Source organism: Chaetodon auriga, chromosome 10 (assembly GCF_051107435.1).
Source record: "Chaetodon auriga isolate fChaAug3 chromosome 10, fChaAug3.hap1, whole genome shotgun sequence".
In the NCBI taxonomy this organism is placed as follows: Eukaryota; Metazoa; Chordata; class Actinopteri; order Chaetodontiformes; family Chaetodontidae; genus Chaetodon; species Chaetodon auriga.
The window spans coordinates 19,383,694-19,672,051 of NC_135083.1; the positions used below are offsets into that span (position 1 = coordinate 19,383,694).

A 288,358-nucleotide genomic window follows, 5' to 3' on the forward strand; every position below is an offset into this window, starting at 1 on the left:
CTGTTGGTTCCCCTCAATGGCTGGAAGTTGGACAGTGACATGATCCTTTTGAGGATTTGCAACACCCTTAAAATATGTTCTCACAATCATGACAATGATCCATTTACAGTAAAATGTCATCAGTTTATTTTTTGTCCCTGACTCTTATGTAAGGCACTTTGTGTTGTATCCATATAGAAATGAAGTTTATTATTATTATGGATAAGAAAAAAACTGGTAAAGACTGGCCAGTGTGAAGCCCTCAGATCACATTATTGAGTTACTATTGTGAAGGATTAATTCCTTATTTGCTTTGAGAATATTGACAGCAGTAATGCTGCTCCCCTTGGGTTTTTATTTTGTTAATTTGAGCATGATTTTAACGATGCACTGGCATAAACACCAGGATGTTCAAAATTAATTCATCAAAGGTGCCAATGTTCTCACATTTTTATCCTTGCTGATCGACTTCTGGTGTGTCCTAAAGTGACTTTGGCCATGTTGTGGTTACCAAACGGATCTTTGCTAGCAAAGATATTGGCTGTTTAATCTGAACTAGGGTTTCTTACAGCTACATTTACGCTAGTTGTAGAAGGAGGCAGTCGGTGCTCAGTACAAAACCAACAGTTGACCAATGAAAAAAATATCCAAGTGATGCCTCCTGCATCTGATAGACAAGCTTTGTGACTATCCATCGAGCAGGTAATCTGTGAATTGTGGACTTCTTTTTTGGCTTGTTGCCAGAGGTCAAATGGTGACGTGGCGAGCTGGATGTGATCCAAGAGCCACCAGTTGACAATATGGGCGGGGTCTGGAGGTCTGGGGTCCATTGTTTGCCAGTAGTGAATTATTTTTTGGTTGTCTTAAAACATTTTAAATGCTCGACTCTGTGAAACGAAACAGACCTATGTGATGACTTTGTAGCACTGTGCAGCTCTCAGCAACGTTAAAAACAGAGCAGTGTCTTAAAAGCAAACATGGACCACATGTGCTAAATGTTGAGTGGAATTTCAGTTCAGCAGTTTTTAAGAAATTGATAAGTATATATATAACGAGGATTTTGGGCAAAACTGCTCTCTCAAAACCCTTTCTCTTTTCTCTCATTGCTGAATCGTTATCGAGAAGGATTAATTCTTTATTTGCTTTGAGAATATTGACAGCAGTAGTGCTGCTCCCCTTGGGTTTTTCTTTTGTTGATTTAAGCATGATTTTAATGACGCACTGGCATAAACACCAGGATGTTCCAACTTAAACATCATCATCATCATCAAGCACTCGGAGGCATTTCTTCAAAGGTGGCCTCTGGCCTTTCCTCAGACATGATAGTGATAGAGTCACTTGGGCCATATTGTGGTTACGGACATCTTCTAAGGGAGGGTTTTGGACAAAACCTTTCCTCTCTTTCTCCTTATTCCATTTCCAAACAGACACCAAACATCCTTCAGACATCCTGTAACTTAAGTCTGCTGTTCTTTTTGGCCATGTTCACAGAGTGTCCATGTTTTTGTATATTTAATAGCATCACAAACAGCATCTACCTGCTTGACAGACAACATACATGCAAAAGTGAATGAGCAGAATAATGCTACAACACACTGCTACAAAATACCAATCAGCTGATCAGTGTTCAAAATTACAACCCACCATCAAATTTCTGAAGCATGTGCTGTGACTGATAACTAAAAATGCTGGGTGTCAATATTTTATAAAATTATGAAAAGAGCATTCTGGTCTTTCTAGAAGTCTGTGCACATTATTCAGAATTCATTCTAATCTATTTTCATTGCTCCTCAACCAATCTGGCTTGGAAAGAAGAATTCATTATAATAATTCCACAATGTCATGTGATCCATGCACACAGAGAAGATATTTAAAGACCGTTACTCCCTTTCCAAGACATCCTGCAACTCTACCTGCTGCAAGGACAACCTCCTCGGATCGTCACAGCATTGTGAGGTTTTAATTCTTACCTTCACATCACACGATCAGCTGTTTCGCTGCATATACATGGAAAAGGTTCGTGATCTGTTAATTATCATGTACGTTTAATGACCACTTGGAATCTCACGTTTAGGCGGTGTAATTGGCTTCATGGTCCATTTTCTTCTCTATTATATCTTTACATAGATGGCATCAATTCTTTATGTCTTTGTGGTCCTCTGTTTGACCAGTGGACTGTGGACTGGAGCAAATGTAAGTAATATGGACAGTACAGTAGTTTTGTATGAGCTCTGTTCTTGTAACACCTAAAGCCTGAGTCCCATTGCAGCTGTTGAGTTTTCAGCATGACTTTGTTAAGAACATTGAAATGAAAATGTGTTATCAGCAACAACATGATGAGTAGTAATGTGTTTATGTTCACAGGCACGGCCAGGTTGGTGCTTCCAAGAATTGTGACTGCAGACTCCAAGACTGATAAGTTTTCAAAAATGACTTTGCCGCTCTCCGGCTGTTGTTGGACAGCTTTTCTGTTGGGTTGCCCATAAAGTCAGCATTAACTCTGTTTGTTACAGGTCAAAAAATCATGTAAAATGAGTGCTGGGCTGCTATAGGAATGCTCACTCAACTTGTAGCACATTTCATGTAATGTTAATCAGCTGCATTAGAAGAAAACTACTGGACATGGTTAAGTTTAGGCAGGGGTTAGGTGTAGTCTGGGTCAGTGTAATGAAACAGCTGTTGTAAAGCTCTTGTGCCTGAACCTCAGTTATTCCTCCTTATTCACTCCTCTTTGACTTAAAGATGATAAATTACCTTTGGTTTCGAAGTATCCCTTCACTGTGGCTCAGCAAGGAAACACTGTCCAAGGACAAATCGGGAATATTGTACCAAAAAGACCTAACTTTGGAAGATACCCACATGATTTGGCTAACTCAGACTGCAGAAGCCTCTGATTAGCTTCAGCTGTTACTGGCAACATTTACAAACAAACATGAGAGACAGAAATCTAGTGTTTCTCCTGCCATACATCTGCCATGTAGGTCCAGAAGAAGAAGGAGAAGAAGGCCCTTCCTCGAAGAGATGCCCTCCTGATTGGACTCAGTTAAATGACCACTGTTACATATTGGTCTTCAGTGCAGAGGACTGGGCTAGTGCAGAGGTACGTCTTCTAGCAACATCAGTTAGAACTGCCACACTGTATTCATGAAACAGCTTGTTCTTAAAATAATTATTCAGAAGAACAAGTCCTCATTTGGAGATTAAAAAAGAGTTCGGTCGTCTTTCTCTGTCACGTTGTCACTTTGTCTCTTCAGTGTTGTCAAATTCTCTCACTTCTATGTCCTCATATGACTCAAGTCACCTCAATATTACTGCATTTTTCCTCACTCCCTTTGTCTTTTTCTGCTTCATTCTTGCTCATTAGGCTTCCTGCATTTCCAAGGGTGGGAATCTGGCCTTAGTTGAAAACCAAGCGCAGTTCCACTTCCTTAAAGAAATGATTACAGGGTTGAATAGTATGCACTTGAAGACTTGGATTAAAACCCATCGTGTATCACAGGTGAGTGAGTGTAACAATTAACAGGATCTGATGCAGCTATCCCCCTGATATTATTGAATTTGGTACTTGTATTAAAAAGATATCCCCCCGAAAACCAGGACATTCATTTCATTGTTTAGCACCACAGATGTCCTGTTTACCCTCATGGTGTTGGAATTGTGGTAGAGGTCTCAGTGGTGGTAAATGTGTTTTTTGAGTGAATTGACCCTTAAATCCGTTTTTTCAGGAGGGCGAGGGGCAGAACGCTGGCAAAACAAAATATTGCTTGGAGATTGACCAGAACGGTACACACTGATTATCTCTGTCCTCTTAACTGTGTTTTTGCAGAAATCAGATTTCACTATTCAATAATGGACACATTAACATATGTAACTAATTACCTGATTTATTCTTCATTGTTATTATTATTCATACTGTGGTATATGAATTATGTATTATTTATACTTTAGATTAAGAAAAATAAAAAATTTGTAACTTTTTGCTTTAGGAAACTGTAATGGGCACTTTTCACTACTATGTGACATTTCATTGACCAAACGAGAAAAAAAGTAATAATAATGAAAGAAATAATAAATTTCAGCTCTAATTGTTTGTTTCTTAAACTTTGAATTCAAGGTAAAATGGCTGATGTAGTCTGCTCTGACAAGAAACCCTACATTTGTGGCATGAGTCTGTGACGATCCCCGCCGCGTGCTGTCACTTCTGCTGCCACGATGATGTCACTCTCTCGCTGACGGTGTCACTTCCACCGGGGTGTCAAGCCTTGGTCGCATCACTTTCAAAAGATCTGTGGCAACTCTGATTTCATTCCAATCAAATAATAAAAGGATACATCCTGATCAGTAATTTGTCTCATCTGTTTTAACCATAACCATCTCAATCCCCACCTCAATTTCTATGTCAGTTTAAGAAAGTAATCTCAGATATTGGTTCCATGACATTTTAGCTCAGTCCCTTCTTTGCAAATGTAAAATTTGAAAAATAAAAAAAAATCAATTGATCAGTCCAACAGCTGATCCAACAATTTATTTTATATCTGCACATAAAGTACAAAGTGGTGCATTCTAGTGTTCCATAGACATAACCTGTTTTACAACCATTAAGCTGCCCACAGCAGCGATACAGTTATACAAGATCGGAGCTGATATCTCATCCTGCTGAGAGGGGTTCACCTGCTGATGTCACATCCCCAGGTCTATAAACCAATGGGAAGAGATTAGGGCCCTCAGAGGTGAGGTGCACCACCACACTCCCTTGTGGGCAGCTTCAACACAGCAGTTCTGATGTCACTGCCTCTGAATACTGGAATGAGATGTCACATGGCCCAGCAAATGTTCAGCTCGCTCCTGTATATCCAATATATACACTGTATGTTAGCTTGATACAGAGGCAAAGAAGGTGGATAGATTTGACTCGCTTGTCTGATATATCTTTGACAGAATCGCACTCTCTTGAGCTTGAATTCAGTGCAGTTCATCGTGTTGTTCTGCACAGCCTGTGCAGTAATGGGTGGTCATGAATCTGTAAGTTGGCTCATTCAGCTCTTTCATTCAGCTCCTTGTCAGACAGCCAGTCAGATTGTGTTTGCACAAAAAGTTCCAAGGAACTCGTTTATTGTGCTCAATTCGACTGTGTTCATTGTGATTCATCTCTGTTCACTGTTCGACGGTTTTGAATCCAAACATCCAAACCAGGAAATAGTGACTGTAAACATTAAATAAACAACTTAGAAGCATTTAACTGTAAATGAGCTGTCAGTTAGCAGTAAATTCACAAAAGTGAAATTTTGGACTTTCTGGTACCTTTAATCCTTCTTAACTGTCCTTTGAGATTTTAAAAAGATATAACCTTGACACACTGAAGAATGACCTCGTCAGTTGCAGGCATACAACTCCCCTGTACACGCTGGAGGCAAACGTTAGCAGAGGAATTAGCATGAACTAACATTATCGGGGACTGACGTGGATGTAATCTCGTGGAGGTGTCTCCACCTGGTGACAGCACAGTCATTCGGCTTCTTATTTCTCATCAAAAATTCCGATTTTCTGTCTTAATTAACAAACATACAGCATTTTATTGCAACCAACAAGAGGATGAATGCACTACTGAAGACTGAAACACAGATCATTTTTTTACACTCACTTGTAAATTAAATCTTAATAAAAATAATTTAAAAAATCCATGTCAAACATTCACCAAATCTCACATACTCTTTAAAACACAGGTCCAATAGATAACATGATTATGTACAATATTTACAGAGTACCAACAAAATTATATATGTATGATATTTTTTTCACTTAACGTTGACAAAACAAGTTCATAAACCAAGCAAGCACACACGAAGCTTGACTTTACTTTCATGTCTACATAATTCAAGATGACTGAACGATAAGGTGTCATCTTGGCCGTGTGGAAAACATTCAGAAAATGAAATGGACAGCTTGTTCATTATGTTTGCTACATGAAGCTACTGGCTAACTGAGGTTCTTAAATAGACCAAGGCTGCTAAATAATTCTTGCTTGCAGCGAAGTACATTTTAAACCGCAACCCCAACAGTTTCTGTGTAACAAAACAAGTATTTTCTTTTGATGTATTCGCACAATCAGGAAGAACATGAAGAAACCCTTGACGTCCATGGTAAAAGGCATTGTCATGACGGCAGTACGCTATATTGCACAAGCGAGGCAGCATTCAGGAGATAATATGCAACGGAGAAAAAGGGCTGAGATGCATAAAAAGGATATTCAGTGTTAAAGACATGCATCTCTATTCACAGTATTCATCGATGGACATGATGAAGGTAGTCATCTTGCCTCCCTTAGTGTGTGTGGATATGACTGATGGTCATGAAGGCAGGAGAGGGGGCACCCTGTGCCATGTCATCCCTGCCTCTCCCCAGCTGTCACCATAATAATAAAAAGTGGAAATGCCAGGTGGCCACAGTGATTTGTTTTCTGTTCACAAGGCTGTAGCAGCAGCAGCATTTGCCTGAATAAAATATATGTATATAAACCAGCATGCAATGAGTGTAAGAGAGGTACGCTAAAGGATCTGACCCACATTACTTGCACTCAAGCCATGTTTGGAATATTAACCCAATCTTTGTAATTATTAATCACCTCAAGTCCAAGAAAGGCAGCTCTATCCTAACACGAGGGGAGTGTGACAGTGGATAAATACTAAGTGCTTCCTAACTTGCTTCCATCTATTTACTGGGGGTGATCTTGTCTAGTCCTGGCCAGGCGGGGATGTAGTAGCGAGGCAAAGTGCCTTCCATCAGCCTTTCCATCCACAACCCCAGGCGGTCCAGTTTGTGGTGGATCTGCAGGGTGGATATGCTGCGGGATCGGTTGGATTTGCGCGGTGGGTGGTCGTCACGAGAGCCGGACCTCGACCTCCCCCCCGAAGTGCCCCCTTCATCCTCTGATGACTTACTGTCAAGGTCTTCCCCAGTGTAGACGGGCTTAAACAGACAAAGGTACTTCTTGTGGCCGTTAAGTGCCAGCACGTAGCCGGTGTAGTCCATTTTGTGGTTTCCACCATCATCCTCATCCGCATCAATCTGTGTGGCATCTTGGGCGTATTCCAGCAGAGTGTTCATCCACTGGCTGTGCTTGTCGATGTTCAGGAAGGAGAAATGCAGCGTCAGGCTCCTTGGAGAGGGTGGGAAGAATAAATGTGATTAAGTAAATATGATTGTTTCATACACAACTAAAATGTCCTTTTCCCATGATTCTTTAGGTTACCCTGTGAAGGAGTAGACCTCTTTGGCAAACTTGCTAAGCAGGATGTTCTTGGAGGCGTCAGTGAGAACCAGCACTATGTTCATGTGTCCCGGCCTCAGCTTCACCAGGTTGCTCATGTAAGTAATATCCGTCAGCTCCGTCACCTCCACAAAGTTCTTCTTGGGAGGCCGACTAAAAATCAACAGCAAAAATAAAGAACTTAAGAAAATTATGGTCAGTCCTGCACTCCATAAAATATGTAAGTTTTATTCTTGCCTTGAAGTGCCACCGGTCCCTGGTGACCCATTTTCAGCTTTGGATCCCTCTTTTGCCTTTGGTTTAGTCTGCTTATCATCACTTGAGTCACTGAAAAACAAACCGAAACAAAAAACAAGGTTTTGCCCAGCGGGGATGCGCAGTGTAAAGGAGTAAAATTAAAAGCATTAGTACTTTGTTTTCTTTGGCTTGTCTTTCTAGCTCACTTTATATTGTGTTGGTCATGTCAGGTGATGTTGAAATGTGAAGGGTAGAGCCACCAACCTGAAGGCCTGGATGACCACAGTTCCAAACAAGATGAACAAGGCAGAGAAGATAAGGGACAGAAGAGGCATCATCTCACGCCTGCAAATCACCATAGATGTCTCAGTGCAATCACGTGTTATTCCATAGCAGGTGGACAGAAGCTTACCTTGCAAGGCAGCTGGATTCGTGAAATCACAAGATCGTGCGCGATCACACAAGCCAAGAATCCATCTAGCCAGGCATCAAGTTATGCGTTTGTGGTCAAACAATAGTTGCCTTGGACCAATGAGTGTCCTATGACAAACTAATGGCAGCTACAAGCGGGCGTGGTTTAAGTGTGACGACAGCAAAAGAAGCGACTGTTTGTTTGATAAGAACAATGGCGGCTCTTAAAGAGGTTAGCATAGATGCTACTATAGCATCAGAACTGGAGAGTATTTCTTCACTGAAAGAAGCGTAAGGAGTGATTGGTTGAAAGTGGCCGCCCTTTTCCAAACAGTCTCCAAGGACAACTTCCCAGATGGTTCTGTGTCACAAACCATCTGGTGCATCAGGTTAGACGGAGGCTCGCTTGCAAATAAATACTTTTGTAGAGCAACATCTGAAAATTTCAATCTTTCACATCAGCCTCTTTCACATAGATGGAACTGCTTCGCTGAATCTAAAATAAAACTTGAAAGAGAGTGTCAGAGCTCTCTACCTACCAGTTGTTATGCAGAATATCATCGATGACTTCAGAGAGGTAATCGTAAGATGCATAGATCCATCGGATAACAAACATCTGAAGAGAGCATTTATCATTAAGTAAGAGGGTTGGTGATATTTGACAAACAGTACTTGGTTGTAGGAGTAGTGGCTGCACAGACGAGCATTGTTCAAACCCACTATTTTTACTCAAAGGAACGTACAGAGGCAAACTCGTTGTTGAGCTCGGGCAGCATGGCGTCATGGATGAGGATGGACGGGTCCCTCTGAAGTCGCTCCAGCTCCTCCTGAAGATGCTGCTTGTCTTCCTCACTGCCATTCCAGGCGGTCACCGGCTTGAACAAGGCCTTGCCTGCAGCATTACGCCTCTCCAGGATCACCACCTGAGTACAAAAAAAGGTACTAAGAATCTTGTCAAAAACAGTTTTTATGGGGGTCTATTAGTTATTATGTTAAATGTCTATTAGAAAGATTTCTTTAGAAAATAAAATTGGATCATTTAAAGTTAATGTTTTTATGGTGTAATTCAGGAAAGACCGTTGAAATCATTACTTTGTCTCAACAAAAATGCTGATTTCATTTCATACATTCCACATCCTAAAGTGCTAGCAATTCTCAAATCCCCATAGATCCTGTAGATTCACAGTGGAACTGGGAGCTGTAGTGTCAGACATGTATGCGTGTACCTGTGTCGGTGACTGTGCGCTGTCTTTGCTTTGCATGAGGATGTCACAAAGAGGTTGCTGCAGCCGTTGGTACACATATGCAAATCTAACAACCTCCTTGGCATTGGTGGAGGCAAATGAGAGGAACGCCTTGTTCCCAAAAGAAAAGGTCTCTTCGTCACCTGTGATCAGCAGCACGCAGTACCTGAGTGGAGGAAGGACAGTACAGTAACTTAGCAAATGCAAACTAGAAACAAACTGTGTAAACAGACGTTAAAAAAGCAAGTGTTGTGTTGTCTTACTTCCTGCGTCTGTGGAACTGTTTGACAGGACAGAGCTCATCAAAGAGCTTCTGATTGACCAGCCGCGGCACAAGGAGAAATTTGTTGTTTGACACAAACTCATCAATAATTTGCTTTTTCATTCCTTTGGCCTGCAGAGAGCAAACATGACCACATGGGGAAAAAAAGACTGAGGTGACATTCCAGTGAACACTCGTGCAACTAGCTCTGTGTATACGTAGATACCCGTGAACAGGAGGAGAACTACTTTCTTTCCTCAAGCTACCTGCTGCTGTAATGTACCTGTATGATGTCAGCAGGCTTGTCAGTGTTCTCTTTGAACACCAGCATGGTTGGAGCGTAAGTGTTAATATTGAACTGTTTCTGCAGGTCAGCAGTCTCTGAAAGGCCCTGGTCCACGTAGCCAAACTGCAAGTAGTCCTTATAAGCAAAAGCTGTCAGCTGTGGAGATGCAGACATAAATTATTGACACGTTTGTTTTGGCGATGCAGTTACCATCAGTGGCACATGAGATACATTTCACATAAAGTAACTGCAGGACAACAGCCTACTTTGTATAGCAGAGGAACTACAGGCACTTGGTCGAACAGGAGCACGTGTGGCTTGTTGAGCTCATGCCAGCTGTTCAAGAACTGCAGGTCATTCTTGTCAGTGACCTGAAATGGAGAAAACACAAAATGATTCATTCATTTTGAATTCATGCCAATCCATCATCTGTATATATCCATCATGAATCTGCTCTGCAGCGTACATTTTACATGTATAAAACAGCCATTAGTCTTCCTTCCTCTAACTGACTGTATATGCAGCTCTTATCAGAGCACAAGCCGATATTTACCCGCTCCACAAGCCTCTGAGGGAGAAGGTCTTCTACAAACTGCCTCAGGTGCTCCTTTGCTACAGCATAATGGAAAAACGTCACTTTGCCATTGATGACTCCAAGTATTGATGGGGTGCGATGAGCACCCAGGTGATTGGCTAACCGCCTCTCGTAGCCGACATCCACCACACCTATCCCCACACCTGCAAAGACAGGATATCCACAAACATACACACATCAACCTTTTCACCTCGCTCTGTGCAACCCCATAGACGGCAGCACTGCTGGGAAATTTTGGATGATTTATTGGCTCGTTCCAAACCTAGAGTCTCCATCTCCTGCACCACCTCCTTCCATACAGGCTCAATGTGGATGCAGCTGAAGCACCAGTCAGAGGTGATCTTTATTAGGTATGGTCTCTTGTAGCTGTCAGGCACCACGTCATTGACATACTGGTTGAAGTGCAGTATGTACTTGCTGTCAGCAAAGTCCCTGTGGCTCTTGCTGTTGAAGGGAAAGTTGAAGAAGGACTCATCGAAGTAAAAGCTGTCATGGCGATGACCGTAGCGACCGCTGCCGTATGGATGGGTGTCATCAGTCTGGCCATAGCGGTCAAAACTAGCACGTTTGTCCTCATTGGACAGGATCTGGATTTGAAGTAGAACAAATATCAATATGGCAGACATCTTCCTCTGGTACTGCTTGTTGGCTGTTATCACAGCTCACATGCACATACTGCATGATGCGAAATGCATGAATTTTCTTTCTTTCTTTCTTTATTTTAAATGACTAACCTCATAAGATTTGGTAATCTTGATAAACATGTCCTCAGCACCTGGATTTTTGTTTTTGTCCGGATGCCTTGAGAGGAAGACGCTCATTAGTGAAGAACTGAACGAGGTCCATAAAAACAGGTCAGTATCGTGTAAAAATAGTTACCATTCTTTTGCAAGACGCTTATAGACCTTCTTGATCTCAGCCTGGCTTGCACTTCTGGTTACTCCTAAGATTTTGTATGGGTCCATCTCAGGCCCGGCATGGGCTGCTCCTGTCAGCAGCACTGAGAGGACCACCACCACAGCCAGCTGCACAGACATCTTTGACCGTGCCATCAGTTACCTGTAACAAGATCTATAATCATCGAGTGGACTGAGGATAGTCAGACCTGAAATGATGACAGCCTTTAGCTGAAACAGCTTTCCCTCCATACTGACATCAGCCTTGTAATGATGCATGATGAAGACAACCGGGTTGCTAAACAGGATGGCATTATAGCATGCTAACTACACAAGCTAGGTAATATTTGTCAACATCAGCAACACATATTACAAAAGCATAACCCTGCTGACATGTCACTGCCTGTGGCATTAACGTTATTCATCGAGGATAAAAAAAACGTCCACGCAGTTTTTTTTTTTTTTTCTCCATTAGGGTTAGTTGCGTTGCTACAGTATCTCGCTGTCTGTCTGCCTCAACGCAACAGCTCTACGCTCACCTCGAGCAGACGCTGTCAGCCGGTGCTGCGCCACATATTTGGTGAAGGTTTGTTGTTCCTCTGCTTGATGGTTTACGCTGATGTGAAATGACAGCGAAATGCAAAGGGTGTGTTCAGCAGCATCCCACAGTTCCTCCCTCCAGGGCGAGCTGACAACCTGCTGCTGCTAAGAAGGAATAAAGGGGGAGGTACCCAGCGTCGAAAGTAACATTGGGAGATTGAGTGTTTGGTGACACCTTCGGCCTCGTTTGTGTGCGTTCGGTTTATTCGTGTTTGTTCGTGGCGCCGCGATGTTTTGGTTAAACGTGTTGAGGTACGCTGGTCGCGTGTGGCAGGGGCGCACGGTAAAACAAACCAAGCGGATTCTTTTTTTCTGCGTACTCTCTGATTGGACCAATCACAGACGACGGTGATGTAAACAAGGAAATGGCTACTGCAAGCGACCACAAATAAGAGAAATGAAAAGGAAACTTGCGATATTTGTAGGGGAACAAGGTATAATTTCTCTTTCACAAAGGAGTGGGCTCATTTAAGAGTACCGACTGACTCTGTAATCGTGACAAAATTAGTTATTTCGAACTTTTAGGATATTTCTCTGTCCCTCACTGAGGTCGGTTGTATTGAATGGAGGAAAAACACAAGAAGATTCTCCAGCGCAACAGGACCAATCTCGTGAGAGACTTGGACCCATCAAAACTGTACGATGACCTTCTTGAAAAGGGAGTTTTCACGCAAGACATGATCGACGAGATAAAGGTAACAGCTGTATGACAGTTTCATGTTAATTGTCTATTGTTTGTACAGCGGCCACAAATACACGTCATTTATCAGTTAATGTAACACTGGTAACACCTGTAACTGTCTCTCACATCAGAGCTCTGGGACCAGACGTGACCAGGCCAGACAGCTAGTCCGGGACTTGGAGACCCGCGGGAGTCGAGCCTTTCCATTATTTCTGCAGTGCCTTCAGGAGACAGGTCAGCACAGTTTGGCGGAGCTCCTGCAGAATGAAGCTCCGACAGTTCAGCTTCAGCCTGCAGCGCCCACTCAGGTGCTCCGACCTGTTGTCCAACCCCTCCCAGTGTGTAAGTGAGCCTCGATTATTACAACGATTTGTAGCTCTCTGGTCTTGTAATGTGAACACTTTGGTGTCATTTATTGCTCATACATAACACGTGCTGTTTCTTTTACAGCTTCTCCAATGGATGAGCAAAAGCAAGATGATGCCCCAGTCTATCCAGTACAGAGACCCAGTACTACTCCCAGTCCATGTGAGCCATGTTGTTAATTCACATATTAGTAAGAGTCTGATAAGTTCCATGATGCTTACAAATATTGATGTTTTTGTCACAGCACCAGAAAAGGAATATATCAAAACGAGAATACAAGGCAGGACCCGACGGGATAGCATTCAAGTGAGCACCATTAATTTATCTGGCACTGCACGGCCAAAAGAAAGCCAAACGCTGCTGCATCAGCTTAATGAATCTCCTTCTCTGCTTCCCTTTTCTGTGTATGCGTGTGTCAGAGCTACAAAATGGACTCCAGCCCGTGCGGGCATTGCCTCATCATAAACAACGTGGAGTTTGAACCTCAGAGCGAACTGAACAATCGCAAAGGGTCCAACATAGACTGCGACAAGCTGGAGAACAGATTCAAGGTGCTCAACTTCATCGTGGAAGTGAAGACAAACCTGAAACAAAGGGTGAGACTCACTTCCTCTGCGTCCGTGTCCTTAAACCACATGTAAACCTTTGAGCTCGTGGTTGTAAAGCTAATAATCATCTCCGCATTACAGCAAATCAAGCATGAGCTGTCAGCTTTATCTAAGAGGGATCATTCACAATATGACTGCTGCGTGGTCATCATGCTGTCCCATGGGACTGAGGTAAGACATGTCCTACGTTTATTTTCCACCCCTACTCTTGACTTATTATGGTGCATGTACACATAATAATATGTGTAAAAACTTTAATCTTTTTCTCTGAACTGCTCAAGTCCAGATGCAGGTGACCCATGAGACCTAATGCATGTTCACGTTTATGTGCACAGGTGAGCCACAACCGCTTCCCTGGTGCCGTGTACGGTGTGGACGGACAGCATGTCCCTGTTCAGCATATCACAAACTACCTCAATGGCCGGCATTGTCCCTCTTTACAAGGCAAACCCAAACTTTTCTTCATCCAGGCTTGTGGAGGAGGTAGCTAACACTGAACACACTGAGTAAGTCAAAGTAACAAAGTGCACTTGAAGCGATCTCAGAAGGAAACATTTGTGTTTTCCTTAAGGTGAAAGAGACACCGGCTTTGAGGTGTCCCCTGATGAGGTCGAACCATCCATGGGTGGAGAAGACGATCAGACGGATGCCATTCCCATGTCGTCCAGCAGCGACTCTCTGAGCATGTCCGATGAACCGGACGCCAGAGCAACGCTGCCGACTCCGAGCGACATTCTGGTGTCCTACTCTACGTTTCCCGGTGTGTGTTGCATTCATGCACCTGTTTTTGTTTGATCAATATCTCAAGTCTATAGATGAACCCGACTTGCTACATATGTCTTCCTAATGCCACTTTGACTGTGTGACAAAAACAGGGTACGTTTCTTGGAGAGACACCCAGTCGGGCTCCTGGTACGTCGAGACTCTGGACCGTATTCTTGAGGAAAACGCTCCGACAGATGACTTGGTCACAATGTTGATGATGGTGAGCTTCTCTTACGATACCAACAAAATTAGCTTGACGATTTAGACCTTCTCAGTTTAAACTTACTCACATCTGATTATTCACTGTGCTTATTTTCAGGTTAATCATGAAGTTTCCCAAAACTCTGCAAAAGGGCTCTACAAGCAAATGCCTGGTTCCTTTAACTTCCTTCGCAAACTTCTCTACTTTCAAAGCCAAGCATAGCGGCAAGCTTCAGTACTTTCAGGGAATGTCGGTTTACTTTAATGCTGTAAGGCATGATGGTAATTTTTTGTGTGATTTGACGCAATCATGTCTTACCATACATGTCTGTTTGCTTGTCATGTCTTGGCTGTATTTTAATAGTTGGCAACTTTTCTAAATAAACCTTTTGGGTGTAGGTGCCATCTTGTAAAGGAAATCTCAACAGTGTGAAAATGTGACTCAGGTTAGTGATTTTATATCATTGTGTGGACGATCAGTGTAAAATACTTTGCTTGCTTTTATTTCAAGTCTCTTTAATATACTGGCTTTGTTCATAAAATGGGATTTTTGTGGAGTTATTTTGTGAACATGGAGTCAGAGGCAGGGAAAGACTTTCCATTAATAAATCTCAACCCACCAGCAATGTTAGTGTATAGATTTTGTTGTCATCATACATAAGCATGCTAGTGTTGCTGCGTGTGCTACCACTGAGTTGCATTATGTCAGGCTGGTAACAGCTGCAAGTCAGACAGTTGTGTGCTTGACTACATTCCAGTAGATGGTGTTGGTGAGTCAGTGAAGACTTGAGATCTCACACCTTCTTTTATTTTCCACCACTGCCTCCAGGGGTCTCCATAAAATTAGAATTGCTAGCATTTCATTAGTTTGTCCTGTTGCCTCAGATGAACACACACTGTTTCAAACACAGGTTTATGTCTAATATTGTAAGCTGAAAACAGTTGAAGTCATGAGCCACAAACATCACCTTGATGTTTCTCATGCTAAATGGGAGTTCATGGTAGGCTTTATGTATTTGGGGAAACTTGACTTGTCATTCAAAGCACTGCTGTGTGTTCAGTGCAGCCTGAGCATACGGTTAGGGTTAGCATGGCTGTACAGTTTCTGATTACTGAAGGCCATATGAATAAATTCCGGTTTGTCAAACATCTTTGGACTATCCTAATTTTGTGTTCTTTTCTTCTTCGTTGTGATCCTTGATGTTCTGTTTAGCTTTTCAGTTTGCTGCAGTGCTTTTGTTTCTTTCCCAATTAGAAAAATCCATATTGATAATACTACACTACACTACATATACTACTACACTACACCTCATGTTTTCCAAAACATCATTTAATAACACCGCCAAACTCCGCTCTTTCTCATCTTTCAACAGCTAGAACAAACATCTCGGAAATTAACAAGCTTCACCACATCGACTTCCGGCCAGATTAAGGTTTGAATTCTTCACCCCTCTAATAAATCCTTTAAGAAGAACTAGAAAAAGTAATCTTGCATGTGCTCGTGGTGGAGCTTGTATTGACAATGACATGAGCAGCGCGCTTCACTCAGTGCTCAGTCCATTGTATTAATGTTTGTCAAAATGCATCTATTTTCCAGTTCACCACAGCTAAGAATCACAAGGAACAGCCAAGATTTTATCAGACTGCTGCTCTTCTCAGCTCCCAGTCTTCCTCACGTCACCTGTTTGTGAGTCTATAGGCTTTGTTTGGTTCATAAAGGCTTCAAACTGCTCCGGCCTCTTCAGAAGAAGAAGAAGAAGAATATTCATCCACGGTGCTGATTATTTACTCATGTCACTTTGCCTCCACAGCTGCAATGGAAAAAATAGCTATATTAGCAAAGCAAGCAACTCAGTGTTTGGAGACCCCCGTGTCGGCACTTACAAGTACCTGGAGGTGGCCTATGTATGTGAATGTAAGTAGCTCAAAGACCCTGTTTGAGTACGATACGATACGATGCGATATGCTTTATTGTCCCCATGGGGAAATTTGTTTTGGACTTGTATGCTGCACACAACATGCCTCCACAGTGTGATAAAACAAACAACATAATGAATTGCACATAGTCAACATTGCACATTACAAGATATTGCACATACAAATACATAACACATATTGCACATTGCACATATTGCACATGCCCTGTGGTAAAAACCCATGGAAATATTGCACAATCCCTGCAGCCTCAAACAGCACTATTTAAAAGTTTATCGGAGGTAGGAACAAATGAATTTTTAAATCGGTTAAGTTTACAGTGGGGAACTCTGTATCGTCTGCCAGAGGGCAAGAGCTCATATTCCAAGTGCAGGATATGTGATGGGTCAGTCAGTATCCTCTGAGCCTGCTGAAGAACAGACTCCTCGTAAATTGACTGGAGGAACTGGTACTCGTTTCTCCCCATCACCTTCATGGTTGTGTGAACCAGACGGGACAACTTAGTTTTTAACTGTACAGAGAGGTTTCCAAACCACGCTGACATGCCATATCTGATCACACTTTCCAATACAGCCTGATAGAATAAAAACATAATCCTCTGGTCCACACCATACACTCTGAGTCTGCGCAAGAAGTTAAGTCTCTGCTGTAGACGAGAACACACAGTTTCAACATGACCTTTAAAGCTGAAAGTGTTGTCCAAGTGCACACCGAGATACTTGTATGAGCATACCTGTTCGATATGTGTGTCATGTGAGTGAACTGAAGCGCTGCTGTGGTCAAAATGTGCAAAGATGAAGAAAACATGATGTGGATCTTTATGCTCTGTTAATCCAAATGCATTCAGATTTTAGTGTCATTATATTACTTTTTGATTTTCGAAACATTGTTTTGATTTCAGCTCTGCTGATGAAGGGTGACATGCAGTTTTTTAACCATCCTGCAGGGGCTTTATAATTTTCGAGGAAGTCCACAGAAAAAAATAACATGATGACTCATTTGTTTGTCAGTTTTCAAGCACTTGGAATTTGTTATTGCAAAGAGCACCTGGAGAACCAGTTTAGGCTCTACTAGAGCTACTCTGAAAAGCTCCAAAGACTGTGTTTTAACTTGCAAACAGAGCATATGGTGCTGTGAGGACGTATAGACGTACATGGAGAAGACTCACACAAACACACAACCTTGAAAATGATGTTAGCTCCTCAGGACAGGATTCTGCAGTCTATGTCAAAGACAGGGAGCATTCCTTCGAGTAAGGAGATGGGTGAGACAGGGCTGATGACGTGAATGAGTGGAAAAACCAGCTGGGAAATTCAATCTCTTGACAGGACGATGACTGATCATCAAAGAAGCCATCAGTAAATAAACATCTTGTGAGTTTTGCAATGCGGCGTGTCATTTAACTTTAACTCTCTTCTTTGTTCGGGGACTTTTTGCGTGTCACCTCAAGGCAAGGCAAGGGCAAGGCAAATTTATTTGTATAGCACAATTCATACACCAGGCAATTCAAAGTGCTTTACAGAAGCATAAAAATACATTAAAATCATACATTTCAAAGAAAGAAAGAAAGAAAGAGATTAGAAGAGAATAGAAAAATAAAAATAAAATACAATTTAAGGAACATTAAAAACAGAAGCCAGTAAAAGACAATAATTTAGCATTTAAGACAATAATTTAGCATTTAAAATGATTACTTTAAGTAAAAGCTGTAGCAAATAATAATGTTTTCAACCCTGATTTAAATGAGCTGACAGTTGGTGCAGACCTCAGGTGTGCAGGGAGAGTGTTCCACAGGTGAGCAGCATAATAACTGAAAGCTGCTTCACTTTGTTTGGTTCTCATTCTGGGAACACACAATAGACCTGTCCCTGATGACCTGAGAGGTCTGGATACTTCATATGGAGTTAATAAATCTACAATATATTTCGGTCCTAGACCATTTAATGCTTTGTAGACCAACAGTAAGATTTTAAAGTCTATTCTTTGACTCACACGAAGCCAATGTAGTGATCTGAGGACTGGTGTAATATGGTCCATTTTTCTGGTGTTTGTAAGGACTCGTGCAGCAGCATTTTGAATTAGCTGTAGTTGCCTAATGGATTTTTTGTTTAGGCCAGTAAAGACTCCATTGCAACAGTCCAACCTACTGAAAATAAATGCATGAACCAGTTTTTCCATGTCTTCTTTGGACAGACATCCCTTAATTCTGGTTATATTTTTCAGGTGGTAGTAGGCTGATTTGGTAATGAGCTTTAACTGGCTGTTAAAATTCAGGTCAGAATCAATAATTACACCAAGATTTCTGGCTTTATCTGTTGTTGTCAGTGACATGGAATTAAGGTGAGCACTGATCTTTGACCTTTCATTTTTGGGGCCAAATACAATCACTTCTGTCTTATCTGCATTAAGCTGAAGACAATTCCGGCATTGATTTGATGAATACACTCACTCAGTGAAAGTAAGGGACTGTAGTCATGTGATGACACAGAAATATAAAGTTGTGTATCATCTGCGTAAGTATGATAAGAAATATTATGTTGCTCCATAATCTGAGCTAGGGGCAACATGTAGATATTGAAAAGAAGTGGTCTGAGAATGGACCCTTGTGGCACCCCACACATCATCTTTTGTCGTTCAGACACATGCTCAGCAATTGACACAAAGTAGTCTCTATCTTGCAAGTAAGATTTGAACCAGTGTAGTACAGTGCCAGTAAGTCCCTCAGGGTACTTCTGTCATGTGAGCTGGCATCACAGGTATTCACATTGTCTACAGCAAGTCATTGTCCTCTTTTATCAGTGTTCTGCCCTTACAGAAAACATATTTGTGTGGCACAGATAGACAGGAGCCAAATGTGCCAAGGCCAAGCTGCTGTTTGGTATGTAGGTCAACATTCTTTGACAAAGCAGAATAAATACAGGTGCATCTCATCCAGCCACAAACAGTCCCACCGCTGACCTCAGACTGTGTCATCTAAAAACCATGCTGTGCTTCAGACTCGGCACCACGCTGCGTGAGTACACAACCTTTAACTGAAAGTAAAGCAATTGTTAAAATTAGTTTTAAGTTAGTTTTAAATAAGATTTTAGATCTGATTGGAGTTTCAGGGTGAGACTGTGGATGTACACACGTTAATGTTGACGGTCATGCATTGCATTCATTTACATAAACTACACTCAATATAATCTTCCCATCAGTTTCAGCTATTTGTGACACAGGTAATTCAGGTTAGAGGACCCTGATCATCTTTTGTGGTTTTGCTCTGAAGTTCAAAGGCTATGGGTGGAAATATTTCATTAATTAGCATAATTACTGAGAGATTTTTTTTTTTTTCCCAGTTGGTGCAGTTGCTGTTTTGGGTTATTCTGAAAGTTCCCTTAAAATGCCACAAGTGACCCAGAAGGCTTTACTGTATGGTTGTAGCTGAACGTGTTTTTTCATTCTTACATGTGGATCCATTGCATGTTTTTCTGTAGTTTGGAGATTATGTACTCTTCATTTGACTCATATTGTAAAATTTGTTAAGATTTGGGGTCCCTTTACCGATGATATCATGCAGAAAAATGACTTGGCTGCAGCTTAGTAATGCAGGATGATTTATGTGCCTTTTTTACAATCGAGTGATGATTATTTGAGTAACAGATAAGAAGAAAAAGGTAAAATACCACATTTACTAATGTGCACAGCTTCTCTGCTTTATGGCGTTTATCATTTGGCTTACATTCAAACCGTTTAGAAGAAGGTCTTTTCTACTTTGACAGAACAATATAATAAATATGTCATATGATTTTTGTCAATGTTTGACAGTGATGTTTCTTTTCCAGTGCTGGCAGCAACATGTTCACTCATGACAGCAGGTAAATGATGTGAATGTGCTATCAGACTGCTTGCGTTTATTTTCTACATACAGCTTGAGGCTTGAACACACTTTCATGCATACTTTCATATCTGTTATTCAGTTGATTCCAAAGAGACAGCTATCACCTGTGCTGGATTCCAAAATGTCCAGCACCTGAGCTGTGGTATGACTGAGCTTTTAATGTCTTTGCATCCATACTGAGAGGAATATTTCAGTTTGATGATTTGATTTGTATAGAAGAAAACTGTTCCACTGGTTTTATGATGTCATTCCTCCCTCGGTGTGTGACAGACACGGGGGTGATCAGTGTGCTGGAGGCACTGTATGGACGTGCAGACCATGAGACCTGCAGTGAGGGCAGACCTCAAAGACAGCTTACCAATACACAGTGCTCTCAAGAGGGCACAGTGGACATCCTGAGGGAAAGGTACGCATTACATGTATAGTAATAGAATGAAAATATACAGTTTTTTTTACTACATGTAGTCTAACTGTGGCTGCTGCTGGCAATGAGTCTCCTGATTTGGTCAATGAGTCAAGCTTCGGGCCTCTCTGCTATACTTGAAATTAGCGGATAAAGTAGTAAAATCTCATCAGTCTAACTTTCTACAGTATTTCATTTGCACTATTTTAATGTGCTTTTGCTTTGTGCTAAAAAGATGCTCTTGATGTTTTTTTCCACAGGTGCAATGGCAAGAAGGCGTGTGAGGTGAACATAGCTTTCGTCGATACCTCTGATCCCTGCTTTGGCACCTACACATACCTGGAAACCAACTACACCTGCTTACCAGCAAGTCAGTCACATGTCTGGATTTAATGAACAGTGAAACAAAGCTGCAGGTTGACAGTGTGGTTATCTAATCAATGGTTATTCGTGGTACTTTGACAGTTCACGCTGTTGCATGTCAGCACTCTTTGGCACATTTGTATTGTGGTAAGACTACATTTTGTCTTTTTTCATTTGTGGAATTTTAATGTGATGAATATTAGTATATTTTCATTGCATATCAACACTTACCTGCTTCCTTTACTCAGCTGCATTTGTGTTCTCTATGCTGAGTTATTTTTCCCTCCTCTTCTTGTCAGATGAAGGGTATGTTATATTTGTCTACGGTGCTGACTATGGACGTCGTGACCAGACTACATGCTCTTACAAACGGCTTGCCTCTCAGCTTCAGAATGTATCCTGCTCAGGCCCCACGAGCAAAGTTGCTGAAAGGTAAACTTGAATGCTCTTTGTTACATATAAGACATCAATCAGGACTTCAGGAGGCAATGTGCTACTGGCACAGACAGATAAGTGAGTTTGAATTACTGCGAGGTCAGTGAATTAGGAAGAAAAAAAACACAGATATAAAGAAATGAGCTTACTAACTCAGATCTGATGAGGTTGATTGCACCTACTTTCACCTTTTTTAAATAACATATTTCATGTGGTTGAAGGTACATCCAAGCCTGCGTTCACTCATGTCGCTCTGTATTTACAGCTGTAATGGGAAAAACAGCTGCACTATCAAAGCGAGCAACTCAGTGTTTGGAGAACCCTGCGCCGGCACTTACAAGTACCTGGAGGTGGCTTATGGATGCCAACGTAAGTATGTTAAAGGCTGTTCACACTGATGAACAGACACTGTGGTGTACATTATGGGATGGGGAAACAGCATGATGCAGAGATATGTCCAGATCATGATGCTTAAACAACCAGCTTCGACAAAAATAAAAAAAAAAGTCTCAGTAATCGCAAAAGTACAATTACTTGTCTGAATTTAATATTTTTGGTTCTTTTGCAGCTTCTGGGCCTGTTCCAAACAAGTCTTAGGCCACGCGCTGAAATCAGTCATATCACAATATACATGCACTGAAGGAATCTGTTTCATTCATCTCTTTCATCTCTTTCATTGGACCTTCTGCTTGCGTCGGGCAAACTGATCAATCTGGGATGCGCTTGATATAAAATGAACGCAAAAAGGAGTAAATTTAATTGAGTGCAATTCATTACATTATTGGCTGCAGCTTAAAGAAAATTGCCAGCACTTTAACGACATGCTTTTAGCACCATATTAAAATCCGTCTCCCTCATTAAAAATTCCAGAATTTATGAGTGTGCTGAGTATTTTTCATTTCACAAGTTTAACTGCTGGACACATGATGTCTCATACACCTTGTTTAAACCTGGCAATAACATGCATCTTGGGTGACTGGTTCACCAGTACTCAGTGCTAAATACAAGTATAAACACCCACCAAGACACACGCGACCACATATCATTTTTTTAGTTTAAATGCTAAAGCGGCCTTTGTCCTTTCAACCTCAACAGCTGAATAGCCCGTACATGTATGTCAGTTCTTTAACACAGTTGTTTTCTTAGCTAGCTGTTAGCCTCTGACTATCTAGTGGAAGTGACGTAAGCACAAAACAAAAGAACAAAAGGAAAAACACGTTTTTTGTCTTGGAGGGGGGCTTTCAGTTGATTAACAGTCATACAAATCTTCCAGTACTACAGATAAATAAGTGAGTCCAGAGTTAAAGTCAACATTAGTTGAACAAAATGAATTTTACCAACAGACAAGTTGTCTTCAGTTTACAAATAATACAAAAATACGGATATTTTGACATACAGTCATGTCATGTTGTCATGTTGATCATGCTTTCAGGAAGCAGGAAGATTTATTAAAGTATTACTACACATGGTTCAAAAAGCTGTACATTCATGAACAGGCAACATTTACGACTAGTCAAACTGCTGCTGGATGCTGTTTTAATCACTACAGTTCCTATTAGGATCAGATTTTCTGCGCACCCTGAAATAAAGGGATGTGATTTTCTGTTACAATCTGTTATATTGACTTCATGTTGCACATGAGCGAGTGTAAACATCAGAGGTTGTCTGGAGCTCCACTACCAAATGACGGTCAGGTTGCTGATGTCCTCGGAGAGGTCTGTCTTTGACGGGTAAACGACCTTCAGGTTGCCGTCATGGTCGACCGTTCGGACCTGCTGGACGATCAGCTCGCTGGAGGTCTCATGGCTGGTGGCCGGCTCTTGTGGGCCGTCCCCTTCTCCGTCTGACCCCGGCTCCTCCTGATGCTCTGCTGTGAACTTGTTCAACTCTGCCATTTTCTGTGATCAAACAGGAAATGCCCTTTAAATGTCCAATTTGTTGTTGCATTTATAAGAGAGCAGAGTGTAAAACTTCATTTCTTAGACTGTCTCTTTTCCTTGATGCAGTTTGTTCAAAAAACTCTCCTGATGTTTCAAACTAAACACTACAGTCAAATCAACCCAACAGTGGAAAACAAGGGTAAGAAAAGAGGAAGACAAGACGTGTCCCAAATCCATACTGTATACGAATTCTATACAGTATGGACGACATGCTAACAGTCAATATAATATTGTAAAAAACTTATTATTTAATGACAGAGAAAAGAGAGAGACAAACTGAAGCTTACTACAATCAGGGCGTCCATAACATGTTTACAGGTCTGCAGGCTGGTTGCACTCGTCACCTCCAAGAACAGCTCTTTGGTGGACTTCTTGATCTGTGAAGTACAATCAGCTGGCCTTGTAATTATTTCTGTTACATCGTGAACAGACGCAGAAACACACGGTGGGCTACACTTCTCTTAAGGGAGGACACACTTATGAAGACGACAAACATACGCACCTTGGTTTTCTCACTGTTGGTAATAGGTGGGAACGAGATCACGTGTCCCTCTGCGTCCACTACGCAGGGATAGAGAGCTTTTCCTTGCAGAATCTGCAGGTATCTGTAAAAAATAACATAATTGAGGAGCAACAATATGAGCTTCAGCAAATGTAAGTGCGTGATGCATTGACCACAGACTGAAAAAAAAACATTAGTGGTATTGATGTTTAAATATGTTATTAATACAGATCACTTACAGATCTTCACATTCTAGTTTTTCTGCACTTTTTTTTTAAATTACACACTGATTCCCACTTCCTGCAGGCACAATGAGAGCTTAATGTGTTCAAGTTAATATGTTAACATACTTAACAATTTAACTACCAACATACTTATACTGCCCTCATGTGTTGAAAAGTAACAACAAGCAGGTTATACAGATGTCTTGTGCACCACTTTCTTGTAAAGTGCTGTCTCTTATTTTGAAGATCAGTGTATGTATCCCCTTGAGTCCAGCCTGCAGTCAACTAATGAGGATCTTTTGAAACGCAGACAGAGACAAAGCTCGTGCTGTACAGGAGGCCTCAGCCGTACTGACTTGTGGAGGCCGCTGACGTTCTGCCTCTTCTTCTGCTTCCTCAGCTCGTCAGCCTCCAGCTGAAGGTGTCTTATCAGCTCCACGGCCGTCATCTCCTTTCGACCCAGTGGCGCAATCTAACAAACATTGTATTCTTAAGTGAAATTCAGACAATTTTTTAAGAGCTTTTCAGTGACAATCACAGTGAGCCGCTCAGCAACTGAAAGAAATGGAAAAATTAGACGCACACGCACACAAAAAAACTAAAAAATATCTTTTTTTTTATCAGATTACTGCAAAGGATAGGGTTTTTATGTCTAGCTGGCATTAGAATGAGTTTGAAATCATACCTTCAGCTGGGTAGGAGGTTTGACATCATAAATCAAGGGAGCTTTGAGAAGCTGCACGTCATGAGTTGCAATGGTTGCGGTGGTCCTTCTACCGCACAAGTCATCATGGAGTTTTGTCTAGAAAAACAACATGTGAGACGCTTTTGGTGACTAAACTGCACACCTGGATATTTTATGTCATGCACTAACAAAATGCCACCTTGTGAGGGCTTTGATCTTACCTGAGCCACCAGGAACCGTTTGAGAGCGTTCCCAGGCTTTAGGTTCATGCCTCTGACCACGCAGCACACCAAATACGGTCGAACATCTTTCACTTCTGCACTCACTTTGACTGTGAGCGCCTCAGGACCATCTGAAACATGGAGAACCCTTACCACCATCTTGTTCAGTTCCTCCACCTCTTCCTGTTCATCTGCCACCTTCTCCTTCTTCTTCCTCTGCTGCCTTTTCCCCTTGTCTGCGTTGCGACTCCTGTCTGCATCGACTCCATCCTCTCCCTGTCTCCCTTTTCCTTTTCCTCTGAGGTAGTCAAGGATGGACTTGGTCTGGCAGCCGTTGACCATCTTCTCCAGACGCTTGTCGGTCAACTTGTTGCACTTGAAGTTGATCTCCTTCAGCTTGGGGCAGTCGCTCAGATCGGAGGGGATCTCACTCAGCTTGTTGTTAGAGAGGTCCAGCACCTGGAAAGACAGGCATAAGGAGGACAAAACCATGTGCATGAGTTGAGTTTGAGACTCTGGAAAAGAGCTATTGTGTTACATAAAGGAAAAACGACAAGAGGCAAGTGTATTTTGCATTTATGACGGTTGTGTGGCGGTTGTTAGATACTGGAAAACCTCGTTAGCTCTAATTTAAGACCAAACATCGTGGCAGCTCATCTTAAAGTCGGAGTACATTTGATCCACCCAGAAGAAGTTTTCTTAAAGAAAATCGCCACTAACTGATGAGATGAAGTGTGTATGGAGCGAATTATAAATTCTTCCGAATTCACCAACATTTACACTCATTCCGTTTATGTTTGTGTTTCGGTGAATTTCGGCTGACCTTCAGAGCAGATAGCTTGTGGATGTCTCCACTCAGCTCGTTAATGGCGTTGTCAGAAGCGATCAGTGTGCTGAGGAGATCCAGCCGCTCGGAGAAGAAGTCAGCGGGGAAACGTGTGATGTGATTCTTGGAGATGTTGATGGAGGAGAGCTTGGTACACTGGCTCAGTCCCTCTGGCAGCACCTCCAGGCTGTTACAGCTCACATTGAGAGTGTTTAGCTCCTTTAACTGAGTGATTCCTTCTGGCAAAACTCCGAGGTTGTTGACTGAAAGGTCCAGGACCTTCAGGGACTTCAGGTTACCGACGACATTCGGGATGGAGGCTAACTTGTTCCTGCACAGGATGAGGCTCTGGAGGTTTGTCAGATGCCGGATGTCCTCGTGGATCGCTGTCAGACTCGGACACTGGCTAACCTCCAGATAATTCAACAGTGTGAGGGAGTAGATCGCAGAGTCGAGTCCCCCGTTTGAGGAAATTCTCCCGTCAACAGCTGGACCCTGTAAAACCAGTTCACGTCTGTTCCCTGTCGCTGCTTTCACTATTTCAGGCCACTTCTCCATGTCACCCATGCTGCGAGACACCAATGGTCAAGATGGCCAAAAAGACATAATATCCGTTTTAATATTTCAAAATAAATGATATGACAGAGCCGCCATGGTAATTGTGCAGGTCTGCGTTAATATTTCAAAAAGTATAATCAAGACAAAAGTTGAACAACTTGGAAGAATGACTGCTACTTTGATTTGCTGACCCGTCGACGTACCGCAATACTATAAGCGCACAGAGTTTGAAGTTACCGCTGCATGCGATGCCTTTATTTTGCCAAATATTTGACTTCCTGTTGTCACCGACCATTTTGCTCTGCTCCACCCATGGACCAGGAAGAAGTTGTGAAAACACATAATATGTATTAAATGTATAAATACATACATAAAATGTATTTTGGATATTTATCGATATTGTCATAGTCTCAAGAAGTAGGCAGACACGTAATACAACCAGAGATGTTAAAGCTGGCTTTAACAACTAACTGCTGATCTCAAAAACTACTTGCACGCATATAAAACTACATTGACCACAATCCATTGCGGCTCGCGACAAACCTTCCATTGCGCATGTCCGCGCTGGTTGTTGTCAGCCGTGGTTATGGAGATGAGATGGAAGGACGGGCTGTCAACATTACGGTGATGTTCGTGGTAAGATACTTTTGAAATACGCGCAACAAAACTTGTATTCACTGTAAAATATATACTAACAAACAGTAGGGCATAACGAATGACAGTTGTCAGCGTATTAAATGGATTTTAGGTGGTGAAAATACCTTTAAAACACAGCTACTGTAAGACGAGGAGATTGAGTAGTTAACAGTTAGCTAGCTAATGCCCCCCGCCCAACATGTGTAAGTCAGCAAGAGGGATTTCTCTGTCCTGTACAGGGGGCCGGAAATATCCAGGATTTGCCCGAGAGAGAACCATACGCCAAATTGTATGCAGTAAACTGGGCTGTTTAATATTTTCTGTCTACTGTCACAGAGGTAAACCTTTAGCAAAATTTTAAGCCTCTTGCATTCATATTTACTGAGTGACGTACATTCAGTTCACGCATGCTGAATAAAGCACGACGTTACAATGATTAAACTATGATTGTTCAATAGGCGTAATGTTTTTCTTTTATTGTTAAATTAAGGAATTAGTCTATTGTTTCTGCTCTATTCTGTCAAAAAAAAAAAAGTAATTGCTGTCTAATTGCTGACAAGTTTGTTGAACATCATATGGAAGAAATGTGTGATGTGACACTGTAGTTTATAATGGGACCATTACCATAAGAGTTCTGGCTGGATTAGGAAATAATATTTTCTCAAGTTGTAAGTGGTTTAGATGGACACAGTACTGTGGCAGTCCTCTAAGACATTATTTAAATGTGGGTAGGTAAAATTTTCAGTACTAATGCTGATACAATACCTGACACATCTGACCTACTGTATGCTTTTTTCATTAGTTCACCTTGAGAAATATACAAATGTTGTTTCCATAAAACCAGCACAACAAGTACTTGTGCACTTTTTGGACACATTTTATCTGATAAACAATAAAGTCAGTCTGTCAGTCAGACATTATGTCAGTATAATGGGAAATGCAAATGCTCATAAACACAAATTGGACTGCCCAGGCCTGTAAAATAAATAGATAATGTGAACTCAACATTAGCCTTTTCATTCATCATTGTCTCTAATTGAATTGTTTGTATTATGTCAGTGCCCATCAGAGGGATGCCCAGAAAGATAGGATTCATTGTGGTCAACTCTTCCAGTCATGAGGACAACTTCAGTGCCAAGGAGCTCATGGTCCATGCACCCACAGTCAGTGGCTGGAGATCCAGCAGGTATATTGACACAGTGCTGTACTTTCAAAAGCATCTCACATTCATTGATGACAACTTCTTCCTAAACTACAAAAGCAATAAACAAGTGCGAATTTGCAGTAGCTCTGACCATATGCATGCATGCATCCACACATTCATGCTTTCACACACAAACAACCTCACTAGGCATGAACAGTTAATCAGCTGTGCTTTGGCTCATGACCAGTCTTTCTATAAAATCTTGTGCAAGTCCATGAAACCGTTTGCCTTTTTCATTAGAACATTTGTACATGTCTTTGATCCTCTTAAAGAAACTCAAAATTGTGTTTATCAACTATTCTGCAGGCTGTGCTCCTACCCTCAGCACATCACCCTCCAGCTGGTGGAGAGAAGTAGGGTGAAGAAGCTGCAGCTGCTGGCCCACCAGTACCTGATCCCAGCCAAGGTGGAGTTCCACATTGGAGACACCCTTCCTGAAACCAGCACACCAGGGTTCCCTGCACAGCTTCGTAGACTTGGGTGAGACTGCAGACTCTGCAGCTCAGTTTTGACTTGCTCCTTTTTGCATGTTTTTATTAGAACTTGACATTAGTTTACATGTTGGTTTAGGAGATACACAAACACAAACACAGGTCCTTTTGAAATGTTCAAGTGATCAAATGGCCAATGCTGTCTGACCACAACTGACCATACCAGAAAGCAGGTACATGCAGACAAGCTCTGTGGTAGTTCTCTTGGATCTCCAAAAGGCATCTGATAATCTAGATTGTGGCTTATTGCTGCACAAGAACCAATAGTTATAGTGAAGCAGCCATCAACTGAGTTCAGTAATGTGTCATAGGTAGATATCAAAAGGTGGATGTTGATGGAACAGTGTCTGGTCTTAAAAACATAAATTATAGGGCCCCTGAAGGGTGTGTCCTGGGGCCAAAATACATGCTTGTTAGCAATTAGGAGTATAGCCACCCTCACCCTTGCCCAAGGCAAGGTATTGCCCAGTGCCATGAAAAATTGAGTATGAATTTCCCCACATAGGTAAGTGAAGTATCCGTACAGTATATGATCGCAGAATTACAATGTAGCAATGTATTTTAGTCTTGTATTTCTCAGCAGAGGAGTTGAACTGAAGAGCAGCACTCTCACTCTCACCACAGGTACGTGTCTTTATCAGATAATGAGAAGACATGCTTCAAAGCCCGGGAGCTGAAGTCAGTCCATGTCGATGCCATCGGAACATACCTGAGAATAACCTTCCACAGGAACCATGTCAACCGTTACAATCACTACAGTCAGGTAGACGATAGCAATGCACTGTTGTGAAATAACATTTAGGTGTTGCCTTCCAGAGCTAATAGGTTGTTTGCAGATGACCACGTCACTCTTTTGTTGTGGAGCAAACTGCGGATGGAGGGCCAGAAGTGATTTTCTGCATAGGAAGCACCATAATGCACATTCAAAATGACCATGTTTTGTGTAGTGTGCTGCCTCAATAGCAGCAAAACATTCAGTTCAGCTGAAAAATTGTTCCTCTTCATAAAATAAAGGTCACGTAACCGCAAACAACCTATTAGGTTACATTAATGGGGAATAAATAACAAAATCTTGTTTCAAAAACACGCAGTCTCACCATTAACAGCAGCTCTAGCTGCAGCCATTTCTGTAAACAGTATCCTTCAAACGTGTGTTTCACATCATTTCAAGTCATTGCCTGTTTTTCTGAAATACCTCCCAGTGTTTGAAACACACAGAGGTCATTTTGTCTTGACTGCTGCTGCATGATGCTCTGAGCAGCACTTAGCCTGCCATCAGTCTAGTATCCAATAGCAACACAGGCTACAGCCCCCATCTCAGATGATAGTCTAGAGTCTCATGATTATTGTCTTGTTGTGGGGAAATGAGAGCATTTTAAAGACTACAGTAAATGAAGCTGATAGATACAGCATGTTAGACAATAAACCATTGCAGAGTAACTTGTGAAGGATCACAGAAAGTGCTCTGCAGGTAGTTTAAGAACGTCTTCAAATATCAAATTGTGTGGCTTCATTTTGAAATATGCAAATTCATTTCCTGACATCATCTTCATAAGTTCATGCTTCATAAGCTCATTTGCATTTTCATTTCCAGTAGTGCTAAAATGATGAGCTGACTAGTCATTTAGTTCATTGAAACCATTCTTTTGTCAAGCAAAAATGCCAGAATATATTGGTTAGCTTCCATTTAGTACCTTTGGGGTTTTTAACTGTTGATCAGACACAGCAAGACATTACTGTTCGCACTCTGATGTCATGTGATGGGCTTCTAACATTTTTAGAGACTGGACTATGAATCAAAACATTGATTTTGTAATAAGCCATGAAAGTAATATAATAGTTGCTGCTCTGATTTTAAGCATTTAAAGGCAGTTTTTCTTCCAGATTCGTAGCCTGTTCCAAATCCCATGAAAATAACACAACTAACAATGCGTTCGTCTGTCTCTCAGTACTTCCCTACCCCGTCGGTGCCTTTCAGTCCCAAGCTCTGTTAGTTCCTGCTGAAATCTTTAAAAACACGTCTCAAATTTCTGGATTCATTTTTAATCAGGCAAAATAACTTCGTAAAGCAGCTGGGCACTGTTGCTTTAAACACATTTCAGCAGCAGATTAATACATATTTGGGACTTTAATCAGTGTTCACAGCGCTGGAAGTTTAAGGGATTGATTCAAAATAAACTGCTGTGTGTGTGTTCATGGTAATGAAGGAACACGTCAGCCAGTGCAGCAGTGTGACTCACTGATGTGTTTTCAACAGTTTTTGGACAAACAATGGAGCTCCGACTCACAGTGGAGTAAGATGTAACAGGCTTTACACAGTCAATACATTGTTGTCATATTGTTGTCATATTGTCTTTTCATGTGATTTTATGATAATGATAAAAATATGTGATATCACCAGCCTGGTACTTGAAAGTAAAATACTGACCTGTTCAACATCCAGCACTCATCCATTTATCACATGCACTAATTTCTGAGTTTCTCTCACAGTTCTGTTTCCTTCAACCACCTCACCGACATCTCTTTATGATTTCAGGTTGCTTTGGTTGCCATTAATGTTCTGGGAGATTCTTTGGATGGCAATGCTTTTAACACACTTGTAAGTGAGCGCTCTCCATCACCTGTCACCCATCACTGAACTTACACCTGCACAGCAGTAGGTGGTGCTGTTGTGCTGTGATTTTGTGAGCCATTGCTCTGTCATCAGTCACTTAGAATAAGGTTGACTGATTGTTTCCTCATCCATCCACTGATGGTGCAAACACTGTGACAGTTTGAACTATTCACATGTTAAATGGGAAATAGGTCTGTTAAACAAAAGGGGTCAAAGTCTTTCTCACATATCATATCACACATGTTGTTGCATATATATTTTCAATACTACATTTTGAGGTAGTATTTGATGGTTTTGTTCTATCAGAGAATTTTATGGAGAGGATATACTGGGTTGTATAGATATAATACATATATAAGTAGTATTTATTCATATTCATTGATCAAAAGAGACTGTATAAGCATGTCTGTATGCACACGTGTTTACCTGAATGGTGTGTTTGTATATGTGTCAGGAATGTCGTAACGAGACACAAAGGGAGGACAGTATGTAATCACACAGGAGGCTTTTAGTTAGCCAGTGTAATCAGATAGTCCTGCAGACAGACAGGTCCTGGAGGAGGGAGAGCACCTTAAAACACACACAGACACAGAGACATGGAAAGACACGGACACACACTCGCACAGATTCCAGTGAACAAGCTTTGCATTGTTGCTCCGCTAATCCGACTCTGAGCGCCCCCACCACAGCAGTGATCTTGCCTGGAGGGTCGGCTGGATCTTGTTCTCGTACAGTTTGGGAGACCGTGGTGTGGATGCAGGAAGAAAGCTTATTTAAGTGTGTGCCGCTCATTTTCACCCTGGGCCACATCAGCGTTATGGTTGTCCTCAAAGGGCCAGTTGTAACTGTTAGACTGTAAGATAAATGTAACTACTCCTTAACATATTGTTAAATAATTGTCTCTGCATTTGATTTTTTTATTCAGGTGTACAAATATTGTACAGACATTTACATAAATGTAAAAATATATGTAAGCACATTGCTCTGTGTATGCTGTAAAGCAGCATCGACTTATTTTAAGACAATCATACCTTTTTAAACGTTCACGGGCCACATAAAATGACGTGGCTGGCCGCATTCGGCCCGCGAGCCTTGAGTTTGACACATTTATTTGTCCAGGTTTTAAGATGTCCATCTTTGAGATTTTCAGTACAATGGAGACGAATGGAATTTTGTTCACGATGCTCACAGCGTTGAAAAAGCATGATGGTTGATGGTAAACAGAAACGTTTTCTCTGTCACAAAGATGCTGAAGTTGCCTTCATGGCCTCCATTAACCGTCCAGTGTCCTGTAAATCTGCTCTGTTGACGTCAAAACAAATGGCAGCGTAAATGGCCTTCATCACAGCATGCATTTTGGCTTGTCATTGTAGGAAAAAGCACAGGTGTTACTAATAATGCCCTGTGTTCCACTATGCCATGACAGTGGGACAGTGAGCCAGCATGAACGACACCAGGACCCTGAAACTGAAGCAGCTAAATGGAACTCAGCCATCATTTAGTGTATTGTTTACAGCTGTGACATGTCAAAGTGTGTTATCTCTCTCCCTCACTCATTTAACAAGTGATTGATGGCCCATTGAATTGAAAGGATAACCTTCAGATATGTTGTGTTTCATTGTTAGTATTGTTATTAGGTTTTAATATAATTTGTTGATCTTTTTTCTCCCTTTCCTTGTTTGCAGACTGAGCCTTCCTTGGGTTTCTAGTGGTCTCTTTCCTGGAGATGTGTTGTTGTGTTGCGCCAGTTTTCACAGGGGCTTTGCCTTCGTTGCAAAGTAGTTCCAAAAAACGTTTCTCTGCCTGTCAGTTTTCCAGAGCAGCAATGTACATTGTTTCTGTAGACACATATTGCTGTTGAATTTTTAAATGTGATTTTTCACTGCTGTGCACACTGCAGACTAAATCCCATTAATCTCTATTGTATTGGGCTGGTGGCTGAAATCTTAGAGGCACATACCTGAAAACCTGGACACTTACAGCCAAAACATTTCACACATTTCAAACCTTTTTGTTTTGTAATTTGGGTAAACTGATCCTTGAAGAAGTGGTTTAAGAGGAAGTATAGTTCATTAGCATGACATACAAATGTGCTTAAGCGCATCAGATCTGAACTGTGTCAATGATGAGGTTACATTAACACTTCACAATAGGTTAATGACATATTAATCCACCAGTTAACCATTAAACCAGATTATCTGAAACGGTGACATATGAAAACATATTTGGCAGCTCTTTGTCCTCTTGGGATATATTTCAACTTCTCATATCAGATGGAATAACGACGTACTGTGTGATTAGATAAGTGTACAGTGTTGTTCTTGTTCCTACTTGGTTAGTGGTTAACAGGAAGTGGCACTCTTCTCCACCGGGAAGTTTGTCTTTCCTCATATTTAATGCTGGTTTGATGCTCTGCTGCACTAGAAAAAGAAGTGACATCAGACACTGATGTGACTTAGACACTATTTCCTGTTCTCAGAGTGGATTACAAGTCTCCAATAGCCGAGAAGTGTTGATTAATGATTGGGCTTGGATTGATATATGTATATATATATGTGTGTGTGTGTGTGTGTGTGTGTGTGTGTTCTTGTATTTCTTATTACTTGTTTTGTGAGGTCCAAGGAGTTTTTTGGTGAAGTCATTTTGGCTGATCCTCACTTTTGAAACGGGCAGTGTTTTGGTCAGTTTTAGTTCTAGTTAAGGGTTGAAGTTGAGGGTCACCTTGAAGCTAATGGGATTTGAAAACAAGTCATACAAGAGCTCATATGTGTGAGTGTGTGATTTGTCCATCTGTTTACCCCCAGCCAAGCAGAGAGCAGCTGATCGAACACTACCTCAACAGTACCCAGCTGGAGGCCGCCATAGACACGACCTTCATGGGGTGAGGCTAGTGCATTGAACCCTGGTTGCTTTGTCTTGTGACAATAACATTGTTCAACAAAGCCATTTAGTCTGGAAGCCAACCAATAAGGCACTCAAGGTCACTCGCATTTGAGGACGATGCAGGTGGCGGCCCGTCGAAAGAGGAAAACACATTTCGAAATAGTTTTTTTTTTTTAATATGTCAGCCCCCAAGGGACGTTTCACCTCAGGGTCTCACTCTTTGGGGGGTTGGTTAGTGTTTTTCCCCTTTGATCAGGAATTGCACAATACAGAGCCCATTGAACTGATGGTGACACGTGTTTTACACTCAAAATGAATTTGACTTCTAAATCAATTGTTCTGTCAATATCTCTCTCAAGTGTAACAAGCTCAGATGTGTCAGTGTGGAGAAAGACACGTTTTAATGTTCCAGTTTATTTATTGTTTGAAATGTTTGTTGTCTTTGTCTCCTGTCTTTCACCCAGCAAATGTGAGTCCATCTGCCCCTTGGACGACCTGGCCTTCGACATGTACCAGGACCCCGAAGTTGCTCACATCATCCGTCTCCTAGACCAAAGGAAGCAGGACATGGTCAGGCAGGAGAAATACGAGCATGCCAAGAATCTGAAGCAGGCCATTGCAGACCTGCAAAAGGTACTGTAGCTCCTGGGAGGCAGACGGGATGGCTACAATTCATTGACACCAAATATTTGCTCCACAAATACCAGGATGTGTTCTCTCAACAGTGAGAGCATTTCAGTGTCTCAATGAGTTACTCACAGTCTGAAAAAAGTTGAATATTTTTTTCTAGACTGAAAATTACAACAGTAAAACAATGGAATATAAAAAAAACAAAAACAAAACAAGGGAGAATGATTGACAGAATAAAATCAAATCAAATAAACACCTGGAATAAAAATACAGTAAAAGCCAATGATTAAATCTTATCCAAGGCTTTAATGTTACTCCGAATTAAAAGCCAGGCTAAAAAGATAGGTCTTTAATTTCCTTTTAAAACACAGAGAGCTTGTCATTCCTGTATCCAGAGGCAGTGACTTCCACAGATTAGGGGCTTAAAAACAGAAGGCACATTTAAAACACAGAAGGAACATTTAAAAGAAAAGCAGCGGAGGACCTTAGTGATCTGGCTGGAACATCTGGCTGGAACATAGAATGAAAGAAAATCTGTGATGTAAAGAGGTGCAAGATCATTTAAAGCTTTAGAAACTAAATTATAAAAATAAATTGGAAAAGATGCAGGTAGCCAATGCAGTGTCTTAAGCAGTTAGGTAATGTGATTCATTTTCTTTGTTTTAGCTAAGATTCTAGGTCCAGTTCAAAGGAAATGCCAGTAGTCTAAACGGCTAATGGCTGATTAAAGCGAGTGAGCACCTCAGCATCCTTCAGAGTTAAAAAAGGTCTGATGTTGATATTCCTAAAATTAAAAAAAAAGAAAAAAAAAGGATGTTTTCATGACCTTGTGAAAATGAGAATTTTGTCTCGCTGATTTTATTCCTATTAAAACAATTCGTTTTTTCCCTCATTTATCTTTAAAAAGGTTTTTACCCACCCATTCATTAATATCAGTGAGACGGGCATTGAGAGCATGTAGTGCATTGTGGTCATTTGAGGGATGTACAGTTGTGTATCATCAGCATAAAAATAGTAATTGACATGGTGATTGTTAATAATTTTTCTGAGTGGCAGCATGATGAAAACAGAATTGGGCCACGAATGCGTCCTTGAGGAATACCATGTTCAATGCCATGAGTGTCTGATACATACTGTAAGCACGCAGGCTGACAAAAACCACCTCTCAGTTATATGTGACTGAAACCAAGCTAATACATGGTCAGAGAGACCCACCCATTTCTCTGTCAATTCAAATATCATGGTTGACTGTATTGAATGCTGCACTGAGGTCTAAGAGAAGGAGGACAGCTTCATTGTTTGCATCCACAGTAATTTTCAGGTTGTTTACAGCTTTCAGTTGGGCAGTCTTCAGATCGGAGCTTTTCTAAAATGCCATTGTTGGTTAGATGAACAAGTAGTTGATTACAGACAATTTTGCCTAAAGGTTTAGCAAGAAAAAGTAGATTAGGAATGGGTCTGTTATTGTTTAGCTCTGATTAATCTAGATTAGAAGTCTTGAAAGCTGAGGGGAAGGTGCCTGAATGAACAGAGGGATTTATTAAACTCGTTACTGGAGACAAGCTGTAGAAGCAGGATTTAAACAGCTTAGTTGGGATGAGGTGTAGAACATATGCAGAAGACTTCTGACATCATATCAAAGGATGACATCATAGATGGAGGCACATGAGCAGCGAGATCTCAGGCAGTTTAGATGTCAGTGTTTACAATACTGGCTCTAATAGAAACTGTTTTTTCTTTAAAAAAGAAGCTAATTCTTTGCATGTAAGAGTTGATGGCTTATTATGAAAACTGAGAGCACTTGATGGATTTAAAAGACTGCCAATTGTGAAAAAAAGAACTTTTTGTGCACTTTTCGTACATTAAGGACATTTAGCTGATAATACTTGTAAAACTTCCAGAGGAGTACTTTTACATTGTGGTATTGCTACTTTTACTTCAGTAAAATAACCACATTTCTTCACCATGTCACTATTCCATCAGCACGCTTTCAAATTATCTACTCAGAATACATATTGGCTGTTTTATCTCTCTGTTAGTGGCTAACATCCAACACAGAGGGCAACACCAACTCACGTTCATATGCATGCTGTACATTTAGAGCAATAAGCAGCATGTTTAAGGGAAATGTTTTTGAGAAACAGCATATTTATACACAGTCTATAAGTACTGCTGTGGTCCATAAGCAGGTCATGTACATTTTTCAATCATTTTTCTCTTTCTCATCTCAACTTGTGAGGCTTGTATTCTTTTTACACATGCAATTTCACCACTGTTTGTAGCAGTAGTTGTTAAACATTGTTCAGATTCCTGTTACAGACCTCCTTTGTATACAGCGTTACCATGCTGACCATGAATTCTTAATAAGCTCAACAGCTGTGGTGATGGTCCTCGGGTAGTGTCTCACCCACGCCCAGCCACAAGCCTTTCTGTAACCAAATAACACACATGCACACTAGCATCTTGTTAGCATGGCATATTAGCATTGCAGACAAAGCAGTTGCCGTGGTAGTCATGCTGAAAATCCCTGTCATCACACCCTCAGGATGTCAGAGGATGTTTTTTGGTGGTACATATGTGAACACAAATGCCAGAAAGAAGATCGAACAGAAGGCAGAGGATTGTGTATTTCTTCCTGCTCGGAGGCTTATTGAGTAGAAAGAACAACCTGCTGGCGATCCGAAATATAAACTACAGAAACAGCTGCTGTGTTTTAATTTTGTCCAAAAGAGAGTACAGAATGACAAGGTTCGGACTGCGTCGCTTGGCACCTGGTTAGCAACTTCAGCTTAATGGAATTTCCTCACGAAGAAATTACGTGTCTGACTTACTGGAAGTTGTTGTCAAATTTCCAGCCTGTAAACCTTAATGATTCACCATGTGGCACTCTTACTGTTATGTGGCACCAGGCCTGTATTACTGTGCAGGGCAGAACTGCCCGTGTCTAGTCTAGTCCAATCCCCAAACCAGCTCCAGTTAGGTATGAAGAATAATTCTGCTTGATTACAACTTGGGTCTTATTTGTGCACATCTGGGCCATTGTTTCTATTGGTTATGATGACACTGTACTCACCACGGTAACTGCTGAGATCTGAGAACACAGTGACATCAGTACAGTGAAAAGGCAAGGCAATGCTTTTTACTGCCAAGGCAGTAAAAAGCATGACCACTCAGACCATCAGTTGGGTAATAACTAAGCTGACGATTTAACCAGATTATCGAAGTCACTTAATGTGGAGGTAAAACTGAAAATGAGCTTGCGTCAAATGTAGGCAATAATCCCTCATTTCAAAGGAAAACTGCACAATTCGAGACAGTATGGCAGATCAGAGCTGAACCAGGAAGTCTGTGATGGATGTTTAGAAACTCATAGTTGGGTCTGATCATCTGACTGCTCATGTTTCTAGGACTTATGTTCAGTGATGCCTCTACATTACCACATCTCAGAAATTAACTTGGTACAAGTACAGACAATTGAAAATAATCCCTTGAGTTGTCAGCAGTTCTCTGTAAAAATTGTACAAATCCAATAGAGTTTTAGTCAAGACAGACACAAACTGACAGAAATCTGAGACAACATGAGATCACGAGCAGACCCACACAACAACCTTGCTCCTGTGTTTACCCGTCTAAACATGCAGTGTAAGCTCGCTGCATCACTGCAGGGCTATCTTTTTTTTCTCCCTGTCCCGGGCTCTTCCAGGTGGGGGAGCGTTTGGCCCGATATGATGTAGAGAAGCGATGTGCCATCGAAAAGGAAGACTATGACCTGGCTAAGAAGAAGAAGGAGCTGATGGAGGAGTACAGGAGAAGCGTCTACCAGCAGCTGGAGGTCCACAACCTGCTGGACATGACAATGGTCAGTCATCAAACACTGATGACGATGCTTCACCTGTGTCGGTGTTAAACAACGTGAAAAATTACAGGATGTGGGCCAAAATCATGACCCATTCTGTCTAGACTGAATTCTGTTCTTTCTTTCCGTCATGTCACCAGATCACGAGGGCAAGAGATTCATCCCCAGCCCAGGATCCTCCCTCCCTTCAGCCCTCTCCAGGTCACCGTTCAGTCCCCACCAAGCCCCTTGTGTCCACAGACACATTCAGGAAGGAGAAAAAAACAAATGCCCTTCAGAACCAGCAGGCGGACGCAGAAACTGTTGCGTCTAAACGAGGCAGCCAGCCTGGCACACCGCGCACCCCTGCCGCTGTGCCCAAGATAGACGTAAGTGCCACTTCACCAAATGTGTCGACGATGCAGCACATCATAACATCTTAACGCAGCGTGAAACAAGTCCAACACCTGCAGACACTTAAAAACAGTCATAAGTCGTCCAGTGCTCATTTGTTGAAGACTGTGGGTGGTCAGTGGTGACATTTCTCTTTTTGTCTCATTAATGATCCAGTTGTAAACAGCTGCACCTGTAGCTTGTTCTGCTCGCATGAATTCCTGTATTGTTGTAAAAATAATCTAGCCTAATGTAGCACCTTGTGAACACGTCTCCTACCTTAAGCCTCTGTAGTGTTGGAACACAGAGTACATAGGGAGATTATGACCAACTGGGGCTTTTATGCTTTACTCACCACCTACAGAGGCCGGCCCTACTGCAGGTTTGGGTTTCACTATTTAATTAAAAGCGTGCAACAGTTGGCTGACTCCAGCGGCTGCCAACCTGGCCTGAAGGCAGGGCTTTGAGCCTTGTATGAGGCAGCTGAGTGCCAGTTGGCACCTGGGCACAGGAGACAGTGCTGACTGGTGGAAACTTGGGTTTGTATAGAGGACCTTAAACATTCATTGTTATCATGATGTTGAATGATCACCTGTTTGAGCAGTTAAATGCTAGTGAGAGTTAGTGAAAAGAACAGGGGAAGGGGTGATAAATATTTCAAAAAGGATCATTTTCAGGCTTGACAGCAGACATCGGTTTTCTTTGAGCCATCTGAAGGAAATGTACTATATTGTGTGCTGTGAAATATATATACAGTACCTATAAATGTAATTAAAAATGTAAAAGTTGTAGAATGTGTGTACATATTCTATTTCAGGCTTTAGATACCAATGTTCTTGGCTTGTGCTGACAGGTTACCAGTATACCTTATGATGAGAGGCCGCTGCCAGCCCTCCAGAGGAAAGAGCGGCCTGTGGAGGCCATCCAGAGCCCCGTAGAACAGCACACCCCCGAAACTGATGTCCAAAGGACTCCACGCAGTCCTGAGATGAGCGCAGAGCCAGAGCCCCTAACAGAGAAGGCACAGAGAGAGGCTGGCCTTCCAGTAGAGGTCTTTGGAGAAAACCTGGTAAGAAAAAATGAAAGGTGGAAAAACTTCACGACCTCAGCTAGCTAAGGGTTTTATTTCTGCACATGTTCTCTGAAAAATACTTTCTGGCATCCGTTTAGAATTGTCCGTTCTTTTGGATATTATTGTCCTGTTTTAGCTGTCCTCAGATGTATTTGTATTGGCATATTTGTCAGCATAACAAAATTCTGCTGTTCAGAAAAGTTGAAGATTTCACAATGCACATTGTCATTTTATCCATTGATGATACAAGAAATATTGATTAGCACAGCTTTAAGGGATCCTTAACAAATGTTTATGTGAATAAACTGCTATTGGCAGATGTAGGGGTTTGTAATGTATGATCTATGTATAGTACATGACATGTCTATCCACATGTGTTATGATACCCATCTGATATTTTTGATTTGTCATCTGTTTGGCCCATGTTCTGTCCTCTCATCTTTTCCAGGTAGCTGGGGCGTATTCCAAAACCTGGTCCTACAGAGAGGATGCCCTCCTAGCTGTGTACAAGAAACTTTTGGAGCTATCCCCCATGACACCCAGAGAGGAGCTCAGAAACACAATAAGAGCTGCAGTCTTCCTGGTGAAGAAGGCCCTCGTGGATAAAGTGCCATCTGTGAGTCATTTCCTCGAAAGAATATTGTCTTGGTATGGAATGTCCACGTAAACTGACCGGACACTGCTGCCAGTACAGCAGCTTTATTATGGTGCTGAGAACATGTTAACTTTGTCGCTGTCAGTCTTCTTTAAATCATATTCTCAGTTACAAACAGAGCTAATGTTCATGTTGTACAATCATGAGCACACACTCACACATGCACACCTTTAACAGTCATCCTCCTGTACCATGTACAACCCCAGCTCTCTCTCCTGGAGCTGGCTACCTTAAACAAACAGTTTTGACAAGGATGGCCTTGTAACCCCTCCCTGGAAGTTGTCTACAGCTTGTATGGTAATGAAAAGGGTAGTGCTTCAATAATTCGAGTGATTTATTTTCCCAGCTACATCGACACACAGAATGCTCCATTAAGATGTTAACAGGTTCATTTGCTGCTCCACAGATGTGCTTCAGTTCAGTTCATATTAAATACACCCTTCTCTGGCAAGTGGTCTCTGCTGGGTCTGAAAGTAGGACAGGGTGTTACGTGTGTTTCCAGTCTAAATCTTCCAAGTGCTCACAAAATTCCACACATATTGATAATGATCTGGTAATTTGATGTGTAAAAAACACGTACAGAATCTTTGCTTTCCACTGTCTGGTGGATATGTCTTGGTTGGCTTGTTAGCAAAAAGCAAACAACCTCTGTTCAGAGCTCCTGATTCTACTGTCCTTTGCAAACTCTGACCAACTCAAATTAATCATTTCCAAGTCTCGCCTCTCCGCTAATTGACATCACCCCAGTGCTACCTTTTCTTGGAAGTTTCACCAGGTTTGGAGCTTAATGCCCCCTGGCTCTTTCCTTAGGTTTTCCACGCTTCCTTGAAGCTGTTGAAGCTACTGCTGAGCCAGCTGATTCCAGGTCTGGGGCTTGGCCGGGCTGAGCTGGCCCACTGCTTGGAGCAGACGTGGCCCAACCTGCTGGCCAGGACTGGAGAGTCAGCCAGCCGCCTGCGGGCCACTGCCACTGCCTTCATACAGGTATTGTAACACACTGGACTGACACTCATATGACAGCAGTTGATTCCCACAAACCTCGTCAGCCTGCCCTCTGCTTCCTTAGCAGCTTTGCTTTGATCGAAGAGAATAGGAATTTACAATCTGCCTTCACTCCCTCCACTGTCTTCCCTCTCGTGCAGAGCTCTGTGAAAGCTTTTGTCTGGAAATGCTGGAAAAACAAACGCCCTCTTTCTTTTTCACTCCACAAAACAACATTGCATTGTGCTCCAAAGTAAGCCAGCAGATTTCTCGTCAAAAGCTCATCTCCGTTGCATGCCTGTAAAATGAACTGAAGAGGCTGCTGGTGATTATCTCATTTGTTTATGGTTATTTCAAATTTGAAATTGCGGTGATTTATTGACATCCAATTTGCACACATACCAGCAGGGTGGAACTTGTAACAAGTACAAATGGGTTTCAGTGACCTCCCTGTCCCATGTGGTGACTCTCAAGGGTGGAACAGTGATAAAGACAGCATGACAGCAAACCTCGGCACATGAGAAATGCATCCAATACAACTTTGCAGCAATGAAACCAAACAAAAGAAATAGCATAAATACATAAATACCAAAAATACTTGAAAAAGTCGAGAGAGTAAAGATAACCTCAAAATAACAGCACTACCACTATACCACCTAATCATACACAGTGAACAATGATCCACTATTGTCCTCACTCACTTCCTCACTGTTAAATGTCACCAGCCAGTTGAGTAAGAAGGTAGAAGAATGACCTGATAATGGAAGAATGAAAGATAAAACCGCACAGACATTTTTTTAGAGGTCAGAAATGACACACCGGCACTGGTTGAACAAGATAATCAGGCGTTCCCAAGAAATATACCTAAGCCCTAAATTTATCAGAGAGGAGAAAACATGTTATGTTTCATTCTAGATCAGGTTAAAGCAGAGAAGGTTTCCTTCCTTCTTTTGGCTGGATTTCTGAAAACATTTTTTGGCTTTTAGTACACAGTGAAAAACTGCGTCTAACATAATCTGTGTCACAGAACCGTTGTCTAAAGATGCATATTTCTATATAACAGACTGTTTTCTGTCTGCTGTCTTGTATCTATACTGGTGACTCTGTTGTCTAAAAATACTTCGGATTACATGGAAAAATACGGAAATATTTAAAAATATTTAATACCGTGGTGGCACGGTGGCACAGTGGCAACACTGTCGCCTCACAGCAAGAAGGTCCCGGGTTCGAATCTCGCTGCGGGCACCGGGTGTGTCCTCCACCATGCTTCAGTGCCTGCTGCTCGAGGAGTGTGTGGAGTTTGCATGTTCTCCCCGTGTTCACCTGGGGTATCCTCCGTAAAAATATACCCCCACTAAAAACATGCAAGAAGATCACCACCTGACCAATGGTGACGCAACAGAATGGGTCCCCGGGCGCCGGTCTGGCTGCCCACCGCTCCTGGTCTGCCGCGGAGGAGGGACGACCAGGATGGGTCAAAAGCGGAAGGCAAATTTCACCTCCGTGTGCCGTGTTTCCAACCATGTGTGTGTGACAAATAAAGGGGAATGTCTCCCCCCGATTCTTCTCTTCTTCTCAAAAAATATTTAATATAGAGATTTAAGATGATTTTGAATGCATGTTATACTGTTGGCTTCCTTCCACTTTTTGCTACAAATGCGTCCTGGGGCAAAATTCCTGATCTAAGCAATAAATAATCTTGATGTCAGTGACATAATACTGCCATCGGTATGGATAGCATCCACAGTAGATAAACACACATGAAACATGCTATAGTCAGTGACTGTGAAAACACGCACCTGCAGGACAAACTGAAATTTTGTATGCTTAACTGGGTTTGTATGTGCATGGACACAGATAATGGTTGTAGTTAAATGGAGCATGTTTTGTTCCTCCCAGATGAAATCAGTCTTAACAGACAGCGCCCACTATTCTGTATTCAAAATGATGACTAGAAAAACGCCTTATTTGCACAGCCCGCAGTAAGCAAACAGAAGAAACAGCTTCATTATGTGGAAGATTCAGTCCAGCTTTCCTCCAAAGGCAAACTCTGGAAAAGATTAGATTACCCGTGCATGCTTTAATGGGTCTGTCTCTATATTTTTGGATTGAGGCAGCACTTCAGACATAAAAAAGACATAATAAAAGGTACAGAGTGCTCATAACCTCTTGAAACAGAGATGAGACTGATACCGTTAAACAGAATGAGCTGATTTCAGAGGTGATCAAGAGCTCCAGTTCTCCTTCCCTCTGTTGGCTAAAATGAACCGTTTTCAGCACAGGGGCATATCTTTGCACTGCCCAGAGCAATCTCCCCACTTTTGTTTTTTAAAGATTACTTTTGACTGTAATTTATAGTACTACAGTCGTAGTGTAGTGTAGGATTGAAACCTGAACGTTGCTGTTTTGGTAGCATGCGTCTTAGCACCCACCTCTCGGATTTTGTTGGTTTGAGTGTTTGTTTGTGTTGTTTTGTTTTCTTAGAGCGTTAACATCCACAGCTCACCTGGCTGAGAGGCGCTGAAAGGGCAGTTACATGCAAATACAAAAACTTCAAAAATGCGTTTGCATCGGTGCAGGGTGAGCTAGGAAGCGTTTGAAGTGTCGTCGTGCTCTTCATCGGCCTTTAAACAGACCCCTTGTTGTAGTCACCTTGAATACCCAGACTGCTTCCTTGTAGCCTTTAGCTGGAACAGAGCAGTTAGCATGAGTGTTTTTAGTGTATTCACTGTGCTGGACTGTGGCCCTTTCTCATGGACTGGAGGGTGGAGTGTTTCAAGTGATGGCACACAGTATGAAAGTGAAGTAAATGTCTAACTCTGTGTGAACGTGCGTGACGTGTATTTGCTAAGTGAAATATGTTGCAGTGTACTCATGGATGGGCGTGTGTGTATGTGTTGAGTAAGAAAGGGAGGATGTCTTTACGAGCTACAGTAACTTCTGTTTCAAAGAGTTCATGTCAGGCCATTACCACGAGTCTTGGCCCTCTGAAATCATCGCCCGGCCCTTCTGGATCTGTTTGGAGCTCCGTTAGAGCTGTGACTGAATGTCTCTTCGTACGTTGAGGACAAATTGCGTGTTTTTTTTCTTTTTCTCCTCTTTCTTTTTTTTTTTTTTTGTCTGTGTGTGCGTGCGCGTGTGTGTTGTCCCATATTTCCGACATACATTCCTCTCACCTGATGAGGCTAAAATGGCAGACAACTGAGAGAAGTTTTTCCATGAGCCCTCCTCCATCCTGCTTTAATTGTACACCTGTATTCTCTGTCATGACTTGTCTCTTTAACAGATGGGTGTGTTGAATGACAAATCACCATGTGTAGCATCACACAGATCTTGTTAGTGTTAGTACAGCACACGTATCACTTAATTTAAAGGATGTTTTGCTAGTAGTTTATAGCACACATATTGCTACAATGACATTGCTCGCTACTGCTACATTTGCGCTGTCAAATTTCAAAGTCATTGTTTCTTTCTCATGTCCCCCCTTTAGGAAATTGCTGTTTTGAAGGATGTACGCACCTTGCAGGTAATCCCTGGTGAGCTGGTGAAGCCCTTCAAATCCAACTTCCCCTCTCGTCTGGCTCAGAGTCGGGCCGAGCTGCTCGAGAAGCTACTCGCCGAACTCGGTGCAGAGAACTCTGGCTTCACCCCGGACAATGTCATGATGGTAAAGGACCTAAAACATGCAAAATGAATCTGTTCATACTGTTTTTAGTGATGTTGAAGCCCTTAATTAATTTGAATTGTGTTAAGTCTGATATGGAAGCCGGAATGGCTGCAACAAGCAGCAGGGTATGTTGCTATCTCAGGAAATAAGCCTTATGTTTGCCTCAGAAACCAAATTTCATTTTCTGTTTTATTCCACTTTAGAGACAGACATCTATCATGGCTGATGACGTTGGCTCAGTAATTACAATGTGACTAACTGAAAGGGGAGCAGTCCCTCCCTGGTTTTCTGTGGCCATTCATTTTACCCAAATAGGCTGTCAGCAAGCTCCAGTCAACTGAATCAATGTTGTCACCATTGGCATCCACTTTACATCCCCTGCGCTCTGCTGGTTTCCAGCAGTGACGTAATATCTGCGTGCAAGCTCTCCAACTGTTGACCAGGCTGGGCGGGACAAGTTGTCCCATCATCCCCTCTCTGGTTTACAAACGGCCCTCCACCCATCCCCCTCCACTCATTCCTCCTCTTGACTTTACAAAGCTTTTATCAGTGAGAACAAATTGTTAGGTTTGTCTCCTGAGTTTCTCCGCCTTCTGAAACCAAAGCCACACAGGTGGCATTGGATGGCCTGTGTTTGCATGTTTGTGCATGCTTTCTCAGCGCCTGTCCCTTTTGTGTCGGCTGCCTCTCATATTTGCCTGGGAAACATTTCCAGTCTTGATTGAGATGTGACAGGATGCCTGTGCTTTCTTTCACAGTTTGCTTTTTACTCCTGTCACATTTAACAGTTTGACGATAAACACGTACAAGATGCCAAATTTAAATGGAATCTCATTTTCAATGAGGAATGGATTGTGAAGTAATTGTCTTGTCTTTCATGTTGATACACCTGATAAGCCACTGTGCTAATCAGATTTGGCTCCAGTTTGCCTACCAGCTTACAGCAGATTTTGTTAACTTCAGGAACTTTGCATATCATCAAGCCTTTATCAGCCTCCAGAACAGCTAGAACAGAAATGCAGTAGCAGGTCTGTGGACTAATATTCCCGTGGCTCTAAAAATGTCCTTGATTCTTGATTTTACTCGCTGTGGTTGTCTGAAACCAGGCTAACAAACATTGTGAGACCCAGTCTGATACTGTAATGTGGCACCAAGCAATATGTCTTTGCATTCAAGAGTACAGAAGGTTCATGGCAGCTACGTGAGTCCTGTGAGAAAAAGATAGCCCTCAGGCAGTCCATAGAGCTAGATACTCTAGATATGTGAGCATCAGCATGTGCCATTGAAGGAAGGTGGGGAGCCACATGTGGATAAACCATCATCGTGCCTTTGGTTTGGTGGTAGTAGCTGGCCTCAAACACATATTAAGAAATTGCCAACAGACACAGGTCATATCTTTTAATTAATTTAACACAATGAACAAACTTGGTAAATGACTGAATCCTTCAGTTCACAGCTAAAACCTTTACTCGTGTATGTCTCTTTTATCTCATGCGGCTAGGCCTCTTGACGTTTCTACAGTGTTAGCCCAGCCATGGTTTGAGCATTTTTCCTTTTTCCTCCAGTGTTACCTGGGTGATCTGCTCCATGGCGGGAAACGGAGAGAAAAAAAATGGGCGTGATTGGATTCCCTGTAATTAAGATGAGAAGCGGTCAGCAGAGACAATGTAGAATAATGGCAAGCTGTCACTGAGCCTGTTGAGCGAGGGATGGGCGGCCTTTGTGCACAGTTTACCTCTGAATGTTAATGTTCTCCACTGGCAGCACTGCCATTGTGTTGGGAGTCTCTTCACAGAGATTATGTCGGACGATGGGCTCTTTTTACACCATGATGTGCGCTTCCATCAAAGGACTTCCTCAACAATGTTGCTGTTTTGCAGATGAAAAAAGGCTGCAAATATCACAAATGCTGCTTTATAAAACGTTGACTTTTGTCTGTTAAAAACAAGCACTTCATGTTTTCTGTGGCCGGCCTTGTTCCTTCAGCATACTGTAGGTAAGACGACGCAAGGCAAAGTTAGTTGTATGGTACCTTTCAATCACAGAGGCAGTTCAAAGTGGCTTACATAAGGCTAAGAAATGCATTAAAACAGTAGAGTTTTTGATTTAGTTTTGAAGGTGACGGAAGTTAGGGCACATTTGCAGACTCTGTGTTGACTGTTTCTTAAGAATAGGATTAATGTGCTCAGTCCTCCAAGAAACTAGTGGTTCTCTGCTCAAGTTTATGATCTCCAACTGGAACAACATACTGCTAGTCCACAGGTTAATGTCTAAAGTATTTTTTATTTTTTTTATTTATCATTTAAAAATAGATCTCATTTGTAGTTTCATGCCAACAATAAAAAGGTGTCTTTTTTTTTCCAATAAAGGTGTCTCTGCTCAGCAGGTCAAGCCAAAGCTGAAACAGTAATACCCAGTCAATCAAAAGTCTTGCTCAGTGTTCACATGTTAATAGAAAACCTGTTTTCCATTGTCAGTTCTGTACAGCCGCTTTGCAGCACAGTGCATCAGCAGTTCGAGAGCTGGCAGTGCGCATCATCTTGTCCATGTACCAGCAGCACAGAGCTGCTGTTCTCAGCTACCTTCCAGCCAATGATGCTGCCGCACGCAAGAACTTCCTCTACAAAACCCTCTTTGATGGCTTTGCCAAAATTGACGGAAAGCCGGTGGAGACTCAGGCAAGAAGTGTTGTTTTTTTTCCCTCTTCACTGCAAATGAATTTTGCATAATATTAGAAATGACAGAAATCTCCTGTTTCTATATCCAACAAAATGTAACATTTCTGACATTTATGTGGGCGTTTGTAAGCATTTTGTGAACATCATTTGCATCAAACTGCCAGGCTGAGTGTCCACACTGTTCACTTATTTGAAACAGATTGTAGTCAGCGAGCAGCAGCTGGTAGATGGACAGTGAAACTGTCACACATGGCAGATGGAAGCACTCTCTCAAGCTGAAAAGAGTTGAGCTTTGTTGAGGAGAGTGCATGATGTCATGTCTTTTTATTTTTTTAAGCTGACTGTAACAAGAAAGAGGAGGCAGGGTTTCATGTTGCATGGAGAGATAACTGCCTCCGCTGCTTCCTCTGCCAAAGCCATCACAGTCATGTATGTGTTTTACTCACTGGGTTAAACAAATGACCCATGCCAGGTCTGTGCTTGCTCTGTATTAGATGACTGTTTAATGTAGATATAGTATGGTATTTCATTCAAATGCTTCAACTGTGCATAAAATTGCAACAACAAAAAAATCTGACAGATTTTTTCATATTAACACAAAATGTGGTAAATGATAGCATTTGCTGTTGTGCACTAGAGTAAACACAAATCCAGAGAGTAAACAAGCCAGCTTGTAATGGAACACTGGCACGGTGAGATACTGTTGTACCATGAAGTTTGTGGCTCACCAAACGCCCAACCTGGCATCATTAGAGACCGAGTCTGTCACCGCAGCCCTAAGAGCCTGCAGAGCTTTAAGCCACGCAACATTAAAAAGAAGAAAATGAAATGAAAGCTGGGGTGGTGAGTGAGAAGGATCTGTGATGCTGGAATGATGTTAACAGAAGAAAGAGAGAAGAAAGGAAGCAAACGCGGAGGAAAATGAAAAACTGACTCTGACTATGACGCTGACCCGTGTTGCTTTTTAACCAGACGTTGAAGAAGGGAGTCGGTCGGCAGGATGGGCAAAAAGAGAAGGAGGAGATCCACTCTCTTCAGGAACAGCTGGCTGCTTTGAAAGAGATCACAGTAGGTGGAGCTGTCATCAGACAGATTACATCATTTCTATAATGGCTGCTAATTTGTATTTATGACTCCACACAGACTTCTTACACTCTAGGTGGCCAGAAACTCAGTTATCCTCATGTACAGACAACAACACTGGTACTTAACATCTCCTTATGAAAATGAGTTCCAGCATTTGTCCAAATCTGTCTGTGTCTGAAGTCACTGTTAAGGTTGTTTAGAGCTTTCTTTCTGTAATAGCATCTCTTTTCTAATGGTTTTCTGATGTGTAGTTATACTTCTCTGTCCACTTGTGAAGGAGAGAGGGAATGAACGCGCCAAAGGTCAAATGCCCAAGAAAGAAGCTCCCAAAGTTGACAAAGATTCTCAAAAAGCTGGCAAAGGTACACATGCTGAAATAGAAAGAAGCAGAAACTCACACTCCAACTCACACTACAGCACCAGGTCTGATTTAGATTGCTTTATGGCACTAAACAACAAAATGGTGCTGATACAGTTTTTAGAGTTTTTCTTATGCACATAGAAAATCTGAAGACAGCTCTGAGGTCATGACTTGTGACATAAATAGGAGAGCCCATGGTCATACGTCACTTTTGTCCTCATTCAATCATGTCAATAACAGAAATAAAAGCTCCATTTGAAAGCAATATAGCAAGATCTAAAGCATGACAGTGACGCTGCCAGTCGTTTCTGCCATGATCCTATAGAGACAAAGCGTAAATGTACAGAAGAAAATGATGCACCCCACAAGTTTGGCATAATTACACCCCAACTTGATATCATGTTTAAGTTCTGTCAGGCTTATAGTTTCTCTCTCTTGTGTAGTTCTGCACCTCCTTGGGTTTATACTCTGATGGGTGGCCTCAAAGTAGTGCAGTCATGACAAGTAACAGATACTGTCTTCTTCATTTCCAGCTGTCTCAAAAGGACCCCAGAACAAGGGAGCAAACAGTATTGATGTCCAACAATCCATCAACTATCTGGACAAGTGAGCGACTCATAACTCAATGTAGACGTTTAAATAAACATTTGTTGTTTTCTTTTCATGTTGTTAGTGTGATTGAACTGCAGCCTGATCTCATCTTTCAGCCTGTGCATATTCTGCGGTAAAAAGGACGAGTCCTTCACAGAGGATGGGTTGGACCTTCACTACTGGAAACACTGTCCTATGCTGAGACGCTGCGATGAATGTAGACAGGTAGAGACGGCGTGAGCACTTGAAAGACAAACATCTGCTCAGCTGTTGAATCACCTCCTAAAGCTTGAAGACTTTCTGTACAGCTCTGTGTTGTGTTCGCAGGTAGTCGAGATAGCAAGTCTCACAGAGCACCTACTGGGTGAATGTGAAAGCAGGTCCAAGTTCAGCCAGTGCCCACACTGCTCAGAGGCTGTGGCCACTGAAGACCTCACTCAACACGTCCAGGGTCCCGCCTGCAACCGTGAGTTCTGCCATTGGACAGTGCTTTGTGGTGAAAGTCATGCAGTTTGTTGGTTTTGTTTGAATAGGATGTATTTTCTTTTCTCTTGAATTGTTTTTTGTCTTTGTTGGACTGAGACACAGAAAGGGAAAATGGGACAGAGATGGGGTATGACATAAAACATAATGACTCAACCAAAACTATTAAATATAACCAAAATAACTAACTTGCTCAATTCCACAAACATTGCTTCACTGTTTCACTCTGGGGAGCAGCGGGCAGCATTCTCTCATGCAGTTTATTGCAGCTTTGTAAGCTTGATCATGGATGTCAATCGGGTGGAGATACCAAGTTTCAGTGGCGTCTTCCCCGGTGACACTCTGTCGAGCCTGTACTGCAGCCAGCTGCACATTTGCTTGTCAGTGTCATCTTCAACCTCAACTTTGCCTTAGCTGGGAGGCTAGTCACGGCTTTCTTGTTGCTGCTTTGAGCTGACTTTCTGGGCTCATGCAGGCCTCCACAGAGCAAACTGCTATTGATTGTCCTCTCACCCCAGGTGATGACCACCATTACTGGTGACTGACTGTGATATTATCTATTTAATGAGTAAGGCAATTAGTCTCATCTCTCTCCTTTACCTTGACATTTTACCTTTCTATGGGCTACAATTTTCTCCAAAGCTCTCCCTCCCTCCCTCTCTCACAGGGTACACAAAGAACGTAATATCTTGATTGAGATTAACCATTTAGATGAACCATTACATTTGCTCCAAAAGACACATTTCCTTAAACACTGATTGACTACCCCAGCTGGATAAATACACATCTGCCCATGTGTTTGTCTTCCTGGTTTTTACCTTGATTGTCCAGAGGCTGGATTTCTTAGGCTGACCTTGGTTTAGCACCCAGTGCAGCTGTGATGTCCATCTCTTTTAATAATTTACTCAATAGTCATCCACTGACATAGTGTGGTGCCTCTGTGGCAACAATGACAACACTTCCTAGAAGGATATCAAAAGTCAGTACTTTTTTCGTAGTGTTGGTGTTAGTGTAGGGTTGGTTTTGGATTTTTGGAAAACTACCAAGCCCCATTACCAGTATTTACTATCAGAAAGCTGATGTCAGCTGTTCCTATCGGATCCTCTGTTGTTTTTTTCCAGTTTACTCTTATTGTAGCTACTAACCTGAAGAAAGAGGCTCTCTGTATCAAGACTTGCAGCACATCTCATCACAAGCCATATGGCTCCATACATAATTGACACCACTGAGCCTTTTAAGTACAAACTTCAAGCCTCTCTTACCCCTATTGGTTTAACAGAAACTGGAAATGTGAGTTAGGATAGATTGTGTTGACCCTAATGTTCCCATTCCTCAAAGGTGTATTGTATTTAAAGCTCTTCTCCCTCAGTGTTTGGGGGACTTTTTCTGTAATTAACAGGTGGCTTAAAGGTGTCCTGTTTCTGTTTTAGCCCCCATTTCGGGTAAAGCATCCAACCACTGTCCTTTGTGTCACAACAACTTCATGCCTGGAGAAGAGGTGAGATTCTGTACATAGATGTTGTATTCGAGAGATCAGACTGTGTCACTCGCATGTCTGTGATTGTGTTTTCTTGTGAAGGCTCAATTAAAGAAAAGCATAAGCATGTGGCATTAGCAACGAAAAGGTTTGACGTGGAACGCACATCCCTTTTGTCGCTACAACAGTCAGTTGTCCAGAGCTGCTTCCTAGATAGTCAAATTTACAAGAAGGAGAAAAAGCTGAATTTTGTAAGGTTTTCACAGCCTTAACGTCACTCAGTAAGCTTTTCTATTGTCCCTCATTTATATCAACACGGAAACTCACAAGCGTCTAATATTGGGCTTGAGGAGCAAACAGGTGTTGAGGTAAAACACCTCTATTGTTGGCTTTTGAAGACTTCAAAGGAGGCGAAGCCTTTCTTATTAAAGGGCTGTTCCATTTGTCAAGATGAAGTGAATCACATTCTTCACATCCCTATTAGCTGAACGAGACGTAAAGACAGAAATGTCCAGATGAGCTGTTTAAGCTAAAACTTTGACATACATGTTTGATAGCTGCGCTTTCTCTGAATCTTTCTGTCGTCAGGGTGGTTTTAGATCATGAACACTGGACAAAATGAGTCATTCTCCTGCTGTAAGATCGGACTACTCCGTGTTTCCTTTCATCTCAGCAGCAGTGCCAGTTTTCCTGCTGAGAAGGCTTGAATTGTGTTATTATGTTTAATCTGTAGCAGGAAAAGTTTGGCTTTAAAGATTTACTGGTAATCTCATTTTAATATTAATCAGCAGATATGGAAACATTAGTAAAATTAGTGACTCCAGATTATGAGCATACACTGAATATAACCTCAGTGTGATCTTATCTTTGTTAAGCAAACAGTGCTCGTATTTCAGCGCCCTCAGTGCTGCTCATCCATTACTAATCCTTAGTGTCAGTCCACTGTTTGGTGAGTTTAAAATGCAGTGTACAAGATTCTCCACCCCACGGAAAGATGTAACAGTGTCGCCTTTCATCTGTCTTCCGTTACGTTTCTGTCATTGTGGCATCTAATGAATCATGCAAGTCGTCTTTGAAGGAGCCACAAGAGCCCCAAGGATCAGCCTGACCAGCACCTGTCCGGACTCTGCCTGTCCACACATGAAACTGAACAAAAGTCCAGAATTTGATACTGTCCCTCCTGATATCTGATTAGCCAATCCTGGAGGAACGTGTAACATATTTGAAAAACCAGAAACACTGAACGTAAATTACTGATCTTTTTTCTTTGTATTTGACTTGTTAACAGTTTGGAATACATATAAAGGGCAGAAGAACTGTACGACACGGCCGTCTACATTTAGTAGAACTTTGAACAGCCGCTCAGTGATGTCACAGCAGGTGCTTTCCTATTGGCCGCTGATGAAAGACACCTGCTGAGATGTGACCAGATGTTTATCAGGCTAAAAAGTCTCAATCCATACAGAGCAGAGCAGCATATTTGGTTCAGTGTTTAGTGGCCTCTGTCATAGCAGACAGGTCTAACTAATATCATTAATGGTCGCTCTGGTCTTATTTCCAGTGTCCCAGTAAGCTGTGCCAGTGAGACAGCATGCGCAGTACTGGATCTGGCACATGTAGCGGGAATGATATTAATTACATCTGTGCTCTTCCTGCTATGATGTGATACTTGCTATGAAAAGTGGCTGTTATTTTTGTTACTGTGCTTATTAGAAATATGAATGAGTCTCTTGGTCTACACTGTGACTGGCCTTCACAAAAAAAAAAAAAAAAAAGATGTACTGATTAAACATGAAAAGCATCAAACGTTGAGATTATGCCCAAACGTACAGTCACACCTATTCAACCTTAGTTGTAATTTGTGATCTCATTTAAAATCTGATACCCAACATGCAGTCTCTCACTTCACTCTCACCCTTGAAAATGAAAGAAGTGACACTCTGGCCGCCAGAGCTCTGAGCGCAGACCCAATGAAAGACTGCAGTGTTAGTGACAGGGAGGGCAGCCATTCGGGCCTTGACTGGACCCACAGTCACCCGGGCTTTGCCCTGATCGTCAAAGTACCTGGAAAAGGAATGGACTCACTGAGCTACTTTGTCCCTGTTCCAGGCCTGGAAGGCTCACCTCATGGGCAGAGAGGGCTGTAAACAAAACTCACGCAGGACTGCGGTGTCCCAGAGAACCCAGCCAGCACAAGGTAAAGCATTCATACTCACTGCGCTGACACCTACCTCCCCAACGCTCACTGTGAGAGCTACACAAAGTGCCCATGCTTGTTGGTAAAATTTCATGTTGCAGCTTTTCCACTATTGGTTTCCTGCCTCCGAGCATAGGAGGAGGCACATAAAAATAGTGGCAGGTTTCGTTTGGAGCCGAGTGTAGTGGGCGTTTGTGTATCCATTTCAAGTGATATTTCGCAATCGTGGCAGCGGTTGTAAGTAGGTTGTTAATGTCTGACACATAACAGTCCTGTCATATCACAAGAACCCTGCTTTGCTTTGCTAACCGTCCTGATTCCAGAGTGACCGTTGGGCTTGTTCAACCCACTCACCAGAGGACCACTGCTGAACATATTCAAGTTAAAATCACTGAAGTTTTCATTACATCACACCCCATTTTCAGCAACAGCTATTCAGTGTGTATTTGCACTCTGTAATCTTTATATAGTAGTGTTTACTGTCACTGGTAGAGTTCACCTTCCTCTGTGGGATTTAAAATTGTGTACCCGTGCACCTGAAATTCACAGGAAGAGATGCATGCACGTGCTGGACATGATGTTTAAAACAAAAGATGATGAATTGAGTATTGTTACACAACATTATGGGCTGTCAGGGTCAGGGTCCTCTTTATTAAAAAAGACATGGTGCCATGAATCCTCTCAGCTCGCAGTTTGATCATGCGCCCTGTTAACGCTTGTTAGCCAGTTGCTCTTCTTCTGTTCTCACATTTCTGAAAGAGCAGCAGCTTATGATGTGTTTAGTGCCCATATGTGTCATTTTGAACTGAAGCTTTAGAATTAAAACGCACCAGCAAAGGTGTCCCCAAATCACCCAGGACTGAAATCTTAAGAATTCTAACTTAAAGCGAGTTCAAGTCCCAGATGAGGTCAAGAGTCATAATGACCCTGCTGACATATGGATAGTGAGCGCCTACATTCTTTACAACAGCACACAAGATGGGGGGACAAATGGCTCACCAGTGAATGTGTTTACATTTCAGGGTCTCCCCCGAGGACATTGTTTATCAATGGTGGCAAGCCACCTGACACATCTTGTCTCATGATTAATGTAGTTAACTTTTACTGCACTGGCACTTACTACCTGTTGCACATGTCACCTGTTCACATACTGTGTTGCACATGTTTTGATGGTTTAATAGAACCTTCACTTGCACTACTTGCACCTACCTCATACTGTTTGTACTTCATGCCACTTGCACTACTTACATGTATTTATATATCTATTTTTTTGTATATTCTGACTATTTGCACTTCTGGTTAAATGTTAAACTGCATTTCGTTGTCTCTGTTGCACTGTGACGATGACTATAAAGTTGAATCTAATCTAATCTTGATGGCCTAAATAGTAGCCACCCTCATTAAATATGTAGCATTTGCTGTCTTTTTTTCCATAAAGGTATATAAATTTTGTATGACGTTAATGAGGGTGCTCCTCGTGTCAGACTGTGCCCTCCTCCATGTTTTTTAGGTGCTCATTCTTCTGTACATACTTGAGTAAAATTAGCATTGCTTCTTTTTTTTCTAATTCCCCTCGGGTAGAAAGCAGTTGGTAGCTTCCTGCCTACTGAGAGTAAGCCTTGTGATGTGGTCGCGGCACAGACTTGGTGTCAGTACGTAGATGAACTCTCCCAACGTGCAGCCACATCACCACGAGCTGCTTGCCTCATGAAACCTTCCTGTTTATACCCATATCACAGGTGATGCAGGCTGCTTTGTTTAATGATAAATAGCAGTTCTTACAAAGGCTCACTGTAAGGATTTGTGTGTGTGTGTGTGTGTGTGTCTGTCTGTCTGTCTGTGCGTGTGTGTTTGTGTGTGCTTCTCCAGGCAGGGCTGTTGGTGGAGCCAAGCTGAAGCAGGCCTGGTCAGTCGGGGCCAGGGCCAGGCCCCTAGGCAGAGGCAGCCGGATCCCAGCTTTGGCACCCCTGGCCAGAGGACATCCACCAGGGAAGCACTGAATCAGCTTCTAAGCACCCAGGGGACACAGAGGAGGAACCCAACAGCAACAGCCATCCGTGTAGTAACCCCACCCCACTCCCATATTTCCTGCATGGCAGCACTTTCAGAAAACAATCAGCTGTATTCACCAACATTTGCAAAAGGATTTACTCACTGCCATTTGGAGCGGCCATGGTGGGGAATTGCACAGCTTTAAAGGGCCGTCCATTGATTTAATGTTGTACTTGCATAAAGTTTGGGTGACTCTGAAGAGGCAGATTTTTCAAAAAGACAGAAATGAAAGCAGCAGTGGCTTCTTCTAATTAGACCCTGACTGTCTGCTAAAGTAACCACATCTTACAAAACTCCACCGACTGTGTTTGAAGAGCAGGCTCTCTGTTGGCTCTGAGCCCAAGCCAAGCTAATCCTGATGACATCACTCTGACGTCATCAAGAGAAGACGTTAAACAAGTGTTTCCAAAGGCCAGTAAACTGACCTTTCTGTTTAAAATGTGCAGAGGTTCCCTTTAAAGCTGCATAAGCTCTCCAACACTGCTAGAAAGGTGAACGTTTTATCTAAAGATGCTAATAATTGGCCGTTTTTACATCAAAAAATGACTTTCAGCGTTGTTAAATTGATATTTAGACCACACACTCTTCAGTAAAACTCAGGGTATAACAAAGCTGAAATGAGTGATCACTTGGATGAGTCAGGCTAAGAGCTTCCCATGGATAATCAGTGTAGTATCATTAAATATGCAATCAATCACTGCATCTTATCAGAGGATGATGACGATGGCGGATACTTAGAAACAATGCTTGTAGAGGTGGTAACGAGCTGAAGGAGGTTTAGTTACAAGCAGACGATGCTTCTGTCCTGAAGCCATCGACAAGCGGAGTGTCGCTTCACGTCAGCGTCACGCTTTTCCACCTGGTTTACATTTTGTTCCTTGTCTTAACTCGATTACAGAGAGAATGAATTAGCACTTTGCCAAAGGACCGATGCCTCACCGCTGACTCTTCAGCACAGCACGGACTTCATTTATTTTCCTCCTTAATGCCTACCGATGACCTTGAGTGGATAGCCCAGTTTTTCATGCTCTACAAGTCTGGTGAGAGAAAGTTCATCGTTTAACTGAACAGAATTGTTACACTAAAATACAAACACCCCGGTGATGAATGTGCTGTATACAGTAGAGTTTGTGTAGCACCGGTTTTCCTTCAAGTCTTCTTGATTTCTGCTGAATATGACCCAGACTGACCCCAGCAAACACCTTGAAGCACTTCAGTGGCTTTAAACTCGGAGTTAAAGAGCTCTGTTACGTTTGTTAACAATGTTATGACCAAGTTGATTGTACTTTATCTGTGATTCACCTTCAGCCCAGAGCAGAAACATCCTTGAAACAGTCTGAGGTGTTTTCAGATTTTTGAATATGCTTTTACAAATTACTAAGGTAAACTCTTTATGGCTGTGTGTGACAACACCAACTGTTGTATTGGTGAAAAAATAACTAAATAAGGTCAATATAGTTGATGTATAAGAGAGTCTATTTAGTTTTTAACTTGCCAATCCATCACATTGGCTTAATATGCTTCTGTATTGAGGACGGTTGCAGCAGTGGATATTTTATTGTGTTTTTATGTGCACAGTAGTCAGTATTTTCTCAATAACAATAGTTTGGGCAGGAAATGGCTATTTTTTTCCGTCAGAGTATCTGTATTTGTTTAAATAAAACTGCATTAAGCTTAATATGGCATCTTATTTCAAATCCCCCCCAGTACAGTGCTGTTCTCCAGCTGTTCACACATCAGTATGACTCAAATATGGCAACATTCATTCTGTATTTACAAAGCTGACAGAGAGCTCCACTTTTATTTACACTATCATACAGAAATCTACAGAAAAATTCTTACAGCCCTTTGGTTTCTTTGGTTTTTTTCTTCTGTGAATTATACACAAATGAATCAACACTTAAAAAAACAATTAAAGGTGAAATAAAACAATATATTAACTTAAAAAATCAAACCATTTGATTTGTACAATGTCAGTACCCTTGACAATAATCACTCATCTATGAACGCAGAGGTTTGTTCCGTGCAGTGTGCTGTGAGTCCACACGATTCACTTTGACACCACACTGAAATCCTGAAATCAGAAATTGTCGATAAAATCAGCAGTTTCAGAGGAACACCTGGATGTAACAAGTCAAGTCTTAGTCATGCCTGCAGAAACACGCGCTACAACCATCACATCCATGTCTCTGCAGCAACACTGGATCCCAGATTAACTTTGAAGGAACTCCCAGTCTGAAATGGCACCAAGGTCTTCCCTGGGCTGCGTGCGCGCCGCGGGGCTGTGTGTTAGTGGTTTCACAAAATGGAAAAATCAGAGTGGGGATAGTGGAGAGGAAAACCCAACCTGTCCACGAGAGCTTCACCGCTGTAATTTGACACACAGAAGGTTTTCAACATACGTGAGCATTACATGTTGAGTGGATAAAACCACTGTTGTAATGAAAATCTTTGCCAAAACCGCCATCTCTGCACAGATCACGATGTCTGATCTCTTAAAAAGTCCTCTGAGTATTCCCACGAACAGCTCGGCTCCGGTGAGGTGAACTGCCGGCGGTCATATGGAGGTCTTTTGAGCGCAGATCAGTTCCTGGCTGTGCACCACGCTCCACATCCTGAGCAGCTCCTGCGCGCTCAGTTTGTGCACCACGATGAGGTTTTTATAAAAGCACGGCTCGCTGTTCATGGGGCTCACCCTGCGCCTGGTGATGCCGAAGGTCCTGAAGCCCGGATGCATCTCTGGGGTCAAGTGGAGCTTCTGCAGGCACATCCCCAAAAACACGTCGTCAATCGGGTACAACTCCAGGTCCTCCGAGACCACGAAGAGCCTCCTGGCCAGCTGGGAGGACATCAGAAACCCCCCGCCTCCGACGTAAGGGGGATATGGCTTATCGTACAGCTCTTTGGGGATGTAGTATTTGCTCTGCCGGTTTCGGATGGGGATCGCCTTGGAGATGGTGTCCCCCACAAACAAGTCGGCCTGTTTGCGATCCTCCACCTTAAAGCCGATGAGCTCCAGCAGGTTGTGCGTGTTCACAAACACATCATCGTCTCCTTTGAATATGAACCGCACGCCGGAGCAGTAAATGTCAAACCACTTGAGAAAATTGACCTCTTTCAGGGTCAGGTTGAAGAAAGTGTCCATGAAGTCCCACTGGAGGATGTCCCCGTAGATCAGGTCCTCGTACTCGATTAGTTTCTGGAGGTTCTTGGTGTCTTTGCCGGTCGTCGGGCTTCCCAATAGAAATAAAGTCCTGATTTTCTTCCCATCTACCGTGTGTTCTTTGCCCCAGGTTTTGCGCACCGCCTCCCGCCGGTCGTGCTGCTCGATGACGGACTTGACCACCATGAGGAGGTGCACCTCTCCATCCGCGCATTTCTCGGGGTGGTTGATGAGCATGGGGAAGTACCTGCAGTGTCGGTGCAGAACGAATTGGTGAAATCTCGGGTCCAAGCGCCGGAACCAGTCCTTGGTCCTCACCGACGCGTCCTCGCTGCAGTTGAGAACCTGCGCGTCCCAGGAAGCCGGAGTCCCGTTGGAGACCCGTTGTGCGTCCAAATCGCTGCTCGGCGCTGGAGAGACTGAGCTCCCCAAACTATTCTTCACGACCCCCTTCTTGAATGAAAAACACTCGGAGCCGCACCAGCCGGCATCCCTCGCGTGCTTGACTCCCACTCCGTCCTTCTCTGACAGTTTCAGCTTGTGGATCATGAGAAAAGATGCGAAGACCAGAGAAAGACTCAGCAGGGGTTTCAGCAGACCGACCCGCTTTCTCCGGAAAAAGTGATCCATGGCTCTCACTGCGGCGCGCGGAGACCCTCAGACGCTGTACCTTTTGACATCATCGTCTCTCACAACTGTGCGTCCGAGCTGAGTCCACCACCGCCGCCCCTGCTCATTTGGACCCCAGAGGTCGGGTCCTCGGCTATGTGAGAGCGCTGACACTGAAGTGGCCCCGGGGCCTCTTTTGCCCATGACGGCGCTCAGTGGACTCACACGTCGCCTCCCGGTGCGGGGAAATGATGCAGGACACGCAGCATGTCCTCGGGCGTCTTCTTCTTCTTCTTCTTCTTCTTCTTCTTCTTCTTCTTCTTCTCCTTCTTCTTCTTCTTCTTCTTCTTCTCTGCCCTCTCTTTCCACTCAAACTGACTGGGAACCTGCTGATCCCCCCCCCCTCAAATATCTCCTCCCTCTAATGACCCACACTGATCTGGGATCAGTAGGTTTCTCATCTCTCTCTCTCTCTCTCTCTCTCTCTCTCTCTCTCTCTCAAGGCCTGTGTGTCTTTTTGTATCTAATATCACACTACATGGTTAGAAATGATACAAGCAGAAGTAAAATAGAACAGGAATTGTTAAAAACCATGGAAACAAACAATGGACTTTTGAAAAACTTTATTAAACACTGAACATTGATTGCAGCTATACACAGCTTAGCCAGGGAGTACAAACAGGTGCTGTATATAAGCACAATGAGACAAACACAACACAGATCCAAAGCAAGAAAACAATATATATATATATATATATATATACATAAAGCACTGCTTCAAGGAAATCCCTACACCAAAGGTTCATGTTTTGGCATGGCAATGGCAAGAACCAAACTTTTTCCAAATGTAATTTCAACTATTCCACATCAGTCTATCAACAGAGTACAATATCGTGTTGAAAAGGGGGGCTGATTTTCTTATTGAAGAAGCAGTTTTACAAGCATCAACAGGTGGAACAACAGGAAAACTCAACATTAGAAGTATCCCCAATATGCTGAAGGAATGACATTAAAAACAAAGGGAAATAATTTTGGTGTTAAAGAGTGGACGAGCTGCAAGATATTCAGAATTGTCACGCAGTTAATCATTTGGTTTAAGTAAGTGTCCAAACAGTACAATGCAGTTTTTGAAATCAAGTCTCGAATATTAGAAATAAAACATATTTCTATTAGCTCCCCACACAAAGGGTGGAATTACAACGTCTGTGGCACCCTCTTGTGGACGTTTGTGGGAATTACATTGTGTTTCCTCCCCGTTCATCACCTCACACGACCAAAACCCCAAACTTTGAAAACCAGATTTTGACTAAACCAGCATTCCTCTGACATTATGTAATGTTTATAACAAAGTCCACCCGGTGAGCTGACAGCCGCTTTTTGACATTAGAAGTTTTCAGTAAAAGGGCTTAAAAGCGGAAAAAGGTGATTTTGCTTTCAAAATAAAATCCTGGATATTCCATAAGGATGAAATACCGGGGCGTATTAAGTTTAATAAACATGAAAATAATGAATAGACACGTTACAAGAAATTTAATCAAACAGAAAAGATTAATGCAACACACGGTCAGGTGAAATTGAAAGTAACATTGCGGTGACGAGACGAGACGCTGTGACCTCTGAGTGAACCTCACCAACAGGAAATACACCGAGGCGACGACGCCTGATCGTAAAATTACAGTGGTTGTTGACTGGAGCTAGCTAAATCTGAAAGCTCATAACGAACAAATTAGTCGAAACTTTAATATCGGGGTCGGGAACTACTAGCAAATGGTGCACAAGGTAGGTGTTTAGCAGGGCTATTAAACAAACTGGTAGAAACGGCAGTAAATAAGTTACCGGTAGCTCAAAGCAATCCTGCTAGTTTTATTAGCTCGTAACGTTAGCCGATATGTCGAGATCGAATATCGGACGCTGTTTTGCTGGCTCTAACGGTTAATGAGATCTTAGCTGTTATCATAGCCTCCAGGTTTGTGTCATCGTAACCACACACAACGCTGAAGAGATTATTGCGCCATGTGACTTTTATTTATGCATGATACGTGACCTGCCGCAGGTCTCCGTAGGTTTCGCCGTGGTGGCTTCTGTTACATACGATGCAAATTTAATTGTAAAAGCTCAATTACTTCAGTGGAAAAAACGGTGTCGTTTTAATAGTTCCAGTGTTTTTATGGACTTTAATTCGGCTCGGCGTGGAAACGCCTGAAAGGTGCACATGAAACGTGAATTGAATAAAGTCTTGAATTGCAGAGTGACGTTAAATGTACAGAATTCTGGGAGGAGTTTGGTCTGCGGGGTATACCGGAGTGTTGAGGTTTCTTCCAGCTTTAACAGCTAACGGTGAAGAGTTGCCTATCCGCTTTAACACCGTGTGATCTGAATCCAGTATGTCCTAAATACATCATCCTTAAACCACTCACTCCACCAGCTGTTACTCAAAATGTGAAGTTTGGTCAAAGGCATGGAGAGTGGAAGCCTTTACAAGTCGCAAAGCTTATGTTTCCCGCTGAAAAGATCACAAATTTCAAGCATTAGAATGGATATTTACAGTGTTGGACAAGAAAACAAAAATCGATCAAAACTTCTACCCAGTCTTACAGCTTATATGTGACTAAAACCATGTTTAACATCCTTAAAATGTTAAACTCAAACAAAACGACAGGGTGATCATGTGAGGCTGCCAATTTATTGCCGCTAGGGATTAAACACACTATATTGTGTTGCTTTGCAGATGCCGGGTCAACTCAGCAGCTTGAAACCCAGAAAGAGGAAGAGCAGCTCTGAGGTCAAAGGCACCAGAAAGGTTTGTGTTAACCAAGATTTTCCTCTAAATTGGACTGTGTTAACATTCATAAGTGCAACTGAGAACTATGCTGGATACACACATTTGGCTTGCTATTGTGCCTTGTGTCATTACAAGTGTGAGATGATTAACTTTGTGTCACCAGACTTCTGCCACAAGGAGGAGATGCATGAAAAGTCCAAAGACTCACTCGGCAGCGGAGAGCAGCGCGGCAGACGGTGGTTACAGTAAAGCAGACGGTCCTCTGGAGAGACTCTCTCACATCAGCTGTGAATGCCACCAGGCTGCAGGCAGGAGGAGATGCTCGGCGTCACCGGAGCTCGAGGGACCGGAGGGCAAAGAAAACGAGCTGAGGACAGGGCTGGATTTGGACGGCTGCAGAGGGAACGGCACCGTGGACAAACAGGAGCCCGAGGACATGGATTGTGAAGAAACTGTCAAAAGCATCTTCCCAGATGACGACAGTAATCAGATTCTTCCGGTGGAGCAGTTCTTTGGAAACTTGGACGCTGTACAGGTGAGGCTTTGTGGTTCATCTTCATAAAAGGGACTATGGGAATAGAAGTATGTTCTATCAGTGACATATTTTAGACTAAATCTGATCACTTAAGTGCATATTTTAGGATACAACTCCTGCCTCACAGTGCCAGGAGGGCATACAGTTCAATTTTAAGTTGCTCTCCACTTTTACATCCATTAACTCAAATGGAAAAGAGGCGCCCTGCCTGTTGCAGAATGTTTGCAACACCGCTTACATGCATGCACAGTTATGTTCTGTTTGACATTTACCAGCCAATGTGATAAGTTGTTCCTGTATTTCCTGTTAAAAGAGCAAGAAAACTGTATCAATGTATCAGTCATATGGAAGAGATTTCTCAGGGTGCTCTGACAACCACAGCGTTTTTCATTTCTTTAGGACTTTCCTCAGAGATCATCAACTTCTGGCCACGTTCACAGGGAGAGCAGGAGACGACATTACTACGCACGCGAGGACAGCGACGAAGAGGGGGTGGCCTTCGGCAGTTTGCAGCGTGATGACAGAGGGGACACTTAGTAGAAAGTAACTGCACTTATCACTGTGGTGGACTTCAAATTGTGCCAGTCAGCACTTCGGAAAAAGCAGCCAGGTAAAACGACCAATTCAGATGCAGCATCTAATCGGCCCTAAAATCATTCACAAATACGCCGTGTGTGACGACGCATGTGAGTCACTGCTGATGAAATTGCCCCCAGCGGCGTGACTCTACTTGTAGCTGAATCTGCTTTTTGATGACCGTCACTTAGAGACAAGCCGACATTATATGGGCGTACTGTATTTGCCTTAAACCTGCCTCTAGTACCCCACCATGTTTACCACGATGACATAACACGACGACCACATTTACGACTTTAACGGTTTGAAAGCGAGTTCTTGAAGGTGAACTTTGAAATGTCCGATTTTTGACACGAACCGTCCAAACACACAAAAATGCCAAATTTTACTCAACCTGTAACATTTGGCCTGATGCCTGAATACTTTATTTCATTTCTAATTTTTGTAACATAGCTATAATAACGGGGTCAAAGTAGCCACTTGTGATGAGCACAGAACAGTAGTGCTTGTTTTATTATTTATTGCTGAATTTATGCTCACATCAGCCCCATATAGTCATCTCTGGTCTCATCTGGAGGGTGCGTTGGCACAGCACTTTATTTAGACAAATCAGTCACATAACGTACTGCTTCATCATTTGTGTGCTTCTTGAGATAAGCCTTGTGACATGCCAAACCGTGCTGGATTCAATAACAAACTTCAAAAAGCACAGATAACAGGTGATAAAATGTAAAATGGCTTCAGACTGAATGAAAGTGATGAGGAAGGAGTGTACACACGTCAAGAGCAGGTCCATAATGAAAGCTTTTAATATCACAAATTCAGTGTATAAGCCATTTTTCACCAAGTGTCTAATATTTCTCCTCAGCGCTTCTTTGTGTGCTTGATTTTTGGCAGCTGCTCAACGTAACACATCTGTCTGTATATCCTGAACATGTATCACAGCAGCTAACAGTTATCCCTGATTGATTTGCAAACATGACGAAAAATGTATTAAAAACAAACTAAACACATTGCAGTTAATGATAAGCCTTCGGTGGAAGAAAACTAAGAATAGCTTAAACCCGACTTTGAGGATGCCGTCTAACTTTAACAGTGATTGAACTTGTGCTGTTCACATCCTTTTTTGTACATAGCTGATTGTTCTGACCATCCAATCAAATGTTTTATATATTTGTACTGCCTTATTTATGCGAGATGATTTTCGTATTCTATGCAAATTTCTGACTGAGTGAATGCCTCGTACATCAGTCATCGTAATCCGTTCACGCATTTTACATGGTGCCAACGCAAAGAACAAATAAATGTTTTTCATGATTTCACCGTTTGTTTCAGCGGAATAACTTGTGTGTGACAAACTGCTGGCCAGTCTGTGTTGAAGCTCTGCAGGTTGCACCGGCTCAGAAAGCAGAAAAGCTAGCTTAAAAAAAATCTACTGAGGTAAAGGGGCAAAGTCGCTTTGTGGATCTGAGATCATTATTCCTAGAACTGAGCTGTGTAATACATTATCCTGTCACTGTTCATACAAATGAAAGAAAACATACATTTTTCATAGGGCTTAAAAATATTCACAGCAAGCGCCTTTTCCTCCCTCTGGCTTGTTGGAAAATCTCCTTGGGGTCACACAGCAGGTCGTGGGCCTCTTTCTTGTGGCACACGATGTGAACCAGCTTCAGGTTTTCCCTGGTGAACAGCAGGCGGTAGAAGTAGTGCAGGTTGATGTCGGCGCTCTTGTGATTCTGGAGAGCGTCCTGCAGAGCGGGAATGACTGTCCTCTTCTTTTCAATCCTGCAAACGAGACGAAGAAGAAACGCTTCGAGTTATCTTGTTCCAATTAATACTTCACCGACTGGAAGCTCTACAGCATGACTGGTTTATATGAAACATGAAGTTAATTTATTTTCCAACGGATTAACAGTTTTGTGACCTGAAAATGTGACTAAGTGGACACAGATTGCATGTCAATGACAGGTGCACATGGGTGCAGTAGCCAGCGTGTGGCTGGGCTTGGTTTGTCCTTTGGGACGGCGAAATGCTTTCTTGACTGTCCCACCTGTGGTCCAGATTCCATGTGCTGAAGACAACCCTGCTCTCGTAGCTGCTGTAGGGGTTGATGGAGTGGAGAGAAAGGCACGCCTTCTGATCAAATGCTCCCTGAGGAGGTATCAGAGAGGAAGAGGTGTGAACATGGTCAAAAACAGGTCCAATTCTTTGTTCACGTGTTGACATGGAGGAGCACAGATACCGCTGAATAACTGACCTCAGATGAGGTGTTCTGATTACAAAAGTGATCTCAAATTCTGTCTGGCACATAATCAGGGCGAGAGTCGAGTTTTCTTGCTGATGGTCTTCTTCCTGTCATACCTGGCAGGTAAACCATCCTTCCTGAGTGCAGAGGCGATCTGGCTCCTTTTCAGTCCTGTCAAAGTAGCAGCCATTGTACCCCGCTGCCTTCAGCATCTCCTTCAGGGACTCTGATGCTTTTACAAACTCTTGCCTGACTTTAGCCTTCTGTATGCTGTTGGTGGCACCATCTACCTGAGAACAGAGCCAGAAAACCAGTGTGAGACGTTACGGCAGACGCCTGAGGATTCATTAACAGAACACTGAGTTTTACCTCCTTCAGGTAGCTTCGTATCCTGCTTTCACAGTTGAACTTCATGTAGGCAGACTTGGTCTTGAATCGAGCACCGACACCTGAAATGAAAGCCCACTTAACAGTCTCAACTGCAGGTGAATTTGGAGTCACATCAAATGTTTTTTAATGAACCACATTCATGTTTTTTCATTGCTCCATTAGTTACAATGTTTGCTTTCATGTTGTACTAATTAGAACATTATTTAGAGGTCATATCCACAGTGTTACCCACTCACTGACCTTTTCTGATTGTAATAATAACCATAATAATGTTAGAGGCTGATGATGGACATTCAAGCACGAGCTGTGTCTCCATTAGGCTTAGTACCTTTGAACCAGTCTTCATCCTCCTCTCTGCTCTCCAGGTCAGATCTGTCCTCCAGGTTCAGCAACAGGTCAGTCAGGATTTTACGTCTCTTTGGCGGCTGCTTATCAGACAGGAGCCCTTTCACCGCTTCAATGAGGCCATCGCCGTGCAAGCCTGTGCTCAGTAACTGACCGATGTCATAAGCAACTGAAATCAGAAGCACGCGTCCAGAAGAAACACACACATGTTTAGACGTGAAGCATTTGTCTTGATGTTTTTTTAAATAGTGTCTGAGGATGCTTCACCTCCTCCGCTCCATGTCTGATCTCTGGACAGAAGAACAAGTTCAGTGTTGTCTGCCAGAGTCCGGAAGTGTTCCTCTGTCACCTCTGTCCCATCAGCACACAAACACACACGCGCACCCGAAAGTGGCAACTGGAAATGAGGATGACATAAAATTAGACAATAATAAGAACAATAATAGAAGATGTTACAAAAAACAAGTGAACAGAAGGCCCAAATTAGGACATTTTGGCTCTTCCTCTGTCTTGCACTGTGACCGCTGTGAATACTGTGACACATACCTACGGACAAAAAGAGTTTGTGTAACTGTCAGCTTTATTCTCATCAAAGATGTTTCACAGTTTTTCCTGGATGTGCTGACAATCTGGAGACACAAGCTACGATGATACAATACACTGACATGTTCTTCCTCGTTCCTGTTGTTCTTTAAGATTAAATGTTGCCTGACACCACAGGACGATCTATGACATGGTTTGCCCAGACGAACTTCGTACATTTATCTAACTTATCTTGTGTATTGGTACAGTGACTTTAATCAGTATCTGTATGAAGATGAACTGTAATGAAACACACTTGGTATTGTGTTCAATTTGAAAAGGACAAGTTTAAATGATCTTTGCTGTTAAATATCTGTTGTGTCACTTGCTTTTGTACATACATATTTATCCACACTGGTCTAGATTCATGTCCTCTATGTAGATTTCTAACTTTGATTCATTTTCTAATCATCTGGACCCTGCTGCCACCTCTCCGGTCTGTTTGTGTGCTGCTCTAATACTAAACGTCTCTCCTCAGTACACATCAAGTTTGTCTTTTTCTTTTTTTTATCTTAAATGTCTTATCTTATGCAGATAACTGTGTCACGAACATGATATCTCTTGTGGATCCAAGTCGTCTGAACGTAAAGTGACAAATGATTTTCTCCCACTGATTCGCGATTCGCCGAATGTTTTTGAAGGTCCGTATGACCCTGGTCGAGACCCGTCCGCCCCCCATCAGTCTGTTTATCATATAGCAGTCAACAAAGTCCAGTTATGTGTGCCAGCACTGAAAATGTATTCACAGAACCGGAAAACAGTCACTTGTAAAGTCACCAGTGGTTCCAGAGTAACAACTGTGTTTCTCTCTTTATCAACAGTATTGACTTGTCTGTTTTCTTCATCATATCCTCGACGAAGACAAAGTGAAACGGGCACTGACGTTTACAACTATTAAAAAACACAAACCAGAACACGACATATGGGCTCACCTGTAATAATTTACAGCCTTTTTTAAGCAACTCCTTCACATCTTTTGCTGCGACTCCGTACTTTCTGTTTTCAGTGCAACTCCTAATTTTCACAGGCTTGTCTTTCCTGAAGAGTCTTAACATCGCACTGTTGTCAGTTTGTACCTACCGCTTCCGTCTTCTTCCTCTTCAGGTTGACCCCACGCGGCAGTGGTGTGTTGCTGCCCCCTAGTGTCCCTCTTTTACAACTGTCTTTGTTTGATAGGACGCTGCTGTGTATGAGGAGTGAGTATTCAGATACTTGACTAAAACACTAATAAATGAATAAATACCCAATCGCTACTAAAACTTAAAAAAAAAAAGTTAAAGTACATAAGAATTATAAACAAAGTGTATAAAACCTTAAAATACTCATCATCCCACCAAGATTGGCCCCAGTCAGGGTTTTATTATTAGGTCTATATTTTATAATGTCGATTCATTATTAGTATTAAATGTGTAAACAGCATTTTGTTGTTGTAGATGGTTGATGGGAAGCTACCACTTTATATTATAGTAAAGCAGAATTGTGAGGTCAGGGAATGGAAATACTGAAATATGACAGCAGATTAGGGGGGAAGCGGTCATGTTCTGTAGTTACCAACTCTTCCACTGAGTTTCCTCCAGCGCTGACCAATCTCACTCCTCACGCCTGAACCTAACCTAAGAAGATGTACCGTGGACCTGCATGGCAACGTGAACATTACCATAGAAACTGATGCAGCGCGATGGGAAATACCAAATGAAAGGTATTGAATTTCAAAAACGACTGTTGCAAAATGTAGTTTAGATGTCCAGTTTCTTCTCATTTCGACTCCTTGCACAATAATGTACCTTTATCTTAAAGTCCAATTGTCTGTATTAGTATTTTACTCGTCGATACTCTATATGAAGTAACTGATTTACTCGGGTCCCCCTCTGCAAGGAGTGGTAGAATCCGATCTCAACATGGCGGCCGCGGGTTTGAAAATCCTACCCGATAGATAAGACTCATAGTAACACATCGTAAAAATATGGTCAAAACAGAGGACATATCCACCATGGCGGACGGCTGGAGAGAAATTTTTGAGAGAAGCCGGTTGGTTCCCCCGCCCAGCCAGACAGTCCGTCTGGCCGCGGAAAACCACATCACCCAGTCCCACGGCTTCCAGCTCTGCCTCAGCCGGCTCACTGCAGCTCACCTCCCTCAGGTGACTGCTCACAGCTAACGCTAAATAGAAATGTAGCAACAGTTCTGCTCCTGGCAGAAATACCGTCGAGGTTAAACGCACCTAAATTCTGCGTGGTTTGTGAAGTGTGGAGTCGAGTTTACTGACTTTGGGTTGTCATTACATAGCAAAGATATGATGAAGACCGAACAGTATCTCTCAGTTCTACTCCATGATAACGTCACAGTGCGTCTGAAGAGAACTCGCGAAACCCCGTTCAAAAAGTTCCAGAATTGAAGGTGACCTCGCATTTTATCAAGCTGTCAATTACGTTGACCGGTACAAAATATCGATATAAGCGGCCGATGGATCTTCTCGTAAATTCGGTTCAGACATTATCCACCAAACACCTTTGCAGATAATCTTAACACTCACAAACGTGTCACACCCACTGCTCCAAATGAAACAAGTTTTGTGAACCGAGCGTTAGTTGCTGTATGAAGTGTACGCAGAATTTAGGGTGTCGATCTTCTATGAAGATCTTGAGTGAAAGTCGCTGTTTCCCGAGAGGTCTTAATTTTTCATACAGCCATATCTTTCATGGCAAGGACAAACTTTTCTATTTAGCTGTATTCCGTTTTCACTCATAGGAGATGTCAGAGGGGGACCAAGATGTGACCTACCAGCTGCGAGTGACCCTGTTTGATAGAAAGCACCAGCACTTCTTTGGGAAAACATGGAAGAGCCGACCTCAGAGGATGAAAAACAGCAAGATCTCCTTCAATGAGGTAGCTTTCTCATAACAGGCATTCCACTGAAATAAGGCAGATGACTGCAGCTCTGATTTACTGTGTTTTAAACTCCTGCCGTGTTTTGATAAGCTGCGGGTTGCTGATTATATAGTGAAATCAAATCCCATTCAAGCATAATTTACATTAATTTAGCACAGGCGTTATTGAATTAAAACCAACTCAAAGCTCCATCACTCAGGGCTTTAGATTAGCAGTGATGATTGGACTGTGTTCTGCTCTGCTCTTGAGAATGTTGCCAGTGTAAACACAAGTTACAAACTTCCCTGATTGCCATTAAGAGGGTCCAGTTTCATCCAAATCCCATGTTAGTCCATTTTCGCAGCCTGCATGCTGAAGAGGAGCACATTTTCATGTGAAACAACAGCTAATAACGATTATTATACATTTTTTCATAAGAAAATTCTCGCTACCTTTTACATTGCTTTACAGTAGACGTGATGAATAGTAAATCAATTGGTAATCAGGCAGTTGTGTTGCAGATTAATATATTTAAAATGGTTCTCAATTACACAATGACCGGCAATATTAGAACCTGGAAATTAAATTGTTCTTCAAGCCCCTGAAAACTTACCTTCAAAGTATTTCAATATAATATTAAATAGTCATAACTAAAGGAGATACAATAACAAGGTTTGACAAAGTTCAGAAGTATAACAGCCATAGGTATTATTTATTTAGTGTTTTTAATACTTAAAAACTCCTTCATTATGACAGTGTGAGTGTGGTTTTGATTAGATTCAGTTCACAGTGATCTGTCAACATAAGCAAACAACTCCACTGGGAATGGGAAATGTGGATAAAATCCTCTATTATGATATACAGTATGTAATTCTATATTGCAATATTACTATGTCAGACAATATATACATTTTCTCAAACATCAATAAAGAAATGGGATACAGTCCTTTTTTTTTTTTTTTTTGCCTTATCCAGATAATGAAATACCAAAAAAAAAACAAAAAAACCCAAACACCTTTATGAGTGGACCAAGGGTGTGCAGGGCAGTTAGGAGGGTCCAGGTTTCGTGGTATTGAGGAAGTCGGTGTGTTTGGAGCAGTTGTGCTTGGCTTTGTATTACTGTCATTTTTAGAAGGACCAGGTAAAACCATGAGAGCATCTTGCTCACACGATTCACTTGTATGGCCACTAATTGTGAAATGCTGGCAGTCTCACATTGTTGGGAATTTGGTGTGTTTTGCTATTTCAGTTCAGCCCTCTCAGCTTTCACACTCCCACTGAACAGATGTGATTGAAAAGATTTGATTGATTTTCAGCCTGCATGTGGCGGGTATAAAAATTTAAGGTCTAATGGGTTTCATGACAGTATTTCTGCCTCTTTGAACATGTGCACAGTTGCAACTCATTAGTGCTCTGCTCATCCTTACAAATGAACAACACCAAACCCTTGTGCCGTCTCACTGTCATTATTGATTTAACTTTCATGATCGACAGGATCAGCAGCCCTGCTAAGAACCAGCAGCAGTTTGTTAGCAGCAGGTACACAAAATGTGTGAGAAGCACAGTGAATTCAAAATGGACCATTTGGCTTAACTGCGTCTATCAATCACCTTAAACATCACAACCGAGTTGTGTGGAGCCTGGCCATGGCTGCATTTTGCTTTAGACTGAATTACAGTGCTGCAGTGAGGCAGGCAGCCAGGCAGCCGACCACATGTTACAATTTGTTCATTTTACAAGAGCGAAGTTTTACAGTGAGTCTTTAGTTCATTTATGCTGCTGTGCTGAAGATTTGTAGAAGCATGTTGAGAGGGTTTAGAGCGCAGTGTCGCCACAATTCAGTTTGTTTTTGACATGGAAGGTGCTCATGACACTCTTCCCAGCTCTCTCCTTTATTAAACTTTATTAAGTCCATTTGAGTTCTCTTGATCTTTTGATGAGTAGAATATGCTTTTCTCTATTCATTCTCAATATTTACAATATGAATCCATATTATCTACTCTTGCTGTAACATGATGAAGCAGTCAGGAAACTAACTTTACTGCCCTTTCTTTCTCTCACTATCACCTGATAATACATGTAACGCTGAATCGATGAGTAGGTTAATGATTGTTTCAAGTGACAGAATAACTATCACAGTGAATTAACTTGCTGTAAACATTGATTGTTCAGAATTCATTTGACATTTTACAGCTACACAATCAAACTAACTGTTGGGTTGAGCTGTAAATAGCTTTTTTTGCAGAACGTTGCTTTTCTCCACTGACTAAATCACTGTGTAGTCATCTGCTTGTTGTGAGCCTGAAGCACAGCTCCTCCTGTGATGTGATGATAATTTTAGTTATGTTTCCTCATGTCATCACTTTTAGCATCATGTTAGTGTTTGCATGCAGATTGTATTGCTGAAAGCATTGTTTGTTGATTACATTATCGAGACAAACAGGCAACTCCAACCATTAAGACGCCAGTCCTTTATGGTTTGGACATAAATTTGGTGCAATTACGTGTACTTACTGTGGTATTTATTGTAAGTGAATGTCCTCTTTTGGGAGTGGTAATATTTCTGCTGTGGTTGAGCTCCTCTGAAGAAGGGACACTAAATACCAACTGGTTTATTGACTTGGGTTTGTAATTGTAATGCGCTTTTCCCTGTGAGACATTGTGAATGAACGTTGGCCTGCGGTTTCAGTCAAAAGTGGGGTTTGAGTTACGCAAAAGTCTACGGTCTCACTTTGTTGCACTTTAAATTTTGTTACTTTTCCCAACCATTGTTCTCTGTGTCTTTTCCCCTCTGTAATCATCATTAGATAATAGGAACAAAGAAACAATTTTTGATGTCAAACTGTGTGATGTACACTATGAAAGATGTGCTTTGATGATGAAATTTCCAATTACTTCTTGAAAATGCTAAAGAGAATATCATCGCTACGGAGGTCTTGAGACACAAAAGACAAAATATACAACACTGATATTGAAATATGCCAGAAATCAGATTGTCGTCATGGTATCCATTCAGCTTGAAAGGACTTCTTTTGTTGAGCTAGGCACCCTCCGGTCTGTCATGTCCATGCTGATTTGGTGGCTTGTTTCCTTTACAATAGGTAAAGCTACAGTTGATGGCTTTGAACAGCCCTTTACACGTCACAGTGCAGTTGGGAGCTTTTCTAGTTAGACATGAGATCTAACTAGGCGAGGCTATGTCACCACACTACTTTTAATAAGTAGTGATTTTGCCATGGTTTACACCAAAGATGCACAGCGTGACACTGTCAGTCAAGACCTTTGAGAACTGTAATGCATTTCACTTATCAGGTAAATTCTTAATTTAAGATATGTGTAATTTATTCTGTTAAATTTTTCATTCCACCAACTTAGTCCAGGTCATCGTACTTATGTTAAATTATTAAGTATTAAAAGACCGAAAGTAAGACCAGAGTTGAACTTGCAAGAGCAAAAGCATCTTGTCACGTGTTGTTAAGAGGTATTTCTCAAATGTTACCTTAATACAAGCAACAGTAATATAACTTGTAATAATAAAATACACTATAAAATAGACCAGTTTCATTGAATTCAAGTTTCTTAGCAGTGAATTAGTCAAGAAGATAAGTTATGATACATAAATTCAGCATTTATGGCGTGCGTTCTGTCAGTCATACCAGCTAGATCATCACTGAAAATGTCCTGCAACAGTCCTGGAAAGTGATTGTGAACCTTAAATATGATCAGGATGTACAAGGTGTTTGCCAGCTAATGCACAGTATGTATGCTCTGACAGGAATTTAGCATACCTTCACAAGACAATAATCATAAAATTAGCATATTAGAATTATGGTCCTCCTGACACAGGAGTGTTGGGTTGGGCGGCATGGTGGTATTTATTGTCCAATGGTAGAAATATGTCTACTGGTAGAGGTTAAGCAATACCATTCCCACCATGGGAGCGGTATTGACACACTTATGCGCAGTGTATGCACTGCTACCCTGCTACACAGTGAGCGAGTGGGCGTGTTGATGACATTGCACAGTGTGTAACTGCTTCATACTGTTTTCTGCTCGTCTGTATTTTGCTTTGCACTCTTTCGTTGATATTGATATCAATGCAAACCACACCATGTTTATTCCTGCTGTAGAGCTGGGGGTCTGTGGGGATTGACTCACTTTTGGAGCAAGCCTCAAGTGGCCATTCAAGGAACTGCAGTTGCTGGATCTTGGGTATTGGCGTCATTTTTCAGCCCTGGACGCTGCTGCTTGGGTGAAATACAGAACAGCAGCACTGCTGATGGAAGGTTTTTGGCATCTTGTTGCACAAGACTCAACATTTGAGGAGGTATTCCTGCTATTGCATGTCTTGAACTTTGACCCAGCTGAAAGATGCAGTCCAACTACTGTGTCTTCCAGAGGAGTTTCTTGTGAAATGGTAATGATTTGTGAACTGCAAAATGTACCCCTACGTACCCCTACGTAACCCTACGTACCCTTACTCGTAAACCTTGAGTATGTGTCTCCTGGCATCATGTTTACCATCTCTTCCAAATCATTTTCTTTTTTTGTACGAGATATCAGGGGAGCAGCTGGATATCTGTGTTCTCTCTCAATCGAACATCTGAAGGACTCTGTATGTCCCGGTTGGCGGCCAGTCACCCACTGTTTTATGATTGCGTCAGAGCACTGCTGAGCTCCTCTGCAGCTTGCAGTCGAAGATGCCTGATCTGCTTACAGTGTGAGCTGTTGTACAAGCTGTTTTGAGAAAGTCTTTTTAATGGAAAGAATACCATGAGCTGTAGCAGGCTGATAAATGCAGAGTGTTGCATAAGTCTTTTACAGAAACATCAATGAGTCACGGCTATGGCAATTTCCGATTTCCAGTTTTGTCACCATCTGTTTACTGTCCTTTCCTCTGCTTGATGTTCTTTTGATCGAACAATCTCTCACAGTGTACGGCCCTACTTTGATCCAACATAATAGTCATAGCCTGTATAAAAACCCACTTGGTATCCCAATAAGCGTCCTAATCCCATTATCCATCCAGGGTAATAATATAAACCACATCATATCCTATCAGGATGATAAAGTGGGCCTGGCCCTCTCTATGTCGTGCCGCAAGAGCTGCACCGGCTTTTTTATTGGATTTGGCCCGATGCACTCGTATTCATGCTGGTGTTTATGAGTGGCAAATTGCTGTTTGATATCCAAATAATGTCAGAGGGGGGATCCTCTCCTGAGTTACAGAAGCACAGTGAAAATTGCAAGGCCCCCACCTCCCCCCAGTCAGCCATGATGGATTGGTTTTAATATCGGCTGAAAAGCAAAGATGCGAAGTGATTAAAGAGAGAAAGAGAGAGCTCTTCCTAAATCTATTTTCTTGCTTTGTCTCTGCATTTCTTTCCTCCCCAGCACAGGCAAGATGTCTTGACAATGATGACGTCTGTTTCTTTGTGTGTGCTGCCACTTTACAAGCTGTTTTCGAGTTGTCAAATCTGACTTATTAAGCCTTTGTTTTGAAAGTAGCGTGCACGTTTCAGGATAGTTTGATAGGTTTGTCAATGCTTTTCGCTTCTCAAATCTCGTGAAAGCTGTGCTTATGTGTTGAATGCAGCAAATATAGTCCAATAGTGAGAAATCCTACTGAAAATTTAGGCCTTTAGTTGTCTATTTGCTTGGATGCATTATTGTTACATACCTGTGAACTAATATCCCTTTTTGTCTTTTTGATGTCTTTTTTTTTTTTTTACTATGGTACAAAGTCTGGTATGTCGTCAGTCACCCATACTTCCCTTAACCTTCTTCCCAGTTGCTCGTTTTCTCACTTAATCATTCAGCTTGTCAAGAGTTTTTCTTTTTTACAGGGTCGCTCTCCTTGCTGTACTCAGTCTAAGGTAGCGAAAGCTGTGGGCAGTAGAGGGCAATGTTGTGCTACAGACAGTGCAGATGAAGGAGTTGAGAGGCTGGAGGAGGCACAGAAAAATGTGCATCTTTCTGCATTGTCTCTCACCGTGATCACTCCATTTGAACTCCCTGTCTTCACAGGGAGCCAGTGGTTTCTTCTCATATGTGCAACATTATCAGGCCGACAGCTGGGCTTTGGAGAAAAGGCCACGTTTTGTTCCTGTCCGTGCAACCTCTGTTTTTCTAGGTCTCCAAATGCTGTTTGGCATGACTTAGGCAGCTCTGCACAGAATGAACCGGGAGTAACGCACACACACGCGCGCACACACGCATATTTTATTTCACTCCTTTTGTTCCTTCTCTCACCCTTAACCACATGTCTAAAGCCAACCCTTACGCTAACCCTCTAACCCTAGCCCTACCTTAAACTAAAGGGAGTAGCAGAACAAAGCAGAGTGGACTGTCATGGCTTGAGTCCCTATAGTGTGATGAAAACAATGCCCCTCACCACTGTAAGCACTAACGCATACACACACAGCCTTATTATATGACTTCAAAGCCCTGAAAAGCAGAAGACAGTGCTTCACCGATGGGAAAACATTTGAACATCAGTCATGCAATTCCTCTGCTTTTGTTTCTTGAATAGTTGCTCTTTAAAGAGCAAACTGGTTTCAAAGTGAAGAATCCCATATGGTTCAAACTTGGGTTTGGAGTAATGAATTCATGGCAGCAGTCACATTCATCATGTAAAGCATATGTTTCTCCTTAAAGCATACAATAAGTTGCCAAATTTAAGCTGTCAGCGCTGTAACGAAGCTTCAGTTAAAGCCTCCACCCCTCCCATTTTTGCCTTGCTCTGTGAAATGAGACACATACTCCAGAAAGGCTGGCTCAGCTGAAGGAAAACTCCTCTTTTGACTCATGTATATTTGTTGTGTGCTATACATACACAGTGTTTTGCAGTCTATTACGTATGACTGCACACATGATTCACATATATTCAAGCGTGTCCATTCAGCTGTCACATGGGATGAAGCTCTGCCCTTTTCTCCAGTGTTTAGAGTAAAGGTGAGATTATCTAACTCTCCTGTCAGCTCTTTATTTCACTCCAAAAGAAAAGAATAAACTGGAGGGAATGAATTAGGTTCTTCCCCTTCGACAAGTTTTTAGGAATCCCATCAAAGTTATCAGTTTTGGGGCTCTGTGATATGATACTACTGACATTCAAAGCAAGCAAAGACATGCATTTCAATGACATGAGAATGTAAATAAAGGTTGTGAAAACTGCCTTTCAAAGGGATTTTTAAGGTGCCATATCAGAATACTTTAAAATATGCTGTAAACACAGAGGTTACACACATAGGGGGCTTCTAGCTCTGCCTCCTCACTGGCACTGCTCATTGTTTTTCATATGTATCGGTACTCTTATTGATCCTCGTTTGTAATTCTCTAAATGAAAGAGGGACATTATCTGAAAGAAATAAACAGTTTTCATTGTGCAACAACTGTTGTGCATGCTCAGCATTTGCTGGATTTCCATTCAATTTATTCAAGATAGCCCACTCTTTTGCCCACACATTTGAACCTGTTGTAAACAGGACCACAATGTAGTTGCACGGTGCTTACAAACTTATCATTAGCAGATGGCTCGAAGGCTTTCTATTAATTGAATGAATGATGTTCAAGTACTGCTGGAAGCACTGACTGCCTTGGAGCAGTACCTTAGCTCTGACAAATCAGGAACTGGTACCAAAATTAAGACCAGCCCTTGGTACCATCCCTGCTCCCACCAGAAGTAAGTGTTTAACAGAGGAAAGAGTGACGGTAATCACATTAAAAAATGAATAGCAACAGTATGAAATCATGTGCAGAAATCATGCAATATTCGTGTTAATTACCCTGCACACCCACGATTCACCCACACAGGTGTTGTCTCTGCCTGATTAGACCTATTTTCAGTACTTAATCGGCATCTCTCCTATCCTGTGGTTGCACCTGTTATGGCAAGTCTCATTTACACTTATTGGTAAGTTGAAATCGGTGACCTCACGTCATTCCCAGCCTATCTCTGCACAACATCAACCTGAGCAGAGGTGCAGTTAGTCAAGTTGACTGACACCAACTTTGTGAGTGTGCAAAGCCTTTAAGCTCCAATGCGCATTCTTGACCTTGGAAATGTTAGCTTGACAAAGCAATTCAAACTCCAGCTCTGTTCGATATTTGTTGTTCAGAATCATATCTTGTGGTAGTTGAGGCAGGAAAAACAACTGGGGGGGGGTTTGACTCCTGATGTCAGTCATCCTGCAGTAAGAGAGACAGTAAAGCCACCGACTAGAGATGTGACCATGCACAATATATGGTGGTTTGAGGCTGTGCTATGCTCAAAATGCCAATGCTAACAAGCTCATGTTTAACAGGTATATTTTTTCACCATGTCTGCCATCTTAGTTTAGTGTATTAGCATGCTGATATTTCCTAATTAGTACTAAACTCAAAGTACAACTGAGGCTGATGGAGATGTTATTACTGAGTGAATTGAAGCCGTCACCTCATGATAGTGCCAGATGATAAGTCAGGGGATCACCAAAGTCCCTAAGATTTAAGCTCTGAGGATAATAAATTTCATGGTAATCCATTTCATAGTTGAGATATTTCAGTCTGGACAGAAGCGGCAGACTGACTGACCAGAGCGGACCAACATTATCATCCCTTACTCAAGGCTGTTATCGCAGTCATTTAGAAAACAGCCTTACACACTAGTTGTTTTTCTTTTAAGCAGGTTGTTAAAGCAATTTGGCAGAGTATTATTATTTTATTAAACCAACCCTTTATTAGGATAACTAAATAAATGTGTAACTGTGTGGGTGGTGTTTGCTGTAATGGTGCAATTATCACCTTTTGTTTTGCATGCATGGCTTGCACTTTGTAGCCTATGGGTTCTTCAACCTGTTGCTGTAGATTTACATAGCTGCCTTACCTGGGGAGGTTTGATAAAAAAAAGGGACTGATGAAGCGTATTTTTTTGTATGTGGAAAGATTCAGAGACCGTCAAACTGACATACACACATGCACACCACGGAGATCTGTTATTGACAGCAGTCTGCACTGCCTTACCGTGTATGTGTTCAGTTTAATTTCGAGATTTATGCATCACACCTGGTTTGTTAATGTTGGCTGTTTGAAGGCACATAGCTGTAATTATGCCGTCTGTCTGTAAACAGTCAGTTTTAAAGCAGAATGTTTTTTTTTTCATTAGCTGTGTGTTAAACAGCAGGTGATGTTAATTTGAACCAGGATATACATTTCTGCTCGGTGACGCAGTGGCCATCATACACAGCTGTATTTGCTGTGCTGTTATTGTCTTTTTCATACCATTATGATTGGTATGATGATTGGATATGATCAGTGTTTGGCAGTCTTCACTCCATTCAACATTGAGCTTCTTTCAGCGTTCTGTGCTGTGTACATGCACTATTTCTCATTCATTTCTTATTTTACATGCACATGTCAACAGGAAATTCTAAACATACCACCACTGTGGTAAATGTATTGGTGAATTTAAACCTTTCATATGAAGAACAAGAAATAGTAAAACTACCTTTGTTAGCCTTAAAGCCTTAAAGGATGAGGCTGGAAAGTTTTAGCTGTGTTGTCAAAGCCTGATATGTCTTATCAGTTTGTACCTTCGAGCTCGTGCATCGCTGTCCAAAACCTTTCCAACAATTTTAAAACACATCAGCGATCCACGCTGCTGCACTGGGTGACATGTTCCTTCATTCTCATCAGCATGGGTGCTATAGTTTATTTTGACTCAATTTCACATACGCCGTGCTGCTATAAATACTCACTAGTGCACCAAATGTGTATTAATCCAGCAGTTGAAAGTAGTTTCCAACAAAATGAAATGTTCATTTTTAGTAAGTAAGTAATGTCTTACGACAGTGCCTGGCTATTTTAGGAAATGAAACAGAGGGGTCTCATGGAGGCATTATTAAATAATTCCTTATATGAGGTGCACCTCTGCGATAGTTTACTGTGTGTGTGTGTGTGTGTGTGTGTGTGTGTGTGTGTGTGTATATGTTTATGTATATATATATGTATATATATAAGAACACATATAGACTAACTTGCCAGAAGTAACTCGATTTTGCATCAGAGGTGTTCATGATACAAACCATTTGTGAACTCCGGATTGACTCTATTCAGGATTTCGGCCAGCCGTCTGTCTGTGGACAAAAGCCAATAGCAATCCTTCCTCACGTGATTGATCATGTTTACATTCAGAGTGTGCACGGAGACGACAGGCTTTTCACAGACGAGTCCATGGTCAAGACAGTGAGAGAGGGAGAGCGTGTGGCAAAGAGGAGTTGACCAAATCAATGCACTGTGTGCAGCTCTACAGTGAAATAAGATTTTACCCATTTTAATTAATAAAAAAAAATCAATATGTAGTGGTCAATGTTGATATTGTGGTGGACTGCCACAAAAAAGTTGCTACATGAGAAACATTGATAGGGAAGTCAAAGTATTCATAGACAGACGGAGACATTGTTGGTTTTGGTCTTTTCATGAAATTTGTTGACAACATAACACCAGCCTTACCCTTTAACACACTGAACTGTGCTCCTGTATTAATGCCCACTAGCCCAAAATGGCCCCAAGCAGTCTTGTATCCCCTCTGTTGAACTGCTAACTGCTCAGATAAATGGTCAGCAGTAAAACACGAACCTATATTGAGTCTTGTTATGTTCTGTCTTCCATTCTTTATTTTCTTTTACAAGGCATGGCACTTCCTTCAGTAACTGTAGCAAGCCTATGAAACCCGCCTGTGTGAAAAGCCATATGATTGATGGACAAAGGAGCCGCTATGGCAGCACAGACAGGCCTTCAGCTTACCTCGGGGCTTAATTCCTTCTCCCAACTGGCATGCCACACTAAGAGATATACACTTCAATTATACATGGGGATGGTGGGGGTGCAGACTCTGCTGCCTTGCCTGAGAACTGATCAATATTTCAGCTCCAAGGGGACCAAACATCTAGCGGAGCAGCTGCTGCTTAACAGCTTTACACACTGGAGTGGCACACCCCATAATACACAGCTATATACTGTAGGCGTGTGTGTGTGTGTGTGTGTGTGTGTGTGTGTGTGTGTGTGTGTGTGTGTGTGTGTGTGTGTGTGTGTGTGTTTCTGTCTGTCTGGGAATTCAAGGACCACAACAGCTACTGGTGAGGTGACATTAGGGAGAGATGAGAGCCTCGAGGAGGTGTTAGGTGTGTGTGTGTGCGCTTGTCTGTGTGTGTGAGTGTGTATGAAACTTATTTCTATTGTGGATGGTGTGTATTGACTCAGTGCTTGACTCTTCTTCCTCCATCCATATCTCATTTCTCTTACCGTCACTCCCCTTTCTCCACACGCACACGCACGCCGGACACGAGAGCACACACACACACACACACACATACACATACACACACACACACTGAGCTTGTCCCTGTAATTCTGCTATCAGCTCTCCTGTGGGTCTGCATTGCCTGTGTGTGGGGTAGAGAGGGAAAGAGAGACAGAGACAGAGGGGAAGAAAGAGATTCTGTCTGTCTTGTACTTTGTTGTTCCAGGCTTTGACATGTCAATTCCAACTTTACCTTTTTGAATCTGAAGTCTGGCAGTGTTCCTCTGATCCTTTTATCATTGTATATTTCCTGCATTCCTTCCTCTTTTGTGATCCATCTCCAGCATTCACAGTCAGTGCTGGCGGTTTGTCTGTGAGGCATTTCAGACAGGATTTACAAAATGTCAGGAGACCAAAACCTGGGTGACAAACTAAGACTTTACCCAGTGAGCACTGAGATCTGTTTGTGGCAAAGCTGGGGATGTTGTGGAATGCTGGATCTTTAGATTCTGTTGGAGTCAAGGACAAGGCAGCGAACACCAGAGGCACTGAAACTAAAATCGAGGAACAGGAACTCAGGGAAAAGGTTATGGGAGTTGTGCTGATTAGGGGGTTTTCAATGTGTGTAGGCATTTATTATGGAAGCTGGAGTCGCTGTTGGTGCTGACAATAGGTTTGAACTGGAACTATGAGGAGAATGTCAGAATTACCACACTACTTCTGTTCTTTCATCTTATTCATCTCTCATCTGCTGCAGCCTAGCCTTGGCTATGATCCAGGGCATATTTCCTGTCAGGACACATGTAACTCAGAGTTGGCGCTCCCTCTGCTTACAGGACTGAAGTCAGTTTTCAACTTCATCTGTTACACCCGAGTCCATTTGGAGCCATTATCCATCTTTGTCAGTCTGCCTTCCCTGTATTGAATCTAGAGAGAAAGAGTTAGCTTGTTTTTCTCAGGTAATAACAAACAGGTGGCATTTGTATTGAAATACACAATTGATTTGTGAACTTTGCTGTCAGGCCTGGAGATTCACAGTCTTTAGAGGGATGCTACCTGAAGATTCTGGTGACTCCTCCCCAACATTTTCTAGCACTATCATCAGATCAAAACTCCCCCTTGACCAACACTTTGACTCATGTTGATATTGCAAAAATTAAGAGCAAGGACTCCTTAAAATGTCCACTTTTATCTTAAAGAAATCTCAAAGACTGATAGCCATGAAACTGAACATTTGTGCTCCTCAGGCAATAAACAGTTTCCTTTTTGGACACTCAACAAGCTTTCTTCTTGTGCCACCCTCAAGCCAAAATGTCAGTTTTTCCACCAATATTTCATTCCCACTAATCATCCATCAACTTAACTGGTAGGAAAGCTCTTAAGAGTTGTTGATTACGTTTCTCAGTGTAGGCTGAACACCTGGTTTTGCTCCTTCACAATTTAAGCTTTCCACCAATCAACAGCACAAGGACAAACATTTTCCTGCTTGACCTTGCTTGACCTTATTTTTAATGATTCTTCTTGGCTTGACAATGAGAGGACCCATATCATACGCTACAAAAGCCACAGAGTGACTCATGATTACGTTTTATGGGGGCAAATGGAACCAAAACACCGTTAAATTAAATGCCAGGAGTGTGTGGCATTGATGTCCCATTGATGTGTAATTGATGCTGCTGTGGTGTAGCAAGATGGTCAGCCGTGATACTGGTCACAGATCTAGTGCCGTGAGATAGTAGACATAGAGCCAGTGTAACAAGATAGATTTCAGACTTCAGGCTAGACTTCATTCAGTCAGACTCTTTGGTGATTAAAGATGAGGAGTTTTGTGATCTAAACATTTTGCCACTTGGCCTGAAAAGACCATGAGATGCGGTTGAAAGAGCTAGAAAAGCTTGTAAGCAGGCCTGCAGTTTTCACGCACTTTCATGCTCAATGAATGTGTTCTACTTTGCTTTGCTTGTGGATGCAGCACTGGAAATTTATCAATAACCTCTGTCTCACTTTTTTTTTTAAAAAAGGAATGTTTTTAATTGTGAGTATTGCAATATGCAAATCTGATGACACCCTGTGTACAATATGTCTACGGTAAAAACTTTTCCTGTGCAAGTACATTGAGTACAGTGTTTAAACTTCCTTGTTTGTGCATACATACAAAATTGATTCTGATTCTGAGTCAACACGTCCTCATACCTAAAGGACTGAATAGGCTGATTGCCAATGACTCTCTAAATGATGTATATGGCCATTCCCAAAGGACACATATGACCGTTGGAGAGTACCAGCAACAGGTGTGCTGGATGTTCGTTGAACTGGATATTCGTCATCACATGGTTAACGTAGTGAAATGGTCACAGTTTGTTGAGGTTTAGGCACCAAAACTACTTGGTTAGGTTTAGACAACAACTACGTAGTTTGGCCTAGGAAAAAGTCATGGGTTAAAATAAGAATGCTACTGTTTCGTATGTGACGTAGCTTAAGTACCTAAGTTCAAATAAGTCAATGTTGACTTTCAGTTTCACATGGGACACCAACAGCGCTATCATCCATCTATCTATCCCATCTTCTCCATATGTGGACTTTCTTGCTCTTTAGGCTACACCTGATGTCTTAGAATGCTCCTGTCATAATTACTACAGCCACGTGAGGTTGCAGCCTAGCAGAAAACAGAAATATAGACAAGTTATCTGAGGAGGCTGTACTGTACCTCTACCTACAAGTTTTCTTTATTGGTTACCATAATGTTTTTATTCTCTACCTTTTAAGTGTGGCTAATACCCACTAGGTCTGGTTATCATCAGAAATTTTGATCTAAATCAGGAACTATCAGATCAAACAGTGAGTAAACAAAAAAAAAACTGACATTCAATGCCAACTTTTGATACTTTTTCAGTTCTTGGTGCTATGGTCACATATTGGTCAGCACCAAAAAATATTGAGGTTCAACTGGACATGTGCAGGGCCGGTATCCTAATCTACAACGAAATAAAATGTTGGTCACTTTTAAATAACTTCACTTGCTGTTTTCTGTAGTCTAAATAGCCTCAAATGGAGATTTTTTAAAAATGAGAATCACTGCTGGATGAAAGTCCTCACTAGATAGAAATCGCATCACTGTCACCCTCATTCCTTGGAGGGACTCCACATAATTGGGCTGTTTTTCCAGTAATTGCTGCCGTCCTTTCATCTTTGGCTGATAAATCAGCTTTTCTCTGTCCTCCACCTGTTCTTTTTCTTTTTTTCCTCTGTTTTATCTTTATGACAACTTTAATATCAAACAGTTTTTTTTTTTTTTTTACGTCAGCCACATTGCTCGCCTCAGGGGACACAGCACTCACTGCCTCCATTAATACAGTCTAAACTTTTTTTTCCTCACACCAGTCACTCAGGTGGTAGACCTTTTCTGTCTTCAACTTCTCAATCAGCTCCATTTTCACAAGCTACCTCCTCCACTTTGACATCGCGGCTCATGCAAAATGGCTCTCCTTATACAAAACATAAAGGTTAGGGGGTGCATTTTTACAAGGATCCAAAGCAAGAAATCAGATCTGCTGCGTGGTTTGCACTGCTGTTCAGTATAGTGATATTTTTCTTTGTGCAAAATGAGATCACTTTTATGGACATATGAGTGATTGAGACTCTAAAGATACAGTAAAATGGCAATGTTTTATCGAATAGATGAGGAATACGAAGTATAGATCTTCACCACTCAGTTCCTAGCAGCTGAGACCTGACTTTTCATGTTAAAAGTTTTCTGTTTGGGAGGTGGTTTTATTTTAGCCCCAAACAAGCGGTAGTGACTGACATATCTGTGCCCTTAATGCCCTCTTGTCTTGCCACAGAAGCAGTTGCTATTGGACCAAAATAAAGTGCAGATTTAAATTTTAAGAGTTATTTCTAAATCTAAATTTAAAGCGACCGGTTTGTCTGTGTCAATCCCATTCACTCGTGTTTTTTTTTTTTTTTTTTCATTCATTTGTTGTGGCAATTTATCTGTTGCTATTTTTCTGTGCCTGGCAGGGGATGATGACGCCTCCATTCTTAATCCCACCTACAAAGCTAAGATGTGAAAAAAATGAAAGATTGTTGCGGTGATTCATAGGTCTGACTTTTGCCAGGCTCAAATAATACTCAGACTAATTGGGACTTATTTTTGGAATTCATTTCAATGATTTTACATTGATTCATGTATTGCTATTTTGTTTGTTAATTGGTGGCTGTTTGCCATTTTCGCTCTGTTTGGGATTATTTATCCTCCAGTCTAATTCAGAATGGTGTTGACGGCTTAGTTTCTTTCTGGATCGGGTCTGTTTTGCGTAGGTTTTCCTCAGGTCAGTTTCACATCAGGTCCAACATATTTTGAAGCTTGTTCAAAGTCTATTCGATTCAGCTGCCACGCATATGCATACTCAGTCCTATCTGTGAACCTGTGACATTTTTGACCGGAAAGAACCCTGGGGCCTCCATTGCTGTCATTTTCTTTTCCTCTCTATCATCCACACCACCATCTCTCATCTCTTCCTGTGCTGGTGACAGTTATAAAATTTCACACTGAGAGGATTTGTGATGCTGGTACCCACTGCTTCTGTGCCTGTCAAATGACTTACTGTATCTCTCTCTCTCGCTCTCTCTTCCTCTCCTTTCCTTGGCCTCTCTCTCCCCCCTCCACTTCAAGGCGTTGGCTATTCTGCCAAAACCAGTATCAGAGTGTTACAGCCAAGAAATTTCCTGTGTGCATGTGCTCGCTTAGCTTAGCTTCATAGGACTTCATTAGCTGAGCCATGGCTTTGAGTTTTTGCCTTTTACGACAAAGTCCCAGGGTGAAGGGACATGCTATATAATAAATGCAGTAGTTATACAGCAGGAGCTCACAGTTGGATGTACATTTATACAATGCATTAAAGTCTGATTGTGTATGCATCTGCTTTTTTCAATGCGGTATGAACAGCTTTTATCCATTTTAGATACACATGCACATACAGTCACAAGCTTTCATACATGCATAACGTGAATAGTTAGAACAGGCATGCAGACATGTGGAGCCAGTCTATTACCTAAGTCCCAGGTAGCTGACACTAGTGCTCCCCGCCGCCCAAGCAGCATGTTGAATAAATGGAAATGCCCTGTTCGCTTTTCTTTTGGGAAGCCTCCGGGAGTCAAACAACAGGGCCCTGTCAATTACACTCCAGTTGCTCTGGACCTCTCTATGCAAAACCAGTGTCCATTTGCAGCCTCTTTGTTTTGTGCAATGCCTGTGATTCCTCCCTTCAGTGCTTGCCCAGTTGCCCACAAGTCGAGCATTTGAATGACCACCTCGAGAGAACAGGGGGAATTAGGCGCATCTTTTACGCTCTGATAGCACTATAAGAGGTTCATAATTGCTTGTTTAGCACCAGCAGTCAGTAATAGGACTCTATGAAGCTATTACACAAGTTTTTGTTCATATTTTCTAAATGCAAGTTCCTGATTAAGGATGTAATACAGTTTCTGTTATCACTTTTCAGTAGTCACTAAGTCAGCTTTATGTTTTAGTGTAGCACTAACCCAGCTGTAAAACCAACTATAGGAATGAATATGTTTTAAGTTGTCCATTGATAACTCGGAGAGTAACTAAAGCTGTCAAAAGTATTGATGTTTTGATACCTTTTCTCTTCCCTGTGTTTAAAACAATATGATCTCTGTTCATTCTACATTTGATTGTATCAGAAGTACTCAAGCTGTATAAAAACAGGTTGACAATCAAGGAATATGACAAAGAATGTGTCAACCAACAAGGTACGGAAAACATTTAAGAATAGCAATAATAAAGTTAATTACTATGAACATTCAATCACAAATGTGTTGGTGTGTGTTTAGTGACTTTTTCTGTCCTCAATCCACATGTTTGCATGCACTACACAGTATGAGGCATAGGTTGGATACACATGTACACATTTATATTTGTGATTGTAATTCGATGCAGTCATAACTGTCATTCATTTCCCTCGCTCTCTCTTTTCTACATTGCTCCCTCGCGCTATCATTCGCCTCTTTCCTGTCATAGTTAAGTTCTCTGTCACCCACAAAGGGCGCTCAATGAAACCTCCAGAAGATGCAGACAGGCAGGCTGTTGCTAGTGACAGGGACTTCAAGCTACATGCCTTTGTGCTGATGATGTTTTAATATCACCCCATTGCCATTAGCCCCTCTTTGCTCAAGATGTGTGTGTGTGTTTGTGGGGAGCGTGGTGGGGGTTGGATATTTACCCCTGTGAGAATCGATTACTGCTTTGTTGACAGTTGCTGCACAGTCTAACCTCTCATTAGGTCCGACATATGCTGCGCCTGGCATTGCTGCAAATGCAAGCTGTTTTCTCAATGACATCTCCCAGTGCTACTGTGGCTTTGGGAGGAAGCAGGATCTCAGAACAGTGCCTCAACGTAGAGTTCCGAGGAAAAATTGTAGTGCATTTTGTTGGTCTGGAAATGGTAGAAATTTGGAGCTTTAGTCAGGCAAACTGAGGTAAGCGTCAGTGTGGAGTATTTGAATGTGAGAACAAAAATGTTCCCATAGCTCAGGGTGTAACAGTATGTAAATCAGAATTCACATTTCACTTTTTCTCCAAATCCCTTAATTCACTCAAAGATTTGCAAATATCAATCAGTTATATACTGTAAAACAAAACAAAACTCAATTGACTGCTGGCCTTGCCTCATTTCCTGTTAGCACAAAACATTACATTACATTCACATTCATTATTTGCAGCGCTGCCAGAACTATATGCAATAGAGCTCAGTAAACGTAGCAGACTGTGTGGTTTTCAAACACACTGTGTGTTTCTACAGGACAGAAACAGCTCTGGAAATACTGTCCTTGTGGTGTTATTGTGTTAATACTTAATCACAAGGTACTTTTGGCTCCATCTTTATTTCTACCCAGTTTTTTAAACTATGCTCATTCAGATTTTCTCTGGCATACACAAAATGAGACATGACTAAAATGGAATCTCTAACAAAACTTGAGAAAAGATGAGACGCACAAGGTGCTGCTGTTAAAGCTCTCGTCACAACTCATGCATATGATGATGTTCTCAAGAGTCATTCAGCCTTTTTCATATACTCAGACTGAATGCACGGTGGAGCAAAATCCTTCTTAGAAATGTGCCAGGTTTACATAATAAGAACAAAACAACTCAATAAAACAAGCAATAACAACAAATCTAAAAAAAAAATCTGTTACCTTGCCTTGTACTTGGGGGCATGGACTAGATTATTAACAGATATTTCACATACATAGTTACTGAATGTCCTCTGGAAAAAAGACCAAGCATGTCCATAGAAATTATTGCTGTGGACCGGACCCTAAATCAATAGTTTCATAATAAAGTGACTGTACATACAATTTACTAAATCAAAAAGTGTATGCTCCTGTGGCTTAGAGGTTTACCGCCGACCATTAAACTCAATGTTACATGTCTCTCTCCCTCATTTCCTGTTATCTCTCTGCTGTAGCTGTGTAATAAAGGCATAGAATACCCACAAAAGTAATAATAATAAAAAGTGAATTTAGTATTGAGTTACTGGCCATAGACTGGAAGCCTTCTACTGTGCTGAACAAGAGATCAACATAGCAAGAGCAGAATTGCCTACATAACAGAGCATAACAAATGATGGCAAAGCAGTGTGGACGAGAGAACAGTGAGGCTTCTTTTTATCAGATCAATAGTGAGAACAGGAGCATAGCAGTAAACACAACCACTTGAAGCTGAAGATAATAATGCCTTTGGCCTTCTTGCCACTTGCATAACTGCACATTTGACGCACTTTGTTGGCTATGCAACCAACTCAGTCAATACCGTTGGTCGAAGATGAAGAACCACCTCTGCTCTGAGGCAGGATCTAAACACAGGTCGGCGAAGAAGTCTCCAGCCGTCAATTTGTATTGGAAAAAGACATAAAAGCATGCTGTACCATCACGGGGAAGCTGTACAAATGAGCTCATGTACCTGAGATAAATTTAGGTAGAAATATTTATTCAGAACACTTGACACTATTTTATCCTTCGTTCAGCTTGTCTGTCCCAAAATATTCATAAGCGCTCATCGTTGTTTTCTCCAGTATCGACTACATCCTTTGAAAAGCTGAATTATTACAAATTGAGCTTGGGAGATTTTTGTTCTTTGGGGACAGCGTGTTTATTTATTTATATTTTCCCGAGATTGGAACGGAATGCATTTGGAGGCGTATCAAAGCAGTGAGGCAGATGAAAAAGGAATTCTACCTTTGAATTGGAAATCCGTCATGAACAGTGTCCACGTTTGGATAGCTCTGAGGCTGGGGACTACGTCTTTGACCACAATGCAAATTCTGCATTATCACAGGGGTAGCAAACTTGGGTGAACATGATAGAAATAATAGACCCCCCCCCGCTGCCCCCCAGGCTCTTGTTTATACTGCTTGGGATAGGTTCAAGAGAAGTTCATTCAAAGATGTAGCTTTGATTTGGGAGTTAAGGTTGGAGGAAAATAAATAAATAAACCGAGTGAAAGTAAAGTTTTTGCTCCATGAATACTGAATGACATGCATCTTGGGATGGGGGATATTTTTACTTTCTCAGCTCAGCCCATGTCTGCTGCTGCTGCTGCTAGAGTATCTGTCTGAATTCCAGCTCAGCATGCACACAGAATGAATGCTGAGTCCATGAGAAATGTGCATTTCCATTATTGAGAAATTAGTCAAATGTCAGATTAGGACATCGATAATTAATATTTCAAAATGACTTTCTATTTTCCCATTCCGCTGAAAGCTCAGCAGTAAAAACATCCTCACAAATTCAGATCATCTGTGTTCAGTTACCAGTTACTCATCCCATTCTCTCTCATTGGCCTCTGCTGACAAAGTTAATGTTCAATGATTGCCACCTTCATCTCAGCAGTGGCGCCGGTTTGTTAGCTGTTTTGTGAATCTCGACATTGTCGTCGGCGAGGCAAAGTCCAATGAATATATGAAAACAAGCAAGCAGATAAGTAAAACAAACCATAGTGTCAAGAGTATCTTCCTCCTGCCATGTTATGCATTTGTATTCAGCAATGTTTGGATTTGAAAAAACTAGTAATTTAAACTCACCTTGCATAGAGATAAGACTGATGTGGCCGAAATAGGAATGCCTCCAAGGTTCTGAATTTGAATGCACGGCTCTGTGGTGGCTGATAGCTGGGTCTAAAGATGAGCAGGCTCTGCCACAGTGGGCTGGGAGAAATTGACTCTGTATTTCAAGGTAGCTCATGTCTACTTATGCCATTTTTTTCTGTTGACACTGTCATGTTCTTCTTTATGGTTTTGAAAAATAACAGGCTTTATTGTGCTTGGGGACCAATGTATCAGAGAGAATTTGTGGGTCTCTTTATCATATTGAGGACTGTGTGCATATAAATCAGTGTGGCTCTGCTGTAGGTAGCCCATTATTTCCATTTTGAATGGCAGATCAGAGTCTGCGAACAATTGCATCTACCTGGCACAGACTACAAACAGGCTCCCAAAAGGCTTGGCTGTCTTCCTCTGAACTTGTGTAAAAATAGCGAGGTCAAACCCCCCACATAATCCTAAAGAGTCTCCTAACCAGGGGGACATACCGGCCTCTTGATGTGGGATTTTTGGTGTCACATCCTCACCAAGGATATCAGGCATTCTTGTCAACCCAGGATGTTTGGCTCATTCCTTTTAGAGGCCTGCAATGTGGAAATTGACCCCAGTGTGTCAAATGTATATGTCATTTCCCCAAAGTGATTGTCAACATGCTGTTATTAGCCATTATTATGATTAGTGCCATATAACTCATCTTGAGTTTCTTTCTGTCATATGTCGTCCCTGTCTTGCACTGCACATGCAAAGTGTGGAGAAAGCATATCTCCCATCTACCAGTTCATTCCTGTGATGCTAAGATGGTATATACCTAGACCTGGGTCCATGATTTCCTTAGAAGACATGATCCTCTGCTTACTTAAACAGCTTATATATGTTGTTGCTGGATTGTAGTATTTTCCGTAACCACTGGAAAATATAGAAGAGAGATTTGTTAAATGAAGGCATTAAGATCCCTTGCTTGCCAAGTATTTGCTCATTATTGTCTCATCATGTTAAATGGGTTGGGGGATCTACTAGTTTTCATCTGTTCTTTTGTGTGATACACAAAGCACCATGCAGACACACTCACACACTTACACACAGATTACTTATGATGATAGTAGAGTACATTTTTCAAAGAACTTTGAGCCAAGCCATTAAAATTGCATGACAGAGCGATGTCACAGTAATACCTCCAGGAACAGTCCTGTATCTACCTGTGTGTTGTTATCCATAACGTGCCATAGATTTGCGGTCTAGTAGTGTTTATAGTTATCAGTTAGTTTTTTTTCGTGAGCTCCTTCTGACTCCACAGAACATATATATTCACATTAAAAGCATTTAAGCGCAGCACGACCTACTGCAAGTCACCAGAATTTGCTTTCTCGAACACAAACTGGATCGGACCTAAAATGCAACAATGCTAAATTTTAAGTTTCTTGAGTCAACATCACAGACGCTGGCATTAGCTAAAATCCAGGCTGCATTGCTGCATGTAGGATTGATAATCTTTCTTCTCTCCATGTGTTATATGGTTCTATAGGTCCTGTACTTCCATACGTCCCTGCGGTTGCCCAGCACGGTAGTGGTTCTGGAGCTGGTGTCCTTGTCACCGAGGCCAGACAGCTCCCAGCATGCCCTGGGGCGAGGCTTCACTCTCCTGGAGCTTTTTACCAACAGACCAGAAGCTCAAGCTACTGATGGGGACAGAAGGTGATTAGCCCATATTTAATTATACCAGCCAGGCATTAATGAGGTTTCTCATGGGGAGATGGTTGAAGGACAGGTATGTTTGTGGTGAAGGGGTTGCTGCATGAATGTCATCCAGGGGCTGCCAGCTTATTTGGTCTAGTATGTATACTTATACCTGTTAAACCTTTTGCAACAATAACATGTAGCTCAGCTGTAGTAATTTGACATTTTTTTCTGTGTACATAACTACAGTACTCTGTTGTCAGCTGTTAGGATTGGTGGCCAGGAGATAGTTTGATTGACAGACACGAGTTTTAAACAAAAAATTAAATGTTGCTAGCATAACTATAGATACACATTTCTGTTATGTGGGTACCTGTAGCGGCTCCCTTCGTTGAGTCAGTCATTCAGGTTGGCTTCATTTATCTCCCAGGCTGAACCTACACCATGGATCACCCAGAAGCCTCCTCCATCCCCTGTTGAAGGACACTGCTGACTGTAAGGACGTTTTTTATATACTATGTTTTGCAAGTATGTATTAGGTCTATTCACTTAAAAGCTTTGTAGAAGCTGAGAGGGCCACAGTACATGTATGTTGAGGTCAGTAACAACCTGTGTTTTTTGAAGTGTTACCATTGACAACCACAGCATCTGCAGCTACACATGTCAATGCTGTTAACAATTAAAGCTGCAGTGCCACTTTGCCATGTTATAGCAAGCTGAGCCGAACAGTGATTCACTTACACTTCATACAGTCTGAAGGGAGGGATTATGTCATCCGGTGTAACCTTTGAAGACTCTCATCCAATATGGACAATCTCTGCTGTGGCAGTTTAGCTTGGCAGAGAATGAATGTATATTAATACAAAGTAAAATGATCAGGTATCAGAGTGCTGGCTTAAGTATCAGAGTGATGGCTTATGCTAAAATAAAGTGGACTGAATAGCAAAACATTTGACTTACCTAACCCAGATCAACTGGCACCACCATCCTAAAACCTTGCCGACTTGGAAAAACTCCCAGCACAGACCTTATGAGGAAAAACAAAATGAATACTGCAACTCAAGAAAAGATACCCCCAGTGTGCAGTAGGCACTGCGAGAAATCAATATAATGAGCGGTGTAATGGGCAATGAAATGTGAGGACGAAAACATAAGATGAGAAAAACATAATTAGCAAGAAGATAGGACACCAGCAGTCAGTGTGTGGATCCACCACAATGTGAGATAGCACCAAGAAAGGTTCTCTATCGAGTATGTCTGAAAAGAACAGTCAGCTGTCAAGTAAGGTCAGACCATTAAGTGTCTTATTGACCATTAAGTCCTCCATATCTCCTTTTAAGGCCAGTTGTGGTTGTTTTTCTTTAAGAATGTGGATGTGGAAGTCGTGTCCAAAGTGATTGCACTCTCCATGACAGCTACCAATTACATATATAGAAGATAATGAATAAAGTTATTACTTATGATTGAATGAATTAATACAAATGTGGATCTTCTTGCTGGAAGTTGACAGTTCGATTATTATTCTGGCTTCGGGTGTAGGTTGTTTTGGGGAATTCGCAGCCATTGAATGGATTATCTGTGAATATTAGACTAACATCGGTTTAGCAGCTGAGAACAAATCTTCTTGAATTATTGAGTTAGCTACTGAAGCGCAGAGCTGGTCTAGATATGTCCTCGCTTGGCCTAAAAACCAAAGCTATGAATTACAAAACACTGTAGTGCCTCACAGTATGAATAACACTGTGCCCAGTGAGAGCCAGAGTTCCTGTCTTGGCTATCATGTCACATGAATATTAGAAAACCTTCTCTCAAACGGACTTTTATGCTCGCTGAATTATTAACCACATGCCTGTTGTTTAGTGAAACGCTGCTATTTTGTTTTAAGGGCCATATTGCTGCCACTCTCGCTGTTGCTCTTTCATGGTCAGAACCCTTTTCCATTTCTTTATATCACTTTTACTCTCATCCACTGTGACAGAGACACATCGTCCCTGTGTCTGCTGCTTGATGTGTGGAGCATTTTGAGTGTGAATTTGTGGAGTGAAACAAATATCTCAAACCGTTTTATGCTGGAGTGAAATAAGTACATTTCTTTATAGCGGTCATTCACGTCTGATTGTGTGAAAGAATTCTAATGAGAAAACATGCCCTGGAGGCTGACATTATTTTTATTCTTCCTTCATTATAAATTCTACATAATTCAGTTTCCCCAACTTTGTTTTTGAAAATGCTGTAGCTGGGGATAGAAGAATAATATCTTCATACTTCTTGGGGTGTCGCAAATGAAGTTGAGGTTAAAAGTTGAATTGAATAAAAGTGAATGAATTTAAACTATAAATGGATGCATTTCCACGTCTGCCATATTAAAGGGTTAGCAAGGATCACACGCCATCATCATTACAATGGGATGGGCTTCCTTATAGTCATAAAACAAGCTGCTGGCTCAAGGTATAGACCTAAAACGGACACAGACGGCGGTTGTGGGGTGGTTCAGTTTATACTACACATGGTGTCTGCATACATGGAGGTGTTCACATGTTTGAATGGCAAATATTATCTGTGTTGTTGCATGTTCAGTGTCACAAATTTAGGCTGAATTGTGTCAAGTGGACCTTTGTGGCCATGGTGATGTGGAACCTGTAAATTAACCTTTGGGCAGCACTGCAATTGACACATTTACAAGAACTAATGCAAAGTTCTGCTTCAAAGCTAATAAATGCCTATTAGCCTAGCCTATTAGCAAGTTGTTTCGGTTTTGGTAAAATAATGATTTCTGAGGTCCTCCACATTTGGAGATTCTGCTGTAATTGTCATTTAATATTCTGTCACAATAACATCACAGCACCAAACTTTCACGTAACATATGAAACTAAGCACATAAGCTTGACCATTTGCAGATGATCGTGCACTGTAGTCCCTGTAGTCCCACTGTAGGCTTATAATGGTCTGAGACAGGGGTGGAAAGACAAGGTTGGAAAGTTATCACTGTGACAATAATGAATCATTATTTGCAATGACTGTATTGAATTCAACTCTAACAGTTCATGTTACAATGTCATTTTTTATGCAGTGGAAATGTTGGTGTTGACATGATCTAAATGGCCCCCAGTTTTTCTGAGGCGTCTGCATACATATAGCAGACAGAGCACTGTCATTGTAAAAAAAACTTGTTGAAAGAAGCTACTATTGATTGCCAGTTTTTAGACTTGCATGAGGTTGTGTTTTTCCCTTTGTGTCTTTGGTGCCTTAAACCTTGATGTGTTTTCAGTTGCGTCTTCAGCGCTGTGTTTACTGTGCACATAATGTATATGAAGAGCAAACAACCCACATTCCTATCATTTACATAATGGTGCGTATTTTCTGTTCCAAGGCCAGCAATTGTATTCTATCCTCTTGAGTACACAGGTAGGTCAGCATTCTGTCCACTGTTTGCAATGCAGTGTGTGGTCTTTGTCTTCACACTCCACTGACAGTTGTTTGCTGCATCACAACATGCACTGACAATGAATTTGAAACATTTTTGCCTGGAAAATGTGTTCAATGACTTCCTCTCACAGTAGGAACAAAGACTATCAATGTACTTATGATGTGTTATTTACTTTGTGTCACTGTGGTTGACCGACTGGTACAAACGGGACATTGTGGTTACACATTATGCATCATATTCTACTGCTGGTGGAATTATTCATTGCATTTGTAACTCGAACCGGCCGTCAACATGACTGTCTGACCCACTGTTGTCATTGGCGTGCTGCTCAACCCTAAACTTGGCAAAGAGCAAGAGCTAGGTTTTTTGACGTAGAATCCAATGCCATTGTGACATGTTTGCATGCAAACTGGAACATCAACAAAACATTCCTGTGGTTTGGGGACCAGCAATGCTTTGAGCAGGACTGGACAAAGATAATGATTTAGCCCAGAAATCAACAGTCAGCCCGACGGCTTTAAGTGCTCATGCAGGATCACTTATATTGTTGCTGTTGTCGGAAGTGCTCTTGGTTTTTCTTATCAGTGACAAGGCAACTTTCTTTTTGTGTACTTTTTGTATATAATGTACATATATAGTTGATTCTATTTTGTATTCCTTTTTATTTGCTATTTTCTATGCCTCATTCTTTATTCTTGCTATTATTGCTGTCTCTAACAAAGTTATTTCCCTGGCGTGGGATCAATAAAGTTCTATCTTATCACACAGTTTGCTAAAATTGAACACATTTTTTTGGGACACACACACACACACACACACACACACACACACACACACACACACACACACACACACACAGACTCGACTCGAAACATGAGTTAAATGGAAACCCAATAGAAAAGAGACAGTTCACTTTCAAAACAAGTTACACGCCGACTGCTTTAGACACCTTTGTGCTGTAGGCTCCAGAGGTAGACCAGGTTGTCCATTTATTGCAGGGTTGGTAGTTCAATCCCCAGCTCTTCCTGCCAACATATGCCCTTAAGCAAGACACTGAACCCCAAGCCTGTGTGAGTGAGAGGCAAATTGTCTGTTACACCAGAAAAAGGTCTTTGTAATTGCATTTCATTTAACATTTGTCCATAAAGCAAAAAAAAAACCAACACCTTCTTTGCTGATGAGCATATCTCTTGTGCATATAGCAACATTTTCCTCCAGGGCTTTTCTCCTCTTCATGCACTTCCTTTCAGCTTCACCCGCTGACTTCCACCACCACGGTTAAGTGAAATGTTTAAGTTAAGGCTGGTTATTTTCTGTATGTTACTTGTTGTACACAAATCCTATGAAACGACTGATGACTGATAATTAATTGCTCCTACTAACACATATTGCCTTTTAGCTAAAGCCTGATATCTCATTCCACCGTGTCATAGAATTGTTGTGTAACAGCTGTTAAAAACACATCAGTGAGCCACATCATTGTACCATGTGAGACACACACTGTAGTTTATTTTGACTCGATCCCACCACTCAAACATCCTTGTGTTAGAAATACTCACTAATGTATTTAACCTCAGGTGAAAGCAGTTCCGACAAACACACTGTTTAGTAACATTAGCTTAGATCTAATAATGCACTGCTGGTAATTACTGAGCCTTTATGAAACTATAGGTTTATGACCTATTCTTAAAGATTGATGTTTCTGACTAATGGGGCTTGGGGCTCACTTTATAAAAGTTCACGCAACTCTGGTCAGGGGTAGAAAATACCTTGCCCCCACTAGATTTCAAAATATCGGTGCCAGTGCAGCACTGTAGATAACAGTATGTTTCCCTGGTACCACCGTTGGGTTCCTGGGGACATTAATAACAAAAGTACCGACACAGCGAGGCACTCTTTTTTTCTTTACTCCTACTAAAAACATTTAGCCAGCGGTCAGTAAAGTACACTTGTGTCTAATTGTTCTCATTAGACAGCAGGAGACTTTTCTAAAGGTGTGTACTCCCACACACTCTGTGGTCAAATAGACCTTTATCACAACGTTAGATTCACTGCCAGTTTGTACACTGGAGTAAGAGTAAGAAAAATAGTGCCCTCTTTTCTACATATTGAATTAAGAATCAAATTGTGGGATTCCCAGAGATTCTCATTAGGGAACAGTGAAAGTATTCAGAAATGGACTAAGACATTTGTTTAGAAATGTACAGAATAATACTGGCTTTATCCTTTAAAACAGGTGCTGTATGTATGTAAAAACTTTTAGGCAAAGACATGTAAGTGTGGGCAAGGGAAGATTCTGCAGTGTGTTCACACAGAAATTTAATTTTGATGGATGCATTTATTGAGATCTTCCACAATCCTGTCATAACAGAATCCATAGTTTTGCAACGATAGTGCCAGCTTTCACAACAGGCCTTGTGGAAATACATAGCTCGTGGCAGCGAAGTGCCACTGCCAGGGTATGTGCTTGTTTTTGTATATGTGTGTGGTGTGGTGTGTGTAGGGGGATGTAATTGGGTGCCAGGGTGTGAGCAGGAACAGGCAGGGTATATACTGGAGGTGGCTGCCAAACACTACATGTTTCTATGCACTACAGCCAGGCTGAGTAACACACACACACACACACACACACACACACACACACACACACACACACACACACACACACACACGCATTGCCCCCTTTGGGTTTGGCGAATGAATGGAGAGGACTAGATAGAAGGAAATGAATACATGAAGAAGAGAAAGAAGGAAGGAGGAAAGTAGAGAGCATTGGTCAATTTTTCTGTTTTTAAATAGACATCATTAGATTATGTAATTAGATCAATAGATTAGATTAAAAAAACACAATCAGCAAATACGAATTGGTGCTGCTAAAAGCACAAGCTTTTCTATCGTTCCATTGCAGCAGAAAACGAAAGCAAGTTCACTCCTCAGGTTAAACACAGTTTTAACATATGAATTACAAACTGAGCAAAAAGGTGTAAGATCAGTGGAGAAAACCTGAATGTAGAAATATAACTTTGAAAGAAGTCGGCATGAATTGAAACAGAAAAAGGAGCAGTGAAATGGGCAAGAAAGAAATAGAGTGGCGGTGGCAGAGAAGTCAGAACTTCTCTATTTTCCAGAGCTGGAGTCAGGGTCAAGAGGCAGGAAATGGGAAAAGGAGAGAAGATAGAGGGAAGGAAGTTGCCTTGGGGCTTTTGAAAGTCTTAAAGGATGGTCGGCAAAAAAAGGAGGAGGAAACAAGCACGAAGGGAAGCAGTAAGCTCATTGGCTTGATCTAAGCTCCTCTTCTCAACCAACTGGGAGAAAAAGGGAAGGAGCAGAGAGAAGCAAAAATGAAATGAGAAGGGTGGAGGGCTGCTGTGGGGCTCTCTTAGTGTGATGAGAGGACAAACAGATGGTACATTGTGTTCACATTAGCATATCTTAATTTGAAGCAACACCACGATGAATCAGTTTATTGTGTGCATGTCTGTGTAAGGGGGACAGAAAGGTAGCGCCATGACAAATTTTGCCACTGACATCCCAAAAAGCCTCTTTGTGGCTAAGATAAAGAGGTTTGCAAGAGCTTTCAAAGGGGGTTTTACCTGCATATCTAACTCTAAGGCATCCCACAAAAGAGTTTGTTTTCACCACCTACGCCAAGCTTTACTGCTGTTTGGGTGAACTTCAAACTTCCAACAAACATAATGAAGTTAAACAACACTTTCGCTTGTTGTGGCTCCTCCGTCTGGAACCTGCTCCACTTCAGGCTCATATTGAGCCAGGCCAAACTCTCCTTTACAACTCAATCAACAGAAGCTCTTTCATACGTGTCTGCATGTAAAAGAGGCGTCTTTATTATTGATTGATAGAGAACAGTGTTGATTCAGTATTGAGTCTGTTCACTAAATAGAAGTTTCATGGAGCGAGAAACTTGTGCAGTCAGTCAGATTCTAAACAAACCCCCAGGTTAGCCGAACTGATTTTGATGAGAAAAGACCTAAAAAAAATAACCTAAATTCTCTGTTGTTGACATCCATCAGAGTTTAAAGACCAACTATTTGGTTCAACGTTGACCTGCAGTACTTACACTAGTTATGCACATGCGTAGTTTTCCTTTGCAGAGAGGGATTATCAGCATTTGGGCTGCAGTCGCGCTCACTTTGACCTCCAGAGTGTTTCAGATAATCTGTTTTAGCTGCTGAATCGTCTGACTGCTTGTGTTTCTCATCCTGTCATTGTTGCAGTTCTTGACTGGTGATGTGGTGACTGGGGTTCAGGTCTTGTCAACAGCATAACAGACTTACTTGCATGCAGCTATATTTTTGTTTGTTTTGCTTTTGTATTCTGGACATTCCCTTCAGCTGTTTTGTATTTGATGATCTCATTCCACAGGTGAACAGATTCATTGGTAACAGGTGATAGTATCATGATTGGGTATGAAAGGGGCATCCTGGAAAGGCTCAGTTGATCACAAGCAAGGATGGAGCGAGGTTCACCACTTTGTGAACACATGATTGTATAAAGGATGTTACTACATGGGCTCATGAACACTTTGTAAAACCATTTTCGGTAAACACAGTTGCGTTCAGTCAGTGAAAAATGCACATCAAAATTTCTTTAAGCCTAAGTTGACATTTTCAATGTATATTGAATTGTTCTCAGAATTAGGTTTTGACAAAGCCTGAGGTTTACACTCACTGACTTCACTGTGACATGCAGAAGTACCAAAGTAGTGATTTCTTCTTGCCAAACATAGAAAACAAATGCATCTTGCAAGTCACCTCTTTAAATCCCTTCACTCTTACCTAAGTTGGCAGTAAAACCTTCTCTCTAAAATCACCCCATTGCTATTCATCTTTATTACTTTCTTCTTTCCCTCTCACCCATCTCCCAAAACCACTGCCTCTGTTTGTCTGATGCTGAGCCATTTTTTGGGTTATTTTTCCCCCACTTCCTTGGTTTCACATCTCTTGCCAAGTTGCTGCTCAACTGACTCTGAGGTACCACACCACTGCTGTAAGGAAATTTTGGGGTAGTTTTCTAATCTATGCATAGCATCTGACTGAAACCCAAGCTTGATGCATAATGAATAACAAGAAATAAATGATGAAAAAGTTGCCGACACCTGGGCACCATCTGTGTCAAGAAAGTTCTGTTTGATTTCTCCCGCCCTTTCTCTCCCTTCATACCCACCCTACTTTTTTCTGTTTCATGGTAAGAAGCACCTTTTCCATGAAAGCTGCTGTCGCCACGGAAAGTGTTTGTAGAACAGAGTTGAAGCTGTGCTGCAACCTCAGAGATTTACCCAAACCATTTTCTCTTTTTTGGCTTCAGACGTAAGCACTTTTTTTTTTGTAGTAAGTTATATGTTTGAGAGAGTTAGAGGGTCTGGCTAGGATGAGTCATGGACAGAGAGAGGAGGAGAACACAGCGATATACTCCATCTTCTTTCCTTCTCAATCCCCTTTCATTGACTTTAAAGATAAAGGTGCTGGCTGTGCCCTGAAAATGGATGAAAAGCTGTCTGCAGCAGAAATGGACATTCTGCCCATCCTTTCTGTGAACTCTGCTTTCCGAGTTTTTTCATTTTATATGATTGAAAGGGAACTCTTGATTGTTAACAAAATGTCCATCTCCCTCAAGACCCTAAGATACAATTTATTCCAAATAAATTTAATGTCTTAACATCTAAATTTAATCTTCTTTTCAGCTGGGCTATTGAGCTGATCCCACAGTGATCCATTTGCTTTTATTTTCTTGCTAAAACTATTACAAATGTTTTGCTTTTGTGGTTCTTAAATGTAATGCAGTAGAATAAATATGTTAGTGATGGATTCACCAGTTTGTTTTGAAGTATGCTTCATGTCTTCAATCATTTTGTGAACAGAATTCATTGTGAAAGTTACCAGTGGGCAATATCTGAACAACTTGTTTTTCTTCCTTACAAAAGTCTGAACTTTATTTCTATATTCCAGGCATTAAACTTTTTTTCTCGTGGGCAATGTTTGGAAGGCAGTCAGACTAGAAAAAAAATGCACTGATGTTGTAAATGCTGATACATACAGTTTACTGAGAGAAAAACTGCTGCTGTGTGGATTACATTCAGCAATTTTTCCAAACTGTGGGATGTGGGGTAGTTTTTATTACAAGTCTGATGCTGAAGCTATATAGTTTGATGGCTGGTCAGGAGCAGTTTGGGCTGACAAAATTTAGGTCACATGGATGCTCTTGGACAAATGTGGCTACATAAGTATAATGTGGGCCTTACTGACTTGTTGATTGTGACAATCCAGGTTCTTTTGTCAATGTATAATAAAAAGCTTAGACAGTTGTAATAGCAGAAGTGATGCTTCCTATTGCATAACCAATCTTCCTTGATGTGTCTTTAGGGTGATTGTCCTGCTGGAAATGAACTAAAAGCCAGAAGGATGGCAGCCTTCTCTAGTGGCTCTCTCTGGTTAACGTGTAGATGATCCTCTGTATGTCACAACTCTGAAAGTCCCACATGTGAAAACAATATTTTATTCCTGAATATTGAATATCTACCTATATATTGTAAATATGTTATATTTATTTCCTCTGCATACAGCTACAAATGTACAGAAATTGGCAACAATCTTAATCTTTATAGCCAAATACTACATATGTGATCAACACATGCTTAGTTTACACCACCTATGAAGACTGTTAAAACTGTGAAGGCATATTACAGTTTCCAAATTAATCCATGCGTAGGCTTTCTGACTTGCCACTGCTATGGTTAAGGTTGATCTGTTCAGGCGACTAAAACTACTTGATTGAGGTTAGGGAACGATTTTGGTCATAGTTAACAGAAAAATACGTTTTGGTCGGAGACAAGATGTAAACAGTGGTGTCAAAACGAGACATGCACAAAACCCTCCATCCTGATCTCCCCCTGAAGAGGTTTTGTAGCATTGTAATAACATCATTACTTCAACAGGTTGCATGTCATGAAAACATAAAGACTGTTTATTTGAACAGTATCTGACCTTGATTATACCCCAAAACACATCCCAGCACTTAAATGGTCTGAGAAATCAGTCACATCACCACCGTTTCACTACCTATAACGCCTCACCTACAGATTGCTCACTGTCATCTTGTTGAAACAGCATATGGGAGTGAATGGAGCTTCCTGTATTGATTGTCACTGATGCTGTTGAAGGTACAATCATTAACCCTGTCAGAGTGACGGATTGTTATGCTGTTCAGGCTTGAAGGAAGCCAACATACACAGCGCATCAAACACCACTTTGCTCACCTTCCAAATGCTCCGTGCTTTGTGTTGATGGCAGGAATTGTGGGTCGTCGCTTGTCATTGGTTGACCTGCTTGAAAGATGACAATGTCTAGCTCATTGCTCATACCTTTTGCCTCATCTACACTGCAGTGCTCTTCAGGAGGAGCGTGTTTTCCTAGTTGAATGGTTGTCATTTCAGTTTAGCCGTGGAAAACGATGCTTGCAGTGTAATGGAACATTGCACCTAGGTCACCAGCACCCAAATGGAATATTGAAAAATGGATGTGTCTGTGTGTTAGGTGTCATGTTGTCAGGTGACTCATTGCTTCTGGGGAAATATTAGACTCTGACGCACCAAGGGGATAGATGACGTTTCTTTGGGTGTGTGGGGGATGATGGTGGGCTGGAATGTCATTATCTAACCCCTTTGGATTCAGAGTGGCAGTTTGCCTGTTTGTCATGAAATTAATACAAACTTGTAAAACAATTCTATGCAAATTTGTTTGGTGTCTTTGCAGACAGCAGTGTCCTGAAGATCATTGATGGAGCACACTTTGACTGTGTGGCAAAAAACCATCCTGCACTGGTTTCCATGAAGCACCTCCTTCCAGAGAATGTCCTTGTATCTGGAGATGAGAACATTCCTGGGCTTGCAGCTTCCCCAACAGGTAAACTTCACATCACTGGCAAGGTATATGGTGAATTAGAATGAGTAATACGCTACCCTAAAGTAACAGATGCTCTTTTAAGAGGTGTTAAGATCTTTGACCACCCCAGTTACTTCAATTGGAAGGCCTTAGTTGACAAGATTATAAGACTGTAATGGTGCTGTGCTGTTTTTCCTACATATTAATAACAAAAACACTATGATTCTTATTTTGAGGACATTATATACTAATGAAAACATACTTATGAATATTATATTCCATTTCCAATTCCAATTCCAACAGATCCCCGTAAGTATTACACACTGGACCTTTAGTTTTTATGACTGGAATCAGGATTGTTGACATTGTGTGTGAGGGAGGAGAGCGGGAGGAATAATAATAAGTAATCAGTGAACAAACATGGCAGAAAAATGGCTAGCAAATGCTAAAACTGTGGGTTTCTCATCCTGTCATTGTTGCAGTGTGCCATAAGAAGAATTATTTTACAACACTTGTGATCTGGGTCTGATTAGACCAAAAAAATTATGCTGGTGAAACAGTCATACTGTATGTGGGCTGTCTGTTCAGATCTGAAGTCTGTGTTTACTGTGCAGCTGTGTGCAGCTCAATAAAAAATTGTATGAGATTCAGTAGTCAATAGCGGAGCTGCTTTGGTTCTTAGGCTTGATGAACCAAACAGGTCAACATATAGTTGAAGTGTAAACCTAGCAACCTACCTAAATTCAACCCAAATCAATCAGAATATGGCATGGCTCAACCCAACACCTTCAGCACATATCAAGTGTAATCTTACATGCTGTATTTCAGCAGCTGCTCACTTGCCTTTGTCCAGCTGTCAAAATCATATACAGGACATTCATCATGGTAATTGATAGTGGCCTTTTCTGGAAACTTAGTTCCATCAGAAGTTGAAATGTCTGCAGTGCTTAGAAAGTAAGTTTCTAAGAGGGAATGTAATGAAGTCTGACAGTGCAGAGCTATAATCATTGGGAGTCAGTGGGAGGTATGGTAGCCAGCTAATCCTCTTCATGTTCTGGGGCTGTGAGCAGCAGAGACCTAAGCTGCCTTTTAAGACCACAGCCACCAGTTTGATATTCACGCTGCATTCAGAACAGTCCAACTCTGCGCTCTAGAGACAAGGTCTGCAATAAAACGCTTGATGGCTACATTACTCTTGAAGAGATTACAATCATACTGGCTATTTGCTCTTTGTTGTGTCTGAATGGGGTGATTGTGGACTTCACAGGCTCTCTTGTTTCATCCGTTGGCTGAGATGCTTTCTTCAACTGATTAATTCAATTCACGCCAACTATCCAGATGGAAACCGTTTTTGTTAGATTGTTTGACACAGGCATTGATATCCCTCTCTGTGGCATAAATATTTCAGTGATTGGCATTAGGCAGCTTACCACAAATCAATGGAGCAATCATTTGGATGGAGCTGCTGTCTCTCAGAGAGGTTCTAATAAAATATATTCATAATCAAAGAGTGAGGGTTGACTGTGTAAACATTCGCTGCCAAAAAGGGTTTCCCCATTCAGCTCATGGATTTCTCCATGAAGGAGTATGACACATGACAATAAATAACTGAATGCTTGTTTTAGGTACAGAAAAATCAGCTTGATTAGTAGTGAGTAGTCTACAGTCTTAGTTTGTTTCAGATTGCCTTGTTAAGCTACCTTGGCTGTCAGTGAAAATGGGAGACTTAAGTTACTATCAGAGCTTTGTGAGAGTGAAACCCTACCTTATATGCAGTTGATATAGATGTTTAACCAAGAGTTACATATGTAACCACAGTTCTATGACTTTTGAATGACCGGCAGATGTGTTACTGTATGTAGGCATTAACATGGCTCGAACTCATCTGATGTAGACGGTGTTGCAGGCATTAAGGAGTTTCTGTTCAGAGGAGCAAAATATGCAAGTACTAAAGGGGAATTCATACAAAAAACCAGCTGCACCTGTTATTTCACCTCAGACTGGCCATGGTTTTCAGACGCAGAGGAAATTTAACATCCAGAAAAGCAGCTGTTTTATCTGACACACCTGGAGGTTGTGATACTAGCCAGGTTGAAACAGTTAGAGAGACATGCAGAGAGAGAGAAATGCAAATTAAAAGATGTATTCTAAAAAATCCTTAACAGAGCTTTCTGCTCAGCACCACAACACAAGCTATTTGAAAGCCCTCAAAGTTTTACCAGTCGTCATTCAACCACTGAAGCTTTTGTTGAACATCAGGTTGTTCAATATCTCCTCACCTACAGGCCTTCTCTCTCAGGAGGAATTCACACTTGCACATCCAAAAATGACTTTTCTTCAACAAATATTTTAACCTCAGCGGCAGAAAACATTTCCCATTGTGATCCCCACATCAGATGTTACTTAGCAGCCTTGTTGAAAATCAGATGAACTGCGTCTTATTTACATCTGTGGCTTTTGTCTGGACCAGACTGGTGGACCGACCACCTGACTGTCAAATTGATATTGTCATCCACTGAACCAGCTGCTAGCGTGGTTGAAAAATACAAACAGCAAAAGTGAAGGTGCAGCTAAAACATACATTCTAGGCGTGTGTGACATTTGAAGTGGAGTGTCTCTGCAGTCCAGGGTGAGGCAGACATATGACTGAAGTAAAGCTGCCATGAAACAGCAAGTGATTCTGGAAACTAAGCCTTTGGCGCTGAGTTGACACGACTGATAAAGTAACATGGAGAAGCTCACTTTCTAAGATAACGCACACACATAACTAGAATCAGCATGGCTTTAACACTGTATCAAACCATGTATTTTCAACTTGACCTCTCTTAGGTTTGTGGAACTGCTGGGAGGCCATGATAAATTTTCTGGGGACGATGGAGAATGTCAGGGAACTTTGCCAATGGGTCACGAATAGGAATAGACTAAAATATATTTCACAACTGGTCTCACACATTTATTTCGCTCGATGGTGGTTTTCAGCTGTTTATCCTCTGCGTCAGTCCCCACTGAACAGACCTGCTCGGCTGAAAACAAAGCACAGGAAGAGAAAGCCCATTTTAGACCCAGAAGTGATGTGAATATAATATAATAATGTAAATGTCACGCCACGGTTGAATGTTGATGCTATTTTCTTATGTACTGTCACCAGGTGATGCTCTGCTGAAGCCTCAGTTGCTCAAGATGCTGCCCTTCACCCTGAACAGGCTGACCATCTCCCTGCAGCCGTCCCTGGAGAAGTTTGAGAGCCAGCTGCTGCAGCTGATCAATTCAGACTGCCATAACACAGTACGGCCAGACTATTGAAACACACACACACACACACACACACACACACACACACACACACACACACACACACACACACACACACACACAGTCTTGATGGTCCATTGTGGACAGTAGCAGAGTGCATCATAAGGTGCATTTTGATCCGTCTCCTCATACAGTGGTTCTACAGTTTGGGCTTTTGAATCGCTTGTGCACCTAAGAACTTGCTTGTTCTGCTGATAAAAATCAACTACAGATTCAAGGTGCAGGGAAATATTGAGGTATACTCACTCGGAAAGCAAATACGCAAATACATCTTACATCCTACATCCTTTAACTGTATGGTATGCTAACAAGGGAAAACAGATCATCTTATATATAGACAATTCTGATAACATTTCATCCTTCTTTGGTAGCACTTCACTTCACTTCTCAAATTAAAGATGGCTGCAATGGCCCTGACACACCTCTGCCAAGATATTTTCTCCAGCCTGATGCTTTCCTTTATCTCACTTTCTGTTTCTTTAGTGTGCAAGCACAAGCCCTTTAACAGCTGCCACTGCAATTTAAGACACATCACCTCTGAAACTAAATGGAGCTCATCTATTCTCTTTCCTTTTTCTTGTCAATGGAACCCCAGATGGTTAACCGTATTTGACAGGTGCAACTATGGACTAGCAATTATTTGTACACTGGCTTTGCACAGGCCCTATCTGTTCACTTCAGCCAAAGTGAGATGTGTCTTTGGTACGGATGAAAATTGCTATGACAGTGCTGTCACTCCATATCTCTTTCCTGCCGCTGTTTGATACTGCTGGGCTAGATCCTCAAACACAGGGGATTGAGGGAGTGTTTAGAGTTTATTAAGTGGAGCAAATGGTGGGCACTAGTGCTTCTACCTTGCTAAGTGTACCTAAGATGGAATAACTGCCTAAACATTTGTTTTACGGAACTGCAGGTGGCTTTGAGCTTAGGTGCTTATTTTGATGGATGAGTGAACAATCTGTATGGAAAAGCCAATGCCATGAAAGGGTGGTTTGAAGTTTTCATGGTACTGTAAAGTTAACAATGAAAAAAATTATAGTTTCAAGGTTTTGCAATTATATTGCAGTAATTGATTTTGAGAATGCTGTGGACTCGCAAAATATCATTTATTTCATTCTGCAAAATATGATCTTTATATCGAAAATATTTAATTACACTTTAACAATATGAGTGTTTTACAACCAAAATAATACCAAAATTGTGACCTGAGAACATTCAGCAAGATTAAATAGACCACTCTGTACTCCACAAATTTCAAAAATATGTTTACTACAGGTGGGAAACAGCAAGCACAAAGCAAAATGTGAGCAAAACCAAATGGCCTCTGAAGAGGCACGCGAATAGCTGTTTATCATTTGAAAGGCAAATTGATGAAAGAAAAGCTATAATTTGACATAATTTGGACAACCTTACAAAATTTGACAAGGTGTTAAAGGTGGCTTTTTATGCCAGTCTACATACTCTCCTGCATTCTGTGACAAACCTACAAAGAGTATTGTTGGTCAGTGGTTCCTGGCCTCTGTCAACAGTTCTGATCAGCTAAAGGTTAGGATTTTAGCTGCATTTGTTTGCACTTGGTTTAATACAATAATGTTGACCCCACCTCGGGCCACCCAGTTTATGTGAGGATGCTGCCCTTTCACTGGTCCGACTTTGCTTCCCTTCCAGAACTGCCCACACATCCTCAAGAGGCAGTCGGTTCTTTAGGGACCATCGAGCCCATTTAAACATGGTTGTATTTAAAAGGAAGATTTGTGGAGAATCAGCCCCCACTGAGTCCCAGTAATTAACAACAATATAACAGACTCTTGAAGGCTGCCGATTATGTGACCAAAATAAAGGAGGAGGGGAGAGAGGGGAATGAATTCATTAATTAATAGTTGGACTCGCAGAACAATCCTAATTTACCAGGCATATTGCCATTATATTTGCTGAGGCACATTTTGTACTCCCAAAGGTACGAAGCCATCTGCCAGCACCATCCACAGGACAAGGACCATTAAAGTCTCTAGGGGCTGTGAGTGGGACTAAGAACTTTTAGTTATTTGACCAGGATTTGGATAGTAAATAGAGGTGTGAAGCACATGCAATGTATTATTAAAATGCAGACTATGCATATATAAAGGCATCAATAAATATCCCTCAACAACACTGTGATAAAGTTAGATGCTGGTATGAGATTCATTGTGGTGGGGGGAGGTTATCTATTGAAAATATCTGAAAGATTATGTTTATTACCCTAGGTTATATTTTCCTTCACCATTTTAATTATACTTCATTCTCCACCTTATTTTAGTGCTTGCTCACAAACTCTTTTAATCCGCTCACCTTGCTGGAACTAGCTGCCCTGGCTAGCTTGACTTTTAGCTCATCCTTATTATTTTCAAAGCTTTTTCAATGCATTTAGTTAGTGTAGTGGCTCCTTATGGCGGAACATACTCAGGCTTGAGGTACAGAGCCTGCACTTTGAATCCCTCACCCACAGCCATTCTGATTGGCAAGGTATGGGATGTACGGCATGGCAACTGGATGATGGCCTCAGACTGGAGTCCATCATGCATGACAGTAGGTAAGGTTTGGAATGTATGTCAACTGGTAAAGCTAACAGTCCAGGTCCTTCTGTTGACATCCACATGTTTTATATTTGGATTGTCTAGAAATTCACTTGAGTAAATAAGTAGTGGCAGTGGGTTGTGGCAGCACCTCTGTCTAATTAAATACAAACGATGGAAAGTTGGCAAGAGCTTTGTCTGTTTTCCCGTTGTGAGGTAAGTGACATGTTAGCATGAATAATTTGCATTCTCATTTTGGTGTTCACAGTTTTTTTTTTCGCCTTTGTGAGATGTTCTTTTGAAGGTCTTCACAACCAGCCTAAGTTACGTAGTTTAGTTAAATGTTTCAGACTTCTAACTTTAGTGGTATGACGACATTCTCGTCTCTGTGAGAGGTGTTAATACATGCAGAAGTCAGCTTGATTACAGGTTTTAATTAAAGTGTGTTTGTGTGTGTGTGTGTCTGTGTGAAAGAGAGATAGACGGAAAAAGAAAAAGTGTGTGTGATCTGTGTGTGACCTTTAAAAGTGTGACTCCAGCTGGATTGTCATCAAGCTGTCTCTGAAGTGATGCTGACACCTCACCCGCCAACTCGGTTTTAGCGTTGTGTGAGTGAATGTGTGCATGTGTGTGTGTGTTTGTGACATATTATACCAGCCTGTCTGTGCTTAAATTGGTATTGAGGCAGAAACGGAGTGACGAAAATGAAGAGGAATGGGGTGGTGGATGAATGTACAGTGCAGCATGAGACGAATCCTTTATGCTGGCTGCTAGTCTGACATACAGTCTTCACATAATCTCCCCATAAGTATTGCTATTTTTAGCCTCACAAACTATCACAGTGTGGCTTCTCTTTACAGTCCACTTTCCCATATATGCTGCTGGTGCCCTAGTTGATGTGCTTTTCATGTTAACTACTGTAGCTACTTTCCATAGCTTTCATAGCACACTTTAATGAGCACTAGGCTAATTTGAACTGTGCTCTTGAACCTCTCCAAACACACTCTGACCTCGAGTTAAAAATCCTAACACTATTCATCTTCAGGGCTCCTTGAACATGTCTGTCTTCCCCAAGTTTGAGTCAAGTCAGAGGCTACAAATGACCCGTAGCAACCATTCACCTACATCTTCAATGAAATTTATCACTCCTGATGAAAGGGCATGAGATCTTGTCAGAATTTATGTAACATCTTGGCTTGTGATCAAAAGACTTGGGAGAACAGAAGACGATGAAGAGGAGGAGAAGGAGCAGGCGAGGACCAATGCCACGCCGCAGGCAGAACAAAACGCCGTAGGCTGATTTAATGAATGGAGAAAGACTCTGGCAACAAAGCTCCAGGAAGTTTTCATTTGTCCTAAAAGAGGAAAACTCACTCAAAGTAGGACTGCCCCTGTGGACGTGGTACTATAAAAAAAGACAAAGGAGGTTTAACATTTCTCAAATAGGAGGCATCTCGCACATTGTTCTCTAAGGACACCCAGTTTGGCTGCACCTCTGAATGTGAGAGCTGACTGCCTTCTCCTTATCATAATTAGGCCTGTAACCATTGCAGCTGATGCGGTGCAAAGGAACAGGGTTTAATGCACTTGGCTCACATCAAATATTCATGAAATGCAGGTCTTCGTAATGATTGACGATCCAACGATTAGACGAAATAGACTGCGCCTGCTTATAGTCCCTATAAGTCAGACGAGACAGAGAATGCACAGCGGTTGAATTGGGGAAGGCAGATTCATAAAGTTAAAAAGTCTGAGTGACTGCTTTCTTCCAGTGTTTCTCCTCTGTTGAGGTAATCTATTTGGGCCAAACTGAACAAAGTGACCTCCAGGAGATGCTTAAGAACACTGTGAGGCAGGATCCATCAATCATTGGTGGGATGTCAGCTATTGCAAGTTTTGCATCACTGGGAGTCACTGAGGAGGGAGGCACTGCACCTTTTGTCAGGGCAAATGCCACAAATGCCGTACATGCCATACAACAAAGTTTTCTGATTTCCCTTGTGTGACAACTGTCTCTGTAGTGCAAGTTGCAGGTCACACCCCAGTGACATGACATTGTCCCACAAAAGGCAGGTTATGGTCACCTCATCCCAAATATAACTGTTAGTTGTTTGGAAATTCAGCTCGGCCCTGTGGTCATTTATTTTGAGTCAGTTCCACGTACGCTATCCGGCTGCTGTAAATACTCAACAGAGCACAATTAAGAGCTCAAAAGAGATATTAGTCCTTGGGTTAAAACAGTCTCTCATAAATGAAATGCAATGGCCAGATGTTTTAGGAAATTATGGAGCCTTTTTTAACCACTCTCTATTTTTGAGATTTATGTCTTTAGTAGAAATAAATGGGCTCGGAGCTGAGTGCTACAGATATGGCAGGAAGTTGGAAAGTACTCAGAGACAGACTAATGCATGGCTGGTTTCTTTTCATGGACTGATCCCAGCCTTATCACTTAAGGTTACGATACTGCGTGTTTGTGTTCTGTTGGTACTCATTTTCATTGTAAGTGATGTGCTGGTGGTGTAATATGTGCAGTGGACGAAACTGGCATGAGATATGTTATGCTGAGGGACAAGTGGTATGAAATAGTGAGGGAAATGGGAAGGCAGCAGTGTGAGTGTGTGTTTGCCTTAATATTTTTGGTTGTGAATTATGAGAGCGTTTCAGCAATAGAGCAACAGTGATTTATCAGCAGAAGAGCTGTGCCAGTTAAAATCTGTTAAGGAGTAGGGGAGTGGGAGGATGAGAGTGGCATGCTAATGATGCTGCCACTGTTTCTTGCCATGGATGACTCACCCTCAATATGGGGGAGCTAACATCCTCTGTGTGGGCAGCAACACATACGCACGCGCACACACACGCACATGTGTAGGTCAGTGTCCTGACTACTGTTATCTGTTGGTTGAAACACGGAAAAGGACAAGTTAGCGGCCAAATAGCATCTTCTCGATGACTGTGTGAAAGATGTGACAGTCTCAAAAACTTTTTTCTTTTGTTTCCTTGTTTTCAAAGGTAAGAGAAACATGCCAGAGTTATGTAACTCACTGGGTAATTGCCTTGTACACAACTCACGTGGGACATAATTTCACCTGCTTTCTCTCTCACACACTCTCTTGCTCTCTCTCTCTCTCTCTCTCTCTCTCTCTCTTTCTCTCTCTCTCTCTCTCTCTCTCTCTCACACACACACACACACACACACACACACACACACACACACACACACACACCCCTTGAGATGCCAGTTGCCATCTGTATAGTTATTATTACCTTTTACAACAGCCTACACATTAATTTCACAAAGTGCTCATTCAAAAACTTACTGACAAACAGCTGATGGCTTTTAATGGTTCCATACAGAAAAACAAAATCTATTGTGCAAAAGCTGTGATGCAAACCCAGATGTAGCTTTTATCATAGCGAGCCTTGTGTAGCTGTTAGTGCTTGATTGTTTAAAAAAAATACACACACACACACACACACACACATACATACATATATATACATATGTAAAGGAAGAAATAAAATGGCAAGGACTGAAACGGTCATATATCATATATACTTATAGCCACCAGCAATCCTTGTGCAGTCGATAACCATGACAGGGATCGTGTCCTGTGACGGATGCAGGAAAGTCTGACTCTTTCAGTTTAATCCTCGTGTGGTTCGACTTCCTCATTGTTTGTTTTCCCACAGACCCCAACACTGTGGGTGTAGAAATACTAAGATTTTCTAAATAAGCTATTATTAAAACCCAGTGAATAGAGAAGTGTTGAAGTCAGAACAGTCCCCACAGTTTGGGCTTGCACACTGTAGAAAAATCATATATAATGACTAAAAATCATTTTATTACACCAAGTAAGCAAATGTTTAACTTTTTTTACATGTTGCATTCACTATACATGAACAAACATCTGTATTTTGGTTGGCAAATAATTCAAAAAAATGCTGACACTGTGTGTATGAAGCATTATACCCCATATTTCCAAAACAAATTCCACTGATTATGGTCATCTGGCCATTGAAGTGAAGCTGAGCGAAGTGAAATGTGTGTTATCCAAAATAGAGACAAAGCTTATGTTTTGGGCCCAGACTGATCGAACTCCCTAGAGCCTCTGGTTCTATATGCTAAATTTACAATATATACAGATCCCCAACCTAAACAGACTGCTAAAGTACTTCTACATTTTACTGCTAGATTAATAGTCGAATATCTTTAGGAATCATTTTGGTTATTATAGATCTCAGTTTCTTGTGTGGACTGGCGTCAGACACACGTTCGCTGCATATGATACTGGATTTCTGTGTGTTTGTGTACACTCACACATAAATAAGCATCTATAAAAGATGGGGGTAACAGATAATCAAATATAATTTGAGATAATGGCGCTAATCAGAAATGAGAAGGAACATTATTAATTATGTTGTCAAGATAAGTAAGAAAAGATGTAATTAGGCTATGAGTCATAGAATTGTTATTTTGCTGATTATATATTTCGGCTGAACTCCGCTCTTCCAAATGAACATGAAGATATTCTCCTCTCAGTGAGATGATGTAGCTCTGTTACTCAAGTTCGGTCCAGTTGGATCCGTTCAGATTCCATACGTCCGTGAGTTCGTTTGCTTTCCTTCGAATAATCGGGAAAGCATCTATCAGATTGTGTTTCAGTGGAGAGCTTTAGGCTGTGTCTATAATCACATCAGTCACTTTTCTCCTTGTGCCATCAGTGAAGCACTGTATTGTGGGATCTTTGGCTAAAAGTAGTGCACATTCGATGAGCCTATGCGTACATGCCACAGTGAGTGACACATTGTACTACATGTTGTGTAGTAGGTAGCAAATAGGGAGTGATTTTGTCCACAGCTTTTGGGTGTCAGTGAGTAACTCCAATTGAAGTACTTGTCAGATGGTAGAATAGCTTCTGAATCCCCCCCCCCCCCCCCCGCTCACACACACAGTTCTTCCAATATTGGTGGAATTGGAAAGTGTGACTGGCCAGGTGTGTGGAGTTGACAAAACAAGCAGGAAACGTCTCTTTCCAGCTCTCTTTTAGAATTCTTTGAACCACCACAATACATGTGTCACGTTTTGTGTACACAGGTGAGACTATGACTGACCTCTGGAAGAGACTGCCTGGAAGCGTGTGTCATTATCCCTCATATTCAAACACCATCTCATCTTCAAGTGTGGCCGGAATTGTGTAAAAACATCCAAAAGCCAAAACAGTATACACCTGTCTCAGCTTGAAGATGCTCCTTGGTTTCAGATGTGAATGACATCTGATATTACAATACTGGTCGTAGGTAACAGGTTTCAGGAGACCATACTGGGACTTCTGACCCTCTTATTGATCACTACCACTAAGCCCTGCCTCAGCCATTTATGAAGTCCCTACTCAGTGATTACAGGGTCAAGACCCATTTCCTCTCTGGAGTGTCTTATGTCCCAGCTGGAGCTATTAAAGAGAGCTTGCTCTCTCACTTCATATCCTGCCCTTTGAACACAATGAAATAACCTTCAGAAACTAATTTATCCTCCTCTGAAAATCTACACTCATTTTCCTCAAACTTGCACAATGAGGCAGCTGCCGCCTGCTTTACATTTCTCTTCCAACTGCTATTATTTCTAAATTCCCTCTAAATGACTTTTTCTTTTTCAGCAGTTCCATTTTATTCAAACGACAGTGTCCCCAACTAAATCAATTTTGCTTACTAACATTTCATCCTCTCGCCTCTGTCTCCCGCTACCTCCACCAGCAGTTGGACCGGTAAATTGAATCTCAAAGAATCTTTGTTGTTAATGTTTGACAGTGATAATGCATTTTCAGGTCTGAATACTCAAGTCAGGAAATAATCTCCCACTTTTGTACTTCAGAGGTTTTTTGTCATTTTAGTTTGGATTGAAATTCAGATGAGGGGAAGGGGAAAAAAAAATCACACCCTCCAAAAAAAAAAAAAAAAGACAGAAATGTGTGTGAGTTAATGCCATTCATGTGGACTGGAATCAAATGCAAACCTCTTCAGCAAACAGCATGCACTACAATCCTCCACAGATATGTATTGCCTGTATTTTCTGTAGGGTTTTTCTTTCCAAGATAAGGTGTGTTTTCCACCATGCGGAGTTATCTTTGACTTGCTGGCGAGCCCTTTATCCCGAGCACAGATTTCAAAGGAATGTGGTCATTTTTCCTCAACATTGCAGAAACAGTACAATCTGGGTTTTGCACTTTAAGAAACATTTCTGTTGAGCCGTCAAGGCTGTGTTGTTGTAAAGTCGGCTTTGGCTTGCTCTTGATGCGCTGCACACTAACAGCCATGGGAGTAGCCATCACAGACGATAGTGATGCACTGGCTTCGATGCGTTTTCTTTCACTTCATTGTTTTTCCAACTGGAAACGGGTGGTTAAGCAGAATGCTTAGTTTCCCTTTTACAGCACCCACGTTGGTGTGAGTCGTCTAATTGTGAGACAAAAAAACCCACCCCCAACTCTTCTCTTACAACACACTGCTTTTGTTTACTCTGTTAACAAAGCTCTAAAACAAACTGCCTCCAAATGCATGCAAATTAGTCTCATTCTGCCTCCCCCTTTTCTTTCTGTAATGATTTTTTTTCCCTTTATTATTATTATTTTTTTACTTATTTAAGCACATTAGCTACAAATAACTTGCACATTTTCTAACGCAGGTGCATTGTTTTTACGCTGAGGAGATCGGTTACAGTGCCACTGCCACTGGTTTAGCGATTCTGAAAGCAAGATCTGTGGGAATGTCACAAATATGACATAAAGGCAGGAGACAACAAGCTTATGTGTGTGTGAAGAAGCGAAAGACACACCCACGTGGCACCGGTGCGCTCATCACTCAGAAAAGTCCCTCTTCTGTGACTCTGGAAATGGAGTATAATTTAACTTGGGGGCCATTTCATTGTTCCCTTTAAGCTTCTTAGCTCTAAAATATTCATATTTCAGGCGAGGGAGGAAGAAATCTGTGACGGCAGCAGACAGAGGCGAGAGGGAGAAGAAAGAGGATAGCGAGCAAGAGAGGTAGAGAGAGAGGGAAACTGACGGAGTGAGAAAAAAGAGCAAAGAAATAAATGAAAGCGAAACTCGGAGGAGGGGAGGGAGAAGAGGGATGCAGAGAACAGAGAGCAGCACTGTTACTGATGTTCTCTTATAAACAACTTTCTCTCTGTCTTTCTTTTATTTTCACTCTGAAACACTTCGTGGCAGACCTGTCCAACAAGAGACAAAGCCGTTTCCCTGTCATCTCCCCCAGCGCTGGCTGCAGTGGAGGAAAGAGGCGGGAGCAGACAGACGGTGTAGAAAATGACACAATCATAATTATAATCTGGATGTCACTGAAAGCAATTATTTACAGATGCCTTGTCATACTTGCACTGCTTGCTGCCACTCGCCGAAAACACGATTTTTTGTTGGATATGTTATGTAAAGATGAAGTGAGGTTTTGCGTATACATATATCATTTACACCAGCTGTATGAAACGTAGCTAGCCAAAATGATACAACACAAGATAAGAAGTAAGGTAAATACACACATTGTGTTCATGTGTCTATGTGAGAAATGTGACAGATTTCAAGCACACAAATACAAAGTATGAATGGAAAATGAAAAACACTGGATGAACTGAACTATGAGTAGTGCATCACGGTGCAAATAGAGAAAAATTTAGAGATGAGATATATGTTGATATAGTGCAATAAGCCAAATCGTTTGTGTTTATAGAGCAAAATATCACCAATCACAAGTTTCCTCAAGGGACTTAACAGTCTGTGCAACATACGGTACCTTCTGTCCTTAGACGCCATGCCAGGAAAAACTCCCCACTAAACTTATAACTTATGAAAGAAACCTCAAGGAGAGCAACAGAGTATGAATCCAGGATAATGATGAGCAACTTCAAGTGTCACCAGACACGACCTCCTCTCAACCATGGAGACCTGGAAAAGAGGAGCGGCCACACAATCACAGGAGAGGCAGCACAGCATTCGCACAGGCAGGAGAGACAGACGGACACATGGAGGGAGAGACAGACGTGATGCAAACTAGGGAGACAAGAGGAGAGGCTGGAGGGTGATGATCCCATTGTGGCTTCTGTCGCCTGGTTCTATAACTCAAACACTGCAGGTCTTGTGTTTTGCTCATTGACGACCGTTTCCTTGATTGAAGAAACGACTGCACCAATCAGAGGTTTGTTTTTTTAACAACTCCTAAATCATCTTTCCTCTATCAGCGATAAGTTCAGTATTGGTTATTTATAGGGCTTGTCCCCAACTAAATGCTAGTTAGATTGCACTGCAGGTCCACCAACGATTGCTGATTTAGAGCTTTGTCAACTAAAGACTGTCTGTATCAGAGATTTAGAGCCGCATTCTCACTGCTGCTGTTATCCACTCCTGCAAACCAGCCAATTGATATTGCCATTGCCATTGTATGATGAATAGTTAAGCAGATACATTTTTGAACAGGTGTGCACGGAAAGTAAAAGAACAACTTGGGGAAGCAGCAGCAAACTGTCACATCAACTGTATTACAGGAATTAAAAAAAAAGTGTTTCATTCAGTTCAAAATCTTTTTTAAAGGACAGACCTGAGAACAAATTACACACAATACATACACCATTACAAGACAGTCTAGTCACACAGAGCAGTGAGATGTAAATACGATAATATGTCCTGATATTGTCAATAAGATGTATGTCATTTTCTTTTTTCCCCTTTTCACTTGCAAAACTTCACCTTAACCGTATAGTGCGCACACAAGCATCTGACGCATGTTGTTTGTTTTTCATGATTTTCTCTGGTAATTAGTAATTATCCCGCTCGTCACGGTGCAGAGTCCCAGATTGAAACGTGTGATGTGCGCTCCTCTGTGAGGGCAAATCTTAGTCTTGGCAGCGAGGCGGCAAACGTTAATTGAATGGAGCCTTAGCCTATGTGATCCAGCTGGAAGACAGTTATGTAACTCTCCCAACGCCAAATGAGAGCTGACACGATTCAAAACGCACTATACATAGAGCATTGCATTAGTGAGTCACTGCGTCCTCTCATAGGTAAATAAAAAGTAAACCTCCACAAAACACACTGCAGCGGAGCAATAGACAAGGCCTCTGGGTGTTTATGAAGACGTAGCACATCAATTCAGATTCTCCTTCACCTGTCTGCCTTCTGTTGCCAGAATTGCGCTATTTTATACCAGCGTGGACCTTTCTTGCCACAGCACTTGAGATGAGGTTTTACTGGAGATATTTTTTAAGTGGAAACGGAGAAGGGAAGGAATCACTTGAGGTTACGACAAGAACCCTAATCTCCCATCACCAAAAGAAAAATACGGTACACCGCCAGTACATATCGGCCGTTGCTTGTGAGAGAATGAGCGACGATAACAAGAGGAGGGTAGATAGTAAACAGGCAGGCAAAGAAGGGGATGGAGTCTGTCAGTGCAGAGATGTAACATGAGGAGAGCAGCAGCGAGCTGCGGTGTACGTGGGCTGTACAGTAGCCAGGCAGGCTGGCCGGCTGCTCCTGCTGATTTAAAAGAAAAACCCAAAGCTGAATTGATATGCTAATTTGATTGAGAAGGCGTGGGTGGATATGGAGATGGTTTTAAGCAGCGAGAGGGACTGAAAGAGAGAATGACAAGAAAAGAGAGAGAGAGTGGGAGTGAGAGATGTGATGGATAGAGGGAAAAGATTGAAATGAAACAAATGGGAAGGAGTGGGACGAGAGGCGAGCTCAGCATGGCTCCGGACTCTAAGGCTAGAGAGTGTTCAGTCAGTCACTGAGGAGGTGTCAGTCAGCTGAGCATTAGCGGCAGCAGAGTCTCAACCGGTGTCTGTTGACTTGTTTTTTCAAGGTTGATTAGCACATACAGTATATTTTGTTGTGCGCACAGCGACAGTCAGTATGTGAGGTCAAGGTCAAAGAGGAGATTTACATTTGCAGCTGCATTTTTGCTTCCAAATAAATTTGACGAACCTTGAGATTCTGATTGTCTGATGATGTCTGATTGTGATTCTTGTGCAGACGTCTTTTGAAAGATGTGCCATGTTCCCACACTTTGGGAGAACAGTGCAACCACTACCATTATTGATATGATACCTGACCAAGATGTAACCACATTGTCGACATATCATCATACTGATACATTTTTTATAGCGAACATGTTGGCCCCCTGATGAATATATGATATTCACTCTCCTTGTAGTTGTGTTTTGCTGCTGTAAAACCAAAACACTGAGCCAAAATATTCTGCAGAGTTGAGTGGAACAGATAACTCGACGGGCCTGTCATCTAAGCCAGCCTTAATATATAATCATTACTGCCACTGTAACAAAACAGCCAAAGTTCTAAAGAGTTAAATAATGTCTAAACACAGGAAGGGGAATGGGAACTTTTCATAAATAAAATACTGGTTAAATTGGCAAAATACTGTGTTTAAATCAAGACCACAGTTCTGAGCAGACATTCGATGGCAACGTTCTCCTTTAATGACCCTTTAAAGACACTCACTTTGACAGAATTATCACAGTAGGTTTTTGCGTTTGTGGATCCATCTCTTTTATTTTCCCTTTAGGAGTGTGTGCTATCGTAACTAAAACCATGATTGTAGTACACACAACAAGGTCACAAATAAGCAGGACGTGTTTGGACGACTGGAAGTTGTGTTTTGTCAGAGGGGCTGAGTGAACTGCCTCATATTCATTTATAGTGTCACTGAGTCCTTGTAATTACCTCACACAGAGATCCACAGAGGACATGTCATCATGCTTGTTGTTTGTATCATAATGTGAATCTTGATATGTTAATTTTTCTTCACTGAATGAGCAGAATGTCATAACTCCAATGTTCCTCTCACTGATTCTCAGAAACAGCCAGGACCAGAAGGTGCACAGATGACGGTGGTCATTCAGGAAAGGAGGCTCCACATTGGCGTCCACAATGGCTGGTGCTTCCTCGATAAGCCCCAAGTAGTGGTGTTGGAAGCCCTTCCCTCAGGGTCCAGGGGCCGAGCAGACAGCGCCTCCAAACACGGCACCCTGGTCAAGGACAGGTGAGTGAAGGGAACGCATGTATATATCCACAGTGGAGCTGTTGCTGTGGGCTGCAGGAGATGGTGGAGGATAATTCTGTCAGATAAAATCCACAGATGTGCAAAAACATTTTCTGCAGTGCTGATTTTTATGGTATTTCATCAGCTTCTGCCGGCGCTGGTCCTGTTGCTGATAGGTAAGTGGTTGTAGAAAGTTTATCCTGTTAAGTCAGCAAAAACTGTATTTTTGAAAGAGCTAAGTTGGTGTGAATTTCATTTTGTTTGTAACGTTGGTCGGGAGATGAGTAGACCTGTTTCTTATTCTCTCCTGGTGTTTATTAGCTTCATACTTTTCTACATCTACAGTGTGTATTTGGTGTTTCACATTCTTGCCTTTCTTACCACATGTAGTGTTTTGAGAGCAGTTATTTCATATACTGCTGTCATTTTTTTCCTCTTTGTCTTATAAGAGGACTGCAAACACACTCCAGTTTGCTGCCAGGTGGCTGGCTGTTTGACCGTTGGATATAGTTGTCCTTTGATATGGACGAAAGCTAACTGGACTCCTACAGGCGGGTGACAAATAATAGGAAAAAACTGAGGAAGTGGGTGAAGAAACATAGAGTACAGTTGCTGCCATGCAGGGCACAAGGGGTTACTAAAAGGTTTGATGAGTATGAAGATGATGTGAGTCATGCTATAGCCTGAATATTCACCACATCTCAACCCACACGTGTTTTTTTTTTTTTTTTTTTTGGAGCAAACACTAAATGAGGGAATGTCTTGCAGAAGAATGGTGTTCAGAGACTTGCATAATCCCACAGTTGACTGTTCCATGACCACCGCCTTCTGTCCATGTGTGTCAAAGTGTCCTTGAGCAAGACAACTGAGGGGCAGGCCAGAGTCGTGTGATAATAAGTGGCAGACAGTCAAAAACCCATAATGTTACATTTTACATAGAACTGTGTAAAACAAGCACTTTATATATTGCATGCAACTGTATGTAGCTCCATTGACCTTGCTGAAAGTACAAATCCTGAATGCCTGCTTGTTCAGGCCTTCCATGTTGTAAGCCAGCCCCAGCCTCATAATTCACACACTTTTCCATGCCGTACAAGCTTCCACCCTCATAAAACAGCCTTGCATTACATTCCAATGCATATTTGCACTTTATAACCAATCAAGGAGATATGGCTCCTGCTGCCTTTGCCCCTGGGTTTTACTGAGACAACACGACACTGACCTTGTCAAAGTGGATCTGCTGGTGTGAGGTCACCATGTCTTCCTTAGATGAGCAGTAAAACACTTGGATTAAACAGTTTTATCATGCGTAGGACAATGCTGGAGAGGTGCAACGCCACAGACTGAATGTGGCATGAGAGAGCCTAGAACTCATTGTAATTCCAGGGATACGAAACATTGAATTAAATGAGTACAGTTTCAGAAAGCTCCATGTACAATAACAGTATTAAGATATACTTCTCTATAAAGTCCCATTTGGGTTGAATGTCCTCAGATTCAGAATCAGAGCTGGTCCCTGCTCTTCGCTAACGGATCAGAAGAGGCTGTAAAGAAGCCGAATCCTTCAGATAGTCTGTGTTTTATAACTGACTGTGCTTTGGTTACACCAGCTGTCACAGATACCCCACTGAACCCTGTTAAATCTTTGCAACTATTTCCTGACATCAATGCTCTGAGCAACTTAACCTTTGACCGGCACAAGTAAACAACAGCCAGCAATTTCAGTGAATGAGTTGGGTTTGTGTCTACTTCAGTGACATTGTGCAGGTTTATCAAGCCTGTAACTCAGATCCATGCTATCACCTCTCTCTCCTCGGACAATATGCAAAATACTTCAAGACCACTATATAAAATAAGAAAAGAAACCATTAAGGAATATATTGTATATATTGTGACCATATAGAAATGCCATAATTTTTCTGTGCACTTCACTTGTCATGCCTTAATGACATCCACCGTGAGGGGTGTAAAGAAACGTGTTTGTGCTGACAGTACTGTCTGCAAAATGCTTAAGCGATTGAAAGTGGAATGGTGTGCACATGCTGCTAGTTGCTGTCAATAGCAGAAGCCACTGAGTACCCTTGATGTATTTTATTATACTCTTCCACACCCTTATGTCAGTGTTAGGTCATTTATTTAAGCCCTGGCCCTCAGCATGATTTAATGGGATGTTTTCTACAGTTTCATGAACTGATCATTCATTGGACCTTTGAGTAAAAGGAGTAGTCAGACTATTAAATAAAATGCCCCAAAAGAAATTTGCTGTAAAGCTCAACAGATGACACACAAACAGTGAGAGATGATCCCCTTTTTCAGTTTGCATCTGAATCAGCATCTATTGTGTGTCCTACTTCAAATGAGACGCTACCTAATGTGGCGATTATGGGGATGATTATATGGGTGTCTTACAAGCATGACGACGTGTCTGCAAACATGCAAATGCATAATCAACACAATCACAGGCTGCTCACTAAAAATCATCATCGTCCATATAACATTGTTATGTTCTTTACTTTTCTGTTTTCCCCCAAAGAAGAAAGTGCTTGCCTAAAAGCGGTTTAGTATGGTAACACCAGAGCAGGCAATAATTGCGATGTTTGCCTCTTTTTGGGCGCTGCCAGTGAAAACTGACACTGTGCCTTGCTTGTGTTATGCCTGCTGCTTCCAGACAGCAGAGAGAGACAGAAAAAAAAAAAATCTGAAGTGCTCGCCTGTTCCATTCTCCAGAGAGTCCGTGAAGCGAAAAAAGAAAAGGCGCTCGGCCCCACCTCGTGACACGCCAGCACTCCACAGTATGCTCCCGTCTATGGTGTATGCAAACTGTGAATGACGAATGCGGAGAGTGCTGTTCCACTGCTCACACAGGAGGCCAGTGCTTGCCAGGGAACATTTAGCAAGCGCGTGTAAATGGTCCAGCGCATTGATTTCTTTTCCTATTAATAAAAACTAAAACTTCATTAAAAGAAATAAGTGGGCTCGACATTGTACTCAGGTGATTGTCAGCCTCTTCAATAATGGCTTATAAAGCACAATTATCTTTATTTGGGTCTTCTTTACTCACCTCTCTCTCTCTCTCTCTCTCTCTCTCTCTCTCTCTCTCTCTCTCTCTCTCTCTCTCGCTCTCTTTTACCACATGCTTCACGCTTTCACCATGTGCTCGTGTGTCTTTGCTCCTCAGCTCGGCAACATCATCCCTCCCTCAAGCGCTGGGCCTTCGCAGCAGTTTGGAGCTCAGACTGACCAATCATCCAGCTTTGGCAATCATCTTCCAGCTGGAGTGTGTCTTCTCTGTTCCAATTGGCCGAGAGACGATGGTAAGAGGGACGCACAAACACACATGTAGCATATGTCCTAAACCTTACTGAATGCTTATCCTTAATTTAAGTCCAAGCCTGAAATGAGAGGAGACCGGAAAGACCTCTTCTCTCCCTCTGAAGTTCTAAAACAAAATAGGTCTTCACAATAATAAATGTAGAAAGACACCTGCACACACACACACACACACACACACACACACACACACAAAGACCCTACTGCCCTGTCTTCGTCCTGCCTTTGTTCTCTCACCACCTCGCTCTTGTCCTTGGAGTGTCACTCCATCCATCTCTTGCCAGTGTCTCCCAGAGGAAATTACTGAAGGCATCCTTGGCCATAAGTCCTCTGTAAACAGACAAGGCTGAATGATAGAAGGATGGAAGTGAGGAGAACAAATCCAGTCGTGATGTTTTGAGCCGAGCTAGCTTCTTATCTTCACTGTTATCCATGTATTTGGTCATGTGGAGGTTCATCTATGCCTACATTTTGGAGTCTTTCATTGAACCATCTGCTGTCTTTAAATTGTGCAACAAGCTATGGTTTCAAGAACAGATTATCTTCTTTTCTTTTCTCACTTTGTTCCTTAAAAAAAAAAATTACATCATAGAGCATCTGTATAGTAATTTCTGCCACTGCTGAAGTAGTTTTTGGCTAATGCAAGAATTTCAATATGCTGCCAGATGTTTCTGGGAGTTGTGCTCTTTGTTGTTGTCCTCTGCGGTGTGATAATAAGCATTGCAATACTGCTATTAGTTTTTTGTTAGAGAGTATCATATATAGGATTTTAATTAGTATTCTAATGTCTTCATAATCACCATGATCGCCATGAACTAAGACATATGTATGTCCACATGAGACCTACAACCAAGAGCCATACTGTAAAGTGCTGACAGCATATCCAGCATGTCGGCTGATACGGTACAAGAAGGTGCAGTACAGAAAACAAACGTTGAATGATATGTCTGTGAAATCTAACAGTTTTGTAAACTCTCAAATACTGATATCTGCATCAGTCTCAAAAGTCCAGTCCACATGGTCAGTACTCAGTCCTAGACAGAGGATTTCTTTAGGTCTCTTTGTTTCAGACATAACAACTATGTGTTGGCGTCCATGTACATGACAATTTTAACATAATCTCTGGTAGATGACAGTAATCAGGAATTATTGTCTTGAGCCGCCCGTCATTGAAAGTTGACTGACCCATTTTCTTGATTTGCAGATGTAATGGTTGATATCAGGCCTCAATCAAAAATGGAATAATAGTCAGTCATTGCTGCTGAGTGCTAAGTTGGCCATTATTGGTAGGAAGAAGATTGAGTTGGAATTGCATAATTTCTTGTGGAGCACATCACCATTACATTTTTTCAGAAGCCCATAGCCTAGCTAGTTTTGAGTTGTGTGTGATGATGTAAATGGTCCTTCAGAGGCATGTCAAAAGCTTTTGCAACCCCACTGCCGTGACTGCTAACATGAAAATGTCAAATTTAAACATATAATATTGTCCTTTTCTGAAGTGCTGTCTTGTCTCCCCTCTGTCCAAATGACTTACATAGACCAGTATCTGGCACCTGTGACAGCCCGACACAGTCTACACATTCCTAGGGAAGTCATTTCTAAATTCAGGCCACACCACTTAACAACCTCTCATGGCATGGAAAACCTCAGAAAGACTGTGGTAATTATGTGTGTGGGTGAGCCTTCAGCACTTAATGCATGCCAAGGCTTGGCCCGCATTGTGTCTGCTGTGTGTTGTACTTTATACAAGCAGAGGTCACCAGATCACCAATTAAAAGCCGCAGAAAAACAACCAGCCACTTGGTCATGGGAGCATCATGGTACATTTGCGCTTATGGATTAATTCACCCATTCTTGACTCGTGGCAGCCAATCAGTCTGTTACAAAAGGACAGTTTCTCCCCCTTTTTTTAACCGTGGATTGCAGTGATTGTTGTTGACCCGTAATGGATATTGTTTAGGGAAAAAAACAACACTTTCTACAGTTCTACATTTTCCAGAGCATGAAACATATCAAGTGAGGAGTAGCTCACCATCATCAGCCTTTTTGTTGTATGCAGTTTTGCCCCTGAAACTCATGATCATGAGCTCTCATGATAGGAATTATCAGCAGAGTAATTGTTAGAACTGAAGAGCTATATGTCTGCTCTCTGAAAGTTGCAGTAAACACTGCGTACGGGGAAGCATACAAATGTAGAGAATTATTCAAAATGCTTCAAATGTTTTTGCCAGCAATCTCCCACACACCTAGTCTCTTGACACAAGTCCTCATTGGGGGTGTTGGTTTATTTTGCTCAAATGCTTTAAATGTCTGTTATTATAATAGCTTGTGACTTTGAGAATAATAATAAAAGAAGATTCAGGGAAATAAAAACAAAACCAAGAGTCTCCAGCCATCCTAGCGACCCTGTGAGCAGCTCATTTTCTATCTATTTGGTAACCAAGTAATGGACAAATGTGTATTTTGACCTGATGACGGCGCTAGATTAAAAGTCAAGGGATCACCGAAGTTATTCCAATTCATTTTGACATTGATGTCTCTACCAAATTTTATGGCAATCCATCAAACAGTTTCACTCAAAACCAGAAATGTCAACCTGCTGTTTGCACTAGATTAAATGTCAGGGGATCACCAAAGTCTGACTGACCAACCGACCAAAAAATTGACATTGCCATCCTCAGAGCTATGCTGCTAGTGTGGCTACAATTCACAAGAGTGCATGCTCGCTTTGACAGCATAGACTCATATGAGAGGTTTGGAAATAAAAGCCCCATTAGCGGTGTAGTCTAAAGGCTGACACTCAAAAACAAGGAAGTTGTAAAGCTGAAGTCGTACATGTAGTTGGCACAAGAGATTGACAGCAACAGGCAACAGCAAATGACATTTCATTTGCAATCAGCACACAGGTATATGCTGCGTGTTATGAGTCTGTCAGCTCCATGAAACTGAGTAAACGTGTCTCAGCGGTTCGCAACTTGATTCAGGATTCAGTTGCACTTTGCCAGTCTCTTTTCCAAAAGCACACTGCCACTCCGTTGCTGCCTACGCGGAGGTGAGTGGTGCAATTCAGCAGTGAACACGAAGGGATGAAGGAAGAAGGAATGACCGTGTTGACTGATAATGGCTAGGTTTCCATAGAGGATTAAGTCTGATGTTTTTGACGCCCTTCTGACCTTTTCTCTTGTGCCATCACTGGACAAAGTAACAACTACATGGAGATACCAACATCTGATGGACAGATTTCCATGAAAGTTTGAGCACATTTTGTGAGCTACATTTCCATTTAGGACACTTCATGAGCTCTCCTACTGCTCCTACCAGCTCTAACATATCTCTTAATCTAATAGACAGATTGCCATGAAACATACTGAGAACGTTCATGCTCCCAGTGGGATAAACTTTCTTTGCTTTTAATGAAAAACGTTAACTCGGGTAGAGAAATTCTAATAAACCCGATGAAACCATCAACTGATGCCTGTCTACATCATCCCAGAATAGCGAGGCAGAAACTGTTGTGTGGGTGACAAAAAAAAAAAAAAAGAGATCTCCTGCTCACTCTACTTCACCACCTTCGCCTTCTCTGGCATGAATGTTTGATGAGGTGAGAGATATTTAGCAGGGGGAGAGTAATTTCTGTCTCTGTGTGGGAGTGGAGTGTGTGTGTGTGTGTGTGCGTGTGTGTGTGTGTGTGTACGTACTGATGGGTGCATATGCTATTTGTGAGCGAGAGCCTGATCTATCTTGGGTGTTGACTGATAGGGATTTGATACGTATTGCCTCCTGAAGATGGCAGCAGACACGACACCCTTAATCTCACCCAACCACCCACTGCATCTTGCAGAAGGCTCCTGTATTGTCAGCTGACGGCTAAAACTTCACTCTCTGCATCTTGGGCAACCAAGAAGAGCGTGATGGGACGCCGTATATGTCCCCGCACTGTGTCACAGCTGTCAGAGATGTGATGCAATTGAGGTGTTATAGCCATGTTGAGTAGAGGTGTGCCTTCAGGGCAAGCAGCTGTACACTGTCAACAGCACTTCTCACCACTTGACACCACTTGTGAAAAACAATCGTGAAGGTTCAAGTCTGATAGCTGCACTTTTCAGGCCGGTGTTGAACTGAACTGCTGCTTAAACCCTAAAAAAAACCAATCAAGTTGCTTTTGATGGAGGACGGACTTAGTTAAAAGTGGGGTGAATCATTCTGGAGAAAGATCGTTGATAACCACCGAGTTTGACATTCAGAGAATATCTCCTCACGGTCCACTAGCTGTCCGCTCTGTGCATGCACTGAGAAAGAAATCTGGTTTTTGTACACAGCCCTGACTCTGTAAAACAAACAAAGAGGCTTGGACCAGGATTAGGTGTTACACGACACAAAAAACACAGACCCAATAAAAATACAGAGTAGGTTTGACAGAATAAAGGAAAGTAAAAGTAGACAACCATAAATCTAAATTACAGAGATGTATACAGATACAACAAGTAGAAGAGAGTAAACTATGCTCGGAAAACAAAAACAATCGTAACTAGAACTTAGAGGGCCATATAATATACCCAGGCCCGTTTACATAAAGATATCTTATGTATATATCTATGTGCATTAATCTAACATATATATATAAAAAACATAGACTTTAGACTTTTTTTCCTGAGAAGTCGCATAGTGAAGTATAACTTGTGCCTGTACTGATGCAGTTTAATAGTAGAATCAAATGTTAAGTATTATAATGGAGCAGAACACACTTCATGATAACAGAACAATTACACTGAAAATCTGCAGTTAAAACATGCTTTAACATGCTGAGTGTTCTGAGCTTTCGAATGGCTGCGTATAGCCTTAAAAGCTGAAACTGAAGATGTTAAAGAATGTTAAGTGGCTCTGTACTAGTGCTTTACATACACATATGATGCATAATTGTGAATAAGATTCAATAAATAATATAGAATTATAGGATAATAGAATAGTATACAGGATGGGAATGAAGTGTATAAAAACACATTAATGTTGAAGCTCTCATTTAGAGTCCCTCACAATGAAGAATTGAACCTGTTCTCTATCATTGCCGATGTTGCTTGATGCTGACTGTATACATTGCCACTAGATGGTGCTGTGTAGTGTAACTTGAGGGAGCCTCCTCTGCTATTGGCTGTGCTTGGACGGGCGGAGGGCAGGAACATGTAGCCTGCCTTACTGTTGTTCTTTCCTCTGATTAAATAGAATTATGTCTTTTGATGTATTCTGAGGGGGCTAAGGTGGGTGAAAAGAGTAAAACAATTTTGCCGAAATCCCCTCTGTCCTGAAACATAACCCCTGCAATCCAGAGGCAATCACTCGGTGCTCTGAGACTGCCTCCATGTTTAATCCTCACTGTGTTGAAAAGCAAGTCTGCTTCTCACAGTGAGACAAAGAGCGAGGATGGTCTCCTTTTACAAAATTGCAGTGCCCTCATTGCCTTTGGTTATGAAGAAAGAAAATCATGCTATGTCGTCATTTGTCCTCTTTGGTATTTTTGATGTTAGTTATGATTGGGTCGCTCTCTCTGTCTTTTCTCTGTGTCGTATTCTGTCTCTCTCTCAGAGCCTTTGAGCAGAATTCTTTCATGCTCCTTAGCAGCAATCAGAGGGATGGAGATAACAATTTAAATTAAGGAGGCTGGGGAGAGGAGAGGAACTGGGAATTTGTCTGATAGGCTGTTCTCAGAGGGCGTCTGGGGTCAACGAACTTCATATCATCAACTTTTCTTTCAGTCAAATACATTGTGTCCACTTCCTGTCTTCCTCCTTCCTTGTGCTGTTTTGCTATTTCCTTCTCAGTCCCTATTCCCTTCCACTGTAAGGGCTCCATTGTGTCCCTCTCAGGCTACACACATGGGAACCCTGTCCTCCCGTGTCCACTCCAGCCACACTTATCCCTGTCACCCTGCCGCCTATTGAAGACAAAACCCAGAGAAGCTGTTTTCAAAGAAGAAAGGACGTGTGAAAGTATGTGTGAGAGTTACAATTAGCTGCTCCACACTGCCACGCTCAGTGATTATGACACCCCAAAATATAAAGATGATAGTTGCCTTAATTCCCTTCATCTCCTGCCATATTATTACTGTAATTGCTAGTTTATGTACCATATTAATTTGTGGTTTGAAACAGGGCATTAATTGGATATGATAATATGATATTACAGTTTTACTTATACGTTATAGGTTATGGATGGATAGATGATTACAGCTGCTTTGGCATTGTTGGAGTACGTCTCCAAGGCAATGCAGTTGTTGACATTGCATTACTTCCTTTGCTGTTCTTTTCGTTGAAAGACTAGGGGAGCAGGCAGAAGTACTGAAAAGCTAACAGGTGATTCAAGGCGTGTCTACAACCATTTAAAGCTTACTATGGCAATGGAAAACAAGCGTCTGAATGTGCACCCAGTTCCACAATAATTGAGATGAAAAGAATAGGGCTACATATTTCTCTGTATATAGACAGGAATTTAGCCTTGAATGTTAATAGAGTTTTATGTATCAGGCCCAGAACAGCTGGATGAATATTACGGCCATTCACAGCTGATGCTGGTGACCATCCTTGAACAGGCACAGAGGTTACAGTGCCCCCATATACAGCCACCTGTTACCACATCAAGGATACCATGAAAGGTATTAGAGAAAATGTGTTTGGGTTTATCGTAATTGGGTTTTTTTTTTTTTTTTTGCGTGTGTGTGTATTTTGGGTAAACGGACCTTATAATTAGTTGATTTTGAGTGTTGAATTCCAATATGTCCCTCTCCATTTATGAGCAGTGTAGAAATAATCCTTCTTTCATTCAAGTCACAAGAGCACTGATAAGAGCAAATCCTTGTAAAACAACTTTTAATTGCTCTTTTCTCAGCTCCTTGACATACTCATCTATTTGAAAAGTCAAAAACTGGTATATCCATAGTAGTCCATCATGCATTAAGTGATCCACTCAAAAGAGTAAGTGGACGCTTTCCACAGTACATGATTTACTCACTGTGTGAATACCTGGGTCACTGACAGCTGACGCCAGGCGATGACGGCTCTCCTAATTGTGGCCTGTCAGCACCAATTTGTCCCAGCCGTAACTTCATCTGAGGCATCTCTGGCCTGCTCCTGTTTGCCGCTCTCTGCCTCTGCTCAGCCACCATTAGCCTGCTCATCAATTGAGCCATGTAATACTGTTGCATATAGACTAATGCAAGACGATTGGACTTATTGTTGTCTGCCTTCTTCCACTGACAAGCACTAGCTCATCGCTAATGGAGGGGCTGGTCTGGGGGGAAGTGGAAGCAGGAGGCGCTGCTAACCCCACACGGCTTTGTCCTTTAGCCAAGAAACAATTTATTGGGGGGCGTGACAGCTGCAGTCATCCAAAACACTGACATGGGGGATGAGTGACTGCTCATAGGTCACAGTCTCAGATGGATGGAAGCAAAGCAGTTAGACCGAGGGGATGGGAGGGACATGTAAAGTGGAGAAACTTGGTTTGATCCTCTCACTAACCACCGTCACACTTCTGAGAGACTGTCAGACGCGAATCACTTCCTCGGAACAGTAATTGGCGAGTCTCCCAAGCTGCTACACTACAGCAAAGTTGTGTTGCGGAAAAAAGGATTTTGGCAGTTGTGATACGTGTCATGTACTGAAATGGGTTCTCCGTTTGAGTAACTGGGCCAGCACACAACCAGTAATGAATGTGTCACCGGCATCATATGTTCATGTTGTGCCACCTTTGACCCTGATTGGGCTTGGTGAGTGGCACAGTCGATTACTGTGCATCTGAGAAAGTGTAACCATTAATGCGTGACCTTTAAACGTACTCAGTGTTTTGCCCTTTACTGAGCTTTCATCTGGTTACATGCAGACGCAGGACTGAATTTGGCAGCATGCCCATTTCTCATATACTATATAAAGCAGCTTTCCAGCTCAGAGAAAACACGGTCATCAGTAATCCAAAGATGTTTGTTGTGTTGTCACCCACAGAGCACACTGGGCAGCATTCATGACTCTTTTCTTGTTTTCTGTCTGTGGTTTCATTTTAAAATACAAATCCAAAACATCTTTCGACTGTCAGAGGGGTGAACGAGAAAAATTCCCACAGAAATGAGACTGATGAGTGCAGAGGATACAGAACTAGAGACATGAGCATCACAGCATTTTCTGAAGTGTGACTGGACAGAGGCTTGCCACCACTGGAGAACATCCTGCTACTTAAGCTATATCAAGCATCAAGTTCAAGCATGTGGCAATATGAAGTATCAGTACTGGAAAGCAGTCTGAATCCCTGGGCTGTTTTTGTGTTAGTGCACACTGTATAATAAAAATGATAGAAGTCTCCAGTGGAATATTTTTGTAATGACATTTGTGTTTTATGTATTTCATAACTTAGACTTCTCCACAAACCAATTGTGAATTAACATTTCATGAATGAAACTAATTTTGCCATATTCCCTGCATTTCCAAATAGTGGCCTGGGCCTTTATTGAAGAGCGGTTTGCCTCATTTAAACAAATAAAACCAGCTTAGTCAAAAGAAGAAGCAGTGTAGTGAGTAATATATGACTTTGTTGTTGTTTTATAATGAGATAGTGCTGTGAAAATGTACGTTATGGTGGGTTTATCATTTGAGTCTTCTCAAAATGTGCTTCTGTTTTCTTCTCATTCATTGACATGTATCCACAACTGTTGGCTAAGTTTGTCAAGTTTGTTCATTGAAATGACATCGCTAGCAGATTTTAACAGATGCAAATAACTTTTGAATTAAGCTAACATTAGTTACATGAGTTTGTTAACTTTAATATGTTCAGCTGATGGAAACATCCACTTGATGGCATTACATTAGCCTACACCATAGAGTATCATCCAACACCAGCTCCTACATAGTGGAGAAATACTATATAGGGATTTACTTGTCCTAAAAGGGGCTTTTTTTTTAATGTAACCTGTAACCTCACAATAATGTAGTATGAAACACTCCTCGCCTGGGAAATAACACTGGGTTACTTCTTTAGGTAGCAAGCTAGGTGAGAAACACACAGCAGAAAACCATACCGGTTAATCCATTTTTTACACACGTGCTCTGCGATATTTGGCTTCGGAGAGGCTTAAAAAAAGTAAATCCAAAGCAAACCGCTGTATACAGAGTAGAACTCTCACTACAGCCCCATGCACACTGCTTCAACATGAGGACAAATCCAAAGCCTGACAGGCCTGCTGGGCTGTCAGAGTTGCAGCTCCATCTTGTCTCTGTACCTTTAGAAAAGGTGAAGTCTGTTTAATGTGCTAATGTGCTCCCTAATTTCCCTTACAGGGGATTAAGAAAGTCTTATCTTATCTCATTTTAGGATAAGATATGAGGATTAAACAGATAAAACTAGATTAGAATTACATCAAATAAATACTAAGACAGTCCTTCAGTTATATATTGAAAATTGAATTGACAGCATGCATACAGTATCGTTGCCTCTTATCCTATGGTTTAATAATTGTTGTTTAGAATGTTGCACAAGCACGCATTGTGTGTGGTATCAAACAAGGTTTACATTAGCTGAGATATATAACAAATCCCACTGTCTTAATTATCTATTTATTCCTTCCTCTGTCTCAGATGTCACTGCCAGGGGATGGAAGATAAACAGTATGTGGAGCAGAAAGCAGTGACATGGCTAGCGGCTGGGTTTATTAAAGGTGTTGGTGTACGCTTCTCCTCTGTGCCACAGAGACGCTTGTTTGGATTTTAATTGGCTCACCGACAGGTACATGCTGTATAGATTGCTGTGTGTTTTTCCTGTGACTTCCCTTAAGTGGCTGTTTGTGTGTTGCCGTGTGCAGTTCATTCGTGCATGTGTGTGTGTCTATGTGCATTTGCTTGGTTATTGTGGGTCCCTGCAGGCTTTAATGGAGTTTAATGAATGAAAAAGCATCACGTGAAACTCTCCCCAATCACATGCTCATTAAAATTCCCTTTTTACTATGATACTATCCCCTAACTTATGAACCACTCCCTTAGTCTCAGTATCCTTGACTGCTTACATTACATGGCATGTGAACACCAAGTCATCCCACTGTTGTGGACCACATCAAAGAAGCCAGTTATTTTTTTGTTTGGTTCTGATCTGAAATGTCATACAAATGTTAATTAAATGTTAATCAAACATCTTAAGCACAGTAATGTCACCGGGATTTAGAAGTGATATATTTAGCTGATTTGTGGCCCATTCTGGAGGTCATTGCTCCCTGGAGGTCCCTTTTCCTTTTTCCTCACAACGAGGAGAGAAGTTGAGGATAAGGCAAGGGAAGCTACATGCCGCAGAGACAATATTTCGCCCGCCTAATTAAAATGAATGTCAGCTCTCCCCCCACTGAGAAGTGCATCAATCTCCCCCTGCGATAGGCCCAGAGTGAGTCTTACCCTGTCAGTGCCTGCCAGCAGTGCTATCCTTCTCCAGACGGATGCATTGCCCTGGCAGCCAGGGAGGCAGTGGCAATGATGTTTGCACATCTAATGGTTGCCATGTGGATGGCCACCTCAGACTGAGACCCTGCTTCAAATATAAAGGAGTTTCTGCCCACACTTGAATGATTTTCATTTAAAACAGCAGTTGTATAAAGTGGTCAATGGCATTTTGGAGCCGTTTCAGGCCCGAGCAGCTGTGGAAAATTCAGTTTTAGCTGTCCATTGTTCCACACTGCAGATTGCAAATACAATAATACAGATGCAAAATCCAGTTTTTGGATAGTAAACGGTGAAAAATGTTGAATTGTTATATCCGTCATTGTGGTGATGCTTTCCTCATACTGTATTGTTTGAAACAAAGACATTTGACTAAAACATTTGTCTATTTCCTGTCCCAAAGCCATTTTTGTCATTTGCCTTGCTGGTAACTCAGCAGTCCTTTCTGCCCATCCACTTTAGTCTAGGAAAATGTTGTGATTTGACAGATTTCCTGTCAGATCTGATGGCAATATAACTGAAGATCAAGTTCAGGTCTTTAATATCCTATGTATATATTCCTGTATATATTTATGTAACAGAATATGTAGAACATGCCACACCAACTTGTCTTTCTTCTGATTTTTCTTTGTATATGTACATACAGTATACTATGTTAGAGTGGTTGAGCCGAACATGCGAGGGTATGTAGATGCTGCTTTCTGTGTTTGCAAAATGTCAAACAGACCAGATAAATATCATCAACATAAATTTGACAGAGCTTTGATGTTTCATATGCATTCATGCATCAGAGCTGAAAACATCACCATAAGAATCTTACGTGTGCTCCTAATATCATTTGCTTCATTTCAGCAAGTGATTTGTCATCTTTTGCGTTATCATTATCTTCGGTGATTGAAATATTCATCTGAGGGTAATCATCAAGCACATGAGATAATCATCTCAGGTACTTTATATTACTCTTCTGAGTTAGATACATTCTGTTATTGTAAATGAGGAAGCTACTGATGCTAATTTCCCAAACCAGACTTTAATAACGTGTACATCTAAAGGTGAATCTCTCGTCTAGTTTGCGGTAAGTTTCTCTACACTGTAAAAAGCATGCACACGACAAGGGTTGAGCCATGCTTGTGACTCTGTGAGGCTGTAAAGCTCATTAAAATGAAAGCGGATTATAAGGTGCATAAATGTTGAGGTCCAAAGTTTGTTTTTGATCCTTAGAGTCACAGTTGTCCCGTTAACATGTCTAACAGGTAGTGCTTACAATATTCAAGATTAGTGTTATTATTATTGTTTTAGCATGCACATTTTTTTGTTACCTGCTGATCAGCACTACACACAGCGGTACAGTTTAGGTATCATAAACCAAAGGCAGATTTTTGAGCCGACAATGGCGCAAGAGGAAAAGTACGGCCATAAAACCTATTCGCCAACCAAAAAACTCTGTCCTGAGCAATTATTTGGTTCTTGTCTAAACTGTTATTTTCTTAAAAGCAAAAACACTGGCAATGGGTTGAAAACATTCCGATGCAATATGCCAGAGTACAATTTGTACAGTTATTCCAGAAGAAAATCAAATAAGTATTAAATTTTAAATGAGAGATTCATTGATTCGTTCATTATATATGCAGTTTAAGCATCATTGCTTCTGCATGTGCATCTTCTGTCTGTATTAGTCCTCAGGTCTTTGTTTTTTCATTTTTTTTTAGAAGAGCACCCAACTGCTGATTAAAAAAAAGATATGCACATTCACAGTAAATTGGCCTGAGCAATGAACATGCCTTTCATCTCCTTGAAGTTTTGCCATCAATGAAGGCGAGATGTGAGACTAAGCGTAATTCTTCCCAAACCCTATCTGGCCTTGGTGAGTTGAATAGAGCACAGTCGCCTGCTGGGTTCATTTGGACTACTTGTGCGGAAGGATGAAAATGTGAGTGGTTTAGTGCTCTTAAGTTAATGATCTCGGTGCATGTTCCCCTCACTTCCTCCAGGGCATCTCATTGTGGAAAATAAGTAGCAGGAGCTGTGGGCCGGTGCCTGTCACAGGGTCTTGGCTGAAATAATGACTTGAACAGCCCAACAGACTGAGGTAATAGTAATAACTGTCAGACTTCGTCTCCCATCAATGCTCACATCCCCCTAATTTAGGATTAATTCCTGCTGTACTCCAGAAAGCCCCGAGTCGCTGAACGTCTTGCCACTTTCTTTGAGCGTCTCCAAAACTGTGTTCCTGCAAGCTGCTTTATCTCAGCTTATCACAAACTTGGATTTTTTTATATTTGGACATATTAGTAAAATTTAAATGAGCATAGCAAAATCAGCTCTGAAGTGGTAGCTGTTTCTAAAATTAGTGGTGTTTTTCCTTTTATGTATAAGAAAGGCCATTTCATCCTTTTCTTTCCAGTTAGTAAGAGGTGGTGAATTTGACTGGTTATGTCTCTGCTGCCAGTTCCTCTCATCTGCTGGGAATGAGGCCTTTGATGTGCAAAAATCACCATCTGTCACCTTTAGATAATTTCCTCTTTTTTTTTTCTTTTTTTTTTTTTTACCTCTCCACAGTGTCCCCCCAAAAATTTGCTGATTACCTTTCTTGCTCCAGGTTACAGACATGAGACCTTTGTTTCCATCCTGTCGCATGCTTGAAACAGAGACGCCGTTTCTTTTATTTGTCTGCAGATGCTGCAGCATTATATTTTACACTTCTAAACAAGGTTGATGGATTCTTCCCTTAGAAAACGCTTTGCCAGTTGGAGCAATTATGTGTGCAGTGACATCGCCTGTTATTGTTTTCAGTACAACTTTATGAAAAAGTTTGCTGCTTCCTTGTTTTTGCCTGAGGCTACCGTTTCTGTTTTTTTTTCCTCTCCCAAGTGCACTGTTGAAGCAAGTGCTTGGTTACTCTCCGAGCCAAAGTTAATGACTCTTCTTTTAAATATAGCCTTTAACACTCAAATCAAGTGTGTAATCACACTTTGGGGAAATTAGCTATCGATTATTCTGCCTTGTCCAACATAATGACCATAGCAAACAGTTCTAAAAGCAACTTTTAATTCAAATGGCAAATTCCCTGATAAATTCAAATGTTTCCGGCCCAAAACAGAGCAAGTGCAAGAAGTCATACTTTATTTCCTCTGAAGTATAATGTCATTGATTTTGATGTCTCTTCGCTGTCACCAACAGGCTTTACCATTGATTAAGACTCGCTGAGTTACTGTGCTGTTCAGAATGAGTCAATGTGTCTGACCCTCGAGGCAACTTTCTTCTCACTGGAGGCACATGCATACATCAGCTAACTACCTCCTGCAGCACTGTATGCTTACCACAATGCCATTAAACCGCCTACACCCTCATGTTGATGTCACATTGATCTCCACTGTCACATAATCAAGGAACTGCATATTGTTGTTCTTAAGCTCATGTATGCCTCCGAACGTTGAGGACTGTTTGCGTACAAGGATTACATGCATAATGTGAATTTTCTGCCCGGCTTTAAATGAAACTATTATCCCTGTTTGTTTACTCAAACCACAACTAAAGAGTCTCTTTGAGATTCCCTCAATCCTATTGTTTGCCAGCCCAGGCTGTCAGCGTTTTATGCGGTTCATATGTAGATCACCCCATTCCGAAGCACTTAAAAAAACCACTGCATTGAAATCCTAATAGTGATTCATGTCGCTACCAGCTTTGCTTTTCAAAGGGAATTCTTACTTGCTGTAGTTCTGTGCAAGTTTGCCATTGTTGTGATCGTAGAATTGCAGGTTTGTTTGTGTTTTTTTTTTTAAATCCTCCAGTTTGACCGTTCACTGCACGTGTGTTTGTAGACATGTATCTGTGGTGTGGTGATTAAGCGCCGGTGCTTAATGCTCGTTGGCTGTTTGGCTCTCAGATTTTTCTTTTCCTTTTTGTCCTCATTCGCAGTTACTCAGTGCAATTTTGAACATAGAGTCATTCTCAGTTTCACATGATTAGAAGACTGAAAGAGTGTGATAAGCATTGAGTGTCGGACAGATAAAAGGTTTTTGCGAGGCTGTAGGCGTCCCTGTAGAAGAGGCCCCTGATTGGTCCTTTGTCTCTCTCATTCTCTCTGAGCTCAGGCAGCATTACTGCTCCCGAATCATCCCTGCAACTGAATATATTCATTGAATAATACAAGAAGTGAGTGTTGGGTCATGTGCTAGACACTCATTTTGTTCTTTCCCTTGTGTTCTGTGGGAGCGCAGACATGTTAGAGACGGAGAGTGCTTGAAAAAAAGAAGAGACACATTAGATAAATTGCCTCACAATTTTTACTGGCTACTCCCTCCGCCATGAAATTATCTTTCTGTAGTTGGATCGTTTTTACAAAATCATCACTTTGAAAATAGACTTGTTTGATTGAATGTTTCGTGTGAAGCATGTTATTAATTCAGCCCCATGAGATGGAAAACAGGCAGTGCCTCAAGGGGGAATATACTGCTGTCTGTTTTATGGCTGCCATATATTTCTGGAGTTACAATTCAAAGAAATAGCTGTTAATGTCTGTGCTACTTGGGGGTAAAATTATAGTCTGAAACAAACTCCCTCTCGAGAGGAATGGAGTATTGATCTGCATCTGGGGCCATTTCAAAAGGGTGAAGCAACATCAATACTCTGCATATGACTGACCAATCTGTGTGTACTGTATATAGATTTTAAAGGCGTGGCACAATTTTAATAGGCAAGGCCAGCGCCGTCCCACAGACTGAAGAGATGTGGCATTCCCAAATAATGGCTGTGGAAATTCAAGTTTAAAACACTGGTGGGTTCAGATCTGTTGATTTGTACAGTGAATATTCTGATTTATCTACCATCAACAGGGCTGACTGGTCTTTAACCTTTGCACCTTTCGCGCTGTTAGCCCCTGCTGCCGCGCACCATTAGTTGTGCAAAATGTCAGCTGCATTAACCTATCTGAACGCTTGACTTTGGGCTTTGTTAGCAAGCTAAGTTGATGGCAACGCTCCTTTACATAATGCATATTAATCTGACATTTTGAAACTGCTCTCACCCGGAAAACAAAGACAGCATTGATTGTTTGTTTAAAAGCCTTAAATGATCTATGCTTTTGTTTACCTGGCAAAGACCTCTCATGGCTGTGCGAATAATGACTTTTGTCTGCAGGGACGCTGAAAGTCGGTCAGAGTCGGTGCTGGTAGAAACTCAAACAGCTGATGCCAGTCGAAGTGTGACTTCAGTGCTCCACCTGTACGATTGCTTTACTTGATATATATCAGTCTGCACCGACGTTGCGTGTCAATGGGCAACCACCTCTACTTTGAATCTACCTTTTTCTTCTGTGCTCAGAGGGATGTGATCTCACTGGCGGCCGTTTAAAATCCTCTTCTTCCTTCCCGAACACGTGAACCGCTTCAACAGAAAAATTCAAACGCATGATCGACTATTTTTCACCTGCATCCCACTGTTGTCTTCAGTGTGTGGAGTTTGCTCAGTTGTCATGGAGATAGATGCATTGTCATCATATGAAGTGGAGAGGAAATTGTAACTCGTTTGTTCAAAGATGGTCTTTGGATGTGGATGACCTGCTTGATCTTTCCCCTCCTGACTTTGACCTCATCCCAGTCGAGGATGTCACTGATGTTCAGTCTCTTGTCCAGGGTCTTTGCTGTTTCACCAGTGTTGTCTTCGCTATAGTTGTTGTCATACACCACTCTAGTTGTCCTCTCTGGGGAGCTATACTACAGCACTGCCAGTAAACTACTGTATATCACAATTAACTCTCTGTTTCTGTGGGTAAATAGAGCTGTGGTGGCAGGGGGCTATAGAATAGACATAGAATGAATGAATCAATAAAGAAAAACATTGTTGTTTTCATCTTGTATACTCCTCACGGAGCTTACCGCAAATCTGTTTTTGTCCGGTGAATTTTTGATATTATTCAGCCTGGGGAAGGCATTTCTTTTTTCTGGCTGCTATCCTGTCCGCTGCTCAGCTTCGCTCCTGAAGGAACAGGTGGTTTGATGCTATAACAGAGTTTCTAGTCTGGTTTGAATTTAGGGGAAACCAGTTCTGCTCCTCTCGGCTGTTAGTATTACTGCTGCCATCTCATACATGGACAGATCATAAAGTACAGCATGTCAAGACCATGTCAAACAGTATACTCACTCACAATTTGAAGACTTAGATGCTGATTTATGTTTCCCAGTTATGTTAAGGGCAGTTTAGAATGATTTGATCAAACAGTGCTTCAAAATGGAAAGAAGTTTAATTTCTGATCACATGCTTTAAAAAAACATCATGGTTGACAATCTGACTCAAGACTACTGCAGACCGTACCTGTGTGCCATAAAACCATCTAATGGACTCTGCATGACATTTAGAATAGAGACGCTACTTGTATGAATGGTGATCTATAGTATTGGATTATGGTGTTGCATGTAAAAACTGTGCTCAGGGGAGTAGTAAGCATTGAGGGAATCATTATATGCTCCACTTTGTCTTGAAACGATGTGGACCAGCAGGCTGCTTTTGTATTCTGTACTGTCCTACCTATGATTGATTACAATTGTTTGAGGCTGACCAGCTTATTAATCGATTGAGCAAAACCTCCGAGTCCTCTACGGATGATTTAAAGCAAAAGGCTTTTCTTTTTTTTTGTTGTTGTTGCTGCTGTTACTTGTCCTGGGATGGCTGAAGTGGAGGCGCGATGGGAGTGATTCTAAATCATGTTCAAACACAACAAAGCCGCTCCTGAACTGTATGTGTTACCAAGTATTTAGGCCCATATATTGACCAAATCATATTTAATGTGTGACCGTTCCCTGCAGTGCATTAATTTCAAGGCTTTGTAGTAAATCTGACATATTTTCATATTGCTTTCTAAATTATTTAAATGATTAACTGAGTACCTGAGTGATTTAGTTAACATGACGAATGCTGTAATTAATTATTTATACAGGCAATAGACAAATTTCTTGCTTTACCGTATTATTTCAAAGTAAATGTTGATTGCACAATGTAATGGCTATCAAATAATGGCGCAATCAGCATTTAGAAAGGTTCACTTTAAGCCTCACTCAATATAAAGTTACTTTGCATTTTAACCTTGACATTACAATGCCTAAACCCTCTAATACAGTACCTACTAATCTGCTGTCTAATGATGGTTTTTCATCAGGCTGCAAACTGCTGCTGTGAGCAACTGTCATCAGAATCTGTGAGGCTGCATGGCACCAACCGTGTTTCCATATGAAGGGCATGGTATTTCAAAAGTAATTGCCTAAAGGAAAACTTAATCTACTGTATCTTTTGAATATCAAACACCGACTCTCTGTAGGTGGTCTCTCAAAAGTTTGTAGTTTGCTCTTTTGTGGATGATGACAACACTGACAATAAATCTACAAAAGATGCACAGTCACAGTGAAAAAAACCCCCAAAAAACAAATACAACAAAAAGCAAAACAGGATGTCAGAAATCCATAGACACCTCTGAAACCCATTCTGCAGCAAAATGAAATTAACATTAGCATTTTTATGGTTTCTGGTATGTCGCAGCCCACGCAGACCACACAGGATTTAAAGTAGTCTGTAGTCTGTATGAGTGCAGTGTTGAATGTGTGTGTGTGTGTGTGTGTGTGTGTGTGTGTGTGTGTGGTGTTGTGAAGGCAAAACAAAAAGGAAAATCAGAACAAAAAGATAGATGATGATGGCAAGAAAGACAAGCAGATTGAGGAGCCTGCCTAAGTAACGTACCGTAAGCCCAGACTCCCCAGGTACAAGACAGCAGGCTGGATGGCTCTGCCCATCCTGACCTGCAAGAGGAAAAACAGCAGGAGCAGCACCGACAGAGTCAGGGGTCATTACAGGTATGAGACATGACTCCTGCCAACACAAATCGGCTGGACAATCAGAGCAGCTCTGCGGGTTGGACGTGTATCTTATGTGGCAACCTGCATGCACAAATTAGAGCAATTTTTAAGCTATCATGAAATGGAAACCTATAAGTACATATGGGTGTGACATATGTGAGTATATACAGATTATATATGTATGAAACTACAGGACAGAGATGCTAAGATTGCTTTAAACCCTATATAGCAGCATCTGGGATCATTGTTACGGCCATGCAACGGATATGATCAGGGATTTTTCTAACACAACTTGTGACCCAGCAAAATTCAGTCTTTAGATGGCCAGCAGTGCTCCGACTGAAGCCCCATGCGCACCACTTCAGCATATTTATTTGTTGTTGTTGGTTTATTTAATGGGGACAGTGCACATTAATAAACATTGCTTTAAATACCAGGAGACTATTTTTCATCTTTCGTCCCAGGACAGATGTTATGAAGTCACCCTAAAACAGAATATAAGATTGAAATTACAGATTTATTGTGCTCATTTATAAGCACGCAGAACAATAATAAAAAGGAAAGAGAATATTATTGTTAAAAAAAAAAACATCATTCAGAACACCGTTACAGACACTTAGGCTGTGAGGTACAGGAACAGAGGCTCATAATACGAGACATGCAAATCAAAAGAGACATAAAGTAATAAGACATTGTGCTGTATCATTAGACACGAACTGAAACATGCAAAGCAGAAGAGCAGACATAAAAAGCACGTACAGCATATATATAAAATACATAATTGAGTCTGGCACAAGAAAAGCAAAACCAAAGTAAAAGACATGCATGCAGGTACATGAGGGCAGACCGGCGATAGCAAAGTAGCAACAGGTGACAGCAAGTGAGGTTCACAGCACAGACTGAGGACAGAAAGGTACAAATGCATTGTAGTGTTGACAGAGTGCTAATAACCATTTCTTTGAATGAACTCGGAGTAAACTGTATGTCTAGAATTCTCAAATAGTTGCTGGGATAAAGTTTCCATTTAGTGAAGCTTCAAAAGAGAATGCAGACTGACTAAAAGCACTTTTTCTCGGTGGGATAATTCGTTCCTGTTTTGCTGCGTCTCTTGTGAACTGATTCTGATGTGGAGAAGTCAGACCGTTTCTAATCCCGTACTTAAGACAGCATCTACATATTTAATCATGTTATAGCAACTCAGCAAGTTATATTTTTAAATACTGGCCAATGATGAAAAGTGTTTGTTACAACTTGCAGCCAAGATGGCGTCAGGTAGAGCAGGTACAGTCATAGCTCACTTGCTGTTTAGCTTTTTAAACCTGTTAAAATCAATTCAGCTTTGAAACCGGTTGAAACATGAATCAACCCTCTCCTGAAAATTTGTCATTATGGAGACACTGATCAAGCCCATCATCTTTTACTGGACTCTAATTTTGACTTCCTTGAGTTTTGGGCTTCACGTAAAACATCCCATCAGTCACATAGCAGCAAAAGAGGAGAGACAGAGTGGGCTCAAGGGGAAGCTGAGTTATCATTTATGTGAAAGATAGTATCCAGTGTAATGAAGTTCATCTGCCAAGCTGTTAGGATTCAGAATGTCTTGGTCTAAATATCATTTTATCACCAGAAATGTCTTTTGTTTCTATTGTAATTCATCGTCCTCCGTCCTATGATAGTAGCTTCTATGACAAATTAGAGAAATGAATGAGGTGGAATCAAAGCTTGACAGACCTGTGATGCCCAATTCCAGTTGCTGTGATTGGACATCCATCGGCCCATTGGTGATCAGCCTCACAATAAGTGGACGTAACTTCAAAGAAAGTGTCTTTGGAGTGATCAAGGCTGTTTCCATATATGAAACCAATAATAATCATGTCATTGTCTGAATGTCCTCCAATGTCATGTTTTTTTCCATCGCACAGCTGTCTGCCACCTCCACATCCCGAGCGGCCTTCCTGCAGTGTCTTCGTTGGGGGATTTGGTGCCCCTTCCAGGAGCCGGCTGACTGGAGGGGGGAAGAGACACAGCTTGTTCTGCAAGGAGGTGCAACGCCAAACCCTCACGGAGTCATGGTCTACAGCACAGAGATGTCTGCCAAAACTCAGAGCCCTGCGCCGCTCTCAGCTCCAGGCACAGCTCAGGTAACACAGCAGCGCAGATAAACGTCTTTTCCAAAAGGAACAAAATGTAAAGAATTCGTTGAAAGGTGTTGAGACATGGTGCCGACTTCAGATGCTTACCGGAGGACAAAAACTTTCACGCTGTCTCAATTGTTTTTGGCATAATGTGGTATGAAGGATGCAAATATTGTCAGAACTTTTCGCACCTTAGCAGTGAATCTTTGCTCAGTTTAGGTATTTTAAAGTAACTACACATCACTGTCTTCACATCCTGAATCTGAGCTGTGTCATTCTCAAACTTTTTTTTGTGTTACTGCAATGTCTGAAACTTCCTCCTCTCAAAGGATACGATCACGTTTTGGCTGTTGTCCAGTCTGGAGAGGAAGGTGTCCAGCCCAAAGGCCTCTCTGAGGACGAAGCAGGAGGGTGTGCCACGTCTGAGAAGATCACCTTCATCACCTTCACAGGGTAAATCATCGTGTTCATCCATAATGGCTTTTTAAACACATATTAATTGCTTGGAGAGGAATAGGAACAAGGTAGTATGAAGAGTTTTCCTCCAAGAGGCTTTTCAGAGGCTCTTTGCTGCTCGCAGCCAGATTTTTGTTTTCCCTGTGACAAAGGTTTGTTTATTGGACCACAGAGTGTGTGGTCTGTTGCTGCAAATTGTTTTGTCGGTACGCCTCAAGTGTGCAGCAACACCCAGGTGTGATCATGCAAAGTTCTAAGCATCAAACTAGCCTGTCCTCTACATATAATGCGGCCCCCACCTCTGCAGTGTTATCTCAATTGCGCCACCTGCTCTCTGCATGATTAGCACTCTTCATCATTGGGGTCTGAGGGGAATAAAGGGATAAACTCATAGTGCTAGGAGAAGACTTTGGCTGTCCATTAGGGCCTCTTGATCTTGAACAAGCCTTATTTTTTGCATCCTCATGCTTATGTCTGCTCGACGAGGGGAACTTTGGTCTGAACATAGACAACAACACACACACACACACACACACATCCAGTATTTTCACTCATTGGATTCTCACTAAATCCTTTCAAGGTAAAGACTAAGACTGATATTTTTAGTGTTTTTATTTTTAGTCAGTGACAGCTAGAATTCATTCAGTCTCTCTATCAAAGAAAACTAATGGACTTTTACAACAAACAGCTCCATTTCATTTTCTCCATCATATTGTATATGTCTGAATATTAAATACAAATATATTTAGGCATAGTTAGCTTATTATTGTTTAATATCGTCACCTTCTTACAAATGTTTATTATCTATATCACGTAAACAGGCTCCTAAAAAACATGGAAAATCCATAATGGCCGCTAGATACTGAACTACAAAATGCTCTCAGAAGTCATGTCTGTCAGGTCTACCTGACAAGCTCAGTGATCTTCCAACAGTTCAGGAGTTACCTCCTGTAGTCCAGCCAGTGTGCTGCTGTCGGCTCCAGGGAATGGCCGGCCTGGGAGCCAAGTGGTTTGATGGTGGATGCCAGATTAGCCAGGATGGAGCTGGAAAATGATCTGACTCTGTAAGATATGAATAACTTTTTGGCTTGTTACCAAAAAGCACAAGCTACTCAACGATCACCCTCAGGATGGTCTGTGCATCTTCCACTGGAGAGTAACGTTAGATGCACACATGTTCTGAATTCAGTCATATTCTTGAATGCTTCGGTCGGCTGAATGTGGCCCGCGGGCCATCAGTTGAAGATCACGCCACCAACAAGTCAAAGTTTTCATTTATCCAATGAAATAATTTATATACTGGTGCAACATTTTGTACAGACGTTCATGGTTCCCACAGAATGAATCCGACTGACTTTGGGGATCCCCTGATTTTTCCTGTAGTGGCACCATGAGGTTTGACCTTTGTGGTTTTGAATGAAGTGTCTCAGTAATTGAAATGTGGTACACATTCAGTGCTTTCACAAAGCACTTCAAGCACAATTTGCACGTATTCTCAGATAAAGTTTTATGTACTAATATAGTACTAGCAAATATTTTTTCCAATTTGAGCATGGAGAGCCATATTTTTCAGCTATGAGAGCATTTTGTGTTTTACTCATCCAGCTACTGTCATAAGTCTGCTTCGTCTCAGCCTCCAAACCTCCATGAACCTTTTTTGTTATTGTGCAGGAAAATCCGCAATTCTCTAAAAATACCCTCTCAGGCTCAATTACGTGACTCCCAGCGGCAATGACATACTGTTTTCCCTTATAAGTGAGATCATCGCAGCAGAGTAGCTTCAGCATCGCATTTGAAAACCAGTTTTGTAGCATCACACATCAGCCACTCGTGTCACCAAGCACATTGGCTGCTCGTTGCTTATGATGTGCAGTGGTTAAGACTGTGAAAATAAACCTGAATCAAGTCCCTGTTTTTTTTTTTTTTTTTTTATTCTCCCTTCAGACTTTTAAGGGGGTTATAAGTGTACGCTGCTGAATTTCTCCAACAGAAGCTTTTTTTTACTCCGTCGTTCCCAATTAAGCGTGACCGTTCCGCGATATCCCTCCAAAAATAACTCCTGAACCCCGAGCTTTAAAGAGGCCTCCCACTGAAACAAAGTTCTGATTAAATATTCCACATCCCGCACACAGCCAAAGATAAATGATGTGCCACTGTCTGCATCTCTTATTGAAACCCAAACTGCTGATTTGCTCTGTGTCTGTCTGTGAATTGATTAAAAGTGCAGTAAACACTACACACAGCCACTCAATCCTGGTGACAGCACAAAGAAGTTGAGTGGACCCTGGCTGTATACTCAATGATTTCCCCACTAATGATGCTGTTAACTTATCTTGGGAGTGAAGAATAGTGTTGATCAGGGCCTACTTCATGGGTGTGTAGAGAAGGCTTTTGGCAAAGTCTATTAATGACGTTTTAATCAGCGCTCAAGTGTCCTCAGAGGATCGCCCATGAAGCCCGAATGATTCGGGCTAGTGTTCAGAGGAGAATGATATCATGAATCTCTGTCATTCTTTGATTTCAGCGCCTTAATCATCCTTGACTTAGCTTTTCCCAGAGTGTGTGTGTGTGTGTGTGTGCGGGTGCACGGACATGCCTGTAAGTGTGCTGCTTTCTACGGCAGATTGCTTATTTAGACCCACATGAAATTCACGGCCAGTCTGAAATATGTAATTCACATCCGTGATGCATGTTTGATGAACTTGCTGTGTTTCACAACATCTGAATGTGTTAGAAAGAAACAAGACAGTTTGCCAATCTGATGTGTTGAGAATGAACCGCTAACTTATTCATAATGGACATGGACTTGACTTCCAGTTAGACGGGTGGAAATTCTCATCTGTACATTTTCATGAATTTGTAATTCAGCTGAACCCGCGTTGTTTACATGACCATCACTCTCTAGTTCTGACGATAAGCTGAGGGGAGTGAAATGGGGCCGATTTTGCTGTTTTTCCACAGATGTGTATTAATGAATTTTAATGACGCATCATACTGTATCTGCATATTTAAATGTATTTTTCCTCAATCCCTGGCGTGTGGCGAACATATAGGTGCTTGAATCGTCCTCTCGTACTGCTGCTCGGCTGTCGAGAAGGCCTCTCATTGATCACGAGTAAATGGCCAATTGCACGTCAGTCCGGCTAATGAGGTGCAGCACATTTGCCACCGGCTCGGGACATAAAACAGTGAGGAAACGGAAAGCTTTAAAAACAAAATGGCTGCCGGGGGGTTGGTGCCAGAGTACATTTGTGACAAAGAGCCAGCCAGTCCTGCACCGTGTCCACTCTATGTGCATGTAGTCTGAACAGATGGGAGATACAGTAAGACACCCCAGGCAACTGAAGCAATTTCCAAAAGGCCAGTCAAGCCCAGCGCAGAGTGAGAAAGAGTGGGAGACGAGGACAAAGAGATGCTGGAAAGACTTTCATTTCAGCATTACCATGGCTACCAACCAAAAACCTCAGGAAGTATTGTTGGACTTTAAACTCAGTGTGACGTCTGAATCGAACTGTGCCTTCTGATGTGTGTCAAATTGGATAGATTTGTTACGAAGTACTTCTGGTGTCCCCGTCTTCTGTGTAGTTATTTACTCGATTCAGAACACATTACAGTTTATTCTTTGTACCTCAGGATGCCAGCTGACTGCAAATATGAGAAACAAGAAAGCAATCAAGACAAGATGACGTTTTACTGTCATCTTCCATCCTCTCTCACCGCTAATATTCCACTGAATGTCTCCCACACTATAAAAATAACAACTGCCAGGCAGAGCGCTGCATCCAGTGTTAACTGAGCTTGTTAAACACTGAAGTGGAGTTGTTTGCACGTAGCCTTGTGTTATGCACGCAAATACGTAAACAGTACATAAAAGGGATAAGCTTTACACTGTTACTGTGTACACTGTACGAGGTGGAGTCATTTTTTTTGTTTGGCTTGTGTTTTTTTTAGGTCAGAAGTATGTTCCACCAGCTTCTCCACCAGAGTCTCCTCAAGGCCCCGGGGTAAGACACCGTGTCACCTACTCAAATGAACAGGAGCGGCACGCATTTTAGCTGCTTTTTGTACTCACGTTTCTCTCACAAGTAATAAAATCCTGCTGTCGGTAAGTCAGCAGAACAAGCTGAAAGTACAACATTTGACATATTGTCTTTATGAAGTTATTATGGTGAAAAAAACAATTCTCTGTTTGCACATCCCACCAATAACATCCTCATTCTTTTGTTGTGTTTCTGTTCACTTAATAATGCAGCAATCCCTCCCTTTGCTCTGTTGTGGTCTCCATCAATTCCCCTTTAGCTGTTAACTGTCCAGCCCTCCTCTCCAGCGAGTTGCTAACTTTGTATGCCTACTGTTGTTAGCTTGGCGAGTAGCATACATTTGGTTTATCAAAGCTTTTTAGCTGGAAAACAGCTGGAAACAAGGTTGATGGGAATAGTTTATGGGCCAGAAAACCAAACAATGAGCTGAAAGAGTGTGGTGCAGAGCGTAGAGCTTTATATAAAAACATGTTTCATATAATTTAAATAATTAATATTAGACATTTGTTAGGGCTTTGATAACTTTTGAAGGGTGTTTAGCATTTTATTAACTGTAAAATGACTGGATTAAGTGATAAAAAGCTTAATTTATTGATAAATTGCAACTGTTATTTATGCACGCAAAAGCAAGAATCGTATTTGACTTGATGAATAGAGCTACATTTGATCCTTTCAGTGCAGTTCTGTAGAAATAATGTATTCAGTGTAGATCCAGATACGCATTAGGCTCTCTGTACATGACGTGGTAAAGCTGCAAATGACTCACCTTATGTTCAGGTGTAAATTAAAAATGTGAAAGCTTTACAGTGTAAAGCAGGTACCTGAAAAATGTTCCACTGTTAAATTTCACACCATGGGCTTTAACTCTAAGTGCTTGTCTGTGATACTGAATGCTATCGAACTGCTACATAGAGCAACAGGAACAGAGAGAAAAATCACACATACTTCATGTTCTGCACACTGAAAGTAGATTTTTTGTTCACAACCTCGTCCTGAAACATAGGTTTTCTTCTGCTTTACCTCCGAGTCAAGAAACATTATTAACATAATTTGAGTGTTCAAGTGCTTCCTGGCTCTTGTCCGTACTTGTCAAAGAAAAACGATATAAATGGATTCCAGTTCTCAGCCGGCCTGGAGTGACTCCTGGCTGGATGACAGAATCAGGAAGCCCCTCTAGCACTTCTCTCTATGTGGATACAGCGCCCCTTCCATGCTCTCCAGACAAAGATAATAAATCTTGACTAACCCACAGTTCTGCTGCATCTGGTCTGCCGACATAAATTGCAGGTCAAGCCCATAAATTAAAAGAAAATACATCAGGAAAAATGCATGTGAGTCCCAGATCTCGACAACAACGTGATGAGGATGCATTGCTAGTAAAAAAAATGTTAATGTTTTTTGTCTTAAACTCTTTTGACTCACCTGTGCGAGATTTCAGAAAGATTTGGTCTATCAAAATATCCTGCAGCCAGAGTTGCTGAATATGTATGAAGCTGGCTTCGAAAAAGAAAAATGGATGTGTGCGTGGGTGTGTGTCTGTTCAAAATGTTATTCTTGGTGAAAGACTTCAAAATATCTGTGTGTGTGTGTGTGTGTGTGTGTGTGTGTGTGTGTGTGTGTGTGTGTGTGTGTGTGTCAATCATGAAACATTGAAATCACCACAGAAATCTGGGAACTAAAAGTATTCCTGATGATGATAATCATGCATAGATGCATCAAATCAGATGAAATGTCACATTAGCATCAGTGTATATTAGAGGCTTCCCACAGGCACTGATACACTGATCAATCCTACAATAACACGTTCAGCTGCATCATAACCATCCATCCATCATATATGAGGTGGGCGACGACGACTGACTCATATCCCATTCTTAGTGAGATACCGCGCATCGACCGTATGCAACTTATACCGGCGGTGTGTGTTTCTGTGTGTGTGTTTTGTGTATCCCTTCATCCTGGCTGAGCTAAGCTACTGGGCGTTACCATCTACCCTCAGCCTGAGTGGAAGTGCCAGTGGAGACTGGGAGTTGTGATGGATGCTACTTTCTCTCAGGATGAGGCCAGGGACACACACACACACACACACACACACACACACACACACACACACACACTAAAGCAGTGCCACAGAGCGGAGGAGGAGGAGAGATCAGCTCTGTTTCAGTGTTAACTCTGTGGGCCAAAATGAGCCACAGTCTGTATTGTCGACTCATTTTAAATTGAACCAACAGAGGCTGGGAGCTATGGGAGTGATGCACCCATGAACTCTACAAATCGACCTTCATTTTGATTAAACAGCGAGGGTGGTGGAAGCCTGCAAGTGGGCAGCTCCCCGTGGGTAACAAGAGACAACTGTGGTCATACTGGGCAGCTCTTAGGGGAGGACGCTGGAAGACGGTGGGGCTTAAACTGGATATATCGCTCCGCATGTACAGTCTTGGTCTACCAAACAGGCACAGTTAATTTCAGGGGAATATATGTCATGTCCACCTTGTGTTTTTATTTGAATATCCTTAATTATCCTCGGAGTAATTCCACAGCAAATTAGCCGATGCTTCTGTAATTTTTCCAAGGTTGAAGGGTTAAGGTTCAACCACATTTTCCCAAAAAGAGCAATTAGCTTTACAGCAAAGGTGAAGCATGCATTGTGAGACAGAAAAAAACATTTCTGATGAGCTTGTTTTTAAAGCAAGAGTATATACATGACGTCAGAACAAGGGGAGACTACAGCATAATAACACACTCAAAGACATCACCACTAGGAAACCTTACTGAGAGCAAGTGGAATGGAACCATATGCAGGAAATGAAGTGTGCAAGCGAACTCTTTGCGTTCTCAGTAGTTTCTGTTTAAAGTTTGCTAACATTAGCCACAGCAAGCTTCTGATCATATCAGACCAATTAAGGCTGCAGGTACAACATTGAGCAAGGGTACATTTCATGAAGCTCCTTTTACTTAAAGAAGATTGTCTTATTTCTTCCTTCAAATGTTTAATCTTGCTTTTAAATTGCTCCCAGTAATATTTTTTGGATGACTATCATTTAATCTTGTAAGTAACTGACTGTAAGGACTTTACTAGCCTCTGTTAGCTCAGTGTTTTGGCTTTCTAGCCTGCAAACACCATTCTTATCCATCTGGTGCCCGGCCACAGGAGGCAGCTGTCTTTAACTAAAAAGCTCGAATAAACTCTCTGTACGCTGCCTGGCACCAAACGCCAGACAGGTGAAGTTAGCTGGTGAAGACAGTAAAATATCCAGCAGCCACAGGCCAGATATTTTCCTCAGGAGTAAAAAGAGTCCAAAACAAAGCCAGAAGGAGAGTGAATATTGGCTTCCATTCACTGGATATGAGGAAACACAACCACAATTGAATGCTCCACGTCTGCTGAATGTGTAAATAGACAAAGGTTAAACTATGTTACAATGATGTGTGTTTTAAGCTTTTTGTGCTGCTCCCAAGTGGCCAAACTAAAGCTGCTGTAAGTTTACTTCAAGTGTCCCATACATTCTCCTTTACATACGTATGTAAATAAAGGGGTGAGAGAGCAGTCATTCGTGCCCTGGCTGCTCGACGTAGATATGTATCTGATGGCCATCCAGGATTCTGCATAAAGAAAAGAAACAGAAAACACTGTGTGAAGCCATGCCACTGCTGTTGGCAGTCGCCCTGTAATCCATCACGACTCGTGTTGCTGCAAAATTCACAAATACAGTCTCTGTGTCTCTCCCTATCTCTCTGTCGCCTACCCTTTCAAAGATACTGTTACAAAAATACACCCGTTTCAATCCGAAAATGATTTTGCCTGTTCAACAAAATTTTTCTTTCCTCTTCAACACGACTGTCGAGTGCTGATTAATCAATGGCACCCTTCTCTGAAATGGCTCTGTAAACAAGCCGTATGCTCCCGCTCTGTCTGTAGGCATTGTTGGAGCTGACAACTTTCTCTTGCTCGCATAAATTATTGATCCTTGACACTCTGTTTGCTTTCGTGCAGAATGCTAAGGATCCTGTGGTATTTATAGCCAGCATTTGGGGAGGCAGCTGAGTTTGTTTGCCTGGGTTGATGATGATTTCTTGCATCGGGCTGCGGCCATGTTTCAGGGTCACGCTCGTGTTCTGTTGACCCAGGTGGTCTCGTAGTCCGTGGGCTAGAGGTGAGGCCATGTTTCAGTTTGTTGCTGGCAAAGGGCTGTTTGGCAGCTGGTAGCAGCTCAGTCAGACCTAATTTCTCCAGATCTCCTTCACACAGTGATCGTTGGTGCCTTGTCCTTGTATCAAATGCCTTTTTGAAACAAGAGGTTTCAGATTTCTAAGCGATTTTATTGTGCGACTCTGTTTAGCGCTCCAGCCTGTATCCTTCTGCTTAAACAATGAAACTGATTTTCATGCGACGGCGTAAATGCTACATGACGTATCGATGTGAGCTGCCTAAAGTTTGATTTTTGTATTAAGCAAAGCATAAATATTTTTCTCTGAAATGACAATGGATTTCTGTTAATGTTGCTGTTTGTCTTAGGATAATCATACCTCAGACGGCACAGCTCAAACTCTTACCGCCGTCCTCGTGATTACTGCAGTTTCAGCAGAGTTATATCAGCGCGGCGGCTTTGTAGTCTGGTTTTGGAAAATCTGAATGGAAACTGTAACATTGTATTTGAAGGCTGCCTGATCTTCACTGGTTTTATCTGGTTAATATGCTCTCTGCATGCCGGTGTCATTGAGGAAAAAACTTTGATGTGTAGAGCAAATCCAGCGTGGGCTGTGTCTTTTCGCAGTTCAAAAAAGACCAGGGGCCTCATTTATAAAACATTGCGTAGAATCCATACTAAAAGTGTGCGTACGCCCAAAAGCTGAAAATGGCTTACGCCAAAAAATATTCGGATTTATAAAACGTGCGTACTCACACCTGCACGCAATTTTCCCTTTATAAATCACACTCCACCTGGAAGATTGCGCAGGTGGATTCACCTCACATCCCGCCCCCGACACACCCACATTTGACCATGAATGGTCAATGCAAAGTACCTCATGAATGGCTTTGCATATAAATACGCCTGCTGATCAATGGCATTTTACGTTCGATCATGGCAGAGAAAAGAAAAAGAAATTTTACGGAGACTGAAGTCGAGGTGCTTGTGGGTGAGGTGGAGGCCAGAAAGGATATTTTGTTTGGTGGTCACAGTAGTGGCGTCACGAATACAATAAAAAAAAAAAAAAAAAAAAAAAATGAGTGGCGGCACGTCGTCACCGCAGTGAATAGTTCCAGAGCCACAGAGCGATCTGTGGCAGAAATTACAGATCCCTACACTACTGTGCGTCAAGATGAATGAGTCATGTGTTGACCCAGGCCACCGTGCCACTACATTCGTCAAGATCATGTCCGAGGTACAAATAATTTGTACATTGAGTGAATGCACATTTTTTCGATTCACATAAGCAAATTCATTTTCACTCTGAGCCCTTATAGCAATGTGAGTGCAGTCAATTGCGTCGATTATATTTGGGAAACCGGACATTGCTGCAAATATCCCAGACCTAAGGACACAATTTAACTGAATTATATCATACCCAAAAGGGGCTTTAGACAGACAATGTAACATTATATAATATTAATCATATCAAACACTTACCTGTCGGCTAATTCCCAGTGAAAGGAGCCAGTCGCCAGAAACCCCAGAGTGGTCATCACCTGGATATGCGCCGGGATGGCGCGGTTCCGGCGGGTGGGTCTATCTAACACTGGGCCCAGTTCAGCACATAGATCCAACAGCACCGCTCTAGGGAATCTAAATCGGCTTATTAGCCAGTCATCATCATGGGCCAGCAAATCTCCGTGGTCCCTAAAATTTCTCTCCATCCTGATCCTACCATTTGCGTGATCTTCCAGCAGTGCCAGCGCATCCATTGTGCAGCATTACGCACGAGTGTCACCGCACTATTTATATGCTTACTCAGCAAATTGAATGATTGTTACACACCTTGTCAGAATTACTACTAATCCATCAGTGCCATCCACCGCTCTGTATCATTTGAAGATGGAAGTATGATATATGAACATTGTGCATACAGTAGTAGGCCTAACGGCTCATTAAAGGAACACATCTATAACACTGCAGACTTGGGTGTTTATGATTACGCGGGTCTATAAGTCTGATATGTGATGACATTAAATGTATGAGATCAATCTGGCTTCAATTCACCACCTCACCATCTGCACCGCCAGTTTCCCCGTCTCCAAAATGTTCTTATGCAAGCATCAAAGTTGGCGTACCGGTGCGCACATTCTCACGCTAAGTTTATTTTTATAAATCACAACCTTTGCGTAGAAAGTTGCGTACGCAACTTTCAAGCCCCGTTTTGTGCGTAAGCAAGTTTTATAAATGAGGCCCCAGATGATTTGTGATTTGCTGGGTACAAAACATATCTTCCCATATTTAATAGTGTCTTCACGGAACAAAACAAAACAAAAATGCCATATAAGCCACAACCACAGTACTGTCCTTGTTAAGCATATTTTAGGCTCGTTCAATCAAGTTTTTGTTACCTCAGTAAACTCAATTTTGGGTCCAGCAGCACTTATGTTCAACTTCCTAAAACCTGCTGATACCTTAAAAATGTTTAGATCATTGATTGTCATGTTTTTAACATCTCTGTTTGCTCCATTTTTCAGTCTATTTTCAGTCTCTCTTGTCATCAGCAGAGATTCATTTCACTGTTCCTCGTGTCTTTCTCGCAGCATTTCCCTCGGTCGTGCACATCCTCGCTTTTTATGTTCATTTGTCACACTCACACATGTGGTTATCACTCACCATTACTCACATCAAACCCCCATTGTTCTCACTGTGCCTTGGTACTCCCCTTCCTCTAATGTTTTCCTCTTTTGTGTGCCCGAGTCCTCCACCCTTTGTTCTCAGTATTTCATTCCGGTAATCTGGCATCTTTTTCGCTGGATCTCCCTCTGCATCCTCCTCCCTTTTGAACCACACCTGCCACTCACTTTCTTTCTTTGAGCCACATGATGAGCTTAACCCTGTGGTCTCTCCCCCTCACATACACACATACTGATCGTCAGGAAACAGCCAAATGAACGTTCAGGAAACTCCTTGTCTCACACACACACACACACACACACACTAAAACACACCTCACACACAGAAAGGAGTGAGGTTTACGCATACTGTACGTGTAGACAGATATAATGCCTCAGACACGTTCACGCATACACAAACACACATGCAGATCCCATGAAGCCAGAATGTGAACAGATGATCTGCTTGGCTGTCAGGGCAAACAGACTGAGTTCAGAACATTGGCAGCCACGGCGATGCCACTACTAATTGCCTTTCTGTGCGTATTCTCTGGTGTGTGTGTGTGTGTGTGTGTGTGTGTGTGTGTGTGTGTGTGTGTAAGAGAGAGAGAGAGAGAGATCAGCACATGCAGAGTGAGTGTGCTGTCTTTCACACGCTATGTGTGCAGGACGTGGTGACTCAGTGTGAGATACATGCATGTGTGTGTGCGCGTGTGTGTGCGTGCATATAAAGTGTGAGGGCTTAGAAATACTTGCGGGGACTGACTTGTGACAGCCCACTGGTCTTGACATTTTAGGACATTTTGAATTGTGAGGACATTTTGACCAGTCCTAACAGCCAAAACAGCTCATTTTAGGATTACGCCTACACCTACAGTAACATAGTATCTGCGAGTGAGCAAACTGTGGAGTGGCCCGCAGTTTCAAATGAAGGTATCCACTCAGAAACCTTGTGTTAGTTAGTCAAACCAATTTGCTTTTAGATCTCCGTTCCAAAGACAATCTTGTCGGTATTTAAACTACAAAGAGAAAGACTTAAAAGGTGATTGTAAAAAGTTGTTGAAGGCAGACATCTGCTGTGTTCAGCCTGAATTCAGTTTGTCAAGATGAATTCCATTCCAGCCCAATAACACACGATATTCTTTGTCTTGTAATCCCATGGGAGAAAGGCCAGATGTTTGGCATGAAACGGAAATAAAACTAAACTTAGCTGTTCAAGGCAGAAGAAGATACTTTTGAGTTTAAAGTATCCAGCAGATATTTTCCTTTTAACATAACATAAACAAGCATTTTTGACAGGGATTCTCGTGAATTTGGTTAATTGAATTGTGACCTCTAGCAGTTCTAATAAGAACCCTTCAGGTCAGGGGCGCCCAGTGGAAACTAAGCAAAAACACAGAGAACATGCAAACTCAGCACAGGAAGGCTCCAGTCAAAGCTAGTGTGACCCAACTTGCCAATTGAGGGGAAGCTACTTTTGCGGTCAGCCTAACCTTCCTCAACCTCACTGACCTGCCGGTGGTTCAGTCATTACGAACGCGGGCTGTGCAGCCGAACATTGCTCAAACCCACAGAACTTTTTAATTCTGGTGAAGAGCCCAATATTTCCAAGCGGCAACCCAACTGTCAGGGTGAATTTTGGGGAAATGTGCATAAAATGACTCCCAAGACATCTAGAATATTTCTATTTGATGGACTGGTGCAGTCATCAAAAACGTGGAGTCCTCTGTTTAAGTATTTCACTCAGAGTAAACATCATATATCTTCAATGGAGATTTGGAACAAGCTGATACAGAATATATATGATGCTGCCAGACGGCGTGGAGTAAGATGAGTTTTCCAACTTAAAAACTACTTAAGGATAAATTCAAGGGGCTCCAGGGTCACAAGATTATGAATTGGCTTGTGTCTGTGATCAAGGTTAGGATAAACATGTAGCTATAAAATAGAATAGATAGAAGTTGCCTGCGTCCATTTTCACAGCTATCTGTGTTGCTGTGGAACCGGTTGACACTTGTCGCTATGATACCGCTCTAACCATTGCCATTAAACAACATATTAAAGTTACCTCAGCTGGAGGCAAGTTGTATCTCTCTCTCTCTCTCTCTCTCTCTCTCTCTCTCTCTCTCTCTCTCTCTCTCTTCAGCTCAGGGTAGCTTATCCTAGTGCCATGCCAGCGGTCCATGACGAGGTGCATGACGTGTGTCACAGAAGCACATAGAGTCTGCCTGCTGTGATTGCATCCTTCTTTTCTCTGATATGGATGAAGAGATTTGGAGTGACCGGGAACGTTTGTTTGATCCCTTTTAATGTCCACTGGAATTCATGTAAATCAGTGTAATGTCCTCGCAAGCATAGCAGAATCAGTGAGTGCATGTGTGTCTAAGAGATCAATGGGTGAGTGAACGCCTCTTTTACTGCTCAATAGGGTTCAATACAGTATCTTTATTGTCTCCCAGAGAGCCGTTTGTTTTGACCACAACAGATTCGATGGCACTCATGAACAGACTGTTAGATGAGAACCCACTGAAAGACGCGTTCGGATTATTGAGGAATATTGGCCGCAAGAAAGTCAATGATGCTGTTTATAACATTGTAGCTTTGTTTCTCTTTTACTTAACAAGATAAACTGTGGTTAGGCTGAATTTAGAGTAATCAAACTGTTCTGTCTCTTCTGTTGCTGATGAACAACTAACTCCTTACAGGTCCTGCAACTTCGTCTTGTTGATTATCTACTGCACTGGAAGCAGTGTGCTGGAAGGTGGAGTAATCTTATCCTGATTTTCTGTTGAGGGCAAGTGGAGTGGCCTCGTTTTTGGATCATATGAATGAAAGTCCACTGTCTGTAATGATTGATATCTGTTTGCCACCCTTGTTCTAACCGTTAAGAAAACTGCAAGGAGCTCTCAAATTAGTAGCTACATCCTCCTTTGTTTCCAGTCCTCCGAAGCAAAAAGGGGACAGACAGACAGTTTTGAACTCGACCTGTTCGGGGATGACAGTGCTGAAGGGTTGTGGGTGGAGAAGCGGGTGGAGTGAGAAGGGCTTCTAAGTGCCAAAGCAGTGTAATGGTCTGTTGTTGTCATCTGAGATGGCACATGTGTCTCTCTGGCGTAAAGTATCGTCCTGAGCCCTGTTGCTCATAATCATAATAATAACAGCGAATCATTTGCATTGTTTCTTTGCAGCTCTCACTGTCTCAGCTGGCAGTTACTTCACGCTCGCCGACTATCAGCCACTCCAGCTCCGTGTTGCCATGGCAACAGTCGTTTCCCTCTCTGCTCCATCCTTCCCCGTTGGCATCGGCCCACCAGCTGTCACATGTCGTAAGATTCCCACCCCCGTACGCTCACACACACACACACACACACACACATGCACGCACACGCACACCCACACGTAGCCTTGTACTCACACACACATGCACATGCTGAGGAAAATACACAAGCATTAAGCAAAAGGGAGTCGTAGATGCCTTCACACCTAAGGTGCACATTCAAACACAGCAGCACACAAAATGGTAAGACACATCTTCAAGGATGCTCAGACAGTCACTTAATAGAGTTCAAAGACGCACTCACCTTTATAGCTCTCTGCTCACAGTCTCATACACATGGCGACACGCACACACACATGCACACACACACCAAACCTCTAAACTGAACTCCTACCCTGCACACTCTTTGTCTTTGGAGCTACTGGAGCTGCTGGAAGTGCTGGAGCTCCTCCTTTTCATCTTTTTAATCAAAAGAAACATTATTCTTTCACTTGGCTTTTCAAATCTTTTTTACAAAGGCTGCTTCAATTTTCTTAAGGTATCCAGTCTCCTGCGTAACCTTGTGTTTTGCCCTCTGGGAAAATATGTTTAATCTGCCTTGTCCAGGGCCACTTTTAATTACGATTAACCCTGTTTTTCACGTTCAGCTGCATCTTTTCTGCCTCATCTCCAGAATTCAATTCATGGCCTGTGTGGGGGTCACAGCAGTAGCGTTTAATTGCAGGCCTACATAGGTCAAATACGATAGTTTTAGAAGTATTTTAAAGTAATTTAGTGGACTTTTCTGTGAACTGCCACACCAGGTCATATCAAGTGTGAAAATCTTTAGCAAATGCTGTTTCAACCAAGCTCCGTCTTATTGAAACCACGTAGATCCCAGTGAAATAGCATACGGAGGATAAATCTGAGGAAATATTTGACTGGCTCTACTTGCTAACAAGCTTTATGCATCTGAACAAAATCCCATCATTTGAGCCAGGGGACAGCAGAAATGAGCCATACCGTGCTGATTTTAAATAGGTCTGAATAATTTCCTGAAATGACACAAGGGCAATCTTTTACCCTCAGTTGTAGGTGTTTGCTGCTGAGAATCAGCAGGCAGAGTCATTTTGCCTTTGAAAGCCACCTTGTCTTTGCCAATTTAAACCATGTTCACCGACAGAGATGCATATATTTGGGAATCGGCGTGCTGCACAGGAAAAACTGAGGTAAAATCTCACAGAATGGAGCAGAAATCATAATTGTCTAATCCTCGGATTAACCCTGAATCTTTTTTCTGCTTATCAAAGTCAATCTGTGGCCTCTCATATGATGTGTACCATGTCTTGATGTAGAGGGAATATCACTGCAGGAACACATTGCTAGTGTTTAAGCAGCACAGAGATTTGTAAACTGTTTCAGTTCATGCACACTCTAAAGCGTTGGATGGAGCTGTAGACTGGCTGCTAACAGTACAGGTCTCTGCTTCCCTTCTTCATGCCAGTAGCTTCGCTAGAAATATGTCAGCACTGTATTATGTAACAAACAGCTTTAGGAAATGGATAACATCCAACATGTCAGTTACCCTTTTAGGTAAATCTAAAGGTGCAGGCTTGTGGACTGAGACCTTGCAGGTTTTGGCCATACCTACTGTGGGGTGTCTAAAGTGCTCGCTGTCATCATGCCAAGTCCACGAGGGCACTGGGCCATGCTGGGGATAAAATACAGTAAAAGACAGGACTTAGGACGTTAATGATTGCTGTGGATGTGACAAATGCAGACACCTTGACCTTTTAATCAGGTATTTTCTGAATGCCTATGCCAAGATGCAGGTACACTCCCTCCTCCAACTCCTCCTGTGAAGTTCCCAGGCCAGGTGGGAGATGAAGTCCCTCCAGTATGTCCTGGGTCTGCCTCAGGTACTCCCAGATTTATAGTTTAAACCTTCACTGGGAGGCGTCCTTTATCCTTTACTGGATGCACAAACTTCCTCCTCTTTCAATTCAAAGGAGCAGCGGTTCTTCCAAATGCTTGACCTTGCCCCTCGGGGTGAGCCCAGACCCCCTGCGATGAAAACTCATTTTGGTTGTTTGTAACTGCAGTCTAATTATTTTGGTCATTAAAAAAAGCTCATGACCATCGGCAAGGATTGAAATGTAGATCAACTAGTAAACGGGGATATTCGCCTTCGTTCTTACCATGACAGTCTGGTCCACACCAAGAGTAGACTCTCTGAAAGTCAGCAGAAAGTGTGCTTGAGGCTCCTTGCAGACCTGGTGAATTGTGCAGTCTTTGGACTCAGTTGTCCATGAAACCACAGGTGCAGGGACATGTGGACATTTGGATTCAGTCGCTAAATACATTTCTTTGAATTTAGTTGTAGTTACAGTAACTATAACTCAATCTTGGTAGTTTGTCAAGCATTTAAACAGATAATGTGGAACATTTTATGTATAGAGAGTAAATCATTGCCTCATTCCTCTTTTCTCCTGTGTATATTAAGTTTTCTTAATTCTCATTTGTCATCTTAAGTAGATTGTGAGGCTGTATTAAAGCTGCTCTGATCGTGCAGTCCACCTGCATGTGCACCTCAGCACTTCGCTCATATTCTAACTAGACAGAAGCAGCTTTAATGGGTTTCTCCCATATTTCATGCTCGAAATCCATATACAGTAGCTTAAGCTATGAGTCATATTGCGGGAATAATCCAGGAACTGTGGATCAGGCTTACTGGAGATAACAATATAATCAGACACACAATACATCTAAAAAAAGGCCAATTCAATTTGGTTTTGAAAGACTGACTAGGTCGTGCTGTGGAGCTGTCAGAACAACTTATCTATTACATTACACTTCACTATTTCATCTATCTGTAACTATGCTGGCCGTAAAAAGTTTAGATCATCCTGTATTTTAGATGTTTTCTTTTTTTAATTTCAAGCAGTATGCTCACTTTATGCTGTTAAGTGTGGCACAGTTAGAAGTCAGATGAGGATGATTTGTGATCATTTTAATTAGTGTGCTTAACCCATAGTGTAAAACATACATATACATAGCTGTTTATGCCTGCTGATAGTTAATATGTTTATTTCCACGTATATACCTACTTAATTATCTTCACTATATCTGGCAACACAACATCAGCTTCTCCTCATCTGCTGTACAGATCAATTTGGCTCATACAGCACAGGCTGAATTCCAACTATCAGAGAAGATTTTAGATCTGATATGTCCTTACTTCTTAGTAGCCACAGATTTGTTGATTTTTCATAATGTATTGTTGAAATTGCTTGCAGATTTACATAATATAATACAATTCTTTATGGCTATTTTGGAATTAACCTTTGACCTAGTACACTGGGGGTTTTATAGTGATTCACCAGGTTTTCATGGTTTAGCATATTTTATTATGTTAGCATAGCACATTGGTTTTTAGATGTCTGTATGGCCCTTTTTTCCGTCCCTTTTTATCCCTCATTATGGGTGAGAGGGTAAAGCACTGGACTGTTTTGCTACGCCAACAATTTACCTGACATTATAAAGCCAAGAACTCAGGGAATTCATCTGCAGACTATTAGTGTTGAAGCTGCCACCGCTGCCACAAATGGAAACTGTGGCATAACGGCAGCAGTACAAGTGAAGAAGAGTCATAAGACTCACTAATATCAGTTACAAAGTAATATTTATCTAAAATTTGCTCACATTAGCTACCATAATGTATTGGTCATATCAGACCAAGGAAGGCTGTAGCTGCAACACCCCTCAGTGAGGGTGGGTGTGTTTTATTCCTCATGAATTCAATGTTTCTTCAGTAAACAAACAAGCACTGTATTTCTTCTTTCAGTAGGGGCCATTTCCTGGTACAGTTTTATATTTTTATTTTACTTTTCTAAGATCAGACGACAGTTGCTTGATTGTGCTTGCTTGTTTCCTACTCTGCAGCTGCTCCTGCACAGCGCTCTGTTGGAAATTGAAAAACACTGTCAACATTAAAGTCGTGGATAAGTATGATGCATTACTGTATGTCCCCCGTCCACTGGCTCCCATTAGTTTTTCAGTTATGATACTGTGCATTTCTGTGACATTCTCTTTGCATACAGAATTCATTGTGTATGCCTCCATTTGTCCTTGTCTGTAACCTGAAAACAACTGGCCATGAAAAGTAGTTATTCACATGCCATCACGCAGCATAGGCTTCATGGCTGCAGCTTCAGATACAGTACAAAGCCATTACTTTGAGCCTTTCGAACATGCTAAGGCTTTTACACCATGCCTTTGCATCCCTTAAGGTTATTATGTTGCAGGCTGTTTGATCAGAGGAAGAACATGGATGTGTATGTTGCAGCATGACTTTGGTCGAGGTTATTACCAGCCTGTTTGATGGAAAGCCCAATAACGCGCAGCCTTGCATGTCCCCTGATAGGCCAGCTGAACCATGCACATGTAACAAACATCAGAATAAAAGACACTTGACTGGAAAATGACACCATTAGCACTCCTTCGCTAATTATCTGCACTAATACCCCTCCAGCTGCGTGTCTGTCAATGACAGTGGAGAGGGAATTAATGTTTACCCCCCCCCCAACAAAAAAAAAAAAGAAAAAATCTGAAATGAATTGATCCACAGGCATTATAGTTCCTTTCGTAATAGCTGATATTGTGAGTAAAATGGATAACAAGAAATTAGACTACTTAAAAGTAGAATGTCAGCAGCTACATTTGAGATTAAATGCAAGGCTGCCTCAAAGTCAAAATAATAATAGTAATAATGATAAGTTGGCCGCACTTAACTCATCATTAGGATGGCACTTTGGTTAAATTAAAAGTTACCACTGTTTTGCTCGTTCTCATAGCAGGAAGGGACACTAATGAAAACACACTACCTTCACACATCAAAACAGGAAACATTTTACTTTTATGGCTCATTGGAAGTTTCCTGGAAAGAATTCTGTAATTTTGTACTGTTTTGGGGAGTACAGGGATGTCCTTGAAAGCTGCTTTCAGACCAAAGCAAATGTTCAGTCTGAATTTATTATTGGAAACTTTGTTCTCAGGATATGTTGAACATCTCTATTTCTCCTATAATTAGTACTAAATTACATCGCTTTCTTTGGGAAAATCTTAAGTTATGTGTGAAGTAAAATTAAGTGCTATTGCATAAAATACTTCAAAAGTCTTTCAGTTTTCAAAGGTTAAGGCTGCCAGTATTTTCTTATTGTCAACAAATCACATGACCACAACCAACAATGAATTGATCCTACCAACAAATACTGTCTGTGTATCCAAAGCCTGATTATTCCCATGTGCCATAAAGCATCCTTATGGTCCAAAAACTGTTTAAAGTACATCAGGGAACCACACTGTTGAACCGGTTGACATTTCCCTTCATACAGTGAACTGTAGTTTATTTTGAGTCAAGCCCACATGCACCGTCCTGCTGCCATGAATACTTACTCGTGATCTGAATGTGTAATCCAAAGCTGAAAGTAGCTGTTTTTGGAAATAGCTGAGCCTTTTTTTTAAATAAATTATATAACTACAGAGACCATTTTTAAAGATGTGCACCTTCACTAGGATTTAATAGGCTTTGGCCACAGGCGGAGTAGGGGAATGGAAAAGTACTGAGAGATGGATCGGGATATCGGTCTGAAACTGACTCGAATAGCTCAACTACCCAACATAAAAAGATGGGGTATCAGTGATGATGTGGCCGATCTATTCGAATCATTTCTATGTTTATGCCACTGTGTCAAGCACTAAATGTTTACAAAGAAAATGGATTCTGGTTTATTTCAAATGTTTTGTTTTTACCTAGTTATTGGTTTGTGCTACGTGAGAATTGTGATTTCATTTATCAAGTTTGTTTGCGCTAATTTGTGACTTAATTGCGATTGATTGTTTCCATTTGTTCTCATTTGATCCAGCTGTATTGTTTTATTCTTGAATTTTAGCTCCTGACCAATTTGATGCAGCATTTAAAAGGTTCACTCTTGAATTATTGTTCCTAACTTTAAGGTTTTCTACTGAGTTGCCAGTGCACGATTACTTTTATGATAAATACCATTGCTGTAAATGTATATCTATGTATTTCTTTGTTACATCTTGTTTTACAAAGCTTGGAAAGAAATGTTTTGGTCAAGCCTTATGTTGATCTCTTTACAATCTATCCCAGATAGTCTGCCCTTCAATGTCTTGAGTGCATTGGTATACCTGAACACTCTCTCTTGGTGATGCATTGTCCTCATGCCAAGTTTATTTATAGGGTATTTTTACAGATGTACCATAGAGGTCTTTGCAGATAACATGGGCCACAAAAGCAGATAAAATCTAGTATAGTCATAAAAGAAACATGCATGAGTTACATCCAGGAGGAAATCTCAGAATTCAAACCAGCTTACTGTAAGTAAGGATTTAATAATAGGGAAGACAGCCTGTAGAGACTGATTGCTAAGACAAAGTCACACCTTCTGCCTCAGACGTCTCCTAGTTTTCCGCACTCTAAAATAAGAATAGCGTAGCATGCAGTACTTTCTGAGATTCACATCCCATGCTTCTCTTCTTTCAGGACCAAACATGTCCATTTACAGTTGTTGGTTCCTGGAAAGTTGTAATCCAAAAACTTTGCTTCCCGCAGCTTTAAACACTGGCTCATAACAATAATAGAGCATCTCATTTATATACTGCATGCTGTACAGTAGCCAGATTTCCTGGCATCTTTAAACACTTTAACTATAAACCGTCCACCATAAGTATTATTCAATTCCTTTTCTGAACCAGTTTTCAAATCTTCATTTATCTACTGGTAATTTTCTGTTTCCGTATCATCTCAATTTGGTCCAGGCCTGCTTAGGCGTCAGCAACATTGCCCACCTGGAAGTGAACCTTCAGCGGGAAGGGGAAGTGTCACCTTCAGCTCAGGAAGGAGAACAACTTCAGGAGCTGCCCTTCACCCCCGTGCATGCCCCTGTCATCACTCTGGGGATGAATGTGCCTAGGTGAGCCCCCTCAACTGACTTTTTCAGGCATGATTTGCTTAGTATTTTTTTTTTTTTACATTCAGTGATAGTTGCATGGAAAGAGTTGAAAAGTAAAAAATAAGCAATGGCTTTTATTTGCTCTTATTATACTATAAATCGTTTCTTGTACTGTAACACAGGACAGCTTTCATAAAACATGCTGGACCTTCTATCCTTGATATTTCGTGCTCTCCTCACTGCCTCTGAATCATCATTACTCATGTTAAGGCTTGTGATTTGCATAAACTGGTCTTAAATACAGTAGCTTGGACTATTCTGCTCTTTGAAACCCAAAGCTATCCTTGATGCTGTATGAGAAGTAAGGAAAATCCCACCTTACCACAATTGCAATAAAAAACCTCTTATATGTGAAACTGGCCAGTATAATGATACCCATGATGAGCAGCTGTATACTGACTTGAGTGGAATTCAATTGGCGGGCAGCACTTAAGTGTAAAAAGGACATTCTAGTGTATTCCACAGATATGAAACTAGTATGATTTGGCCACCTGGCCGCGCTAGATTAATACATATGGCGCTTGAGTTTGAAACGCGTTTTGTTCCTTTTCTCCCAGTTGTATTTTCTTTGATCAGCACCTCATCACAGTTTCTGGTGTGGCTAACCAGTCCACTGCAGCACAGGAGGCTAACCTGAGTGTTACTGATGTTTGATAGGAGACTGAATGAAAACCACTTTTAAACATCCCTTTACCATGCATGCTTTCATCTGGCCCAGTATCTCAGTGTGAACACTCGTACAGTCCTTCATTACCGCAACACTTCACTGGTCTTCACTGTCTTGCTGTCTACAGAAGGATATTGATCGGCTCACTAATTGGCAACATGTGTTCACGGGTAGTGTAATGGTGTTATATAGGAGAACTCAGCTCAGAGCCAATTTAAAGAAATCGTTTTGTCAGCCTTTACATCCCACTTTTGGTAATGGCCTGAGTGTTGTTTGTCCGTGTGAAAATTCATCAATAAATCCAACTGTAACGAAGAGGTTTTGAAGTTGATTTCGAGTCACAGAATGCACTAAAATGAGCTCACAGTTTACTTTGCAGCTAATAATAGAGTTTGGAGAGGATATCGTAACGGCAGTGGTAATGGAGCCAGGTATGTTGAGGTGGGACACGAAATGAGGAAGTACACCCTGCAAATAATGAGCATAGTAACTCAGAAACAGGGCATCGCATTAGTGCAGAGAGTCTGTAAATAAGCAGCTGGCATCAAAACAGTTTTCCAATCCCGGAGTTTGGATCCAGACACGATGCTGTTCAGTTCAGTGGGCTGAAACATCTCTGCCTCTTCACTCGGAGCCAAAACATCTTTTTGACTGTTTTCGATGTGGAATGACCCACTTCTTTGAGTAGAACAATGGAGTATAAAGAGGTTTAATTGAAGTTGCTTTGCATATCTGATTGAGCCCCTTTTGAAATAGAAATGATGGCTTGAATATTAATCCACTGGGGCTAAATTAAGATATAACTTTGAGCGATGAGGAAGAGAGGGAAAGCATGAAATTGACAAAGCTGCAGAGGAAAACCCAATCGACTGTCTTCCTCACCACCGCCGCCTTAATTAGTTTGATCATGGCTTCCTTCTCATTACACTGTGGGCTTGACTGTTTACAAAACTGGACACAGGCAGCGTTACGGTTGCGCTAAACCCAAACATTATCGTTCATTTTCCTGTGCCTGCACTTTAGCCAGCCATCTGTGCACTGTGTTTATCATACCCAGAGTGCTTGGTGTCAGTGTTGAAAGTATAAGTTATGAATGTTACCACAGTTGTGGAAAAAACAGGTGGCCACCATGATTAGAGATAACTGCCAATTATGCTTGAAAATCCTGAGGGAGTGCTTTGGCACCCGCTCTCTCTCCCTTGTAGCGTTCTCGTGGTGCTGCTGCTTGACAGATATTGCTGACATCCTCATGCGCTCTAATCATTGTTTCACTGCATTTTTATAAAATCCAACCAGGTTGTGAAATTCAGGTTCAGCTTCACAGGATGAATGGTGAACGGACTGCGTCTATATGGCATTTTTCTAGTCTACCGACCACTCAAAGCACTTTACAACAGGTGTCAACATTCATCGATTCACACACACATTCATAAACTGATGGCAGAGGGTGCCGTACAAGGTGCCACCTGCTCATTAGGAGCGATACAACACTTCCTGTCCCACAGTGATTCTGTGCTCAACCATTCACACGCACGCTCACTCCCTAATGGCACAGCCATCAGGAGACTGGAGGGGCTGGGGCTCTCTCTGATTAGAGGACGACCCACTCTTCCTCCTCAGCCGCAGCCCCCTGACGAAGTGAGTAACTTGAAGTTATCTCCCCAAAGATAAACATCTTGAGTCTGAATGGAGCTGATGCAAGATAAACCGAGCTAGGTCTGAAATGATAAAGCAGCACATTATTCCACTCAGATCCAAAAAAAATGTTCTGCCTCATTTACAACCACAAATCACTCAAGGGAGGCCAGTGCATCAGGGACTAAACACATTACCTCCTGCTGCTCGTAAAGCATCGGCAGCGCCATTCACTCAAGTCTTTTCAGCTTGGAGAATGATGGATGTGCACTCATGATTCTTGAACCTTGCCCTGATTTAACCCTTCTCCTCTAGCTCCTGTTCAGTCAGCTCCAGGAGCTCACAGGCCCACCTCTACTCCGCTGGCTTCCCTGACATTGTGGACTTGAGTGGGCAGGTGGCAGAAGTCCTGGACCCCACAGAGCCCATGCCCTTTGACCCCCACCGTGAAGAGACTGACCTTCTACAGGGAAACCTGTTGGTGTTCCAGTTTCTGGCATTTACCAGGTGAGGTCAGCCATGCTGGGTCACTAGAGGCTGCAGAGTTACTACTGACTGATAGCAGCTCATGTGCTGCACAATATATTTGCTGTTGTCATAAATATCAGTATAAATTAGGCCTGTATGCATGTAATATGCTTCTTACAGTAAATATAATGTTTGCAGAAATGTCAGAACTGTTGTTGATTTGATAGCACTTTTCTTGCATCTTACTGTACACTGAGCCACTGGCTATTTAACCATTTACAGGAATAGAGACATCCCTCATGCATTTTGGTTGAAGGGCAAAGATGCGGCCCTGCTCGCCTTGAGATTTCTCTTTTTTTTTTTTCTCATTGAACTGCGGCCAAAACTTCAATGCACTTAAGCCATGCACACATAAAGTGCTTCCAGTCGTCCTCAACACATGTCAAGTACATAGCCATACACAGCATGCAGACATACGCTCACAAATTGCAGAAAAACACAAACACATTTCCTGTCAACATGGGCTGAATAGCGCATCTGTCAGTGGCCCATCACAAAAACCCTGGAGCCAGTGTCCCCTCTGTCAGGAGCTGACAGTGGAGGGGGGGTGGGGGGAGGGTTGGGGGCTGCTGAACGATGGGCACACAACACAACACTCTTTGTGTCCTTCTATCTTGTCATCAGCACTGTCAGCAGTATGATAAACCCAATTCACATTTGTCTTGTTCGTCATAGACTCACTGCCATGCTTCCAGGACTTCCTGTGTACCGTCCTCATTGTGATGTCATTTCTTCCTGCTAAGAGACATGTGATGCCTAATACTGTTCTCAGTGTTACGTGTGAATGGACAGATCTGCTTTGTTTCCAATTAGAATTAATATATGTCCATCACAATGTTCTTTTGACTCCTCCTGCATGATAACAGACTTTAGAGATGGGGAAATGACAGCAGACTCACTCACTTGAATGTATCATTGGTTATACATGGGATGCCATGTAATTATGTAACGTCGCTGCAAACGCTTCACCTTTCGAGTGAAATTCACACTTTTTCACAAAAAAATGTGGTACCTGCTTGAATTTTGTAGGTCAGAAGAGAGTTTTTATCGGAAGGGCACGAACAGGTTGTAAACAATCCCCTAGTTTAGCCAAACTTATTTGAAGGAAAAATGGAAGTAAAATTTGTATTGGTTCCACTTTAACGTACCATGTTCCCATAGTAATGCATGCACACATCAGGCACAGCTTGAGCAGAGCAGTCAGTAATTACATGCTCCCCACCTCCAGCTTTCCCTGGCCTCCAGCATCACGACACCGTTCCTCACATACAGACTGGCAATTAAATCACTTCCTTTCTGCAGGCCACTTGGAAGGAAGTCTGATTGTAAAAACCTTGTTATATTGTAAGAGTATAACAGCAAATATTTACAGCCTCTGGGTAAGTTGAAACTGTATCATATTATCAGCAGGAGACAGTGGAATAAAGCAGACATTTTAACATCAGAAGGTATGGAGTTTTACTTGAATTTGTTTGTTGTGAAAGTATGAACTCTCATTTCATTCTTCTCTTTTTTTCCCAAGACAATCTGACATGCATCCTGGTACTTGAACATACATTGTGTGTCTGTGGCTCGTTGTAGAATGGGTCAGGGGTTTCCTCATAATTAGAACAAATATGCATGACAGGAGTTTAGGCACCAGCAGCCGCACTTAGGCAAGCAGGGAGCCCGCGGATGGCGGTGTAATTTCTATCTCTCACCCGGGCGCCATAATTATCAATATTGTCTGTTTACCGAATGAATATTAATGCCAGCCCCTCTGTGAAGATGGAGCACGGCAGCATCTTTAACAGTGAAATATCAGAGCGTGTGATTGACTGGGAGGTCACACACCGCACTTATTAGATTCCGCTTTGAAGACTCCGGCTCTGATGGCCTGTCTGTGGTCGTGGGGGGCCTCCCAGCTACTCCCGGTTTGTTTTCAAATGCCTTGTCTTTCTTCCTCATTATTGAATACCCGGTGACTGATTGCTAATCTGTTTATCAGACGGAAGCAGAGAGAAGCTCATTGTGAAACTCGCTCATTATTTATTGTGTTCAATGCTAAGTCGAGTGCTTGAAGGCTCACCAGGACCTTTTGTGGGCCGTCAGCAGTTTGAGGTGTGTCTTTAGATTTGTATATGAGTGTGTGAACTAATGTTTTTTCTCCACAGGATTCCCAGTAAGGACAAAAATATATACAATAATTGCCTTTGTGTTAACAGAATATAACCAGATTTCTATACTTTTTTTTTGCATAAACATTCAAGATTTCCTGTCCCCCACAAGTCTAATAACCAGTTTTCATGCTGCCTTCAGTTTTGAAAAGGAGCCAAGCTATCAGCTTATTATGAATCAGAGGTGTAGTGCTGAGTTTGTACCTACTCAATCACCAGTCCAATTTATAGCCACTTTTAAGGTGTGATTTACCCCCTTAAGTTCTAATCCTCATTTTGATTATTGGGTTTTCACTTTTAAGTAGCTGTAAAGCTGAATTACCGGCTCTGGTAGGACGTGCGAGACATGCATATTAGATTTTTTTTTCTTTCCTGGAATTGTCTGAGGTAAATCATTAGCTGAAATGTGATTTATTCTCCCAGGTTGTTAATGACATTTTCAAGCACGTCTTCTCAAATATGCATGCCGCTCTACTCCCCACATGGATTTTGTAATAAAAATATCACAGTTAGTGTTTAATTGATAATAGCGGGGGTAGTAAATCAATCGCTTGTACGTTTATTTACAAACAGCATTGCAGCATTACATTCAAATTTGCACTTTAAGTGATCATTACTCTCTGAATATTTATCAACCTCTGTCTTTTGACAGAATACCAATGGCGGGTGTCGGTGCTGATTGGCCTGACAACATCTACTTCACCTTCCAGTTCTACCGCTTTCCACCAGTGACATCGCAGCAGCTCAAACTACTGACCAATGACAAGGTTCAGCAGAAAGTTGGTGATCCACTTCCCTGTGTTCTCGCCTCCATCAACAAAGACGGCACCGTCAACTCTGGTGAGGATCCCCTGTTTATTTCCTCACTGAAATGGGGAGTCAACAGCTTGAATGCACTCTGAGTATCTTAAAGACAACTTGTGCAATTAAAGTGGACCATAGGTTTTTGAATTAATCGTTTTTTCCTACTCTTCAATCAGCCATTGTCTTCCATTCATATTAGCGGGGTATGAAACCGCAGAGAGTTATGCTATTAATGCCTGGTTACACGGTTGTTTGGTGGTCCGTGTCTTTGTCGAAAGGTGGGAAAATGCATTCATGTACTCCGTATAAAAACATATGCCCACTCTTGTAAGACCCTGGAATTGATTCCAAACAGTGTTGGAGTCGCACATCTGTTACAGACTCGGGATAAAAGCCGGGCTGTGATTTGTCTCTACGGCTCTCCAGGTTTACATTGTCCAATCAGTGTCTACAAACTGCAAGCTCGCTCCATGATGCTCCATGATGTTCTCTGATGCTGAGGCACTTCTCTTTCAATCAGCCGAGCGGGCGCTGATTGATGTCAAGTCTATTCATGTAGCAACTAATGAAATGGAAGAGATATTACAGCTTCTGACAGAGCGTGATATTGAACACACAAACAACCCCCCCCCCCCACACACACACACCCCCCCCACACCCCACCCCAATCCTACGCCTACCCATATTCTACATTCCCCAGACATACACTCCAGTCTAACTCCGTCAATATTTCTCTGTCTGTCTCTGCGTCTCTCTCAGTCTGTGTCATCCAGTGTGCACTTCCACCAAGCCCTCTCGCATTCAGACAGATCCTTCCACATATATTTTCTGAGGCTGGGAGCCTTTCCACCTGTTCACTGTTAACTGCGAAAGCTTCCCTTCCTTATTTCAAGGACTAAGCGCTGCAGTTATCATTGAAGAGCTTGTTCACTCACAGCCTCTCTTACTCTTCAGGTAATTGTTTCCTCAGGTATCCAAAATCTGACTCATCGTTCCTTTGGATTATTATCATTATACTGTATTTTATCATGACTTTGCATCTCAAAAGTTTAGCTAATTGAGTGGATTCAGAGAAATTTCTGCTGACATTAAAACTGCTTTTGTTGTAATGTTATTGCAAGCAAATATGAGAAAGGTTTGTGAACATTATCTAAATGTGTTCTAATTGCCCCCAAAATGACAAATTTCATCTATTAAATGCATCACATTATAAAGAGAGACTGAACAAACTTTTACACAGAAAGCATATGAGATTGTCTGTCTCTGATTTTATTGGAGGGATGGTAATTTTGTTTAATGTTCCTGATGTTCAAACCAAAGTAATCAAGGATAAATCGAGAGCACGAGGGAGAAAAGAAGTGGAAACTGAAAGCTAACTTGATTTTGCTTCTCACTTCGATGCTAAAGCAGAAAAGACAAAGACAAAATACTCAAGACAAAACAAGTCCGATAAAAGTTCGTTGTCACTGAAGACGTCATGGAGGCTCTTTTAATATTATTTAACCATCAAGTGAGATTATGTAAGTTTTTCCCTTTCTAAAAAATAGCAGTCTCCATGTCCACTCAGGACTTTTTCCACTACAGCCTTATGGTACGACCACTAGCATATCATGGTTAAAGTTAGCAAATCTTGACAAAACAAGAGACAAACACACTGACAAACACTGTTGTACCTCACCTGGAGACAAATTTGTTGTTTCCTAATTGTGCTCTCCTTCCACTCGGTTTCAGTCAGGATACCTGTTGATAATGTCTGCAAGGGGGTTTTGGGAAATTCAATGTACCATTTTCCTAAATTTCTGTAGTCTGTAGTCCTATGTAGTCTTACATTCAAGCTGTACTGATCAATATCTTGATATTAACAATGGAACAAATGACTATTGACTGAAGCTTGGATTAGCTGGTGAAGAAAATCGTACATCTGTGATGTCTTCAGTGGTTGGCAGAGACTGCATGTCTGCTGGGTGGGTATATAAAGAGGCACCAACTTTAACTGGGAAATGTCATCGTTATGTCTGCAGCTTGTTTTGCTGCCCCCAAGTGGCCAGAGAATACTGCCGAAAGCTTTTGCAGTCGAGGCGCAAGAGCAGTGATAGCTCATTAATATTTTGGGATTGTGTGTGCGGATGGCTCAACTCTATTCACAGTGCTTCAGTAGATTTAAGGTCATGACTTTGCCGTTACACACTCCTGGTTGTCAATACTTTTAAGCTCTTCTGTGACAGATTTTAAGCCTTTCTGTTGCTGTGCTCAGGGTCATTGTGAAGGTGAGCGACCCAAAAACAGGCAAAATGATTTTCCTCTAACGTGTAGCATGGGGCTGATTGATTTTTGTTTTTTTTTTCTCACTGGTTTGTGAGTCTTCATACCCTGAGGCAGTACTGTCTGCTTGATTGTGGAGATGAGCTGTTGGTGTTCAGTGTTGCCTGAGAAAATGTAAAATAAGCCATGTAGCATTTTCCTCTGTGGTGTCCTCCACTTAAAATAGTTACAGAGTCCTGCTCAACCCAATGACCTGCAACCTCATACTGTAGGGTCTCCGCCATTCACTTTAATGGGTGTGTGTGTCATTTCAACTATTCTGACCACCTAGAAAGCATCAACTATGGGCGTATTCCCTCAAAACCATTTAAAGTAACTTCTTTTTCCCCCCGCCAAAGACAGTATGTTTCTCCCACTCTCTTTGCGATGCATAGACCAGAAGACAATCAGCTCCCTCACTCCCGAACTCTCTCCCACTGTGGCACTTAAACACTCAGAGACTGAGAGAGGATGAGACACTGTTTGGCATCCTGCTGTTTATCTTATGTAAGCTAAAATGTTCTGTCTCAACCACTGATTTCGCTTAGGCAATAGGTGTGACATGTTTACAATTATGTGCAAGCAATTCAAATGGTTACACTGAACAATTAAAAGAGTTCACCGGAGAACAACTGAAAATGCAATTTGCTTCCTGCTGGTTGTTTTTTTGACGTTGCAACAAGATTTGAAAAGCAGCAGTGGGACACACTGGAAGTTCTGAGTAGCTAATGGTAACAACAGATCAATATGTGAACTGCACTATTTTTAGCATTTACTTGCCAGGCATTGGAATAATCCTGTATATGCCCTTCACAGCCAGGGCCCACCCACACAGCTGTGTTCACTTGCCTGATAGGATCTCTTCTCTTGACTGCATGTACAGACTGTGTTTGATTGACATGTCTGTGACTTTCCAGTTGGTTTTGTGGCATCTGTTAAGATCAGTTTTCAGCTTGTGCCACAAACAATGTACCAACTGAAACAAAGCACCAAACACACGTGTACAGTGTTTCTGTGTTTGGTTTAAACTTACCAGGAACTCCCTCCCTCTCTTGGCTCTGTACCTTTAATAACTTGAGTCATAAAGCCTTGAGATAAACACACATTTTTGGTAACAGTTACATTATTTACATTTAGATACAAATATTCCCCATTAACTAGTTGCTCATTAGCATGCATTTTAGTAGCATATTGGCTCTTTGTTAGTACTTATAAAGCACTTATTAATGCCTTATTCTGTATGACAATAATTAAAGGTCTTCCCTCAATAACGAGCTAATTACTGCTTATTGATAGTGAGTAAGGAAATTCTTGTACATGAATTACCCTAACCCCTGGAATAATGCACTAATAATAATATAATTAACAATAAAGAGTCAATATGCTATTAATATACATGCCAATATGCAGCTAAGTGACGGTGAATATGTGTACCTTTATATGAAGTGTGACTTCTCATTGTGAAAACAAAATTAGTTTTTCCCAACATGATAACTATTTGCTCGAACTGTCTCACTAACATTTGCGATTGGTTTTTATTTACTGCAGCTGTGAGTAGCTTCTCCTTTGACATCTACTAGTTATGAAGCTGTTTTTCCATGAGTGGGTCCCTGTGTTGTTTATGCCATGAGGCCATGCCATGTGCGTGCGGTACACATCCCTGCCAATGGGTTGACACTATTCCACTGATCTACAGGTGGTGATAATATGCCAAGATATGCTGCAATGCGCCAACGAAAGCAGGGAAAAGCAACACTGTTAGCAAGTAAACATGGATGTAAACAATGTTGCATTTAAAACACTCGGCAAAATCAGCATTGCAAATGTTTTCTGAAGAAGGAAATGCATTCAAAACATTCGTTAGGGTGACTTTAGTCAATTCAGCAGAATACATAATCATCAGCTCCTCCAAACTCCATCCTCTGCAGACTTTGGGTTCTAAAATAACATCACCTTACTTCCTCCCTCTTATCTGTAGCCACTAGAGGTCTTTTCCATATGAACATAAGCATATATCATCATGGGGCATTTGATGAAAGAACTTATGCTGGTGTTTTTCTCATATTTATCATCTTCATTTGATAATGCATCAGGCAGTGTGTGGGCAGCTCGCTTTAGCTAATGAAAAATGCAAATGTATTTATCCCAAAATGTCTTGGATTATTACTTTTGTGTGTTCCTGTAGAAAACCATCACAGTGTTGAGTAATTTCAGAATAAATATCAGATCTAATAAAGTGCATCATATCCGTGATATTGCTGTGAGAAAGCCTAAGTGGCCCCCATTATGTTCCCATGGATATCTCGGTAAATGTGGCCTTAGTCTACAGCGATGCTCTGGTTTGCGTCAGTCTCTGCATCTATCTGTACACCCTGTGCATCCTCACTGTTTTCTTTGCCTGGAGCCTTCACAGCGTTGTTGAGAGTTGTTGATCCCCGGCAGGATTTTCAGCCTGCCTGGTCTGCTGTGTACACACCAGGCAGGCCATCCAGGTTGTGCGTGTGTGTTGGGGGGGGGTTGGTGCCGCTCCTTGTCTGCAGACCTAGCTGCACACACGCACACAGTCCTCTAAAACCCCTGGGCCAGATATGTCAGCTCTTCCCCGTTTGTGAGCACAAACACACACATGGCACATTCTCTCTCTCTCCTGCGCTCCCTCTGTGTTCTTATTGCCACCCCGCCACTGCACACAAGCCCAGAGCATGCTGGGAGAATTAATGGTGCAAGTGGAGAGAGTTGGCGGGTGGTTGAGGAGGGCTGGGGAGTCTGTGTAGGTTAGGCTAAAGGAAAAGGAGCTCTTAAGCAGCACAGAACATAAAGACTGCTTTGGTCTTTGTGTGTCTTCCCTTGTCTCTTTGTCTTTTTCCTGAATACTGCCAAACAAGTCTATTATGGCCTTTCAGTAATAATTGTCTGTCGCTGTCATTGTTGAGTACTTCAGAGAAAATGGAGCTTCCCCTTGTCAGTGCATTTTTGTTCTCTTTTTTTATCACCTCAGATATCTGATCAGAAAAACCGTTCTAGTGTGGGTGGATTTTACGCAGCAGTCTGTGAAACCTTCACTCGAACCTGCCTCAGCTGGCTTTAAGCAGCTGCAATCCACCCTGATGAATTTTATTTTGCCTCTCAGTGTAGAGCTTTAGTGTCTGTGATGGTCTAAATGTTGCCTCTGAAGCTTCTCTGCCTTGGTAAGAAGAAGGTGGAACCTTACAACAGTATACGCTTTTTAGTGAATCTCACAGAAGCAAACATCACCTGTCTTTGAACGAATGGCCAGAACTAGTCGCACACAGACACACACAATGCACAAATATCTGTGTGTGCGCTTGAAAAAAGGGTCATGTGTGCAGAGAGTCAGAGGGGCTCGGTGGTCTCTTTAAAGCAGCAGGGCTGTCACCAAAGGTCCTCATAACTCTGCTTCTGTCCAGCCAGCTGCTGCTCTGCACATTCAGTTCATGGGAAGAAAGGCAGCGTGGGGGCTTTGATACAGAGTTGGAGGGAGGCTGCAGGGAGAATTTTGGGAGTCAAGTTGGCACAGGGTCACATGATCGCACCTTTAACACGCACGCACACACACACAAACACACACAAACACTCTGTAGCAATAACAAGCCGCTGCAGGTTGGGTTTTGGCTGCAGCTGACTGTACATGGTACCCACTCACCAGCTGAGTTGGTTCACTGATGGGGTCAGTTTCATTTGAAATGCTCTGAGTTAGAGGATGAGTCAGATTTGAAGTCGGAACATGGCAGAGCCGTGATCACAGAATCACAGGGCAGCTGTTTTATATTCTCAAAATGAATGTGGGCTTTTACTCTGAGTTGATTTAATCAGAATGAAGTGGCTGGTGTGCTTGTGCATGTGGCAGGCACGAGTGGACAAAATAACAAATGGCTGACGATATAAATAATACATGTCTGTTGAGGTTTAGGGCGACCCATTGTCCGCAGAGCAGCTTCGGTCCTCCAACTGTGTGTCGAGTAATTTCTTCATAGGAAACCTTTTCCTTCTGACTGATGAAGAGGAAAATCCAGTTCTCATCAAGGTCCAAATGTGTTGATTGTTGATGTGCTGATTAAAGCCATGATTTTATCCTGCTGCTCATAAAATCACTATTGAGGTTTTTAGTATGTTATGCGCTATTATCTTCCTGAATTATAGGAACCCTAGGGTGCTTCTGATTTGATGAAATGGCCTCATACTCCCTGGTTATTGTACTCCCATGCAGTGCAATCATCAGACCTAATGACTCCCAATGGATTGCTGCTGCACCAGTTCAGAGCTGTCCATAAGTCTAACAGCTGGTTACAGGTATTACGGCTCTTGCTCCAAATGCGAAGCCATCTGGATGGAAGGACAAGTTAAAATAGTGATCAGATCCATGGCTTCTACAAGTCTACATCTTTATGTGTTTTAATGTCAGCCGAGACATACGCTGGTTCTGTTTTTCAGACAGTACAGCATTTTTGAGGTGTTGTTTCCACCACAATTAAGACAAAGAAATGCAGCAAATCTATCCACAATTTAGAATCACAATGGGGACTGTTTGGATTAAAAGAAATGACTTGAATGATAAATCAATCATCAGAATAGCTGCCATTTTTCTTTTGTTATTTTATTTTGATCCAATATCAGTTATTCAACCATTTTGCTCTCCATCCACGCTTGTGCTTGGAGGTTGTTGCCCTGAGCAATCCCAGTGCAGCAATCCAAGAAATCTGCTGATCTAAGAGTTGTTATGTCTTTCGACTGTTAGACTAACCAATAGAGATGCGCCTTTTGTGATACTTCTCTGTCGCTATAATTAGTTAGTTAATTACGAGCTAGCTGTGTAGGAAGATGATGTCCTCAGGTCAGAATGCTTAATTGACACCTGGTCATCGATGCCTGTTTCTTCTAGATGGAAAAACAGTCATCGATTAGCACAATGCCACAACCATTTGAATTGCTGAACCAACCAGACATGTAGGGCGCGATTCAGAAGTCTTGAACGAGGCTAACTTGTAGGTCCATTATGGAGTTTTCAACCACTGGTATTGCTATTAGCAGTTTTTATGAGTGGGTCCCCATTTTTTGTAATTTATTTGTGATATCTAAGCGATAGGCCTAATAGCCAGCAGCTTAATGCTCTTCCTCTGACAGACAGTTGGTGGCATTAACACGGCAAGAAACACAGCAGTATGCCAGCAAAGGCAAGGATGGTGTTATGGTGTTACATTGCAGTCCATTAATATTTGGAAAGTGACACATTTTTTGTTGTTCTCTCTGTACTCCCTGTGCTCAAGGTGTTCACTTTTCTGTTAGACAGTGCAGTACTCATGAGCCTTCTCTTTATAGCTCAATGTGTTCGAACAGTCTGTGTGTTTTTCCCTCCACGCTGAAGTCTCCTCTCTTCTTGTCTAGGCTCTCCGGGCTTGCAGGTGCAGTTCAGAGTAGATGACGGTTTCCTGAGGCCAGGAGAGAAGCGCTGGTTCCTGCGTTACTTGGCGCTCCACACCATGCACATCGACATCTGGGACAGCGACTCATTGCTCCTGATAGGTTCTACTGCCATTGAACTCAAGGTAGAAGATGATGATTCAGATCTGCAAAGATGAAAGTGATCATTTGTGGTAACTAGTTGTTGTATTGCAACACAAAGACTGATTCCCGCTCACCTCATCATAAGAAGAGCTGAGCATTAGAGAAACAAAGAAAACATATCTTTTACACATGCTTTGTCATCCTTCATTGTAACGCAGTGCATCTGTCGTGGATTCATGCAGCGTTTGCAGATTGTTTAAACACATTTAATAGAGTGAACCAGGCGTTGCGGAGAAAACTGCTTCTGATAATAGAATGTCAAATGCAACAACACTGTATTACCCAGGTGTCCCTAAAAACACAAAACATGTCATGATAGATGTTATAAATGGTTTTATTCTGTCAGCTGGTACCGGCACAAAAGCCTTATTTAATGAGATGTGCAAATGTTGTGGCTGTTTTTAAAATGTGTTTCTTTAATAGGAAAAGGTCAGAAAAGAAATAGAAAAGGAAATGCACCAGAGTGAAGCTCAGCCTTGTTTTGAACAAACCCAGTACTTTTTGTGTTGCTCTCTGTGTACTCTGTGTTCCAGGATTTTACCCAAGCAAGTTTTCTGTTTTAACCTCTAATGAAAAACAAACCACATATTAAGTTCTTTTAATTTGGTCTTTTCAGCTCTGCTCTCTATCTATTGGACAGAAATGCTTTTGCCAAACTTGATGTAAAATTGATTTGTTTTGCAACTTGAAATTTGTAAAGCATTTAATGAGAGGTACTTAAAAGAGTAGTTTACAACAGGGCAGAGCTGTTCTGAACTTAACCCTATTCATTTACCAGTAACTCATTCTCCCAACCATTCCTCGCATATAAGTGCTTTCATTTTCTTGCTCGTCTGCCCTCCTTTACTCATTCCCCCTCATGTCTCGATGAGTGTATTTGTGTTTATCGCATAATTGTGAATAAATTCATCTCCTTTTCTTTTCTCACACCTTATTTTGCATCCCCAGTACATGTTGCGTCAAGGTCAAGCGGCAGTGCAGGCTCTTCATGAGGTGGAGGTCCTGACCACCGATTACGTGGGAGAGGACACCCTACTGACGAGTGCAGATTTGGGCCGACAGTCATCTCTCAGCCCCATGACAGTCCACACCATTGTCAGGGGCCGCCTGCACATACGCACAGGCAGCATAGGTAGGTTTTTCTGATGTTTTTTTTTTCTTTTCTGATTGTTGAAACTACTTTGTTTACCAGATATTGATGTGGCCATGGCTGACATCAGAACAGAGTACTCGGGCCTGATGAGTAGTTTAGTATTTGGTAAAAATTCATCTGACCAGCCAGATTGTAGTCTCACTTTGTGTTGCTGTTAGCGCATACCCCCATGGTGAAACTCGTAAATCAAATAGATCCAAGCTAGTACCACCCCCACCGGGATACAGAAGAGGGTTGAGACTGATGGGATGTACGAGATGAGAGGGCTGTTGTGAATGGCTGAGTAGCTGCATTACCGAAACATGAATGCAAATGTGAAGAAGGCCAGGAAAGGAAAAACTTGTATTTGTCGTAGCTTTCACAAAAAAAAAGAAAAAAAAAGAAAAAGAAATCCAGTTTCAATATCACCCAAATCTCCTTCTACCTCTGAAATATTTACGACAGTGTTTTATATTCAGGTCATATTCCATTTGGAGCCTCAGATTATGAAGTAATGTTGTCTGTTTACTTTTATTGATGTGTAGAGTTGGGAAATGACAGTGAATCCCCAGGGCTGCTGCTGCTGCTGTTGAAAGTTCCCATTTTCTGGAGGTGTGCAGGCTCGCAAAGCAAACACTGTGCCAGAACGAAATATCTTGATGTGATAGTTCCACTCCGTCTAGCAACTGAACACCTTCCCTCTTCCCTTGCACTCATCCAATTTGGGTCTGGCGCGCCCCCACAGTGCGATGCCAGCTGATGATAGCTCGCTTGCCATTAATCAACTGTTGAAACGATACTCCCTCTCATAAACAATGCATCATTCTCCCAGCCTCAGAAACTCTGCAGAGTACCATTGTTGGGGCTAAATATGCCAGCACTTATCACTCAAAGCAGGTTGAGAGCGCAGTGGGTTATTGGGTGTGCTGGGGATGGAAGGAGGAGGATTGTGTCTGGCATGTAAATTCCAATCAAGGCTCAGATATCCATCAGGCGCCCTGGCCGACAGTCAGAATCAATTTGGGGAGGGAGGACTCGCAAGCACTTTTCTTTGTTTCTGCTTCCATCTGTCGCTGCCTTTCACACTTCTCCCTTCGCTCTTTATCACAGTCTTCCTGTTTTCTCCTATTCATCCATTTACCTCTTACCTTTCTATCACACGTTCTCTCTTCCACCCTCTATCTGGCTGTTTGTTGTCTTCTCTCACCACCTCTATATCCTCTGCGTGTCTCATTCTTTCTCTGCGTCAGTCATCAAGCTGTAATAAATCAGCACTCTTATTTGGTGGGAGGTAAAAGATGTGAAGCTCTGTCATTAATACTCACTGGTGTTGGGGGGGTCAGAAGTTGCCCACAGTATGACAGATGGATTTCCTGTATGAAGACTTTAACAGAGATTTAATGCGAAGGACATACACACACGCACACATATGCATGTGTGCATATCAAATCACTCACACATGCCAAGACGGCATGCACTCATGCATACAGGCAGACATATAGACAGACAGGTGTAGCAGAGCGTGGACAGGTTGGTTGATGACACGGGTGGAGGAAATGAGAGGTGGACAGGTAGAGTGTATCACTGTCATCATGTGAGAACCCTGGAACTCCAGTTTGTGTGATTTTCAAGTTTAATCGAAGGCTTACATGGCTTCTGTATGGATTCTTTACTGGTTCTAAATCCCCACTTGATGCACTCAAAATTGCACGATGGCCAAGTTTAAAGGCAGGCTGCGTTTCTGTGTTGACACTGTGCAGATACACTTCCTGGATTTCAGCTTGAGAGGTGAAGGAAAGCTGCTTGAAAATGGCCGATGACGCAGAGTGCGAGACAAAAGAAATGGTGTGTGGCAGTGTGACAGTACGTGTCGCCACAGCAGTAAAGGCTCTTTTCAGTGAGGCTGAAATTTCTTCTTGCTGTGAGGACCTTTTCGATTTAGATGAATGTGCTGATTATATTTTAGCCATGCATTATTAGAAGATGATTTGACTATGTTAATGTGTTCTGTAAATCTTTGAATATTGACCAGGGCCTGTTTGTTTCTAATTTCCCATATTTCTACAATATTTATTAACAATCTTCATTGCAAACTCAGGATTTTCTCCGTGTTTACCTGTTCTTTTCATAAATTCAGCATACTCTACATTTCCACACCACTAATTCCAACAGTACAAGAGTCATGTTGCGCTCAGTACCCTAACAGAAATGTTGTTGTCATTCTCCAGTTTGGTTTAAGCAGCTGTCAATTAAAGTCACCACTTCACTGCACATATGTATCACAGTAAAAGCCTTCCAGTGCAGTGACTCACAGGGTATAATTCCTCCCATTCCCACCGGGCTTTTAATTTGAAACATCTAGAGTCAATGTTGAGTTTCAGTGAAAGTAACTGAGCAGCACTCAGAAAAACGGCAGAAGGGATGTGATTGAAATGAATTAGGAAATGAAAATGGCATTTGTGTGGAAAAGAGAAAGTCAGAGCAGCAGAGTGACCATATATCCATATATTTATATAATTATGTGGACCCCCACAACAATGCCACTATAATTCACAAGCGCTTCAGTCCTGACTACACACCGCTCTCTCCCTTTTCTTTTTTTCAGTCATGCATGCTATTAATCATGTCTTTACTTCAACCCGCTGGGAATTCATCAGAATTAGGCTTTATTGGAAAAAATGAGTGGCAGACTGTCATTTCCAAATGAAAAAGAGTGAAACACCAAATGATATCCTTTTTAATCATCACAAGGTAGGATTGACATGTAATTAATTAAATGGTAATGATATACGCTGTCAGGCCTATTCAATCATCCTGTAAAGCAGCTTTTATTAATAGTCTTGTAAAGGACTACAGGAAGTGGCTTAATCGGAATAATAGAGAGTTGCAAAATTGTCACTGGAACGTGGGGTGTTTGGTTTGAGGTCTCGAGGAAGGAAAACATTGCTCCCATACAGAGAACTGTAGGAGCAGATGAGGAGTGTATAAGCCATGACGACCGCCTGCTCGTCCCATGAAACTGATCGACTGGTGAATCCAGAGGAAAGCTACGATGCTTTATTGATTTCATCTGCTAAATCCACATGAACTCTGAGAGGAAAACGGCGAGAGAGGTGGGGGAAGAAATACATTAAGGAGAGATGTTTAACTGTAACACAATTGAAAACTGTGCAAAAGCTCAACATTTGGAAGCTGGTATGAATATTTTGTAGCATCCCTCAAAATTATTACTTGGCCCAAAGTCTGCTGAGTCAAAGCAGAGTCATCAGTATGTGTGAGCAGCTTTGTCCCAAAGAGAGAAGATAGAAAACACTGAATGGTCTTTATAATCCCTGATGTCATTACGATGTGAAGCCCAGAGCTTTTCCAAAGTCTGATGCTGTGGTCTAATTGATGGTCTGCTCACGGTGATTACCGCATGTTGTTCTTCCAAAACAAACAGGCAAGCAAACACAACATAGACAGATGACAGACGGGTCCGAAACGTCTTTAGAAAGCAAAGGATGAATGAAATCAAAAGCAAAGAATGAAAGAAGCGAGGAAAGACAAGCCGTTTTTATAGATTTACGCCTCTGAGGCTGTAGAACAAGTTAAGAAAGCACACAGAGGGGTACATATATACACAACTCAAAAGCAACGGCCCCTTCATTGGGATTCTGTATGCTCATACTTGCCTTGAACATTTCTGTCTTACATGTACTGCAGATGTGTTTGTTCATTTGCATCTACGTGTGTTCATTACCATTTTCCTGCCAGCAGTGGGACTTGAGGAAGGCAATGTTGTAATTCCTGATATCCAGAGTAAGCTTCTGTATATTGACATGTTCACGACAAATTACCATACGATTTGCTACAGACGCTCATGGTCCCTGGAGGATAATTCCTAATAATTTTGGTGACAACCCTTAGTTAATAGCCTGGCGCAGGAGTGGGGAGCTGTTTCAATCTTGATAACATCCTTGGAGGGCCATACTAAATTATTGAACGCATGTATCACCCTCTTCAAGCTTGAACTGCTTTTCTTTGAAGGTGCATCTGATGTCAGATGGTAGCAATGATGATGATGCTACTCGTGGCTGGTTTTCCAGGTTTGGTCAGTCAGTCTTGTGCAAAAGTCTTTGAGTCTTTGCAAGAGTCAGTTTTGAAAAGCAGAGTAGGTCACAGTAGTAGGTCGTTGCTTTGCAGCTTAATGATTTTCTGTTTTCAGTTGTCAGGCACATGAGCTGGTCCCACATTAAACAGCATAGCAAATACACCCACCGGCATATTCAGATGTCATAGAAGGCTTTTCATCTTGCAGCGCAGGAAAATGTGTTTCCTCTTTTCAGCTTTACTTGCCACAGTGTTAATTTCACTTTTCAATTTAACCAGAGAGCCGAGAAGCTGGCTGGAGCGTGAGGTTCAGCTCTGAGAGGTACTTTGTGATGTCCGTCTTCAAGGTCAAATCACACAGACACTTGCTATCACTGAGTTTCCACGAGAGGTTTTCCCTTCATCTCCATGAATTGTTCCAGACAAACTGTCACTTTGGAGCAAATTGTCCAGTGCTAGCAGCTCCGCAGCAGCAACAAGGCACTCCTTGAAGATATATGGCTCTTTAACTGCGAGATACTTCAGTATGTTCTCCAGCTAGTCACTTATTTTTTTCTGTGTGCTTGTTTGCGCAGGGCTAATAGCATACGGTTGTTTTATCAGACATTTTTTCTTTAGCAAAGCTGCCTGGTCTGACTGGAAACAAGGTTTTTAAGAGAAGGAATTGCAGCCTGGAAAACCAAAACGCTGAGCTGAAAGATGGTAAATTGCTGCATGAAACTGAATGAAACTACAGAGTTTGTAGTAATTCTCTGTGTGTTCATCACTATGATTGACGTCTGCAGGCATGTGATCCACTGGTATAAAAATATTGATTAGGGTAACTTTAATGTAAAGAAATCAGTGCTTATTTTGGCTTATTGTGACTGAACCCAAGCTAGTATGTCTGAGCCAAGGCTGCAGCAGTTTATATAATAGTTTTTGATGATCCAACTCCATCTTACACAGATATCATTTGAGTTTGGCTTCATAAAAAGGTAATATTAGCTTCATTGCCAAAGATTAAGACAGTGAGTGCTTTTAGTATCCAATCTGGAAACATGTTGGTAATATCTGCCAACATTAAAAAGGCCCATATGTGACAGAAGGGAAAGCCTATTGAAATAAAATCATTTTGCTGACTGAGTTGCGTCTGTATCATTTCTCTCTTAACTCTCACTTTCTCCTGCTCTCTTCTGCTCCGTCCACACACACATGCACACACTCTCTCGCACACAAACAGAAAGCATGTATCTGCTTCAGCGCAGTAGAGGAGACAGATTAGAACCTTCTCCAGACCTCACAGTGCTCCTCATCTGCAGCAGCCTGATAAGCCCTGAAGAGACTGGCTGTTGCAGCAGGAGAGAGTAGAGAGAATCCTCTCGAAAGCTGCCACTAGTGGAACAAAATATCAGTGAAATTTACCTAACAATTAGTTTAACTAGGTGACTTCCCCAAGGGCTGCACATACAGCATGTCTCACTCATTAAAAGCTCTTGCTGTTGGCGAATTAAGACCCGACTTTATCAACTTTGCTTTTAGCCCTGAGGTGAGGGGAAATCTGCTTATTCTGAAAGGTCAGTGGCCTGGAACAGGGAGCCAGAAGAAATCGAATATCGCAGACTACTTTGAAACCCCCTCGGCACTTGCTCCCATTTGTTCTGAGGGCCAGTAAATCAGTGGTTTGTTGTGGCCTTAACCTCAAGAACTGCCAGCAGAGCAAAGAGGGCGGGCAGGTGGGGTAGTGCCGAGTAGTGTTATTGTCATGCAACAGAGAGAGGTAGTCAATAAATTTGATAGAGTTCAGCCCCCTGGCACTTTGTTCACAATTACTCTCCTCCACACAGACAACAGGGAGCAGCCAGCGCTGGGCTGGGCAGGGCTTTCTCTCTGCAACACAAACCCGGAGTATTAGCTTTCATTTCAGTGATGAGGATCATCAGCACTGTCTAAACAATCTGCCAGTGTGATTCAGCAGTTAGGGATGGATAATGTGACCGAGAGCAAGACATCCCCGTCAACCTGGATTAGCTCTAAAGTAGGTATTATCTGATGAGCCTAATGATGCTTCTGATGATAGCCGATTAATTAAAATGATTGATTAAATCAGAGGGTCACAAGTGGGTTCATCACCAGTCCATGTGTTTTTATTGTGGGCAAGTAGCACCGGGTGTTCATCTTATCGCATCCTTGCAGGCTCATTTCATAATTCTATCTTTCATCAAAGCATTTCTCGACACAAAAGAAAGCAGGCTGAGAAAGGCCCATAATGAGGTGTTGGGAATGAGATCTCTATGGCTCCGTTATTGATTGGAGATGTTTATGTGATGGCAAACGTAATGTCTTCACAGTTATATTTGGGAAATATAACTCAAACAAATACATTCGACTGAGTCGTGTGGCCAGGGAAGGGTGATGGATGGTGAGGGGAATGCATTGGGACGGCAGACACCTCACCCATTAATCTGCAGAACTGCGCTGTCTGTGTCTGTTTGCATGGCAACATCAGCTCCCCATTACTCATTTAGCTGCCGCCCATTATCAGTTTGTTGATGAAGGACTTTGCCTCTGAAAGATTTGGAGGGTACTTTTTGCCTCCCCTTCTAAAACTCCTACAGGCTCACTGAGGTGTCAGTTCTGGGCGGTAAAGCCACTTAATTGCTGCACTCACCATATTTCAAATGAAAGCATCCCGGATGAGGTATCCCACAGCCTCTTAGGAAATGCTCAAACTTCTTACACTACAATTAAGCACCTCATTTGGGTATGTTGTGATGTTCCAAAGCCTAGACACTGATGGGAGTAATGGGAGCATAGTGTCAAAGTGCACTGTAATTTAAAGAGCCGTAAACTTTTGTTTTAATTACTTCTTCAGTCAACTGTTGTAAATTGTATAACGGGCATCCCAAGTGTTGGCTTCAGTATACCTGTAAATTGCACAAAACAAGTGTTTTGACCCGTGGTATTTGAAAATGCTCTTGTGAAGATGGTACATGGCTGCAGGCTGGTGTTGTGGTTGTGAGCAATTATCTGTCACTTTCATTACAGGTATTTTTTTGTGTGTAAAGCACTGTTCAGAAGCATAAGCAAGCCTGTCCCACAGCTGCTATACTGTAGGGGCTCTGTGCAGGATGAATTAATGTTAGAAGAAAACCTAATATCAACCATCATTCACTGCCTTTGTACAAGTGCACCCTGGAGTGTTTACTTATCCACATGCCTTTACAAAGAAGAGGATGATTTTGCCCTTTAGGAACAGTAAGGGAGATAAACAAGGTTGAAAACTGAGGGCACTCTGGTTGTTAAGAGGCAGGTTTTGCAGAATAACCCACAACTGTCAACTTAGCCTTCCAAACAATGATTTATAAAGCTTCTGTAATTACGTGACTTAGAAAATGAGAAACCTCAAAACTCAAATTGTCCTTTAAATGAAAGCTCTGTAATGCTGTGGTCAGCCCCCACCTCCAGAAAGCTTGGTGTTTCACTCCATCTCTGACACTCAGCACTCAGCCAAACCAGACAGAGGCCAACACTAACCATCAATCAGCATGACACTCATCACAAGCTTTCTGTGTCCAGACCTCTCTGGCCATTTCAGGCTACTAATTAACCGCTCTAGGCTTGTCTTCATGTAGTACTCTAAGCCAGTTTAACCTGGAATGTGTTCACTTTGGCTCTGTCTACAATCAAAATGTATTGTTTCACATGTGACTTCAAAGAGAAGTTTATCTTAAATTTATTTATTTAGTTGGCAATCTGGCCATATCAGACTTCAGATCTCGGTTTGGCTTGTTACTTCAAGAAGCAGCAAACTCGCGCGGCTCAAGTCACTGCTGGAGTTGCACTGATTTGGTCTTTAAATAGAATGAATCAAATCAAGAGTTTCAGAGATAGCTGTGCTTCTACCATTTATTATCCTGATAGTGATACAGAGTTAGCCTCAGACATAACGTACAATCAAATAACATATTCCTCATTGAAACTTCTGTTGGCGGGTCTGCTCACTGGTTAGTTCTTTTGCTCGTTAGCAACCCCTGCTATTCACGAGTTTGAAACAAATAATAAAGTTCTTCTTTGGAAAACACCTGAAATGACATCCAGGTAATATCCAGGTTCAGAGCCTCAATCCCAGCAGTTCCAGGCTGACCTGCCCCACCTGTCAGCAAGGAAGGTTGTTGTTAGCCTAATAGTTAGCTCAGATGAAGCTATTTCTTTCTCCATAGGACTTTTTCGTCGAGTTAATAAACAGTTTGTCAGTTGACTGCTTGTCTGATCCATTAATAATAATGGTATGCTTTCTTCTTAGATGTTTACAGCAGTATATTGAATCCACTGTGAATTAGCATGATACAGCAATCCCTGTTTTATTACTGATTGTTAATTTTTGCTAACAGGTGATACAAGTGTAAACCTGCAAAAACACACAGTCAAAACTGACTTGCCTTGCCTGTGAGTGACAGTAGTTGGCATGTGTAGAGCTATAGCACTCCCTCTTGTGGAGAATCTGCAGCCTGTTAAAAGTGTGTGAGCCTGAGTTTATGAAGAATGACTTATGGGGTGGCTCACATGTGAATGTAATCAGACACTAGACGTCAAACTAAAAACTGTCTTTCTCTTCGACAGGGTGCCCAGTAGATCCTAACAGGAGGAGGCCAGCAGTCATGATGCCATCTCATTCTCATATCATCACGCCTCGCGAAGTCACTAGTGGCTTCAGAGGAGGAAGCCTGTCGTCCAGAAACATCCTCCAACTCAATGGCAAGCTCTTTAATCTACAGCTCACTGAGTCCTGTCTGTGTTGATGTATAAACGTATCGTTTAACACTTTCATTGTGTAGTTCATGTTTCCCTTCACTCACTTTTCAGTTGATGTCTGAACACATGCACATGTGTGTATTCCACGCTGCTGAGTAATTAGTGGCTTTTATTTGGGCGGTGACCATGCTCCTGCCTTGATCAACTCAACCAGATCCATTACACATTCTGTCTGTTGGCTGCACCACTGAACCACTCAATTTTCAGCCTAATTGAGCTTGCAGAAGCATCTCTGGTGGCTAGCCACAGTCCTGTTTGTATTTTGTGTATGTGTATGTGTGTGTACGTGTGCACACCCACACGCACACACACTGGGGAAACCAATTTTTTCCTCAATTAGAGAAGCCGTCGCCAGTCAACTGGTGTGTATTCCTAAATTTGTACTTAAAATGTGGACTGTGACTCAAATACACATACACACACACACACACACACACACACACACACACACACACAGTAAAAGGCATCGCATTAGAAAGAGTTGAAAACAAGCAGATAATTGCTTGTAATGATATAAAGTAAGTCTGGCAGGTCTAGAATTACAGCCCACTCTGAGGAGAACAGACTTTGGAAACACTGTGTAATTATATTTCACAAACATTTGCTCATAGCGCACTACATACTAATACACTGCTAAAAAATGTGCACGTGGAAACATGAGCAAACATACTGTATAGAACATGTTTACAAATGCATGCGTGCGTATGTTCAATCCAAATGTATTTCCTAAACTGTTGCGACCATTTACCCACAGCTCTTGTTACTGTGCAAACACGGTCTGTTCACTGTTTGCTTTTTTCTTACCTATCTCGCTCTCCTCCTCCTCCTCCCCACCACCACCACCACCACCTCTCCACTACTCTTGTCTCTCTGTGCCCTGATCTCTCTCCACTCCACCTTCCCTTGCCATTTAAACATACTGTGCGCCTAATTGCTTTCACTGGAGTCCAGTCGCAACAGACTGAAACAGCATTGTGAGTGCGCGCTCAGTCCCATACCTGTCTCACTCATTGTCTGCCTATGGCTCCGAAGGAAGCAGTGTAGCCAGACACTATCTGGTTTGGTGAGTGGCAGTGGACCAAATGCCTCTGTGATAAGGAGACTTTGGAAAAATGGCCAGGGATGAAGAGTGACTGGGAGAGGAAAACAGAGAGAGAAGGGAATATAAAATAATTGATGCACAAAAATGGGAAATTAACTGCTGCAGATAGGCGCAATATATGTAATTAATAGAATTCTGTTCATACATCAGAGGATATATTTCCTTTCCATCTCTTTCTGATGTGTTGCTCATTTAAATACACTACTGCTAGTTAAGGATACTTGGCTGTTTGCCGATTGATTGAGGTACTGATCAGATGGCATTAGTCTTCATTGCTTTTATCAGTGCATTACGGTGGCCAAGAGAGCTCAACTCACTGCGGCTAAAGAAAACTCATTGACAAAACTCGAGTAGTAGTACAAGTACACAACAAACACACAAAATCAGTTTCCATGGGACACTAAACAAACTGGCAATTTGTAATAGGCTAACTTTTGGTGATATTGCCATCACATAACCACCTAGTTACCTCCATCATGCTCCTGTGCATGAATGTGTTTGCTGATTTACTTGTTTTTATGTATTTCCAGTATTTTGTTTCCCTAAATGCAATTTGTCCACAGTCAAAATGGTGTAGATCTTGTCTTATTTCTATGTGCTTTGTCAATTTGGTTGTTATTTTCAGAAGTTAAGGTGCGTTGAGCTTTCTCAGCCAATTACATTCTTTGAAAGTTGCTGAATGAGTGAGGCTGGGTGTCGTGTGAAAGTTTTACATACTGGTGATGGGAAGACAAGCTACTGTGCAGATACCAAAAACAATACTTGTTTCCTTACTTTGAGAAGATTCTCTACAAAACCTTTTTCTTAAAAGAAGCTCAAGTTCTCAGATGTTAAATGTCTAAACACAAGCAGCCGTACAAGAACGTCTGTCTGATCCAAGAATAAGTTCACAGTTTATGAGTAAATTTAGGTTGGTAAAAAATTCATAATGCTTGTGTTGTTCAAAGTGCAGGATTAGACACATTCTCTTTTCGGAGCTTTTAAAGAACATGGGTAATTTGCATGATTTAGCCCAAATGAGGATGGATTGTTTGGTGAGGAGTAGATGAATCAGGTGTTTTAATTAGATATTTTGGTGCTTGCAGAGGATACATTGCCACGGATGTGAAAATAATTGGTGAGGAGAGAGCAAGTCTGTTTTCCCAGCAGTAGGGCTTTGGCCCAGTTGTAGCGCTGCCAGTTGTTTGACTGTTGTCTGTGTGCAAGCTGTTGTTTCTGGTGCTCCAACAATACTTTAATCTGTCACAACTCTCTCCCTTGGACATTTGGAGAGTTTTTAGAACATATGGTCAAAATGGCAAAGAGATTAGATTCTACTCTGTTCAGTAAATATATTCATGATTGTGGCCTGTTTCTCCTTCACAGCAAGGAACACTGCACAGGCACACAGACTGGAGATAGACGGGGATCGCGTGCTGCCGCTCAGACGCGACATCAGAGCTGACGCCGCCGTGCTCGGAGAGCACAGTCTTAACGAGCCCGACAGCGAGCGCCGCAAGCTCAACTGCATGGCTGCAGTGCATCAGCGAGAGGGCAAGGAAGCTGCTAAAGCGACTAAGGTCACGGTGAGGTCAAACTTTGCACTTAGCCAATGGGCAGACAAGAATAGCTGCTGAACTGTAAAGCGGAGCCGCAATGCCCTGCCCCTGTGTCGTCTTCACTTAAGTCTCAAACGGACAACAAAGACAGCGAAAGAGCAGCTTTCATTCTGGCTCTGAAACATGTCATGAGGGAGCTTTCATAGAGGCGAGGAGCGTCTCCCAGACAGCCTGCCAGCGTAACAATTCTCATGGTGATGTGCCCTTCAACCCTCTGTGTTTTAGTGACTGTACAAGAAGGTGTTAATTGTTTCCTACCCAAAGGCACATCTTGTACTTTCACCCATGGGTGCACATGCTAAATGTGATTTTGGCTGTGGTGCCTGAGACATTTTACGCATTACATTTCCTGTGGTAAGACCTGCGTTTAAGTTTGTTCACACCCCCATAACAGCCAAAACTATGTGGAGTATAACTGCTCGCACAGGAAGATTTTAAGGGTTGCTTTGCTGTTCAATTTAGATCAGACTTTTCTGGGCTGATAGCGATGACTATTCAGTCTAGGTTTATCCCCAGCATTATTTCTGTTCACTCGACCTGCTGAAAACCTCAATATTTTATTTTCTAACATGCTCAGTTTCACTACCCTGAATTCTAATGTTTAATGTGTTTTTAAGACAAGTGTACCTACTGAACATAATACCTGTGGTTTGTTATACCCTTATAATATTACATGAATACAAAATCACAAACTGTTAGAATATCAAAGAAAAAGAAAAACAAAGTAAAGACAGTGTATCTGTTTATTTTACCCACTGCTTTGGAACAAGGCTGCACAACCTTAGTGAACCCAAAATTTGAGAGAACACTGTGTTTAATATTGATTCCTTTCTAAATACCTGTACTTAGTGTTGGAAAGCTTATGGAAACTGTGGATGCATGGAAGTTTGTTGAAAAATATGCTCTTAAAGGTTCAGAGAAGGTCATTTCATGTTCACAAAACTGAACAATAAGGGAAAGTATGTAACACAAAGCTTGTCCGCTTGCAGAGCTTTGATTCCAACTCTGCAATGTTCCAGCCACAGAATGTAGCCATGGAGTTATTGTTCATGAAGAATGGGTTATTGTATGCCTTGAAATAGACACTGAAATGTCACAGAGAAAATTCTGTTTTATTGCACCCTGGATTTTTTTCTTACTTTTATCCATGATTATTATTATGGATATTGCTCGCCGGCACTTTAGCCAGATTATCTAAGCGATTTCAAATGAAGGTAAAAATCTCTCCTTGCACATAATATCTGCCTGTCTGCAACAATATGAAATATTTTACAGAATGTCATGATATTGTGTTGCCAGGTGTCACATTGGTACGTGTTTTTCAGTATTTGCCATTGTCCTTGGATGTTAGGATCGGACTAAGGAAGGCCGTTCGGCCAAAGCACTCCATCAAATCAAACCCAGCGAAGAGCGCAGCAAGGCAGAGGGCATCGCCAACATGCTGAGCCAGGCCATCACGACCCAACATGTGCTCTACGCCAGCCTGGGCTCTGCCGAATACCTGGAGTTCGTCCTTAAAAATCCCTTTAATGTACCTCAGACGGTCACCATTCACAGCGACGACCCTGAGCTCAGGTAAGACTCTGCGAACAGTGAGGTGATGTCAGCCTGCCACCTAACCCTTAACTGTTTGTTTAGTGTGATATTTTCCTCTGACAAAGAGGAAACTCTTAATGTGTTTGTTAGTCATGTGTTTCGTGTATAGATTTGGGTGGATTTGACATGTTTATACTGTAGGTGAGTCCCCAATCTAGCACACCTACTGAGTTGTGTTCTGTGCTGTACAGTGTTCTCCATTATCAGACCGTAACAAGCCGTGCCCCAACCGTGAAGCTGTGTTCACACGTTCAGAATGTGTTTCCAAAGGTGATGGTGTATCTCTAAAGATGCTTCTTAGACCTTTTTTCATCCAGCTTTAGGAAACAGTGCTGCGTTCTCACCCATGACCCCCCTCCCCCCCATCGTGAGATGAACTTTATTCTTTGATGTGATGATTTATCCTTTCACCTACTCCTCAAAAACTTTGAGTATTGATGCCAAGGCTGGTGGTCTTTTGACATGCAAACAGTTGAGGGCAGTAAAGCAACATAATACTGGATACTAACCATCGTTAACACAAGAGGAAGAAGACAGAAGTTGGCCCTCTACTCCCTTGTCATCAATCTTAATGCATGGTTTCGAATCTGTTGTTGGGACTGTGTATAGAAAGTTGCGAGTGGCGTCTAATTCTGCGCTGAGTTAATTTACTACCAACCAAGTCATAGCTCTGCTTTGGGAAGGCCACTTGAAACCAAGGCTGCCTCTGAAACTAAAGTTAAATTGGAGTTCCATGAAACTTCATTCACATTCATTGCATTTGTCCTTGTTACCTCTACATTTTAAAGTTGTAATGCTGCACTGGATTCAACAGTACTGTCCAACTTCATCTGTTATCAGTTAGCTGCACATATGTGACCTCGTAGCCTAATGTTAATGCGGTGCAAAGTGATACTTTCTCACAACAGACATTTTGTCATCATAGTTGGAAAAGCACACATGTTGGTAAAAATATAAACGATGGCCTCATTTATTAAAGGGCTCCAGTAATTAGACCAGCCCCGTAAGTCATGACACCACAAACAACAGCAGGACTCTGAAACTGATGGAGCTTAATGGAATTAAACCCTCACTCATTTTATTATTTAAAATTGTGCTTTTCCTACTGTGATATGTCCAATGTCTTCCATGTAAATGGTGTATAGCTAACACAACACAATGCACATGACTTTTTTTTTCTTATGGTGATACAGATACTATAAATTTACCTGTTTTGTCTCCATGACACTTGCTTGGCTGAGTTGCATTCAAAGACTGTTTTTTTAAACCAGTTGATTACAAAAAGCTCCCTCATAGAGATCAAAGGGCAGCTCAGCTACACTATAATACCATAATTCAAATCCTAGGCCTGTCTTCTGTGTCTGCATATACTGTTGTATTAAACAAACCTTTAACAACATCAGAAAACATTGCAGTGTTAAATTTAGTTGTTATCTTGTGTTAGTTTACATATCAAAAGACCCGTTGGTTATGTGAGAGCAGCTTGCACGTCTGTATTTAGATTTCTGGCTGTGGGGCTACTGTGTTTCGATTCGGCTCATGGATTGTGTCTTTAATGGAGCACCTCTCATATGGCGGTACATTTTTGAGATCTATGTATTTTTATTCGGGAATTAACTTGATAAATTATTAGCTGTTCAGTACAAATAGCAGCCACATGCAGACAAACACATCTTACATGTGTGTGTCTGCATGAGTAAGGAAGCTAGACTCATATTTCTGCTACATTTCACTCTATTATTCTCACACATACTGGAGGCCTATAAAAGAACATTCTGGCTCCTTCAGCACCACAATCAGTTGTCCTTGACACAGATGCAGACATAATGCTGGTGAGATGCTAAATACCCCCTTTAATCCAGGCATAGCAGCCATTATGAGTGACGTTTCCTGGATCACCCGTTCTTGCTATCCATGTCGTGTTTGTTTCCTTCAGTTAGCGTTGTTGTTAATCCCCCCACACTGAATCTTTTGTTATGGATTCTGCTCATGCCTGAGCTTTGGATTAACATATATCACGCTGATCAACAAAGGCTGGAGTGCGCCATGGATGAATCATTATGGCATTAGCCCGGCCACCGAGCCTAACAGGTCTAATTGAGAGTCATCAATCCCTGCATCTGTCCTCTCGTCGGCTTAGCACCCTGCTAGTTTATTTATTTATTTCCTGATGAGGCAGCGTGACACTTTACACCAAACCGTCTGCCACCTCCACCAAGAGCCAGAAATGTGTAAATTAGCAAGGAGGCTTTGGTATTTGATGTGTTTCTACTGCAGCATTGTGGGTTTCAAGAATCAAACTCACTCAGTCAGGTTCTGACAGTTCAGTAGGCACGGCACCGCCCAAAACACATTTTATGACACCGTGGTATTTTGTCATAGATATGCTGTACTTTTTTCATAACTTCATTAAAGGAGTTTTGTATTTATGTAAACATACACACGTACAAACCTAGTCTGAATATGTTAGAGAATATTCAGTGAGCTTCCCTGATCTCTGTAGGTAGTGTGTGCCAGAGCTTTGGAGCGTAATGGACACCGGCTGCATCCCTTATTTTCTTTGGGCTGTTGATGGGAACCTCCAACAGACCAGCAGAAGATGATCGCAGTGTTCTTGAAGACAACTAGTGAACAAGATTAGCTTGATCGTAGTCCATGAAGGACATTGTATACGAGGAGGACAACCTTAAAATCAATTCTAGATGTTACAGGAAGCCAGTGCAGAGCAGCTGAAACTGGACTGACGTGCTCTATTGTCTTGGTTCTGGTTCATAGCAGAGCTGCAGAGTTTTGAATGAGCTGAAGTCTGATGTCTGTGTTTTTTTTTTTTTTTTTTTGGAAGGCCAGTTCATAGCATGTTACAGTAATCGAGTCGTCTTGAAATAAAGGCATGAATCAGTTTTTCAGCATCTTTTTGATTTAGAAATGGAAATGAAATACTTTAGCTATGTTTGTAAGGTGGAAACATGAAGTTTCTGTCACCTTGATGGGAGACTTGAATCAATCACCATATTAGCCTAATGGTTATTGTTGTTTATGGTTATTTGTTCATGGTTATTTGTTGTCTTAGCCGTACATGCTGTTGTTGGCAGCGGCAGTATGGGCAGCTTTTCCTTTGCGGGTGGCTGTTGCTCCGCCATAGCTTTCACTAGCCTCCTGACGCCACTCACAGAGCTGTTTGACTGGGAGGGGGCGGTTCACGGCATGTGTGAGTAGTGATTGACAGATATCAGACACTCCCTCAGACACTCCTCTGGCTCTGATTGGTTGTTTTGTCGGCCGCAGTGGATTCTTGCAAATCACAGTAGGAGCAGTAGGTGGAACCAATGGAGCTGTTTCATAAACAAATGAATAAATATAATATGATATAGATGGTAAATACATTTTAAAAAGTGTCCAATGTATAAGCATTACTTATAGTAGCATGGTGTATCATATACATATATATGTATGTATATATGTATATATGTGTATATATATGTGTGTGTGTGTCTGTGTGTGTGTGTATATATACATATATGTGTATATATATATATATATATGTGTGTGTATGTGTGTGTGTGTGTGTGTGTGTGTGTGTGTGTATATATATATATATATATCTGTTCCATTACACATATTAGTAAACTCGTAAACCGACTCCGTCTATGTCGTATTTTCTTATTTCCTCAAGCTGGAGCATCTACAACACCTCCTGTACCATCTCTTCAAGGTGTGTGTGTGTGTGTGTGTGTGTGTGTGTGTGTGTGTGTGTGTGTGTGTGTGTGTGTGTGTTTGTTGTATTTCAAATCCATGAGAATTAGTCTGCATGCTCTGGGGCTCCTAAATGCTATTGCTTTCTTTTACGCATTTGTGGCATCAGTTTCCACTGGTGTTCCTCCAAAGACGGTGGGGAGTGAATTGGGTTCAAGAGATCTATTACATAGAACTGACAGGGAGTCAAATATGGAGGACCCAGGGGCAATTTTAGTGATTTGGACCAATTTAAGGCAGCTCTTTTCAGTTAACAGCCACCTAACTAAAGGACAGACCCAAATGACAATTCCAACTGAAGAACTTCAAATGACCTTCAGTCGTGAAGCGCCGGTCAGTGCGAGGGGCAGACTGACACCAGGCTCGGTGCCAGTGATTGATGTGTGTACCATCCAGTTATTCCCCCACGGCTGATGTGCAGATGTTGCTTGTTTCATATGACTGTTCGTGATCTCTATGAAATAAGTCACATGATTCGTATAAGCAGACAAAGTCGCATGTCAGGCCATGTTCAGCAGAGAAAATCAACAATGAAAACAAACACTAACACAATATCCATAACAAAAGCTACAAATATATATATACATAAGCAACAAATATTCAGAACACAAGGGCTAAACAGCAAATAATAATTCCTAAATAAAGGGCAGTTACAGAAACAGAGAGAAATCAAGTTCATATTAGAACAATATGTGGATGTGCATGTTTTCAAGGGATCTGCTCTGTAGGATTTTGAGTTGATATTGTATTGAGTTGTTTCTAAAATGTTGCTCATGTGATGTCTATCAACAATATGATTTTGTGTTTTGTATAGATGAACTCATATTATCTGTGTCTTCAAGCCAAGATATTGTAAAGCGTATTAAACTATGCAGACATGGAAAGAGGACTAGAATATGACAGTATACTCAAGTCAAAGTAAGTTATAAAATATACAAAATGTAATACTAAACAAAAGGCGGTGGGAATGGGGAAATAAATACACTGTGAACAACAACATAGAGGTTTGAACACTGTCGTGGGTGCAGCAAACAATATTAGGCTACACAGAGATGTAGAAACAAATAAACTCCACTGCAGCTGCAGCCACAAACACACATATTAAAGCAAAGAGAGCTGCACAGCTGCACTGCACAATGGTTGTTGATGTCTCTCTCTGTAGTTTTTGTACTCACCTGTCTCTGAACCTGTGAGCCTTGTGCACTGCAAAGTCCTCAACAATCCGCTCTTGGTTCAGCTTCTTTGCTTGACTAGTCTCAGTTCATAAAGCCAGTCCAGCTTTTTGTCCCTCAGAGTTTTCAAAGTGTTTGAGCTGAATAAGTCTCTGCAGTCAGAGACAGTCAGAAAGAGCAGAAAGGCCTCATTGACTACACTCAGCAAATGTAGAAGCCACTGCTGGAGGATCCTCCGTGAGCGTTTTAGCATTTAGCCAAACCCGGCATGCACTGATGTGCAGTGGGCGCGCAACTGGCAGAGGCAGCCATAAAGATTTGGTGCAAATGCAGCACTCAAAGGTTGAAGGTCAAAGTGGAACAGTCCATTTTTATTCTATTCGGATTATCATTTGTTTGGTGCGACATGAAAGGAAAACATTTAATGAAGTAAATGAAAAAGGAAACACAAATTCTTGAGGCCCTTTGGTGGATGATGGACCAGAAATCACTATAGAGAGACAGGACCAGAATATGTGGCCTATCAAAACTAGGTTACTGAATCTAGGGCAGGTGGGGTTAACAGATTGCTATGTTTTAGGTCAGTGGTCTATCGTTGGAGTAATTTGTTCTGTGGAACACCTTGAACTGAATCAACCTGTTATACAAATAGAGGAAGTATAGCAGAGATGCAGTTTACCTCAATATCCTCAGGGATTACCATTTCTAGGTCGCATTCCCTGGCTTCCCATATTCTAGTCCTTGTTGGTGGATAAATATTTTGGATAATATTGTATGTGCTGTCAAATGGATTCAACTTGAATAGTTCATATGTAGAATCCTCATTTGGAGGTTTGGGGTAGGTGGGTCAATGTTCAGGAGCAAAGCTACGGGTGTGAAGATACATGAAAAAGTGTGATTTTGATTTCTATATCTATATCAGAGTTTAAAGATTTTAAAATGACAGCATGCTTTCTGGGTTTCTATCACTATTTGCCAGGAAGTTTGGGATTTCTCAGGATTTGCTGTAACTTTCATCTCCGGCACTCAGTACTCCACCTGTTGAACGCAGCTCTGCGTTCTAGGGAAAGGAGCCTGCATGTCTGATTAATCCACTTGTGTTTGTTCACTGTAAAAAATATTGTGCCACAAAGCTAAATTGTAAGCTGCCATTTTTGGATGACATCATTGTTAGAAACGACTGCAGTTTAAAGATTGACACAGTTATATAACCGTAATAATGTATTTCAAGGTCAGATTTCAGTGTTTGCTTTGTTTCAGTTCAGTTTGTGGGAAGCTATCGAACAGACAAACACAGACAAAGACAGGCTCTAAATGTCTTGGGTTGCCTCAAGAACATCTCTAGGGAAAAGGAAGTTGATTTTGGTGAGAATTCCCGAGAAATCCTTGGATCTGAATTCCTGGTAATCAGAGATATTGTATACATCTCATGCTGAGGTGTGCAGAGCTTGTTGGTTTCATGAAATACATGTTTACACTGACCTGCCAAGTCTTTGAAGAGCTGCAGATTTTGTACACAAACAATGAAACCTGCCCCTGTTATCCTGCTGCATGGACCATAGTTTGGTCAGTGCACTGAGGCTACTCTGCTGTTACTTCCTTGTCAATATTTCAGCCAATTTTTGACAAGGTGCTTTCTTGAGAACACAAGCGAGGCCTTGGGTTAGCTCTTTGTTCTGCAGAAACAAACAGAAAAAAGCCTGACCCTCAACCTGAAATCCAGCATCAAGCATTGAAGGGCGTGCGCTTAGAGAGCGGCTAGGCTAGCTGTAGCTTTGATGTCTGCAGTGGTTTAGAGCCTGGAGGCTCCTCTTGACATGGAGGACACGTTTGCTACCTGTTGCCATTCATTTTGCATGGCTACTTTTTACACTTGGCCTCACAGAGCTTAGTGTGAGCCATGACTGCTGGCTGACAGAGAGATAGGAGACTCCAGCCTCTCTGCTACTGCCCATGCTGCTGCTTTTTGCTCTCACCATTTCTGCCTCTCATTATCCGTCTTCTTCCCTGTGCTCTCTCAACTCTGCATCTCTGAATCACTCTTCTCTCTCTCGATATCCTTTTAATCATGTTCATTTTGTTCCTTCTCTGGATTTATCTCTATTTATTGCAGGCAGTTTGTCCTCTTCACCTCCTACCTTGTTCTATTTTCTTTCTTTAAAAATGAATCAACCCATGCTTCTTTTATGGAGGCTCAAGTGAAACGCACACACACACACACACACACACACACACACACACACACACACACACAGACACGCACACACAGAGTTGCTTTGTTGTCATAATAAGCCACAGGCAAATTGTTTCATTCCACGTGCACAGGTGGGAATCTCCAAATAAGTTTCATGGAACTGACTGTTGCATCTCACCCTAATGTTAGCGAGGTGGGCCCCTGAAAAATTCATAAACTCATGCTCTCCTATTGAGAGAAATTCCCCTCTCCATGCCCATGGGTAGGAACCTTTGATGTTTAAAGCAGCACTCCCCTTTATGCATTTGTGTGTGAAATTTTTGCATTCAAAGGAAGAGGAAAGAGTGCAGATGAGACCTCCCTCTGTTGGAACATGTTATCTGTTCCTGTTGCTTTCTCCCTGGAAATCCATTTGTTGGGGATTGGAGGCGGGTCTTTCACTGACCTTTCATACACTTTTTTGAAATCTTCCATCGGTAATTAAAAGGAAAGCATTGTGTTTTTGTTTTGACTGCTCAACCGTAACATTGGTAGAATCATGGATGTTAGGTGTAGAACATGAAAACTGAGCTTTATAGTGAGTTTCAGTTCACCGTTTAGCTGCGGGCCCAAACTGCAGTGTTCTGGTTCACTCTCAATTCTCTTGTGGCACTATTTTCAGCCACAGCAGACGGCCGTTTTTAGGGAAAAACCTAAAAAAGAGACCCGCTGTACACACAGTTTTACCAACTAGCTGGTGAACATTGCGGAGTCTTTAGCAGCTATTACATTTCCCTCAGGAAGTGTTAGACACCAAAAAAAGGAGCTATAAGAGAGTGAGTATTGGACTAACCCTGCAAACACATGTGGCATGGATGCAATACGTCACATAGGCTGGCAGATGGAGGTTGTTTACCTGCTGCACTGACTCCGTCTTTGTAGCATGTAGTTGCATGCTAGCGTCACTATATGCCTATTTAGTTTTGCCAAGTACTGCAGTTGGATACACAGGGTTTGGAAGCATAGGCTATATTAACTGGTGCTGAATTAATTAACTATATCATTTTAACTACAGGATAATGGATACATGTTGATTTGATTGATTTATTTTGATATGCAATGTAAAAACACCTACAACATTGCTCTGCCATGTCACAGTGCCTCTGGTACAATGAAGTATTTATTTCAATCATTTTTAAACAGATTTTACTGCTTTGTTGCACAGTTCTATGTAGTTATTAAAAATTGTGATGAGCAGCACGATGCCCAATGGGGTGCGCGCAGTTTCCGTGGTGAGTGTAGAAGCTATTATAGTGGTAATAATAATAATGCCCTATGTATTTTGGCCGTTACATTCACCAGGTGGCCAGAAACCTGCTTCCAAGTGAATGATAATGTTGCTGTTTAACTGCTGGATATGTAAATAAGCAACAATTTCTCACATCAACTGAAAAAGAGATGTGTTCACAACTTGTTTCCACTGCCCCCAAGTGGCCAAAAAGTCAGTTATTGCAGGTTAAGGCAGAGACCTCTCCGCTAAATGACAGTTCAGTACATCTTTGTAATTGTGAAAGATAAATGGCTTCATAATTACACTCAACAAAGCATGTTTGTGTCTTCTATATCTCTGACATTTCTCATCGCCTCCCTTTGCTACTGGAGAAATTGTACATGTATGTTAAGCTGGTAACATTTGTGATGAAAGTTGCTTTAGTTAATACATAGTAAACACATTGATGCATTTTTAAGGAGCGTGAGGATATTCATGCTCAGAGCCCAAAGAGAGAATCCTAATGTTTTTGATCACCCTCTGATTTTATTAGATTTTTTAGATCAGTTGACTTTAGTAATCCAACAACCTTTTCTCTACCACCACGGTCAGTATTTTTAGCTAAACTCCCGTTAAGACTTGAAGACTGTCAAAGATCGGTATGTTGTTTGTTCCTCTCAGTACCATCTTATCATACTGCAGTGATAAGGTAATGAATAGTGCAGTGGTCCTGATGGTGTAACAAATCCAACTCTGATCCTGGATGGATCCTTTAAAGATGGAAGAAGAGCCTGCTTTGATCTCACTCAGCTCCTTTAATCTTTTCATCCAGTGTCATCACTAACACAGAAGAGTGGGGTTACTTCAAGGTACTAACCAAAACGCCGACCCCGCTGGAGGAGAACATGTTCCACTTGGAGGACGGTACCCCAGGTCCCAGGGTTTACCTCCGGCCCAAGGAGAGCATCCATATTCCCCTGAAATACCAGAGCTTCCTCTGCGACCACACCATGGCCCTTCAGGTACAGTGGAGAGCTGAGGTTGATGCTGATTGAACGCTTAGGACTAGTAAACCTTTAAAACCACATTTTGGGAAATGTAATTATTGAAGAATGCAGTGTCTTGATGCAGTGTTTCAGCAGTCGCAGATGTTCTGCCTGAACCTTTGAAAAGCTCAGATTTGTTCACAGTCACTGCGTATTTCCATCATCAGAGATGAAAGGTCAGAGTTACTGTCTTCATGTAAAACAGTAACTCTGCTTATTGATTCCTTTTCTAAAAAATCTTTTAAAATTGATTGGCCTTGAGTGGTTCAAGGATGGGTTTTTGGTGTATGAATAAAAGGTGGAACAGTGATAAAAAGTTTGAATTTCAAACATAAATGTCAGTACACCTCAGGAATTATTAACAAAAACTGATCTATTCCAAGAGCAGGCCATACACATGTAATGGCAACTCAGACTTGACTATAAATGGATGCCAGAAGGACACTTCAAAATAATTTATGTAGGCTGTGATCTTATCTCCTGTGGAAGACGAGGGGCCTTCACACGCTCTTGTTCTCTATATGCAGATGTAATATTTCCTTTGCAGTCATTTGCTGTTTTTGGTAGATGATTTTGATAACTCTTCTTTTTCTAATCAAATCCTCGCAGGGACCAAGCTTCCTACCTACAGGGAAAGGTTCTCAGGTGGCCAAGAAGAATCTGCCAAATATTGTTTCTGCCAAGACTATCAAGGTACAGAGTGTGCTACTTATGCATTTTGCAATATTTTCTGTGTATTGGAACATCTTTATCTGCCTCTGTAGTCTTTTGCCGCTCAATCCCTCGGTTGTTTGTCTCCCGGCTGGAATTATAGTAAGCCATGGATTTGAGATGCACTGTGGATGTACAGAATGTTTACTGCCACGATAAGAGCTCTAACATAGTCCATTTTAAATGTTTTTAGCATCTTAGGGTATAAAAATTGATTGTGCAATTCAGCAGAGTAGAGGAAGATAAAACCACCTAAACTCAGTGTTTCGTGTGAAGCTTCTGATTTGGAGTGTAGTCGGGTTAACCTTCTGCTACATCCCTAAGTCTAACAACATCTAGTGTACACACACATACTCCCAGACAACTCTCTGCGGATTGGCAGTGCACCGCCTCCTCCCTCCTCTCCTCTCTCACACAGTCACAGCTCAGACACAAAGAACGCTTTGAAGTGTCAACTATTTAAAAAGTTACACTAGCCAGACAAGATTGTCAAGCAAAATTATATGCTGGAAATCACTTTTATCTTACTGAACATAGTTTATCTTCTCCAACCGGCAAATGTCAGGCTGGAGAGTTAAACTATCTCCGATTGGAGGACAGCTTGACACGTCTGGCTAATCTACTTTAAATGAACCGTGTATATATAGTATTACTCTGAAGTAATACTATTTAAATTTTCCCATTTGATGCACTCACTCGACCACTTATAATATGTAAGAAGTTTAGAGGAAGGAGAAACAATGTGCATGGGCTTGTTCGGATGCACGCCAGATACGATGATGCGCTCTGTATCTCTATGTGACGTAATGTGCTCTGCAGCCCCCGTATGTCCCCAAAATTAACCTCTGTTCCTCATAAATCCATTCAAATGAAAGTTTCTGCCCTTGCTTTACAGATGTGACCTTATATCTAGGCTTACATTATTGGCACATTTATGCTGCTAAAAAAAAAGATCGCCATCACTGCGCGCTAACCTGCAATAATCCTGTTGTTCATGTTGAGTACAGTACCCTGAAGCTCTCCCATTGCACAGGGTGATGAAATATTTGCCAGTCTGCCAAGCATTTGTGTATGTCTGCCGACGGTGTGTGTGTGTGTGTGTGTGTGTGTGTGTGTGTGTGTGTGTGTGTGTCTACTTGTGTGTCAGTGTCAGTACTGCTGCTCTGAGCAAAAATCCTGTCAAGAGGTCAAAGAGGTCGGGTCTGGATCAAATCTGTGTCCCGCTAAAACTGACAAGCCCCAACAGCAGAGCTGTCAGGATGCCAGCTTTGGCACCGCTGTCAGTCAGCACATATCACCAGAGCCAGATCTGGGCCACTCCTGTAGGTCAGCATGGGCCTGCAAATCTGACCCATCAACCATTTGGACAGCTGCTGTTTGGCAGGGATCAGCTTCTGAGTTTGTGAATCAGTGACCAAAATGTAGAAAGTATAATATAGTCCATTACTCATGAATAAATATTTCAACCAGCTGTAGCATTTCTTGTACTGTGGCATTACATAGATTTACATGTCTATTTCAATAAATGAATGTAAGAAATAATTGTACAAACTGCTGGGATGGAATCTATGTTCCATTTTTATGTGCAATGATACACAACAGTTTGTACTATGTAGACACCTGAACGTCGTTAACCTGCAGCTATAACAGCCTCCAGTCCAATGGGATGCATTTCCAACAGATTATGGAGCCTGGCCGCAGGGATTTGCTCCCATTCAGCCACAAGTGCATTAGAGAGGTGGATGTGGCCGACAAGGTTCAGAGTTGGTGTTCCAGTTCATCCCAAAGATGTTGGGTGAGGTTGAGGTCAGGGCTCTGTGCAGGCCAGTCAGAAAAGACTGCTTCATATATTATAGATGGCTTTGTGTGTGTTTTTATGACAGTGAACGCCCCCAGCCTTTATTTTTAACATTAGGGTGCTGTGAGTAATTTAGTAATCCCCTTTAAAATCCTTCAGGTTTAACAGACTGCTAAAACATACGGACTGGAGACATGAATATTCACAACAGATTTCATGTGAATCAGTCCGTGAATTTTCTAGATAAGTTTGTTTTAGACCAAAGTGTTGATTCAAGGGAAACTCCGACCTTGCAGTGACATTAGAGATAAGGTCAGGAGGTCACTATTATGATGAAAATCATCCTCTAGGGACCATGAGTATCCACAGCAAATCTCATGACTTCTGAGTCTGTCCCATAGTTGTTGGAGTATATAAACCATATGTGATCCCATATCACAGACATTGTGATACTCTCTCTACTCAGTGCAATCGTATGTAATGAAGCAGCTGTTTTTATTTTTTGGACCTTAGAAGTAACATTCTGTTGTAATTCAAATCCTGCAATTCAGCTATATGTAGCCTATAATCTAAAGTCAACTCTAGTTATCTGTGGTATGACGACATGTACATCATGGTACGTGAGAGAGTTAGCGATTCCATACGTTTACATATGCTAACATCTGTGTATACATCAGTTATCCTCTGCAACCATATGTAATTAGTGTATATATGTATGAACACATTTGTGCACAGATCCTGAGGGCTATTTTAATGCAGCGAACTTCAAAGCACATTCTGCATGTCTGGGGGTTTCAGTTGTCGGATTGAAGCCAACTTTTATATTCTCGTGTACATCGTGCTCCATCATCATCATGCTCTCTGGTGAATTTTTCAATAAAACTTTTCAAAGGCTGTTTTTGAAGAAGCTGTATATGTTGTTTAGAGCTGAAGTGCCCGAGGAAGAAAACATGGCAATTCCACTTCTGTATTCCACTAAATAGAGTCAAGGTATTAGAATGTAGGTATTCTCTAACGTCTAATGGCACACGACAAGTATTTTTTGGCAGTCGCACACACACACACACACACACACACACACACACACACACACACACACACAGAAAACAGGAGAGAAGGTAGAGACAAGTAACTGAATAAATTAGTTGCTGTTGTTGGCTGTAAATAAATCAAAATACATGACGTGCCAACCCTGGCTTAAAGAAGAAATTCCAATTATTAGTACAACTTTGGTCTTATTTTCATCATTATGACTGTAAATTCTTATCTGAAAAAATAAATTAATTGTACACAACAAGGTCATTGAGACATGGAAATGTCACTATTAGATGCCTGATGGAGAAGAAACGCTCTTCATATGGAAGAGAAAATGACAGTGATAAACTTATCCACCCTAAACATCCATCACAGTTTACAGACCGACATCCTGCTTCAACCTTGACATTCTGCACATGTGCATGAGTGCATGAGTCCAGTGACTTAACCATTTCAGGTGTGTTCACTTTCATGTTTACCTCCTAGAGTGGTTTGGATCAATGGTTTACCTTTTCTCTGTCTACACTGGATACTTTTCCCTCTTAAAACATTCTTTAAATGAAACAACTGCTCACAGTTTCTGAGCAGAGTCAGTGTGCAGTAAGGCCATAAGTTAAGAGGATTTTTGATTAGGGTTGAGAACCACTGGGTTAGATAATGTCGCAAAACTGCTGGCTGGTCAGAATATGCTGTTACTTTGTTGATTACAAAGTCAATATAACTGATTGAAATGATAAAAATCTGAAGATAACAACCAAGTTGTAGTAAAACTGTAGTTCTCCTTTAAGGAGCTTCTACCCAGCTATGGCCGCTCTATTCGTTTGGCTCGAGGAGTTTCCTGCCCCATGATGATATAGATGCTGTTTCATGGGTGGCATGCTGTTGATACTGCTGACCTTTCACCCTCCCCCCACAGGTTACTTTCAGTGCAGAGGATGGCAAGCCGATGGCCATCTGCCAGGTGAACGTGGAGCCGACACCTCACGTTATCGACCAGACTTTCCGGCTTTACCACCCGGAGCTCTGCTTCCTCAAGAAAGCTATCCGCCTGCCACCCTGGCATGACCCCAGTGCAGGTTGCCCCCCATCAGCCATTACTCCCTGTCCCACAGCTCCCACCCTCCCTCCTCTGATGGTGTCTAGATTGCAGAATTTGTTGCATCTTATTAACTTGCACAGTATTGCATTTATAGTATTGGTTTGAATATATCCTCAGCAGATGCACTGGCTTACTCTGCCAGACGAGCATAAACACGTACATAAATGTGCACAAATACAAGAACATATTTACAGTACACATCTCAGATGGGAATGAATAATGTATTCTACCTTCATTTTATTGTGTTTTTACTAAAATATCGACCAAAACAATCTTGCAATATAATAGAATTTCTATCATGAAAAAGAGCAATAACAACAGAGAGGCGTCTCTATTTCCAGAGCAGGAAATGAAAAGCACGAAAAAAAATGAAATGGATAAAATGAAGAAAATAGCACAGCATGATATGCATGTTTGTGTGTATATATTGTTTACATGTATATTTGCTGGTATGTATAAATTATATCACGTTAAATACGTCCTTGAGATCAACTAGATGATGAACTCATTTCATCCATGAAAACTGCTGAAATACGCCATCTTGCTCACATCTTTGCAGTCTGAATATTAACATATTTCCTCTTTCCTGTTATTGGGTTAACCAGTTGGAGGCCCAGATGTGAAGAGTCACATTTCTGTACGCTGCAGTGACCCTAACATCATCTGCCAGACAAGGATGCTGGTAGGAGAATGACTTTTTTTTCTAAGGTTTTCTAATACCCCACTCTGATATCAGCAAGGGATTCATTACTGAACTGATAGCTTTAACACTGTTTCCTGTTCCGAGGGGACAGCTCTTTATTCTGGCTTTCCCGTTATGAATTGCAAGCTGTTTTGATACCTAAAAGGCTCACCCTTACACCATGCCGTACACCTTTAAAGTGCTAATGTGATGTCTCTTTTGTTTCTGCCTCTTTTTTCCCTTTACCTCTCCATCTTCACATCTCTCTGCCTTCCACTGTGTTTCTGTCTAGGTGCCAGGGGAGCCTCAGGATGTGTACTTGAAAGTGCCAGGGAGTCCCAGTCCACACATAAAAATGTTCTTTGTGATGGTTTTTACGTATGTATTATTTACTGTACACACCAAACACACACACACACACACACACACACACACACACACACACACACACACAGAGCTCAGCCTGAAGAAGCATTCTATTTTGGACTAATTAAATTGTTCATGCAGGCTTGAATTAATTAACTAATCAGATGGAGGTTTGGTGGTCTCACTGCCTGAAGTTACAGAACCTGTTCTCTGGTCTTTCAACTCTACACCAGGATTAGAGCAATATAATGCATGAGTTTGTTAAAATGCAGGGTCACTGTCTGCCTCTTATTAAGAGGCACTACACTGCACTGATCTGCATTAGATTAGTTTTCTATTGGAAAGCTTTATTTAAAGTTAGCCTGTGGATTTTTTCTGGTAAACTACTTTATGTTTGCATTCAGTGTTTCCTTGAAGCCTGAATGATGTGTTCAATGAGTGCACGATATACAACCAGAACAGGTACCCGCTCAAAAAAGCATCCCTCCATAGTGCTGCTAGTGGTCAGAAACTCTATAGGGCACCTTTATTTTAGTTCTAGTCAGTGATCTTGGTTGGATTCCCAATCAAAGTAATGGGTGCAATAGGAGGAACGCAGGTAGCATTTTACGTGATAAACACAGTGCACACAGCAGTCGCCATATTATCTTCCTGAGATCATCCAGTCCTCCTCTTCTGGAATAATACAACCTGTAGGTCTTTCTGTGTGTCACATAATGTGTGGTAAGTAGATTAAACACAGTTATTGAGGAATATGCGCCATGCGAGCCCATTTCCAGTGCACAACCTGTCTTGTAGAGGGGCCTGTTTTGACAAATGGTCCCTGCCACAGTACACAGGGTCAAAAGATGAGCTAATAATGGAAGACCCTTTTTTTTAAATGTTTTACTTCAGTGGTAAAAATTAACATACTAATTAGCAAATTCTCAAGTTTTCCAAACCAATGGATGGACAGTGAATCTGGGAGTTTTGAGGAGTCTGGAGCTCAGTGCCAGTTAATAATTCAGACGTATTTCAAGACATTGTTTCAGAAAGTAAACTACAGGACCCATTAAATCAAGCATTTCAGGACCGCCTGCTGTAGCATGGCAGCTGCAACATGTTGAAAAATGAATATATCATCACTCACCAGCACTGTCAATCCAACACTACTGATATAGTGTCTGCCTTTAAAAACTCAAACCACTTGAATTTTATTCCAAGTATCCCCAAATGCTCCTTGAGCGCTGTTGTCACAGAGCAGGGCTGAGTAGGTGACTACATCGCCTCCCACTCACAGCTCTCAGAATCAGCCGGGGCCACTGAGACCGAATTCCCTTCTTCTCAGCAGCAAGAGGAGGATGCTGCTGTTGCTGCTGCTGCTGCTGCTGCTTATTAAAATGCTAGCACAGCCGTAGATCAGCCCTCCTCATCTCTGAAGTCCTGCTGCTCCTGCTGCGTTTCCAGAGGACCTCAGTGTAATTGTTCCTGATGATGTTTTTCTCTGTAGTGACAAGTGGATGGCAGCGCCCTCCCAGATCTGGCAGATTTACGTGCATTTCCTGGAGCGGGTGGATGTCAGCTGTGTGACTGGTCAGCGGAGCTGTCAATCACTGGTGCTGAGGGGGAAGCAGGCCATTCGCAAGGTCAAGTGTTTCTCATCACACCCCCAGGAAGTTGAGGTACACGTCTTCAAGGGCATTGTAACAGTGAACGCACTTTTTTGAGTCCGTTAATTCGGCAGTAACTTTATTATACTGTCAGTTGATTGTGCCCCCAAAAGAAATCCATGATGTTGCCTCATTTTCCAAATATGAAGCAGAGCGGCAGCTCGCCTTCACTCCAGTCTGGACATCACCCTGCTATCGAGACATCAAAACAGAAATAAACTCAGCTGGTACCCGAGTCACGCCAGGTCCAAATTACACTCCTGTGGGTCCCAATCTGTTTATCAATATGTCTAATACCCGAGTGGATCCAAGCGGATCCTCTCCCAGCTCTAATCGTGCTCGCCCCATAACCACTGCAGTGGAAAATGTGTTTTTTTGAGGCACGTGTGCAGGAAATCTGACATGTATCGCTGCTCTTTGGGACACCAGCTGCTCATTCATTGGCGGAGCATCTTGCTGCTGCCAGCATTGGTGTTTTCTCTGTATTTGGGTTTGCCCAATTTCTGTTTGACAGGTTCTGGGAGGTTGCCTGTGGGTCTGTATTGGATTTTGGACCCATGAAGACCTCTAGTGGAGAGTTGTATTTGCTTCTTCATGACTGCCACAAACACTGGAAATCTGCACTGTAGTTAAATGCGGAACTCTCGTTCAGAGTCGTAATTTGAAAAGAGGTTAAGAGTGTGCGACGAGCAGTCTGAGTAGTTTAATGTGGTGAGCTATGTGGTTGGGGCAAATCTACGTCCTTCATACTCGAACATGTTCCCATATTTAATCTAAAATGAGGCGTTGGTGCAAGTTACATCTTCAGTGTCGTCTTCCCTTTTTTCATGATTTCAGTTTTTTAATTGGGACAAAACACAGGTGACACATGGGAAGCAAAATACAGAAAAGAGAAAAAGTGGAATCAAAATAGCTCAAATCCAACCTTGAATCTTCCAAATCCAATCAGATGTTGAGAGCTTTGTTCTTGCCATATTTTCTTTTGTATTAGCAATTTTCAAACCACATATCCAAAAATGATTTCTTGCAAATTGTTCTTTTAGCAGCAGGAAACAATGGAGCAGCAACGCTCTCTTTTGCAATATAACCCCAGTTTGAGATTCAAGCCATTATCAAGAATGTACAAATGCAGATTGTCAGAAAAATTGGTCTTTTCATGTCATTTCATTTTATTAGGTTCCCCCGTTACCTCCTGCAGTCGTCATGTTGAAACACAATTTGACACAATGCGGAAAATTAGCAATGCTCTCGTGCTCTCTGAATGTATGAAAACACGTTCGGGGAGTGTCAGATTGCCCTCCATTTTAAAATAGATCGTTTCTTATTCATAACTGGGTGCAAGAGGGGAGAGAGGCTGACAGTGCTTCTCACTCAGAGTTGCAGTAAAAGGGGCAATGCATGTTACTCACTCATATTCAAAAAAAAAAAAAAAGATGGACTGTCACAGCCACCATGGGAGCGTACAGTATGGCCCAGTCATATTCACCCTGAAGGGTGCTGGCTGAAAAAGCGACGGATGTTTTTTTTTTTTTTTTTTTAAAGGTTTCACTGTATGCATCAGCGGATGCTTTGATCTGACTCTCAGCAGGTTAGCTCGCTGTGGAATGTATCGGAGGAGTCTTATAAAACAGGATAAAGCTCACCGCCGGAGAATAGAGAGAATAGCTTTGCTTTTTTCCACAGATTGAAAAGGAGCTGCGCAGTAAATCTCATTCTCACATCCTTCTGTCTCTCTGTCACTTTTCTGTGACTCTCTCTCATTTCATTGTCTGCACCCGCTCTCTGCCTGTTTCACTGAACCTCATTCACCCTTTCTCTCCTGTAATCTCCACACTTCCTTTATTTTCCTCTGACTCTGTAACCTCCTTTTCCCTTTAATTCTGTCTTTTTCTATACTTTCTTTTTTACCTCTCTCTGTCACTTGGTCAATGCCTCTATGTCGCTTTATTAATTGTAAAATCCAGCCAGTCAACATCTCCACACCTTGCTGCCCTTAACCCCACCCCACCCCACCCTCTCTGTAGGTGGACCCAGAGGGTGTGTTTGCTTTGCCTCCCGCAGCAGTGCAGGAGCTCCAGCTGAAGGTGCAACCATGGCGAGCAGGCAGCCGCTTCTTGTATGTGAACGCTGTGGATGTGGAGCACCGGCGGCTCGTCACCGCCTGGCTGCTCTGTCTTAACGTCCACCGGCCCGTGCTGTCCAAGGTACAGTATGTGTAGGTTTCTTTCCGGCTTTGTCACTTGCCATGGTAATAGGTGGGGTTTTGTTGTGTCTTCCTCTTCAGTGTAAGCACTTGCCCTCAGTGTGGCCATCATTCTCCAGTTGGTGAGGCTTACTCTCACGTGGTAATTGAAGATCAGTTATCGTTTTAGTCTTCAGAGGAACAGTGAGATGATGGACAGCTCAACCCTAAAGGGACATCTAACACATGGTGACTCGGAGTCACATTCAGTGCTTATCGAGCCGCTCTGGTGAGTTCCAGGGTCAGCTGGACATTCCCATCCCCTTTACAGCTGGTATCAGGGAAAGGCTAAGGACAGCTGATCCCAGGCCAGCACTCAAAACCAACCCCTTCTATACTGCTGTCTGCCTCTCTAAACCAACTAACTGACTGTTGAAGGTTATGTTCACATTACAGCTAAGCGTCTAATTTGAATTTTTTGCTCACAATGTGATGCCTATATTAGTCTGAATCCAGAGGTGTAGAGCTATTTGTTTAAGTACCAGAGCTTGTGGCTCCTTTGAAGGACATTTAATCACTGCAGGTTTTTAAATTTACATTTAATCACGGCAAGTATACATACTTAGTCAGATATAACTGACCACACAATCACAAGATTGACTTTATGAATAATTTCATCACGTTAAGCATACTACGCGACAGACTGCCAAAAAACAGGTGAATGGACTCAGGAGGTTTGTGTTTTATTATTTAATTAACTTAACTTGAGCTGAGCAAATGAAGCAGCGTTCAAAATACTCATTCTGAGGAAAAGTTGCAATGCAGGTCAAGCTCATCTAATAAACTGCACTGAATAAAATGAAAATGTAGCTCAGCAAGTTTTTGTTTCCTGCAGGCATTGTGGATGCAGCACGAGCTGGCCAAGTGTAACAGGCTGGCTGTCTAATGTTTCTTTGTAAACCAGAGGAGTGAATGATGAATGAAAGGATTCTCCGTTTGTTTTTTATTGGCTCTCTTGCATGACAGCTTTTGTGATGATCGCATCTTCAAAAATATTCAACCTTGAAAAAATGTACATGAATTTCAAGCAGATTATGTGACCTGTGAATATTCTGTGTCCTCACTCAGAGAAAAAAGTGGCGGAGCATCACCACAGAAGTCAGTTGTTTCGAATCTCAGTCACTTCAACATGTCTTACAACAGGTGGTCGTGAAGTCTAAACGTTATAAAACGTCTAAAAAATCTGATATCAGCAGCACATTGGAGCAGTTCAAGACATTGCCAATGATTTAGTGACCACCCAGTTATGGCACTGTCTGCGTGTCTGTGTGTGTGCAGGCATTTGAAGTGTGTGTCCCAGTTGGTGGTGGGCGTGGCAGCTCCAGGAAAATCACCTACACCAACCCCTACACCAGCAGCCGCACATTTCTGCTCCGCTCCGACCATCCAGACCTGCTCCAGTTCAAAGAGGACAAATTCCAGGTGAGATGAGACAGGAAGTCATGAGGTGCTCTAACTCGCATAAAATCAATAGTTTGATTGACAGGAACCTTCATCCTTGACAAAAACGTTGTTGTGTTTGTTGCTGAGGGAAATGAAGACCCTCACTGGTACAGGTAGTTTCATGGGTAACTTCAATGGTAACTTCTGTTATTATCGCCTATGAATAATGAGCCGTAATTAGCTGACCAATGGGAGGAATCCTTTCTGATCAGCTGGTTTTAATCTTGTTAAGAATAAAATAATGGAAATGACAATGAATACTTTTGCCAAACTCAATGGTCAGTTTTAAAAAATATAATAACACTTCATTATTATTGATAGCTGCTATCGATTTATTCATTTAACAGTGTAAGATTATAATTAGAATTTATAGAATATCTTATTCTGCTTTAGGCGTTCTGATTCAAGTTGAGGCATCATTTGACATAAAGTTCAAACCAAACCAAACTGATTACCGGTTTATTCCACCTGCTTTCACTTTATTATACTGCATCTATATGTAAACAAGTTACAATTCAAAGCATTTTTTATTATTTAAAAAAAATAAAAGAGGAATGGAAAATGGATTTTTTTTGAGTGCTTGTTGCTGCTGTTAGGAGTGTTTCACAGAAACTGTTCCAATCATGCAACAGAAGTATTTATTATGAGTGCCTACTCTAGAGCTAGCAACAATGACTCGTCTTTTCGCTGACTGAAAATCAGTTTTCGATGCTTCCCAGGGCTTTTTGTGAGTATGATTAGGTTCCGCATTCACTTCACAGCGACACCACAAGCCTTTCAGTTTGTCAGTGTATTGTCTGCTACACAGTAAAACCTTCCAAAGTTTGGCTCCAGGCTACAGCTCCCACATTGGCAATATTTACTGACAGTTGACATGAAATTAATATTAAATGGTGCATTTAATTTGTTATGAACAAAGGAAGACGCAGAAAAAAGATAACAACCTGTTGTAAATACGGCAATTAAAATGAGGAAGCCGCAAAGTTTCTGTTCAACGATGATAAATGAGCCGTGAACGTGTTTTCACCATCCTCACGAAACACAATCTGGCAACACGCCTGTAAAGCTTACTGGAAACCAGGCTGCTGAAGAACAGCAGCTTCGGTCCTCCACCTGTGTCTGCACAGGATGCGTTCAGGCACAGTCCTGAGTGTAGGCCACCTGCGTTTTGGCAGCGGTCAGAGCAAACTCACAAAGAGTTTAGTTCCACATGTAAATGGAAGAAAATAGCCTGAAGCATAAAATGCTCGTGGGAGGGGTTGGGGTTGTGCTCATACAGCGCGAGTAAAGCATGAGCCTTTGTGTGGCCTGTGCAGACAGCTGTATTGATTAAAATAAAAGCATCTGAAACTGCCTTTACAATGACAGAGTTATGATGGATCCGTGCTTCAGCCAGAACACGAAACAGACTTTTTGAGTCGTCGTGAGTAGGAGTCACTTTAGTGATGGATTATTTCAATGATGTCAGCATTAAAGTCAGCTGTAGTTCACTCTCAGCTAAGACCCGGTTTCGGGCACGCTGGCACACACTGATACTGTTAAAGTTTATGGAAAAAGTTTTGACCGACACACCGATTGTGACAAATAAGACCTTTTGTGTGGAAAAGTAACCTTTAGTGTTAACCGTGACAGATAAGGAGGAATTTCCTGTCATCTTGACAGGTGAGTAAAAGACATCAACGATTTCTGGCCTCTCATGTTGACAGTTCATTCCTCAGCTGGTAGACAAGTGAATGATTTCCTTGTTTGCCTGCAGAACAAAACAGGAGGAATATGTCAAAGTCATTATGCTGTTGTTTTATTGTTATGTTGTCAGCCCCAGTGTGTCTAATGGCTGATTCACTCACACACACAGAAATGAAGTACCACAGCCACCGCCGTCATTGCCTTTCATTTGCTGAGGTGTGATAAAGTGGCAAAACAAATGGAAAAGCAGCATTTTGAATTAGCAAATGAATGAACGGGATGCAATGAGAGTCTGTTTCCACATAAACTATTTAAGAGTCTGGCCGCTGCTGTCCAGAAGACACTGCATCAGTTAGACAGAAGGAGGTGGGGAGAGTGACAAACAGCCATTGTTTTTTTTTTTTCCCCTCCTCATCTTGTCAGCGAGGCTCCAGGTGTCTTATAAAGAATTTACTGTGTCCGTAGCATTAAGCAAATGTGGAGCCACTTTCCTTTTTTTTTTTTGACATAACTACCTTGCCGTGATAAAAGCAGCTGTCAGGAGGGAAAGCAAAGCAGAGATCAATACTGCTGCGCTTTTGGGGAAGATTACAGCATAAATCCCCCAAATTGACCTATATATTTGTTGCTGGCTATTACAGAAAATACTAGAAGACAGTTCGGGTCTGATGGAAATACTGGGAAAAATGACCAAATAAAGACCTTTCACACACTATGAGCCCTGAGAAGAAAGGCAGTAAAACATTAAGCATTGTGTGCCCTCAATATTAAAGAATCATCAGAGTTGCACTCTGGCTGGAGAGACGGTGATTTGGGCCAAAGACAGAGTGCGGTGTCCAGAGGTTAGAAGAATGAAGAATGCAAACCATTCGAGGCTTCTTCCTGTAATAATGTTCCTGTTTCAGACAGCCCTTCATCATATTTGCTTCATATGTAGGACATTTATTACATTGCAATAAAACAGCGCAATGGAAGCACTTCAGTATTGTGATACTGTTGCAGAGCAGTAGGGTGTTATTCCTGTTGCACCACTTAAACTTGGTAGATGTTTTTTGAAGTTTTATTTATGTATTTAATTTTTGGTGTGATTGATGGGTAAAGTTTTGGAACCTATATACTGTAAAGCTATTAAGAGACAACTTGGTCATGTAAGCGTGGCTGTTATTTAGTGAATTAATGACTTGATTTATTACTTGTTCTTCTTCTGCACCTCTGTTGTGCAAACAGCATTAACTAAAACACACCTTAAGGTAGGAATCAGCTTTGAGAAGGATAACTGAAAACTTGTTTTTGATTGTGTTATCGATGCCACAGAAAAGGTTGCTGCTTACCACCGGTGACATCACATCACAGTTAACACATTCACTGTTGTAGGAGGGGAAGTTGAAAACACTGTTCTTTCACAACACAAGATGATGCATCCCTGAACCAATGATAGCAATTTACCTAAGATAGATATTAACACTTGAACTGATTTTAAACTGAATATTGATCTCAAAAATCAAACCAAGTCATAAGATTCTCAGACGTTCACACTACAAATGCTCACATGTAAAGATCGTCACTGTGTGCACTAGCTGAAGAGAAAGAGAGGAGCAGCATCTCACGATCTGATGAATATAAAGTGTTGTTTGCTGTTTTCGCTGTGATCAGATCGGCGGGGGAGAAAGTTACACCATCGGACTACGATTCGCCCCCAGCCAGAGTCCCGGCTCAGTGGAGATACTGGTCTATGTGAACAACCTGGAGGAGAAGACGGAGGAGACGTTCTGTGTGAAAGTGAACTACTCGTGAAGCCATGATGGTTGTTTCAAACAGCTGGAGACTGATGTGTGTTTGAAATGTATTTTCTCTACAAATGAGCTGTACTTGTTCTACTTTGTGTGTGTGCCATTTTGTAGCAGATCATATTTATGACCAGAATAAACTTTCTTATCACGTATGTTATTCAGATTTTCTTTCAGTCGTTCGAACATGCTGCAGTATTGTGTTCAGTCTGGCTTGATGAGCTTCACTGAAATAAGGGCAGCATATTGAATTCAAAACAAGCAAGCAAAGCTGCTTTCTCTCAAAAGCTTTCAACACAATACTCAGTGTCCTGAACTTCACAACAAAGCAAAGTAGACGCTAAACATAAAAGTACTTTTATGCTTAAAAGTGAAAATTAGGGTGCAAGAAAGAAAAGAAAAAAGAAATAATCTGCAAGAGTCCCTGAATATATACATGATATATTTTGTTTTGTTATCAGCAAAGCAGCACAAAAGCTGCTACATCAGTGTCAAAGCTAAATCCCAATCGTGATCTTTCCCCTCCTGAATTGTCCGGCAAATGTCTGACAGCCATGCAACGGCGGTCCGAGGGTGAAGGCAATAACGTTTTATCGACTTTAATTACCCGGCAAAGCCTCTTGAATGCCACTCGATGGTTGAGTTTTAATCTCAGACAAGCCAGGGGTCCGCTCTCTGCATCCCCTCACCTCCCAAACAACTTCTCCTCATCACTGCCGTTATTAGAAACAGTGCTGTAATGAGGTATGACTTTCCAGCAAGGCACACATCTCTTCAGATCGCCCTCATTAACACCAGCACCCTTGTAAAGCCCTCCTCCTCTGCTTCCTCCCCATTCTGCTGTGTGTCTCGCTGTCTGAGATACAGAGAGAGAGAAGGCCATGCACATTGTGTTATGTAACACAGTTACACAATCCCCCCACTCCCTCCATCCCCTCCCTCCTCCCTTTCTCTCTCATTAAAATGCAGCCTGCAAAATAAGCCTCAGCACAGCAGCAGAGGCCAATAAAAAGAAGATGGCAACCAAGCCGGATGCACTTCTCTAACATCTTCTGAAGCAGATGCCTCATTGTCTTCTCTGTTTTATGTTAACATGTTAACAGCTCACAGAAATGCACATTAAAGCTGTGTTCACTTAATCATTTGTTCTCTGTTGTAGCCTTTGACATTCTGGCTCTTATGCTAAAAGATGCTCTGTGCAACTGTGAACATTTGGCGTAAAGGGTGGGGTCGGATCTTTTTAAGTGTGCCTTAATACAATATTCATATGCCATATGTATGGTGAAAGAGTTATTTGAGGTTCTTCCTGTTCGTACAAGCTCTGGAGTGATCTTTTTCTAGTGTGAAGACTGTGTTAAGAATATAGGGGACAAAATCCTCATTTAGTGCACAAATGCATTCAAGTGGGCATTTTCCAAAGTTTCAGGCTTTTTAGTACAAAATTCCCTCTTTGTGTTTCCTACTGGTTATAAACCTACACACGACTGTGGTAGTAGTAGTACTACCAGTATGAGTAGTTGTAGTAATAAGGAATAAGAGAGCCACTAGATTTGGCTAACCCAGACTGCTTAAGGTAACCCAGTCTGCCCGAACTGTCATTCATTTCATTGCTTTAGTCTGACGTTGTTATTTCTAGAAGTCAGTCTTATCCATGTTTAGACCATTTTTCTTTTTTTCACAGCTGCAGCTAGGTAGCTACCTAGCCGTGTAGGAGGATGACGTCTCCATTCTTAATTCTGCCTACCAAGCTCTGATTGTTCCTCCAACCAGGGGTAACTCTGAATCACTGAACACATCTGAGATGCGGGCAGTGACTCAGACATCTGGAAGTAGGCTAAATCCTCATATAAGCTTCAGCTGAACTTTAATGTGCATTTTTTGCACAATATGAGGAGTGTGGATATGTCTTTATGTTGGTCACACTCTGAAACCTCAGCCAGGAGAAAAGATTACAGTGACAGACAGCTCTGTCACATGCACAGTATGTGAATGTTGTATTAAGATAGGCTTCAGATATCTGACCCTATTCTTCAAATGACAGCACAAGTGGCTGAACTTTTCTCACACAGTCCTCACAGCTTGTTCCCTGTGTCTGTTGGGGGTGGAGATGGTGAACAGCCGTCATGTTTCCACGCTTCACTACCTGTGTGTGGAGAACATCTCGTGCTGCCATCCATCTCCAATTTGGGCAAAAAGATCCACAGCGTGTCTGGCAGGGATGGGACGCTGGTTTCTGTTACGGCCCTACATCGTGATTCGCTGTAGGCTGATGAGGCAGGTGTGTTTTGTGTTGCAGTTTTAATACCTGCGTCCCGCTCGGAGCAGCAGCCTTCAGCGAGAGCAGCGTGGCTGCTCTCTGAGGGAGGGGCAGAGCAGTGCTGACACCTTATTAGCGGTGCCAGTCCAGTTGTTGGTGGTTCCTCCTGAAGGAGCACAGACACCCGCCACAACAGCTCACACTGTCTGTTCACCTTGTTAGTGTGGTTAGACGGCTCCTGTCTGCCTGCCCTGCAGCACAGAGGCTGCCTTGATGTTTTGCTGGGTGAAGGGTACCTGTTATTGCCCTGACTGAGAGAAAACCAGGCCTACCCGCTGGTGCATGTCTGTGTGTGTGTGAGTGTGTGTGTGTGTGTGTGTGTGTGTGTGTGTGGGTGCCTGGCCTGAGCCATGTGAGTGGGTGCACGTCTATGAGAGAATACAGCGACGCAGGTATCAAAGAGCTTTGTAACTGGAGGAATATGCAACCTAGCAACCAGCCCTCCTCCTCATGTACACCGCTGGCCTGGATCGGCTCTCTTACAGAAGAGAGGAGAGAGTCTGTGTGTGTTTTTGCGGTTCAATTCAAGCTGTGGGCCGTTAAACTGAGAACACACAGATAACAACAGAGGAGCCGCATTTTACAGAAAAATCTGATCAGAACAACAGAGGAAAACTCAAAGTCTGTTCACTCCTTGCCACGCCCTAATCTGGATGTCACAACTGAGGTTTTCACAGCTATCAAAGGCAACACACCTGCTGTGGCATCACGGATTGGGGCGTAGCTGGAACTGCGACATGCTTGGAGGTGTCAACCCAAAGGTTTGAACGAGTCTTTGAAACAGTGATTTGACGCATGAACATGTGAGGGTCTAACAAGGAAACAGGAAGAAGAAAGCAAGAGAAATGAAAGCAGAGCCGAAGTTAAAGCAGCTGTCTTGTTTTATCTCAGGGAGGGGCACCTGGGCCAGATTAGACGTGAAGTGCGAATTGGAGCTCCTTAACAAATTGAAATTCAATTACCTCGTTACCCTTCTCAGCAGGACCTCCCCTCAGCCATGTGCACAAAAGAAAATGTGTTTGGCTGAGGGAACGTCACTGATCCCATCACTGCAAACACACATCCAGCTTGAAGACACTTCTCAGTAGATGGCAGACTTACACACGCAGCAAATTCCCACTGTTGTTCTCACCAGTCTCTCTTTCTTCTAAGGCAGCAGTGCATCAATAAGGTGGTAAACTGTAACCTCCAATCTGAAATTATCATAAATATAAATATCTTATCCTGTGCAACCAATAATTTAAGAAATACTAAGAAAAGCTCTCTGTCCTTTAGCTCAACTTTCCTCCTTAAAATAGATCAATCAACTTTGTTCTGTGTACTTGTCTGTACTGTATGTACACAGTGAGCATACAGTGGACTTCATTTAGAAATAGGTCAGGCTGAAAAAGAGGACAAACACCATCAACAAATAAAGAGTGGATAAACAGAGCCTCTCTTCTTCTGCCCGTCTTCTCCCTCTTTATTCTTTATTAACCCGGATCCATGACTCAGATCGGTCTGGTGTTGTTCCTGTAAACGGCTGCTGTGCATAGGATGGAGACTGCTGACACATGCCGAGCACAGAGGGAACGTGGCAGCATTGCTTTATAGTCAGACTCAGCCAGGAACACAAGGTTTTAAACAAATGTATCTGGAACAGGAAACAAAGGCTCAGCAAACTGTAGACTGTGAGGGGTCCATGATGGTTTACAGACTGAATTCCTGCTTCAACATTGACCTATCTTGCTCGTTTGTTTGGGCACGCACATTTCTTGTAGCATGAGGGATTACCACTAACATTTCAAGTGCACTCTCTATCAGTTCTGCCTCCAAGTACAGTAGTTTAGATGATTTAAAGTGGTGGTTGTTTATCAGCCTCTGTTTCCTGCCCGGTCGGACCTACTTTCAAATCATTAATCTTTTTTTTTTTTTTTTCTAAATCACTTCTCAAATCTCAATCTGCATCTAACAGAACATGCCCAAATGCATTTATTTATTTTTTAGTTTATCATCAGCTTCATTAGCTAACATTAGCTACCATTCCGATCCTGCTCATTGTCCCCACCCACCCGTTTGACCTATTTTTCCTCACATTATCATGGGGATAATGGTAACAGTTGTTTCTTCCTTCTTCCTGATTGCCTCATTTGTCTTGAGTACATAAAATGACACCTCTGTTGCGTCTTTGTTACGTGTCCATTATAACAGTGATAATGCCCTGATGCAGGAAATGCAGCATCCGTGTAGATTTGGCTCAGGTACAATCAAACTCACCCCTCACAGAAAACGGACGGCATTGTCAGACAGAACAATGGAGCAGTGACGGCCACTCAGCCTGAACATCAGACTATTGTAGTCCTGGTGAAGGCTGAGCTGAATGTAGCCATTGTGCTTTCTATTTTTTATTATTATGTCTAGATACTATATACCGAGGAAATGCAAGGGGCTGTGTGGGTGTGGGCGTGTTTCTAAAGGGCACAGGTGACCAATAAAATACAAACCAGTCCGAAAACCACATGGTGGTTCATGCTCTACCACCTTTACTTTAAGACCTGATGCCTCATTCTGGAGCATGTACACTGCTGCAGAATTTCATGAAAATTGCTGTGGATTTTGACTTTGAACTTGAAGTCTGGTGGGCAGATTGTGGATGAACCTGTTTGATTTAAATGACCCTGTGGTTTTCCCTCTAGCGTTATCCTCAGGTAGAACCTGTCAGTATCTTGTTCTTTTCATCCAGCACTTTAATAGTCCCATTAGCCAAGTGTCCTCCTCATCTAAGTGCTCATGGCTGCTAATTTATTGTATAGCTGAGGATAAACGCCTAAAATAACGTTATGGTGGTCTTCAGGGGAGAGATCGTCCTATAACTGGGTCAGTGGTGCATTAACAGTAACGGCTACAAATGATGTCTGTTGCCAGTGACGAGTTCTTGTAAGTGTCCTTGAACAATTTGTGAACTCGACTTGCTCCCACGCTGTTAATTACTTTGAATGGGAGTGTCAGCTAAATGCCTAAATTGAAACTGTAAATTAGCTCGAGTCAAGAAGGGAAACAGAGAGCAACGGAGAGCAAGGTAGATCGAAAGCTGGGCCAATTAAATAAGAAAGTCCTGCTTCTGTGAGAGAAGAGAAACTTTCAGTCCTCGCTGTTTGCTTTGGATACTGGGAAACAATAATTCCTGAAGCTGTGGAATGGAGAGTTCCTGTGAGTTTAGCGGATAATAAACCAAAGATACTTTGTGGGCCAGTGCCCTGTTATTCTATGACAGGAGCAGTTACACAAAGTGAATGACGATGTGAAATCAAGGAGTTTACGGCCATATTTTCTAGTTTGCATGCGTTTTCTGTCTACAGATATTTGAATATGTATATTTTTATGCATCTAGAGATGAGACCACCACAGTGCAGTTCACTGCAGCAGCATGGGCCGGTCTAACCACATTAGGAAAGGTAGAAAGGGAATTACAGATTCAGGAGATATTGCTGAGATGAAATATGCTCTCTGGGATATTGCTTTCTGGTGCTTGTTAAATGAGAGGTTTGGATCAAAGGTAACACCAAGATCGTAACATATTCCTTTTTGATAACCGTACAGCCACCCATATTAAGTGAGAGGTCTGATCCACATGAGCGGATTCCTCACTGCTTGAGTTTTGCCGCATTGAGGGAACAAATGTTTTTGTCATCTTTAGAGGTTTTTGATGAAGTTTAGTGGGAGAGTGAATTCTTTAGACATGAGTACAAGGTGCCCTCTCAAAGTCTTTATTTCAAACAAACAGCACAAGACACTGTGGATGAAGAGGGACGGTCTGTCCACGCCACAAGCTACTCTGACATACTCCAGGGCCTGATAAGGCCCAGTGAGGGTGCCTGGGTCAGGGAGTCTGATCTTAAAAGACAAGTTACATTACCGATGCTCTTTTGAGTAAAGTTTGAAGATAAAGAAGGAGTGTGTCTTTGATGATTTGTTGTAAAGAGAAGTCGCAATGGAAATGTTGCTGCAGAGGCCAAATCCTGTCATGACTGCTCCAAATTCGACCAGTCGAGTAGTTGATCACAAGCGTGGGTGGAAGCAGAACAAGTCCTGTAGGACTTTAGTCAGCACCCCCACATTTACAAAACACTGGTGCTTGTACCGTATGATTCAGGTGTTGCACTATGGCAATCCTGCTTTGCATATTATGACTTATTTATGGCTATTAGCCGGCAGGTCATCACAGCACGAACCCATCTGCGTTGTGTTCTGCTCTGCTCATTTGCTGCGGCTGACAGGCCGATACTGTCATCACCGGAGCCACGCTGCTAACACGGCTGAATAGATTTAGATTTACATCCTTTAGCACTTCTTGGGAACGGAAAAAAATGTTTTAAATCAATATCAGGCCCCTCTTGCTTTGTTGTTTTATTTTTGTGATAAAACAAAGTGTTGCTCTGCGACATGCTTAGGTGAAGTGTAACAATAGTCCAGAGAAAAGTCAGAAAACAGTAAATGTCAGTGCACCTGCTAAACCGGAGTGCACTGACTTGTGTTTTATTGCCCATGAATTCCACTTCTCATTTATAACGGGAGTAACATTTCATACTTTTGCTTCATTGAACGTTGAAGTCATTTTTTTCAGATTATATTTACATACATACATACGGTCATTGTGGTTTTCTATTATCTTTTTTCAACAGGGAACACTACATCTGTCAGACAGGGCCATTATAGTGCACTGCTGTATTCAACACAACACAGGTAATAGAATAGGAACATCGGGTATTTAACACTAATGGAAAATTAATATGCACAAAAGCATCTTCATTTCTGATATGCAGCCCTTTTTCAATTACAGCCAACTGGAAGGTCAACCAAATGTAATTACAAGCAGCAGAACACTCTGGAGGCCTGTGTTTGGATTTGCAAATCTTTTACAGGAAACACAGTCACAAGGGTGCTACGACTGAGTTTGCTTGCTTTCAAATTGAAATGAAATGGATTGATGCAGTTAAGGTGAAATTATTCAATCTGATGCAGATACCAGCGGTAGAGGGGATTTAAATTACTTAAGTGTTAGCCTGTTATGAATTTTAAATGGGAAATCATGTCCCATTTCCTGGGTTTAATCAAGTCTCTTTGAAAATCAGCCACTGGATTTCTGGTTTAATATACTAACGGTTAGAAAGGAGAGAGAGAGAGAGGGGAAATGAAATATGGAGTCCTGATTGGGCGTCACAGTGCACTTTCCGTCTGTCAGCAGAATGGCCTGCTGTAATTAGGAAGAGCAGCACAATGGAAGCAGCGAGTGCTGTGTTCAAAGCCAAGAGCTCTACTCTTTTATTTTGCCTTTGACTTCACACATTCAGACCTACTGGAGACCTATCTGCCTCGCTTTGTAACCACTGCACATCAGAGTGAGCGGCCACTTAGTGAGGCTGAGATGTACAGAGACATTATCAGTCACATCAGAGACACTACAAAGCTGCCTCCCACCTCTGCCTTGTCCTTTTACATTTACACACTGCATTTAAAGCCAAAGCATCATGTGTCAGACACACACGAAGACGATCTGTTGGAACTCTTCTATTCAGATGTTCAGATGTTTGACTGTAAGTGGGAAATTCATCTTGCCCTAATCAGATCAGGCTAGGAGACAAAACCTAAATATGCAGTTATTAACCTATAGCTTCAATGTTGATTACTAAGCGCAGGCCTACTGACCTGACCGCACTGCATTAATGTAAATATTCATGAGTGAGCGGCAGGTCCCTGGGAGATAAATTGGGCCCTCGCCTGCGTGTCTGCCTTATCAAGCGAAGGGTCAGAGCTCGGGTAATTTCTTATAGCGGAGTGGAGGCAGTTCACAACCTTTCCATAAAATCCAACCCAGAAAGGAAAGCTCTCACCTTAAATCATGCCCCCCTTTCCAAGGACTTGTTGAAAAATTGTGCCCCTGGTGATTTTCCATCACTGACCCAGTCCTGCAGGAGGTTCACGTGTCGATAACTGTCAGCTGTCAGTACGCCTGTTAGCTGAGCTGGATTGCTGTGTGCTGTGTGCAAACGCTGTGCTCGTCCAAGAGTGTAAATGGATGGTAGGTGGTTGGTATTGTAATATTGCTTTCACTTGCAAACTCTAAAAAAAAAAAAAAATCTGTATAAACAATGTCTAAAATGACTGCATAATGTGAAGTGCAGCTCATCGTGATGAACCCACAGGTAATTATCACCCACCTCCTCTCACCTTTGCGGAGTGTTTTAGCATCTTTCAGCTCACTGGTTTGCTTTTACTGCCTGCAGCGTTCCTGTTTGGTTCAGTCTCAATGCTTCCATCAACTTTGTTTCCAGCAGCAGCAGCAGCAGGCAGCTGTTTTCAGTGGAAAATGCTCTCATAAATTGTCCGTATGCTACCTGCCCAGCACCAAAAACACAACTACAGGACTCTCTTTTTTTTTTTTTTTTTAATTACAGGACTTGGTGAAGACCAAAGCATCATCAGCATTCATGAGGTGGGCAGAGATACGCTCCAAAGAAATGCTAATGTCCTGGGGCTTCCTGTAACCTGAGCTTCTAAGAACCTTGGTCCATCCACCATATTGGAAGGCCAGCGGTTTGATCCCTGGCCCCTGCAGAACCCCAAATTGCTCCGGATGCTGAGTCATCAGTTTCTTGCAGGTGGTGCTTAGCCAAAAGGGTACACGTGTGTGTGAATGGGTGAATGCTGACTCGTGTTGTAAAAGTGCTTTGAGTGGTCGTTAGGACTAGAAAAGCACTAAATGAATACAGTCCCTTTATTTTTCAAGGACATCTTTCTGGATTTCTGGTATTAAAAAGGCAAAAGCAGGACCTAGTGTGTCTTAGTTGTAGACAAATGAAGTAAACAGTTGCGGGACAGACAACAATGGTGGTGTTGGCGGTATTGAATTACTTTCACTAACATGAGATAATGGAAAATCCAGGGCCCTGTCAGGGCCAGCAAAGGCCAGGTTGAGGACTGAAAACTGCCTCCAGCTCAATGATGCACTTTGTAGTTCTTTGCTCCACTGCACTCATTGTGATTCACCAATTTTCTATAATCAAGTTTAATCTTCACCTGCACAGTTTGGCTTTGGTTGTATCTCCATTTCTGTCGGATGGCGAGAAATTGGTTATTGATTATGCTAGTTGATACAGATGCAGAGGCAAATGGCTTGTAGTGTTTGTTGTAGTTAACGTTGATGTGAAACATTTACTATCACCTCCTGAGCAATGCCCAGAGTCATTTCCAGGGAATGTCCAAAGTGGACGGATAACAGTGGAAACAAACCCAGAGCTTGTGACTGTGGCTACGTGTTAGTGCCTGTTAGGCTCCTGTTTGGAAAAGGGCCAAGTCTGTCTGTGATTCTGGATTTGAAGACGAATCCGACACAAGAACGCAGAAGCTATCATGACTGAGTGTCTCTAGAGGCATGCTAAGTGTTGCTGGCAGGTTTTAAGGTTTAAACAGTCCATCATTAAAACGACTATGAGTTGTTGTTTTTTTTTTGTTTTTTTTCTGTTTTATTTATTTTTGCAGCATCGCGTGACAGTTTTCAGGACTAGTCAGAGCTGTGGAAGTCCACATCATTGAACCAGTGGTGAATTCTGCATGCTACGGGACAAAGTAAAGCATGCCTTGTGGATTTTACAGGCAATAGTCTAATGTGAATTATTTTAGCATTGCTGACTGTGTTGTCATCATCTGTCCTTTCCCATTTGTGTTCAGCTTTTCCCGCCGCCCGTGGACAAGCTGCCATTTCCTTCAAGCTCCGGACCCCCTCTGTGACCTCACAGTCGTACTCCTACATCTCTCACTATCCAGCACCTCGCCTCCTGACAGCACATTGATCTTGCACTTTGCTGTCTTAAATTAAGATGAAAGTCAGTATTTGATCCTTTTCTCACTGTAGACTTTGAGAGTACTCTGTGTTCCTTAAGGTCAGCCCAGTCTCTGTGCCCTGAGCCCACAGAGACTCCATGTCCTGACTGTGGGCAGAGGGCCAAGCATCACCATCCACAGCCCTCCAGTCGGCCCCCAGAGCTTGGGGTCAGCGGAGGTTCATCTACCCTTCAGACAGAAAATGATCCGATGTGTTTGGACAAGCTCACAGTTCATAAAACAGCAGGCGTCCCCACATTGAAATAAAAGGCTCACTGAATTGACTAATGTAGTTTTATGGGCTATCAGCACTTTGCTGCACTGTAGCTACATAAAATAAGATGCTCACATAAATTATTCAATCCTCTGTACCCTCATGATAAGTTGCAGTTTGATCGATTATTTATTTATTGTAGAATCGGTTTCTTAACTCACACGTTTTGATCAAATTCCATAAGAATGCACAAACTTCATTATTGGGTTAGTGGGCTTTAATGGAGAGTTTTAATGTTGCATGGTCTAAATGCTAATTCAGAGCCTTTTTCAAATTAGTGGAACATCTCAGTCAAACACATAAAAGCCCAGTTTTAAATGGGTACTCCAGTGATTTAGTGCTACACTTCCATAAAGTTGGAGGACTCACAAGAGACAAATTAAAACAGAATGGTCAGAATCAAAGTTGCTGAAGCTACTTATCCTGGCTTCTAGTACTTACTATGGGTCAAAGGATCCTACATTCCCCATCATGCAGCCAAAAGCACCTTTTTGTCAGAGCCTCTGTGCCTGGTAAATGCCTACATCTTTCAAAATCCACACGCCAGATTGTAACAAGGACTTTCTGGTAAAGTTTGGAAATCTCTCAACCTGAACTGAAATAACCCTGATGAGGGTCATCGCCATCAAATGAAAAGCTTATTCTAATAAGAATGCACTGATGAATTTGACCATGTCAACTTCATAGAGTTTGGTCTATGAAGTACAGTTTTTGCTCTAGAAGAATCCTTGCAAGGTTATTGAAAGTAGCCTTAGAGTCAGTTTATGTGGCCTACCAGCTGCCTCTTTGCTGTCCCACCTCAGCTCCTCCCAAGCTTCCTCCTCTTTCTCTCAAATTTGGATGTTCTTGCTGCAATACAGGAGGCAGTCAATAGAAATCCCACACTCCAACCACAGGGAAGCCAGAAATTCACCTTCAACAAGGTGACTTGCTCGTGGTATTAATGCAGTGGCCACATCAAGTCAGACAGGATTGCTGGTTGGGAGCTGGTGTGTCTTGTTCAGGACTTATTTCCTCTCCGCTTCAGCTGCTTCCTGCAGCGGTGCTGTCCGTGGTGCTGAAAGTCCTCCTCACAGAGAGCAGTGGATCCTCTTTATGTACACAGCATGTACCCGCTCTTACAAACACTCTGACTGCATACGGACCTGAAAAATCCATCTACAACCGCGTCTGCTCTCAGAGGGACTTTGATAATAATTGCACGGTCAGTAATCAGGTCTTATGACCATTCTCCTGCCCTTGAGTTGAGGTAATTTTAATGTCCTAGATGCTCGTACACAACGGTGGGGAAAATAATCCCATCTGACTACTTGGTTTTTGCCTGGCCTGCCTTGGATGCTGTTCTACATGGGAATAATTTGAGAACAATTGGATTTGCTCTATCTCATACCCTCCATGGGCCTCCCTGAACATGAAATTTCAATTCTCTGCTTTATACCAGGCACTCATGTCTCTCCCCAGCTATTGAGGCTGTAATGTGTGCTATAAATAATACCAGGGCCAGAGAAAAAGGATAGAGGGCATATTGCCATACAGCTCAGTAACGAGCAGTGTTATAAGTCATTAAAGACTTTTGTGTAATTAATGCAGCATATGGTAAGACACCTGCTTTGGAGACTTGATGGTGTTACAGGCCACCTACAAGGTTTTATACACTAATGCTGCCTTCAGATAATGGGAAATTTGCTATTTGCTAACTGCGAGGTAGGACACAGAGCATAGTGCTGCAGAGGCAAAGCGCAGCACAGGCATACGCCATCAAAAAGTGCGCAAGGAAGTTATTCACCATGTTTCTCGGTAAAAACAGCAGTTGCGATCGCGGATCATTTTGTATACAACTTTATTTCAAAAGGTGCTTGTGATAGGAAGAATAACCTGTCACTGTGTCTCCTGGCATAGCTAACGCACATAAACAGCTATGCTAAATTTAGCATTGCATCTTGTTTATTCTCTCTCTCTCTCTCTCTCTCTCTCTCTGTCTCTCTCCCTCCCTCTACCATCCAGTCTTGTTCAGTCTCAACAACCAGGTTGTTCAGCTGGTCTGTGTGGTACTAACGCTGAGGCCAACCTTTAGGTTTGTCAGTATTTTCCACGGTTCATATCCTTCCATGATCCCTGATCCCTGCGTGCCTCGCCCACTGTCCTGCCAGTCTGTCCTCTGGCTGACAACCCAGCACTCTCTGTCTGTCCCACGTCACCATAAACTGCGGATCAGCTCTCCAAATTGTCCTCTCGTCATCTCTTCAAAAAAACTACATTGAACCTTTGCAGGTCCCGCTTTTGGGTCCAAAACTTAATTCCACACAACATTCTGGCAAGTCACATTTAGTGGCAACGAAGTCAAAGTTAAAATAAATTGAACTCTGAGTGCAGAACTCTGTGGCAATTTCATACAGTGCACCATGCCAAGGGTAGGGCCTCCGCCTTGTTGGGTGCCACTGCTGACCATGTGTGGGCACTGTATCTCTTTGACATAAGGAGAAATCAGCATTAAATAGCTTGGCTCAATTAAACTAAAAATAGTTTGTCTTGTGTTAGCTTAGTGCATGCCACTGAATCAATTGACACTTGCCCTGAAAGTTCTCAGAGCACAGCAAATGACATTTACTTTAACATGCATGAATACATTTGCATTGTTCATATGTGTGAAATGAAGACTATCCTTAATTAGTGTAGGTTTGTATCATTGTGTGCATAATTACACAAAGGTTTATTTACTGTTAACAATACAGAACCCAAACTCATACATTCTTAAAAAAGGGGGGAGAAAAGAAATACTTCTGCTGTCTAAATTGTTCCATTACACACAGCTTTGTTATGAATGAAAAGGCGGAAATGGTTCTTTATTGATTAGAAATAAAGCAGGTTTACTGGAGGTTGTGATAAAAAACAAAGTACTAAATGGGTGCAATGCCAATTTTGATCCTTCCAGTCAGGGCACGCTCATCCTGATAAATTGTGTGGCTCTGATCCCAGAAGTAGCAATTATAAAGACAACTTGCACTACATACCCCTACTTATCCAACACAGAATGAATTAATACCAATGCATAAGTCCTCATAGAGGAGGAGGGTGAAGGCTAAGAGCACAGCAGTGGTGGTGTATGCAGGATAAGTGTTTGCTAGCTCTGTTCACGGTCATGGCTGCACGTGACTGATAAATTACTATAGCACTGATATATAGCATCTGTGTCCTGCAGAACAACCACAGAGCTCTATGTCATAATAACAGCAAGGCCCTAAATGACTTATTAACATTAATGCTGTGAGATGATCAATATCTTACAGTGACTAACTACAATGACTGTGCACTGCGTTCTGAGTGCTGCCAAAACGTGGGTGACCCACACTCAATACTGCGCCTGAATGCATCTAGTGTAGACACAGAGGGAGGCCCGATGCCACTGCTGCTCTGCTAACATGTCGCTCACGCTACCCCGGCTGTGCACACATTGTGTCAGTGGGAGGAAAAAAGTGGAGTCAATTTCAGTGCGCCAGTTACAGTTCAGCAACATTTGTATGAAAATCTCATGATAGCCGGTGGCTTGTCGCAGCAGATTAGCGCAGCTTGTGATCATGAAACTCATGTTAAATAATACATAAAGATGTTTCCTTTCAACCTTGATTGTTTCTTATTCATGGATATTTAATATTGTGGAAGCATAGGTAGGATTGGAAGCCAAGTATTCAGGGGTTTTAATTGATATTCATATTTTAGTCAGTCATCTGGGTCCTTGGTTTGAATTAAGGGAGGATTATCAAGCGGTCAAAGTTGGTAGCAGAGCCACAGAGGCCCCAGAAGCCCTGAGTCTTGTAGGCAATTTGATTCACTTTAAATTTTCCTGAGGATTTTGAGAAAATGCAGCATTATAAAACAAAATCAAGTGTGTGGTTTTAAGAGCGTCATTATTGTAGTTAGTTAGTACTTATTCCTATTCAGTTTTAAGCCCACAGTATTTTATGTAAAGGTGGTTTGATGAGAGCCTACATTACAGATTCTGTTATGCACATGCAATAAATCCAAAGAACTTCACACAAGTTTGCTAGAATTTTAAAGCGTCAAACATTTTTGACTTCTCGCTAAAATTCCTCCCACCCTGAACACGCTGTTACGCTTCCAAATTACTTTTGGCATCCAGAAATGGCTGATGGTGTACAAAGTGGACCTTAGATCTGTAACTGTCAATCTGATGTGACAGAATGAAGTGTTACTTCAAGTTGTTCGTGGGCCAAATTCAGGACAAACCTAAGCATGATTCTCAAAACAACATTCAGGAGAGGCGCAGCCCAAAAATAACAGCTGAATAGCAGGTCTCTCAAGGCCAAAATGCAAAAGTTTATACAAACTACTAAATGATGCAGGATGTACAGGATTGAAATCAGCTAAAGTTAAAGTTCACAGGATACCTACAGAAGCCTTTTAAGTCGCTCTGCCTGCAGCCTAGATTAAGTTTTAATCAGTTTTAATCTCATCTTGTTGAGTGAAATAAATATGGTTAAAATGTCAATTAGTAACCTGCATATTGGACAACGTCTTGACAATATTAGCAAATGGAAAAAGTAGTTAAACCTCAAACAAGGTGAAGATGAAATTCAACCAGACCAAAATGTTCCATTCACAAGTGGCCTGTCCAAGAAAAATAAATAAATGAATAAATAAATAAAATAAAAATACATCTAAGGCCCAATACAGGGAAAGCTGCCAAAGGCTGTTAAAACTGTGTCACTGCTGCGTTTACTTCTTTCCAAAATAACTTTTCGGTGTTTTGAGGAGCACAAGCAAACCTTTATTGTATTGGGATGGAGGCAGGAGGCAAAGCTATCTGCATGGCCAGACATTATGACAGGTACGTGGGAAAATGTATGTTTCTGTGGCTTGAGTGTGCTGACTTTGAACTGCAGGCAGCTGTAGCATTAGTGCCTCTTCTTTGGACTCAAACTTCACTAGATCTTCAACCGGGCACAAACAAACTTTGAAAAATGGATGACAATTTGAACACAACTTATCTTTTTGCCTGCGCTCACCCTCTGTTTTATATGATAAAGTCGGTCGGCCATCCCAGTAATAACCACTGATGTTTATCTTCAAAGCCTTTGTTGTAAAGATTTCCACCTCACATCTCATCTCAGCTATGGAACTCACTGAACTCATGTTGGGGACTTTGCTGCTCTGATTTAGGACAAACTCCTTTACTGTAGAGAGAGAGAGAGAGAGAGAGAGAGAGAGGAAATAAGCGTTTGACAGTTTTAAACATTCGTTGTTCTCATCATGTAATTGTTGTGAACATCAGGCCTGCTAAAGGGCAGATTTGTTTCACTTTCAATGTTCTTTACACATCGGGTCTGGCCCCTAACTCTGCAATTGACCCTGTATGTTGGAAAAAATGTGAATTATTTACTCAGGGCATCGTGCTTGTAAATTTCACATGCTCAACTAAGGTCTCTCTGTCAGGCATTATGTATGTTACTGTGCATTGCTCGGCATTGAGCTGGTAAGAAAAGAGCAGGATCGAAATAAGTAGACGCTTAGCGATACCGCGTGTTTGTGTGTGTGCCAAGAATTGATACCCTTGATTGTATGTTATTTGACCGTTTGACATACTCACATGGTTGTAGGGAGCATGTAGAATGAAAAAGGCAGAGAATAACATGATGTCTGCATTGGTAAAATTGACAGAAGGCTGCAAGCTGTATATCGAAGTAGTGGCCACATTTGGCTTGAAATTTGCATCTGTACCAATTTCATAGTTTCTCTTCAATCGTCTTCTTTTTTTCCCCCTATGGCACAGAGATCAAGATCTTTATTAATGATATGATCAAGATTTTTTTTAGATGAGATCTTTTTAGTAATTAAGAAATTATCTCATAAGATGCTGAGTCATAATTATACACGAAAGCCATAGTTATGAGAAAACATGGCCTCTTTTTCCTTTCCTCATACTATCGACAACATGTCAGAAAGTGACCTTATAAAAGCAGGCCTATATTCTGACGTGCATTCAAAATGAATTGAATGTGTTTCAGTCTTGTCGCCCTCACCAGCTCCAACACATCGACATATATCTGAAAAACATAAATACAGAAGACTCTGTAGAGGGAGAGCAGGAAAGGAAAACAGCCAATTGCAACAAGCAGCGCATGTAAGGTATCTGGGAGGAGAGGGAGGGTGAGACTGGGGGACTTTACATGATGCATCACCCTGTCTTGAACTCATAAAACTATAAAGTAAAATTGAGGTATTAAAACAACAAATAAACATTTTACAACAGGATGGGATGTTATTGTTGTTTCAGTTTTGTGCTTCCAGTCTTCGGAGACAGACTTCCTCTTCACAGATATTGATTGTTCTGTCCAAGATTGTAAGAATGAATTAAATTCTTGAATCAAATGCTCGTCGGTATAAATGGTGCCATTAAATTTGCTGACACTTCCCAAGAAATGCAGCAAATTCAATCTGTTGAGTGCATTTTTGAGGCAGCTCAAAGTCACTTTGTGATCCGTAATATGAATAATGAGTTCATTTATCTATAATAGAGGGCTGTAATGCCAGCTAGCTACATTTCTACAAGCTGTGTTAGTGAAACGGAGCAGTTTCATGTTTTCAGTGTGGCATTAATGAAATATCCTCCTGACTAATGGATTAAAACACCAGCTTTAAGTTTGTGGCAGAAAAAGAATTCTTTAAGAATAAAACTGACGGACATCAGATCCCACTGTGACTATGGATGCATGACTAAACAGCATTTATAAATACTCTTTGGACAGTAACGACATTCAGCCATGTCGGGTTGTGCATTTTGGAAATCTCCACTACGGCCCAGCTGAGCCACTGAACTGCAGACTTGCAGCCGTCTGTTTATTTGCTGGATGTTGGAACTCTTTGTTTGGCAGTTCTTTGGCAGGCTAGAACGATCAAGGTGTATACTTTCCAAAAACAAAAACAAAAACAACACAAAACATCTACATGTAACGTTTTAACATGAATAAATCATAGCTGCATTCAGTCTGAGACATTGGAGCACAGGCCTCAAACAAATGTCACTGAGGAGAGTCTGTAGCAACCACTGCCTTTCAGACTGAGCTTTACTGGGTAGAAATTGCTGGATGGTTGTGGCAGGATGTGGGCCGAGGATGTCGTCCTCCCAGAGCAAATCCTAAAACCTTTGTGGCAACAGCACAAGATGAAAGGAGGTAAGGTGTCTCTTCAGTAAAGCCGACACGTATATACGCCATTAAAATATGCTGCTGGTCACACAGAAACAAGGTGGTAAAATTAAAACATTACTAGTTCATGGCAATCAGCACCAACCAAAGTCCAAATCACATCACTTCTCATACAGGAAGAAAAAAAGTCCCAAGATCTTTCAGTACAGCACAAAGTTGTTCAGATATCCACTTAGAAATATACAAATATTCTTATATATCCAAATAAATAGAGGTTTTAGATGCATATGTTTAAGCTTATTATTAGTTTTACTCAGGCAACATGATGTCTATGTAATAATTTGTTTTTCAACTGCTTTAGTAGGAAACAAGTCTGATATAAACTGCACATAAGGCTTCTGCCACGTTTGTCTTCACCAGAAACAAAATCCTCTTCCCACAGTTCCCATGTTCTGTAAAACCTAATCATTTTATTGGCATTTTGTTTATTTTGTGTACAGGTGTTGAAATAAACAATCCCTCCAGGGTGCAAGAACAGACAAAATCAAACTCTTAGCCCGGAGACATCTAAAAAAAAGTCAGGAGTCAGATAGGTTAATCTTTTCCTTAAATTCTTCAAACGTCCACGTTATCTTCTATTAAGTCCCCACTTACTATAATCTGTTTATCTGGCCATAGGGAAGCTGGATTAGGATTTAAGTTCAAGGCCAGGTGAGGAAATCATAATTCAGGGACATAGGTTTACGAGGCCCAGTTACAATAAAACCTCAAACTTTGTCAGCCTCCATGCCTTCATAGTATTCTGTCACAAAAAACTGCCATTGTCAAGAGCTTGATATAAGATAGATGTGAGATATAAAATCAGCCTTGGTTTGAGGGAAGCTGTCAACATGACTCACTGTCATTATTTAAGAGAGAGAGAGAGAGATTTTTAATTTTTCAGGCTAGAGGTATAGGGAAGTATAGGCCAGTTGTTAAACCTCATGGAAAAAAAATCTTTTTTGGTTGCTTTTTTTGCCAGAAATCTCCCAAAATTCCTGTATTCACCAAAAAAATGTTTGTTTGTTTGAACGGTGATAATAATTGAGGTGTTTGAACACATAGTAACGTGTCATCTACATATAACAACATTTGGGGATTTCTTCAGCTGACAACTGCCTTTGACAACACTCAGGTATTAAGGTGGTCTGTAGAGTGTAGTTTTACTGATGTATTAGCATTCAAAGCTGTCACTGGAGGAAAACCTGTTTCAAAATAAGAGAGAAATTCATTTAAATAAATTTGCCCACTCAGAGCCACTTAAAGCCAGGATCTGAAAACCTGCTTGGGGGTCCAGCGGTAAAAATGAGCAGCGATACAGAATACCAGTCACGTGTTAGTCATTACGCTCTCTTTCTCTCTGGGTCACCTTTTTCTTTCTCATTCTATTAACAACATTACAACAGCATAACATGACATTATAACAGCAGGAGTAAAGGCCACAAAGAAGGTAAGTGCTTCAAGTGTAAAGTGACATAATTATATTTCATTCTTTATATCTTCATGATATTCTTTGCTATGGTCTGTTCAATTTCAAGTAAGCTTGATGAGAAGTATTACATTAGCTACTGAGCAGGAGATTCCTTTCTGCGATAATCAGGTTGGTGTGAAAAAAGAGTAGGTTTGTAAAGAGGGTGTTGTGCACCATAGAGAAGAAAACGTATGTCCTGTTAGTGGAGTAGCAGGCTCTACTGGTATCAGTGAGGTCAGTTTCACTACAGCAGCTGAGCAATGATTTGCCACTGCTGGGACAAAGTGAACTTCTGAAACTGATCCATCGAGTTGAATCATTATCAACAATTAAAGTCCCATCCAACCGCAGAGCAGCTGTAATGAGGTTCTGCAGCCAGGTTCGCCATTCCTTCAATGGTAACATATTTCCCCTGCCTAGCTTTGACAGTCTCAGTCTACTGAATGTCAAAGGCAGTCTTTTGTGAACCCAAGCAGCCACACCAGTACTTGCGCTGCTAAAAGATGCATGAAAAACCTGGCCTGCCTAATTGTTTCAGGTGCAGCTTATGAGTACAAGGGGATGCAAGATCAATTCTGCTGAGAAATTTGAATATCCATGTCTGAACCCAGATTCTGTGCTGCCTGAAAAAAGTTGTTTGCAGTAACAACATACAGCAAAGTAGTTTGAGGCTTATTGTCTATGTTATATTTAGAAGCTTCTCAACTTTATGCACCTTGGTTGCATACTTTAAAGAATACACTGATGGTAGAGGTCATGGCTACCAGTCAGCAGGTGCACGTTATTTTCAGTCTGATTCTCATTTTGGCATTTACCTTATGCAGCGTTCGAATGTGATGCGGACACCATGTGCTCACATTTCCTCTTGGAAACTTGGGGCTCTGGGAGTTGTCCTGCAGACAGTATGAATTATGATGTCAGTACGTACGGTAATGAATAGCTATCCAATTGCATGAAGGAAAGTCACAACAGCCTCACCCCAGGCTTTTGGGAGTGCATGTCTGTATACTAATGAGGTCTAACATGACTTTGAATAAGATCACAGTGACTCCTGAATGTTTTAAAGCAGGAAGCACATTGTTCACCGTTGCCTCTTCTCATTCAGCTGTAACAACTGCACTGATTCACCATATCATTTTTGTCAGCCTGTGATTAAGCCTCCCACTCTTACTCAGCAGGTGTCTCACCCACCTGCTGGCTTTGGCCCAGTGGCTAAAAAAGTTGAATTGCTCCCCAGGTAGGCAGACATCTGAGGCAGACGTACAAAGTATTTCAACCCCATTCACCCCCAAAGTTCTGCTGTGAAAGAGCAATTCCCTCAATAACAAGCCAGCTCTCTGCAACAACATAGGGTTGGCGTCCCTGCTTGTTTGAGTTCAGCCTCTCATCTGCCCCCATTAGAGCCTCGTCCAACCTTGTACCAGCAGGGAGAAGAGAGACGATTTGGACATGCAGACTCCATTGACTTCACCACTCCCTCTTGCATGGGAGGACAGGCCTTGGAAATTGATTGGATTCTGAAGTTAATGTTACATTAATAAAGTCGCATTAACTTCAGTATCACTTTTAAATGTGTTTTTGGGAATAATTTGTATTCATCACACTGTGACTGCTTGATTCCACCAGCAACGGTTTGACGACTTCACATCTGTGACGTCCGTCCACCGCACGGCTTTTACGCCACCGGGAAACAGTTTCAGAAACTGAATGTTTTGCCATCCCTATTTTGTTGACTTGCTCAGATTTTTGTTGATTTGGTCATTTTTCCATGATTTTTGTACTTCTACCAGAGGTACATAAGTTATATAGTTCAATGGTTTCTATCTTTTTGTCTGATTTTATGAGCGGGAGTTGGCACAGGGTGTTTTATTTTGAAAACTGACCATTCCTGTGTGTGACTTGATTTGATCTGCTCTGTGCAACTTGACACAGCTTCCGCCATAAATAGATTAGGCATATATTTTAAACTGAGCAGAATAGAGAGCCGTTTCTGGGATCCGTCTGAAATGCATTGCGGTGCCTCTGGTGAAATTAGAAGAATTGTCTGGCTTGAGAACAGCGCATTTACTGCATGGTAGAAAGTGATGAATTTGAAGCCTGCAGAACAGAAAACACTCTTTGGAACACTCATTTGGAACTTTGGACATAAAGGCATTCATATGGGAAGCCATAAAAACATGAAGCTACCTTAAAAAAAACCATCCAATATTGTTCTGTGTTCAAATTGGGAGCAACACCAACCAAAAACTCCTGCAACTCCAGCAAGTCACTTCCAGACTGGATCCATGGCAACAATAAAAGCGGAGGTGTTCTGGACTTTGCACACATCAGTCGTATAAAAGCAATGAACTCATAGGTTGTGCCATAGCTGAAACCTTCAAAGATGAAAAGGACTAGACATCTAACATTACACGATTTGGATCGGCAGATTTAATTAAGAGAGACCTCATCTCAAAAATGAGTAAGGGCCTGTTCATGCTGATGTTCAACGAAAGTCTAAATCAAGCAGACAAAACTCAGCAGTTGGACCGGCATGGATGTGTCCGGGAGGGCGAGCAGGCACAGCCAAGATACCTGGGGCCACATTTTATGGAGCATGTCACAGCCCAGGACTTACTGAAACATGTCAAAGTAAGTAAAGGTTTTATTTATCAGCAGGCATAACATCGTTTTTACTGTCACATTCTTTGATTTTTTTTCATTGCAATGCTTTAGCAAAGTGTGATGATCTATTCTATTAAGACATCTGGCTGGGAGGATAACTGGAACCATGTGAGGAGGCTGCCATTACTACTGGTATACATGCCAGTTTGGAGGTGAGTGAAACTATATACACATTTAGAAATTTGAGCCAGGAGAGAAAGGCTGCAGAGGATTACCTGCAGGAGCTGAAAATCGAAAAGGAAAACCATCCAAGATGTTTCTGAAAGTCTGGCCAGAGATGTAGAGGTCTGCAGAAGAGACTGAGGGCAAGGGTGGCCCAGCTCATAACGGAGTGAAATGCTCTGAGGAGGGGCTGCAAGGGAAAGTTGAGCTCAAGAACACTGAGGAGGAGGAGAGCTCAGATTACTGTAGCTTAGTTCTTGTAAACACACACACATACACACAACTCTTGCACACACATGCAATGTTCAGTTGACTGTTTGTGTTGAATGTAAACGATTCATTTGCTTTCCAAGAAATTCTCCTTTTCCTGCATGCTTTTTTGGGGCCAGTATAGACAAGAAATAGGCATTTTTATTGAATTCAAGTCTAAAATGTAACATTTTGAAACCCTGAGATAAGAGGATGCTTATTTCAGCTTTGTTTAATGATGAACTGGAAGTTGAGTTAAACTGCAAACTATATTATACAAAGAATAACTGTTATTCTCTCCATACAGTAGATGACTTGAGAAAAAAAAGATGTACTGTGTACATCCCATGAAAGTATGTGTGCTATAACACATTGAAAAATTCAAGAGCAGATGTTAGTAATTCATGCGTTCGTTTTTTCCCCCTGTGAAACCTGTCAGGCTCTATACAGACGTCTTCAGGTGATGATAACACGAACAAAAACAGGTCAACCACTGCTCATGACGACATCAGCAGAAAAAATACTCTTTTCTTTTCCTTTCCACTGAGAATTTTATAGGCGGTAAAACCCCAATGTAAAAGCACAAGGGGAAGCAAAGACACATAAATTCACTCTGGACCACTGTCAGCCATTTTCGGAGCTTCCTCTTGGCTGCTGACCGTCAGGCACCTGGTCACCGCCTTTTTATTAAGTCCCAACCTCACATGTGTGCTGTTATTGGCTGGGGGCTGCACACCCACTGCCCAAATGTTGCAGCCCAAAACGTCCTGAACACGACAACATAAGATTATTGTGGTATGAGTCTATATATTTTTTTTTTAGGAAAATCATAGTTTACCTTTAAGTACTTGCAGCTGCAGTCGAGGATAATTTTAAGTAGACAGATGAGAGTATAATTTCAGATTAAACAAAGGTAAAATACCATTTTCCATCAATGCTCTCCCCTTTCATCTAATCAAGAGCAGCCTGTTGATTGGTTACTCTTGTGTGAAGTGTGCATGTTCAGTGTAATGCACCCTGTCTGACACTGCTGGTTGATGGACCAGCTGGGCTGACAGCACATAGACCAACCAGTGTTTTCACAAAGAAAAGATTGATTCCTGCTGAGAATAACACGTATCACAGGGGCTCATTTTTTTGACAGTGCTGTAAAAGTAAACTCTTGGTAAGAATAAACAGCACAGAGAGAAGTTATTGATCTTTGCCCTGCTCTCTTTCTCCGTCCTGTTTGTGACAGAGTAGGAAATTCCAAATGGAGCTGCCAGTCACCGGCACTGAGCTGTGACGGTGTTTTAATATTCATGTACCGTCTTGTAATGAGCAAGTCAAGTCAAATGTCAGTGTTTCACGCAGCAGAAGCGCAATCCCACCTGCGATAAGCATTCAAATGGGAGAGCACGAGCAAACATGAAAAGGTATGTTTGTTATGTATGAGTTTCATGGACGGCGTGTACAAGCACCCATGGGAGAAGAGTCTGTGGCTGGAGACACACAATAACCAGAGGCAGCGGGGGATCAGGTGAGACCTCAAAAAAAGCTTTCTATCGTCAACATCATAAAATTCCCTCCATTTCCAGATGTTATGGAGATTCGGTATCTCCTCTCCGCTGTCTGCCTGTCAAAATACAGGAGTGTTTATAATCCTCCGATAAGCCACATTCTCAGGCTCCCCAGACAATCCTCTTTCATTCTCTGTACCTTTCAATCATGTCACTTATTGAGTTACAGAAACAAATGGAGCTAGACTAAAGTTCCTTTCCCTTCCTTGTGGATGGCAGAATATTAAAGAGGGCTTTTGGAGCTGCTCCATCACAGCTGGGAGAGCAGGTGGTGGGAAGAAGCCCAGGGGAGACTCCAGTGGAGCAGACCTGGCCTGTAGGCAGCCTCAGGTACAGCCGCCGTCTTGCCAAAATGACAGCCACGAAGCAATTTTACATTCCCTTTGATGACTCTATACTTGGGTTAGATCAATATGGTGATTTGCTCTTGTCTGTTTTTCTGCTAAATATCATACGGTTCAGGCAGTGGCATTCAATTATGACACAACAGTTTAAGTATTTTGTCACATTTAATCGTTTACTACAATCGCCTCTGCATTGCTTCTGGCAATTTTTGAAAGTCTGCTTTATATGTCTGTCATTTTTATGTTTATTTTATTTTTATTTCATTTTTTAATTACTGATTAGCCTCACTAGCACCATGGCTCCTGGGGTTACAATATTGGTTCATTGTCCCACCATTTGATTCCAGGGTAAAATACATCGACAACTATTGAGCTGAATTGTGATGAAACTCACTCACGTTCTCCGTTGAATGGAATTGTAATACAGTGACTTTGGTCTTATCCTATGATCTGGTCTAAATTTCAGTTAGTCCAATCCTTTCTTATGAACAAACACTGTCAAAATTACCTAAAAAAGGGATCACATTCTCTTTAGCCTCAGCTGTACACATGCTAACAAGCTTAACTAAGATGGGGACCAACGTAACCCATCTTGCAGCATGTTACCACTGTCCTTCTTTCAGCTGTGAAGGACCTCAACTTTCATCCAGGGGCGGAACTGTCACTCACCCACTGGGGGGAACCAGTGAGCCCACAGAGCCGCTCGTGTGGCTCTAGTCTCTGGTCTGGTTCCTTCCTTGTATGGGCAGCCATTGCTTTCCATTCATTTCCCTACAATGTGAAAACCAACCCAACTTTTCTGTCAGAGTGAACATCAGGCTGCTTCCGTTTGTCAGTTACACAGCAGCACCTATAGTGTTACTTTGAAGCCTTTGCTAACTGATTTCCATAATGCACTGAAACAAATGGAAGATAATGGCTGCTTGAATTGTAGAAAGCAAACCAGGCAGCTCTAAAATCACGATAGTTTGATATTCTATGGATTAGATAATAATTCTTTCCACAATAATATTCAAATTTAAAGACGCTGACTAATGGCACATCATTTAAAAAACTGTTTTAATTGAGAAAGTAGTTGAACACAGAAGCATTGTACAGTCAGGGCTGAACACAGCGCATACAGTACCTGTACACCCTTCTTGCATGCACTGCTCCATTTCAGTCGACGGACTTGAAAACTACATCCACAGCATGTTTGCTTTGTGAGGACTCACACTTTACTGACAGTTCTTGCTCGTACACTCAGAAGATGAAGCCAAGAACAGCTTGTATTCCAGCACTTTTCACTGCTCTGAGTGCAGCCCTGACAGTAATTGCATAGTCCACAGTCAGGGCGTGAGACTGGACTCATACCTTGAGATGGAAGTCATTTTAATGTCAATCCCTGCAAAGGTAAAATGACATGAATTCAGTATCAACGTCTTTGTTTTGGTCATAAAACTGGTAAGTTTCAGTGAGAGTGAATAATAGCATAAATGCACCCTCCTATTGCCAAAGAAGTGTGTGCCTTCAAACCCCATTCTGTATTCATCATTACATTCTGACAGGTGGCTCTATGCTTCAATACCTGTGAGTAATACAAAACTACCCGTTTATGAAACACCATGTACACACAAACAACAATAGAACAGTAAACACTAAAGCTAAAGCGTTTTCTTCCCTGCTTTGAATTTGATGGTTTGGTTGTTGACAAATAGTGTTGAGTTTTGAAAGTTTTGTATCATTGGAATAACTTCCAACGGAAGACACGGCGAGGATGGACTCCATTTTTCAGAATGATGCAATCGCCTTGGCTAATAGTTGTCAACTCTTTCAGTGATGGCAAAGACTCCCTGGCTGCTCTTCCTTGGGGTGCATTCAGTCAGATGGAGCTATTGCACAATACCATATTCTACTGTGCTTTCCAGCTGTCTCTTGCGGCGACCTTCTGACTTTTCATGCAGTACCACCTGCATGCCAAAAATTTCCCCTATCTAGTGAAGTAGCTTGACTTCTACTACAAGGATTAAAATTTTACTGACTTTTCCTCTGACATGACCAGCAGGTTGACCCTTAAGGTTAAGAGTGAGATGTCTTTTCAACTATGGGATGGATTCAGACCTTTATAAATTCTGCCACACAGAGGGAAACGTGAGAAATCTGCCAACCACAAGTGCACCCAAGAAACGCAGAAACATGCTCCACCAGTGACCGTACATTATCTCTCCTATCCATTTTCATCCTCTCCAACCAATTGTCTCTCTTGCCAGTAGGCTCTCAGAGTCACTACGGAAGCATAATGTGTAGGTGATGTGTTCAGATCCTTCAAGTAATACATGAATAAAGTGCTGAAATTATTTTCCCTTTTGTGTTTTAATGTATATAATACAGGGGTGGTCCCAGCATTTCATGTTCAGCCAGGTATTTGACTCTGACACCTAACTGTAGTCGTTCAGTGTAGGAACTAGTGAACCCAATCCTTGCTGTTGCTATTTTAAAGCAAGAGGTTATTTTAGGATTCAATGTGTGTAACTTTGTCTAAATGCAAGGGATACGTGGATAGTGTTAGAGTAGTGGGCACCAAAGGCTGGGGGTGCTGGAAAATGTTTCTTATTTTCAATCCCAGTGTTGACAGGTATGCATGGATTGCCATGAAATTTAGTACAGACATTCATGTTTCTGACTGGATGAATCCTAATGACTTTGGTGATCCCAAGACTTTCCTCTAGCGCTGACGTGAGGTTGACATTTTGGATTTTGAGTTAAATATCTTCGCAATAATTGGGTTGGTTTCCTTGACATATGCTAATCAGTTTCAGTTTGTCAAATACGTTGGTTTATGTAGCAGTGCTCGTTACTGTCTTTCCTGAATTTTTCACCCAGAAGACCCAGAATATCCCAGAAAAAAGTTAATGTTCTTTTTTGTGTAGTTGTGTAGTCTGTAATGTTTGTTTTTTTGTGTAGCTGTTCAAAACTAATACTTTCATTTGTAATTTCTGAAGTAAAAATATCAAGTTCTATCGAATATGGGCCAGATCCATGTTAAAAAGCAACTGAATCAATTACATCAAGTTGAATTGATTTTTATTTGTATCGCACCGTCAACCATGTGCGAGGAATAACTGCACGTGGCTGGTAGCTGGTGAAACTGGGATTTTGTACATATTTCCAAAAACACATGGATCATCAGTGAATAGAGGTTAACCAATGACACTGCTTCACAAAATTACTCTGCTTCCACTGACCTCGTTGTATATTGATTCTATCGTCATTATAACAGCTCCGACAGAGAAAAAACATCATAGCCAGATTATGAGCACGGCTGCATGTGGAACTCCCTCCCTGGCACAGCGCTTATCATGTGAACACATGTTTGGAGAGGAGATCTGCACCTCAGCATCAAAGCCGGTCAGAAATGATAACTTCATGTCAAGCATTTCACTGTTATTGTCCTTTGAATTGTTATTACCCAGTGCCTCTTGAAGGTTCTCTGCATTATTCAGTCCTTGGTACAATATGTCGTGTTCGGAAAAAAAACAAAACATGAACTCCAGAGTGAAATATTCACCACCTTTTTTTTTTTCCCCCATCTTGTGTCTTAAGTGTTTTTCCAGCTCAGGGTACATTCTGTACAAGGAGTGAACATAGTGAGAATCATCATCTGACACAGTAAAAGCCTCCCTCTCACAACATTTATCCCAAATAACAAAGAAAATGGACTTATGGGGCATTACGTGAATTATAGTCTTCAGTGAAAACATGACTTCCATCTACAACCTCCTTGTCATAATCAACTACAGAACGTCAGATTTTGATGTTGGAAATGATGATAATCTTGAAATAGTCATCCATCTATGTCTTCACGACAATACAGTGCATTTCAGTGTAAAGAGAATGTTATTTGAGGTTAGGATTAGAGACACACAATTAAACTTGTCATGCTGCACACTGCTGGGATCTTGTATATGATCATTTTCGCTCCTGCTGATGCATTCACTTTCCAGTGGCACTACTATTACCGGCATAATTGCATCTTCAAACCGCCCAGAGTTGCACCCTTGTTGCAAAATCCATTAGCACACCACAACACTCTTCCCCTGGGATGAAGATGGGGGTTTCCAACAAGGCTTGATATCACTCTGTGTGACTGAATAAAACATGGACGCTTTCCTCCCTTAGCCTGCCCTTCATTGATTGTCTCACTGAGACAGGGAAAAAAATGACTCAGTTGAGTTCGAAAGGCTTTGTCAAATGAAATATTACAACGCCTTGTGTGTTTCTCTGTGTTCAAAAGTTTTGTGAGCACATTCAGCAACTCCTAAATACTGTGAAGTTTTTGACATCCGTTTGTCACAGCAGCTACTGGAGGGAGTCTGACTCAACACCCACAACCTCACAATACTGTTATCTATTCAAAAATAATATCTGATTTTCATTTCCTTACTCCATATTTTGCTTTCAATTATGTGAAAGTCAAACAACTTCTGTCAATGCATCATGAAGAGCATTTCTCTGTTTTCTCATGCAGGTCTCAGGAGAAAGCCACTGCTTGCTTTCTTGTCTCGAGCCTTTTCCAGCTCCATCCCACACTGCCCTATATTGGCTGTTATGTAATGCTTACACACCACCTGAGGGCAACAGTTCTTCCAGCGACAGGGGAAATCTCATAAACAACCACTCTCATTTTTGTTTTGCATTAAGCTTGATATTAACATCTTTACACATCGTTTCAAACTTTGGACATGAAAGTCAAAACTTTCTAAAAGGAGAAATGAGCTCTGGAATATTACGAGAGCTCGGCACAATATGTGATGCCCCAATAAGACAAATATAATTCACATCATACACTGCGTGCAGGAAATTAGTGTTTTCTGCAATTACAGCACACTGAGGCACTGAAAGAGTGAAAGTCATCTGTGCACTCTCAAAATCATTACAAAGTTTACAGTGTATCTGGCACTTCAAGGAAAAGGAGAATAACCTGCTGAGGCCTTTATACAAGCTACACCAGTGCAAAACATTTATGAAGAGCTTGCAAGAGAAGTATGCCACTGATGCAAGTGTCTGGCAACAGCTGTGTTGATTGCCAAGAGATACCCAATGGAAGAGCATAAAAATATTGGTAAAATGGCCACAGAAACAATGTGCATCACATCAATTTGTGGGACTAATAAAAGGCAATTCTTACAGATGAGGTTCAAGTGATGCTGACATTGGTCAGTCAGTTAGTCGCTTCATCCACCACAGAGTGAAATATCTCAACAGTTATTGAACGGATTCCCTTGAAATTTGGTGCAGACATTTGTCTTTCCCACAGAATGAATTATAATAACTTTGTTGATCCCTGAACATGTCCTCTAGCACCATCATTGGGTCCAAATTATTGGCAATTATTAGCACACTAACTAACTAATACTAAAATAACTGAATAGGTAGATTGCAAATGACTCCAAAAATGACATAAATGACCGTTGGAGAGCACCACCGAGGTGAACTGGACCTTCATCATACAGTACCGTCTTCGTCACATGATTACCATTGAAATGGTCACAGTTTGTTTAGGCAGCAAAACTACTTGTTTAGGTTTCAGAAAAGTTCATGGTTTTGATTTAAATAAGCATTTTACTATTATGTAAGTTAAGGGCACGAGCAGCAGTCTGCTGGTTAATAGTCCTGTGTTTGTTTGATTCATCCATCCATCCATCAGGTCTTTATACTACGTCACCTGACTTCCTCCTTTGCTCCCATCTACATCAACAACTACAACCACAAGAGATCACTGAAAATAAAGGCATACATTAATAACCTACTTGCACAGACAACGTAAGTTATGATTTTTCTGGTCAGGATGGACTGGCATGTAAAACATCATCATTGTGAGCACATGCACCTGTTATCATTTAGCTCGAAGTCACCGTTTCTACTGTAACAGCATTCACACAGAGCTGCAAGAGTGGCTGTAGACTCTGAGTCTTGCTAAAGCATAAGTCAATTTTCAGGTGTTGAACAAAAAAATCAGGCAAGCTGTAATATATTTTATGCATAAAACAACTGTAGAAATGTTACTCAGAGTGTGTTAAACTAAGATAAATCACCTGTAATTGGGTTGCACTTGACATAGGTCAGCAAAAAGCATTTGTCAGTATACACTGTCAAATACAATATTAAATGGATAAATGAAGAAGATAAAGGATCAGAAATGTTGGGAGAAATTACATTTACATAGTAAACTCACTCTAACGTGTGTCTGTGACCATTTATGGAATTAATGCTGCATGATGGAGATGTTCAAGATGTTGGTTTCTTACAACTTGCTTAGATGTGGGAATGTGGCAACACTACCAAAAAATAAGTCAGACAGGGAAAGGAGAAAAGAAAGGTGACACATGAAGAAGAGTGGCAACTTTGACTTCAACATGAGAACTTTTCCTGGTCTGTCTCTCGTCTGAGGCTCGGTGGGACAGTGTAAATTTGGGATGTTTATGAATTCCACTCAGCTGTTTTGGCCACTGGTGGCCTCCAGTCTTTAATTGACCTCTGTCATGAGTCAAGTATCCACTGCACTTCGGCTGCTGTGTGCAGCCATCTTCACCGCTGGACCGGAGAATTCAATTAGCCGGGCTTCTTCTTGCCCACTAACACTGGCTGCATCAGGGAAGAGTTTCCTCTCCCTGGGAGTTCGCTATTTGCAACACTGCACATTATTTACAATCACAAATGTGCACAATGAATTCAGAAAGTCAAGAAGGGACACGCGTCAGTATACTAAAAAGCATTTACAATTCCTGGCTCCCTGCAGTCCGCTGCACTCTCCCATCCATACAGAATTAAATATACAAGCAATTTACCCTTGGTGCTGTAATTTCTCTCTGCTACCATGTTGGTTTGCTTGAAAACAGAAAGTGGCACTGCAGCAGCAGGAGCTCAAGGGGACAGAGTTTAAAATGTTCCAGTCACTGAACAATTCCATTCACTCAGGTGATTGTTCAATTTTCAAAAAAAAAAAAAAAAAGAAAAAAAAAAAAGAAGAAGAAGAAGAAGAAGAGCAAACTGAAAAAAAGCCGTGATTGCTACAGGAACCAAAATGTCTTGTAAGGTAATTACAATTCAAGAGATTCCGAGATGACACCATGGCACTGACATGGAAAGATACCGTTTTTAGCTGAATGTGCTAATGATAGCAAGAGTCCATCTATTCCTGAGAAAAAATAATACATAAATAAATAAATATAAGAGTGTCCATATGGCCTCTTGGCTGTTAAGTTACTGAGTAGACACACACAGAAACACACACACTGTAGCACCGGTAGCTCCATCTGCCTTGTTGGGAGAACCCACCGCTCCAGGAACAGCTGTTCACTGGTGTCCCTTGTGGCCCTCTGCCAAGCCAAGTGTGTGTGTGTCAGCCCACGACCACACAAACCCACCTAGCACGGTGAGCCGTGCGCTGCACAAATGAGTAAATAAATAAAATGAAGAAGTGTATTCAACACTTAATGTGCCTCCCAAGAGCATGACAGCTACCGACTCTTAAAACATTTAATGAAGGAATGTGAGACGGGAAAAGAAAAGAGGAGGATTGTTGAAAGGAGCTTCTGGCTGAGGAGAATGGAGCTCAAACATGGTTAAAAAACACAGGATTATGAGGAAATGAGCTGCTCGCATGACAGCATAAATCAGTGGGAGGCATTCTCCTCTAATGGAAAGCTGGGGCTCATACCGAGGACCTTATCAATCATAGAGATAGAGCTGCCACCTTATTGACTATGCACCAAACAAACAATATCTCGGATGAGGTCTAAGTGCTATTCCCAATATGGACCACATTGTAGATCATTGCTCTGCCAACGTCTCCTGGGAGCACATTGAATTATTGAGAATGCATATGAGTGTGAGTGCAGAGCATGGTCGCACAACGATTCCTCTGCTGCCAGATTACCACAGCAAACATCGCTAAAGGTCACATTCACTGAAAAATATCAGAGACTGGAACAATCGCTTAATAGAGGCTAATTTTACAAAGCTATGCAAAGAGTGTGGGAGGGTACCCATAGAAATTTGAATATATGCTAATTCCATTTGTATAATTCAAAAGTGCTCCTGTTATGACCAGCACACACTGGCTGAGACCCAAACCTCAGCAAAATGTGACCAACTGTGTTGTGTCTATGAGTCATACATTTGGCTCTCTATTTCTGTGATATATATCCCAATGACTGTTGACCTGATTTACACAAACTAATTTAGCAAGTCATAATGCTGCTGTGTGTAATTACAGCTCATTTTTATATTTTACTAAGGAACAGCATGGGGCGAAGAATACTTTTAATCAAACGTCATATTTTGCAAGACAGGTCTGTGGGTCTTTTTGAAATTTCTTACCTTTGTAGGATTTTTTACAAGCTTAAAAACCGTATTTTTTCATTCAGTCTTTTTTCAACCTAGGCTTATGAATCCAGTCTCTTCAGAAGGTAGAAACTCCAATATCTGCTGTTTAAAGGGATTTTCTATGCTGCGCCTGAAGTAACTAAACTATGAGACTTTGGGGAAGCAGTCAGAAGCATGGCGCGGCTATCTGCTTTCTTTCTGGCTGACCTGTTTTGGTCTGGAGTCATGTGCACCACAAAGCATGGTATTCACTGCTTAATTTAGTAATTGCAGAGACTCTCTGACCATCTGTCTGGTTTTACGATTAGCTCCAAGGATAATGAAACGCAGAAGTCCTGGGCTGATGTTTCAGATACATTACAATCAGTCATTCGGCAGACGCTTTTATCCAAAGTGACGTACATATGAATTCACACACCGATGGTGCAGCATCGGGGGCAGTTTTGGCGTTCAGTATCTTGCCCGAGGATACTTCGGCACGTGGACTGCTGAGGCCTGGAATCGAACCATCGACCTCCTGCTTGGCAGATGACTGCTCTACTTTCTAAGCCACAGCCACCCCAAATATATGCATTACCCACCAAGTTTGCATGGGGTGACGAGGTTCAGACTTTTACTGTCTGATGCAGTAACATCAATGCCTGGCTAACCAGTTAGGCAGAAGGCCTAAGGCAGAACGCCCACCCCCACGTTACCACTCTCTGTGCATTGTGTATATGCCTGTTGCCTCCAAACTCTAATTGAGTGTAGTGACAACAGAAGACTGCAGCTTCATTACAAAATTAAGAAAATCTGTTTTCACTCAAAGCCCCTCTACAAGACAGAGTCATAATGCAGGATGTTAGATATTGTACTGTAAAGGTGCAAGATGCCTAACAAATCTGGAAAAAATCTAATTACCAAGACCCACTGACATGCATTTAAACTGGGACTTGGGGTCCTTGTGGGTGTGGAGCCCTCTTTTCTTGTTTGGTGATCCAGCTGGAGTGACATGAATCCACTCTCAGATGCTCCGACATTGTTCTACATCAAAATTGTCTGATTTCCAACTTGTGTTCCAGTAGCTGAGGTGTCGTGATTTACATTTTTTGTGTACTCATTTCCCCTCAACCTGCATTGTCAACTTTTGCTTCAGTTAGCAATTTCCTGTATTTCCCAGAATGGCTTTTAACAGCCTCCAACAAAAGGCTTCTCTGCGCTGTAAACATGTAGGTGGAGAGAGCGGCAGCAGCGGTGCAGTGAGTCTGAGAAAAACAGAGCGAGACAGAGAGAGAACAATGCCGTGGAACTGTGTGACTATTCAACACTGACACAAAATGGTGAGGCTCGAACGGAGCCCTGCATGTTTTATTTTCAGGACAGACACCGAAACCTCATATTAACTCTTTATGTTTTTGACTGTCTTTAAAAAAATTGTCTGTCTCATGCTGTGTCAGATATGATTTTAACACAGAACATGGCCCAAAGTAAATGGACACCCAACCATTGCACTCATATGTGATTACTGAACATCTCATTGCAAAAACCATGGCCATTAATATGCAATGTCCACTCTAATGGGAAGGATTTCTACAAATTTTGGAATCATTCGTGAGCATCACTGAGGTTGGCCAATGGTGTTGTGTGAGAAAGCCTTGATGACAATCAGAATTTCAGCTCATCTCAAAGGTGTTGGATGGGGTTGAGGTCAGGGCGGTCTGTAAGCCATTCAAGTTCTTCCACACTGATTTAGGAAAACCTTGCTTTGTGCAAGAAGGTATCGTCATGCCTGCATTGTCAAACAGGAAATGGTTTTCCCCCAAACTGTCGCTACAAAGCTAGTAGCACACCATTGTCTAAAACTGTGATTCTCAACTAATCTGGCTTCGGGACCCACCATCACCCCTTAATGACAAACTGTGAGCAGCGACACCAACAGACCAATCAATCCTCTGCATAAAAAATCCCCTTCAAAATAAAAGCACTGGGTTAAGGTCGACTGCGACCCACCAGTTGAGAATCACTGCTCTATAGCAGTGATTCTCAACTGGTCTGACTTCAGGACCCACCATCACCCCTTAATGCCACTAATAGATGGCACTCCACTGCATAAAAATCCCCTTCAAAATAAAAGCACATGATATTTTTTTGCTAACTTTTTTTTTTTTGTTGTTGCCCAGACAAATGCTCGTGACCCACTGAAAACGGACCCACCAGTTGAGAATCACTGGTTTAAAATATCATCGTAGCATTAAGAATTCCTTGAACTGGAAATAAAGGGAAAACGCCGAACCCATGACAAACAGCCCCAGAACAAAAAGTACACTACATACTTTTGGCTATATAGCATATTCTTACATAACGACACCTGTAAATCATCACAGCAACAAACAAGAGCCCTGTCCCCAGCTGCAACCAATCACAGCATCTTACACACTTTGTTGGATGCTGTCGTTGGGTCATGAGGTTAATGATTTTGTGCTTTGTCAAATCAGATTTATTTTCTGAGCATGGATTAATTTGTCAGCATTGTGCCATCCATTAAGGCACTACCGAGCAAAGCCTTAATTAGAAGAACGTTAATTGCAGTGATTACCAGCCTCCTCTTGAGGCGTTGTGAATGGGCGGAGGAGCAGAAATCGCCACCAACTTTTGGGAGTGACGCAAATTAAGCATGGTGTTCACAGAAGTCATACGCTGCGACAGTATGTGGAGCCTCGCACTCTTCCTGTTTCCTCCAAGATGTGATTTCCTTAATCTCTTTGGATAGCCTGAACAAAATTACTGAGTGATTGCTCAAGTGTTGTTCACATAGATAATGTTCTGTGTGGAAAATCGTGACAAATTAAATTATTCCTACTGAGGGAGTATTGTATTGGAGGGCTAGGAGCAAGTGCAGCCACAATCTCATGGAAGAGACACAAAGACAACCCTAAAACACAGTCAGCTCTGTAGGCAATGCAAGTGTTTGTTTGTCTGTGACACTGATATGCATACGCAATCAGATGAAAGACTGGAAGGCTGCTTGCAGGAGCCAGAAGCATGTTACCTTATCGCAACCTCGGCTGTCTGTCTGTGAGCCGTTCACATATAGTGACGCCTTTCTGTCTCCATGTGTTGCAGGTAAAGCTGGAAACACGAGCTGTGGCGCTGTTCTTAAACTGGTCTAGGTGTCCAATCTGCATTACATTACTTTTCAAACAGATTCAGTCCCAGTCAGACAGAACTTCATTCAGAAATTCAGCAGCAGCTTCTAATTCAGTAGTGACCTCAATTAAGAAATAACATCAGATTCCTGCTGGTTAAGAGGAAATAAGATGTGGCTCTTTAGCAGCTGGATGTTCAACTTCCTTCACCAGCTAGTCTGCTGCTTTTTGCTGGGCAGCTAGTACACATTTGTGAAAGCTCAAAACAGCTGTCCATTTCTGCTGGAGACAAAGTTGATTAGAGCAGAGTTTGTGAGCTGCAGAGAACTGTAGAGTCAGGTAATAATTCTCTATGAGTTTGTCTTTGCAAGTGTAATCATTCATATTGCCCATTCATTTCATTTCAATTCATTTCCCATTGTTGATATAAATAAATATCATTGCAAATTTAAAGGACCAGAGTGTAGAATTCAGTGGCATCCAGCAGTCAGCTGAATACTCCTCGCCTCCCCACTTCCCCCTTTGGTGGCCATGACACTCGCATAAAACATGAAGTGATTACCAGCCTCCTCTTGAGGCGTTGTGAATGGGCAGAGGAGCAGAAATCGCCACCAACTTTTGGGAGTGATGCAAATTAAGCATGGTGTTCACAGAAGTCATACGCTGCGACAGTATGTGGAGCCTTTTTGAGGCTCTCTCTAGAACCTGTATTGGTTTGTCTGTTCCCAGCTATTGTGGTGGAAGAGGACCCACTCGCTCTGTAGATATAAAGAGCTCATTCTAAGGTACTGAAAGTACAAAGATTCTGATTTTCAGGTTATTGTACATGAATGAGAACATAGTTACAAATATTATATTCCATTTCTGCAAATAGATGCTCCTAAATCTTACAAACTGGTCCTTTCTGATAAGCTTAAAACAGCAAGAACTTGAAAATCCCTGAACCCAGTTTCTTAGGTAGAGGATCTGTTATACTCAATGTCAAGAATAATTACCTGGGATTGAAATAGGAACAGTTTGCACTGTTACAGTTAACCATACCTTTTTATTGGCTTCCTTTTTCTAGCCATGTCTCCCACAGAACGCTTTCATGGTGGGAAGCCATATTTTTCACTTTTGATGCAGGGAACATGTGTATCAAATCTTTCATCTGTACCATTCACAGTTCCCCTGGGAAAAAGCACTGACTGAGTCTTTCATGTGTCAGAGACAAAAATGTGTGTTTGTATGAACAGTATATGTGTGATAATCTTGAAATGCAGCGGAGCAGTGGGCTGCCTCAAACAACCTGACCAATCAGAATCTTTTTCTTCATTTTGAGGTGAGAACAGCTAGTCTTTAGCTTGATTCCCAGCCTGTGTGGGATACATATTGATTCAGGCCTTGTGGAGCCATCCATCTTCTACCAATGGGCTCGGGTGCCCTCAGCCTCTGAGCTTGCTGCTTGTATTTAAACAGTTGATGGCTATCACATGAGATATAACAAATCGATTGCAGACAGCATTATGGAATATGATTCATGGCTTTGAACGGAGCCAGCAGTTAGCTATAATTAAGCAGGCTTATTTGTAGATTGAGGGCTGGTGTGTTCACTGTTCCCTGAGATAGGTGGAGACGGATGTATGTGAGCGGTGGGGGTAGATGGAGCCCAGTGAGGTCAGGTTTTTCCTCAGTGGAAAACATGTCACTTACACTTAATTGACAGGATGCATGTTTGAGTGCATACTTGCAGTTGCTTTCTCTACAGATGTGTGTGTGCGTGTACTTGTTTTTCTATCCTTGTGAAAAACTAAATTAAGTTTTCAACCTTTGGAGTGATGACACAAGGTCACTCAATGTTCTGTAAAATGCAACCATAAAAAGAAGACAAGAAACCTAATGGCTGTAAGCAAAGGTTTTAAAACCTTTAAAGACAAGCTTTGCAAATGTTTAATGAGGTAGGACAACAAGGAACTATGAAAGTCAGCATCTTTAGGGTCAACTTATTTGGAATTTGGCATAAAATCAGGGCACTTCACATTGAGCACTCTCGGTTGGTTTGCGGGATGTCCATTTCTGCACCAAAGCGTGGAACATCAGTCCATGCCGGTCGACTATGTCTGTGTCAAGTTTTGTGTCATGAAGGTGAAAACAACACCCTGTCATTGCATGGTCAAGTTAACAATAATGAGTCTGGTCACACTTGCAAAATGAAGCTTGCTGAGAAACATTTCAGCCAATGGTTGCAGTTTGGTTAAGCACCAAAACGGCTTGATTAGGTTTAGGCTTCACATACACTTTTTGACAGGACAGTCACATTTTGATATAAACACATATAAATTCTACATGAAAATATATTAGCAATTTATTAGCAACACTTTAGCTTACATTCTAGAAATGACAAGAACCTGCCTGGTTGAATCATTAATACAAACATGACATGTTAAAAATAATTCAGGTTTATTCATGAAATAAACAAAAAAACAAAAACTGAACATTTGATGTCTCTGGCTGAATTCTTTGTTATACAGTTGCAAAGGCCACTGAGACTCATGGGTGGTATTTACGGGTAGCATTTACTTGTATTAAGCACAGAAAACTGAGGGAAAAATAAACACAATTTCTCATAAAGAGAGTATAAATATGTATTTGTATGGTAGTAACTTAACCCAGAGTAAAATAAATTATCCAGGGGACGCTGCCATGTGTCTGTGTTCAAAAACATGACGGTAAAGGTCAAATTTTTTAACAGCATAATTGGAGTAAAATTTTATCGACCAGCTGCAAGATAACATGCTCATGCAGTAAGCCCTGAAAACAGTCAGCATGTGTTTTATCAGGAAAGATAAAACATAGGACACACACGCACACACACACACACACACACACACACACACACACACACACACACACACACACACACACACACAGAGCAGTATTTTGCTCTATGTCTGCATTTTGCTCTCTATGTCAGCACAACAGACATGAAGGACTCGGGAGCCAATAAGGGTGAATTTCACTGCTTTGTGCTCCGTATTATGCTGTGTAGCTTTATCTTACATGATACTTTGATAAAGTTTTTAGCAGCGAGAACCTGCTGAGAAACTGATCGATTCATCAAAGTTTAACAGTGTAAGTGCTTCTTTCTGCTGTGTGTTGACCCTGAGTTACATCCCTGCAAACATCTGACACAACTTTTGTTTTGACTTCTGCTGTTTCTTCCAGCTAACGTGGAGAGATACCCTGATGTGTGTTCTGTCAGCTTGTCTGCGCTTACCTTCTGTGCGGCGTTCGCCTGGGAAAGACCAAACAGTAATCTACAAAAGCACACTGTGGTGAACTGTCAGAGTTGAAGCTTGTCCTGCTATCCTCCCCTCTGTATCAAAAAGCTTCGCTTCCCTCTTTGATGTGCCGGCACCTCGGTGCTGCTGGGTATGATGCCCCCATCTTTTCTTTGCAGCTTTTCATCCCGTCAGTCCAGCTGACATCAGTCAAGAGTCTGCATAAATGAATGCTCTCCAGTCTGCATGAAATGGTTTTGTCACTCAAGAACACTCAGCACTCCAAACATATGACTACAAAACAGAGATCGACTGTTGATGTGGCTGTTTTGGAGACATGTATACATGGTGACAAGAGAAAGTCCAGATGTTGTTTTCATCGCTCACACAGTGCTGGGATGACTGTTTCACTGTGGATCCAGCTTGACCTTTTATTTCTTATTTTTTCAGAATTTATTTACAGGAGATGGTCATTTTCTTCTAATCCACAGCGTGTGGTCTCTTGCCTTTTGAGAGGCTCATATTAGATGAGACCCACCATCTTGGAGTTTGGCAACCAGTCAAAAATGACGAATCACAACTCGTGACCGTGACAATACTACCACTGGACTAATGCCACTGTCTGAAATTTAAATTTGTAGAGGCCAAGATTTCCTACCTTTTAGACTCTCGGCATGGGTAAAGCACCAAAAACATTGGATCCCACAATCCCCGGTGGTCAAATACCAGTGCTACACAAGGTACCCTTTAGAATCTGTGTGAACAGGCAAAGCCTTCCTTTCAGAAAGCCTTTCCAACACGTGGTTAACGTTCTGAAATGGTCTATGCTTGATAAATGTCTAATATTGCTGCAGACAGGCTTACATACAAACACTAAGGGGCAGCTTGTGCATCTGCATGAGATGTCGAAGGATGTGATCAAGTATTGTTGTTTGACGCCCTGGGAATGAGACTTGGCTCACAAATCCCATCATACAAATCGATGAACCCTTTCATTAGACCCTCTATGCCTGGCTAACACAGATGATTGTCAAGCTCCACGCCTGCTGTTATAAATTTGTAGTCCCAAACCCAAATGAACCGCTGATGACATCATTGCCAGGCGTAACACATCCCCTGAGGACATCACCCAGGTTACTGTCTCAGATTTGAGAAAATCTCCTTCAGTCACAGAATACATCATACAGCTTCACTGTGTAGTGGGTGGTACTCTCTCATGACAAGTAAACTCAATGGTATGTGTACTATTGGTGGAGTGCCCCTTTAAAATGGATATCCAACAAGAATGATCTTATATTGTAACTCATGTCAGCGACTGGCAGCTCTCGCCATGCAATATTAGGTCTGCATGATTCATTCCAAACAAACACCACAGCGGGGCTACATGCATAAGCACAAAGAAGAAATACACACATGCAGTCGTTTATGCATCTTAAAATTGAAATTTCCTCTGCAAGCTTAATTAAAAAAAGCTACAGCCATAGTATCAGTTTGATTGATGATGAAAAAAGAGGTCAAAGGTCACATTTCTGATGTTTTTCATATTCCGATATGAATGCTTGTATTGGTGACTATATGGAAACATATTTACTTGAGGTAAAATACAGTCATATTGGAAACTACATTAAAATAGACACAGTTCTACAAAGTATGGAACAAGGTATTCTAGTGAGACACTGTTCAGACCTATGCTTCACTGAAAAGATTAAGGATCCAAGTAAAGGCTTGTTTAGAGGTCCTCTGTGGCTTGCTTCTTCTCTGTGCCCCATTTCATCATGACACTTTACTTAGCTGAGTCAAATCTGTGTACACATCGTGTGCAGCAGGCAAGCAAGTAAACACACATCCTCACAGCACACTCTGTTTGACCACATTCTGTATGGAAAGTGGTGCATTCATTTGAACACGTGGCCTTTGATGGTTTTGTTGAGTCGTTCTTGCTCTTTGGTTGCTGCTGCGCAGTGTTAGGCAAGGAGGGCGAATAATCTTGCATTTGAGTCAGTTTACTCATGACAATCACAGGTCAACATGGCAGTTTGACTGTTTGCCTAAAGCTACGTCACATGACCTTGAATTAGCTGTATGTATTTATCTAGCTCACCTTGATTATCGTCCAAGAGGATTTCATTTGTCTGATAAGAGCACAGGATTGCTTCCAGATATAAATGGCCTCCTCTGTTTTCTTTAAATCCCTTGCTTGATTATTACCATGTGTTCAAGAGGGTTTTCCTCAAAGGTCACTTCACAAATCAGAACAATTACAGTGCATGGAGGAGTGAAATCTTCAAATGCATTTACAAAAGGATTCCAGGCATGGGAGATGTATTAGCAGATTATCTGCATGTTAGCGGAATTAGGGATAGGTGTGCGCTTTTACAAGCAAGTGACAGATAAGTGATGCCACATGGCCATACGGCTGCAAAGGTCAATATTGTGTTTACATGGAAACTGAAGGAAATAGCTCCTAGGTATCTACATCAGTTATTAGCCTAGCTGCCCACCTAATTAAGTAACGGGCACAGTAATCAATCACAGGCCAAATTGGATTTGGATTGGATTTCTGTGGTCTCTGCAGTGAGCAGCACATTGTCAAAAGCCAGAGGTTTGACTTTGACGATGACATTCCCAGTCAGCTCAGGCAGAAATTAGTCACACGCTGTAGGAGAATGGTGAGATAAGTAGCAGTGTAATGACACATGGGGGGCAGGTTTCCAGCAAGTATCTCCTGAAATATCATCACTTAGGTTGAGGGTGCATGTTTTTGGTGATTGTACTGTGTATTCACTTTATTCTTTTATCAATAAAAAATGTTGGCAACGGAACAATAGAAGGACGTAAAAAGACTTTAGAAATAAAGTAAGGGGAGGAGTAATGAGGCACTATTACATCTAAAAGCTTCAGCACATATAGAACATAAAGACTGCAGTAAGTGCGATATATAATGCTGTCTGTGTGGAATAACTCTCTGTTAATGAGACTTCAGTGATTTTCCAGCCACACACAGTCAAGCAGAGAAAAACAGCTGCACTGTTCCAAAAACCTATCACAAAGCAAAATGTTGGCTGTATTGATTTTGGGTCTTTTTCCTAGTAAGAGTAGGAAACATTTCAATGATGGGCAAGGCATTTGGGAAACTTGAAATGAAAGACCCTCACAAATGTGAAATACAATCAGTAAAGTGAAAAATATATCCCCACCTCATGAGATTCAATTAACCATGTTTCTCTAACAAATTGAGCGAGGGCCTGCGGATGCCAACACCACAAGGTTACAACCAATCCAACCTTCCATTAAAGTTGTTAAAATGCAGACTAACCTGCAGAACGTCCTGGTAGTAACCCTTCATCCACCTGAATAGTGCTCGATTTGTTTAGTCTACAAATCACTTGCTTTGGTGTGAAACCTTGGAATAGCAGCCATACCAAACCCAACGAATCATGCAAATTAAATGACAAAACACATTTATATCTGCCCTCCATCTGACCCATGTAAGCGTGTTCTGATCTGATGTGCCTGTTGGCAAGACAACATCATTTGTCAGTGCCTTCCCAAAACAAATCATCCTCATGAAAACATTTATATTAGTGTTCTCTGTCAACTTCGGACCTTTGGACAAAGACAAGTTAACAGTTTTCCCTGTTTCTTGTCTGCTTCCTGCTGGATATAGCTTCACATTTAGCATTAAGACAGTGGGATCATTTTCTAATCTCTTTAAGAAGACTAACATGCATATTTACCATTCAGATTATAGTTTGGTTATATTCAGTTGAAGTAGGCTACTTGATTAAGAAGGTAGGATTACACTCCAGAACCAGGGATTTCGTCTTTTTCGTTCCACATCCTTCTTCCTTGTCAAAACATGATGTCTATGCAGAGTGGGATGAGCTATTTTGAAAAGGTGATCTTTTACGAGGTACTGTCATTTTAAAGTAATGTTACTTCACAGTATTGCTATTTGTACTGACTACACTACTTTGGCGCTACTTTCACCAAAATAACTAATAATAAATAAGAAGTACGACTAGAGTGACTATATATTACATTTATATTATGTTCTGTAATAGCAGCAGATATGCTCTAGTTTTAATCTATGCACCTGTCTGACTGTGCAGGCTGACACCTCAGCTGTGTCTCACAAGTCTAACCATGACATGAAGCATTTATTCATACTTCAAATCTTTTTTTCAACAGTATTTGCGTGAACACGAGGTTGATGCCCCATAAATAGAATGAATGAACAGATATATTTATCTACATTTTGCAGCCTAAGCAGAGCAGAGTGTGCTGCTCTCTGGACAGAGCCACACACACACACACACACACACACACACACGCAGCTCTTTTGAACTAAGATTGCTGAAAGCCCTGCTCGAGTAGTTTGTTTAGTTTGCTCTTTTATCTTCCAAAATGCAAATATTACTTTGTGACATTAGTGTTTGTACAATAGGGTTTGTAATATGTGTGTTCAGAACATGTTGGTTTATGTGGATAATTGTCATTATTGTAATGTTTTCAGGTTCTTGTTCCCTCTATTGAATGTTATTAATGAGACGTCATTGTTAATTATAATAATATTACAGATATTTTGTTAGTAATGTGTTAAATTACTTTATTACTGGCGAAAGGTAATATGTTACTGAAATACTGTGCCTACATTACCAACAGTACACCTTGACCACCAGCAATTCAGGTTGTACATTTGTTATGCTAGCAGTGGCTAATGTAGCCTTGAACAACTAGCCTCAAGCAGAGAGGAGGAGCAGGCTGCAGAGGTTTTGTAAACTCACTTCTTTCTAACTCTGCACCCTCAGATTTCTTCATTCTCACACTTGAAGTCTTCATACCAACCAGCTGAATCATGTGTCACTTGAGCCAATTCATTAGACTTCTTGCAGCTCCCTCTGGAGCCGCTGAGGCTTTATACATTTATGGTCATCTGAACAATGACTCATCTTATCATTTCTTTGGAGGACATGACAAACCACTTCCAGCTCCTTCATGTGTGTGACAAGTGGAAGATGCAACATTCAAATTCATCTTTTTATCTGATCGTGAAAATGATAACTGAAGTTTCATGCAAAAGGATTACTGATTGTTAGTCCCTGAGGGGTTTGTGTGCAACAACACACCTCAAATGGTGCAAATACAAAACAGTCTCTGCAATTTGTTTGAGATTGAAATTGAAATATGAGGCGTATTATTAAAGCAACAGTGTGTGGTTGTCCATAGCTGAGATTGATGATGACTTTTCCATCTGCTCAGTCTCCTTTGCTTGGAATGAAGCAGATACAATCAGATGAATTGAAGACCAGAAACACAGGCTCCGCTGACAAAGTCAACATTTGAATCTTTTATTTATATCCACACGGAAACAATTACCTGCCAGTGCGCACACACACACACACGGACATAAACACACGAACATAAGCACACAGCTATTTTGCAGATTGTTGAACACACACTGAGAAAGAGGCTCAAAACCTCAAATGCAGCTGCTGAATGAATATTAACTCACCTTGTGTAGTGTCAGTCTTCATGCAGTGCCTGCTCTCTGTTCAGGTTTCAGAAGTCACCCAGTAGGAACCCCCCTTTGGTTTTGATCCATATCTGTGGCAGGTGTCACTCAATAATCCTCAGTGCCTCCCAGGGCTTCCCTTTCCTATTCTTGTTCTTTTTCTGAGTATTTCAAAGATTCTTAGTTTCCACTGATCATAACTGAGAAGACAGGAGCTTTGTTCAGATGAATGAGGGCAGTATTACAGTGTCATAACAATACATAAGATACTTTGCTTGCTGCACAGATGAATGATTACATTATTGATTACATTTATACCCAGAAACTTAGTCTGCCTATTCACTCTGTTGGATATTCTTATTGCATATGATCCCCTTGAACTCTCTCTCAGTATATATATTTGTTATATATACAGATATTAGTTATTTGTATAGTTATCTGTATACATGTTTTGTATATATATTTAGTTTTTTTATATATATTTTTTCTCTTTTAATTGCAATTACATGTTTACATGTTTATCTCTTCTATTCCTTCTTCATCTTTTCTATTTCTTCTTTTCTTTTAAGGAGCTCAAAAACAATTTTGCCTGGGATCAATAAAGTATATCTGATCTGAACATTTTATTTCTTTTTCAAGATAACTTCTGCAAAGTATATTTGGCTTGATATGTTTTTGACAACCTGGTTCAAGTGGTAATGTTGTGTTGTGAGACACCCCTCTGGATCCTAAAAAACACAGCTAAATTTCTTTTGGCCACCATTCATATTATTATTCATACCTGTGCTCTTCATACTGTGGAATGTCATAATGTCTTCACCATAACAAAAGGCATATTTGTAAACATTTGCCAAGCCACTATTGTACATGCATTATTACATGTAACTAGATTTTTGTAATATCTTAAGCATCTATTTTAGTGGATTTTTATCTATTCCAACAGGTGGGTGTTTCATTTGCGCTCGCCATAGTGTGACTGACCTGCACGCCAATCACATCGTTGTTCTAACCTCTGCACAGGTTGCTTATGGCTTATGGCTAAAAGTTTCCAAGCAGAGGCGGCCCTTGTGAACTTTGTTTCCACATTACTTGCATCAGTCTACATAATGTGTAGTCTGCATGTGGCTGCGTGTACAAGACTGTCTCCCCCAGACCGTGACAGTTCGGTACGAAAGACATGAACCGTTACAGCCCTAGTATCAAATAGTGAGAAAATCAGTAACCAGGTGGGAGTTAAATATACAGTAACTCCCATCATCAGAAGAAATAAGGGACATGTGCAATAAGAGATGGAAAACAATGAATCATACTGGAGAGTGTCCTCCTGGAAAATTCAAACAAATGCACTCAGAGTGCACATTGAAGGAGTGGGGAAGGCGTTAATATTAGACAGAAATAAACAAGATTCTAGAAATTATATTTCACTGGTTGTTCTTACTGGGGCCAGAGCATTATTCCTGGGTAAGAACAGCAGTCAATCAATCTGAAGGGTAAATATTTTGGATATTACACTTAGTCTTTATATGAGAAGATTCATACCACGTCAAACTTGTATGTTAAACATGAAGCTACAGCAAAATAAAAAGAAGTATTTAAACACTGCTGCAGGCCTACATTTAGAAAAGGGGTGAAACTAAGTCAAATCCAATCGTATCCATTGGTGAGAATTTAAATAAATCTGTTATTTCAGCTTACATTTCACTGAACTGACATTTGCAATAGTTTAAATGCTGGTAATCATCTACTTAAAAACTGAACCAAGGTAAAATTGGAAGGATGAGAGCTCCTGCACTTTGCTACAATTCAAAAGGGCGAGTAAACACAGACTGTTTTTGTCCTTCCATTTGTTTAAGGTTCTTCTTCTTCCTTGTTATGAAAAAGTAACCTTCAGAGGCTTTGAGTCATCAGCATGTGATTTTCAGTGCAGCAGCAGGGGTACAGTAGGTACACAATTTGACTCCTCAAACAAGCCCAGGTCTATGTCTCAAGGTTACATTGGCAAGTATGTATACAGCTGGTGATTTTTCTTATCCAGGCATGCTTAAAAGAAATGAAAAGATCAGACAAGCATTTCAGTAACTGATAGAAATGTAGAAATTTTGTTTTGGCTGTATGATGAATGTCTGGTAGTTCAATGATCAGTTTTGATGGCTGAGACATGTGGCGAGGTTGATGTTAGCAAATCATTTCCTGTTTACATATGTTAACATTTGACATTGTATTTTGGTGTGTAAATGCGCTTCAGTGAAGGTATGCATGACGTGTGTCGAGGTGTGAGCGTGTGTATGCTAAGAGGTCTATGCCGGTACGAGGAGGCGTGATTGGCTGCTACTGGAGGAGGCCACAACATAAGAAACCAAGATTGTTATTGTGGAATTGTTCATGGCTCATCTCCCAGCCGGCCACACTTGCATCCATGTGGGCTTTGCCATACTGATGGCTTTAATTCTTATGGGGGTTTTAACATTTTGCAGCATCATTTGATTTAGTAGTACCATCACTAAGATCACTACATGGAACTTGACCTTCAAACTAAATAAATAAATTGATAAATAAAACTCAGTGTAGTTTTCTAGGTCTAACCGTGTCACATTAATGTAATGCACTTTCCTTCATGTAATATCCCAAAATTATATTCTCAATGCACAATTCTTTTGTCTGTATTACATTAATATAACTTTGTGCTGATCTCATAGTTGTTTGCCTAATATGCAGTCACACTATGTGCACCAAATAAGCAAACAAATCACATGGCCTTTGTGTTTATTTAATTCATTAATTCAATACATTTCCACACATGGGACAGTTTCCATATTAAACACATAAAACAGTAAAACAGTGGAACAGTATACTGTACCACCATACTTAGACCATGCTGCACTAAAACATTTCCACTGTGGCCTCACAGCAGGAGACGAATGCACTGAGCTGTGCAACAGCAGGACGGTTTGATAACAGGGCCGACCTGTGCCCATCACCCCCCTCAACCAAAGCTGTAAATTGACTGGCCAAACCTGTGTGATTGTGCTGGAGACTGGAGAGAAATCATTGTTATTAATATTTAAGCTGTGTTCAGCTTTTGTAGAATGAAACTGACGTTATTGTTACTACTACTACTACTACTACTACTACTACTACTATGTACTTTCAAATATCAACCTTTCTTGTTTTCTGATCACTTCAGATGTACAGAGGCATGTGAAGTTACTGCAAAAGAAAGAACATGTCCTGCTGCTGTGTCTTATTAAAAGCTTCCCCTCAGCATACCAGCTGAAAGCTTTTGTTGTGCAGCAGTTAAAGGAAATGGGAAATGGAAATGCCATTGTGAATAAGAATTGGTCTACACAAAACATAAATATGATCTGTATGATCATATGATCTAATTCTTTGGACAAAATGAAGTTGTTTAAGACAAATGTTTACAAATGTCAGATTGTGTGATGGACACACTGATTGCAGCCATGTTTGAAAATAGAGCAGCTGACATATAGGAATAGGAATAGGGCATGAGATGAAGACAAACTTTGGCGGTTTTCGGGTTTACAAAGATCTCCAGGACCATCTGCTCTTTTGCTGCCTCAGCCTGGGGCCTGTACTATGAAGCAAGTTCAACATAACAAAGATATCTTTTCATTATCTGGTTTCAATAAGTCAAATAACCACAATCACGCTAAGCGGTCACATTATTAAGTATCACTGCCCCATCATTTGGGCACACTTAGATCTGACTATAATTACATTTGCGTAATCCATTGAATTAATGTATTGCTTCAATGTATTCTAATGGCGTTTCGTATGACAGTATTAGCCTTATTCTTTCAGCTGCAACTCAGACTTAGACCAAATAAAATACAGTTAATATCAGCAGACAGCAGCTATATCTCTCATTTAAAAAGTCTTCAGGGACAACCAAAGGTCACTGAACACAGCCTTCTCAGAGACCCTCTCACAATCACACCAAGCTCCACAGGATTCTCTACAGACTGTGATGCCATTTTCCAAGAGATCCTGAAAACCCAGGGTTAAACCTCTGGTTACTTGCTAACCTCAAGTCTTGCCTTGTGAGACAGGCCTCTGATCACAATCCTTGCAATTACAGAGCACAAACAACAACAACAAAATAGCACACCCTACTAAACACGTTGCATTACAGACACTGAGGGCTGGGGTCCGAGACAGGGACAACATCCTCAGTTATTATTATTTATTAAGAATTTAGCTAATCTGTTTCATTTGGACTGTGTGGTTTCACAACATAAAAAAACAACCAAATCTCATGAGGTTCTGATGCAAATGTTGCAGAGTTTCAATTGGTGCTCAGAAGTATGACATTTTTTTTCTCCAACAGAGCAGTGCACACTTTAAACCAGTGCGAGGAGCTCAGAATGAAAGTGAAATTAAGAAAACACTGAGTTCATGTTGGACCACATTGCTTTAGTACAAGCTAACTGGGAAATGAGGTTTTCAGGGTCTTTGAATCCTCCAAGGAGACTTTTAAGATCACTGCTGCCAAAGGAGGCACACTGATTAATTGCACTGTCTCACTGAAGATGAAACACCAGCCAGACAAGCATTTGCTGCAAGGTGTAAACATCTCAGTACTTTTGATAAAAAAAATCCTCTCAACATTTTCCAAGACCATTTTTGCATGTACAAAGAAAATACAGCTTTAGTTCAGACACGTTACACACATACAGCTTTCACATAGGGGATGTAATGCCTGCCAGATGACATTTAGACAAAATATCTAAATGTCATCTGGGTGGCAAAAGGATAAGGCTGCCATGGTCTTTATTTTTCTTATAATCAACAAATCCCATGTACAACCCCAAAGCAACAATGAATGTACCTGAGTGACTAGGACTGTGTGTGTATCCACAGCCTGGTATATTTTATTCCTCTGTGCCTCTGAGCTCCATTGTTGTCCAACAACACATTAAAAACACATTAAAACCCATCAGTGAGCCACACTGTTGCACTGGATGACATGTTCCTTCATTACATGAACACACAGTGCAGTTCGACTCAATTCCACATACACCGTCCTGCTGGCTGAAGTACTAACTAGAGCACCAAAGGTGATTTAATCCACCTCTGAAAATAGTCCCCAGCAAATGCACCATTTCCCCCTGTTTGTTTGTTTGTTAAAACCTACAGTGCCCAGGTGTTTGAGTAAATTACTGAATGAAAGTATACATGTGTGAAGGGTTTTTAAAGATGTGTCTTCCACAGGAACCAGTGGGCTCAAAGCTAAAATCCATGAATGGAAAGAAAGAAAACACATTCTTGAAATCAGTCTTTCAGCTTCTCAAATGAAAGGACTCCCTGCTTTTCTTTGCCATATATGACAACAAATCGGTCAGACAAAAAAAGTAAATGAAAGACTTGTGAAGTTGTGAAGTTTTGACTCTTTTCATGTCTCCTGTTCCATATATACAAATTAAACGATCAACAATTTATTTCTCATCACATCCGTCCTATAACTGGTGATTCAAATAGGATATAAATATTAAAATGTTTCTGTTGACACAATTCATATTTCTGATACCTACATAAGTTCTATGATAGATCAAAACAAACACACAGTTGGATAATGTCAGGAATGACAGAAATAACTAAAACTAAATTTCCTCCCTCATCAACAGTACAGTCAGTGGGACTCTTAACAGGAGGCCAACCACTTGCGATTTGATCTGTTCTTGCAGTGAAATGTTTTGTGAGCATTGATAGAGTTTTTTGCACATCTTGTTTTGGATATAAATTTAAAAAATCAGTCCAGCTCTTTTAAATGAGGTCATGTGGAAATATTAAAATCTGTCTTCAGAGGCCTTGTCTATCTCTCTTCTCTCTCTGTTCTCACAGCTGTTTTCTTGGATGATGACCAGTAATCAGTTGTATCCAATCTGTAAGACCACATAAGTGCGTAAATCATGCTTATGCTCCGATTACTTTTAAACTCGCTCAGTGGCTGGTCTTCACAAATAGGCTACCTGTCTCCATCAGTCTCTGCAAAGACCTCCTGTTAGTTAAAAATGCATAAAACAGACATCATTTGGACAGCGAATATTGTTTTATTCATTAAATTCATGATGAGTAGTCCAACCTTTACATAGCCATATCCATATATGGTTTATTACACAGTTAGCTTGCCTTTCACTCTTTGCTCCTTCACCACTATCCTCATCAGCATCTGCAGACTTCTTAAAAAAAGCTCTGTTTTTTGGTGCACCTCAGTTTTTTCTATCCATGTTTCCACATGAAGTGCTAGTTACTAAATGCCTGACAGATAGATGCTACTATTACAGATTGCACCAGCCATGTTGCTGCAGCTGAGATGAGTTATTGGAAATCTGTGTATAGGCTACAGAATAATGCTGGGGTTGGAAAAAACAGACTGTCCCACACAAGACTGGCCCACTGGAAACATTGGCAAACTTCATACTGGCCAGTCAAATTAAAAAGTAATTAAAGTTATAGATTTTTTTGTTTTATTTTATCACATTTTATTTGGATTTGTCTCTGTTTAATGATTGAGTTACCCCACTTATTTGCCTGCAGTTGAACAATATGTAGCATCTCCTGGCGCCTTCATGCAAGTAATTCACAAAAAGCTTTCGAGCAATATTTTCATGACCTGCTGTTAGCTTAACTGTGAAATACGAAACAAACAGTCTTTGTAGAGCTTGTAAAATTCCTGCATTGCTGACAATTTCAAACTGTCCCAACTTAAAGGTAAGTAAAGGTGACCTCATGAAGCAATTTAAAACTCGCTAACTTTCATATCACAAAGAAACACTTCTTGGCCGTCACACATAGCTTTGCCTACCAAAGTAATAGCAGGAGGAGACAAAGATTGGCTGTTTTAACTGAATAAGAAATCACATCGCTGTTATTAGCAAACCTGTTCAATACTCACCAGATTAGAAGGACGTGTGCCAAAGGTTACCTCAAGGTTCCAGAAAGCTTCAGACCTGCCAGTTACAATTCCACATCACCCCTCTGACTGACTGACTTATTTATGGACATCCAATTAATGCAATTAAGGAAGTTCTGTCAGTGTTCCCTGCACCTCCTCTTGGGAGTGGAGTCTTGATTGATGATTGTGTCTGTAGCCAGAGGCTGAGTAGTTGTGGACACACTTCCCAACGGCCCGTTTGTTGATGTAAGCAAATGGAAAGCCGTCTGAAATATTTGGCTTAGCTTTAGAGAGGCTGCGCTACTTGAAATTGATTCATTACTCTAATTTATCCAATTATTTATTACTTTATTTGGTCATTATGCATCATTTTGATCTATTTGTGTAATATAAACAATAGAACCTCTCCCATCACCACTGTTTCCCAAAAGCCCTCATCTATCATGACGTCACATGGTGGAAAGTTCTGTTTTATTATCACTTCAAAGTCTTACACACTGATGAAATACGTTTGATACTTGATGTCACAGTTAATGATTTGTAACATTTTTCATCAGACTCTCATTACACTCTCAGCTCCCTCTTTCATACTACACATTCAGTATTTTCCACCATTCAGCCATTTTTATTATATCCACAGGAATGAAAAAAGATACATTTGAATAACCCATCAAAGGTTATTAGTGAAAAGATGCACACCTTCAGCAGTATATGTATTTACATTAGAAGGAAAAAAGAGAATAAAAAGGCAGTTTAAAACTACACGATCAGTAGTCAGTAGTCTGCATTTAGGGGGGACACATAAGCAAACATAACAGGTATAGTAAAGGTGATGTCCATCCATGTATTTTATCACATTTTATAGGCTTTGATTTTGAGGCTAATGTGATGCAGATCAGATATGTAAGTTTCCTTAATGTTCCTCACAGTCAATCTGCACAAACTACTGGCTGAAAGAGGGGCACATGCTGTAAAAGTTTATTTTAGAGGGTTCTCACGTAGGTTCACAAGTCATCAAGCACTTCCAAAACATATGGAGATGTCACAACTTAACCAAAGGCTGATAATTCTGCTTAAAATCTGCCATGTGAAATAAATTAGAATCGATGGATGAATTTGAAATGTATTAACTGATGTGAAACTTTTTTTTTTTTGAACATATGTTCTGAGTTTTTTGTTCCACACAGATGTCACTGGTAAAAAAGTAAAGTGTGGATAAAACACGTTTGGAGTAGATAAACAAGACCAAGACAGTGGATTTAGACTGGGTCAATACAACAAGAAGAAAGGAATGATTAACAGCTGGGTATTCCCTGGAACACCATAGGATTTAAGAGCAGTGCAAAGTCTGAGATATAAGAAAAGTAAGGTCACCTTTTTCATTTCAGTAAAAACTCTTGACCACTGAGGGAGAACCAAAGGTCTGTCTTATGCCAAGTATAACTGAGGAACCAATATGCTGATTAACCTTGCAGTGTTTCCAGCTTTGTAATGTATTGATTGAAAAACACCTATAACAAGGTGACAAACCTTCTCCCCTTCTGTATTTTGTCCAGCTCCACAGATTCAAAGCTGCCTTTTGATTAAATATTCCTTTCATCACGACACCAAGGATAAAATGTCACATTTCAACACATAGTCGTCAGTACTTTTGGGACAGGTTTAAATGCTGTGGCAGTGAGGACAACATGCTGTTTGCATCATGCTCACTGGAACACAAAATTAATAGAATCTGGCAGCATGATTACTGTATAACTCCTCTCACCCGATTCAATTCCCAAACAGGAGATAACAACATAATGGATGGCAATGTCTTCTACACAAGGTCTATGCGCTGATGTGAGCTCTGTTTTCTATTCATACAGCAGATATGTGGCCATCATCAGGCCTGTTATTTCTGCTGTCAGATGTGAAAAAGGACAAAGGGAGCTGAAAAAGGCCAGTTCACAGCAGGGGGGGCTGAAGGAGGGAGTAATCTCACAAACAAAGATAAAAGAAAGAGATCATTCATCGAAGTAAACTTTACCATCTTACATTATGTGGGTGTTTTTCTGTTTTCGACCAATGGAACAAACTAGTATCAATGTTTGGGTAGCTTCTTTCTGGAGGATGTTTATGCTGCTGCTGGTGAGTGGCGATAGTGAGGTTTTAGGTGAAGGAACTAGGTCTTAGTAAAATAGACAACACTTTGGAGGCTTGTGTTGTTTCAGGCCCCCTCTTGCCTCAATCTGCATAGGCAACGGGGTTAATTAGGAAACCCACTTTACTGATGTGTTTCAAAGGATGAAATTAAAAATTAACCGGCAGCCCTTTCACGCCAGCGGGAAACCATGGTGGATAAATAAGGAGAACACCCCGTCCTGGTTAGAGGCTCTCACAGAAAGTATTCAGCTGCTCCCATGACATGACAGGGAACAGAAGTACTACAGCACAGATGTTGTGATCAAAGTGGATTGTGTTCTCCCTCTGATGCACACTCCTTAAAAACTGCCTTCTGAAAACTTTGGTAAAGTTTTCTTTTTGATGGCAGCAAAGGGTCCAATGTACATTAAATATAGTAAAAGTAATAAAACATGATGTGTCCCAGGAAAAGGAATTTTAAGGTGATGTAAAATCTCTGTTTTTATGGTGGGCTGGTCTGCAGTTAATGCCACAATCAAGCATGCACCTCTGAAATACCTGGAAGATTTCCAAATACTGGCCCCTCTCTGGTGTAAAATGATGTTTGGTCAGGGCAAGATAGTGCACGGATTCATCACTGTGGTTGATGGAGAGGAAAAACGCAAAGGTACAGGAGATGTTACAGGAAGAGACACTTTAGCGCTGATGCACTGGGATGTCGTTAAATATGTCAAAGGGATGGTAAAGAGCCGATTGAAGTGCAGATTGCAGGAGGCAGGTACATCCCTTGACTTTCAAAAAGGGTTGCTTGATTTTATTGAGGGATATTATTGCAGTGTTAATCTACTAAGCTCTGCATGATTGCGGCTAATTGAAAGGTAATGGCATTATTGATTATGTTGACATCATCTAGAGGGTCTTATAATGGAAAGTGTGTTTCTGAATTCTAATCACTTTTGTAGATTGGCACTTGCTATAAATGTGAAGCAGAGAAAATACTAACAACTAGAAAAGATGGATGGCAGTCAATTTTATACCATGGAGAACATGCACTTTTATATCCAAATGAGTCAGAGAGTAGGTGATAAGATTTTTCAGAAACAGAATCAGCCGTGCTTCCATCTAATTCCATCTAATCATGCAAATACAAATTAAAAAAATGTATTTCCATCAATTGGTTTGGAGTGAATAAACTATGCTGTGCAAAACATAGTTTTGTTGGTAGTATAGGCTACATTATGTATGGCTGTAATAAGCAGAGAAGAAGTTGCAACCAGAAACAAGACAAGTTTTTGGCCAACTGCCAGTCAACCTCAAAGAAGAAGAAGAAGAAGAAGCAACAAAACCAGTCACTGTGACCATCTACACGAGAAAAATGGAGACAGGTCTTCAGGAATTTCTCAACAATGGACACAGTTCTTATTCTCTCAGAGTGGAAACATTACAATATTTTCCACCACACTTCTGCAATCCTACACTTCAAATGCGCATAGAAATATGATGATGGAAAAATGGCAACTGATATATCATCACATTTGAAGCTGATATGGGGAACTTGCTACCAAACAGTCGCTTCTTTACTCATCTAGCAGTTATGGAGCAGCATAAGCATTAATTTTAGATTGTGCTTCTCTCCATTTAGCAAATGTATGTCCAATACCCTCTTTTGGCTCTGTCTTTGGGCTCCACCAACTCCTGTAGGGCTCTTTAGCTGCTCGATGCTCCACTGTGTTCACCAGCTAGTCACTAACTGTGTCTGCTCTTTGGTGCTGTGTACGTTGGGTGTTCTGCTGAAAACAGCTGCCTGCTTCTGCTGGAGTGCAGGCTGGTGAGAGTGGTGAGCCCGACACAAAACACAGAGTTACAGGCTGTAAAAACCAAAACAAGGAGCTGAAAGATGCTAAAATGCTCGGCAGCACCGAGAGGGACTGCAGAGTTGGGTGATAATCCTCTGTGGGTTGATCACTATGAGAAATATCTTTCACATTTCATACAATCATTTGACCTATTGTCAATATAAAAATATTGATAAGTGCAACTTCATGAAGTCCAAGTTAACCAGAATTGTCACGGAGCAGTTCTACTGGAGTAAAGGTGCAGTTTATTTTACTGACTCATAACACAGAATGACTCACATGTCTATGGGGAGTTGATGGGGCTGTTGATCATTACCAGAGACTCTATCATTACCTGGAGAGCAGCTGAGCCCTCTGTCTTTCTTGTTAAGAGTTTTATTCAGATGTTTTTTCACTTTCAGCTCACTGCCTTGAGTATTTTCAAGACCCTCTGTCAGACATATTTTCAGCTATGAAGTGATGGATTCAAGTGAGCCACTGTTAACAGTTCAACTGTAAAATGCCAATACCAATTGTTCTCCAGCCATAAAATGAAAGAATACTGTGAAATACTATTGCATGACATTATTTGTCATCTACTACTATCCAGTGTGCTAGATACCTTTGTAGTAATTGGAGACACAATTTTAAAACACACCCTTATACATAAAAGACTCAATAGGTTGTTGCCAAAGACTCCCAAAATGGCGTTTAACTATTAGAGAGTACAAGTGATGTTTCCTGGTGTACTGGACCAGTGTTGCCCCATGGTTAGTGTTGCTGACTGTCGCTGTCAGGTGGTTAACATTGTCAAATGTTTGCAGTTTGCTTAGCTTTAGGCACCAAAACTACTTGGTTAGGTTTGGCAAAAGATCATAGATAAGAAGATAGATAGATAGATAGAAGATAAGGCAATGTGGACTTTCAGTTTCACGAGGGACACAGCAGTCTCCTGAGTCAAAGTCCTGTGTTTGTTCGGCCCATCCATCTACAGACAATCTATATGTAGATTTTTCTGGTCAGGACAGGTTGTCTGAAACTAACTACACCTACATCATGTTTAGCCAAAATGAGCCAAGTAGCTATACAACAACTCAATGCATTTAAACTTCCCATAGGCCATGAAGACATAACAAATGTTGCTGTAAAAATTTCAAATCGAGATTAAAAATATTAGCATTTTCAAAAAAAATTGTCTTCTGACTAAATGTGAGTTCAATGTTCATATGCATGTTTTTTAATCTATATCAAGGGCTGTTTTTAGTTTTTCCATTAATGAAATAAAAGCTTTTGTGTATAAATTGTACTTGCACTTTAAAAGATTTTACAAAATGAGGCCAAATCTGTTAATCTATCATACTGCATACCTGTAAACATTGGGATTTGAAAACAGGGGAAATTTTTGGGAGCCTGCCCTAGACTGTCACACCACTCTTACCACTGTCCACATACTCTTTACTTTTAGACGAGGCAACATGAAATGAATCCTACAATCACCACGAGGCAACCACGTGCTGTAAAATGTCAAAGCAGCAAGGATTGGGTTAAGTTCCACTCAGCGGCAGAGCTTCTTTCTGCGCCTCTTGGGCGCACTTACATTTGACAGATTTGTCATGCTGGCTCACATGGCTTTCCCCTCCATGTGATACACTAAAATCTGTCTGGCATGAATTTGACTGATGTTGCTCTTCATTAAATATAGGTAAGCCTCCTCCCATTTGGTGAGATGCACAAACTTTAAGCCTTTTTGGGCAGGTACTCTACACTCTCAGGTTCATCCTCAGTGGCGTTGCTCGGGTCTCTTGGGGCTCCAAGCAAGAAATCCCTGTGGCCCCCACCCCACCCATGCACGCCGCAACAATTTGTTTTTTTCACACATAAATGCACAATTTCTGGGACATTTGAGATGAATACTGAAAAAATAGATTAGTGGTTCTCAAAGTGAGGTCCAAAGACCAACAGAGGTCCCTGAAAGCCCAGGCCTATCAATAATCGTTGTTGTAAATAAGTGGTCAGGCCCCTGGCTTGCCTGTCCGCTGTTCATCCCATCTCGTTCCTCATTTCTTTTGACTTCTTCTTGTTCTTCTTCTTGTTTTATTGGCAAGTGCTGTTTGAGTGAATGACTCCTTGTCCTTCGATAGCAAATGTTCAACATACTGCCACCTACTGCACTGGAGAGGAACGGAGCAGACACATGAAATCTGGATTTATGTCTCCTGTCAATGTTACAGCCAACTTCTTTTTTTTTTTTTTTTCTTTTTTAAGAAAGGCTAGAAATACATGAGATTTAATGGGAGACAGTGGGAGAGAAGAGTAAAATACAGGAGAATCCCAGAAAAATGGAAGGGTTGACAAGTCTGTCATACTGTAGGCTGACATTTTTCTCTGAAAAAAATAAAATCACTTCTCTACTGTATTTAATCATCATTATTACTAACTAGTTACTTTGTATTTTAATCATTGTTTCATGAGCGAGACTTTTCAGGCATCTGGAGCCACGTCAACATTCTTCTGCAACGTACACATCTGGATTCTTTTCAGCAAGTAGCAAACTTATAGCTTCTTCTAGAGTCCTCTCTTGGCAGTGAACCAGGCATTGAGCATCTTTCATTTACTCATTTGTTTTTCTGTCCAACTCTCTGACAGATAGCTATTATGGAAACCTCATTTAAGTGGTGCCAGAGAACCATATTTTGGACTGGCATTGTCCCTTCACTTCACATTGCCCCTGGTAATTCTAATTGGTGAGAATTCAATAAAGGTGATCACAGGTCAAAGTCAAAGATCAGTGCTGGGTTTTCATTTCCATGCTGCTGCTGCTGCTGCAAATATCCCCTTTGCAGAGTGTGATGGTCGTAGAAAACGATATGACAGATTTAGCCTTTTGACCCTTTGCTCCTGTCCAGCAAAAGATGAAAAAAGAAACATAGCTCATGGATCAATGTGTCACAGTTTTATCCCGAATCAATATCAGACAGGGAACAGACATATTTCACTTCTGGATGAAGGGTTTTGGGAAGCAGTGAGGAGGTCATCCAACTTGTTATCTTGATGAGATTTTTTTGGAGCTAAACGCGCCCGGTTGAATAATTAAACATACACCCGTTTAGCTCTGGGTGCAGTTCACTCGAGACTTGTCCCCTCAATAATTCAGCTTGTTAAGCCTTTTATTAAAATCGCCATCAAATATTTATCTCTCACTGGGACCTCTCGCAACCTTCCTCTTTTTATGATCATCACTATGGACAGTTACGCTTACTGACAGCTATTATCCTCATGGAACGTCAGGCACGTACAAGTCGATCATGTCCGCTTGCGTGTAACACCTCACAACCAGAAAGACTGCGTGGGCCACATCAAATATGTCCTTTGAGGTGAACTGATCGTGTCTATGCCCGAGAAATCATTTGAATTCTACAGCAGCACATGAACTGAAATCAAGAGCAATATAGTAAAGAGGAATTTGACTTTGACTGTCAAACCATTCCAAGAGCAAATGAGCACGAGCAGTGGGTTTTGGAGGGACTTGGCAGCAAAGCACCCAGCATAAGGTGCTGTTGTGGAGTTGAGGCTTTGCACAGAATTGTCTGTCACAGGGCAAACATTTCACTTACAGCAGATGCTCAGCGGAGCATTAGAGTTTGTGTGGCCTCTCCAGGGAAACGGCCTAAATGGGATCACTTGCACTCACAACGGTGTAGATAAGAGACCCAATGGGCCACTTTGTTGGCTCTAAAAAGAAATCCGAGTATCAGGTAACTGCTCTGGTCAGATCAACACATGTTGCCTGTATGAGGAACTTACGTTTTTTGTTTTCTGTTTTTGGAGGAGCTTTCTCAGAAGAGCACTGCATGATCAATCAAGGATAAGTGCAAATATGATAATGAATGTTTTCCTCAACATAATTGAAATAATAAAAAAATGTACCTTTGTACACAACACTAGAATTAAATGTACTGAGGATTCAATTAACAAATAAAAAGAAACTCTAGGTCCACACAAGGAAGTGGGGTATATCATAGAGAGCCAAACTTGAACAGATTCTGTCCCAGATGCAAGAAAACCTCATTCAAAACCACATTAATATTAATAACAATAAATCTGATCAAAATCCAGCCCTAAAACATAACCCTGTTCGACAGCATGTCATACGGTTCACTGCATTTGTCCAGACAGAGACGGAAACTGCAAACAGATGGCAATTCCAACAATACCAAGACGACCAGTTTGACAGACACATATTAAAATGGACAGGGAGCAGTGTCGACAGTTTTCAGACAGCAGAGGAGGCTGCAAACTGGATAACGTGTATGAGGGGGAAACTGTCACAATGGTATGTTACACACACGACCACAGATAATTTGGCTGCATTTTAGCATTGTACATTTCAAAGTAGCACATTAATGTAACTTTATTAATATCAGACTCGCGTCAAATTCTGTAAGAAAGGTCAATGTTATTAATTTATTCACATTCATACAATTAGTTTCACATCGTATGATATGGGCAGTAAATCCCAGGAACATATTCAGGGACTTTTTCATACAAAATGAAAACTTTCCTGGAGGACGGGTGTCAACAACAAAAACAAAAACAAAGTGGTAATGACTCTGGTGACAATTTCGAAAATGTTGTTATGACCCAGAAGTCAACACCCTGACCCCATCCGATATTCAATCATGTTTGAACTTCGCTTGTTTCTGACAGTGACAGACTTAAAGGGGCGTCGATTTTTCTCATGGAACTCATTTATTCATCATGAGTACTACACAGCCTGTGAGAACTGCTGTATCATGTTTTCTGTGGCCGGAGGGAAGAAGCCTGGAAAAATAACTGTGATGACATCATATCTAATCTCATATAAGTCTCGCAGACTAAAATATAGAACAGAAAGACAGTGTTACAAACTGGGGGTGTGGAGTTTGGAGTTGTTGCATTTCAGGCATCAGGCATTGTAACTGTGTGTTTTTATGGACACTTCTTGCTTCTGGTTATGTGTTTGCTTTTATTGAGTGATGTGTTTACTGTTGTTGACTAATCTGTTTACTGCTGTTGAGTAATTTGTTTATTGTTTTGAGTCATATGTTTACTATTGTTGAGGAATTTGTTTATTGTTGTTGAGTAATATGTTTACTGTTGTTGGCTAATGTGTTTAAATTGTTGAGCATACCAAGACAAATTCCATATCAAATGTGAAGTTGATATGGAAATTATTGAATCCTGAATCTAATGAAAGATGCTATTAAGTTGCATTATGGGAAAGATTGGTTCCAGCTGTCCCAGCAGGGAGTACGATTTCAGTATGCGTTGCTCCTATTTATGTCACTTTCTTGTACTGAGTTAATATTTACAGTGCATGCAAGATGGAGGGAGTGTGTAACAGTGGACCATGACAACTCAGTTGGATCACTCATTACAGAGTCAATTGGGTACCATTAGATGGTAGTATACATGATAGAACAGTCAATTGCTTCTGCAGGTTTGTTTAAGGAAAGGAAAATGGCTGCATGTGGTGAGGAACACGATTTTCATAAGTGCACAATCTATGGATGGTACAGTGGGAAACCTGAGAGAGCACAGAAACAAGCAACCTGCACATAGAAAGGACTGTATCTCACCACTGTGAGGCCACAGAGCTAACCTCTCAGCCACCTTACAGTGCATGATGACAGCAATACATGACACTGATTCCCTCATCAGGATGCTATTTCTTTTATAGACTTGGAAATGAACCGAGGACGTTGTTGTACCTGCACCACATCAGCAACAATTGGACAGGGCAATTGGCGGAATTTTTCAGCCAAGTCATCTGGGCAGCATGTGTACCACTGAATGCCATAGACTTCCAGCTAGTCTCACTGGCCTCCCCACTGCTTCCTGAGTGACCCTGAACTCTGACAATTACTCTCTTCTGACGCTCAGTGTATCGCAAATGCATGTAAGCACAGAGCAATGCACGACATGCGGCATCACGTTGAGAAACATAAGCCAGGCCAATTATCTCTGTATGGTTTCTATTGCAAACATGCCAATTACCGGCACTGCCACCTGCACACAAATGAAGTCCCACAGGCCCCGAGCACACCCACTCTGAAACCTTTCATAGACTGCGCTTGCCTGTGGATTTAGGTTTAATTTCACAGTGGTACATCTGCAACTATGTTGTTTCCACAAAGGAACTCACCAGTCTGTCCATAAAAAATCCGAGTACTTTGATTTTTACATCCATTTAGTATCCCTCCACTTGATGTTTGTAAAACTGGAAACTGCAACATTTAGATCATCTGAAACAGTGTTAGTAGCTTCCTGAGGGCAAGACTTGATGGAGCGACTCCTGACATTGTCAAGTAAAATCAAATCCTCACTTCTGTCATATCAGTGCAGACAGCATTGAGTGACTCATACTCTCCTAATCGCTATTCAACAGTGGCCTGTCACACTCTTAACAAAGCAATATATTGGTCTAACCCTGCCTGTAACATGGGCAACACTTTGACCTCTGTTAAGTCAAATCAGCAATCTGTTTCCTGTCACGGCTTGCCGTTCAGATCTGACCCTCATGCACTTGCCTCATACTGTTTCTGAACCCCCTCGGTGCTGTGTAGCTTTTCTGAGTGCAGCGCCATCCCACCTGGGAGCAGCTGGGTAGGGGGGAGGCAGCAAAGAAATATTGATCGTAATAAGCCAGGCAAATGACCTCTGGAGTATTTTTAGACTCGAGCCATATGACTGGGGAGGAAGCGGGCCATTTTCATGAATGAGGAATGAGACGGTCGTTTCTCTCGCGCCATCGGCCCCCTCTGCAATGTTGAAGAGTATGCAAAGACCTCCCCCAAGGCTTGGTTAATTATTCAGCCCCCACTCCTCCATGTACACCGCCCACCCCTTCTCCTTATCCTTATCCCCTGTGCCCTCTGTAGGAAAATGCCACTGAGTGATTGAATTGTTTGCTGATGGAGCAATCTCCACCATCTTTAACTCAAAAGCCACTCACTATAAATCAAAGCAAACATTTCTGCTACCTGAATGATTAATGTCATCTAATATCCTTATGTAATTGCCTGTTTCCCCAGCGCACCACAGGCATATGTGAGTTAAACGTTGAAACAAGGTACAGCACATGATAAGATTGGATTAAGAACTGAGTCTTATAAGTCTTATCGCAGGTTGTCTCCATGTCCTTGTCAGTCTGGACACATTTTGTTCCATTACTACTGTGTAATTTCCTCTCTGATGAATTGGCCAAATGATTCTGACTCTGTGTTTAAATGACATTTGAAGATAAGCACTTTTTTTTTTTTTTTTTTAATGGAAAATGGGTTTTTAGTAAAGGTATTACATAGCAAACACGTTGGGTAATTGGTCAATCTTCGCACAGGAGAAGAAGGTTTGAAAAGCCTTGAGTTTTCTGATTGTGCCTTCTAAGCTCTGCTGTTTACCTTGCACCAAAACAGAGCATTTCCCCTGAACTCACTCTTAATGAAACCTATACAGTAATCACAACTAGAGCCTTGTCAAACCATAAACATAGAGCAAGGCTGTCCCTCCTCATTTGACAGTGCTCTTTCTTCAGTAACACAGCTGCGAGAGAGCACATTAAATTTTCCCTGACGTGACGTGGGCGTTCACACATTCACAAGCTCTGCATCTTCGCAGCTAATTCCTCCAGATTAAAATAGATTTGCCTACCACCTTCAGGGTTCATCCAGCCCTCCGATCCTGCCACACATTTCTCTGACATTACTGACATTAAACATCCAAACCAGAAACAGATAGGGAATTCATTTCCATATCCTGGGTGCGACAAGTTGAGGTCTAATCTTGAAGCTTTTGGCTCTCAGGTCTCTTTGTCTTTATGAATCCACCAGTGTCACATGGGTGTTTGTAAGATGCAATGTTTGATCCTGGATGGAGCCGTGGAGATGCACATCATCAGGAAATCTAGACTAGAATGGAAAGTCAATTATTTAGCTTACTTGTATGTTCTTACTTTAAATCTGTATTCATCAAATGTTAACTTGCTTCAATTACAATTTGTAATAAATTACCTGAGATTAGATTACATTTTTTCTCGTTATGCTAAGGAAATTTTTTACATTGAACCTATCTGCATAGTGTTCACTGTCAATGTATTTTTGGCCACTTGAGGTCATTGGAACAAGATGTAAACACAATATAAACACATTGTCTTCTTATAATGTTATTATGGCAAACACGTTAGCAAATTATTATGCATTTTACACTTTCAGCAGACATGGAGCAGCTTTAGAAATCAACTGGAGTTGTGGTTCTGGCCACCTGACAAATTTGTCCTTTCTGTAACTCTCCAGCAACTCCTGAAGGAAATATATTGATCATTCGCTGCTAGATGCTCCACTATGTTCACTTGCTAGTCGCTAACTTTCTTGGTTATATACTGAAAAAGCCACCTTTGACTTGAAGCATGACAGGCTAAACATGTTGACCTTTTCAATATTCAGCCAAAACCCTAATCTTCAACTTTAACCAAAGTGCTTTTGTAGACATAACCTAGAAGCTGATGTCTGATGAAATTTGACGTCAAAGTTCTGTGCTTCTAATGCCCAACCAACCATGCTGACTTCATATACTTGAACTTGAAAGCATATTGCCAGTGAACATAAACCTCATCAGAAGTCATATTTCCTCCAAAATGTATTTTTGGCTAAACTAATTAATATTAGTAGAACACGTTGTTGTGACACAGCCTTTTTCTCCTGGAAAACTCTGTTTATTGGACCAGAAATTTGAATGCATCTGCAGAAGACTATCAGCGTCTTCTGCAAAGTTTGTCGGTCTTCTTCATTCTTCACTGGAGAGATAAGGAGCCTGTATTGTTGTGGAGACGTGACAGCCTCCCGCTGAGTGTCTGTAAATCAAAAGTCACAGTACCTCTGATTATTTCAACTTTATCTCGTGAATGTTGGTGGCTTAATAGAAGTATTTACATTTTAAATGTGCTGTGTTTGTTGCGCATTTGTCAATTCTCCACCAGTTGCAATTTGTGTTCATGCAATCACTGCCAGAAGTGATTATTCATGAATAATGCATTTCATCGTTAAAATTCAGCACTCAGGGTTTGATTTGCACAGTTATATTTTTTCCTCATCTCTCTTCACTTATTCCTGATACTCCGCCTCCACCCACTACCACCAGCAATTCTGCATTTGTGTTAAATAATTCAAATGGCGCAATAATCAAATGGAATGGATCCCGCAGTGTGTATTCACTCCGCTTTAACTGCTGTCCCGTTTTCCCTGTGAATGATACGTGAGAGGCGACCTGCTTGCTGTTTCTCTGTAGCAGCCGGCAGGATGTGAGGTTGGCAGACCAACCAGAGTGCAGAGCTGTGGAAAGAAACGATTCCTACTGGCAATTCCTGGCACGGTGATGCAAGAGAGACTTATTTTTTTCTTGTAATCAATCCACATATGCTTAGGAGGGAAATGGGGGAATGTGGTGGATGAGGGGGTGGGGGTGGGGTGGGGTGGAGACACTGATGGGATTCCCCCCTCCCATTGACACTTCTGCGTTCCGTGCTTGCGTCAATAAACCCAGCTTAAACTACTTAATTATATTATGTAAGCTGCGAGATCAAGGAACACACTGAAAGACACCGTCTAAGCGCAGTGCAGAGTGTGTCTCCGGCTCAAATCTTCAGAAGCTTCTCTTCTACCTCCGCAATACAAACAGAAATGAACCTTGATTCTGACGATGTGTAGGATTAAAAAAGTGTCTGGATGCTATGTTTCTGAGTGCTAGATTTCTATTGAGCCCCACTAAAAAATAAAATCACTATTCATCACAAAGGAGGGTTCCTTACATCTCCTTGTCCCATAAATTGACACTAAATGAGTGTCTGTTTTTCCTCCGCACAGTTTTCACAGCTTTTGGACGGCTGTGTTTCGCACACGTTATTAATAAAACATGTGCTGGAGCTTTTAAGTGGCACAACTCACATCCTCATCAACATATCGCAACACCCTGAATAATTTCTGAAGTATTCCGTAGCGTCCAAAGGGAGAGAAAACATTTGAGATGTCATTGTAGATGTTTGCATGATGTCAGGGTGTGCACAGGAGGTTAGGATTGACAAGACCTCAATGATGGTTTGTGAAATTGGCATCTCCTAGAACGGAATACACACTCTTAGTATTCATAAGCAGTGTGTTTTCTATCATGTAATAACTAATGTCATACCATAGCTGCATGCAATATTCTGATTGGAACTGGCTCTGTTAAATCCATATGAAACACAATGAGTGCCAGCCCACAGATAATGCATATAGACTATATGTGTATTATCCTCTTCAGGGTTTATAGATTGATTTTTGAGTACAGAAGGTGAAGGAACACTGAAGAAACATACTTGAAAGGAACAAAAGCACGTTTTTTTTACAGTTAGTCTGCAGAGACCAGAACAATCATTTTCCACTGCTGTCATATGGCTCACAAAATTATAAAACTCAATATGAAACCAATGAGCCTTGAAGAGGCACAAATTATTAGGAAAGTCAGTTCTGTATTGACTGCAGCACCATTAAAGAGATTGTGTCGACTCTCTGCTCATTGTTGGGAAAATAAAAGCTGAAATATTATGCATGGCGATGTATGGCACATGATTGCTCACTGATCAATATTTCCATCTGTGCGTGATATTGCACATTATATTCTCAGTCATAATGTAACCTCTTAGATGTCACAGGTCAAGTCTAAACAATTACTCCCGCTGAATCACCAAATCCCCCACGATACTTTGTCTGCATCCGTTCTGTGAATTACTACCCTTTTCTCTTGACTGTCAAAGCATGGTATACATTTTATCACAGGAAAACTGCATAACAGCCATTTTCTGATGTGAGCTGTTAAAAATAATAACCAGGAATGGTCGATAAGGGAGATGCATTCCCCGGGACTATGGGTCTTACAAGTTGACTGCACAGTAATTACATCTCCCGAGGATCCAGGAGAGGAAAGTTTTCAAAAAGAGGGGGAAAGCTGGCGAGGCAGGAGAACTTCATGCTCTGCAGGCATCACTATGCTCTCCTCCCTCTTGAAACAAAATATGAATGCTAATATCTCATCAGCAAACAGACGGGGGAACACTAGAGACACTTTGTACTGGTTCATTCATCCCGTCTTCCTTGTGTTGTTTTTAGACATGAAATTACATGTTTGTAACCCTAACCCTGGCAGATGAGGATCTTCAACTTTGTTTTAAAGGAAGAAGAATCCTTGGACAGATTTGTCCTTTAAAAAAATTTTTTTGCTACAGTTGTGTCATCAGCTGCTACACAGCTTTTATTCTAAGGTTGCATGCAACTGAAAAGAAGCTCATGTAGCCGCTTTGCCAGGACTCTGGCAACATTGTTTAAAGCTACTTGATAGCTTCCTTTGTGAATCAAAAGTAAGTATGAAGATCCACTAGATGTGGTGTGATGGAAGGCGAAGTTTGCTCTTATTAATTATCCACATCTTTGATGTCATTTGCCAAAAATGCACACATGAACACATACACATGCATGTGCACAGACACAAACACAAAAAGCAATGTAGCACCAGGAAGTGTAGTCTTTCCCAGGTGTGGATAAATGTGGATTACATTTACAGTTTCTTGGTTTCTTTTTTGCATGCCACACGCCTTGACGACTACAGATAAAAGACAGAAAAAGTAAAGTAAATGGCTGGAAAAGTAAAAAAAAAAAAAAAAAAAAAAGTCTTGAAAGTTGTACAAAGTGCAGTTCGCTCACGCAGTGCTTGCTAAACTACTCGCTAACCTGTGAATGTTTACACATCCACAGCAGCAAGACAGAAGTGTAGGAAGCACTGAAGTGCAGTCATTGCATGTGTATATGACCTAAAATTTCCATATAAGCATACATTTATTGATTTTTTTATGGTGAAGATATTATAACATATAATACTGCAACAGTAAAAGGGAGAATCCATTCAAAACATGATTCTACCTCTTTTCACTCGATTAGCAATATAAGGAGCATATCTTAAGAAATGATGACAGAAACAGATGTGTTTATTGGCTCTAAGTAGGAATGAAAATGAAGTATAGGAAGGAGTAAACTGCCTCATAATGTACTTTAATTAGTAAATGTAATGTGATTCATTCTCAGTTAGACAGAGATTAAGAATAGGAATCTCAACAGACTTTCTCTGGCAGAAAACCCAAAGTATATTTGTAATAATAAGTCACTGTTACTAGATCTCCAGTCGATAGTATAGACTGTAATTGAAGCTAACTTAATTGATCTACAGATTGGCATATATGTATGAGAACACAGGCTAAATAAACATATGATATTTTAACAAACATATTTATTGATTGATTGATGTTGCAGTTGTCGTGAGTCACATGTGCACAGCGGGGACGTGGGGCTGGTCTGCCTTGGAAATAATGCAAATGATTGACTCAAGAGTAGAGAAAAGTTTGCTTGAAGAGTATAATGTGAGATTCATGCTAAGCTAATTGTAACAGTAAACTGAAAGCTGTTGGTGTCATACGTAAACTTACCTCTGCCTGTTCTCCTGCGTAGTGGTAGAGCGGTTAGCTTGTATAAATGTATTTATTTGTGTAAAATATTTATTAGGTCTATATGTGGCTGTGTAAATAGTTATCGAGATGTGTATATTTTCAGTGGTTATATAAGTAGTTATTGTGTATTTATGTGTGTGGATATCTTTGCTGGACTCTGTAAGCGATATGTGTCAGCCAATTATGTGAGTAGACAAGCTTACATAAGGAGCAGTCTGTGTGTGGTGAAGTGGTTGGGCTGAACTGGTGTACCTCGTATGCTTCCTTAGACCACCCGGGCAGCCTTACAATATTACAGACGTATAGCAGTCAGTGTACCACGGGGCATGTCTAGCAAGTACATTTACATATGGAAGCAACAGACACACATACTGACGCAGCAGAGAAGGCTTTCCTGTAACAACAAATCCAGCTGAGCTTGCGTTGCTGTATGAAGTGTGCAGATAACGTTAGCTTTGGCTATGTGAGACTACACAAAAAGCATCCACATCCAACCTACTACTCAGGTTATTTAACTGGCTTCAAATGAGGTTTAAAGTTCACACAGTTTCTCTTTCTCTGCTCGCCGTATTAGCCGCAGAACATGCTGGTCCTCAAAGCAGCAGACTTCTGTGTTGGTTTTTGCAGTGAACTTTGCATACGTTGCTCGTGATGTTGCCTTCCTCGTCTTCATGTGACCAGATTAGTGTGTTATCTGGCTTATTTTGACCTTAAAACCAGTTCCTGGGTAAAGCTTGAGCACGGTGAGTTTGAACATCTTACTTTCTCGCCAATTATCTCAGAGCAGAATGATTTTGTATTCCATGTTACATAAATAAAAAATATGATAAGAATAACATAATAAGGAGTTACCGCTGTCTTTCCCTTTATTACAGGGCTTCTAACAAAGAGCGATAAGAAAGCTCAGTCAAAAGCCGTACTCTGTTCAAGACACAGATTGGTTAAATGGAGTCTAAACAATATAACTGTGAAACTCCAGAAACTCTTTATTTATGTATTTATATTTATTTATAGACTGAGAAGATGATGATAAATAAACGGTATGACGACTGTAGCACGTTTAGCAGTTTTAGCTCTCTTAGTCACAACATTCCAGTCACATACAGTTCTCTCCTCATCTTCATAAACCTCTTCATTTACACCTTTGCACTGAGAAAAACCAGCGCTCTTTGTATTGCTTATATAATACACACACACACACACACACACACACATAATCTATGGCCATCTTCTTTGACTTTTTTTGCTTTTTTCCTCTTCTTTGCTTCTACTCTACAGAGTTTATATGTATTGGTTGAGATTTATTATTGTCATTATGGTTGTTATTATGTGCTTCTAAATGTTTCTTTTGCATTCAACTATCTTGCAACGGTAGTGTTTGGAATATGGTGTTTTTAGTGTGGGATGAAAAAAGAATTGACTCTGTTTCTGATTATATGATCCAAGTACATCCTCTGCTTCTGATCCTCCAGACTGCCTTTGAGTTGTGTTTAACAATGTGAGTGACGTCAACCTCCCCAGAGTCAGTATGATGCTGCACTTCATCCAGCATTTGGCTAGCTTGGTTAAACTATTAGCAGTCATATTTCTCTGCAGAAATGGCCATAAGAAAGTGTTTTACCAACAAGAGAAGTTCACCTAATGAGGATGGCAGTTTTGTAGATTCCAGTAATCGAGTGCAACTACCACTGTGCATCTCATAGTGTCAATGTTTTAGTGGCTTTGTTTTGCACTGATAAGCGACTTAGGCCTCTGACTTTCTTTGTTTGATTTGTAATGTTTAATAGTGGGGTGAGACTACACTTTAGCACACTCTAGCCTTTCTTGTAACTCACAGGCTGCACATTGGGTCACAATCAGTTCATACAGATTGAATTGAATTTTCAGTGTCATTGCTCAAATATACAGTAAATGATAATGCATATAATTTCATGGTAGTCTTTTAAGATATAAATCTACATAATATGGAACTATGTAATATTAATCTGTTAAAAAGTCCAGAAAAAAAGACATGATTTTCAGGGCTTGGCCATAAAAACCAAATGCCCTGCCGCTTACTTTCCTCTGGCACCGGTGCTGCTCCTCTATTTCTTAAACATGACTGGATATTACCCTTTGCCACTGCAGTGTTCACATCTCATCGTGACAGAGGAACTGCAGAGATGGTGAGAAAGTCAAAACAATAAGAAACTCAAACATGACGAACCTGGCTTCTTGGCATTTGCTTGGTTGCCATATGTAGTCTATGTGAAGTGTTCTTGTTAATGCCGCTTTGTGTAGTGTACGGTAACTGTGGCTGACATAAGATGAATTAATTATGTAAAAGCATCTGTATGCTTCAAAGAAAGTGCTTGTCAGATCATTGAACTGGATGTTTTTGCATGTTTAATCAGATCCAAAACAGATCTTTGGAAATCCTGTTCAGACCAAACAGCAGAACTGGAGAAAACAGACAATCTAACAATCATGGCCACTCTACACAGCCATTCTCCAGGTGTGTGGAA

The 288,358-nt window shown here is 41.5% G+C and overlaps 9 protein-coding genes across 15 annotated transcripts; 5 read left to right on the forward strand and 4 right to left on the reverse strand.

The window, feature by feature from the left end:
• Window positions 1-4,492: 4,492 nt before the first annotated feature.
• Window positions 4,493-11,897, reverse strand: LOC143326734 (dnaJ homolog subfamily C member 16-like). Its single transcript, XM_076740565.1, has 15 exons — window positions 11,717-11,897; window positions 11,161-11,340; window positions 11,016-11,082; window positions 10,544-10,868; window positions 10,240-10,424; window positions 9,953-10,057; window positions 9,684-9,842; window positions 9,402-9,532; window positions 9,121-9,304; window positions 8,638-8,817; window positions 8,434-8,510; window positions 7,748-7,828; window positions 7,484-7,573; window positions 7,229-7,399; window positions 4,493-7,135 (listed from the first exon to the last, which is right to left on the reverse strand). The coding sequence occupies exons 2-15, from the start codon at window positions 11,331-11,333 to the stop codon at window positions 6,688-6,690; spliced, it is 2,376 nt and encodes a 791-aa protein (XP_076596680.1). The 5' UTR covers window positions 11,334-11,340; window positions 11,717-11,897; the 3' UTR covers window positions 4,493-6,687.
• casp9 (caspase 9, apoptosis-related cysteine peptidase) lies at window positions 11,286-15,546 on the forward strand. Its single transcript, XM_076740566.1, has 10 exons — window positions 11,286-12,472; window positions 12,591-12,801; window positions 12,910-12,987; window positions 13,070-13,131; window positions 13,245-13,421; window positions 13,515-13,604; window positions 13,769-13,916; window positions 14,005-14,193; window positions 14,309-14,418; window positions 14,518-15,546. Exons 1-10 carry the CDS (start codon window positions 12,341-12,343, stop codon window positions 14,620-14,622), a joined length of 1,302 nt encoding a protein of 433 aa, XP_076596681.1. The 5' UTR covers window positions 11,286-12,340; the 3' UTR covers window positions 14,623-15,546.
• Window positions 15,547-17,557: 2,011 nt separating this feature from the next.
• On the forward strand, window positions 17,558-22,291 carry LOC143327496 (L-rhamnose-binding lectin SML-like). 2 transcript variants are annotated; one of them, XM_076741863.1, is made up of 9 exons: window positions 17,558-17,707; window positions 20,159-20,191; window positions 20,294-20,356; window positions 20,485-20,620; window positions 20,878-20,987; window positions 21,083-21,127; window positions 21,280-21,412; window positions 21,681-21,784; window positions 21,984-22,291. In XM_076741863.1, exons 2-9 carry the CDS (start codon window positions 20,182-20,184, stop codon window positions 22,010-22,012), a joined length of 630 nt encoding a protein of 209 aa, XP_076597978.1. In that variant the 5' UTR covers window positions 17,558-17,707; window positions 20,159-20,181; the 3' UTR covers window positions 22,013-22,291. The 2 variants fall into 2 exon arrangements, with proteins under 2 accessions (XP_076597978.1, XP_076597977.1); XM_076741862.1 differs by lacking the exon at window positions 17,558-17,707 and adding an exon at window positions 19,255-19,347.
• lrrc47 (leucine rich repeat containing 47) lies at window positions 21,941-26,417 on the reverse strand. The gene is made up of 7 exons (XM_076741861.1): window positions 25,811-26,417; window positions 24,988-25,446; window positions 24,767-24,883; window positions 24,438-24,553; window positions 23,858-23,960; window positions 23,643-23,732; window positions 21,941-23,313 (listed from the first exon to the last, which is right to left on the reverse strand). Exons 1-7 carry the CDS (start codon window positions 26,378-26,380, stop codon window positions 23,092-23,094), a joined length of 1,677 nt encoding a protein of 558 aa, XP_076597976.1. The 5' UTR covers window positions 26,381-26,417; the 3' UTR covers window positions 21,941-23,091.
• Window positions 26,418-26,937: 520 nt separating this feature from the next.
• Window positions 26,938-58,035, forward strand: cep104 (centrosomal protein 104). 2 transcript variants are annotated; one of them, XM_076741162.1, is made up of 22 exons: window positions 26,945-27,007; window positions 28,067-28,193; window positions 28,518-28,691; window positions 29,327-29,465; window positions 31,239-31,301; window positions 34,121-34,197; window positions 34,664-34,832; window positions 38,533-38,688; window positions 38,826-39,053; window positions 39,911-40,126; window positions 40,578-40,745; window positions 41,595-41,768; window positions 45,256-45,432; window positions 47,910-48,110; window positions 49,083-49,178; window positions 49,474-49,558; window positions 50,091-50,163; window positions 50,265-50,373; window positions 50,476-50,614; window positions 52,062-52,129; window positions 54,218-54,305; window positions 56,175-58,035. In XM_076741162.1, the coding sequence occupies exons 2-22, from the start codon at window positions 28,081-28,083 to the stop codon at window positions 56,303-56,305; spliced, it is 2,844 nt and encodes a 947-aa protein (XP_076597277.1). In that variant the 5' UTR covers window positions 26,945-27,007; window positions 28,067-28,080; the 3' UTR covers window positions 56,306-58,035. The 2 variants fall into 2 exon arrangements, with proteins under 2 accessions (XP_076597279.1, XP_076597277.1); XM_076741164.1 differs by lacking the exon at window positions 31,239-31,301 and having other exon boundaries at window positions 26,938-27,007.
• Window positions 58,036-58,117: 82 nt separating this feature from the next.
• b3gnt7l (UDP-GlcNAc:betaGal beta-1,3-N-acetylglucosaminyltransferase 7, like) lies at window positions 58,118-60,500 on the reverse strand. The gene has a single exon (XM_076741165.1). It carries the CDS (start codon window positions 60,148-60,150, stop codon window positions 58,915-58,917), a length of 1,236 nt encoding a protein of 411 aa, XP_076597280.1. The 5' UTR covers window positions 60,151-60,500; the 3' UTR covers window positions 58,118-58,914.
• Window positions 60,501-61,776: 1,276 nt separating this feature from the next.
• On the forward strand, window positions 61,777-65,344 carry c10h1orf174 (chromosome 10 C1orf174 homolog). Its single transcript, XM_076741967.1, has 4 exons — window positions 61,777-61,908; window positions 62,858-62,929; window positions 63,075-63,446; window positions 63,846-65,344. The coding sequence occupies exons 1-4, from the start codon at window positions 61,897-61,899 to the stop codon at window positions 63,981-63,983; spliced, it is 594 nt and encodes a 197-aa protein (XP_076598082.1). The 5' UTR covers window positions 61,777-61,896; the 3' UTR covers window positions 63,984-65,344.
• On the reverse strand, window positions 63,438-68,681 carry dffb (DNA fragmentation factor, beta polypeptide (caspase-activated DNase)). Of its 2 annotated transcripts, XM_076741966.1 has the most exons (8): window positions 68,520-68,678; window positions 67,273-67,402; window positions 66,989-67,174; window positions 66,640-66,719; window positions 66,387-66,560; window positions 66,076-66,176; window positions 65,567-65,810; window positions 63,438-63,479 (listed from the first exon to the last, which is right to left on the reverse strand). In XM_076741966.1, the coding sequence occupies exons 1-7, from the start codon at window positions 68,640-68,642 to the stop codon at window positions 65,591-65,593; spliced, it is 1,014 nt and encodes a 337-aa protein (XP_076598081.1). In that variant the 5' UTR covers window positions 68,643-68,678; the 3' UTR covers window positions 63,438-63,479; window positions 65,567-65,590. The 2 variants fall into 2 exon arrangements, with proteins under 2 accessions (XP_076598081.1, XP_076598080.1); XM_076741965.1 differs by lacking the exon at window positions 63,438-63,479 and having other exon boundaries at window positions 64,813-65,810; window positions 68,520-68,681.
• Window positions 68,682-69,466: 785 nt separating this feature from the next.
• On the forward strand, window positions 69,467-226,994 carry nphp4 (nephronophthisis 4). 4 transcript variants are annotated; one of them, XM_076741807.1, is made up of 29 exons: window positions 69,467-69,727; window positions 70,336-70,473; window positions 92,378-92,547; window positions 92,960-93,024; window positions 103,726-103,875; window positions 107,003-107,139; window positions 120,598-120,782; window positions 123,961-124,096; window positions 144,339-144,557; window positions 144,881-145,004; window positions 148,959-149,011; window positions 159,047-159,184; window positions 165,955-166,109; window positions 168,766-168,957; window positions 171,787-171,974; window positions 179,643-179,803; window positions 180,771-180,954; window positions 189,649-189,783; window positions 192,308-192,507; window positions 193,892-194,115; window positions 203,337-203,526; window positions 204,160-204,243; window positions 208,011-208,170; window positions 208,799-208,875; window positions 209,168-209,253; window positions 210,731-210,902; window positions 212,915-213,094; window positions 214,411-214,554; window positions 226,800-226,994. In XM_076741807.1, exons 1-29 carry the CDS (start codon window positions 69,551-69,553, stop codon window positions 226,887-226,889), a joined length of 4,314 nt encoding a protein of 1,437 aa, XP_076597922.1. In that variant the 5' UTR covers window positions 69,467-69,550; the 3' UTR covers window positions 226,890-226,994. The 4 variants fall into 4 exon arrangements, with proteins under 4 accessions (XP_076597922.1, XP_076597921.1, XP_076597923.1 ...); XM_076741806.1 differs by lacking the exon at window positions 226,800-226,994 and adding an exon at window positions 217,915-218,197; XM_076741808.1 differs by lacking the exons at window positions 189,649-189,783; window positions 226,800-226,994 and adding an exon at window positions 217,915-218,197.
• Window positions 226,995-288,358: the final 61,364 nt, after the last annotated feature.

Coding starts and splice junctions, on each gene's coding strand:
- LOC143326734 (XM_076740565.1), bottom strand. CDS start 11,333: ATGGCACGGTCAAAGATGTCTGTGCAGCTGGCTGTGGTGGTGGTCCTC. Junction 10,869..11,015: donor AGATTACCAAATCTTATGAG/GTTAGTCATTTA, acceptor CTTCAAATCCAG/ATCCTGTCCAATGAGGACAA. Junction 8,511..8,637: donor TCAACAACGAGTTTGCCTCT/GTACGTTCCTTT, acceptor TGCTCTCTTCAG/ATGTTTGTTATCCGATGGAT.
- casp9 (XM_076740566.1), top strand. CDS start 12,341: ATGGAGGAAAAACACAAGAAGATTCTCCAGCGCAACAGGACCAATCTC. Junction 13,132..13,244: donor CCCGACGGGATAGCATTCAA/GTGAGCACCATT, acceptor TGCGTGTGTCAG/AGCTACAAAATGGACTCCAG. Junction 13,605..13,768: donor TGCTGTCCCATGGGACTGAG/GTAAGACATGTC, acceptor TTATGTGCACAG/GTGAGCCACAACCGCTTCCC.
- LOC143327496 (XM_076741862.1), top strand. CDS start 19,317: ATGCTGTGCTTCAGACTCGGCACCACGCTGC. Junction 20,621..20,877: donor GTGGACATCCTGAGGGAAAG/GTACGCATTACA, acceptor TTTTTTCCACAG/GTGCAATGGCAAGAAGGCGT. Junction 21,785..21,983: donor GGTGGCTTATGGATGCCAAC/GTAAGTATGTTA, acceptor GTTCTTTTGCAG/CTTCTGGGCCTGTTCCAAAC.
- lrrc47 (XM_076741861.1), bottom strand. CDS start 26,380: ATGGGTGACATGGAGAAGTGGCCTGAAATAGTGAAAGCAGCGACAGGG. Junction 25,447..25,810: donor ACAAGCTATCTGCTCTGAAG/GTCAGCCGAAAT, acceptor CTGTCTTTCCAG/GTGCTGGACCTCTCTAACAA. Junction 24,884..24,987: donor AACGGTTCCTGGTGGCTCAG/GTAAGATCAAAG, acceptor TTGTTTTTCTAG/ACAAAACTCCATGATGACTT.
- cep104 (XM_076741162.1), top strand. CDS start 28,081: ATGCCCAGAAAGATAGGATTCATTGTGGTCAACTCTTCCAGTCATGAG. Junction 41,769..45,255: donor CTGCCACTGCCTTCATACAG/GTATTGTAACAC, acceptor TCCCCCCTTTAG/GAAATTGCTGTTTTGAAGGA. Junction 50,164..50,264: donor TCCATCAACTATCTGGACAA/GTGAGCGACTCA, acceptor CTCATCTTTCAG/CCTGTGCATATTCTGCGGTA.
- b3gnt7l (XM_076741165.1), bottom strand. CDS start 60,150: ATGGATCACTTTTTCCGGAGAAAGCGGGTCGGTCTGCTGAAACCCCTG.
- c10h1orf174 (XM_076741967.1), top strand. Junction 62,930..63,074: donor AGGTCAAAGGCACCAGAAAG/GTTTGTGTTAAC, acceptor TTGTGTCACCAG/ACTTCTGCCACAAGGAGGAG. Junction 63,447..63,845: donor GAAACTTGGACGCTGTACAG/GTGAGGCTTTGT, acceptor TCATTTCTTTAG/GACTTTCCTCAGAGATCATC.
- dffb (XM_076741966.1), bottom strand. CDS start 68,642: ATGTTAAGACTCTTCAGGAAAGACAAGCCTGTGAAAATTAGGAGTTGC. Junction 67,175..67,272: donor TCAGACATGGAGCGGAGGAG/GTGAAGCATCCT, acceptor TTCTGATTTCAG/TTGCTTATGACATCGGTCAG. Junction 66,561..66,639: donor TACGAAGCTACCTGAAGGAG/GTAAAACTCAGT, acceptor CTCTGTTCTCAG/GTAGATGGTGCCACCAACAG.
- nphp4 (XM_076741806.1), top strand. CDS start 69,551: ATGGTCAAAACAGAGGACATATCCACCATGGCGGACGGCTGGAGAGAA. Junction 208,171..208,798: donor CTGGCATGACCCCAGTGCAG/GTTGCCCCCCAT, acceptor TGGGTTAACCAG/TTGGAGGCCCAGATGTGAAG. Junction 209,254..210,730: donor TTCTTTGTGATGGTTTTTAC/GTATGTATTATT, acceptor TTTTCTCTGTAG/TGACAAGTGGATGGCAGCGC.